The 224,613-nt window shown below is 39.8% G+C and overlaps 15 protein-coding genes and 1 long non-coding RNA gene across 29 annotated transcripts; 5 read left to right on the top strand and 11 right to left on the bottom strand.

Annotated features, from left to right (window-relative positions):
- Positions 1–18,267: 18,267 nt before the first annotated feature.
- LOC124387613 lies at positions 18,268–22,798 on the top strand. 2 transcript variants are annotated; one of them, XR_006926181.1, is made up of 6 exons: positions 18,268–18,333; positions 18,519–18,604; positions 18,801–18,863; positions 18,977–20,766; positions 21,898–21,983; positions 22,508–22,798. It is a non-coding gene; the product is annotated as an uncharacterized LOC124387613 (long non-coding RNA). The 2 variants fall into 2 exon arrangements; XR_006926180.1 differs by having other exon boundaries at positions 18,968–20,766.
- A 3,124-nt stretch (positions 22,799–25,922) lies between these two features.
- On the bottom strand, positions 25,923–32,892 carry LOC124387094 (Y+L amino acid transporter 2). Its single transcript, XM_046851199.1, has 10 exons — positions 32,363–32,892; positions 31,418–31,935; positions 29,069–29,194; positions 28,548–28,692; positions 28,264–28,387; positions 27,903–28,006; positions 27,658–27,754; positions 27,228–27,377; positions 26,964–27,147; positions 25,923–26,241 (listed from the first exon to the last, which is right to left on the bottom strand). Exons 2-10 carry the CDS (start codon positions 31,932–31,934, stop codon positions 26,147–26,149), a joined length of 1,542 nt encoding a protein of 513 aa, XP_046707155.1. The 5' UTR covers position 31,935; positions 32,363–32,892; the 3' UTR covers positions 25,923–26,146.
- A 1,060-nt stretch (positions 32,893–33,952) lies between these two features.
- On the bottom strand, positions 33,953–49,958 carry ripk2 (receptor-interacting serine-threonine kinase 2). 4 transcript variants are annotated; one of them, XM_046851195.1, is made up of 12 exons: positions 49,786–49,958; positions 49,379–49,710; positions 44,590–44,743; positions 44,003–44,158; positions 43,026–43,183; positions 42,252–42,301; positions 41,398–41,559; positions 39,698–39,783; positions 38,523–38,627; positions 38,203–38,296; positions 37,425–37,622; positions 33,953–37,228 (listed from the first exon to the last, which is right to left on the bottom strand). In XM_046851195.1, the coding sequence occupies exons 2-12, from the start codon at positions 49,567–49,569 to the stop codon at positions 36,846–36,848; spliced, it is 1,737 nt and encodes a 578-aa protein (XP_046707151.1). In that variant the 5' UTR covers positions 49,570–49,710; positions 49,786–49,958; the 3' UTR covers positions 33,953–36,845. The 4 variants fall into 4 exon arrangements, with proteins under 4 accessions (XP_046707151.1, XP_046707152.1, XP_046707153.1 ...); XM_046851196.1 differs by having other exon boundaries at positions 49,379–49,697; XM_046851197.1 differs by having other exon boundaries at positions 49,848–49,958.
- A 2,519-nt stretch (positions 49,959–52,477) lies between these two features.
- Positions 52,478–61,157, top strand: LOC124386795 (sorting nexin-16-like). The gene is made up of 8 exons (XM_046850765.1): positions 52,478–52,597; positions 52,750–52,942; positions 53,742–53,828; positions 53,925–54,073; positions 55,133–55,202; positions 55,282–55,418; positions 55,526–55,642; positions 58,161–61,157. The coding sequence occupies exons 1-8, from the start codon at positions 52,575–52,577 to the stop codon at positions 58,216–58,218; spliced, it is 834 nt and encodes a 277-aa protein (XP_046706721.1). The 5' UTR covers positions 52,478–52,574; the 3' UTR covers positions 58,219–61,157.
- A 9,456-nt stretch (positions 61,158–70,613) lies between these two features.
- On the top strand, positions 70,614–76,608 carry asip2b (agouti signaling protein, nonagouti homolog (mouse) 2b). 2 transcript variants are annotated; one of them, XM_046852250.1, is made up of 4 exons: positions 70,614–70,896; positions 72,013–72,089; positions 73,147–73,173; positions 73,352–76,608. In XM_046852250.1, exons 1-4 carry the CDS (start codon positions 70,770–70,772, stop codon positions 73,526–73,528), a joined length of 408 nt encoding a protein of 135 aa, XP_046708206.1. In that variant the 5' UTR covers positions 70,614–70,769; the 3' UTR covers positions 73,529–76,608. The 2 variants fall into 2 exon arrangements, with proteins under 2 accessions (XP_046708206.1, XP_046708207.1); XM_046852251.1 differs by lacking the exon at positions 73,147–73,173 and having other exon boundaries at positions 70,617–70,896.
- A 6,378-nt stretch (positions 76,609–82,986) lies between these two features.
- On the bottom strand, positions 82,987–108,001 carry LOC124387728. Its single transcript, XM_046852249.1, has 57 exons — positions 107,853–108,001; positions 106,864–106,914; positions 106,619–106,776; positions 106,091–106,161; positions 105,617–105,782; positions 105,286–105,423; positions 105,003–105,180; positions 104,780–104,919; positions 104,533–104,636; positions 104,243–104,408; positions 103,971–104,156; positions 103,742–103,888; positions 102,691–102,835; positions 102,323–102,481; positions 102,097–102,215; positions 101,798–102,007; positions 101,569–101,724; positions 101,309–101,493; positions 101,041–101,223; positions 100,872–100,960; positions 100,612–100,781; positions 100,380–100,530; positions 100,220–100,299; positions 99,912–100,092; positions 99,599–99,754; positions 99,387–99,520; positions 99,136–99,294; positions 98,677–98,860; positions 98,381–98,592; positions 98,117–98,305; positions 97,883–98,025; positions 97,568–97,733; positions 96,809–96,892; positions 96,375–96,512; positions 95,902–96,018; positions 95,542–95,762; positions 95,287–95,468; positions 94,534–94,749; positions 94,236–94,387; positions 93,884–93,961; positions 93,683–93,786; positions 93,524–93,605; positions 92,294–92,431; positions 92,010–92,154; positions 91,811–91,926; positions 91,543–91,695; positions 91,329–91,442; positions 89,910–90,041; positions 88,593–88,751; positions 87,408–87,569; positions 87,007–87,169; positions 86,743–86,924; positions 86,564–86,656; positions 85,390–85,594; positions 84,105–84,292; positions 83,875–83,972; positions 82,987–83,125 (listed from the first exon to the last, which is right to left on the bottom strand). The coding sequence occupies exons 1-57, from the start codon at positions 107,917–107,919 to the stop codon at positions 83,113–83,115; spliced, it is 8,178 nt and encodes a 2,725-aa protein (XP_046708205.1). The 5' UTR covers positions 107,920–108,001; the 3' UTR covers positions 82,987–83,112.
- A 4,514-nt stretch (positions 108,002–112,515) lies between these two features.
- Positions 112,516–116,230, top strand: zgc:153115 (uncharacterized protein LOC768186 homolog). Its single transcript, XM_046852314.1, has 2 exons — positions 112,516–113,628; positions 115,458–116,230. The coding sequence occupies exons 1-2, from the start codon at positions 113,100–113,102 to the stop codon at positions 115,712–115,714; spliced, it is 786 nt and encodes a 261-aa protein (XP_046708270.1). The 5' UTR covers positions 112,516–113,099; the 3' UTR covers positions 115,715–116,230.
- Positions 116,231–116,758: 528 nt separating this feature from the next.
- Positions 116,759–129,662, bottom strand: colgalt2a (collagen beta(1-O)galactosyltransferase 2a). Its single transcript, XM_046851090.1, has 13 exons — positions 129,659–129,662; positions 128,734–128,977; positions 126,658–126,771; positions 126,391–126,508; positions 126,115–126,249; positions 125,056–125,260; positions 124,557–124,676; positions 124,005–124,078; positions 122,636–122,742; positions 122,426–122,558; positions 121,815–121,942; positions 121,367–121,573; positions 116,759–120,596 (listed from the first exon to the last, which is right to left on the bottom strand). Exons 1-13 carry the CDS (start codon positions 129,660–129,662, stop codon positions 120,353–120,355), a joined length of 1,833 nt encoding a protein of 610 aa, XP_046707046.1. The 3' UTR covers positions 116,759–120,352.
- On the bottom strand, positions 129,447–136,429 carry si:ch211-13f8.1. Of its 3 annotated transcripts, XM_046852223.1 has the most exons (10): positions 136,303–136,429; positions 135,455–136,180; positions 134,645–134,714; positions 134,309–134,434; positions 132,386–133,479; positions 132,112–132,280; positions 131,419–131,641; positions 131,202–131,323; positions 130,271–130,443; positions 129,447–130,060 (listed from the first exon to the last, which is right to left on the bottom strand). In XM_046852223.1, exons 2-10 carry the CDS (start codon positions 136,152–136,154, stop codon positions 129,867–129,869), a joined length of 2,871 nt encoding a protein of 956 aa, XP_046708179.1. In that variant the 5' UTR covers positions 136,155–136,180; positions 136,303–136,429; the 3' UTR covers positions 129,447–129,866. The 3 variants fall into 3 exon arrangements, with proteins under 3 accessions (XP_046708179.1, XP_046708178.1, XP_046708180.1); XM_046852222.1 differs by having other exon boundaries at positions 135,455–136,398; XM_046852224.1 differs by lacking the exon at positions 129,447–130,060 and adding an exon at positions 130,734–130,885 and having other exon boundaries at positions 130,277–130,443; positions 135,455–136,398.
- A 1,220-nt stretch (positions 136,430–137,649) lies between these two features.
- On the top strand, positions 137,650–148,420 carry rc3h1b (ring finger and CCCH-type domains 1b). 3 transcript variants are annotated; one of them, XM_046851167.1, is made up of 19 exons: positions 137,650–137,771; positions 138,879–139,283; positions 140,058–140,178; positions 140,259–140,498; positions 140,584–140,759; positions 140,899–141,099; positions 141,180–141,312; positions 141,564–141,795; positions 141,932–142,174; positions 142,417–142,610; positions 142,712–143,133; positions 143,216–143,374; positions 143,447–143,593; positions 143,677–143,896; positions 143,971–144,064; positions 144,142–144,238; positions 144,319–144,483; positions 144,853–144,953; positions 145,261–148,420. In XM_046851167.1, exons 2-19 carry the CDS (start codon positions 139,053–139,055, stop codon positions 145,415–145,417), a joined length of 3,333 nt encoding a protein of 1,110 aa, XP_046707123.1. In that variant the 5' UTR covers positions 137,650–137,771; positions 138,879–139,052; the 3' UTR covers positions 145,418–148,420. The 3 variants fall into 3 exon arrangements, with proteins under 3 accessions (XP_046707123.1, XP_046707122.1, XP_046707125.1); XM_046851166.1 differs by having other exon boundaries at positions 137,656–137,767; XM_046851169.1 differs by lacking the exon at positions 137,650–137,771 and adding an exon at positions 137,993–138,121.
- zgc:110366 (uncharacterized protein LOC550476 homolog) lies at positions 148,412–151,788 on the bottom strand. Of its 2 annotated transcripts, XM_046851174.1 has the most exons (8): positions 151,548–151,788; positions 150,051–150,299; positions 149,886–149,987; positions 149,726–149,817; positions 149,476–149,658; positions 149,330–149,389; positions 148,911–149,014; positions 148,412–148,814 (listed from the first exon to the last, which is right to left on the bottom strand). In XM_046851174.1, exons 1-7 carry the CDS (start codon positions 151,771–151,773, stop codon positions 148,919–148,921), a joined length of 1,008 nt encoding a protein of 335 aa, XP_046707130.1. In that variant the 5' UTR covers positions 151,774–151,788; the 3' UTR covers positions 148,412–148,814; positions 148,911–148,918. The 2 variants fall into 2 exon arrangements, with proteins under 2 accessions (XP_046707130.1, XP_046707129.1); XM_046851173.1 differs by lacking the exon at positions 148,911–149,014.
- Positions 151,789–152,882: 1,094 nt separating this feature from the next.
- On the bottom strand, positions 152,883–161,548 carry cdc14aa (cell division cycle 14Aa). 3 transcript variants are annotated; one of them, XM_046851170.1, is made up of 15 exons: positions 161,396–161,548; positions 158,804–158,894; positions 157,970–158,045; positions 156,532–156,624; positions 156,354–156,433; positions 156,194–156,260; positions 155,480–155,542; positions 155,240–155,327; positions 154,919–155,149; positions 154,492–154,630; positions 154,152–154,305; positions 153,975–154,069; positions 153,770–153,892; positions 153,361–153,688; positions 152,883–153,042 (listed from the first exon to the last, which is right to left on the bottom strand). In XM_046851170.1, the coding sequence occupies exons 1-15, from the start codon at positions 161,487–161,489 to the stop codon at positions 153,016–153,018; spliced, it is 1,749 nt and encodes a 582-aa protein (XP_046707126.1). In that variant the 5' UTR covers positions 161,490–161,548; the 3' UTR covers positions 152,883–153,015. The 3 variants fall into 3 exon arrangements, with proteins under 3 accessions (XP_046707126.1, XP_046707127.1, XP_046707128.1); XM_046851171.1 differs by having other exon boundaries at positions 153,993–154,069; positions 161,396–161,547; XM_046851172.1 differs by lacking the exon at positions 161,396–161,548 and adding an exon at positions 159,072–159,307.
- A 4,171-nt stretch (positions 161,549–165,719) lies between these two features.
- Positions 165,720–185,311, bottom strand: xpr1b (xenotropic and polytropic retrovirus receptor 1b). The gene is made up of 15 exons (XM_046852190.1): positions 184,854–185,311; positions 179,182–179,233; positions 172,370–172,471; positions 171,145–171,368; positions 170,900–171,049; positions 170,696–170,779; positions 170,418–170,499; positions 170,119–170,324; positions 169,837–170,016; positions 169,296–169,464; positions 169,016–169,204; positions 168,498–168,664; positions 168,274–168,413; positions 167,974–168,195; positions 165,720–167,586 (listed from the first exon to the last, which is right to left on the bottom strand). The coding sequence occupies exons 1-15, from the start codon at positions 184,920–184,922 to the stop codon at positions 167,532–167,534; spliced, it is 2,091 nt and encodes a 696-aa protein (XP_046708146.1). The 5' UTR covers positions 184,923–185,311; the 3' UTR covers positions 165,720–167,531.
- Positions 185,312–188,487: 3,176 nt separating this feature from the next.
- Positions 188,488–202,658, bottom strand: ddr2b (discoidin domain receptor tyrosine kinase 2b). 2 transcript variants are annotated; one of them, XM_046850740.1, is made up of 17 exons: positions 202,566–202,658; positions 200,352–200,446; positions 198,572–198,674; positions 198,130–198,358; positions 196,977–197,124; positions 196,382–196,484; positions 196,099–196,282; positions 195,678–195,918; positions 195,454–195,519; positions 194,236–194,372; positions 193,935–194,133; positions 193,615–193,835; positions 192,202–192,323; positions 191,904–192,101; positions 191,415–191,649; positions 189,680–189,829; positions 188,488–188,874 (listed from the first exon to the last, which is right to left on the bottom strand). In XM_046850740.1, exons 1-17 carry the CDS (start codon positions 202,577–202,579, stop codon positions 188,740–188,742), a joined length of 2,580 nt encoding a protein of 859 aa, XP_046706696.1. In that variant the 5' UTR covers positions 202,580–202,658; the 3' UTR covers positions 188,488–188,739. The 2 variants fall into 2 exon arrangements, with proteins under 2 accessions (XP_046706696.1, XP_046706697.1); XM_046850741.1 differs by having other exon boundaries at positions 193,615–193,832.
- A 919-nt stretch (positions 202,659–203,577) lies between these two features.
- On the bottom strand, positions 203,578–211,823 carry nos1apb (nitric oxide synthase 1 (neuronal) adaptor protein b). Its single transcript, XM_046850693.1, has 11 exons — positions 211,716–211,823; positions 211,440–211,582; positions 211,227–211,298; positions 209,945–210,034; positions 209,793–209,851; positions 209,019–209,127; positions 208,628–208,706; positions 207,091–207,212; positions 206,367–206,510; positions 205,650–205,818; positions 203,578–205,540 (listed from the first exon to the last, which is right to left on the bottom strand). The coding sequence occupies exons 2-11, from the start codon at positions 211,515–211,517 to the stop codon at positions 205,230–205,232; spliced, it is 1,233 nt and encodes a 410-aa protein (XP_046706649.1). The 5' UTR covers positions 211,518–211,582; positions 211,716–211,823; the 3' UTR covers positions 203,578–205,229.
- A 4,822-nt stretch (positions 211,824–216,645) lies between these two features.
- rgs5b (regulator of G protein signaling 5b) lies at positions 216,646–218,026 on the bottom strand. The gene is made up of 4 exons (XM_046852454.1): positions 217,776–218,026; positions 217,556–217,689; positions 217,296–217,462; positions 216,646–217,195 (listed from the first exon to the last, which is right to left on the bottom strand). The coding sequence occupies exons 1-4, from the start codon at positions 218,009–218,011 to the stop codon at positions 217,034–217,036; spliced, it is 699 nt and encodes a 232-aa protein (XP_046708410.1). The 5' UTR covers positions 218,012–218,026; the 3' UTR covers positions 216,646–217,033.
- Positions 218,027–224,613: the final 6,587 nt, after the last annotated feature.

Raw genomic sequence — 224,613 nt, 5'->3', positions numbered from 1 at the left:
CACCAGAAGCGACAACTTCACCAAACGACAACTCTACCAGAAACGACAACTTCACCACAGGCGACAACTCCAGAAACGACAACTTCACAAGCGACAACTTCACCTGGCGACAACTTCAGAAATGACAACTTCCCTACAAACAACTCTACCTGAAGCGACAACTTCACCACAAACGACAACTCCAGAAATGACAACTTCACCACAAACGACAACTCTACCTGAAACGACAACTTCAGAAACGACAACTTCACAACAAGCGACAACTACAGAAGCGACAACTTCAGCACAAACAACAACTCTACCTGAAATGACAACTTCACCACAAACGACAACTCCAGAAACGACAACTTCACCTGGCGACAACTCCAGAAGCGACAACTACAGAAACGACAACTTCACCACAAACAACAACTCTACCTGAAACGACAACTTCACAAACGACAACTCCAGAAACGTCAACTTCACCACAAACGACAACTCCAGAAGCGTCAACTTCACCACAAACGACAACTCCAGAAACGACAACTCCAGAAACGACAACTCTACCTGAAACGACAACTTCACAACAAACGACAACTCCACCTGAAACGACAACTTCACCACAAACGACAACTTCAGAAGCGACAACTCCAGAAACGACAACTTCACCTGGCGACAACTCTACCTAAAACGACAACTTCAGAAACGACAACTCACCTGAAACGACAACTACAGAAACGACAACTTCACCACAAACAACAACTCTACCTGAAATGACAACTTCACCACAAACGACAACTCCAGAAACGACAACTTCACACAAACAACAACTTCACCACAACGACAACTCCACCTGAAGCGACAACTTCACCACAAACAACAACTCCAGAAACGACACCTTCACCACAAATGACAACTCTACCAGAAACGACAACTTCACCAAACGACAACTCTACCAGAAATGACAACTTCACCACAAACGACAACTCCAGAAACGACAACTCCAGAAACGACAACTTCACCACAAACGACAATTTCAGAAACGACAACTTCACCACAAACGACAACTTCACCAAACGACAACTTCACCACAAGCGACAACTCCAGAAACGACAACTTCACCACAAACGACAACTCAGAAACGACAACTCCAGAAGCGACAACTTCACCACAAACAACTCCAGAAACGACAACTTCAGAACGACAACTTCACAACAAACGACAACTCTACCAGAAACAACAACTTTACCACAAACGACAACTCCAGAAGCGACAACTTCACCAGAAACGACAACTCCACAAACAACAACTTCACCACAAACGACAACTTCACAAGCGACAACTTCACCACAAACAACAACTCTACCTGAAATGACAACTTCACCACAAACGACAACTCCAGAAACGACAACTTCACAAACGACAACTCACCTGGCGACAACTCCAGAAACGACAACTTCACCACAAACGACAATTCCAGAAACGACAACTTCACCAAACGACAACTCTACCTGAAACAACAACTTCAGAACGACAACTTCACCACGACAACTCCAGAACGACAACTCCAGAAACGACAACTTCACAAACGACAACTCCACAAACGACAACTCTACCTGAAACGACAACTTCAGAAACGACAACTTTACCACAAACAACAACTCTACCTGAAACGACAACTTCACCACAAACGAGAACTCCAGAAACGACAACTTCACCACAACGACAACTCCAGAAACGACAACTTCACCACAAACGACAACTCCAGAAACAACAACTTCACCACAAACGACAACTCCAGAAACGACAACTCCACCAGAAACAACAACTTCACCAGAAACGACAACTTCACCACAAATGACAACTCTACCTGAAACGACAACTTCACCACAAACGACAACTCTACCTGAAACGACAACTTCACCAGAACGACAACTTCACCACAACGACAACTCTACCAGTAACGACAACTTCACCACAGACGACAACTCCAGAAATGACAACTTCACCACAACGACAACTTCACCACAAACGACAACTCCAGAAATGACAACTTCACCACAAACAACTCTACCTGAAACGACAACTTCACCACAAACGACAACTCCAGAAACGACAACTTCACCACAAGCGACAACTCAGAAACGACAACTCACCTGAAACGACAACTTCAGAAGCGACAACTTCACCACAAACGACAACTACCAGAAACGACAACTTCACAACAAACGACAACTCCACCTGAAACGACAACTTCACCACAAACAACAACTCCAGAAACGACACCTTCACCACAAATGACACCTCTACCAGAAACGACAACTTCACCACAAACGACAACTCTACCAGAAATGACAACTTCACCAGAAACGATAACTCCAGAAACGACAACTCCAGAAGCGACAACTCCAGAAACGACAACTTCACCACAAGCGACAATTTCAGAAGCGACAACTTCACCACAAACGACAACTTCACCACAAACGACAACTTTACCACAAACGACAACTTCAGAAACGACAACTTCACCTGGCGACAACTCCAGAAACGACAACTCCAGAAGCGACAACTTCACCACAAACTACAACTCCAGAAACGACAACTTCACAACAAACGACAACACTACCTGAAACAACAACTTCACCACAACGACAACTCCAGAAACGACAACTCCAGAACGACAACTCCACAAACAACAACTTCACCACAAAGGACAACACCACAAACGACAACTTCACCACAAACAACAACTCTACCTGAAATGACAACTTCACCACAAACGACAACTCCAGAAACGATAACTTCACCACAAACGATAACTCCAGAAACGACAACTTCACCACAAACGACAATTCCAGAAACGACAACTTCACCACAAACGACAACTCTACCTGAAACAACAACTTCAGAAACGACAACTTCACCACAAACGACAACTCCAGAAACGACAACTCCAGAAACGACAAGTTCACCACAAACGACAACTCACCTGAAACGACAACTCAGAAACGACAACTTTACCACAAACAACAACTCTACCTGAAACGACAACTTCACCACAAACGAGAACTCTAGAAACGACAACTTCACCACAAACGACAACTCCAGAAGCGACAACTTCACCACAAACGACAACTCCAGAAACAACAACTTCACCACAAGCGACAACTCCAGAAACGACAACTCCACCAGAAACAACAACTTCACCAGAAACGACAACTTCACCACAAATGACAACTCTACCTGAAGCGACAACTTCACCACAAACGACAACTCTACCTGAAACGACAACTTTACCAGAAACGACAACTTCACCACAAATGACACCTCTACCAGAAGCGACAACTTCACCACAGGCGACAACTCCAGAAATGACAACTTCACCACAACGACAACTTCACCACAAACGACAACTCCAGAAATGACAACTTCCCTACAAACAACTCTACCTGAAACGACAACTTCACCACAACGACAACTCTACCTGAAACAACAACTTCAGAAACGACAACTTCACCACAAACGACAACTACAGAAACGACAACTTCAACACAAACAACAACTCTACCTGAAATGACAACTTCACCACGACAACTCCAGAAACGACAACTTCACCACAAACGACAACCCAGAAACGACAACTACAGAAACGACAACTTCACCACAAACAACAACTCTACCTGAAATGACAACTTCACCACAAACGACAACTCCAGAAACGCGACAACTTCACCACAAACGACAACTCAGAAACGACAACTCCAGAAACGACAACTCTACCTGAAGCGACAACTTCACAACAAACGACAACTCCACCTGAAACGACAACTTCACCACAAACGACAACTTCAGAAACGATAACCCAGAAACGACAACTTCACCACAAACGACAACTCTACCTGAAACGACAACTTCAGAAACGATAACTTCACCACAAACGACAACTACAGAAACGACAACTTCAACACAAACAACAACTCTACCTGAAACAACAACTTCACCACGACAACTCCAGAAACGACAACTTCACCACAAACGATAACTCCAGAAACGACAACCCAGAAACGATAACCCAGAAACGACAACTTCACAAACGACAACTCCAGAACGACAACTCCACCTGAAACGACAACTTCACCACAAACAACAACTCCAGAAACGACACCTTCACCACAAATGACACCTCTACCAGAAACGACAACTTCACCACAAGCGACAACTCTACCAGAAATGACAACTTCACCACAACGACAACTCCAGAAACGATAACTCCAGAAACGACAACTCCAGAAACGATAACTTCACCACAAACGATAACTCTACCTGAAACGACAACTTCACCACAAGCGACAACTCTACCTGAAGCGACAACTACAGAAACGACAACTTCACCACAAACAACAACTCTACCTGAAATGACAACTTCACCACAAACGACAACTCCAGAAACGTCAACTTCACCACAAGCGACAACTCCAGAAACGACAACTCCAGAAGCGACAACTCTACCTGAAACGACAACTTCACAACAAGCGACAACTCCACCTGAAACGACAACTTCACCACAAACGACAACTTCACCACAAACGACAACTTCACCTGGCGACAACTTCACCACAAACGACAACTCTACCTGAAACGACAACTTCAGAAACGACAACTTCACCACAAACGACAACTACAGAAACGACAACTTCAACACAAACAACAACTCTACCTGAAATGACAACTTCACCACAAACGACAACTCCAGAAACGACAACTTCACCACAAACGACAACTCCAGAAACGACAACTTCACCACAAACGACAACTCTACCTGAAATGACAACTTCACCACAACGACAACTCCAGAAACGACAACTTCACAACAAACGACAACTCCACCTGAAACGACAACTTCACCACAAACGACAACTCCAGAAACGACAACTCCAGAAACGACAACTTCACCACAAACAACAACTCTACCAGAAACGACAACCCAGAAACGACAACTTCACCACAAGCGACAACTCCAGAAACGACAACTCTACCTGAAACGACAACTTCACCACAAACGATAACTCCAGAAACGACAACTTCACCACAACGACAACTCCAGAAGCGACAACTCCAGAAACGACAACTTCACCACAAATGACAACTCTACCTGAAACGACAACTTCAGAAACGACAACTTCACCACAAACGACAACTACAGAAACGACAACTTCAGAAATGACAACTTCACCACAAACGACAACTCCAGAAACGACAACTTCACCACAAATGACAACTCCAGAAGCGACAACTCCAGAAGCGACAACTTCACCACAAGCGACAACTCCACCTGAAACGACAACTTCACCACAAACAACAACTCCAGAAACGACACCTTCACCACAAATGACACCTCTACCAGAAACGACAACTTCACCACAACAACTCTACCAGAAATGACAACTTCACCACAAACGATAACCCAGAAACGACAACTCCAGAAACGATAACTTCACCACAAACGACAATTTCAGAAGCGACAACTTCACCACAAACGACAACTTCACCACAAACGACAACTTTACCACAAACGACAACTCCAGAAACGACAACTTCACCACAAACGACAACTCCAGAAACGACAACTCCAGAAACGACAACTTCACCACAAACTACAACTCCAGAAACGACAACTTCACAACAAACGACAACACTACCTGAAACAACAACTTCACCACAAACGACAACTCCAGAAACGACAACTCCACAAACAACAACTTCACCACAAATGACAACTTCACCACAACGACAACTTCACCACAACGACAACTCCAGAACGACAACTTCACCAAACGACAACTCTACCTGAAACGACAACTCTAGAAACGACAACTTCACCACAAACAACAACTCTACCTGAAACGACAACTTCACCACAAGCGACAACTCCAGAAGCGACAACTTCACAAACGACAACTCCAGAAACGACAACTTCACCAAACGACAACTTCCAGAAACGACAACTTCAGAACGACAACTTCACCACAACGACAACTCCAGAAACGATAACTTCACCACAAGCGACAACTTTACCACAAACAACAACTCTACCTGAAACGACAACTTCACCACAAACGACAACTCCAGAAACGACAACTTCACCACAAACGACAACTCCAGAAACGACAACTTCACCACAAACGACAACTCCAGAAACAACAACTTCACCACAACGACAACTCCAGAAACGACAACTCCACCAGAAACAACAACTTCACCAGAAACGACAACTTCACCACAAACGACAACTCACCACAAACGACAACTCTACCAGAAACGACAACTTCACCACAAACGACAACTCTACCAGTAACGACAACTTCACCACAAACGACAACTCCAGAAATGACAACTCCACAAAACGACAACTTCACCTGAAACGACAACTTCACCACAAATGACAACTCTACCTGAAACAACAACTCTACCTGAAACGACAACTTCACCACAAACGACAACTCCAGAAATGACAACTTCACCTGGCGACAACTTCACCACAACGACAACTCTACCTGAAGCGACAACTTCAGAAACGATAACTTCACCACAAACGACAACTACAGAAACGACAACTTCAACACAAACAACAACTCTACCTGAAATGACAACTTCACCACAAACGACAACTCCAGAAACGACAACTTCACCTGAAACGACAACTTCACCACAAGCGACAACTACAGAAACGACAACTTCACCACAAACAACAACTCTACCAGAAACGATAACTTCACCACAAACGACAACTCTACCAGAAATGACAACTTCACCACAAACGATAACTCCAGAAACGATAACCCAGAAACGACAACTCACCTGAAACGACAACTTCACAACAAACGACAACTCCACCTGAAACGACAACTTCACCACAAACGACAACTCCACAAACGACAACCCAGAAACGACAACTTCACCACAAACGACAACTCTACCAGAAACGACAACTTCCAGAAACGACAACTTCACCACAAACGACAACTCAGAAACGACAACTTCAACACAAACAACAACTCTACCTGAAATGACAACTTCACCACAAACGACAACTCCAGAAACGACAACTTCACAACAAACGACAACTCCACCTGAAACGACAACTTCACCACAAACGACAACTCCACAAACGACAATTTCAGAAGCGACAACTTCACCTGGCGACAACTTCACCTGGCGACAACTCCAGAAACGACAACTTCACCACAAACGACAACTCAGAAACGACAACTCCAGAAGCGACAACTTCACCACAAACTACAACTCCAGAAACGACAACTCTTCCTGAAACAACAACTTCACCAGAAACGACAACTCCAGAAACGACTTCACCACAAGCGACAACTCCACCTGAAACGACAACTTCAGAAGCGACAACTCAGAAACGACAACTTTACCACAAACAACAACTCTACCTGAAACGACAACTTCACCACAAGCGACAACTCCAGAAGCGACAACTTCACCACAAACGACAACTCCAGAAGCGACAACTTCACCACAAGCGACAACTCCAGAAACGACAACTTCACCTGGCGACAACTCTACCTGAAACAACAACTCCAGAAACGACAACTTCACCACAAGCGACAACTCCAGAAACGACAACTTCACCACAAATGACAACTTCACCTGAAACGACAACTCACCACAAACGACAACTCTACCTGAAACGACAACTTTACCAGAAACGACAACTTCACCACAAACGACAACTCTACCAGTAACGACAACTTCACCACAGACGACAACTCCAGAAATGACAACTCCACAAACGACAACCCAGAAACAACAACTTCACCTGGCGACAGCTCCAGAAGCGACAACTCCACAAACAACAACTTCACCAGAAGCGACAACTTCACCACAAACGATAACTCCAGAAACGACAACTTCACCACAAACGACAACTCTACCTGAAACGACAACTTCAGAAGCGACAACTTCACCTGGCGACAACTTCACCACTGGCGACAACTCCAGAAACGATAACTCCAGAAACGACAACTTCACCACAAACGACAATTTCAGAACGACAACTCCACCTGAAACGACAACTTCAACACAAACAACAACTCCAGAAACGACAACTTCACCACAAGCGACAACTCTACCAGAAACGACAACTTCACCTGGCGACAACTTCACCACAAGCGACAACTCTACCAGAAATGACAACTTCACCACAAACGACAACTACAGAAACGACAACCCAGAAACGACAACTCCACCTGAAACGACAACTCCAGAACGACAACTCCAGAACGACAACTTCACCACAAACGACAACTTCACCAGAAGCGACAACTTCACCACAAACGACAACTTCACCACAAACGACAACTCAGAAACGACAACTTCACCACAGACGACAACTCCAGAAGCGACAACTTCACCACAAGCGACAACTCCAGAAGCGACAACTTCACCACAAGCGACAATTTCAGAAGCGACAACTTCACCTGGCGACAACTTCACCTGGCGACAACTCCAGAACGACAACTTCACCTGGCGACAACTCCAGAAGCGACAACTTCACCTGGCGACAACTCCAGAAGCGACAGCTCCAGAAGCGACAACTTCACCAGAAACGATAACTCCAGAAACGACAACTCCACAAACAACAACTCTACCTGAAACAACAACTTCACCACAAGCGACAACTTTACCACAAACGACAACTTCACCACAAACAACAACTTTACCTGAAATGACAACTCACCACAAACGACAACTTCACCACAAACAACAACTCTACCTGAAATGACAACTTCACCACAAACGACAACTCCAGAAACGACAACTTCACCACAAACGACAACTCCAGAAACGACAACTTCACCACAAACGACAATTCCAGAAACGACAACTTCACCACAAACGACAACTCTACCTGAAACAACAACTTCAGAAACGACAACTTCACCTGAAGCGACAACTTCAGAAGCGACAACTCCAGAAGCGACAACTTCACCACAAACGACAACTCTACCTGAAGCGACAACTTCAGAAGCGACAACTTTACCACAAACAACAACTCTACCTGAAACGACAACTTCACCACAAACGATAACTCCAGAAACGATAACTTCACCACAAACGATAACTCCAGAAACGACAACTTCACCACAAACGACAACTCCAGAAACAACAACTTCACCACAAACGACAACTCCAGAAGCGACAACTCCACCAGAAACAACAACTTCACCAGAAGCGACAACTTCACCACAAATGACAACTCTACCTGAAACGACAACTTCACCTGGCGACAACTCTACCTGAAACGACAACTTCACCAGAAACGATAACTTCACCACAAACGACAACTCTACCAGTAACGACAACTTCACCACAAACGACAACTCCAGAAATGACAACTCCACAAACGACAACTTCACCACAAGCGACAACTCCAGAAATGACAACTTCACCACAAACAACTCTACCTGAAACGACAACTTCACCACAAACGACAACTCTACCTGAAACAACAACTTCAGAAACGACAACTTCACCACAAACGACAATTCCAGAAGCGACAACTTCACAACAAACGACAACTCCACCTGAAACGACAACTTCACCACAAACAACAACTCCAGAAACGACAACTTCACCACAAATGACAACTCTACCAGAAACGACAACTTCACCTGGCGACAACTCTACCAGAAATGACAACTTCACCACAAGCGACAACTCCAGAAACGATAACTCCAGAAACGACAACTCCAGAAACGACAACTTCACCACAAACGACAACTTCAGAAGCGACAACTTCACCACAAACGACAACTTCACCACAAACGACAACTTCACCACAAAGCGACAACTCCAGAAACGACAACTTCACCTGGCGACAACTCCAGAAACGACAACTCCAGAAACGACAACTTCACCACAAACTACAACTCCAGAAGCGACAACTTCACAACAAGCGACAACTCTACCAGAAACAACAACTTCACCACAACGACAACTCCAGAAACGACAACTCCACAAACAACAACTTCACCACAAACGACAACTCCAGAAACGATAACTCCAGAAACGCAACTTCACCACAAAGGACAACACCACAAACGACAACTTCACCACAAACAACAACTCTACCTGAAATGACAACTTCACCACAAACGACAACTCCAGAAGCGACAACTTCACCACAAACGACAACTCCAGAAGCGACAACTTCACCACAAACGACAATTCCAGAAGCGACAACTTCACCACAAACGACAACTTCACCAGAAACGACAACCCAGAAACGACAACTTCACCACAAGCGACAACTCCAGAAACGACAACTCCAGAAGCGACAACTTCACCACAAACGACAACTCTACCTGAAACGACAACTTCAGAAACGACAACTTTACCACAAACAACAACTCTACCTGAAACGACAACTTCACCACAAACGACAACTCCAGAAGCGACAACTTCACCACAAACGACAACTCCAGAACGACAACTTCACCAGAAACGATAACCCAGAAACAACAACTTCACCACAAGCGACAACTCCAGAAACGACAACTCACCACAAACGACAACTACAGAAACAACAACTTCACCTGAAGCGACAACTTCACCACAAATGACAACTCTACCTGAAGCGACAACTTCACCTGGCGACAACTCTACCTGAAACGACAACTTCCAGAAGCGACAACTTCACCACAAAGCGACAACTCTACCAGAAGCGACAACTTCAGAACGACAACTTCACCACGACAACTCCAGAAACAACTCCAGAAATGACAACTTCACCACAAAGCGACAACTTCACCACAAACGACAACTCCAGAAATGACAACTTCACCACAAACAACTCTACCTGAAACGACAACTTCACCACAAACGACAACTCTACCTGAAACGACAACTCAGAAACGACAACTTCACCACAAACGACAACTACAGAAACGACAACTTCAACACAAACAACAACTCTACCTGAAATGACAACTTCACCACAAACGACAACTCCAGAAACGACAACTTCACCACAAAGCGACAACTCCAGAAACGACAATTCTACCTGAAACGACAACTTCACCACAAACAACAACTCTACCTGAAATGACAACTTCACCACAAACGACAACTCTACCTGAAACAACAACTTCACCACAAACGATAACTCCAGAAACGACAACTTCACCACAAACGACAACTCTACCAGAAACGACAACTTCAGAAACGACAACTTCACCACAAACGACAACTCCAGAACGACAACTTCACACAAACAACAACTCTACCTGAAACAACAACTTCACCACAAACGACAACCCAGAAACGATAACTTCACCACAAACGACAACTCAGAAACGACAACTCCAGAAACGACAACTTCACAACAAACGACAACTCCACCTGAAACGACAACTTCACCACAAACAACAACTCCAGAAACGACAACTTCACCACAAATGACAACTCTACCAGAAACGCATAACTTCACCACAAACGACAACTCTACCAGAAACGACAACTCACCACAAACGACAACTCCAGAAACGACAACTCCAGAAACGACAACTCCAGAAACGACAACTTCACCACAAACGACAATTTCAGAAACGACAACTCTACCAGAAATGACAACTTCACCACAAACGACAACTCCAGAAACGACAACTTCACCACGACAACTCCAGAAACGACAACTCCAGAAACGACAACTCTACCTGAAACGACAACTTCACAACAAGCGACAACTCCACCTGAAACGACAACTTCACCACAAACGACAACTTCAGAAGCGACAACTCCAGAAACGACAACTTCACCACAAACGACAACTCTACCTGAAACGACAACTTCAGAAACGACAACTTCACCACAAACGACAACTACAGAAACGACAACTTCAACACAAACAACAACTCTACCTGAAACAACAACTTCACCACAAACGACAACTCCAGAAACGACAACTTCACCACAAACGACAACTCCAGAAACGACAACTTCACCACAACGACAACTTCACCACAAGCGACAACTCCAGAAATGACAACTTCACCACAAATGACAACTTCACCACGACAACTCCAGAAACGACAACCCAGAAACGACAACCCAGAAACGACAACTTCACCACAAACGACAATTTCAGAAATGACAACTTCACCACGAACGACAACTTCACCACAAACAACTCCAGAAACAACAACTCTACCTGAAACGACAACTTCAGAAACGACAACTTCACCACGAACGACAACTCCAGAAACGACAACTCACCACAAACGACAACCCAGAAACGATAACCCAGAAACGACAACTTCACCACAAACGACAACTCCAGAAACGACAACTTCACAACAAACGACAACACTACCTGAAACAACAACTTTACCACAAACGACAACTCCAGAAACAACAACTTCACCACAAACGACAACTCTAGAAACGACAACTCCAGAAACGATAACTTCACCACAAAGGACAACTCCAGAAACGACAACTTCACGACAAACAACAACTCTACCTGAAATGACAACTTCACCACAAACGACAACTCCAGAAACGACAACTTCACCACAAACGATAACCCAGAAACGACAACTCCAGAAACGACAACTTCACCACAAATGACAATTCCAGAAACGACAACTTCACCACAAACGACAACTCTACCTGAAACAACAACTTCAGAAACGACAACTTCACCACAAATGACAACTTCACCACAAACGACAACTCTAGAAACGACAACTTCACCACAAATGACAACTCTACCTGAAACGACAACTTCAGAAACGATAACTTCACCACAAACAACAACTCCAGAAACGACAACTTTACCACAAACAACAACTCTACCTGAAACGACAACTTCACCACAAACGACAACCCAGAAACGACAACTTCACCACAAATGACAACTCCAGAAACGACAACTTCACCACAAATGACAACCCAGAAACGACAACTCTAGAAACGACAACTTCACCAGAAACGACAACTCTACCAGAAACGATAACCCAGAAACGACAACTTCACCACAAACGACAACTCACCACAAACGATAACTCTACCTGAAACGACAACTTCAGAAATGACAACTTCACCACAAACGACAACTCTACCTGAAACGACAACTTCAGAAACGATAACTTCACCACAAATGACAACTCTACCAGAAACGACAACTTCACCACAAACGATAACTCCAGAAACGACTTCACCACAAACGATAACTCTACCTGAAACAACAACTTCACCTGAAACGACAACCCAGAAACGATAACTTCACCACAAACAACAACTCTACCTGAAACGACAACTTCACCAGAAACGACAACTCCACAAACGACAACCAGAAACGACAACTCACCACAAACGACAACTCTACCTGAAACGACAACTCTAGAAACGACAACTTCACCACAAACGACAACCCAGAAATGACAACTTTACCACAAACAACAACTCTATCTGAAATCACAACTTCACCACAAACGACAAATCCAGAAACGACAACTTCACCACAACGACAACCCAGAAACGACAACTTCACCACAAACGACAACTTCACCACAAACGACAACTCTACCTGAAATGACAACTTCAGAAACGACAACTTCACCACAAAGGACAACTCCAGAAACGACAACTTCACCACAAACAACAACTCTACCTGAAATGACAACTTCACCACAAACGACAACTCTACCTGAAATGACAACTTCAGAAACGACAACTTCACCACAAACGACAACCCAGAAACAACAACTTCACCACAAACAACAACTCTACCTGAAACGACAACTTCACCACAAACGACAACCCAGAAACAACAACTTCACCACAAACAACAACTCTACCTGAAACGACAACTTCACCACAAACGATAACCCAGAAACGACAACTTCACCACAAACGACAACCCAGAAACGACTTCACCACAAATGACAACTTCACCACAAATGACAACTCTACCTGAAACGACAACTTCAGAAATGACAACTTCACCACAAACGACAACTCTACCTGAAACGACAACTCCAGAAACGCTAACTTCACCACAAACGACAACTTCACCACAAACGACAACTCTACCTGAAACGACAACTTCAGAAATGACAACTTCACCACAAACGACAACTCTACCAGAAACGATAACCCAGAAACGACAACTCCAGAAACGACAACTTCACCACAAACGACAATTTCAGAAATGACAACTTCACCACAAACGACAACTTCACCACAAACGACAACTCCAGAAACGACAACTTCACCACAAACAACAACTCTACCTGAAATGACAACTTCACCACAAACGACAACTCCAGAAACGACAACCCAGAAATGACAACTTCACCACAAACGACAACTCTACCTGAAACGACAACTTCAGAAACGACAACTTCACCACAAACGACAACCCAGAAACTACAACTTCACCACAAACAACAACTCTACCTGAAATGACAACTTCACCACAAACGACAACTCTACCAGTAACGACAACTTCACCACAAACAACAACTCCAGAAACAACAACTTCACCACAAACGACAACTCCAGAAACGATAACTCCACCAGAAACAACAACTTCACCAGAAACAACAACTTCACCACAAACGACAACTCTACCTGAAACGACAACTTCACCACAAACTACAACTTCACCACAAACGACAACTTTACCAGAAACGATAACTTCACCACAAACGATAACTCCAGAAACGACAACTCCACAAACGACAACTTCACCACAAACGACAACTCCAGAAACGACAACTTCACCACAAACGATAACTCCAGAAATGACAACTTCACAAACAACAACTCTACCTGAAACGACAACCCAGAAATGACAACTTCACCACAAACGACAACTCCAGAAACGACAACTTCACCACAAATGACAACTCCAGAAACGACAACTTCACCACAAACGATAACTCCAGAAACGACAACTTCACCACAAACGACAACTCTACCTGAAACGACAACTTCAGATATGACAACTTCACCACAAACGACAACTTCACCACAAACGACAATTTCAGAAACGACAACTTCACCACAAACGACAACTTCACCACAAACGATAACCCAGAAACGACAACTCCAGAAACAACTTCACCACAAGCGACAACTCTACCTGAAACGACAACTTCAGAAACGACAACTTCACCACAAACGACAACTCCAGAAACGACAACTTCACCACAAACGACAACTCTACCTGAAACAACAACTTTACCACAAACGACAACTCCAGAAACGATAACTCCAGAAACGACAACTCCAGAAACAACAACTTCACCAAACGACAACTCTAGAAACGACAACTCCAGAAACGTCAACTTCACCACAAAGGACAACTCCAGAGAAGACAAATTCATCACAAAGGACAACTCCAGAAACGTCAACTTCACCACAAACGACAACTCACCTGAAACGACAACTCAGAAACGACAACTTCACCACAAACGACAACTCACCTGAAACGACAACTTCAGAAACGACAACTTTACCACAAACGACAACTCTACCAGAAATGACAACTTCACCACGACAACTTCACCACAAACGATAACCCAGAAACGACAACTCCAGAAACGATAACTCTACCTGAAACGACAACCTACCTGAAACGACAACTTCAGAAACGACAACTTCACCACAAACGACAACTCCAGAAACGACAACTTCACCACAAACGACAACTCCAGAAATGACAACTTCACCACAAATGACAACTCTACCTGAAACGACAACTCCAGAAACGACAACTTCACCACAAACGACAACTCTACCTGAAACGACAACTTCAGAAACGACAACTTTACCACAAACGACAACTCTACCAGAAATGACAACTTCACCACAACGACAACTCCAGAAACGATAACTCCAGAAACGACAACTCTACCTGAAACGACAACTCTACCTGAAACGACAACTTCAGAAGCGACAACTTCACCACAAACGACAACTCCAGAAACGACAACTTCACCACAAACAACAACTCTACCTGAAATGACAACTTCAAGACAAACGACAACCCAGAAATGACAACTTCACCACAACAACAACTCTACCTGAAATGACAACTTCACCACAAACGACAACTCTACCTGAAACGACAACTTCAGAAACGACAACTTCACCACAAACGACAACTCCAGAAACGACAACTTTACCACAAACAACAACTCTACCTGAAATGACAACTTCAAGACAAACGACAACTCCAGAAACGATAACTTCACCACAAACAACAACTCTACCTGAAATGACAACTTCACCACAAACGACAACTCCAGAAACGATAACTTCACCACAAACAACAACTCTACCTGAAATGACAACTTCACCACAAACGACAACTCCAGAAACGACAACTTCACCACAAACAACAACTCTACCTGAAATGACAACTTCAAGACAAGCGACAACTCCAGAAATGACAACTTCATCACAAACAACAACTCTACCTGAAATGACAACTTCACCACAAACGACAACTCTACCTGAAACGACAACTTCAGAAACGACAACTTCACCACAAACGACAACTCCAGAAACGACAACTTCACCACAAACAACAACTCTACCTGAAATGACAACTTCAAGACAAACGACAACTCCAAAATGACAACTTCACCACAAACAACAACTCTACCTGAAATGACAACTTCACCACAAACGATAACTCCAGAAACGACAACTTCACCACAAACGACAACTCCAGAAACAACAACTCCAGAAGCGACAACTTCACCTGGCGACAACTCTACCTGAAACGACAACTTCAGAAACGACAACTTCACCACAAACGACAACTCTACCAGAAACGACAACCCAGAAACGACAACTGTACCAGAAACGATAACTTCACCACAAACGACAACTCCAGAAACAACAACTTCACCACAAACGACAACTCCAGAAACGACAACTTCACCACAAACAACAACTCTACCTGAAGCGACAACTTCACCACAAACGACAACTTTACCACAAACGACATCTCCAGAAACGACACCTTCACCACAAACGACAACTCTACCTGAAACGACAACTTCAGAAATGACAACTTCACCACAAACGACAACTCTACCTGAAGCGACAACTCACCTGAAACGACAACTTCACCACAAACGACAACTCTACCAGAAATGACAACTTCACCACAAACGACAACTCCAGAAACGATAACTCCAGAAACGACAACTCCAGAAACGACAACTCCAGAAACGACAACTTCACCACAAACGACAACTCTACCTGAAACGACAACTTCAGAAACGACAACTTCACCACAAACGACAACTCCAGAAACGACAACTTCACCACAAACAACAACTCTACCTGAAATGACAACTCCAGAAGCGACAACTCCAGAAATGACAACTTCACCACAAACAACAACTCTACCTGAAATGACAACTTCACCACAAACAACTCTACCTGAAACGACAACTTCAGAAACGACAACTTCACCACAAACGACAACTCCAGAAACGACAACTTCACCACAAACAACAACTCTACCTGAAATGACAACTTCAAGACAAACGACAACTCCAGAAATGACAACTTCACCACAAACAACAACTCTACCTGAAATGACAACTTCACCACAAACGACAACTCCAGAAACGACAACTCCAGAAACGACAACTTCACCACAAACGACAACTCCAGAAACAACAACTCCAGAAACGACAACTTCACCACAAACGACAACTCTACCTGAAACGACAACTTCACCACAAACGACAACTTCACCACAAACGACAACTCTACCAGAAACGACAACTTCACCACAAACGACAACTCCAGAAACAACAACTTCACCACAAACGACAACTCCAGAAACGACAACTTCACCACAAACGACAACTCTACCTGAAACAACAACTTTACCACAAACGACAACTCCAGAAACGACAACTTCACCAGAAACGACAACTTCACCACAAACGACAACTCTACCAGAAACGACAACTCCACCAGAAACAACAACTTCACCAGAAACGACAACTTCACCACAAACGACAACTTCACCACAAACAACTCTAACTGAAACGACAACTTCACCAGAAACGACAACTGTACCAGAAACGACAACTTCACCAGAAACGACAACTCCAGAAACGACAACTCCAGAAACGACAACTTCACCACAAATGACAACTTCACCAGAAACGACAACTCCAGAAACGACAACTTCACCAGAAACGACAACTCCAGAAACGACAACTCCACAAACGACAACTTCACCACAAACGACAACTCCAGAAAGCACATCTCCACCAACATCATCACCTTCAGGTGCTTAGGTTTGCGTGAACATTTTTGTAAATGACTAAACATAGATAATGGTTTGCAATTAAACAATGTTGAGACAATAATAAAATGACACCTTTGTTGAATCCAACGTGCAAAATATACGAGCAAACCTTTAGTAAATATACTGTACAATACTTTATAAATAGTAAAAAATCTTTTTCCTTCAGCGTACCCTGTAATTATCGGCATGCGAGCTTTGGTCAGATCTTCCGTGGGGCTGGATATAAACCAAGCCAACGCCATTATCCAGCAGGTAGGAAGTTTTTACATTGTCCCAGATGTTTTTGAAGTCACCAGGAAATGTTTATGACTTTGCCCGTCATTTCTGCTGTAATTTTTTTGCCATTTGTTTTATCTATTAATTACTCATTTACACACAGCCAAATGGCTAACTTCCCCTGAATGCAAACTTTTGTTTCAATTCCATTTCTCTCTTTTTTTACATATAGTATTTAGCTCAGCTGAACCTCCCAGCATCCTACATCATGGTCAATGTAAAGAACATCACGCAGGTATGAAGATCTGCATCACATCTTAAAAAAAAATTGGTGGGAGGGAATTAAAGATAACGGTTAGCGAGTGAATAATGAATGTGATTTTTTGACAATTAATGAAGCTTTTACAGGTGCAGTATTTGGCACAACCCTTACAACAAACTGTTGGAAGGACAGCATAAGCCGCACACCATGGCAGCTGGGATTTGAGCTGGTGACCTTCTGAGCCAGGCTCCAATGCCGAAACCGCTCAGCTGCCACCTCTGTTACAAGCAACAACTTTACTTAATAAATTATTAAGTGAATTAAAAATCCTGCTCAATGAGAAAACTGATTCTTCTCTTTATCTTGCTTTTCGTTTTCCAAAAATATTGGAGGTATTTAAGTTCCTTTTAATTTAAGAATTATTATATATTCTGTCTTAAAACTAGACAAAGCTTTTAAACTAAAAACAAGATCACGCTTAGAATCAAGATCACGGATACACACCTTTTGTCAACAATACTGAACAATGAAGGATTTCCAACATGAGAAACTGAAATCAAACTACAAAACTACTTACTAAAAAATAAATGACATGCAGGTAGTTTCTTTGAAAGAGGCAGAGTAGTATGGAGACGGATAATCCGCTGTGGCGACCCCTAATGGTAACAGCCTAAAAAACAAGAACAAGGTTGTAAGGGAACAGTTTGAATGGAAATTTAGATTTAGGGAAGGCAGAGGTCTTAACCAACATTTAGAAATAGGCTCTATTTGATTAAACCAAAACCGGCCTTGAAACAAAACCCTAACCCTGGTGGAAGCCCCCTCCCAACAAAACTGCTCATTGCACACAGAACTCCATTCCCATAGTAAAGCATGTTATATGTCTGGGATCATTCGTTCTTTATTCAAATGTCATTCTGTCCTCTTTGGGCTTCAACACCAACTGTTGCCTTTCAAAATCCTTCGAAAAAGAGCTTCACTGATCCAGTTGTAAAAGTATACTGGAACAGTGAAGCTGCTGTCCATCCAGTCACTCCCAAAGGGGTCCGTTCCACGCTTCACCTCTCAGTAAGATATAGGGTTAACATTTGACCCATGACTTGAACCCCTTTCAAATCCGAAGCATTGAAATAATCATTTCTATTCATAACCAGTCTTTAGAAACGCAACGAATTGCAACAAGATATGGTCGAGAAAACATAATGGAAAATGAAGATGGAGGGAAATTTGACATTTCTTTTTTATCTAACTGTTGGGTGTGTTCTTTTAATTTTACACTGTTCCAGCTGGGCAAGGTTCATTCTTTTTATTCATGGATGGATGAATGGATGGATAGACAGATTGGATTCTAATCATACTTTAGGCAGAATTATTTTTAGGCATATTCATAGCATGTCTATAAAATCTTACCGGCCTTGGACGACACAGCAATGTTTCTGATGATCAAAAGGATTGAATCATTTATAATAAAATATGTTTAAATTAAAAATGAGATCATTTCTATAGTAAAAAACTGGCGCCAAGATGATAATATTTAACTGATAAAAATGTTTTAATCATTATTATTGCTATATATTTTCCCATTGAAGAACACCACAAAGTGTTTTATTTCTTACTTCCCACTTATCCTACTGTTCAAGAAAATGGACAAATGTGGTAGTTGCCCTTGTTGTTCGTTTCTTATGCAACTGATTTACAGGAAATGATGCTATTGTATGTCAGTAAGACAAACAAATGAGAAGTTCCAGAAGAATGCTTCCTAACAAAATGTAAAAAAGAACAACAACAAAGAAATAAGACAGACACTTTTCTGACACACCCAGACACCAGTAGACAAACAAACACAGACGTTTGTCAGAAGTTACAGCATCAGTAGGAGAAATGCTGCTTTTAGTTCTTTTGTTCGGATCGATTATTTTCACTGATGGATCAACCGGTAAGTGTTGTATATTTTTTATCGATTCGTCTCTTGTTTATTGGCACAGCAAAGAAAACAGCAAGGGTTTTAACTGAAACCGGTGGGGGTTTTTTTTTAGTACACAGGAGGCCCAAAAATATTTGAACAGCGTCAAACTTTGTCGCAATTTTTACCTCCGTAAATCAACAAACTCGATTTGAAAGATCAACCAGTATATTATCGGAGACCTTCAGCTTTATTTCAAAAGGTTTAAGAAAAAAAAAAATCTACGACTTCAGCTACTTGTAATGTCTTCCTCAAATTTTTGCACCAAAATATTTGGAGAAGATTTTTTTGAATCCTTAAATAGAGTCCATGCAACGACCGAGTCATACGAGGAGTTTTCGCTCTTGAGATGCTTTGCCAATCCACGATCTATGCGCCAATGCTGTCCTAAATAAGATGCTTTACTACATTTCACAGCTTGTTATGACATGTTTGTTGTGTCTGATTTATTTGTTATGTCTCTTTTTTTTTATTGCCGGTTTTGAAATCCTTACCACAGACACATCAGTTGGAAAAAATACTTACAACAGAGTTGCCATGTATTTTACCAAACCTTTTATCTTACATTTTTTTTTTAGAGCTACTAATATATTATAATCCAATTTTTTTTATATTAATGTTAATATACTGTATATATTTATTTATCTGCAAAACTTTAACAAAAGTGATCTAAAGTAATGCAAAAATGTATCATTTATTATTATCAATAAATAATTATTAATGCCTACTAAAGAATATAAACACACACACACGCAATAGGTAAAAAGTATGTGGACACCTGCCCATAAAACTCATATGTGCCTTTTCCTGTGGGCCTTGTGTCACAATTCATCCCAAAGTTGTTCTGGGGGGTTGAGGGTCCGAGCTTTATAGCAGAAGATCTTCCACTCCAATCCATGTGAAGCATATCATCAAGGAGCTGGTTTTGTGCATCGTCATGCCTTCATGTGAATGGAAAAATTTCATCCGAAGACGTCCCAATATTTTTACCAAAATATGTGTATTATCTACATGAGCTCTAAATGAAAGAGCCAATAATAAGTCAATAATATTTTCTCTACTTAAAATCCATACTAACTAATAAGTGACCCATGTTTCCTGCAGAGCATCCTGAGCGTACAGGGCTACGAGCTTTGGTGAAATCTGCTACCAAGCTGGATTTGAATCAAGCCAACGTGATTCTGCAGCAGGTCTGAGCTTTTAAACTTCCAAAAGGTCTATGGTTTTGAGTTTGACATAAAAAAAATGGCCTGCTTGTACAAAAACGATCAGAGATCAAAACCTGGATTCAGAGATAAATAATCCAATATTTTCTAATTAGATTTAAAAAAAAATATCATTTAAAATGTATAAAATAAATTGGAAAATTATATTAGAAAATAATGTCTTCAATATCATTTTTTGTTTTTTTTTTATTTAAGGGGCCTTTTCTCTGAAATTCATTACTTGATTTTTGTTAAATTTTGACATTGAAACCATTTCTCTCTCTATCTTTTTTTTAATGAATGCATAATTTGTTTAAACTACACTTGTACACAATATGGACGCCGAATGCCAGATTCAAGAGGTGCAGTGAAAATCCTGGGGTTACTGATAGAGTTCAGAATTTATAACCTTAGACGTATATGTGATGGGAATCGTAAATCAAAATACTGTCATAAAATTAAAAGTGGTTTATCGAGATTAATTCCAACTCTCTCTTTTTGAAATGCAGTATTTCTCCAGTCTCTCAGCATACATGAACAGCAACATAACCGGCAGAGTAACGAAGATAAAGATGGTATGAGAAAACGCTTCAGGAGAATGTTCTGGATATTTTCAAAGCCTGCGATCCTCTATATGCAAAATATTTCCGGGGACATATATGGGATGTACACCATGTGATTGAATTCATTTTAGCGCCAATATTCAAAATCAGTAATGATTACGGGATTGATTTTTAACCACAAATGATCAAATTATGTTCATTTGATTGAAATACTGAATAAAATCAGAATTAAATATTCATGGGCACTCTTTGGTTTCTCATTAATTTAAAAGCAAATACCACTACATATACAAAAGGTATGTAATAAAAGGATAGGTCCTATTGTCAAGGATTGAAGGAAATGAACTACACCTACTCGCCTTACAATAAGGAAGTTGGAGCTCAATGGTTCTGGGTTATTGATCAGAAGGTCTTGGGTTCGAGCCAAGCTGCAACTGTTGGTTTTGTTGGTGTTAATATATATATATATATATATATATATATATATATATATATATATATATATATATATATATATATATAAATACATATTTAGATCTAAACTGATTAATGACATGCAAATGCCCTGAGGCATCAGCTGTTAAGGTGCTTCGAACATATTTATATATACTACAATTAACACAAGTGAAAAGAATTTCAATCTCCAAAAGGTGTTCCCACTGCTTTCCAGCTTGTATTGTATTTGATACCATATAAAATGACATACTATAATCGCACAAAAATGCAGATTATCAGGTGTGGATAACATTAGCCTGTACTACAAGATAATCCAGTACACCATCATTGTTGCAAATGTAGGATGTAGGTTTGTTTTTTCCTGTGTTTTGAAAGCAGTACGGTAACCATGTGACAAGAAAAAAAACAGGAAGATAGTTTGAGATGATATTTAAGGGCAGACTGCATCCTGGGATGAGCAGCAGTAGAGTGTTTATGATTACTGCAGCAGTTCTGAGGTACAAATCCACAGAATCCTGGAGAGACTCTCCAAACTTTAAGCTCATACATGTTGAAGTTTCCATGGCAGTGGAATATTAGTGAAATATGCAGAAGTGAAAGCAGCCACAGCAGCAGAAGTATCAGGATTGGCACCAGACATCAGGGATGTTACAATTTGTATGACTAAGACACCTTTATGCAAGAACCCCCCCCAAAAAAAAAAGTATAAATATAAATATAAAAAAATATATATATTTGCATTATATTTTCATTGGCTGATGACTATTATTGTTTCTTCTACTGAAGCAACTAGATTTGGCATAAACGTCTGCTAGAAATGCGGAAAAAAACAAGAAACAAGCAGGCATCTAGGAAACAGAGTCTGACACTACTGTTCATTCAAGTCCAAACCAGAGGGAGCCAGTGTCTGTTTATGTACAAAATGGCAAGCTCTTGTTGTAATATATTAAATCTGAGAGAATGTACACGGATATCATTTCAAATTTCAAGGAACTGAGATGTTTGTCATTTTTGTTCGGTTGCACTGAAGGCGTTTTACTAATGAATGCAATTTGAGGTTCTGAGAACTCATTTCCTTGTTGTTTTTTTGTGGGGCGTGTGCTTTCACTGTCATTATCTTCCAGCAGGGGGCGGTGCACTGTTATCATTTATAGATGGATAATGGATGAATGAATACGTGAGTGCATAGATGGATAGACTGGTAAATGGATGGTAGATGTGTACTCTAGGTTGGTAGACACATATGTATTGGTGTATGAATGGATTGGGAGATGGATGGATCAAAAAAGGTTGGAAGGATGGGAGAAGTAAAAGTATAAGAAAAGAAGACTGATGGGTGGACAGATGGATGATGGATGAATAGATGGTGATGTATTGATCAATGGAGTAGAGGATGGATGTATAAGTGGATGGATTAGAGGAGCGTGGATAGATGGATAAACAAGTGAATGGATATATAGTAGGGAGGATGGCTTGGCAGTGTACAGACTGGTAGTTGAATTGATTGTTGGATGGATGGATGGATGGATGGTTTATTGGATGAATAGATGTATAGATGACTTTTATACCTAGTCGGGTTTGTGTGAAATCTGAAGCCTCTTCCAGGAACAGGAATACACCCCGAATAAACTGATTTGCTGGAGGCATATTAATAGCTCATGTCTTTAAAATCTGATATGCCCTGGACCTTAAATGAATTGTAATTTTACCACAGGGGTGTTGATTTATTACTTATGAGCCCAGTTTGAAATAACACGTTTATGCAGTATAAATGTGGTTGTTCTAATACGATATCACATTTGTTTGGTGAATGCTCCATATAATCTTCAAAACATGTTTTTAAATGTCATTATTTGTCCAAGAAAAATGTTAAGTATTGATCTAGAGACATTTATTTAACAATTTATTTCATAAAAACGAGACTCCATTTCGATATCTTGGCTTCAAATGGAGTAAAAAGTAATCCAGTAATGTTTTGTTACACCAGGTGTGTTTCCCATTACCGCAATCAGATATATACACAGAAGATCAACTGTCCTTTTTTGCTTCCTCTTCCCAATAGAGCAAGTAAAGGACAACATGGATCCCCAATAGAACTCCATTAACACATGTACTGCAGTTGTATTATTAATTGCTCAACATCTATAAAGGCAAGAAAATCTACAGAATGTCTATGAAATAGCAATTTTTTCAAATCTAATCACTAAAAAGAGGTCAATTGTATTCCAATAGCATTAAACAAGTATGGTGTTGTGAATTAGGACTTTACTGAGAAAACTATGAAAACATGGTTGGGCTCTCCCACACCTTTCTCTATGGATGAGCTGAAAAGGGAAGACATTTTCTTGAAATATATCTCATGGCATATAATAGATTCATGAGAATCTAGACTCTGGGTCAACATTTTCACTGACCTTATTTGGAAGTATTTTTTTACAGTACATGTTTTTTTTTTTTTTTTTTTGCCTCAACCTGAGGTAAAACTGCTGTTTAATTGTGTCCTATTAGAGTTAGCCAAGAGCTTGTGTCACCGGGTGCCAAAACTTTTTGGCTCATTGGGTTATCTAGCTGCCGCATGTAGGCCTTAAGTTCCGGTTTTATGCGGAGCAGTACGAATTGGACTGCTTCCTTTCAAAACTGCTGACTCATCTTCTGGTGTTGACACTTGAACACTTACCAGCTGAGTTAGAGGTTAGTCATAATGAAAAGGTCGGATTAATCTAGATAAAACTCTACATAGTCAGAGTTTTAGGATTTGGGATTTTTTACGCAGTTACATAGTCAATGATTCAAGCCAAAAAAAAAATCTATTAGTAATAAGAGACACTAAGCACATATTCATGAGAAACGTATAAAAAGTGTACCGAAACATCAGAATCTTATAAAAAAATAACAATAAAACATGTTGAATTTTCTCTTCATGTTATACCAGGTACAGTACTTCAAACATACAGTACAAAACGCAAAAGACATGGTGTATGCAGAAAATAAATGACCGATACATACGAATATTACAGCTCCTCACTGGACACCATCGTTGTTCTATGCTCACCATGGTGTTCCTGTGCAATTCAAATGTTAATAAAATCTATGCTGTCTTTAGGTCTCTGTGTGCTGTTCTTGCGTAGATCACTGAGTCTTGTTCTCAGCCAACTTTTCTGGCTCCACATCGAGGTCAGTTAAACAGGAGTAGCACACGATCTGGGTGTATTTGGTGATGGTGGCTGGCATGGAAGAAGAAGCAGGAGGAAAGATGAGATCGGGTCAACAAACAAATCAGGAGCACATAAACAGCTGCGGGAGTAATCAGAACTGCAACTACTGAGAACTTCAACATGGTTGACATTGCTTGTGTTATGTTTTTCTACGCTCAGCACTTCCATCAAGATGGTCCGAGAAGACCATTCTGAATGGAGGAGGATCATTAACCTTCACCTGGCAGCAATATAATTAATTATAGTTAAACATAGTTTTTGGATTTTAAACATCAGTTATTACTATATAGAATTTTTTAAGACCATATCAAAACCATCAGAGATAACATCAATGCTTGCAATAAAAGTGAATTCGTTCCAAGTTTATTTCTATAGTGCTTTTTACAAAGGACATAGTTTTAAAGCAGCTTTACAGAGCTCAAGAATTAAAGTGAATTATGTGTGTTTATCCCTGATGAGCAGCCTAAGGCGACTGTGGCAAGGAAAAACACCTTAGATGTTATGAGGCAGTACCCTTTAGAGGAACCAGGCTCAAAAGGGGAACCCATCCTCATTCGGGTGATATCATAGGTGTGATTCTAAATCTTAGAACAATACAAAACACCAAAGAGTGACAACTACAATAAGCACCGAAATAGGAGATTATCAGAAATATCGTTTCTACAAAGAAAACAAATACGTTCCTCAAACTAATGCGGTATATCTACAATAAACAGAATCGGGATTCTTACCATTGAGATTACTGAACCATTTTGGTCTCTTCTCCTCAGGCAAGTAGATGCAGAAGTAGTACACTGGTACACCAGACAGTGCAATTGCTACTCCTATAAGTGAATTGACTGTGTCGCTGTAAAGTGGAACGATGACCAAGAAAAGACTGCACAAGCAGTAGATGAAGGGAATGAGCAGTGAAAGCTAGAAGAGAGAGGACAGAGAAAATTAAGCTTTCCTACAAAGACAAATCCAACAATTAATTCAGACAAATGATTCGTTACCTTCACAGGTCGGTGTCTGTCCGGCTGTGTGAAGCGAAGGTAGATGAGTCCTGCTACAGATAATCCCACATACAGCCAGTAGCTGAAGCTGAAGTAATTGATTAGCAGAAATACATCTTCCACACACAAGAAGATGAGTCCCATTACACCCTGTAAACATCAACACATACAAGTTGGACTTGGAACTTAAAATGTTAAACCCTAAACATGGTCAACTAAGAAAGTTGAGGGTTGTACTGGAGCAAATAGAAGGTTAATGGCATTATAAAGATCCATTTTCTCTTTTGCGGGAGCAGCGGTGGTCAAACTGAGGCCACCCCTAATGACACAAGCTAGGGCTTTTAAGAGTTCTTCTGCAATACATTACAATCCACAATCATTCTCCAAGCCATTTAGCAGTAATGGCGCTTGGTGAACATGTAAGTCTTACATTAAAGAGGAGTGCAGGGACTGGAGTGTAGCGGTCAGCATGGATCAGAGCCAGACTGTCTGGTAGCTGACCCTCTCTGGCCCCCACAAAGAACAACCTGCCACAAGAAGTACACACAAAATCTTGTAAGCAGATTTTTGGAATACACAAACCCGGACTGATTTAATCATCTTTTCCAGCACAACAAGTATCTATAAATAAGATGAAAATGTCCTGGTGAATGTAACACAAGTGGAGACAATCACCTGGATGCAGCAATGATGGAGGCGTTCAGTCCACCGTAACAGGACATAGCCACAGCGATGGGAATGACCCAGCTAAAGGGTCCCAGAACCTGATTCCCAAAAGTCTGTAGGAGAATTTTAGATGATCACCTAAAAATCTAGATTCAGATCGGATATACCTCAAAAAGTTTTTTGGTACATGTGCAAAATTGTTTTATTTGATTGGCCTTTGTACTACAATTAATGAAAGAGCAATCAATTATGGAATTAGACATTGTATTATTGTAGCCCCCCTCCCCCCTTTATTCTTCAGATCGTTCCTCATCCCCAGATATTAATTTGAAGAGTGTGCAATACAAGCAAAAATATACGACACACATACCACTGCGACTGCATCGCTAGCCATGAAGGAAGGTATGTCCAGTACCAAGTAGTAGGCCACATTTGTCAGGATATAGATAATGGTTACAATTGGCATGGAGATGGCAATGGCTAGTGGTAAATTCCTGCATAAAGAAACAAAAACAAATTAAAACACTGAATTCTTTATTGCATTGCATTGATCAGCTTCATGATTATATATAATCTGGTTGATTACTGGATGTGGTTGATGAATTATTAATCATCGGTTTATGTTTTTCAAAAGCTGCACAACCAAATCAAGACCTTTCCGGATTCACAATCTCCTCCGTGACGAAGTTGAGCGTGTCCCAGCCAGAGTAGGAGAACAGAGCTGAGTAAAGGGCGAGTGCAATACTCCCAGCCTCTATGGATGAGCCCTCGAATGGGTTCTCAAAGTTCTGAGTCTCTCCTGGGAAAGAAAACAAACCTACTTTAAAGTTTGAGATCTTTTTTCTTTTTTTTAATAAGAGCTTTTCCATATTGCTTACGATTTCAAGACCTAAAAAAAGTCTGATCCAATAGATATGAGAAGTGTTTGCTGCTGGATGGGTATTTGATTAGATGAACTTTTATAACCTTTTCAACTTAAAATGACAATTTTTTTTACAAAAAATTACAGGGTTCTTAATTGTTAATCAAAACAAAGTATGTTATGAGGTCATTTTTTTCTTACTTGTTATTTACAGTATATTAGAACTAAGGAAGTAAATATCAGTCAACAATTAAATACATTTCAAATTGTTTTGAATGTAAAAGTAAAATCACATTTCACCCAAATTACATACCTTTAATTATTTTCAAAATGCCGATTGTTATGATGAGGATGAGGGACAAGATCTTGGTGTAGGTAAAGACATCCTGGACCATGGTTCCCCACTTTACATAGGCACAGTTTATAAAGATTAGCACACCTGAGACAGAAAGGAAGAGTGTGTTAAGATGAAGATGAAGAGGGTGAAGCAAGAACCTTGAGGAACAAGGAGAAGAAGTAATGATTATAGTTCTAAGGGTTTACTTTAATATTACTATTATTATTTTTATATTCAGGATGCTGGACTGTAGCTTTGTGCCATTGATAGTCAAATATTTGATAAAAAAAAATCAATGGACACATAAATCAGTAGCAGATACGGAAGCGGAAGAGAAGGCCGAAATTTACGAACAAGTCCTGTTATTCATTTTCAAGGTAAGAATTTTGCGCACATTCCAAAAAATTGTTTTTGATTCAAATGTTTACATGGAATGATGTTTTTCGAATCTTCTCCAACTGTTTCTGCAGGTTCCTTTGTAGAAATCAAAATGACAGCCGAGTTGTGAAACAGCAAGGTATCAGGAGTGTGTCTGGATTGTTTGATTTCATAAAGAACCTGGCAATTATTGTGTACCAAATGACGTGTGGTGTTTGGCTTCTAATAACTCGAGCCCTCCTGCATGTTTCTTTCGGGGTGGTCTGGCCAAAGTTGACTACCAGCATGGTGATCTATTTTTACTGATGAATGGAATATACACTGGTCAGGCATAACATTATGACATTATGTTAAAAAACACTGATTATCTCTTCATCATGGCACCTGTTATTGGGTGGGATTTATTAGGCAGCAAGTGAACATTTTGTCCTCAAATGCAAGAAAAATGGCTGAGCGTAAGTATTTGATCGAGTTTGACATATTGTGATGGTTAGACGATTTGGGCAGAGCGTCTCCAAAACTGCAGATCTTGTGGGATGTTCCTGGTCTGCAGTGGTCAGTATCTATCAAAAGTGCTTCAAGGAAGGAACAGTGGTAACCCAGCAACAGGGTCGTGGGCGGCCGAGGCTCACTGATACACATGGGGAGTGAAGGTTGGTCCGTGTGGTCTGATTCAACAGACGAGCCCCTGTAGGTCAAATTACTGTAGCTCACAATGCTATCAATGGGTCAGGAGTGTTTTATCAGCAAAAGGGGAACCAACACAATATTTGGCAGGTGGTCATAATGTTATGCCTGATTGGTGGCCATAAATGTATGCCTTGTTGGTGTAATACAACCAACATGTAGAGCAATGTGATTTACGCAGTTGCCAGTTTTTTAAACCACATCATACTAAATGCAATTCTAAAACCACTGGTTCACCAGTCGACAACATAAAGTAAACCATTCACAATATGTAATGTCAGTTTTAATATTTAATCCACCCCAAGTATTTTGCAGTTTTTATGTTGGGTGTGATCTTTTTCTAGCCAGATTTAGCCAGGATTATAGGCCAAATGGCAATTCTTCTTCTCTTTTCTCTTTTTGTGTGTGTGCAATTTTATATGTGTGCCTCAAAGATCACTGCAGTGAAAGAAAGAAAAACGGATCTTGGCTCACAGTCGTAACATACGTCATTTGTTTGCATGTACGTGAGCTTTCAACTCTGTTCACGCACCAGAACAGAAACCACTAGTGAAAATGTGGTTGAAAGACATTAAAAAGGAAATGTCCACATGTTGGAAAGATAGTAACCATAAGAGCAGTGATTACTGCTTAAACCTGGGACGAATGCCTCACATGTTGATCTTTCACCTAAATTCCTATCTTGTTGTGTCAAGGACATTAAGATAGGGATGATGTCCAAAAAAAGATTCGGACCACCATAATAGTTTGACCTGCTTTCCAGAGGCACAGTGAAATGGACGAATGACTAGGCCAAGGGAATAAACTCTAGAATTAGTATCTTTTATTATTAGTGATGTACACAATAACGGTCAGTGTAAGGAAGTGAGCAGAGGGATGAGCAGGGGATCTCCAAAAGCATGAAATATTCTGCCACATGATTAACCACAAGATTTTAATGGTGTGTAACCACATGTAGTAGATTGCTAGACTTTTTTTTTTTTACCACTGCCCAATTTTCATTCCTCATTATTGACTCGTATGCCATTCTAACGACATCTTGCATCCAACGATGACGTATCAGATCAGATCTTTTTGCTTGAGCAAAATCACATTCAAACTGTAATTTTCTGCCTTACATTCTGAATAATTTGAAATTTGACAGCAAAGAAGGGCAAACTTTTGTTTAAATGGGGCTGTGAAATGAACCTTTCATATAGATTTTTCATCACAATGCTCAATACAACAACAACAAAAAAAAAACAAGCACTTTTGACTCACAGATGCAGGCGGCAGCGATGACCCTCACAGCATCATATGGAGGTTGGCATGTCGGATACAGGGCCTCCACCAGATAGTTGGCAAACGTCAGAGAGATGACAGCCTGGCTGGCCGGTTCCACCAGCAGGATTGAAGTCCAGAGGCGAATAAATGCCAAAAATCCACCGAAGGCCTCCAAGATGTACGCGTAACTAGCGCCTGACTTGCCAATGGTGGTACCAAGCTCAGCATAACAAAGAGCACCGAAAACAGAGAACAAGCCCCCTAGTGCCCAGATGAGCAGCGAAAGGCCGTAAGACGTGCTGTGCAGGAGAACGCCTTTGGGAGACACAAAGATTCCTGAGCCGATCATGTTTCCAACGATGAGGCAGATGCCATTGGTCAGAGAGATCTCCCTCTTCATCACCATTCTCTCCGTTTGGCCATCAGGACTTTGTGGTGCTTTTAGGTCCGGGTCCGATTCTGCCCTGAATGACGGACAAAGTGCTCGCCGCATGTCCACTAGTTTCTGTTTCATTCTAACCAACAAGGTATAACATAAAATCAGGACCAGACAATATATACAAAAGTACAGACCACCAACTTTTGGGGTAAATGTACACAGTTCCTCTGCAGAAACCCAGGGACCTTTTCATAAAAGGTTCTAAGTGAAATTTTTTTTTCAACAAAAAAACATAATAGAATAGAATAATATAATATAATAGTTAGATGGAACGATTGTGTGTAAAATATATGGTCTAAAACTGAACCGGTCAGTTCACCTGTGCAACGCTTTAGACTTTTGCTGCTCTTAATATTGTAATACAAACAAAGCAGCCACAATAAGCTTTTAATAGAAAGTAACAGTGAAGTGAGCCAAGTGATTGCTCAACATGCGGCAAGCCATCGTTCCGGTGTAAAGGTTGGGATAAAACATGCAAAAAAATGGCACCATGGCTTCCATACCTCCAGTGTTCTGACGATGACTGACGGTAGAAAAAGGGTTTTGTTGAGTAGAACCAGTAGTGCGATGAATAATAATGCAGATTTTATCATCCAGAGACTCAGATGAGCACTGGAGCATGTATGTGTGTGTGTGTGTGTGTGTGGTGTTGCAATCCCAGACAGCAAAGTGTTTTTCTACACAGAGGACACACAGTTCCTTAAGTTTATTTTTGGACGTATGTGCTTTGAGAGGGAGAGAGTCAGACACAGACAGAGTTGGATAGACAGAGGGAGAGAGAAAGAGATAAAAAGACCCTCCTCTTTTAATCGTGTTGGGGGGCTCACACTTAACTATAAATCGTCTCACTGTCATAGAAAGAGTTTAAAACTATAATTATGTGATTAAAAATGTTTTAATTTGAAGCTTCTGGTGTTTTTTTTTTCGTTGTAATATTTTTATAGTCATTCAGGACACATTGAACTATATATCAAAAGTATTGGGACACCAGACTTATCCATAAGGCTGTCTTTGGATGCAGTAGCATGACGCACAAAGCAAGCGCCATGAAGAACTTTACATGGGTTGGAGTGGAAGATCTTGAGTGGCCCGCTGAAGAGCTCTCAATGAGCGTTTTGAGACGTCGTAATTCATTTTTTTAAGCATTGTGATGGAAAGTTCGGTGAATTTCTTGCCAAATCATCTTGTAATGCCAGAACCTCCACTTGAGTTTTTAGTTTTTCTCTAGACCAGTTCTTTGTCCTGTTGATGCGTCCATCTTCTCCTCAGATACGGGATTCGTGCTAAACTTATCTGTAATATGTCCCATTTACAGAGAAGCAGCTCTGGATGATGATGGTGATGATGATGCCCACACCACCATGACTCACTGTGCTCATGGTGTTCTTGGGATTATACATTATATGGACAAAGATATTTGGCTCGCCTGACTTTTTTACCCATATGTGTTTCTTTCCCAAACTGTTAGCTCAAAGTTAGAGGCACTTAGATGTTGTAGGCTTCATGAAGTTTATGATTTACATGGGTTGTGGAAGATCTCCTGCTATAGAGCACTGGACCCCAACTTTTATTGAACACCTTTGGGATGAATTGGAATGCTGACTGCAACCCAGGCATTCTAACTAGTGGACCATTTTCCCAGAAAAGTGGAGGTCATTAGAACAAAAAAAAAGGGCCATCCGTCTAACTGATGTGAGGTCATGATCTAGAACGGCTTCACAAATTATGCTACGCTTCGAATACGCTCTTGTTCCCATAGCAACAACGTAGCATGGACATGGATTCATCATGCAATTGTTTAAAATGGTGACATTTTCAGTGGGGAGACGATTTCAGAGTCTCTGGTGTCGCTTAGTTTTTCTCCACAGGAAAGTCTTCGGGAGTTTTTATGCTTTGTTTTTATTTAGGAACATGACAAACTGCATTTTTGTCTTATCAACTTCGAGAGAAAGAAATGAAAGAGGCTAGTAATTGAAGGCCTGTTTATAGATGCAGCCATTTGTTTTGCAGACTTTCCAAACCATTCAATGTAACTATAAATAGATAAAACATGACTTTTTGATAAAAAAAAATCAAGAAATAAAAAATGACCATCCATTTAATTAACCATGTATTTGATTGACAGATTAGGTTGACCTTGTTATACATGAACATGTTATACTGTAAAGCAAATCTCACTACACTTCTAACCACATGTATCAGTCCCTCACAAAGAATCAAAAGCTTTAAACTGTATACTGTTGCCTTCACCTTGATTTATTCTGAGGAGCGCAACAACACAGCAAAGGGAAAATCCAAAACCTTTCAGGTATTTCAGGCTGAACAACACGAAAAGAGAGCGGACAAAAACGCTAATGGTTATCCACATACTTTAATATCACAAAGAACTTGTCTGGAAGTGTCTCATGACGCTCATACTACAGCACATACATAGATCGCATTCCTGACACCTGTACATTGCTACATTGGCTATGCATTGTGGGTAATGTGAACACGTTCTCATGACAGCATCTAGTTTTACAGAAAGAAAGGCAGGAGGCAGCCTCTAATACAATAAAATAAAGGAGTAATGTTGTGTATAACAAAAATAATCCTCATCATTAAGGCAATGTTCAGTTTGGCACAGAGATTTTTTATATATATATATTTATATTTTATTTAATTACATTTTTTTAAATCCCCCTATGGACTGGATACGATATTGCGTTATGACATTCTGATCTACGCTCATGATGGTCTACGGAGTGGCACGACATGATGCGCAAGCACACCTAAGATCATAACATGCAAATACTTACACTGCTTTAAATACACATTGTAAATCATAGCCTACAAGTTGTAGCAGATAGGATTCCAAAGCTAGTGTTGCTTGTTTAAACAGCTAACTTAACCAACAACAACAAAACGGCTAAGCGACCTAGCAAGTCCATCATCTGCAGTGCAAAAACAAAAATGACCCTTTGGGAGCAACCTGGTAGGAGGAAACTTTTATAAAAACCTGAAAATAGATGAACCTAGGGAAATAACAATCTACACTGTCGCAACAAACAGACCAGATGCGTACCAAAAGTACTGAGAAGAAAAGCTCACCGTTTAGTAGTCTAATGGAATAAGTTCTGATAACAGGGTTCAGTTTCATGATAAGGAATTGGGATAAGTGGAATTCAGAGAAATCAGATAGCAATCATGTTGGCTTACAAGGTGGACAAACATTTTTCAGTTTTTCGTTCTCTGTATGGCTGGGTGACGATTATATACTGAAAATTATAGTAATAGTTATAGCAAACTCAAAAGTACCTCATTTGATGTTCAATTACTTTATCGTTTCGAAGGAACAAATAATAAAAAAAAAATCTGTTTGCAAACCTACACATCATGGAACACATCATATATAATATGATATTTTTTCCCTCAAAAACCAGAGCAGAAAACCAGAAGACATAACAGCCTTTGTAAACAGAACAGCGCGTTAAAAGGATACAACAGAAGACATGGCTTATTGTTGATGAGAAGAAAAAGGAAATGTTTTTGGTAAGAAGACTTGCTATGGACGTATTTAAGCTACCGATCGACTTATTCATGGTTCTTCTTATAAGAAAATACTATAGTACCCTCACATGGCATTAAATGTTTGTGGAAAACCACCTGAAAACCACTGAAAAACCACCTAGCCAACCTAAGGCATGCAGTTTTATTCCAAAAAAAACCCTCCATAAAATATTCACATAATAATCTTTTTTTTTGCCAGACCACCAGGACAGTAGAGTGAAAAAGTGGAATTCTGAGATGTTCAATTAAATCTAACCCTTTCAACATTGTCTTAATAATAATTCCTGATTTGGTGTTCTTGTTTTGGGAACATGTTCTGAACCTACAGGTCGCTTTGATAGATACATTTGTATGAACATAACACTCAAATTTGATTACATATTTCTCAGGGCTTCAAAGCACCTTGATCCAGTGGGTACTGCTTTTCTCTGCTGACACCATGGACTGGCTGTTGCTAGGAGATATACTTTTTCTAAGGAATCCAAGTACCTGCTTGGATGGGTAACTCATCTTGTCAAATCATTCAATTCAATTAGTTGCAGAACCGAATGTCCAGGGTTTAAGATTGACCCGATCCAACAACTTCTATAAGTCTAACCCTAAACACATGAGATATTTTACAGCATGGAACAAGCACATTTATATACTTGATGTTCTCATTCATGTACCTAGGAGGAGCTGGATCATCTAGTATACCCCCTGGACTCTGAAAAGAAAGACCTCACACAAAAGTTAAAACTATGCCTGATTTCTTTTTATGCAACCTACTCCGACACAGAATAAGGTGTAAAGTCTAAAATGGGGCTTCAGTTATTGTCTCCCATGTTAAGAAGATCAGCTGAAGAAGTAATCAGTTGTCAGTTGTATCCAGTGCTGTATGATCCAGTACCAAAAATCTACAAGCTCACGACAAGCCGTTTTTTGCACACAGGTCTGTACATACATTTAACTTCAAAATCGTTTACCAGCAAACACACCTTTGACCAGCCTGTAATACCAAGCAAGGACCAGCTATCACAAAGCCAACTGGTCCATAAACGTCATACCGATACACGTCTCAAAAATAAATCAAGCTCAAAGGAAGACGACTTTGTTTTTAGATGTTTCCATCAAGCCTTGGTAAGACAATGCTGGGAACCAAACTGCGCTGTCCTCCTGTCCTATTAACACAAATGATCTGGTCAGCCACAACATAGGAAGATATTGTGGTGTGCTTTGGATTGCTCAATGATCTCCACCCAAGGGAAAAAGACAAGGCAAACTTGAGAACAATCTGGTTAAAAAGAACAAGTGGTCCAGTACTATAAACGAAGCAGTGGAGAGTGCGATTCCTTTAGTACAAAGCCCATGAATGTTCTTCCCAATGAAAAAAAAAGCAACAAAGCAGGAAAATCCTTTAGCTGTAAATTCCAAAAGTGGCAGTTTTGTGGGAAGAGCTTAGAAGATGTTGCGGATGTTATTGCTGGAGGCAGAGAGTGGCGGAGCACTGGCGGCACTGTAGGGCGGAGGAGGTGTCGGGGAAGTGAGGTCTGGATACGGCTGCAGACCCATCTGCTTGTTTTCCTGCAGCTTGCGCACCACCACTCGGCAAAACTCCTCGTTGTGGCGCTCGCAGGTGTCCAGAAGCTTGCGAACTTTGGCGGTGCGTGTCTGTTGGTTGGCCACCAGCTCGTAGTCCTCACGCATGAGTAATTCACGGGCCAGCAGCGCATCCAGGCTTTGGTTTAGACAGGCTTCGGTCATCTGGCGCACAACCTCTTCCCGCCGAGAACTGATCCAACGTGCAGCCGGGCCTTGGATGTCGGGCGACATGAGGAAATCTACAAAAAGTTTCAAATCATGCACCAATTACACATTGGGACTGTTCACATTTTTTAAATAGCTATTTATTTGTTCTGTTCTGTTGTTAGACATATTTGAATTTAGGTTACTTTTCCTTGCCAGAAGTTGACCATCAAATAAAGCAAAGGTTTATTTTAATAGAAATAATCTTTAGTGCATTTTGACATACTGTACCTTGTGGATGAGCCTGTAGGGTGAGCGGTTGGATGTTTATGGGTAGGTTGCTTTCACACTGTGGTCTGAGGGGGATGCTGTAGCCGGAGACGAGCTGGGTCACCTGACAATTAGGATTCAGGTTGTTCTGCGACCCCTGGTCAATTAAGGGTTTTGGCGTATCCAAAGGTATGGAAATGACTGACGACAATGGTCCAACTAAGCAAAAAAGGTAGGCATTGTTGTGCTTAAATTGTTACGGTAGTTTATTTTATTCACGACTACATAATTCACAGAGAGATGTGAAAAAAATCTAGAGGTCTTTGTTGCTACAAATGTAATGCAGGACAATTCACACAATGGTATTTTATTGCCAATGCGATCCAATATTAACATTCAACTGCCTTGCTTTTGGGTATGGCTGGAGGATGTCAGAAAAGCTCCTAAAATTCCAAGCTGGAAATTCCCTTTTGAGGGTTGTAATTGGTTTTCCCCTCATATGACATTCAAAGTTAGGTGTGGCTTTATTATGGAGGTGGTAGCTCAGTGGTTAAGGCTATGGATTACTGATCGGAAGGTCGGGGGTTCAAGCCCCAGTGTCATCAGGTTGCCACTCTTGGGGCTCTTAACTCTTAGTGCTCCAGGGGTGCTGACCCTGAGCTCTGACCTGAGCTTCCTAACATCACTAGGCTTTCCAAATTAAAAATTTCACATGAGGTTTGTACAAGAAGCAATGCAGGTTTTATGCTTTATAGCTACGGCAACAATTTCAACCAAAAAATTCAAGCGTAAGGATTACCATGAGAAGGATTAGAGATGGTAAGGTAGCCCGGTTGGGAGATATCCGTGTCCTGGGAAGAGCAAGACCCTGATCCGGATGTAGAGCTGGTATCCTGTCATAGTTCCATCAACAAAAAAAAAAATCATGTTAATTAGATTCCATGTGGGAGGAGAACACAATGCCTGTTTTGCAGTTCAGCTACCAGGAATCTGAACCATAATTGAAATCAAAGGCATAGTTGGAATTGAAATCACCAAACAAAGTTTGGCCTGTTACGAAACAATTACACATTTTTCCCAAAAAACAGCTTGTAAAATGTAAACAAAGAAGACACTGACTGGCCAGGGAGTGTTCTGTTCTTTTAGACTTTTCTCTGTTCCTTTCGTGTTCGTCGTCGTCGTCGTCATTGTTGTTGTTGGAGTACTGCTTAATGGTCGCATAAACTACAAACAGAAAACAGACAGATTTAAGGGATGTGGTTTTGTATTTAAAATACAATAGAAACAAATTTAATTAGAACTTTTTAATGGTTTAGCCTTGTGGGCCTTTCCTGGGGGCATGTTACATCTAGTGGACACCATTAAAAACAAAATAGAACACCTTTGGCAACTTGTGTATCTAATGGATGACAATTAAACAACAAGATTTCAGTTTCAACGTTGGTTTCTTTTTGGTTTCATTTGTAATGATGTGGACACACTGGTAACAGTTTTAATGGTTACAACAGCTGATGGTTTGGAATTGTAATGTTTTTTTTCTTGTACTTCATCTCTTTTATTTGTTCACAAACTAGCCTACATTCACATCATTTTTGGGATAGTTCATAAGTGTGCATCCTTACGTAAAATATTATTGAACCTCATAGTAACTTATGCTTACTGTTTAGATGGCATAAACGTGAGTATAAATGATCTCAGAAAGCTAGCAGGCTAATGACATATTGCAATATAGACACACTGGTTGGTAAAATTTTGTGGACACTTGATCATAAGATTGGTATGTGCTTTTGGGAAATCCCATTCTAGATTAGGTCCCTATTTGCTGTTGTTAAAAACACCCTCTGTATATTCCAATGCATTAGCCGAGTTGATTAGTGAGAACACTGCATTAGCATTGTACATGTGCATGCGCCAAAATCTTATAATAGAAAATAACTTCTGTTTAATAAAAAGGTGGAGGATGAACTGTGGCATTAATGCGCTTCTCATAAGAGTTGCATTTACCTCATCAGGTTATGTGTATTTGCACTTCTGCTACCTAGAGAATACCACCACAGCACAGAGGAAGACTGAATAAATACTCAGGGATTTGAAAGTTTACTCTGATAAAGTCACTCTCATTTAGTGTGATCACTGTTTTATTAGAAAAATCAGCAAAGCTCCATTTTGATTTCCCATGTTTCCATTGACAAATGGTGGCAAAACCAAAAAACAGTGGCCCCTCTGCAAAACATGAGCATCCGATTTCTCCAAACACATAATACGAACTGAACCGTTTCCTCATTTACACTCACTTTTGACCTTTTGACCTCCAGCACCGCCTCCAAAACGTCGATTTCATCAAACCTCCGTAGCATGGGCTCCAGTTCAATTAGACAGTCTGGCAAAGAAAAAAAAAAAGAAAAAAGAATAGTATACCATGCTACCATGGTAACATATTATGCACAATATAACAATGATAAATGAGGTAAAAGGTTACTGATATCAAAGATATTGCATGGACTTTTTTGGAGAACAATTACAAAATCAGATTGAAAGCAGCTGAAAATCAATGCAAATTCTTTCTTTTTTGAAAACTTTTTGGTGCAATTTTGTTAACACCGATACACAAAGATGCATACGATACATATCAAGTATCACAAACATTTTTTGGTCATATGACCCAGTAGCATATCATACATGGATAAGCAGCAACCAAAAAACACAAATTAATGGCACTAACAACCATTCAGGAAGTGCTAGACAAAATGAGCATCCAAAGCAAGAGTGACACACACACATGCACAAAAAAGAGGAACCGAAGAAAAAAGCAGCGTAAAGATCAGCAATAAACCAGGCTGCTGCTTAGAGGCAGATCTTTGGATTAGGAGGGTCTTGAAAAGGGAGGACGAAAATAGAAACGCTGCTGTGTGGCTGTTACAAAACAGAGCGAGTTGCAATTCTAAGAAACGGCACTGCGAAAGATCAGGCACCGGTCAAATGTGGGTCAGGTTAGTTAGATAACGCTGGAATTTAAGATGCGTTACAATTTCCAAAAGTAATCGTTTACCACCATAAGTAGTTCAAATGTTGAACATGTGCCTATTTACACTGACCAGACATAACATTTTGACCTCCTGCCTTATTGTGTTGGTCCCCTTTTTGGTGCCAAAACAGTCTTGACCCATCGAGCAAAAGCATGAACTTCTTCAGCAGTTTGAGCTACAGGAGCTCGTCTGTTGGATCGGACCACACGGACATGCCTTCGCTCCCCACGTGCATCAATGAGCCTTGGACGCCCACGACCCTGTCGCCGGTTCACTGTGCCCCCCTTGGAGTACTTTTGATAGACACTGACCACTGCAGAATGGGAACATCCCACAAGAGCTGCAGTGGTGGAGACGCTCTGACCCAGTCGTCTAGACGTCACAATTTGTCAAACTCGCTCAAATCCTTACGCGCGCCCTATTTTTCCTGCTTCTAACAACAACTTTGAGGACAAAATGTTCACCTACTGCCTAATAAATAAATCCTGCCACTAACAGGTGCCACGATGGTAATTTGGTGATTGGTATTACCCTGTAGTTTAAGTCATGCTACCTTAAAAATAAACTTGTTACTTTGTTTTGTTTAAAGCGTATGAAATCGTTGATGTGGAGACTTTTAACATGTCTGGAAGGAGTCTCCAGTTTCAGTGAATCGGCAGAAGTAAAGCTTTCGGTTTTCAGGCGGAGGAATTGATGAATTGTGCTTACTTGGTAATATTAACATAAACAAAGAAGGGGGAAAGAAATAGAGGCTGGCAAGGAAATAAGGGTTTTGTAAGATGAACCAACTCGTGGATATTCCATAAACTAAAGACTGACCACAAGTACGACAAGTAGGATGTTTTATAAACAAAGTTTTGATGAACTGCTATAGAAGTCTAGGGTTCAAGATGAGTCAATGAGCCTAGCAAACTTAGCATGGTTAGTTCTACAAGTGAAAGGTTAATGGGAAAAGTTGTGCCACTCACTGAGGAATGTAGGGCGCTCGTCGGGATTGGCGGTCCAGCCGCACGTCATAAGGTTGACCAGCGTCTCTCTGCCGGGGATATCAGCTGGCAGGCTGTCAAGTCCAGTGTCCGGCCGAGAACCACGCAAGACACTGAACATTATCTGCATGGGGTTGGTCGCATCTGACCAACAAAAAAGAGAAACACAAGACTCAGCAGAGGGAGAAGGAAGTAAAACTATTGATTACAGTGCTGAGTCAAGCTCGAACCAGTCACACAGATGAGGTGACTGATGAGATACTCAACTTCTGTAGTGTAGGAAGCAAAATTTTATCTGCATTGTGTTTAATTAGACCAATATACAGAATTCAAATAATAAACTTGCACCACTGCTCTTTTATTCGTGGAAGGGTTTTTTAAACCCCCTGGTTCAAATTTCTTTAAGTTTCTTCCTGATCGTGTACCAATTGTAGCCTCAGATTTTGAGTTAGAGTCTGAACTCTGAACTTTTTCTGCTCACCACAGTTGTGAAGAATGGTTACCATATCCTTCTTATTAATTAACAGAATTGCTGCTTAAGGGATGTTTTTTTTCACATTATGATATAAACTCTAAAAAAAATCCCTGGTGATCAGAAGTTTCTGTAAATAGCCAGGAAAGGTAGGACTGGAAAACTCCAGGAATGAGCAGGTATACACATGTTCCAGAATGCCATTGAAATTATGTTTATATTTCAATACCCAAATCTCAATGAACTGTAAAAATAAATGAATGGTGTTTAAAAAAAAACGTGTCTGTTGGCTTGCCGGTTTCAACAAGTTATGCCATTGTGGATTACAACATTTTCACGCACAGACGACTTCAACTTCCACTACCTTCGTAAGGTATCCGCCGAGACAGTACTTCCCACATGATGATGGCGTAACTGAAAGAGGAAGCAGAGAACAGAAGGGTGAACAGGCTGAAACGCTGTCACTCAGGGAATCCCCTTAGAGGAATTAAAAGTCTCACTTCAGTTCGGTCCAACGATTTCAACAAGCCCCTTTACTAATCTGGGACAAAAACAGGGAAGAACATAATACCCAATCTGTTCACAGGCTAAATTTCTGTACTACAATTATGGCTTCCCGGAGGCCACAGCCTCTCGAAATGAGGAAGTCCGTGCAGGTGCGATGGTTAGTAGGGAGAGCGTTAACTGTTCTTTGTTCTCGGAATAACACATTCAACAAATAGGTAGTTTGATTTATTTAAAACTATGACATATTGTAGGTTTACAGAGTTTCAAGTTACTTTTACTGTTAAAGAACAAGTTAAACGAGTTACCAGACTCCATTTCTAGTGTTGTTTACAGAAAAACTATCAAGGGTAAACTTTTCCTGTGCTGAAGACTTTCCTGTCATGGAACACAGTCTGATTGTCACAAAGTACTGACACTAGAAAATAAAAAGGTTATAAAACCAATAACATATTAAGACAAGAGTGCTTCTCGTTTTACTACCTCAAACGCAAAACGTGTTACAACCTCACAAAAAAAATCTTGTGACCAATCAGAATCAAGAGTTCAACATTATGGTGGTTTAAAAAAAAGACTACATACATTTTATTGCAAAATTAATTAGACATTGAAAATAAAATCATTTTAGGCAGACCTGTACATGTCCTGTTTGACATCCGCTCTCCGAGTCTTGTTGGGTTCGTACTCTTCTGGGGGCATATAGATGACGGTGCCACCCATCTCAGCTGGCTTCGATCCGGAACCTTTGCTAATTGAAAGCTGGCGCCATTTCGACAACCCAAAGTCGGCTATCTGAGAAAACGGAAAGATGAACAACTTGAAAAGTTGCATTACCACCTGCTTAATATTGTGTTTGTCCTCCTTTTGCTGCCAAAACAGTTCTGACTTGTCGAGCATCAACAGCATGAACTCCTTCAGCAGTCTGAGCTACAGGCCCGGCCTTCGCTCTTCATGTGCATCAATGAGCCTCGGCCGCCCACGACCCTGTCGCAGGTTCACCACTTTACCTTCTTTGGCCCACTTTTGATAGACACTGACCACTGCAGACCGGGAACAGCCCACAAGAGCTGCAGTTTTGGAGACGCTCTGACCCAGTCATCTAGACGTCACAATTTGGCCCTCGCTTAAATCCTTACGCCCATTTTTCCTGCTTCTAACATCAACTTTGAGGACAAAATGTTCACTATGGTATAATGTAATAATGTTATACCTGGTCGGTGTGTATAAATTTATTCTTTCCTAGGGATAAGAACATGTTTTTCTTCAGTTTCTTGGCGTAGGTGTCATAGAAAGGTCTGTGTGTGAGTTCTTAAAAAAAATAAAAAACACTAGTATTCATAAAAAAATGAGTTCAATCATGCCAAGAACTTTCTGGAACAGAGATGCCTTGAAAAGGAATGCTGAGGTTTTGGGAAATGCTTACTCATGGCTCATGAGTCAAGAGAGTGATCCACTATCGAGTCGCATTCCAGCTAAATATGGTAACAGGTCAATAACCGATGGAGGAAGTGGTTCACTAAAACACCAATTGTTCAACCAGGTCCCTTGTTTTGGCGAATTGCGAAACAGAGGAAGCGGCAGGTTTTTCTGGTAAAAACTAATCTCACAAACCTTTACGTGGTACTCGCCATCCAGAAGAATGTTCTGCGTTTTCAGGTCATGGTGGAGCAGTGGTGGAGTCATGTTATGGAGAAAGTTGACGCCCAGAGCGATTTCATACAGAACGCGTAGTCTGAGAGGCCAGGCCACTACTGGATACATGTTTTTCTGAAAGAAAGAAAGAAAGAAAGAAAGAAAGAAAGAAAGAAAGAAAGAAAGAAAGAAGTATGAACAGGAGTTAAAGCTGAGGTAAACAATGTTGCAACAAGCTCGAGACTAGACTACACTCAACTCCGAAAAATACTAAGCATTATGCTTTGTGGCACAAATTTGACCAAAAATCTGAGGAAAATATGTTATAGACTGTTGTTTAAATCCACATAAAGTGATCAAGTGGCCTGTTAATCGGTTCACATAATCATTTAATAACAGAGGTGGCAATATTTATACAAACTAATCCATCTAACCTGAAATAACAGAATAAACCGGTATATACGAGGACTAAAATCTTAAGAACTCTCCCATTGTGGACCAGCTGAACTGGAGTCCAGAACTTCCTATTCCCGAACTAAAACCAGACACAAGGCAGAGGTTCGTACCTCGTGCAGAAGTTCATCCAGAGAGCCATTGGTCATGAATTCGGTGACGATGCAGAAGAACTCAGGCTCGTTGCACACGCCGAAGATCTGGATGATGTGGTTGAACCTGGCCTTGTGAAGCACCTCCGCCTCTTTAAGTAAGCAATTCCTTTCCCTGCAAAGGAAGTGTAATGTGTTGAAAGGAATACAGGATTCCACCATGTGCCTGTGTTAGGCCAAACTATTAGGTCAGATTGTGCAACAGTGACAGAGCTCATCTATATTTCAGTTTCATTTCTGGTCATAGCCTCTCACTCTTTCTCTTTCTTTCAGAAGCTCAGATTTTTCAACACTGAAGAGCTTTGTGTTTTGTAATTCCACGTAATTCCACTACTTCTGACACTGAAGACTCCTTTCAAAGCATAATAAACATCAACATACAACCACACCAACAATGTGCTACAATATGCTACATTATTGTTCCTTTGGAAACAATAATGTATTTTTTTTTTTTACTATTAATTAATTGATGTTAGAAGACATTGATAGCAGCACTCGAATGGTCACATGCTGACATTTCAGTAAACTGGCAGAACTTCAGTGTTCGGTTACAGTTTAAAAAACATGTGAGACCTCCAAACTCAAATCACAGCCAAAGATTTACTTTCATCAAGATTAAAATAGTACAGTTGTACAGCGTGAAGTCAGACATTGACATCATACAGTCCTACAGTGTACAGTAAAGATTATATTCATAAAGTCCAACTGTAAAGTTATACAGATTACAGATTATAATCATAATGTCCAACAGTGTAAAATCCTAAAGATTCAACATTTAAACTGTAAAGTCCTACATTGTAAAATCGTACCGATTGTAATCAGAAATTTTACGAGTAGAAAATCATGCAGATTATAATCGTAAAGTCCTACAGTGTAAAATCGTATACAGTGTATTGCAAATCAAAAATCATAAAGACCTACCATGTAAAATTGTATAGTAACAGATTATAATAAAGTACTAAAGTCATTCAAATTATGACTGTAGACATACAATATAAAATCCTACATTTTATATGCATATAAACATATAAACATACAAATTATAATAGTGTAATGTCATACAGAATACAAATTCTAATCCAAAAATTCTACAGTGCAAAATCTTACAGATTACAATCATAAACTCCTATAGTATGAAGTCATAAAGATTACAGATTATATTATATAGTCCTACAGTGTAAAGTCATACAGATTAGACATTCAATTCATAAAGTCTTGAGGTGTAAAATTATACAATATTTAATCAGAAAGTCCTACAGTGTTAAATCATACAGACTACAGATTCTAACAAAAAGTCCTACAATGTAAAGTACTATAGATTACATATTAAATTTGTAAAGTACTATAGATTACATATAAAATGTGTAAAGTACTACAGTATAAAGTACTATAGATTACATATTAAATTTGTAAAGTCCTACAGTATAAAGTACTATAGATTACATAATAAATTTGTAAAGTACTACAGTATAAAGTACTATAGATTACATATTAAATTTGTAAAGTCCTACCGTATAAAGTACTATAGATTACATATAAACATTTTAAAGTCCTACAGTGTAAAGTACTATAGATTACATATTAAATTTGTAAAGTCCTACCGTATAAAGTACTATAGATTACATATTACATTTGTAAAGTCATACAGTGTAAAGTACTATAGATTACATTTGTAAAGTTCTACAGTGTAAAGTACTATAGATTATGGATTACATTTGTAAAGTTCTACAGTGTAAAGTACTATAGATTACATATTAAATTAGTAAAGTCCCACAGTGTAAAGAACTATAGATTGCATATTAAATTTGTAAAGTCCTACAGTGTAAAGAACTATAGATTACATATTAAATTTGTAAAGTCCTACAGTGTAAAGAACTATAGATTACATATTAAATTAGTAAAGTCCCACAGTGTAAAGAACTATAGATTACATATTACATTTGTAAAGTCCTACAGTGTAAAGTCGCATAGATTCCAATCAAATTTTCTACAATGTAGTCTTACAGATTACAATCATAAAACCCTACAGTTTTAAATCATACAGATTACAAATCATAATTTTAAAGTAGTATAGTCTACAGTATATAATCATAAAATCCCACAGAGCAAAATCATACAGATTGCAGATTATAAGAACAAAGTCATACAAATTACAGAATATAATCACCAAAGTTCTACATTGTAATGCTGAACAGATTACAGATTATAATTCTAAAATCCTACAGCATAAAGACCTACAGAATATAATCATAAAGTCCAATAGTGCAAAGTCATAAAGACTACAGATTATTATCATGAAGTCCAATAGTGCAAAGTCATGAAGAATACAGATTATAATCATAAAATCTGACAGTGTAAAGTAGTGTTGATTACAGATTAAAATCAAAACCTTTCAGAATAAAATCATTAAGTTCTCTTCAGGGTAAAATCATTCGGATTATAATCGTCCTACAGTGTAAAAATCATACAGATTATAAAATCCCACACTGTAAAATTGTACAGATTACAGACCATAATCATAAAGTCCTACATTGTAGTCACGCAGATCCATACAATGAACTCCTACGAATATAATCATAAAGTTCTCCAGTAAAAGGCTCACATATTTTAATTTATCAGTGTTAAATCGTCCAGATTACAGTCATACAGTGTAAAATCGATTTTATAATCGTCAAGTCCTACAGTGTAAAAAGTACAGATTAGAAAGTCCTACAGTGTAAATCAGTACAGATTATATATCATACAGTGTAAAATCCTACAGATTACAGATTATAATAAAGTCTTAAAGTATGAAATCGTACACACTACAGATCATAAAGTCCTACATTGCAAAGTTTTACAGAATAATATAATAAATTCCTACAGAATATAATCCTTGAAGTCATACAGTGTAAAATCTTACAGACTATAATCGTCAAGTCCTACGGTGTAAATCACAGATTATAAATCATACAGTGTCGAATTTTACAGATTACAGATTATAATAATAAAGTCATAAAGTATGAAATCGTACACACTACAGATCATAAATTCCTACATTGCAAAGTCTTACAGATTAATATAATAAACTTCTACAGACTATAATCCTTCAAGTCCTACAGTGTAAAATCGTATAGATTACAGATTATGATCGTCAAGTACTACAGTGTAAAATCTTACAGATTATAATCGTCAAATCCTACAGTGTAAAACAGTACAGATTACAAATCATACAGTGTAAAATCTTACAGATTATGATCGTCAAGTCCTACAGTGTAAAATCGTATAGATTACAGATTATGATCGTCAAGTCCTAGTGTAAAATTTTACAGATTAGAATCAAGTCCTACAGTGTAAAACAGTACAGATTATAAATCATACAGTGTAAAATCTTACAGATTATGATCGTCAAATCCTACAGTGTAAAATCTTACAGATCATGATCGTCAAGCCCTACAGTGTAAAATAGTATAGATTACAGATTATGATTGTCAAGTCCTACAGTGTAAAATCGTATAGATTACAGATTATAATCGTCAAGTCCAACAGTGTAAAATTTAAAAAATTACAGATTATGATCGTCAAGTCCTAGTTTAAAATCTTTACAGTACAGATTATAAATCATACAGTGTAAAATCTTACAGATTATGATCGTCAAATCCTACAGTGTAAAATCTTACAGATTATGATCAAGCCCTACAGTGTAAAATAGTATAGATTACAGATTATGATTGTCAAGTCCTACAGTGTAAAATCGTATAGATTACAGATTATAATCGTCAAGTCCAACAGTGTAAAATTTTAAAAATTACAGATTATGATCGTCAAGTCCTAGTTTAAAATCTTTACAGTACAGATTATAAATCATACAGTGTAAAATTTTACAGATTATGATCGTCAAATCCTACAGTGTAAAATCTTACAGATTATGATCGTTAAGCCCTACAGTGTAAAATAGTATAGATTACAGATTATGATTGTCAAGTCCTACAGTGTAAAATCGTATAGATTACAGATTATAATCGTCAAGTCCAACAGTGTAAAATTTTCAAAATTACAGATTATGATCGTCAAGTCCTAGTGTAAAATCTTACAGATTATAATCGTCAAGTCCTACAGTGTAAAATTGTATAAATTACAGATTATGATCGTCAAGTCCTAGTGTAAAATTTTACAGATTATAATCGTCAAGTCCTACAGTGTAAAAAGTACATATACATTGCATAAAATAAACTCCTACAGACTATAATCCTTGAAGTCCTACAGTGTAAAATCGTATAGATTACAGATCATGATCGTCAAGTCCTATGGTGTAAAAAGTACAGATTATAAACCATACAGTACTATTATAAACTGTAAGATTTTTACAGTCTAAAACGATGAAATCGTACAGACTACAGATCATAAATTCCTACAGATTAATATAATAAACTCCTACAGACTATAATCCTTGAAGTCCTACAGTGTAAAAACAGTACAGATTATTAAACATACAGTGTAAAATCGTGTAGATTCCAGATTATGAGCTCCTGCAGTGGAAACTCGTACACATGCTCAGATGAAAATCGGAAAGTCGGCAATTTTGTTTTGTTGATGTGTTTTTGACAGATGAATAGTTGCAGCTTGTGACCCAAACAAGTTACTTTTTTATACATTGAAACAAACAAACAAACAAAACGAAACAAACAATCGGTGTAGCAGAACCAACACACACACACACACACACACACACACACACACACACACAGAGTGAAGAAGTGGAAGTTCCTACCTTTCCCCGACCGGGGAGTCCAGTTTTAAGCACTTAATGGCGACGGTGGTGCGCCAGTCGCTGTGCTGCGCTCGGAACACGGTACCGAACCCGCCCTTGCTGATGTAGTGCAGGTCGGTGAGTTTGCGGTACGGGATCACCGGCAGTGTGCTGGTCAGACTGCACAGGTTCACACAACCAGCCTGGTCCATGCTGAAGCCTCACTCAGATAACGGCATTCCGGCACGCACACAAACACTGAGTCACCCAGACACCCAGATCAGGACTTCACCAACACTTCTTCTTCTTCTTCTCCCCCCTCCTCTTCTTCCTCCTCCTTCTCCTCCTCCTCTCTAATAATAATGATAATGATCCAATAAAATAAAAATCCGGCACTCAATCAGATACAAAATACCCCTTTTACTCACACACACTGCCTCCTGATCACAATCCTGTTCACACACACACACACACCGATCTCAATCAAAACCTGTTTAGGCGCGTGACTGTCTCAAGTCGGATCTTTAAGGGTCTGTCGTAGGTGCGCAAAAAGATCACACCGATCCGACCGCATTGGCGCGTTATTAATTCGCGTTCTTCCCCCTACCCGTATTCCGTCAGACTCCGCCCACCTGGCGTGTGATTGGATAGGAGTTGTTACATAAAAACACCCCATCCACTTTTATTTAAAAAAATACAAATAAATGTAAAAAAAAATAAAAATAATAATAATAATAATATATATATATATATATATATATATATATATATATATATATATATATATATATATGCAAGCATGATTTTTTTAAATATTTTTTTTTTACATTAAATTATTGGATTATAAATTAATTAATAAAATGATATATAAATAATAACAATATGATTGCTAATAAAAACTTTCAGCTTCATGTCTTTATAGCAAAAATACAATTATTTAAATATAGATTAAAATATCATTTGATGTTATTGAGACTGAAACAAAGTACAGGTTTATAGTGAAAACTCAGCAGATGCAGCAATAATAATAATAATAATAATAATAATAATAATAATAATAATAATAATAATAATAATTATTATTATTATTATTAATTATTAAAGTATTATTATTATTATTGGACATGTAGCATTGCTATTGCAAGCCTTATGCGTTGGTATGTGTGAATTCTAATAAATAAATGCTAATAAATATATTAAAAAATAAGCAAACAAATAAACATATAAACAAATAATAATAAAGTGAAACGAAAATGATCATCTACGTTTTTTTTTTTGGCCACAATCATGTACAGTGATTGACATCTCAGCTGTCCAATCAGCGCACAGGAAGCGGGGTTAGCACGAGCCGTTTCGCTGGAAGCCTTGAAGTTACTTCCGGGTTTAAAAAAAAACTAAATTGTGTCTATTTAATGACTCTTTTTTGAAAAGCTTTCATTTAGAAACGTGTTTTTTTTATGTATAAATAAACACAAATAAGCTCATTAAATAAAAAAAAGGGGGGTTATGGATTAACTGGTGCATTTCATGAACCAGCACATGGTTTCCAGTCACATGGCGTCCATGATACAGAACTGTTTATTATTGTGCATTAATTCAGAAATGAATAAAGCTCCGGCTGTGTTCAGATTTCTGACAAGTGAACCTGATGATCTCCCATAATGCACGGTTGAATCCAGGCCTAGAGCCAAGTAGTCTGGGAATTCCCATGATGTAATCAGCTTATAATAGGTTTCTTGGAAACCCTGAAGCATCTAATAATTCCTTTAGACAAACATCCTTTAGACAAACAACGTCTTCGACGACGAAACGATTCACCAAACCTGCTTCAAATGGACAAAAAATGACATCTTGATTTTGATATTACGCAGTGGACAGGATTAAATTAGAAACTTGATGGCCTTGGATTAATGACCAGCCCTTTACAGCTCATACCCTAGTGCTAGCTTAGTGCTAAAGGCATTTTTAGAACATTTGATCAGAATGTCTGGAACACTGAAGGTTAGGGGCCTTGCTCTGGGGCCCTAAGAGTGGTAGCTTGGTAATACTGGGGCATGAACTCCTAATCGAAAGCATGAACCAGGTTCACCTTCCCAAAACACAGAATAATCTCAAAATCCTTGAAATAGTTGAAATGTTATAAGTGCACATGAGTATTAATGATCTTGTTTTGAAATGATTTCAAATGATTTTGTTCGATTTCCGAAATAGATGCATTTGTTAGTTGATTTCGAATAATTCGATTTTACCGTTCTGCTTTTAACAATGGACTTTTTCCCAAAGTCACACAAGATGCATGATTCATAATGAGTAAACCAGTAGTGACTGTGGCAAGTAAAAAAAAACCTCCCTTAAAGGGTATGAGGAAGAAACCTTGAGAGGAACCAGACTCAAAAAATCCTCATCACTAAATGCCCATTCGTTATAGTTCCATCATTGTTGAGGTGGGTTTCATGCGTCCTCAAATGTAAAAACTGTTCATGAATATTGCAGTCTCAAGCTATTGTAGTTTACATAAAATGACAATCCAAATAGAAACTCATAGATCTTGAGTTGCTCAGTTACTCACAGTTGTGTTTTCAGTATGTAGTGTACGGTTTAAGTCTTTTTCTGAGCATTCATAATGAAACTGAAATGAATTTTTGCCTTTTTACGTTGCTTTAGACTCGTTTTTGGCCCCTGTGTTTCCAAAGTAGAACAGCAGGGGGCGGTATTGCAGTATTTTTTCCACTCTTCCCCAGAAAATAGCGTGAAAGAAATAAAAAAAAAAAATTTAAATGGCAAATAATCAATGTTTTACCCATAAAATAACAAGTATTCAGTCAATGTAATTTGATAGTAATTAATATTTGAGTAATATAATTTGAATATTGATTATAACAACCTGGGGCAATATATATATTTAAAATAATTCCATATATTTTATATTCATATGTCCTAGAATTACTATAAAAAAATTGGTATCGATATGTAGACTTAAAAAACTGATCAAGCTGATTTTCTGTTTTTTTTTTAGCATTAGTAGTGATCACGTGGGTACACGCCTTTACTTTGGTTGCAGCGACACGTGATTGGTTGCAAGGGCTGTCTATCATACTGAGACCCCGCCCCTCGCTGAAACTAGTCCAGTGTATTAGAGGATGCTGGTCCAGTCATGAGCTAATTTCAGACCCAACCTCAATCTGAAAAAAAAGAAAAGAAAAAGGAAATCATTTTCATGCTGATCATCCTGCACTGCTGGTAGGCTGGTTTTAATTCTTATATTTTGGGATATATTTTTAAACTCTGCATTACATATTAGTTACCTGAAATAATAAACAAGAAGATGGATCTCCATCCATGTTTCACAGAAGTGTTTTTTTATTTGTTTAATGTTCTTTCAATCCTCTAAGCCTTCATCCTATGGAGCTCTCCCTGACTGGACGCACTACACACTTGTACAGGAGAAGCTCATCGCTGGGTAGTCTTCCAGATAATGCCAGGAAAGAAAACAAGGTGAGAACCAGTACGGACAAGTGGAGCGATCGACCGCCTGTACCAACCTTACTCGGTTATGAAGTCATGGAGGAGAGAGCAAAGTTTACGGTAAGCCTTTGACACTGGAGATATATATATATAAAACTAAATCCGTTATGGACTAAGCAGAAGGTGATGATGAACAGTGGGGAAGTCGTAGATCAGTGGTTTAGACTCAGAGGGTGGAGGTTTAATCCCCGTCACCATTGGGACTTAGAGCAAGGCCCTTAACCAAATCTGCTCCAGGGGTCCTGTATCATGGCTGACCCTGTGCTCTGACCCCAGCTTTCTAACAAACTCGGATATGGAAAGGTGGTCGCTTAGTAGATAAGATGTTAGACTTGTAATCGGAAGGTCATGCGTTCAAACTCCAGCACCACCAAGCTGCCATTGCTGGGCCCTTAAACAAGGTGCTTAACCCTCAATTGCTCAGCCGTATACCTGAGGTAACTGTAAGTCACTATAAGGCCAAATGCCGTAAAAAATAAATGGATATGTGAAGGAGGAAGGAGTCTTAATTATCAGACAGAGCAATGTATGCTGAACAATGTTTGCAGAACTGTTTGTTCTGGGAGGAAAATAAGGCCTTTGTAGTAAAACAATCAGCATTGGGATAAAACCGGGGGCCGTGTCCTTGTAATGCTTCTTTAACAGAATAAAGTGTGTTCTTTCCAGCATTTATTAATGCTGTTCATCGCTTTCAGCAGCTCAAGTATACGTGACTTGAAGGGTGTGAGTAATTAATGCCATGCAGAAAAAAAAAAATTGAAGTGTCTAGTAGTCATCAGCGCATGCTGTTTAATAGGAAACACTTACAAAATATCTGACTGTTCCAATATACTAGAAGTGATGTCTTCACACGTTGCAGGTCTACAAGGTCTTGGTAAGAAGAGCCCCAGACGAGAGCTGGGTGGTTTTTCGGCGCTACACAGATTTTGTCAGGCTCAACGACAAGGTAGGGTGGAAGTCACTTGTGTCAGGTGACAGCAAAGCCATCAAGGTATTGTTACGGTCTCACGTAGTTCCTCTTTTTCCGTTGTGTGTGTGAAAGCTCCAAGAGATGTTTCCCAAATTCAGACTCTCGTTGCCACCCAAACGTCGCTTCAAAGACAACTATGACATGAACTTTTTGGAAGAGAGACAACAGGGCTTGCAGGCATTCCTCCAGAATCTGGTCGCTCAGAAAGACATAACTAACAGGTACCTGGGTAACACATGCAGCTTGTAAAGCTAAGAAGGTTTGTGTAATTACATTCAAATAGATTTGTCTGAGCATCAAAAATGTTTGGACAATTTGTGATCTGATTTTGGATGTGATGTGGAGGTTTAGAGTAATACCACTATTATTTAGAAAATATGTCAGCTGGTTCCACCAGGGGGTGCTGTTAGAAGAAAATTAAACAAAGTTATGGGTCTGAGCCACTGATGAGTCAGATTGTTTGGAACAACGGCGTAGTCTTAGGGTTTTCAAATCCTTATGAAGATTCAAGGAAAAACATTTAGTACAATTTCCCAACTATTTGATTGTTTAATGCCCAGCTGGCATTAACTACAAACATCCAGAATTTACCCTTCCACAGGGCAGTTAAGCCTGTAAGTGATTTTCTGTAACAGAAACTCTTTTCAGCATGTTATTAAAAATTCCAACGATTATGACGTTCATACAATATCTTTACTGTTTTTGGTTTGTTATTGTCATACCTCATTACAGTCCATACAATTTGTATTTGCCTTTTGCACATCTAAATACATTTGCACAATTTTTCACAAGTCAAGTTTATTTCTATACAACACAACAGACATTGTCTCAATGCAGCATTACAGAATTAAACAGCTAAGGTGAACGATGTGTATTTATCCCTGATGAGCAGCCATGGCGACTGTGACCAGGAAAAACTACCTTAGCTGTTATGAGGAAGAAACCTTGAGAAGAACCAGACTTAAAAGGGGAACCCATTCTCATTTGGGTGATTTGAGAGAGAACTACAGTTGTGACAAATAAAAAAATGTAGAATATCGCTTCTATAGTAACAAATAATTTGCTCAGACCGAAATGGCGGCCACGTGAATGAATTCAGACAATTCACATAAATACTAAATGCTGATTCTGTGAAATTTTCTGCTACAAGATGTCTATTAGGCATTAGCCGAATTGAGGATTGCATACTAGTATTGCAGTTTCACGTTTTTGGTATAATCCTTTGTCTTCCTTTGTTTGCCAAATCAATAAATATACACACACTTGTATTTTTTTTTTAGTGAGGTAGTGAGAGGGTTCCTGTGCTTGGACGACCCGCCCGGTCCCTTCGATAGTCTGGAAGAAAGCAAGGTTTGAGCCATTTATGCCGCTATGCGAGATTATAAAAAAAGAAATACCCCAGTGTTTTAAAGCTCTTATTGTATCGCAGGTCTACTGCGAGACCCTGGAAGACACCAACCATCGACTGCAGAGGGAGCTGCAGGACAAAGAGCGGGAAATCCATTCGCTTCGACGAATCTTGGAGGATCGAGAGCTTCAGATCAGAAGGCTGGAGAAAACCAAGAAGTAATGGCAGCCAAGACTGTGATTTCTGTTGTTAATCCTACTTGTATTCGACTCTCGGTTCGATCCGGACACGTGTTTGTTCTTTAACGTGGACTATGATTTTACAGAAGCATCTGTAAGGAGATAAGTGGCGTCCATGCTGTGCGTAGTGAGACCTTGAAGGTCAACGTCTGCACAGAGCAGGAAGTAAGAGGGATGGACGACGCAAGCAACCAAGACCTCAGGTGCAGGTTCTTTTGAATTTCTGATACGACAGTATTGTCGAATTGGTGATTTTACTTGGTTAAAAGATGAGAACGAGAGACTAGTATAGGAATTTATATATGTTTCTAGAAGCTACAAAGTATGACTTGTTCAAGGACATTCTGCACCTTACCATTAAATTGCTATGTGCTTTTTGAACATCCCACTACCTACATTCTTCTGGGGAAGATGTTTCACTAGATTTTTGTCCAGATTAGTGAGACTCTTTTAGCCACAAGGGTGTTGAGGTCTGGGGTACAGTCAGTATTTACTTTCATCATGTTCAATAGGGTTGAAATCTGAGGTCTGGAGGGGGCGCTGTTCTACTCCAAACCGTGTAAAGCATGTATTAATGGAGTTTGCTTTGTGCACTTTGTGTCATGCTGGAACAGGTTTGGGTCTCCTAGTTCAAGTAAAGGGAAAATTTCATGCTACAGTACAAAGACATTATATTCAATCGTGTATATATATTTGCGGAACTTGCCAACTTGCGGAAAAACCACATATGGCTGGAAAATTCAGGGGTCCCAATACATAACTTTGTTTTTATACATACATTATATTGGCCCCAAGTGTCTAATTTCCTGTTTTATGAATGAGTATCTTTAAAATCTTAGCAAGGGAAAATAAACTGACTATAGTTACATTTGTACAATAATCCACATCTAGGATTAATAAAGCAATTTTTGGATATTATTACTCATTTCAGGTTTGCAGATTTTTATCCCCCACATTGTTTCGGCAAATCGTTTTGCTCATGTTGAGGAAAAAAGTGATCTGCAAAACGATCCGTCAGTAGAGCATATTTCAAGCGTAAAATGTCTCCAAATGGCCTGAAATAGGTATATATATATATATATATATATATATATATATATATATATATATATATATATATATATATATATATATAAATTTGATTTATTGTCATACTATAATATTAAATATTTAATAAAATATTATAAATGTAGCAAAAATATTTCCACTTGCTAAGATGTTTTTTTTTCCAGCAGTGAATGAATAAAAGTCAGTTTTTTTTTTTTGCGAAGACAAAAAAATTTCTTTTAACAGCCGGATAATTTTGTTTTATGAGAAAAACCTTAATAGTTTGCTCGGGGAAATTCGAACGTACTGCATTCCAAGTGTTTTTGACGAACCACTCCAAGTATTCCTCGGCTCGGGGAAGGCCTGTGGTAGCAGGGTTCGCACGGGGGAGTGGAAAGACACCGCTGTTTTTATACAACCGAGCCATAAATATTACTCTTTCATGAAACAAGCTGTCTAGACGCAGACCCTCAATATCTCAGAACGCTCGCGGCTCGCGTACGGCCTGAACCGACAGGAGAACTCGTTTACACTTGTTTACAATTTACTCGTTTAGAGTAGATATTTGATTTGTCAGAGATCGGCTGAAATGCTTTTTCTTTCAGTATATTAGCAGATTTTAATTCACCACTGAAGCTACGGCTGAGACGACACAAGACAAAACGAGACAATACGAACGTAAACATGGTGCAGAAAAGCACTTCTATAACAGTTGTTGTGTCTGAAACTGGGCAAAAAATGAAAATAAACATTTGGATTGTTTTGGCTGTTTATTTCAGTGCAGTTACTCAGTGCACTTGCACAATATGGACAAAAGTACTGTGACACCTGATTCTTCCAGCCGTATCTGTTTCCACAAAGCACAAAGTTGTAAGCACACAATTGTATAGAATGTTTTCGAATTTATTTTCCCCTTAACTTCAACTAAGAGACCCAAACCTGCCCCAGCATGACAATGCTCCAGCTCCATGAAGATCTGCTTTTCATGAGTCGGATATGTGTGGAACATTTCGATTGACCTGCTAAAGATCTCCAACACTATTGAACAACTTTGGGATGAATGTGAATGCTGACTGCACCCCAGGCCTCCTCACCTTCTTACCTACATCAGTACCTGACTTTACTAACACTGTGGCTAAACGAAATCTCAGCAATGTCCACGAAATCTAGTGGAACATCTTCCTAGGAGAGTGGAGGTTATTATAACAGCAAACTCTGACTAAATTTGGGATGTTCATTAAGCACATACCTGTTTAATGGTATACATAAATGGACAGTATTAATAATACATGTACTTTAAATATGTATTTGAAATATAAAATAGGAAATACTTTGTAATAGTTTGTAAGAAGTTCGACATGATGACATCATAAAAATGCAGCCTCTGATTAGTACCTACTCAGTATTTTGCTCAGACTTCTTTGAGATCAGAACAGAAAATTGATCCATATGATCACAGAACAGATCAAATCGACCAATTGGTGGAAGGTTTGCGAAGAAGTTTTCATGCTCCCTTGTAAAAGTATTTTTTAGCATTTTTAAATACAAAAATACAGTAGTGAAAATAGACCAACTCCTCAATGAAGGATGTTTTAATAAGAAAACTCAAAATGTATGATTGTTAACATTTTACGCTATTTTCTTTTTTCAAACTTTTTTTGCTTGCCTCTGCAGTTCCGAGCTCCAGTCAGCAAAAAGGAGCCACGCTGCTTGCTGGAACAGTTCGTCCTAAGAAGACAGCGTGTGTGTGTGTGTGTGTATGAGTGTCTGAGAGTGTGTGTGAGATTCACCAGATCAACATGTCTTAAGGACCAGGCTTAGACCATCCATTGTCTGGCTTCTAGAAAGATATATTTGAAGACATGGAAATGAGTTTTGTAAGGTCAACGGATCTTAAACACCTGGAGAGAAAACGATCTCTGGTTACGAAGCCACGGCTGTTTTCTTTTTGTTTCTTGATTTTTTTTTTTTTTCTTGGCTAAAATATATCAGAGACGGCCGAACAGCTGGGATGAGAAACAAACCGAACTATTTACAAGGCGAGAAGTGATGGTGTCTTAGCTGTTACAGAACGCCAGGGTTGAGCAGTGCCTTCTCCGAATTTGTCGAACAGCACCATTTTTTAGAATCGTATATCTGAACTCTGCTTTACTGTGTCTCTCGAGAGCTCGACTGCACGTTTGTTTGCGTCTGTATGGAGGCGTGTGTGTTAGTTCACTTTGCTGTGTGTAATACGTTGTTGTTTCCGTAGTAACGACGTCTTTAGGGAATGAAAGCATTTTTTAACATCACCAACAGAAACAAATCTTTTATGTCCGATAACATTAAATAGAACTATACACTAGGACCAATTTTAAAAAACGTATAGTATGAAAGGAATAAAATCTTTAGGTATGTGCTGTATAGGAAACATCTGGGTTGGACAGCAAGTCCTAGAGTATAATAGCATACACGTGCCTTATTTAATACCCTCAATTCAAATGGACTACTTGCTGAAAGCAGTAAAATTCACCCATTCTTTGTGATATATATATATTTTATATCATATATTATATTATTTTCAATCCAATGCCACGATCATAATGGTTTCTAAGTTCTAACATCCACCGTAATCTTGGACTGTTTATTTGGAGCCATTCTCAGCAACGGCAAATATTTTTTTCAATTGATGAGAACTCCCGTCGAGAAGCAAGACTACCAAGAAAGATGGATCAGCCTGGTCTAGAGAGTGAAAGGGGTACCCAGGAATCACTGGTACCCTGAAGAGCAAGTGTAGCTCAAAATGATAATGGGGTACAATTCTCGTGCCAATAGCAACCACCAATGTCATCGCACGTGTCAACTTGTAGCTCTCTAATCCAGCTGCACTGCACTTAGGGAACATAAACATGCCAAGAAAGCTAACGAACGCAGCCCTACTTTAAAAAATTGACATAACTAAATTTTATGACTTGGCTTTTAAAATCCATCTGTCATAAAACATGTACCATTCCTAAGATTGGTCCCAGAGTAATGCGTAACTGTCGTGGGACCAGCTTTATTTTAATGGTCAGTTATTATTTGGCCTTTTTCTTTTTGTTTTTAAGGTACAATGTGTTGGAAAAAAAAGGTGCATTTCACAATCCAAATCTCCTGCAAGCACGTTCAAGCTTGGCATAATATAACTAACCAATGTGCATGACTTATGACTTAAAATTTTTTTAAATGATGGAGTGTGAGTTCAACTCCTGACTACACCACAGACATCAGTGGCTTGTAAACAGACAGCGAACCCGGGGGTACGGTATCGTAATAAATCCATGCTCCCGTTTTTTCTCGTCTTTTCCATTGCCAAGGAACTCTTATTACTACATAATTACATTTTTTCCATTCATTTTTATGCCTTTATTTTTTCATTGACGTTCCAAAAAGTCTAAAACACACTAACTTAAGTAAAACCTATATTTTATTTACATAGTTTCAAATAATGTGAAAGACAATCACTGACAAACATCAACTTGACACCTGCGGTTCAATGGGAGATTGAAACGGTAAAACATTAGACAATCTGGCTAAATTAAGCTAAGTCACGTAGCACGCTATTATAGATAGATAGATGGATGGATGGATGGATGGATGGATGGGTGGGCGGAAGAACGGACAGATATATATATTTATATTTATTGCTGTACCTCTACTCTTTGCTACTGGCTGGATGTCAAGCTGTTGAATTGTTATTATTACATTGCTATGGTCTTTAGCTTACACATCCTGAAGTTGAAGCTAGCTAATAGGTTAAGCCCAGGGATGTTTATCTGGCTCCTTTGTCTCAGAGACTAAACATTTGGCATTTGAAGTGGCAGGAATTAATCGGGTTGCCTTAAATGTAATGAATGTAATTCACTCGAGTAAAAAGTGCTTCCTTCTTGGCCACCTCAGTGACTCTGTGCTTTGCGAGGTCTGTATCCAGTCTCAATCCTTTGCCAAAATGTCGTTGAGGTTCAGTTAAAGACTCGAAATTCTACCAAGACCTGCATGAAGACCGTTTATTATGGGGAGGTGTTAGCTTAGTGAGCCAATTAGTGAGTCAATTAGTGAGTTCAAATCTCAGCCACTGCTGGGGCCCTGAGCAAGGCCCTTAACCCTGCTCTAGGGACTTTCAATTACATTTCTTTTTGCCCCCAATATTTTACTTTTATATTACATTGCATTTGGCAGATCCCCTTATAGAGAGTGGCTTACAATTACAACTGAGCAGTTGATGGTTAAGGGCCCAGCCGTGGCAGCTTCTGATCCAAAGTCCAGTGCCTTAACCACTTCTCCAAGGCTGCAATATTTTGTCATAGCATTCCTAACTGTGTCAAATCACTTCCTGCCTGTAGCCTGTTTTGTCTTGGTCAGTTCATGTTCTTATCATGGTTCTCCCATAGCCTTATTGTTTCCTTCCTCCCTTTAACGTGTTCAGCTCCTCATCTTGCTATTATTAATTGCAGGTCTTCTTCGTGATCTTCTATTGTCGGTTATTTTATTTCCCCTGTTTGTCTGAAGACATGTGTAGTTTGGACGCTTTCTGTTTATTGCAGAGGTTTGTTTTGTACTCGGATCACAGACATTCCTGTTTCTGACCTGCAGCACCTGGTTCATGTATCCTGTCTTGTTTCTGTCAAATAAACTTGAAGTGCATTTATACCAGATCTTCTTCATGGTTCCGTCTCTTGAACCTGTGCCCAGCTGTACCACAAGGAGTTTAGAGCTGGATAATCCCTAATGAACAAGCCAGGGGCAATGACGGCAAGGAAAACTCCTTGAGATGACACCTCAAAATGGAACCAAACTCTTCTGTCTGTTCAAAAAAAGAGAAAGAGTACTTGACTTATCAGATGCAGTGAAATTCATTCTTCACATAACTTCTTGGGGTCAGACATAATATAGCACCTCTTGAGAATAAAAGTTCTGTTCTTCTAGAAGAAGAAACCTTGATTTATTAAGTACAGAATTCGTTCTTGATGGCCATGGCACAGCAGCTTTTGAGAAAATTGTGTTAAAAGGCTTGCGCAAAAGAAGCAGCTTCAAGATTGAGCCCCCAACCGTTCAAATCAGAACCGGAGAGCCTGTAAACATTGTGCCAGTTTCCTCAGTGCATACCTGACAAAACACAGCATTGTACACTGCGTTTGTCTGTTTTCCTGAGCCAAAACAGCTGCAGGTCAAATGGGAGCAGTGGGAGCAGCTCTTCGTTCCAGGACACCAACAATAATGATTTCCAGTCTGTTGGTTTCAGATCTCACAGTTAATTCCTCAATTTTTTTGATAACACTAAAGCCAAGAAGCAACGCTAACCCAGGCCTCTTGAATGAAATAGCACTTCACATAAACAAATGAAGAGAAAATAGTCTTCTTTACCTTTCCAGCTGTCTTCTTTTATGATATAACAGATATCAACTAGGAAGAGCCGAATGTGTCTTTTCAAATTGTAGATGGGTTACAGAACTCACTCAGAGAGGTCCTATCTACCCTCTTCTGCATGCTCGGGGACCCCCACGATCGTAAATGGTAAATGTTGCACATATTTACAAGAGTAATAAATCCTCCTAAGCATAGAGCACACACACAAAAAAGCAACTTTGCTATATGCTTGTGGTTGGTGCAATTTGGCCAAAAGAGAAAATACAGATTTTGTAAATGAGGGACACCAAAATAGACACCAGGCCGCCATGATCTAGTTCTAATTTTCAAATACTCGCGACCTCGATAGTTCCCGACTTTTCTTGAAGGTTCGGAGTAACATTTTAAAACAGAGTTTGTACTAGTAAATTACATAATGTTTGAAAAACTATTTTATTATTGTATTATTCATTTAAAGTAGTAAATAAAACATTTATGAAAAGTCATTCACAATTGATGTTGAGTATACACTACAGTACATGTACAATTCCCCTTGAAAAAGGAAGCATCAAAAGAACCTCGCGTCTTGTTTTGTTACTTGCGAGGGGTCATAGAACGTAACCCCTGCGAGTATCAAGATTGCACTGTACACCCACCACTTTCAAGCCTTAGGCAGATTCGGGGTCCTAAACATTACTCCCCTAACCATTAAGGCCCATCAAAGTCATAGTCATAACAAAAGACGCATTACTGCCAAAATTATTTTCTGTGACTATATTGGATGAGTGGGTCCTGAGAGCAACAACACAGGGTTACAAGTTCCAGTTTTGCCATCATCTCCCAATGTAATAGACACGGGATGTTTGTCGACCCCGCAAACATCCCAAACTATCTAGAGATGTACCAGTGCCATTTGGATCCCACTTTATGTGGAGTTTGGACATTGGACAGTGGAGCTCTTTGAGTGTTTAAAGGCTCTGGCATAAGTTGGTGTTGGATCTGTGATGATCGCAAATGTTGAGCTATTTTATGAGTTGCTTAGTACCTCCTGATTCCATAACCTCAAATGACTGTAAAAGACTGTAGAAAGGACATCACTCATAATCACACACTCTGGTGCTCATGTTAGTTCTCACTCTTCAGTGTTCTGTATTGTTTTAAAGACTATAATCACATTCTTGATATCACCCACATGAGGATGGGTTCCCCTTTTAAATCTGGTTCCTCTCAAGGTTTCTTCCTCACAACATCTAAGGGAGTTCTTTCTGGTCATAGTCACCATGGCTGCTCATCAGGGATAAACACACATCAGTAACTTTAACTGTTAAATCCTGTAAAGCTGCTTTGAGACAATGTTTGTTGTGAAAAGCGCTATAGAAATAAACCTGACTTGACTAGACATATTTGGAGAGGAAGGACTGAGCACCATATGTCATTGAATTGCCTGTATAGTCACACAGCCCTGAATCCTATTGAACGGCTCTGGGAAATGTCAGAACAAATAGCTCAAAAAGCTCTCCAAGTATCCCACAAAAACATGCCTTTTTTTTCATGGTGTTGTTTGTACAGCTTCAAGAGAATTCTGAATATCAAGGGAGTGAATTATTGAAAGAAGGATGGAAGGAATTAATTAATTTATGAATAAACCTAAAGCAACCTGAGGTTCTGAAGGACAGCAATATTAGACAACATCGAAAACAAGTCATACTTTAACATATGTTACCAGTAAATAATTTTATAATATGCAGGTGCAAAGTTCATGGACAAGTGCACCATCCAAGATTACACAACGATAAAGATTAAGAAGGTAAAAAAAAAGAGACAGCGGTCATTAAAGAAGAGTTGCAGAACAACTGGAAAGCAGAACAACACTGATCACAAACATCTACGTTTCTACATTGCATGCAAAACTTGTATGCTAAAAAAGAAGCACAAAGGTGGCATTTTAAATGTACACACAGAGCATCCTATTCACATCTACTCCCCATTTGCTCCACTCTTCTGGGAAGATGTTCCACTAAATTTTGTGGACATTTGTGTGAGATCACTCAGCCACCAGGGTGTTAGTAAAGTCAGGTACTGATGTAGGTGAGGAGGCCTGGGGTGCAGTCAGTGTTCACATTCATCCCAAAGGTGTTCGATAGGGTTTAAGTTCTAGACCAGGAGATCTTTTACACACTTTCGACCCATGTAAAGCATATCTTCTTGGAGCTGGCATCATCAAAGTGCCTTCAACTTTGGGCTAACAGTGTAGAGAGAGAAACACATACATGCAATGTAATGGAAAAGCCAGGGAAATACCTGTCCTTATAATGTAAGATCCCAAGAACAACATGAACACAGCAAAGCATGGTGGTGGGAGCTGCTCTTTGTAACTGAGGCCTACTGTATTACAGGAAATCTTTGCAAGAAAACGAATTTGGGGAAGAGATGGACGGTTCACGAGCAGGACATTAAACCTAATCAATCGTTGATTCTAAAAATTGAAGTGAAATAAATGAAATAAATGAAATATTTCTGGACGGTTTTGGGGTTTACAAGGATTGAAAATGACTTGCCAAAAGGAATGCACCAAAAATTGAGATCACAATGCTTTAAAAAAAGCGAATTAACTCTTCCCATAGGCGTTTCGAAACTCAAGGATGCAGCAAAGCAAAATGTTGTTTATTTGTGGCACCTTTTAATTAGTTTTGTGAATAGAAGTGCAAAGTTTTCTGTTCATATTCCTAAATACAAAATCAAAGCACACCATGTGTGTAAATTTGAGTCTTTGGCAATACTGGATGTATTCGCTCCAACTGCTCCTCATGTCTGGAACTTTTCTTTTAACAAAACATCACTGACAGATAATCTGTATTTGTTTTTTTGGATGGTTCATGTGATTTCTTCTTTTTTCTTTTTCGACAAACCTTTTTTGCGGTAATTACTTTAATTTCCCTGAAATCGATATCTCGGCTCGATACTACACACGGCTCAAAACGTCTAATCCGGCCGACGCAGGACAAGTGGAAGATTCGGCCAGGATGGAACACAGAACACTTTGAAATTACGCTCATGAATCATAATGACATCCGATGATCAACCTCTAGGAACTTTTTCTCGGTCTTTTTCCGGTCAAGAAGCGTGACTTTCGGATCAAAACAATCGACGGTTGAGCTTGGCTGGCACCGGTTATCGGTTCCCGAGGCAGGACGGTGAACGTCTCGAATGTTCGATTGGATGGGAGAAAATTTACTGTTTGAAATCAGGGATTTGAAAAAAGCCCACATTATATTCTTATATTTGCCAATTGTTGATAGACTCAAGGGTTCGGCCTTGGGTACATAAATAAGGAGATGAGACAGCTGGCCAGATGAAAGCACTAAAGTGCTGGTGTATCACTATATTAAGTAGTGATGAAGGGCGACATCTCAATCTCACTGCACCACTAACAGACCACATTATAGTGAGGCTGGAACAAAAATATAATTTAAGAATGCCATTCAGTTTGTATGGGGTGAATTTTTTCCTCTCTTAAGCCGTTTATCTGTGATTAACTAACCAAAAACCACAGATTACTACACATTTCATTTTCACTGGCAGCCACAAAATAGTTTTTTTCTCCACTATAACGTGGCAGAACACACAAGAGAACATTCCCCTAGTGGGATAATTATTGAAATAATGAAGATGGATGAAGACAGTATGGGTGTTTCAATGTGCAGAGTTTCAGTTACAAAGTGTGTGTACATCTGAGTCAATGAAAAAATGGTTTATTTCAATTGTTTTTTGTCCATCATGCATTTCTTTAATTCCCCCGAGGATTAGATTAAGAAATAGCTGCCCGTGATTTAATCATGACTGAGAAAAGTTGAGTTGAGGATTGTGAAATGGGACGTTGAGCTCCTTTTCGCGGATTATGGCACTAAGCTGTGAACTATTTGGGATTTTTTGCACATTTTTTTCCTCACATGGGCTGTAAATACACTGCTTTGGTTTAAGAAAATAATACGATTTATTTCATTTTTTTTTACAGGGATGGGGGATATTAGCAAAACTTTACAGCCGAGTAATAAACGTGTTTGGTAATCATGTGGTTATACTCAGTGAAGCCACAATGGCTATTAAGGACAACCTTAATAACAACATGGAAATAAAAAAATAAGTTGAGAGAAATTCCTTTTGATTAATTCTGTAAATTCTGTGGTGCACATGTGTTTTCGATGGACTGAGGTATATTGTCTACATATTATCTTTCAGCTAATTTTATGATAAAAGTTTGTGTACATTGTCTAAATTGAATTTGTGGATTAGTTTTAGACCAGTTTGGTGTAAATGCATAGAAAACCCCTGCAATTAACTGTCCTGTCTGCTCTTCCTTTTCCAGGTGTAGGGGCAGCATGATTCCTCTCCCAAAGGATGTCTATTAGTGCTGGCTGCAGTTCCAATTTTAACCACTGGGTGCAATAATAAATCTATGGAGCTAATTCTAATAATTGAAAATTCTGGGAAACCAATGATAATTAGCTTTTAAACATAATTTATATTTCCGTGGAGCTGCACTTAACAAAAGAACAGAAACACCTTGATCATTATACTATTAATAATAGCAGAGCAGCACAACCCTCAGGGCAGTGTACTCATGAGGAAAATGTGTGTTGTTAGTCGTAAACCTTGGTTTGGTTGTTTTTTTGCACTGTTTATTGACACAAGATGGCCTGGTCCACCTGATGTTTTAACAAGCCCACCTACTGTTTATTCATTTCCTTCCAGAGATGGAAACCCTGCTACAGGCTCCAAGATGAAATTCTGAACCTGCAGGACCCGTACTGCACTTATCTATCTATCAACAACAACAACAGCAACACAAAGGAGAGCTGACTGGATCTGTCTATCCATGAACTCAATGGATAGAATGACCATGCCATATCCTTATGTTTTACACTTTAAAATAATAAATAGATAGATAAAATAAACAAAGTTAATTCTTAAACAAGAAATGACTGTGTATGATGTCAGCTGTCTGTTTATATTTATTTAAAAATTGTCCTAGTAATAAAGTCATAAAACTCGGAAAAGTTGTTGCTCCTCCTGGATTTGCTCATGTACCACGAGTGTGTCTCGTATTCCGAGCACCCCTGAGAGCTCCGTTACACCGAAGGTTAAACCGGGGACATGAATCCTGGCCTCGGCCTACACCCGGTAAAAGTCATTTTTATATTGGAAAATTGATGGACGATGTTGCGGAGCTGTGATAGCATTTATTCCCGAATGAACATTCTCCGTCAACTTGCACAACAACTGGGACGTAGAGCGAAGTCCGGAATGACGTACGGCATGGCCGACGATTCCAAGAGGACTGTGTAAGCGGTGTCACCTCGAAATTTATTTTGATATAAGACGATCCAAATTTTTCTGGGGAGATGTTCCACCAGACTTTGGAGTGTGCTTGAGAAGATTTCTGCTTGTTCAGCCAAAAGAATATTAGTGGTCAGGTCCGGATCTAAGTGATGTAGGGAGACTTGGGGTGGAGTCAGTGTTCACATTGATCCCAAAAGTATTCTATAAGGGTTGAGGTCCAATGCTCCATAGCTGGAGATCTTCCATACACTTCCAATCTCCATGAAGCTGGCAGCATTAAAGTGCCGCCAAGTTTGGGAAAAAAACACATATGGCTGGTTGAGCCATATACCTTATCCATATAATGTGTGATCCCAAGAACAGCTTAAGCAAAGTGAAGCATGGTGGTGGGAGCATTATCATCACTCAGAGTCGCTTCTATGTAATTGACACATATTACAGTAAAGTTTAATCAAGTGTGCAATGAACTCCAAACGTGATCAATTACTGGTTCCAAAAAAATAATGTAAAGGATGCTAGCATGACCTAGGCTTGACTTGCCAAGTGGAATTCACCAAACTAATCTTCACCATACCTTCATGGAGCTGGTTCTGTGCACAGGGGTATCATGCTGGAATGGGTTGTGGGTCTCCTAGTTCAAGTGAAGGAAAATTTCATTACACTACACCCAAGGACATCCAATACAACTGTGTGCCTCCAACTTTGTGGTAGAAGTTTGGAGAAGAACCATATATGGATAAAAGTCCCTATAGTCCACATAGTGTACTGTATGTTGCATTCAAATGATACCACAAATCCTTCCCAGTGTCTGTTATTCTATTCTGTTTTGAGGATATAATTTCAGGAGTAAAAAAAAAAACACATCCAAAACAAGGATAAACTGTTACTGTTATGTCTTTCACACACTCGGTCTGTTTTGTGAACAAAACTGACAGAAGCATTACATTGGTTTTTTTGTTGTTTGGTTTTTTATTGGTGTCAGTGAATTTTTTTTTTTGTTCTAGCCACGTTTAAATATGTCACTTTATCATTTCTCAATTTTCACGTAAATAACACGTCTGACTTGTGAAATATCGCGTTGGCCCAAACGATGACATCTGAATTTCAGACCGAATGAATTTCGACGTGATTTCAAGCGTTAATCTAAAACACACTGGGTTGCTCTCAGTGGCTTTTCTAACTTGATAACAAATTTCAAAATAATGATTATGGTGTACATTTTATGGGACATACTAAAAACTTAACATCAAAAAACGCTTAAGTCAAGTCAAGTCAAGTCAAGTGGCTTTTATTGTCATTTCTACTATACACAGTGGTACACAGTACACAGTAAAAACGTTTTGTGGTGTAATTACGCTTATGGCGTAATTAAACGCATTAAGCTTTATTCTGGGCTCGTGCCTGTCTGTACGTAGTTTGCTTTATTATTAATGTGTTTACTGAGTTTAGTTTTTTAAGCCATGTTATACGTTTTTGAACGTTAAGCGTTTTAGAATGTCCCCATTTTTTTTATCCGTTTAGAGTTACATTTTGATTTGTCCATTACTATTTATCATTAGGGGAAGTGGTAGCTCAGTGGTTAAAGCTCTGATTGGAAGGTCAGGGGTTCCAGCTCTGGTTTTGCCAAGCTGCCACACTTAGGGCCCTTGAGGACCCCCAAACTTTTTAGTAAACCAGAGCCTTAACCACTGAGCTACCAACAACTGTGCTCAGTTTAGAAACCATTCTAAAAAAAATACAAAATTCAATCGACATGCCATCAATTGTACGTTTTTTTGGGTAATTATAGAAAAATGTTCTTATTGACACAATTTATCAAAATACATATAAACCCGAGTGGGCAGCTGAACAATGAATCCCCTTCAGAACAATCATAATCTAGGATTTCTTCTTGATTAGACTTTTATATACAGACAATCATTTTCTTTTTTTCAATTGAATGCTAGATTTTTTCAGTTACTTGCCCAATTGTTGCATAAGAACATAAAGGACGTGGCACTGAAACACATTCATTTCTAATAGAATCATGACGATACATCCTGAAAAAATGAATTCATTCGGAGAAGGTAAAGCCGCGGGTTCCTTTGCCTCGAAGTACAAAAGGTTCAAACGGATTTAGTGCCAGTGGTAGGAACAAGAGCATGCAAGGTTCTTTTTTAAAATAAAAATAACGAAAAAAAAACCAGATGACATTTGTTTGTTTGTTTGTTTGTTTATTTGAGCAGTTAGAAAGTAAATGCATTCCATTCGCATAGTTTACTTCATTTAAAAATAACCTTCTGACTGATTAAATTCTCACAAATTTCTACAAGCACACTCCAAAATCCAGTGGAACATCATCCCAGAAGTTAGGAAAACAGCAAATGGGAATAAAATGTAGCATGAGAAGCACGTGCCAATAGCATGAGGCATCCACAAATCTTTGCCCATACTGTGTAGAATAATGAGCACTCGAATCACTAAAGGTGCACTGTCACTGTTATAATGAGAAGGAGTCAAAATTCATCTGACTTTCTAATAATAAACACATTTCATCTTTCTACATGTATCACTGCGTTTTACCTGCTATGAATAACACTCTGTCTGTCCGTCCATTCATCCATCCATCCATCCGTCCATTCATCTATCCATCCCTCCATCTATCCTATGACAGACAGAGGGTCTGTTTGTCCGTCTGTCTGTCAATCCGTCTGTCTGTCTGTCCATCCTTCTATCCTTCTATCTATCTATCTATCTATCTATCTATCTATCTATCTATCTATCTATCTATCTATCTATCTATCTATCTATCTATCTATCCTTCTGTCTGTCTGTCTGTCTGTCCGTCTGTCTGTCTGTCTGTCCGTCCGTCCGTCTGTCCGTCCGTCTGTCCGTCCGTCTGTCTATCTATCTATCTATCTATCTATCTATCTATCTATCTATCTATCTATCTATCTATCCTTCTGTCTGTCTGTCTGTCTGTCTGTTCGTCCGTCCTTCTATCTATCTATCTATCTATCTATCTATCTATCTATCTATCTATCTATCTATCTATCCACCCATCCTGCTATCTATCTATCTATCTATCTATCTATCTATCTATCTATCTATCTATCTATCTATCTATCTATCTATCTATCTATCCACCCATCCTGCTATCTATCTATCTATCTATCTATCTATCTATCTATCTATCTATCTATCTATCTATCTATCTATCTATCCACCCATCCTGCTATCTATCTATCTATCTATCTATCTATCTATCTATCTATCTATCTATCTATCTATCTATCTATCTATCTATCCATCCATCCATCCATCCATCCATCCATCTATCTATCTATCTATCATGTCCCGGATGGTCTGGTGGGGGGGTGTAAAAGTGGGCGTCTCTGCTTCGCCCATAAGCTATAAAGTGGTTGCGCTTTTCAATGCGCTTCTGTTGGCTTGAACACCGGACAGGGCAAAATCCGATTCGAATCATTTCACACCCGAGTCTTTTTTTATTATTATTATATTTTTCCGCCTTTATTATTATTATTATTATTATTATTATTATTATTATTATTATTATTATTATCCTTTATTTTCTTCAGAATGGCTGGCAGGTTTATTTTCTGCATCTCTTTTTTGATTGCACTCATTCAGTCTGCGGCTTCTGAAGATTTGCGCAAGAAGCATTTGAACACCGTTGCGCACCAGGATTCCGACTCAGACAGTGAAGGTAAGAGAAAAAGAGAGAGATTTTACTTTCAGGATTAACATATATCATTTTTGTTATGTTTATAAGTGGAAATAATAAAACAGGGGTTGAAATAAACCGTGCTGCGCAATAGAGGCTCTAAAGCGTTGGATTTGGAAAAGGCATGTGTGCCAATGTATTATTTTCATGTCCTCTATTAAACCCATTCATTACAAGGCCTACATATCCTCCTAAATACACTATTTGAAGAATTCTTGATGCAGAACCACATAAATCTTGAAGAAGCCAAATAAAATTCTCATATTTTCTAATGTAACTTGTCACCTAGACCTACTGTAGAACTCACTTCTAATAATATAGTTTGCTCCTAAATTGTTTTCCAGCCTTACAGACTGGCAATTTTTTAATTTCCTTCATAAAAAAAGAAGAAGAAAGAAAAAACAATTTCCGTTGGAAATATCTCCTCCAGGTGCCTCGGGCATCTAGACCAATCAGTAGAAAAAGGATTAAAGTCAATGAAATAAATTCCCCAAGCCGAATATTTGTCATGAACTCGACTTATTTTTGTAAACCAGGTACAGGATTCCGCTTCGTTTACACATGGATGTGATGTTCTAGATAGAAGGGTTTCTATTTTCCAACCACGAAAAGATGTCTGGTTTGATTCATTTGTAAGAGGCTTTTAATTGGGGTAGTTTAAAGTAAGGGATTTTCATATAGCATTTTTTATGATCATATAAAAAAAAAAAAAATTAAGGACTTTTTTTTTGTGCTGGTTTGTTCTTTAAAATCTATAGTTTTGGCTTTTACATTTTTTCAATTAGGTTTCTTTTTTAATATCAGCATACATTCAGTTGAAATGTACTGTATAGATACTTAAACCGCATCCAAATCTAAAACAATTTGACAGATTTGGATTTGTATACAAGAATACAATTTTGTTTTATTAAGGATCCGAGCAGCAGAAGGAGATCTTTCTCTTTTTCGTCTCCATATGCCGTAAAATAAACAATATGAGACCCACAAACTTTTCACTTCTTAGGAATGCAGTCGTTCTGTATGTCTCGAACAAGCGTCCTTTCTTGATATGCGAAATATTATTCGATGGTTTCCGAGCATCTCTGTATTCTCCGTCAGGAACTGCAAAGGAGGATAAGCCGATAGGGATCTTTAGCAGGAGACGTTCTCAGTCCCCACCGAGGCAGCAGGTGACGGTAAGTCGTTTTTATGCCTTTTTTTACGAATTTATGCAGTAGTGAAGTGCCGCCGAATTATAAGACGACCCTTTAAATAAAACCTAAACCAGCTCCAGTATGAAGGTTCGAGATGGAATGGAATGCCTTTGCTTGGCTTGTGGCTCAGCATGTGTGTAATGGTAAAATTTTTAAGTGTACCGAATGCAATCCTTTTTATGAGCGGAGTTCCCTCAAGTTTGTTTAGTCTCTGAGCTCCTACTCAGACAGTGTCACTGTTATTTTTGTTTGTTTTTTTTTGTTGTTTTTTTTTATAGAACTTTGTAACATAAACAACAATGCCAGGGGTAGAAAAAAGAAACTAGAGTTAGCGCAGTGTCACTGTGGCAACTCGCGTCGTACCGGAAAAACTATTTGTAGTGCGTTGTGTTGCACGTGTGTGACATCACTGACACTTTTGGCCACCGCAAAGCTAGCGATATGGATTCTTTATGTTCAGCTTCAAGAATTTCCTTTAAAAGGAGAAAATCATGACAATTCCGCTATAACAAGGGAGTGAATGAATAAAGGATGGAATGAATGAAAACATTTGTTAAAGTCTGCTGAAATAAGTAGAATATTACACACACACACACACACACACACACACACACACACACACACACACACACACACACACACACACACACACATATACATCTATATTACCTAAATAGGGTCTAACAAATGTAAACTATATAATCAAAAATGTTCCTTTTTTATTTTATTTTATTTAATCAAATTAATTTTAATCGATTATTCAATTTAATCAATATAAGAAAAAAATGTATTGCATTAATTAGATTTTTTCTATTTTAGTTGTATATATTTTATTATTTCTAAAATATTATTACATTTTATTGAATATATAATTTAACCAAACAGGCATTTTATTTAAAATTGTAATAAAATAAAAAATGTTTTTTCAGAAAAACTGTTGATGCTCAAAAATGTTAATAATAATATCAAATTGTTAATAAAAAAAAAATAAAAAAACAAGCAATTTTAGGTTTTGCATTTCTTCCCTCTCACTTTACAGAAATTGAATCGAACTGTGAAAACCGAGGTACGTACCGAACCGTGAATTTTGTGTAGCGTTACACCACTAGTGCTGCTCAATATATCTATTGAAACGGAATCACATTGGTCCAGACACCGGCAAATCCAGTATTGTTTTATTTGCTGTTTTCTATACTAGAAGATCTGGTTTAAAGCTCTAAACAATACGGCCATGTGTGTTGCAGAGGCCCAGACCTGAGACGGGCAACACAAGTCCTGGTTCGAGGCGACAATGCGCCCGGGTGATGGAGTCCTGCTCGATACATGTTTCTTGCTGCAATCCCTGTGCCCTTTGCCATTGTCGGCTCTTCAACACGATCTGCCAGTGCTGGAGGATTGGCGTGTGCTCAAAAAAGAACTAAGTACTGAGTACTAGGTATAGATTTTTGAGCCGTAAATAAATCATCTCTAACACGTCATAAACGCATTCCGCATCGGCTCTTTGGTCCAGACTGTTTCCGAGTAGACTTGCGCAAAAGTTGCGGGAATGTAGTAGACTCGACAACAAAAGCCGAATGTTCTTGTTCCCTGATTTAACCATTCACGACAAGTTGGCAGTCACTCACACACTCATTATAGTAAATATCTATAGTATCTATAGTATCTTTACTATCTATATCAAATAGTAAAGCAACCAAGTTCCCCCAGAATGCAAATGGTGCACGCAATCATATAAATTATATGTATGCATTTTATCTTCTGATTCATCTGCAATGCTTTGAGATATGAGACATAAAATATTCACAATAACGCACCTGTCTACTGTATACTGCTTTTGTATTGCATACAATTTGTACTAGGCAGCATTTTAACCAGAGATGTACCTTGACAAGTTTCCTCGTAATCGCGTTTTACTCGCTTCTGTTTGTAGTATCAGTGGTGTAACCAAGGGGGTTAGAAGTAAGTCACTTTAAAAAAGATGGCCCTATATGGCCTATAAATCTTAAAAAGAAGATGTTCTGACTGCATCTTAGGTTAATGACCAAGGCTGTAGTACACTTGTGTTAAATCACAAAAACCAGCGATAGCCAATGGATTTACATGGAAATGCTCAAATTGATCAATTTAGTCGTGTTAGTTTACCATTTGTAAATGGACAGAGTTGTGCAAGGTCCAAGATTTCATGTTGGCTGATAGTTGGTGGACTTTAAGGAACTATTCTAGCGTTCTCAAACCAAGAATCAGACAAGAAACATCAACCTTCATCTTCTTCATCCCACAAATTGCACAAGTTGGCTACGTGTCATTGTAGCCTTCTCCAGACAATGGACAGTATTTATGTTGGACATTGCAGCCTGTCACAGCACAGAAGATTCTCTTCCATTCAGACCACCCATTATGAGTCCATGTAGGATGCTAAAATGTTTCTCCAGTGGGTGGAGGAATCCTGAGTGTCCTTGTGGTTGAACCTTGAGGTTCTGCCCAAAGTCGTACCCACTTTTATTTGCCATTTGTATTGCACATGACATATTTTATTACAGGTAACTCTGCCCAGTAGGTGCCATATGGTACATTTGTTCATTGATGGTTTTGCTCATGTTAATCATTCTGAGTTAATTGTTCTAATGTTGGCACCACAAATTAATGTACAGTCTTTGATGATATGCCTGTAAAAGACTGACAGTTACTGGGGCAATATTCCACAATCAGTGCACAATTCTTTCAAATTTACCAATACTACGCTGCAATACGCTCCCACAGTCTTTCCAGTCTTCAATATCAGTCTTTAGACAGTCTAAACTAAAAATAGTCTTGGTTTATCTATCTTGTCTGCAGAACATGAATAGCATTTAGCATGATCTTTGTTTTTCTTCACACGAAAAAACGAATCTTGTTTCCGAAGTGGTTCTGAAACATATTTGACAACTGGCAGTGCTGCCTTGAAAATTGGTGTTTATTTATTTAATCCTGGGTGTAAAAGTGTTAAAAGATTATTTGAATTACAATGTCTTAACCCATCCAATAAAATTCTCACCAGAACCAAATTTGTGTCCAGAGTGTTTAATTTTTACGAAGCGTCACATAAAAAATAAAGAGAGAAAAAGCATTCCATTGTGAACAGTTCTTTAATAAATCCTTTTTGATTTTTCTCAACACATGGCATAACCCTGAAGAAAGGAGTCTAGAGGTTTTCGACGGAAAATGATTGAACATCGCCTTCGGGACGATTCGGAACATGGAATATTAACTCAATATTCAATTTGGAGACTTCGGACTGCGGAAATCCCTTTTGATCTTGTTTTCTTTTGTTTCAATACAGCAGTATTTTCTATGATCAGTTACTTGTTGTTTTCATGAAGTCTGTTCCCCAATGTTTTATTTTTTTTTCCATCTATGAGATTCTCTCAGATTTTCAATATAGTGTTGTTCACAATGTAAAGTCATCTCTGAAAAGTACTTTTCATTTTTAAAAGTACATTTCTTTTTTTTTTTAGGTGCCAGAATTTACACATTCTAAAACTAGACATTACAAAAACACATTTTATTGCTCTTAATAATATGTAAAAACCTCTGTAGCCAAAGGTTTGCTGTACAGAGGTGTCAGGTTTGGATTGACCATGAACAATATATTAGAATACTGCATGGTTTGATCTGTTTATGATTATACAGGTTGGATTTTGTATCCCATAATGCCCTGTAACCTAGACGATTAACACTGATATTATTAACAAACGGTATGGCATACTTTTTGTCCAGTTACAGTTATGTTTAATGATGCAAAACAAATAAAAAAAACATATTCAAACAAGATTATGAACATACTATGGTTTTGAGAAAAGCTAGAATAATGGTGACTCATCGAAAAAATCTAAATTGAAGACTGGTGCTGCAACTGGAGTTCCTTGAGGTGCATATTAGTAAGGGTTAACTGTACTAAATCGTTTTACATACTGAAAGAAAAAGCAAGATTGTTTCCTTGCTGGAGTCTTTGAGTTAGCATCCATGCCCCTAGTTCGTAAACTAAAACAACAACAACAAAAGAAAAGAAAATAAGAGATAATAATATATATTCTTAAAAGATTTATTACCGAGATATTTTCACCTTGATGTTGCCTTTGCTTTCAATGAATAATTTCTCCTTGATACAAACAATTACTGGGCACCGTATATCTTCTTCACTACCCTTCATATTTTACAACTTGTTTTTCCTGGCTGCGTTTTCAGAGTCCGAAGAAAAGGAAAAGGCATGTCGATTTGGACACGTGGACTACACGCCTCGCGTTTTTTTATTGAGCATATAAAATTTTTATGTGTTTTGGTTTCGGTTAAAGCGCAATGCTCACGTACAATTGTACATAGCCTGGGTCACTGGGAGAAATGTTCATCCTGAAGAAGGTCTTCGCCGGTTGATTCTTTGTCATGAAGTATATAAATTTCCCAAAAATTACGCAAAAAATCGGTTAGACGTTAAATCAATCTTCTGCTTCTTCGCCCTTCTTTTTTATGCTGAAAGCATTGAAAAAAAAAAACATTGATGCGATTTACAATAAATACATTTATGTCTGTAGCACCTCATGACTTTGGTGTACTTCAACACTAAAATATTTGCTTTAACACATCAAATAAGTCTATTAATCATTCAGTGTGCCCTGGACTGAGGCCCAAGATACACAAACACCACACCTGCTATCTTTTTTTTCTAGTTTTGTCTAATGGAAAGAACATTAAAAAGAAACCACCCTTAAGAACACCCTTGAATCCATTTTTTAAAAAATGCATATGGACAAAAAAATTATAACATACAAGCTGGCATTAGTTTGCAGATACACATATTTAGTATATATTACTTTTTTAGCCATTTGTGGTTTTTCCCAAAACTGTTTCCGCAAAGTTCGAGGCAGACAATTGTATTTGGATGCAGTAATATGGAATTGTCCCTTCACTTAAACTAGGAGACCAAAATCTGTTCCGTTATGATTGTCACAAAGCCAGCTCCGTGAATATATTCTTTACATGGGTTGGAATGATAGATCTCCTGCTATAGAGCTCTAATCCTATTGGACGGCACCCCAGGCCTCCTCACCTACATCAGTACCTGCTTTTACTAACACCCTTGTGGCTGAAATTTTAGAAATCTCCACAAATTCTAGTGGAACATCCTCCCAGAAGATCAAAATTCGCTCCTCCAGAGCTGGCAGGTGCTTAATAACTGCTATAGATTAATATCATGTTTATTAGGATCGTATCTGAGATACTCACCACACTGTAAAGGTATCTCCACAGGAATATAGTTTCTGTGACACAACTGAGCATACGCTAATGCCAGCATGCACACAGAACTTCTGGAAGCGTCCACAGCATCACAATGGGTCCTTTCACACATGACAAGGAACTGCTCCGGGTCGACCTGAAATTGCGGAAACAATACAACTTTAATGTTGAGAGAAACTTGACAGAAATGATACATCGTTAAGCCATAAACATTAAACCATTATCAAGGCACCTGTTGATTTGTGGGCAGGAAATGAACAAAGTTGATGTGTTGGATGCAGAAAAAATGGGAAAGAATCTGATTTCCACCAAAGCCAAACTGTCTATCATGTCTAGATGAGTGGGGCAGGGCTTATCTCAAACATCAGGTCTAGTGGTTAGTACCTAGCAAAAGTGGGCCAGGGAATGACAAGCGGTGAACTAGCAACAATGTTCTTTGAGGTGCAAGGGGATTTTAGATTAGCCCTTGTAGTGTGATAAAATACAAAAGCTACTGCAGCACTGACTGCTGGAAAAAAGTGAATCCTGACTCCTATAAAAAGAAAAAGAAAAAAAACATAGTAACACCAAACACTGCTTTGTATGGGCCTGAGTCAAAAAATGTCCATGCGGCACCACTGAGCTCCCCCTGCCCCGGCACCACCCTCACCAATTTCAATTATTTACCATTTTTATGTTATGTTTACATATTTTGCAATGATTAATAAATGTGTTTAACCTTTTTTTATGAAACTTTGTGAATGATTTGTACAGTGTGGGGGGTGGAGCATTGTGGTGGGAGGGTGGAGCCATGGGTGACAATAGGAATCTCACCTAGGATACTAAAAAAGGCTAGAATTGGCCCTGCATTTGAGAACTGGGCCATGATGGGGAAGTGTTAGCTCATTGGTTAGCTCACTGGCCTTTTGATCAAAAGGTTGTGAGTTCAAATCCCAGCACCACTTTGCTGCCAATGCTTGAGTGGGACCCTTAAACCTCAACTGCTTAATTATACATTCCTAAACATTGTTGCAGACCAAGTTCATGGCAATGTTTTTCCCTAATGGTAGTGGCCTCTTTGAACAGGATAATCCAGCAGCACATCAATATGGCAAACATTTGTTCAGGAATGGTTTGATTCAAGGTGTCCTCTGGGCTCCAAATTCCCCAAACCTCCATCCGATCAAGTGTCTGTGAGAGAGAAGTCCAGCAAAGGGATCTGCTGCTACCGGACACCCCAACACAACCTTAAAAAAGCCTCATGAAGCCCATGACAGGTTAAAGCTGTTTTCAGTGAAATACCAAAAGCTATATAACATCAGGCAGATGGTTTTAATGTTATGGCTGATCAGAGTATCTACCAGGACTAATTTTTCACTTTCTACTTGCCACTTTGAAGCAGGAGCTGAGAGGGGACATTGCGGAGGAGAAGAATCGCGAGCAGGACAGGTCCACTGCCGTTCGGTTCATACAGGATTTCAATTCCACACTCAAACAGTTTGATCCCACCTGTGGTTTACATGACATAAATATGAGGCTTTAGGTAAGTATTACACAAACGTTTGCGGTAGATCTGTGTCCAAAAATAAAAAACCCATTTGGAATAAATTGGTACATATTGTTCCATTTTGGGGGAGAAAAGAAAGGTAAGAGGCCATTTGTTTTTATTTAAACTGAAAGATATAGAGCTCACATTCCATCCTTGTGTAAACTCTGCAACACTGTGGGCCTGCGAACCATTTGGCAGCAAATAGTCATTTCCCACCTCTTTATCATTTGTGCCTAAAAGTCCACTGGATACACCTAATGGGAACAAATTAGAATTAGAAACAGACCGAGAGAATGAAGTAGTTGTCTGGAAGACAAATAGCCACCAAAAAGACATCGACAGACAAAAACCAAACTACGGAAATCAGGGACAGAAAGTGGCACAGCGAAGAAAGGCAAAGTCAAACTCAGAGAGAAAATCAAAAGAAGAAACAGACCAGAGTCAGACAAGAGAGCGAGAGAGAAAAGAGAGAGAGAGAGAGAGAGAGAGAGAGAGAGAGAGAGAGAGAGAGAGAGAGAGAAAAGGTCTGGACAAAGACAGAGAGAGACAGTTAAAGTCAGACAAAACCTACAGATAAACATATAGAATCAGACAGATACCTAGTGACAAACAACCAGAGACAATCACACAGGGACAAACACATTCAAATTGATGCTCAAAGACAGATAGTAAGGGATGGATAGAGACAGACATCTACTGACTCAGCGACAGACAGAACGAGAGGACCAAAGAGACATGGACTGCCAGAGTTAGACACACAGATAGAACTTTTAGACAGACAGACTGAGATAAAGAGACATAGATAAACACCTAAAGACAGATAGTAAGGGCTGGATAGAGACAGACACCTGGTAACAGATATGTACTTATAGACAGACAGACAGACAGACCGTCTCCAAATAAAAGGGTGAGATAGACAGATAATGAGGCAGTGCTAGACACGCAGACCAAGAGAGATGGACAGAGGAACCATAATCCAAAAGGTAGACAGACAGACAATTACAAACAATATTTTAAGTATTAAATTGACAATAATGAGGCATGGCTTACTTGCCTTCCATTTCTACTCATACTACTGGCTCAAAGATTCATAAGCAAGACTCGGCTTTATAGTCGAGTCTCATTAGTCTGCCGAGTCTCAGTGTTTAGTCTGCCGGGTCTCAGTGTTTAGTCTGCCGAGTATCTATTTAGTCTGACGAGTCTTAGTGTTAGTCTGCAGAGTCTCTGTTTAGTTTGCCAAGTCTCTGTTTAGTCTGCCGAGTCTCTGTTTAGTCTGCCGAGTCTTAGTGTTTAGTCTGCCGAGTCTCAGTGTTTAGTCTGCCGAGTCTTAGTGTTTAGTCTGCCGAGTCTCTGTTTAGTCTGCCAAGTCTTAGTGTTTAGTCTGCCGAGTCTCAGTGTTTAGTCTGCCGAGTCTCAGTGTTTAGTCTGCTGAGTCTCAGTGTTTAGTCTGCCGAGTCTCAGTGTTTAGTCTTCCTAATCTCTGTTTAGACTGCCAAGTCTCTGTTTAGTCTGCCGAGTCTCTGTTTAGTCTGCCGAGTCTTAGTGTTTAGTCTGCCGAGTCTCAGTGTTTAGTCTGCCGAGTCTCTGTTTAGTCTGCCGAGTCTTAGTGTTTAGTCTGCCGAGTCTCTGTTAAGTCTGCCGAGTCTTAGTGTTTAGTCTGCCGAGTCTCAGTGTTTAGTCTTCCTAATCTCTGTTTAGACTGCCAAGTCTCTGTTTAGTCTGCCGAGTCTCTGTTTAGTCTGCTGAGTCTTAGTGATAAGTCTGCCAGCTACAGAAAGACAGAGGTTGCACCATATTAATGGAGCACCAATAAACAAATAATATTTGAATCCCGTACACATGTTGGTAGAAGTATTGAATTTAATATTCCACAGGCGCAGAACATGGATGCCTTACCATGCAACCATCCATCTAGCGTTACACTGCACAGGCTTAGAGAGGGGTCACATGACACGGATAATCCTCTTCTATTAGACACTGTGAGTAGATTCAGCTCTTTGGTAACAGACACATCAGGGTTAACAAAGGGGGTCTGTACATTTTTGCAGTCCACTTCCATCTGGTAAAAGAACAACAGACGACAGAATTTGACCTTGGTGACCCCACAACCATTCAAAGGGAAATATAAATATTATGTAAATCAGGTGTTATAATCTCATAATCACCATGATCTTAACCAAATTATACACTTATGAGAGATTTCGGCTTGACGATGGGCCCAAAACACCAGGTAAAAGAATATATTTTGGAAGATCAAGCTATACCATGGCCCAATAAAGCTGTTGTAGTGGATTGGAGTGGCCCAAACACCCCCAGAAAGTTCATGGCTAAGAAAAGATTCTCTGTAATGCCAGTTTGAAATGAGGTCATCCTGCAAGGTCAACAATTTTTTCAACATTTTGCACAAATCATGCACATACCTGTTCTTTTGGACGAACCGTAACAGTGGTGTTTCGCAGTTGGACCATGAGGAAATGCTGTTTTTCTGTTTGGTCTGATTTTAAAGCGATGGCGAAAGTCTCCTTGGTGACATCGGCAGCTAAGACAAGGTCACAGGAATGTGGTATCTTTACCAGTTGTCCATCAAATGACACGACAAATCCGTCTGCCAGAAGAAATGCTTGGTCTGGATAGAGGGAATGAAGAATGAGAAATGAATTGAGGTGAATAAAAAAAAAAATTGACAACAATAAAATTGCCCTATGAAATAAAGTATTTGATTGGTAGTATTTTTAAAGATTATTTTGGCCTGGGTTCTGCCACTGAAAGAGGAATGCGTTGTAAAAGCTACTCGATGTAGAATTGATCTCTTGGTACGGATTCAGGATTCAGGATGAAAACCAGAAGGTATGTTGACTGATATACATGCTGAAAGTTAGGGATGTTGCCAGGTTACATTTCTTGCTCTGAAGCTTTACAGTGTTTGGAAAGGGCACCTGGTACATTCCTATTAAAGACAGGGTTTAAGCCATTCAGCTCGGTTTGGGTTCAGCGGCTTTTTGGATGTCTTCCAGCAAGATCTCTGCTATTCCATGGTCTTTTCAACTTGTCAGCAGTTCATTTTAACTGATATCTTCTTTGCGAAGTAAAATGATGATGGATAGAAGGGGCTTGATGGATAGAAGAAGCCAGGGCTTGACACTGACTCAGCACCTCTCCAAACTCTAGACATGTATTCACTTTTACATTGTAGGATGCATTGGAATAGGATGGGCCGTATACATTATTCCCAAACCGAAACTGCTTGAGGAATGTCTTTAATGCCTCAGCGGTGTGTTGCCTGTGTGATTTATTTGGCAGGGCAGTGAAAGGTGCTGCTTAACTATTCAATTTACAGATAGGTTTTTCTGGGAAAGTTGGCAAAACTATACAATAGTCACTTAATGGAGATAGATAGGTGGTAGTTCGGAATAATAGGACTTCCAAGGCTACACCTGGACGCTGTCTTTTTGAGATGATAAACTACAAGAAGTAAACCTCATGTTGGTCTGGTTCGACTTAAAGATGGTTCTTAAAGAAGGGGATGGTGTTCTTCTCAGACATGGTAGATATGTTCACAGGATGACTCACTGGGATTTTGCACGACTGTAAATAAACAATGGAATATTTGTAACACGGTTCCCTGTATAGACAGCTGTCCCATCCAGGGTATATTCCGGCATCACTCCTAGGGTTCCCCAGATTGGATTGTCGTCTTCCACACATTTCCTTCTTAGACCATGTGGTAGAACTTCAAGAGGTGCTGCTTTGAGAACATTCACCATGTACTTTAGATCAACTAGGTAATGGGGCAAATGGAAATTCTAGGTTTAATAAAAAAGTATGGATTATTTAGTGGTGGTGGACAGTAAGGAAGTAAATTCGTTACTGTTGCTACAACACCCTTGACTTGATTTTTTCCAAGTAGTTAAAAATACGTTTTTGGGCTTATAATAATTTAGCATTGTATATTATGATTGATATGAAAAATTCGGGCTATTCTGTTATTCAAGGTTTAAGGTTTAAAAAATGACAAAATGCAATCCCAGGACTCACGATTGAACGGACTGTCCATCATTTTCCTCTTCAGCCTGTAGAGCTCAGCTGGGATATTCGCTGAGCTCAAAGAGAGAAGAGGCTTCATGAGAAAGTCCTCCACCAAGCTTTCTGCTAAGCCAACCACTGACCGCTTTGTTCCTGGATTATGCGGTAGAGGAAGATTCACTGTCACTTCCCGTCCCTGCAATGACACACGAAACACGTGAAAGAGTTCCTTCTTAGTTAAATAAAAATGGATGGCACACTGGAAAATGGTGAAATATTAAAGGCATGTCAGAGAACTGGGATGTCAATTCAAATGTCTTGCTGCTGTTATTGAAATGACTGATTATGTACAGCATTTGTGAAGTTCTAAAATCTCGTCTTCTTGTTTGTTAGTGTGAACCTACAATGTGCTTACCATATCTTTGAATAAACTAGTTTTTGTTCTTTTATCATTTTCTACAATTCCTGCCTTCACACACTGCCACCTGGTGGCTTGGGGGACCTAAACAAGTGCCACTACCGCTGATACAGTATCTAGAAGATACATTGCAACATACAGGTAGGTGACTTACGATGGAGATGCATTCTGATATCCCCATCGTAACTTGAAAATATTGTAGGCCTAGCCTACCCATAAGTCTTAAAGCATGGAGATCAGTATGGGGTAGTATACTGTAAATAATTCAACAAATTAGAGTAAATAATTTAACAAAACAGAGCAATCTACACTACAATAATGTATACACTTTACAGTATATATGTTTGTAGCAGTGGGTGCATGGACGAGTGCCAGTTTGTGTGTGGAGGATGGAGCAGGATGCGGTTGTTTTGAACCTCAATAAATAATATATAAATTCCAGTTCCTGCAATCACGTTTTAATCTGTAGGTCGTGCATAAGATACAAAACAGGTTTCACAAAAACCAAGCTCGTTTGACAATCTCACCTTTCAGAGAACTTGTACATAAAAGCGAGCTGTCTTTTTAATCCGACTAACATCATGGCCAGTCTGGACTCAGTCCACTGAACTGTGTGCTGCACAACCTGAAAAATGGGCCAACAGAATGTCTTATAAAATGACCGAAAAAAAAAAAATACAGCATGGAACTAAGGTGAACTTGAACCCCAGGGTCAAACTAGATCCCACTCGGGAATCCCAGATTTACATGCACTCACCAGGTCTAAAGCGGTGATGGAAGTGTGGAGAACAGTTATTGATGGCGCCCTCAGGTGGTAGTTATGTAGAACTGTGGGCAGCTTCTGCTCCAGCTCTCGGCTCCACAGCTGCAATAAGCCGTGCCACATCAGGTCCAGGCGCTCTCCTGTAACGTCATGGTATGCTCCGGCCAACGTGACCAGCGGCTCTGGGCAAAAACATATTATGTTACTAAATATGTACACATTTATTTGATGTTATTTTATTATTCAAATGATGAATCTTCAAGGAATGATTAGTTTTTTTTTTCTTTTAAACCTGTTTAACCCACTTTTTGGATTCACAGCTGTAAATGATCTACCAAACTTAGTAAGGCTCCTGACTGAATACTGTTCCTGAATGGTAACAGTTCCTGATATCGGTGTGGTACATACACAATTTATGTATTTTAGGAATGGAGACACTCTGAGCTTTGGACTAACTATCATTCAGAGTTATAATTATAAGCTCTAAATGCTGAAGAGCCTCAAAAAATAATTGTACTGCACTTAATTAGAAAGAACCATTGGTAGAAAGAACCATTCATATAAATACACTTATTCTTGTGAGTCATTTGAAACCTGAACTAAATGGTGAAGTAAAATGTATGGAAGCGAGGGATTCGTAAGTGCGAGGGTTTTGCAGTAGTCAGGGAAAGAGAGAAAAATAAAGGAAAGCTGGTTCACAGCTGTTTCAGTGTTAAGGGATGTTTCACAAGATTACACAGAACTTTGGAGGTGGTAGCTCAATGGTTAAGGCTTTGAACTCAAGTGCCACGAAGCTGCCACTGCTGAGCCCTTGAGTAAGGCCCTTAACTCTCAACTGTTTAGCTGTAAAACGCTACAAAAGGATAAAAAAATGCGATAATAAAATAATAATAATAATAAAAAAATGGAAACACTTTGGCTATGTGCTGTTATTAGTAAAGAATAAAGGGGGCATCAAAAAGTCTCGAGAGTAGTTTTTGTAACTCGCAGTAGATGGCAGCACAGAGCTGCATGCACAGTCACAGGGAGCGCCGACCTTTATAAGTCAGAGCTGTGCAACTGGTGCTATACTGAACACGTGCGTTAACACGTCTGCTTTTCTAACAACGGGTCGAATGAACTCGCCTGGTAGGTAGAATATAGAATTTATCGCCTTGACGTGTTTATAGCAAATCGCTTGGATTGTAGCTTGGATAGCTTGACCAGAAATGAGAGAAATGCAAGGTTTGAATGTTTTACTGAGCATCCGAAAGCCGTAGTCTAGCTGGTCTCCACTCACTTTTTAGCTCTTGCTGGATGAGTTGAGACATGTGCTGGAAGATCTGGAGCGTCCGAGGAAGGCCATTCGTGAGCGTTTGACGGACGTTCCCAGACACCCAGAGGTCCCACGGCACCGGCGCTTTCTGCAACAGCAGGTTTTCAGCTCGGCGGGTCACATGAAGGATTGCGTGGCTCAGTTCCTGCATGGCCTCATTTCCTAGAGTCTGAATTTTGGACAGGGATAAATCAAGATATATCTGAATTTGGATTTAGATCCCTGATGTGCAAGGTGCAGGTACCTCTAGAGGAAGAGATTTAAAAGGGATGGTTAGATTATAAAGCATGATTATATGGTATTATAGTGTACACATGTCAAAGACAGACGGTCGTATGAAGACATACGTCACGAATTTCTTCTCTAAGGGATATACAGACTACAGACTAGATTACAGACTTTTGTTTTATGTTGTGTCTATATTTAGGGAAGGTAAGATTCGCATCGGTGCATTGGCATTACATATTCGTGTCAGTAAAAAAACGATTAATTTGACAAAAATTTGTGACCAACGGTATATTTCGATTGATAGTTTCTCTCAGCGCTGCTGCCGCTACGTGAATATGACGTATCACGACACTACGGAGACCGAGGCGTGTCCTGAGAGTCACATAGAATACAGATTAACATGGCAGAGGTAGAGCTGTAACTTGGATTTATTTAATCTTTTTTAGTTTCTTTTGTTTGTAAAAGGGCCATGCGTTAGAAGTCAGAAAGTACTTGAGTAAATGTATGATTATCTGTCTGTCTGAACAAAAGAAATAAAAGCGAAATAGGGGTAAATCGCATCGGTAGCTGCTTCATATGTGTGTCGAATGTATCGTATCATTGGCTAGGTGTCGAGATGCGAATCGCATCAGTCTCAATTATGGAAAAGCACATCCCTAATCTATACGCCTTCGTTTTGCTCTTGTTTATATCTTTCCATATATCCTTGTTTGGACCCAGAAATGAATATGGACTATTCCTGTTTACCATCTGCAACCTGTTCGTTGACCCATACTATGGACATTACAATGATTTGTGAATCCGTAATAAATACCACTGCGAACATACCCCTGCCGTCAAGGCAAATTCCCAAGGATCCTATTTCTCTAAGTGTGGAATCTGTAATCATACTCCATTGTCCTCCCCTAACCTGTCTCCTGAACTCCAGAAGAAAATGGTGCAGCCGCTGGACCCTCAGCAGCAGCTTCCTCTTCATGTGTGCACCTATCTGCTGCAGCCGCGCCTGTCAAGGAAAGGAAATCGTCAGCACCAAAAATTCTCGGAATGCAACCATCTTTGATATGCCGACTACCTTTCTTTCGCCCTCACCTCCGTCGCCGCAAAGCACGCCTCGCATCCTTTGGCGCGGAAGACGAACCCGTGATCGAGCGCTCCCATGGAAACGAGCGCTAATGTCTCGTTCTCAATTCCGCTGCCTCCTCTTTGGGTCTTGAAGTTCAGCCAGTGGTTTCCATCGACGCAGAGAGTCATCCGGAGGTCATCAGATGAATCTAGGTGAAGACAGAGATTTACGCTCTATGCGAAGCGAGCGTGCAAATAACAACGGAAGGAAAAGAAGCTTCGATTTCTGACCGCCGTCGTATCCGGCGGCAGCTTGTAAACAGCGCTTTCCCAGCGTGGTCTGCAGCCAGACGAGTTCACTGCGGTCGAGTTTCGCTTGAATCTGCAGCGCCGTGTTCCTGCTTGCCGAATGTATGCTTCCTCCCAGCTCAACGCTCCGGTTTCCTATTTTCCACTGCAACACACAATTTACATTTACAGTTGAGGGTTAAGGGCCTTGCTTAAAGGCCCAGCACTGGTACCTTAATTTGGTGGTGCTGGGATTTGACCTCATGACCTTCCATTCCAAGTCCAATGCTTTAACCACTAAGCTACCACCTCCAATTCATCCAAAATATATGCATGAAAGAGATACTCGTAGCTCAATTCTGCTTTTCCCAGTTGATTTTTGGTAATAATTTGAAATGGTGGACCTCAGTAAGCAGGGAGTAGTGGTTGCGTTGGGCGCTGCTGGTGTTTCTGAGCGCCAGGACTAACGCATTGTCCTGCGTCTGACCAGAGAGCGACATACTGGTCCGGCTGTACAGCAAGTCCTTCCCCGAGTTCACTCGGTGAGAACCTGACCAAGATAAAGCCTGTGGAGAGGAAAAACAAACAAACAGCAAACAAACAGAAAAATGTGGAAGGTCCTGGATTTGTGAAAGTGACTTCTGAATGCTGATTGGTCTGAAGGTTTTAATTTATGATGTATAACTGCAGCTTGGGCTTTGATATATTGATATATATTGATATATTTAATATATATCTCCTAGCAATTACACATATTGAGAGGGGAGAGTGATTGAATAAAGGATGTAAGCAATGAATTCATAAATAAATTAAATGAATAGAAAAAATAACTATTTAGTCTTTCTTTTTTGTTAGTTTTTGCTGAAATATGTAGAACACTTTTATTTTACACACACTTCTATGCACCTCTGTTGTCTAAAAATTTTAAACTATTTTATTTATTTATTTAAAAAAAAAATGTTTTACATTTTATTTAATCAATTTAATTTGTGCCAATGTAATCAATAACCTAATGTAATCAATATGATAAAAAATTGTTTGCACATTTTTTGAGGGGGGTTTATTTATTTATTTATTTATTTTTGAGACATAGTTTTTTTTTTATTCTGCGACTTGAAATTCCCCGGCATGAAACTGTCGTCTGGACAATGTTAAACACGACTGGCTGTGGCTTTGGGTGTTTTTGGGGAGGGGTTTGTCTCATTAATGTCAAAAACCAGAGACTGGAGAGGCCTTAAGCTAACATCTGTTAATAGCAATGAATTAATGGAAAAAGTGTTCGTTAATGGAAATTGCGAAAGTGGAAGAAAAAAAATCTACACTTACGCATAAAGCATCTGAGAATTTCCTTCTTTTGTGCGAATGACCAACGAATCAAAAGTGTTTATTTATTATGCTAATGAGGGTTGCGTTTTCTAAACACAGCCATGTTGGGAATAACATCATGTTCTGAGAGAAATGCAGATGAGCTGCAAGTTATTATGGGCCCCCGTAAATGCCAGGCATTTATGGACATTCATTTACACACACACACACACACACACACACACACACCAGAATAAGTGCAACAAAGACATGCGTGTACTCACTGGTTGTGAAGGACAGAGCCCCAGAAGGCTATGGTGTTCCAGGACGTCTTTGAGGTTAGAATGTATCTGAGCCAGGAGTGTATGAGAAGAACATGGGCCAGGCGAGATGTTCTGGGCCGAAGTTTCCATCTGGACAGTGTGCATTCCGCTGTCAGCTTTCTGTTTAATAGAGCAAGAAAATACACGCAACACACAACACACATTACCAGAGCTTTTCCATTGTCCAAGCCATCGGCTTGTCTAGAAACACTGAGCCGGACGCCAAAAAAATATATAAAAACATTATCATCATTTACTACGATGGAAAAAAAAATGAAGGTCAAAAGTATTGGCACCCGTCATGAAAATGTTCCCTGCAATGGGCGAGATTTTGAAAAGGGACACATTGGGGACATTATATAGTTTGTTGTTTTTGTGATTGATTATGTTGTTGGAGTTTGTATAATTGTTGAAGGGTTTTCTCTGAACCTGGCAGAGGCAAACTGTTATATTATATTATATTATATTATATTATATTATATTATATTACATATTATATTATATATTATATTATATTATATTATATTATACTATATTATATTATATTTGTACATAGTTGAACTATTTAGCTTTTAACATAAAACAAATTAACAAGGAATTAACTGTGATTGGGAAAAAAATATATTCTTATTATCATTAGTCCAATATATTATTTTAGTGGTGGACATTAATAAAGTTATTTGTTGATTGATTTTTTCAAATACCTGTACTTTACTAACGTATTTCCATTTGGAAAGACTTTCACTTTAACTTCACTACATTTCATAGTCAAATCTTGTACTTTTCACTCAACCACATCGCCATCAGTTGTTCATCATTTTATTTACGAGGATACAAACGTAACTGGTGAAACACGCAGCGAGCAACCAATCAGGGTTCGAGCGCACGCTCTGTTATGAACTTGTTTTAATCGGCGCTCCGTGTATCTACTGATCACCAACATGCAGTTCAGCGTCAGTTCAACATCAAGCAGAACATTTAGAGAGGAATAAATAATGAAGGAACTCCAGACTCGAACTCGACGCGACTAGAAATCAATCGTTGTTTGAGTCATGAATATCATTCTATTAATAGATCAGTGTGCTGAGAGTCTGAGAGTCTTTTCACATAAACTGAGTTGATTAAGTAAAAAGTCTTGTGACGATAAATGATAATAGAAACATTTTAGCCGTAATAAATCATAGTACTTTGGATGAACAAATGAAAATCCAAATGAAAAGTACTTTCACTCAAGTTTTCACCGAGTGAAGTGGATTTCATCCACCAGTGGGTAATTACCTGATATTTCACACTCTGCGTAATCCTCTTGTCGCCCCACTCGAGCTCTGCGCTCTGGGAGTAGGAAACTTTTCCTTCTTGCGCCATCGAGACACAGCCGTGGGCCTCCACGAGAGGGAGAACTGACCGCATCTGAAATTCATTGTTATTGAATCTGCAGTCACTAAAAAAATATTTCGGTCAAATCCCTGGTTATTTTCCATAGAAATCATCCTAGACGTGTTTCAAGGTCGAAAGAGTCAGCAGGCTTAAAATAATCCTGTAGAATAATTCTTGTTAGTCAGAAAGATTTAAAAATGACAATAAAAAGGTTCCATTATTATTTTCTTGGGCAGAAATTCCATCCAAGGGTATTGATGAAATTCCTGGAGCATCTAATCTATGATAAATGGCATCAGTGTGGCTTTTTTTGTTATTTGACTGAAACATTTGATAGTAAAGTATGAGGTTTAAAAAACAATATAAATACAGTGAGAAGGAATCATCTCTAGCAGAAGCGTTGATATTCACCTCATCAAATGACCCTGGTTTTCCTAGGAATTTGAGATCAATCCAAATTGTGTGTTTTTGTGCGAAAAAACACAGGCAAGAAAACACAAAAGTATAAACCGGTACATGTAAAAGCATAACAGCTGTTTTTGAACTGTTTGGGAAGATCTTTCCTCACGATGTCCAGGTTTTTCATAAAGCCGTCTTGCAATTACAATGTCCTTGTAAGTGAACCTGCGACCAAATCCATTTCTTTTCCTCTGTCAGTCATTGTGGAATAAAAAAAACATCTATTAAATCCACACAGATGTGTTTACATATTCACACAGTTCGGACTTGTGGACTCTCTATGAACATCCATTTAGAGGACGTGAATATGCGACGTTATGGAACGCCTGCTAGATGGCCCTGGAGTCAGCAAGTCGAAATCTGATTGGTTAAAACCGTCAAGCAATATGTACTGTAAGATGCAGGGCATTATTCACAGTGTTTCCAGAGAAGGCCTTATGACAAGGTCTTCCCTTTGACCCTGGAAACATGTGATGTGAGGGCTGAAATCTGATTGGAAAGAAACTTTAACCAGAATTCACAATCCTAGAAGCAGTGCACCCGAGAGAAACAATATGAAAAAAAAAAGAAGTTTTCCGAATTTTTCAATACACACATATTGTCAAAATAGTCACAGAGAAATAACGGATTCTACAACACATATGGAATAAAGGTTTGGAATTAAAGGCCACGTTGGTCACTTTTTGCAAGATGTGGGATTTAATTTTATATGTCAAATACAATAGATTTATTTATCCAGAAGCACCATTTTGTGTGGTCATGAAGGAAGAACATATTAAATCTCCCCCTAGTGGACAGTTTTATTTTGCAACCTGATCATTGTTGTGTTGATATTGTATTGCAGAAAGAAGCATGATTTACCTGTCCAGGCGACACATAAACACAAGCCTGTGTCATGCTGAAGTTCTCATGGCTTTGGTTACTGACTGAGACAGAGACATTCATGGGGGTCCCACGATCCCAGGAGAGATGAACCTGTTGACAGAGTGATAACTTTCTGTGAATTTCTGTTCTGTGAAACCCGAGAACGATATGTTTGTGCCTGTGTGTGCCTTAGTGTGTGTGGAACGTGTACCTGATGGTTTCTGCCTTGTTGACGTCCTTGTGCATGGCTTTGTGCTAGCACTTGCACGTGCAAGTGGGAGAGAGTGGACGTAAAAGGTTGCTTAAGTTCGAGCACGGCCTTGGTTTGTCTTCCTCCTGAGTTCCAAGAACCTGTAGCTTGTATCTGCACACACGCAGTAAATTTGATGCAAGTCACACAACAAAAAGAATTCCAGACATGAGGCGCAGACTGAAAATATTTCCATAACACCCATAAGGCATCTCCGTCCACTTTCTACCTGCTCCCGAGCTCCTTGCAGATCCCAGTCGATCACAACATTGGCATGTTTGCTCTGAGTTTCGTTCTCAAGACTTATTTCCAGGTCCCAGCCCCGAGACTGAGGCCCGAACTCATCTACAAAAAACACACACTGATTTATTAGAGACCAAAAAGCCATTTATTGTGGATGTGCAGTTACTGGAAACTCTGCTTTGCACCTATTTGTCTTGATTTCCTTTGCAGTAACCCTGTGGGTTGAGATGCGTTTTCATCCATCCACTGTGTGTGGTGTGTGAGGACGTGTGATCCGTTGCACCCGGCATACCCAGTCTTTAATAAAACACTCTTTGGAAGTGACGTCAGCTAAACAGAAATCGAAATAAAGCATCGTCTGAATTCTTTCCATTTGTTACATAATAGTTATATACATAATATTAAGTATATTAAATATTATATATGTATATATAGCAATGGATGGTTATTTCATGAATTTCATTTGTACCTGAGGTAAAGAGTGGTAAAGCTCAAACAGCTGCTTGAATCCAAGCTTTGTCTGCGAAGCCTGTCCTTTAAAACGCAACACATGGTCGTCTATGGCTAGCTCGGCTGCTGCTTGCCATGACAAAGATGATCGATTTAGCTATGAAGACAAATGCATGATGTCATTGGCCTCGATAAATAGATGTCAGAACAGTAATGTACTGGGACACTTGACTTTTCCAGCCTCAAACTGTTACCACAACGTTGAAGGCACACATTTGTATCGTATGGATACAGAAGCAGGAAATTGAACTAGGAGACCAAAAACTGTTTCAGTATGACAATGCCTCAGTGCACTAAGCTAGCTCAATGTAGATATGCCTTACACGGTATAGAGTGGAAGATCTCCGGCTTTAGAGCTTCAACATTATTGAACACCTTTGGGATGACTTGTTCATGCCGACTGCACCTCAGATCTCCTCATCTCACCTACATAAGTACCTGACTTTACTTTAAATCTCCACAAGCAGAATCCAAAATCTAGTGCTAAACATATGAACATCTTCCCAGAAGAGTGGAGGTTATTATAACAGTAAATGGGGACCAAATGTGGAATGGGATTTTCAAAAAAAGAAGCACATACCAATCTTATCGTCAAGTGTGCATGAAATTTTGTTTATAGAGCGTATGTCAGAAATTTAGGTGATCAAAAACCCCAAAGAATCATCAAATTAAACACTCTAATACCATCCAACACCACTTTAAAAAGTCAATTTTTTTTATATAAAAGAGCTCTTTTCTCTACAAACATAAAACCATTTCACAGAAAAATAGTCTACTGGTCAAGTACAGAACCCCAGGGTTCTATAAAGAACCTAAAAAAACTCTTTTTGTTTAAGTGTAAGGTAAGGAGAGACATGTAAAAAAATCAAGGAACATAGTATAGGTGAACACAGTCAGGTAGCAAACTAACTAAAGGACAGGGATGGAGATAGAAACAAAGGCACTTGGAAAACAAACAAAAACATTTATGCCATTTGGCAGACACTCTTATGCCAGAGAGGCCTACATTTTTTATCTAATTCATACAACTGAGCAGCTATGGGGTTAAGGGCCTTGCTCAGGGGCCCAGAAGTGGCAGCTTGGTGTAGCTAAGATTTTAACTCTTGACCTTCAAATCCAAAGTCCAATTCCTTAAACGATAAGTTACCACCTCTACCAGACTAAACAATTTTGGTGAGTTTTGCCATACCTGTGACTTGGTGTCAAACCCAAATGGGATATAGATTTGTAGAGATGAAATGTTGTGGTGAACGTTAACCATCAGGCCAGTGCTAAAAACAAAAGGAGCAACAATAGTAAAAATATTCAACAATGAAAAATTTGCATATCATGAACAATTGTGCTGAACCTGGACATTTGATGGTGTCCCAGGATCTTGAGTAGTAATGACAAACTTCCTTGGTTTTTTGGCAAAATGAAGATGGAATCTTGGAGATTAGCCTGTATCTCTATCTATTTGGATACAGAATGAGTTAATGTAACAGAGAAGTACATTTACCAAACACTGTTCAATGCTATGACTAATGTGGTTTAAAGGAACCGATTTTACCCGTAGTGACTGATCCAATGCCTCGGAGTAGCAGTAACCCAGCAGGTGGTCTTGGCCGAATCTCCCCATGCAGTTCACCTGTGAAAACAAGCCATATGTCTGTTCAGTTGGTCTTCTTTGTAGGAGATGAACATGGAATCAAAGGCATTTCCTTCAAATAACAATGAAACCAACCGACCCAGAGGAGAAAGGTCTGTCAACCAGCCACTACATGTTACGCTTGTTAGTCTCTTATCAAACATTAAATGTCTATGTCAAAAATAGATGGCTGACATCCCAATGGATGAACCACCGGAAAGGAATTAACACTATAATTTAAAAATACAACCAAGGTCATGAAAGGCACACTGACCAGTAAGCTTCTGCCAATTTCTGTTGAGTTGTGCAGTGTTCTCTGTAGTGTGAGCTTCAGATCTTGGGCTCCGGCATGAAGTGCAAATTCGGCCGACATACCACTTTCACTCCGCTTCACACCCAACAGAGCACTAGTGGTCAGCGGGAGTCCTGCACCATATCATATTTAAGTATACATGTAAGATTGGTCTTTGGGTACAAAAAGGCTAAAAAAAAAACAACCCCTCAACCATAAGCAACCCCCATCTACACCAGTGAACATGCTCAAAAGAAAACAAAGATGGATGGGAGTATACCTGCTGAAAGCAGCCATGGAAATGAGTGATCCAGTTGAACATGGAGACCATTCTGTTCACGCTGTCGAGAGATCCTGCTAACGTTCATGCAAAGTGACTGCTCCTCAGCCCGGACACAAATCCAGACACTTTCAGACCCGTTCACGTTTTCTTTCAACCAGGAGTGTCTGGTCTCAACATGATATACAACCTGGTCTGCACTTAATGTCAGATGTCCTAGAGAAGCCAAAAGTAGCAGAGATCTGGAAGTCTGAATGTACTTTTTAGGAATACTTTTCACGATGCTTTTTTCCACTTACACATACACCAAACAGGCATAACATTATGACATATAGCATTATGAGTGTTAAGTGAATAAAGCTAATTATCTCTTTATCATGGCACCTGCAAGTGAACATTCTGTACTCAAAGTTGATGTGTGAGCGAGTTTTTCAAGCACCAATATGGGATGTCTAAAAGACTTGGCCAGAGCACCTCCAAAACCGCAGATCTTGTGGGGTGCCCCTGTGTACAGTGGTCAGTATCTATTAAAAGTGGTCCAAGGAAGAAACAGTGGTGAACCGGCGACAGGGTCATGGGCGGCTGAGGCTCATTGATGCATGTGGGAAGTGAAGGCTGGTCCGTGCCAACAAGCATGCTTCTGTAGCTCAAATTGCTGAAGAAGTTAATGTATTAATGCTCGACAGGTTTAGGCAGGTGATCATAATGTTATGCCTTATCAGTGTATGTACATATGAATATATGGTACTGTACCGTTTGTCTGATCCAGTAGCCCTGTTAAACTGGTGAAATTTGGCAGGACCGAGATGCCAGACTCTGAGACATTCAAGTCTCCCCATAGAGAAAACCGGAGTCCAGACTTTTGCTCTCGAACTGCATTCAGCCGAGCCTTAAGCATCTCTTTACTCTTCCTCAGGGTGCCAGATATAAAGAAACTGATAAAACATAGCAAACCATAGTGTGATGTTCCTGCCTGGAAAGGTAGCAAGGCAAACTACAATATATTACCTTTTGGAAGAAGAGTTTGCACTGAGAAGAAGTTGGAGGTCTGAGACGACCGGTGGAAATAATGTTTGCAGAATGTTGAGGTTGAAGTGGACCACACGGACTCCCTTTTTTATAGAATTAGCCAGAGAAACATCTATCATATTGTTGGTCTTTTCATCAGAGCGCAGGTTTACAGAACTGCTGAAATTTCCATAAGGAGTCTTCTCTAGTGTAAAATATGCCTGAAAAATAAATCACCATTTCACTTTTTTATTGCGTAATAATCACAAAGTAGGAATCTCTATCCATTGATATCGTTAAAAATGACATAAAATGGCACTGTGAACATTTCTACGCTAGTAACATGCAATTTTTCTTTACATCATAGTCCTTGTCATCGACGCTCGCGATTCCTTTTGCGGCGTATTTAAATTCTTTACTTGTCCTGTAACTTCTCATGACGTCACCCTCAAAAGTTAGTGAGGTGGGAATTTTCAACTGTAACGCAAATAGAAGACAATTGGGCAGCCATTTTTGTTTCATTTAAAAACATATATTGGTAAAGGTAATGTAGTTCACAACTTTGCGTTCTTTTATATGAGGTTATAGAAAAATGATATTTTATTGTCCTAAGCATTCAGTCAGAAGATGGGTCATGAAAATTTTCTGAGAAGAAGACTCCATCCATATTTTGAAAGTATAAACCCATCATTAAAATGCCTTAAAATGTAGTTAGTAACGTTGTTAGCCATTATGTCTTCAATCTTAAATTTTTGAATATGATAAAATATTAACTAGTCGTAAAAAATATCAGCTTAACGGCATAATGGAGAACACACGGCATACTGTTTTACCTGGAGCAACTGAGTAAGGTTGACTTTGATTGCAACACCTTGCTGAGAAGATCCTTCACCATGAAGCTGGACCTGCCCGAAAACTAGCGCCTTCTCCTTTTTAGCGATTAGCATCCTTCCTTGTAGCTTTTGCACTGTCTAAAAAAAAAAAAGTTAAATATTTTTCAGACAATTTTGAAACCAACAAGTTCAACATTGCAAAAGAATATTTGGAGTTTAGAATTTGATGTGGTACTTGTCTAGGAAATCTTGATTCTCTATATAGGAACTAGTGTTTTATCTCTTTATTTATTTAAAGGTTCATTTGTAGATGTTTTTTCCTGCTTGGGCATCATTATTTTATGGGACATTAGAGTTTTTTAGTAGCAGAGTTGGCTGTAAACTTTTGGTGCTTTCTTGATTTGGAATGGTGTTTGGTTTTATAGTTGACCTACCTGGTTTTTGTAGATATTAATGCAAATCACCAAGTCTTGTGGGACATTTTTCAAGTTAAATGAATTCATCAGGGAAGAACACACCTAAAATCAAGAATGAAAGATTTTTGTTATTATTACAAAATAATCATATAATACTCTGATCAGTGGTTATTAACATTATTACAGGTATTGTACAAGGTGGTATCAATAAGTTTCAAGACACATGGTGCCAACTGAGGCTATTCTGACCATGTGCATGACCACTTCTGCGATTTTGCCATGTTTGACATACAGCGGTGCTGCAACGAGTCGTTCGAGGTGTCAAAAGGAGTTCTGCATTTCAAGAACAGAAGAACATCACTGGAAGACGAGAAAACATTAGGAAGACAATAAGCTCAACCCCTAAAAAAAAATGTTGAAACCATTCAGCAACTTGTGCATGATGATCATCGGAGAACAATCTACATGATCTCACTTATGCACTCCAGACTTTGCCATCTTCCTGAAGATGAAGATCCAGCTCATAGGTCGCCGTTTTGCGGAGATCCGCCACGAATCACAGAAGATGCTTGACATGCTTCAAAAAGAAGACTTGAAAGAAACATTCCAGAAGTGGCAGGAATGCTGAGAGTGCTGTATTGCTGTGTAAGGGGACTATTTTGAAGGTGATGGTGTGTAAATGTAGATAAAAAAAAGTACATTCTTGTACACAGAACTAGTCTCGAAACTTTTTAATACCACCTCATATTAAGAGAAAATCTGGCAGCGAGAGCATACATATGGTTGAAATTGCTGCGGTTGAAACCCAAGTGTCAGCACGTGAATCGCTTTTCTGTTGTTACTGAGCAGCAGCTTTGACTCGAGAATGTAATTTTCCTTATGCATATCAACGGTGAATGTGTTCTGGAGATGCAGACTTTGCGGGAGGAACGTAAATGGCTGCCTGTAGAAAGGAATACAGACAATTGTTGAAAAGTTTGAATCTAAATATAAGCATAAACATGACTCTTGCTGTTTCTGTTACTACTTTAACTGTACCATCGCATTGCCAACAATGGAAAATCAAGACATGAACCATAAAAGAGAGAATACCTGAAATGCAGAACCCATCGTTTTTGATACAGGTTCAAGTCCTTCCTTATTTCTTCCACTTTACCGCCAATATCCATATCAAACTTAGAACCGTTAGAATCTGACAAGGTCATGGTCATCATCAACATCTTCTTCTTTAGCTTCTGAAACATGGATGAACAAATGAAGGTGGCATCACTCAGAAAACGGTGTAGTGCCGGTTGCATTTTTTTGTGGTTCGAATGAATCATGTACCTTTTCCACAATGTTGAGGCTTGCTGAGATGTTAAGGTTCTGCTTGCCACAGCTGGTGCTCACATCCAAAGTCTTCAACTCTTTTCCATTACCGAGTGAAATCTCACCTCTCAACGTCGGCATCCAAGCTGTGCCGATGGTACACGAGGCGTTAACTCGACGTTTCCCAGCTAGGACATACCCGCCAACCTTGAGCAAAGCAAACAGACATAAACGAGTCTGACCTGGAATTATGTGTATTACAAACATGATGACTATGATTACCTTCATATAGGTGACTGTCGGTGTGAACAAGTATAAATGCCCCTCTCTGTCTCTACCCCTTTCCCTGTAGAAGCCATCCATCCTCAAGTTGTGAATGGAAACCAACTTGCGGGTTGTAATGTCTGAAGTGAATTGGGTTGTGCCGTGCTGGAGCTGGGATAATTTTTGAGCCATGTAGAAATAAAGCCAAGGCGTGTCCATGCTTATGGACCCTGCAGAAGTGAAGAAGCAAAGCTTGACATGCAGGATGTATGTAATAAATGCAGAAGTCTTTAAAGACTATAATTTGACAGTACCTTCCCATTTCTGTAATGAAGATTTTGCAGACATATCTTTCCAATGAAGCCCTGCTACAAGGGGAATCTGGTTATTATAATTGACCTTCAGATGGGTGCTCATCTCAGACTGTCTTCTCTTCTGGAGGGAGTACAGGAACTGAGTTCTGCAATTCAGTCCTTTGTCTGGGACTCTAAGACTAAACTGAAATATAGAGACGTCAGCTTAGCCATGTCATAAAACTGGAGATAAGTACAGGGCATGCTAATGGTCTGGTCAGGTTGCAATGGATCCAAAAACGTATGTACACTGGAAAAGGCTTATACAATCATTTTAACTACTGCATGGTTTTTGGAAGATAATCCAAAGTTGACACTAAGTAAACAAGTACAGAATCTTCACATGAACATACTGGATTCAAGATTAAATCCCGGAGTTGTCCAGAACTAAAAATCATGATAGATATGAGAAGGGTTTACCTCCAGAGCGTAACTAGTAAGACCTGGTCCAGACTGATTCCTGACGGACTGACTTAAGAGGAGTCGCTGTTTGTTGCTACCCTGGTTCCAGTGATTGCCATAGCTAAGGTCAAGTGAAGACTGGATATGAATGGGGCTCCTTTCATGGTGGATTTGAATCTGTAATTCGGAACACAATGTGACAATGTGTCAATATGATCAACTACATTCAATTTGGGACAAAACCTTGAGATGTAATAGAAAACTGTTACCCTGTGGTTGATGAATGTAATGTGGGAACACTGGAGCTCATGCTCTACTGTCGTCCCATAGTGCTTCTCAACTGGCTTGACCTCATGTCTCAGATTCTGAGACATGTGGCACTCTTGCATATTTTCTGAGTCCTCTAGAAAAACATAAGATCAGCTGATAAGCTTCTCTTGACTTGTTTATATAAACAATATTGAAAGATTCGATGTTTAACCTTGCGCCCCATATCTGATCCTCAAGCCAGAGGTCCAATCCAACCCCTTTTGTTCAAGTAGACCAGAGACCCTTGTGCTAAGTAAGTAAGGCACCAGGAGGCCAGCATCCACCGAATACTGCCTCTTGCTGTCATCCAGTCTCCGCTCCACCTGCACTGTGGATGAAGGCAGGTAGAATGTTTCATCCACTATATGCTTTGCTTAAAGATGTATTCAAGTCCCAGCTCACAAAACAAGTATCTAAGGTTTTTGATACACCACATGTGTATTTGAAACTATATTGCCTATGTTGGCCCAAAATAAAGTTCTTGCCTAAAAAGGAAGCGTCCTTAATGAAAACATTTCTCAGCTTAGCAGAGACACTGAACTTCCTGTTGAGTCCATAAGTGACATTAACAGAGAGTATGGCTGGATGCCCATCTGCAGCAAACTTGGCCTCCAGCTGGTATTGTGTTCTCTTTTCTGTTGGGAGACTCAGAGTGTCTATCAGTCCCTGTCCAAGGAAGTCCAGGAAGAATCGATGATACGTATTACATATACATACATTTGTATATTACTTATAAATTTTTAACTAATGAAATTCAGAGCATTGTTTATATTTGAACCTCTAGTTTAATTACCTTTAGATAATAACGGTACTTGTCATCAATTAGTATTTCAGCTCTTGCTGACCTCTGACCATTCAGTTCATCAAAATGTCCTGCAGAGAAGAATATAAAATGAGAAATGCTAGCATCCCGCTAGAACCCGAACATCTATGTCTTTAGCTGTACAAGTTACCTTGAATTAGAACAGTTTTCAGGGGGTGAACAATTTTCAGAATTAGCCTTTGAGGATTGAGACTGAAGTCCAAAGATACATCTCGAGGAATAGTAGATTGTGGGGTTCCAAGGAAAATGAGGAGGTTGACACGTGGGACCCAGGAATTTTTCTGGTAAATAAAAAAAGGCGATTACAAGTGGAGAAACTATTACTTGGACCTTCGGCAATTTTGATACTCTGAAGTGCCCACCTGAGGAACAAAGGAATAAGCTGCTTCCAAAAGGTACTTTTGAAGAACTCTGTCCAGCTTTTGGAGCCTCAGACTAAAGATCATTGGGCCAGGAGGGGGAAAACCTTTTCCCATCAGCAGCACAGGATAGGTGACGTCAGTGCATAATTGCCATCCAAGCATCTTTGACCCTTGACCAGTAAGAAACAACTGATTTAATTTATTTTATTTTAGAAAAAGGGAATCTAAAGTAACAGATTTTGTATAATTGTGATGAGTACATGTTTTGGGAGAGCAGGTAGTCTTCTCTTTGAGGTTCCTTGGCACAAGCTCTTCTCTACTTTCACCACTTACACGATATATTCTGAAACTGTTTCAAAAGAGAGGTAAGTGGTCTACTATAGATCAGCCAACAATAACTAAATTTTTCTGATTAAAACAATCACAGACCTAAAGGATAAAATATCCATAGCATCATCAGGGGTGTTGAGGACCATTTTTAGGTTTTGTCCATTGTGCACGTATATGCTTCCATCCAAGCTGGTGGACGTTCTAAATTGGGTAACCCATTCCAGTCCAACTTGACCAAATGCTCCATCAAATCCCATTCTTGCTGACATGGCAACAAATGCCCTGAATAAACCACAAAGGAGGAAGTTTACTCGTCATCCCATCTCAAACGACTTTGGAAATATATTTAGAAACTAGAAAGACGTACTTTGGTTTAAGATACCCAGCCAAGGAGAAGTGAGACCATTTCCTAAAGTTAGCATTACCCTTCACCCAGAGCGAGTAGAAAGAGGACATGTTGATGTTCAACTTGATAGGCAAACCTGAAAGTGACGGTAAAACCAGTTCTTCTGCCAACACAATTGTGCGCTGGTTTACCTTAACCTCCTGACCCTAAGATGCAAAAGATACTCATCAAAAATGTATTGTTGAAATGGAATTATCTATGTTAAATAAGTCTTTTCTTACCTTCAGAAGCTTTACAGTGAATCCAGCTACACTAAGCGATAGCTCTCTCAACTTGCCAAGCAGTTCATCGCAGGTCATAAATGTGAGGTCATTACCAAACATCTTCACATTTATCCAACATTGAAACTCAGTGTGGCTTTTCTTCTTTCCTGTAAACTTAAACCAAAAACCTACTCATTACTGATGTGTAACTAAGAACAATCGATACTTCCTCACACTGATCCCTCACCTTATCTTTGAGAGGACTCAAGATGTTGGACTTGCAGTCCTCATTTTGATTTGCATGTTGACGAGACCACCTGCCCTTGTGTCTCTTCTGCCTTTTCAACCCATATGATGTACGTAGTGTTTGATCTGCAGGACTTTTATTAGTCGAGGCACGCTGACCTTCAAACATGTTCAAGAGAAAAGGTTCTGCACCTTCCATCCTGAAAGAAACCTGACCACAACATAGGCATTCATGAGTTTTACAATGCTATTAATTAAAACAGCAGTAAATTCTTTATAGATTGTATATTATTAAGCTACCTCTAAAATATTAAATGATCTGCCCAAGATGTAACCTGTCAGATTGGCCATTGCAGAACGTGGCAGGAAGGACATTGGAGAAAAAATTAAAGCTCCCTCAATATTGACAATGGCAGCCCCTTTTCAATGACAAGCACAAGGATAGTACAAGATTAAATATCACAATCTATGGGAATGTACCTGCAAAAAATTATACCCACAGCATACAAAGCAGACAACAATATACCAGTATTCATTGTAAAGTCCATGTGTGATGAATACTTCCATGGTTCAGCCTCAAAGTCTTTACTAATAATGTCATGTGGCAATGACTCCATTAGTTCTCTCTTTAAAGGGTCTTCAGTTTTCATGATGTTCAAGAGGTGGCTCCAGACAAAAGACCCAACTAAAGCAGAAATCCAAACATATGCACCTGAATTTATTGAATGTTAAACAATACTTAAATATCTTGTATAACTTAATATCTTGATCATAACTTTATAATCACATCAAGGCCAAATTTCAGTCAGGTTTGTTTCTGAACGCTGGTTTATGTAGTTCAGTTGGAGATTTTTCTGAAATCCCCCTGTACAAGATCATGCTGATCACTCATACCTTGAGTAGATGTCTCATTGCTTAAGGTGTCTTTTACAATCTTAAACACCTCTTGGTCAGGACAGTACATGAGCTGATGATAGGCAGCAATCCTAATTTCCACATCCTCTTGCAACTGCTGGTATGCCCAAGCAAGAACTCCTCTCTAACATGAGACAAGAAAAAACATTGTTGCCTCTGTCATCATCTAGAAAGGTGTTAAACTATGCTGAAGAGCTATGCCAAATCACATGCTGGGCTGGTCAAGCTGGTACGCCATATTGGCTAGCTGGGAGGGTATTATGACCAGATTAATGTCAGACAATATTTTCATGGACCGTTTTAATGTCGGACAATATTTTTTACAAACAAAAAATGGTATTTTCTAAATATGATAATAAACATGAATCCACTGTGTTGTTTTTTGTTTATTTTGCTAGCTTGCGGGTTTCAATTTAGCGGTAATGTATTATGAGTTAGCGGCCGGAGCAGCCCCTTTAAGAAGGTAGCGGATGTAGGTAAGTGACCGAGGCATCTTGACATGCATCAAGTGAGTCATAGACAGATGTGTCGGAGAGAATCCGTTAATTTTCCAAAATAAAACATTGTTTAGAATTGAGACAATAAATAAAATTTAAATCATGTAAGTTATTTATTCTTTCTGTGCGGCCCGGTACTAATTGACCGGTACCAGTCCGTGGCCCGGGGGTTGGGGACCACTGTTCTACATGTTAAAATCTAATGATTTTCATTTTCAATGACTATCAGATGTGGCCCTTGATTGGTTGGAATTAAAACCAACACCCACACTGGCCCTTTGTGGGAAAGATTGGACAATATTGTTCTGGAAGTTTGTGAGATTGAATCCAGAAAAAGGCACAGCCCTTTATGGGTTTTTAAGAGGGTAGAATTGGTCATGACCTCTTGGTACATGGAAGAAAGTCCTAACTTTTACCCTCCCTGGTTGGTAAGTTAGGCCTGGGAATTAGTACAATGGACAAACTGGGGAAAAATGCTGGACGAAAAAGCTTTTCACAGCAAACAGAAACAGAAGGTCTATAGAGACACGTACCTTTCTATGGCAGGGGATGTGTCTGAAGGCTTGTATAGAAGCTAATCGAAGCTCTACAGGTGCTGAGTAGTTGTGAAGACAAATTTTTAATTGAGGGACAAATTCAGGCAGACCTATGTTCTCCACTGCTTTCAAAACATGTAGCAGCTGCAGAAAAAGGTTAAACACTTGCGTCAGTTAATTCAAAATGTCATCCTTCTTATAGAATACAGCATTCTTCTGTGTGTACCTCTGTAACTGGTAAGGGTTCTTGACCGCCACAGCTTTGTCCTAGATCCTCCTTTAGAACTTGCACAAGCTGTTGGACCTCGGGGATCTGACTACATGGAGCCCGTTCCCTCTGGCAAAGGCGGTGGACAAGTGAGGACACAGCAAGTATAATCTTCTTACGAATCAAAGGCAGGGTCAACAGTGACTGAGGAAGGAAATTGAAATGGATGATAAATGAAGTAATATTGAATAGCAGATGCACATTTTTTCAACAGCGGCATGCAAACTTACACTGATATCACTGATCATTGATGGTGTGGGATGGGATGCAAATGTAATGGTACTAAGGAAGGAGATAATATGATCATGACCAATCTCCTTGTTGAGAATGAGGTTTGTTGTGAACTTAATGCATGCTTCAGAACCACATGAAGGTAGAGCCTCCAGCAGAGGCTGCCTGTAAAGACAAGTGATACAAATTGGCAAATACTTGCAGAAGTTGTCAAATTCATATATTGTATTTGCTGAATTAGTTGACGGATTCCTAGGTACTTCCTGGTAGGAACTTAGGAAAGACTGACCAGTCATCGAGGCATTTAAATGACACCTCTTGCCAGACATCATTCAGCTGCTGGATTGTCAAAGTTCTCAACTGGAGGGCCAGGCTCAGAAACAGATCTGATTGCTAAGGCAAAAAAAAGAAAATAAATAGATAGATTGTATATAAAGGTGCTTTTTCTCAATGCATTCAAATACTTGACAACAGACACTAATACAAGCAAACAAAAATAAGTAAGTTAAATGCATAGTAATAAATAAGGACCTGACCTGTTGCTGATCTGCTGATTGAGCGCAAAGCCTTCTCACTGTACTCGAAATCTCCTGAACTGCCTGCGATCCTCTTTGGCTTGGGTTCACAGCTTCCATGTCAAATTCCATATCAGCCAAATGTCCTTCATCGTGGAAGCCTGAAAGAAAATTTCAATTGGTCGTCAGGTGAATGATTATGACTCTTGCCATATCAACCCAATTTTTGGATACCCCACTCTACCTGAATCTACTTGTATCCCATCCAGCGTTCTCAAAAGGGTCAGGGTTGAGACTGTGCTGGTCTGGACCATATCTAGTGACCCTGACAATGGCACAAGTACTACCGTCTCGGTGCAGTTTATCTTGTCCATCATGGTTGTACCATACAGCTGGGTACATTTAAGGCTGGCATTCACAGTCTAATAAGAGAATAATGCAATCAGAAGCCATTTCAATTCCAAGAAACTGGTTGTTGCTTAGAAATCATTATTAATATATTTAATATATTACTGTAAATTCTCTACCCTGTCTTCTTTCAGAGGGACAGAATTCCGCCAGAAATCGTTCACTCTGTCTTGGAGGCATTGCTGCAGATGCCTTATCTTCACTAGCGAAGTGCCTTTTAGCTCATAGGAACTGATGCACGTCCCATATATATCAGTCTAGGAAGAGGAGATAGTTTTAAATACAATCCAATGTAACAAGAAGTCTTCCTGTCCAGACTAAGCTAAAGCTCACATGTGGTGCAACTGGCTGCAGATGATCTACAGGCAATTTCACCATATATTTTAATGGTATTAAAAAAGTTTGAAATATGCAGCTTTAAATATCAGCACTTGTTGAGAAGGTCTTCACCTCTTTCACAATCTCTCTGGCCCGTCCGGAGTGGGAGGTCTGGAGCATGCTCAGTATGGCTCTCTTGAAGTTGAGAGCCCACACCTGCTCTGTTCCCTGTGGGCACAAGGCTGTGACCTTTCCCCCCTGAAGCATGAACCGCAGGGGCTTCTTCTCCAGTGCCTCTCTTGCAAAAAAAACAAAACACCAGATGGACCGTTATCGTCTAGTTCTGGGCCAAACGGCTGCGGCTGAAACTGAGAGGTTTTTTGGAGGAAACACAAACTGAACCAGAGTTGTATATTGACAATGAGGACTTCATATGGTAGTGCGGCCGCAATTCAAACCACTGGGTCAAGAACAAGAATAACAAGTTACAGCTGTGGTAAGAAGTGTTGTAGTGTCAGGCAAGAAAGAAAATAATTTTAGAGAGTTACAAAAATATATCGCATATACCAAGGAATACCACAGAACCGCAAAGAAATCGTATGTTACCTTATGTTTTTCAAGCGTAGCACAGAGTTGTCCTTTTTCGGCAAGCTTTGCTTGATTTGTGGATTCCTCAGCTACAGATAATTGAAGAACATAAGACCAAAAATAGTTGGTACATTTTAAACAAATCTCTTGAATCAAACAAGTGAAATATCTTGAATTTGATTGGTCAGGATTCATTTTGTTGATAAAGTTTGATCAGCTAGCTGGGACATGGTATGGTGGACTCTTAATGTAAAACTTAAAAAACTTTATTTTAATTTCAAATTATTGATTTTGTGTAGGAAGGAGTCTCCAGTCACAGCGCTCTGTAACAGGAAAGGCATTTCAGAATTTCCAGGGATGCCAGATTGTACAATATGAATCATACACAAGCTTTAAGGATATATATTCTATTTGATGAAACGTGTTTCATTGTTGTATTGATCTTAAGGGGGAAACACACAGAAGTTCCAATCAGCTGTTTTACCCCAGGATTATTCAGTTTATCCTGACACTCATATTCATAATGGACACTGAATAGATACATACACGTAAAAGCATGTCCGGACATCCTGGAAGCGTATCAATGTCGACCGCACAGTCAAAAGACAGTTGACTCCCTCCTGGTGTGGGTCCTTTCATGGCGCTGGTGATGGTGATGCTGTACCTGTAAGTATGTCTCTGGCCTTTCTGCATATTCCATGACCCTGAAATTAGGAAAAAAGATGAATACACGTGAATAGTGTGTTGTGAATATATATTTTTTCTTATATATAGAAAATATTCTGTCTCACCTGAGCAAGCGGACTTGCAAAGTTTTCCCGGAGGCATTTTATGGCTGTCGCCTAGTTCAAAAAAGTGGATAAATATGAATAACTATGTTATTATGAAAGAAAAAAAATATGTTGACATCATTTAGATCAGCCACATATATATATATATATATATATATATATATATATATATATATATATATATATATATATATATATTTTAAAAAACAATTAAAAAAAACCCATGATGTTATGCAATTAGATATTGGGTATTTGTTTGTGTCATACAGACAGCAAATCATAAATTTGTGACTTCTAACGTATGGCCCCCTTTCACAAACACGACTTTATAGTGCAAAAAAGAAATTTTAAATGATCAAATAAAACGAGATGTTCTTTTCCTGTTTGGTCTGCAGGAAGTTACAGCTCTACCTCTGCCATGTTAATCTGTATACTATGTAACTCTCAGGACACGCCTCGGCCTCCATAGTGTTGCGATTCGTCGTATTCACGGTGCAGCAGCGGTGCTGAGAAAACGCGGTCGAGAAACGGTTTCGCGAGGAGAAATCGATCTAAAATATTAAATATTGCTCACAAATTATTGGTCACTTTCATGATTAAAGAAGAATAGAGCACCAGTAAAAAAAAATGCACACTTTTATATATATATTTATGAAGAATTCCCCACATAATCCAAGCCATTACTGAACCAAGAAAATACATGCAGTCATGATGTTTTCTTGACAAAAATTTGACTTTTTTGTCTATTTAAAAAAAAAGTCAAAGGGAGACTGGGAGGGGAATTAATAATTTAAGCAATAATTGGAAAAAAAACTTGTCTAATAGATGTTAAATGCCACAATAAACGAGTAAAAGGCACAATATTCTGTTCGCTATAAAATTATAAAATGAAAAATGTTTCCAAAAAAAAACAAACTGCATAGCACACAAGCAGGATTTCATGTATGTACCAGTTTATTCGAAAATCTTCTACCAGAAAGCACACTTACCGCTACAAATGCCAATCCGGAGCAATATGAAGAGTCCCAGAAGCACCAAAAAATGTAAAAAAGACATGACCTTGAAGTCCAAGTGGAGCTGGAATTGAAGAAAAGTCTAGCATCAATGTTTCTGAGGAACAGAAGAGTCCTCGTGAGCAGTGAGAATGTCAGTGAGTGGACTAATAAGAAGGACGGTTCCACAGCAGGAGGCCTGACCGAACGGGTTCCACCGAATAAACCACACAATGTCCAAGGGCGGGTTTTTGAAACCATTTTAATTTATTGCATAGTGAAAAAAGGCTGGAAGGTGTTTTTTCGTAGTATACAAGAAACCCTTCGTTATTTAGTCCATATTTAGACACATTGGTAACATTTTCATACTGGTCTAAGGTTTGGGCATTGAGCACATAATGTGTATCGTCTTGAATTACTTGTGAACCAGTTCTGTGGTTCTAAGAAAGTTTTGTGGAGTCCAAATCTGACATTTTTGCCTTTACCAGAAGAACCTGTGTAAGACGGAAAACAGTTAAGAAGATGTTAGCAGGCTGCCTCCCCCCAAAGTCAACGGAGGTGGACGCTTAATAGCTTGGGGTTGTTTTGGAGCGGGAAAGGTTAAAGACTTATTTCAGGTAAAAGGAACCAACATGGCAACCGTTCCATACTTCAACACCATGCAGTTCCACCATGGATGCGGTTTATTGGAACCGACTACAGAACAAGACGATAAACCAACGCATACGTCTGAGTTATTTAGAGAGCAAACAGTCGTCTAGGGTTTTATCTATCATGGAATGACCTGCCTAGTCGTCGCACAGAAAAATCCTGCTCTGGGATGAACTGGATCACAAGTAAGGAATCTCCAACTCCAACTGAAAAACAACTTTGGTGAGTTTTAGAAGAGGCACAGCGAAGTATTTCAGCTGAATGTTTGGAGACACGAACTGTTCGGATGCCAAAGAGTGTGAAAAGCTGTTCTTCATGCTAAGGGTGGATTTTTTTCAGTGAAATTAAAGTGAAACATCTGGACATTTATAGATTGGTTTGGTTAAAGGAAATCTTTATACCGGTAAATTCCCCAGTTTGTTGCTTAGAAATGGAACATGGATGTGTTTCTTACATAAGAGACTGTTTCCAAATCGTTTGGCATCCACTGTAATATATTTTTAATAAATACATTTCATTAGTCTAAGCAACAATGTGATGCTAATTTGTCAAACCCTGAAGCAGAACGTACCTGGATAATCCAAGGTTATAATGCAATTACTAAACCCACACTGCCACATACTGGCCATTGATTGAATTGCACTGCAGATTCAAATGCCCTCAGTGAGCGTAGAACCAGGACATTCACCAGCAATCCTCAACAAGGAAGGAGTTTCTCCTCCACCTCCTCCACTCAAGAGGGAATAATTCCCTGTCATCCAGAGGACACACAGAGAATCGAATGTGAATGACATCCCAGGATCCTCTGCTTTTGTGGTTTGTGCTTCAAGATTGTGGAATCTGGACAAGCAAGGATCTGGAATCCCGTAAAGCCTGAGGAAAGCTTTTGCCACATTCGAATGGCTAATTTTTTTGCCTTTTGGCATTCAGAGAGCCATCATTTGTACGACATTTACCTTAACATTCATGACATTTTAGCAGACGCCCTCATCCAAAGATTTTTCGAATTACAAATGAGTAGTTGAAGTTTCAAGGCTTTGCTCAGAGGCCCAGCAGTGGAAGCTTGAATTAAAAAAAAGAATAAATCCCAGAAATGTCTAGAATTTCTTCAGCGTTCTCACTTTACTGAATACAGAGAACAATTGACTATGCTAATCATGCTAATATCGTAAATTGAAGATATTAGCATGATAGATTTAGCTAAAACAGGCCTTGGTGCTATACAGTACAGTCATTTGTTTGTTGTATAGGTTTTGTTTTGTTTTTTTGGTCCTAAAATGATCCAAATTCTTTTTGTGACAAACTATTTCATCAAAAGTATCGGGACACTCGATTGTGTTTTTTGTACATTGCTGTTACCACAAAAATGGGAGGAACACAATTGTTTAGATGTCCATGAATGCGATGGCATTAAATTGCCCAAACTTGTTCCAGCATGACAATGCCCCTGTGCATAAAGACTCTATGAAGCTCTATGAAGATCTGCTTTACATGGGTTGGAAATGTGTGGAAGATCTTGAGTGTCCTGCTCTAGAGCGCCGACCTCAACCCTTTGGATGAATGTGAACACTGGACCTCCTCACCTCACCTACACCTCACCTGGTATCCACAAGTACACTTCAAAATCTACTAGAACATCTTTCCAGAATACCACAACAGAAAATGGGGAAATGAGGACTAAAAGTGGAACGGAAAGTTTGAAAAGCACGTGTATTTCAAGTTTCTTACATGTTGTTTTTCCATATCTACTCGCTATTCCTTCCCCTCAGCCTTACACCAATATAATTGCAAATATGGTCTATTTGGACAGTAATAACACCCTAAAATGTGCAGAATTACATCATGGGCTCTTAAAAAGCGAATCTGTGTATAAAATAACGCTCCTGAGTTCCATTATAGCAGACTAATTATACGCTCTTAAGCTTTCCCACATAATATGTACTTCCCAATCTTCCCAATTATATTCCAAAACAAGTTCTTTTTCGAGAAGGTTCTATGCAAAAAAAAGCTCTTAGAGTAGGCACAGAGCGTTATAAGAGGATGTCGGTTATGACATAATGCAGTGTACGTTTTCTAAAATTGCAGGCATGAGCGTGACACGACACTGGAATCGCTCAGGAATAATGGATTCACGTCGAGTTACATCCGTCCGGGTTTACGATCATTCCTGTGTTATAAAACCGAATTACGGTACAGACGTATCAGAGACGGCGGCATTACTTTATTAAAAAAAAACACTTCGTTGTCCTTACTTCATTTATATATGGCTAGAGCTAGAATTCGGCTGAAGTAGATGAAGTAGTGCCATAATATTACAATTAGGATGAATTTTAATATCGAGTTTCTAGAGAATGTGTGAGAAAAAAAGAGAAATGACATTTATAAAGAACATCTTGTTCATTTTTATCACCACATGATCTGCGTAAAGCTGCTTTGAGACCATGTTTATTGTTAAAAGCGCAATACAAATAAATTGAAATTGAATTGAAATTGTGCGTAACGCATCCCTCGTTTTTTTCCCCCCAATGCATCAAACTCGTCTTCTGCCTCGGCGCATTCATCATCATCACCATGTAGGTTAAACCACACACACAAAAAATCCTTTATTCAGCTCAGGAAGGTCATTAGATGAACAGCTACCTCGCTTTGAAGAAACCCGGAACTGTATGTTACTATAGTATGTTAAACGTCTTCCTTTCAGCCAATCAGAAACGAGTATTCAGACAGACAATGGTGCAGACCGTGTTAATAACTGATACCTAGCTTTACTTTTGAGAATTCAATACTGCTGACTTATAAATAACTACACAAAATCCTATGATAAGAAAAGAAAAGTGAAGGAAGGACTGCGGACATGTAGCCCATTACATAATACGTGTCCATGGATATTACTGTTGTTTTTTTTAAACAAAGAAAATCGGTGACTTTTGCGCAACCTAAACGTGAGTTTTAAAGTAAAACAGGAACTGGTATTTCTTCTTAGACTTGGGTGAGTCTGGAATGAAAACAAATACTTCATGAGCAATTAGGTAGAGCAGCATGTCTGGAAGTTAGCGTCTGTTGTAGGCAAAACAAAACAAAAAAAAACACTTGCGACATGTCTGGAATCCTGGATTTATTTTTATTTGTTTCAATTCTGATTAGTCACAAAGTGTTGATTCAATCATAAAAGTGTGGAGTTACACTGTGTATCACATTCTGAGGCTTGTGGCCAGAAAAGTGTTTAAAAACTATTACACAATCTTCTTCTTTCGGCTTCTGCCATTAGGGGGCGCCACAGCGGATCATCCTCCTCCATACCACTCTGTCCTCTACATCTGCCTCTTTCACCCCAACCACCTGCATTTCTTCCCTCACCACATCCATAAACCTCCTCCTTGGTCTTCCTCTTTTCCTCCTTCCTGGTGTCTCCATCCTCAGCATTCTCCTACTGATATACCCCATGTCCCTCCTCTGCACATGTCCAAACCATCTCAATCTCACCTCCCTCACCTTGTCTCCAAAACGTCCTACATGCGCTGTCCCTCTAATAAACTCGTTTCTAATCCTGTCCATCGTCGTCACTCCCAACGAAAACCTCAACATCTTCAGCTCTGCTATCTCCAGCTCCACCTCCTGTCTTTTACTCAATGCCACTGTCATTAAACCTACAACATCTCAGGTCTCACCACCATCTGATCTCAACTATTTGGTTATGGATTTCTATGATTTTCTATGTCTTCACATGTACATTAACGGCATTTAGCGGACCCCCAGTATCCAGAGCGACTTACAACTGAGCACGTAATGATTAAGGGCCTTGCTCAAGGGCCCAGCAGTAGCAGCTTGGTGGTGCTGAGATTGGGACCTATGACCTTCCGATCCAGATTCCAATCCCTTCACCACTGAGCTTTAGGGGCTTTCTTCTCTACAAGGTGGTACAGGAGACCTCAAGGAGACAGGAAACCCCTTGAAAAACATCTCCGAGCTGAGGACCCCCTGTACCGAAGACCACGCGAGAACCCCATGTCGAGGCGCTGACTCATGAGGCAGCATGGCATCTCGTTTCCGTTTCAGACACACCCACCCCTGTTGTCTCGTTTCGCTCCACGCCCTCGGCCTGCGTCACGCCGAACGTCACGTTCGTCGAGTTGCCTTCTGCGCGTGCATGCGCGCGCGCGTGTGTGTGGGAGAGAGTAGGGGGTGTGGCTTTGCACTTCCACCGGCTGTACCGCACTCACGCACAATGAAACAACGAGAGGGGAATGTAGGACACCACGTTGGGCTTTGAGGGACACGCGCTAGCGGGATCAAGTTTCCTCGTTTTACTTGTTTGTTCGTTTTTTTTAAAAGAAGTTAGACGTAATAAATAAACAAACAAACAAAGTAATAGGGAAAAAAAAACAAAATCGGATTCGCGTGGACCGCGTGGGAGAAGAAGCGAGACCGGTGAAAAGGATCATCACTTGTTTCGTTTCATCGCAGGAACCGGGTAGGAACCGGGCGCCAGCGCGTGTGTTTGCGTGTGTTTGAGTGTACTCCCCCCTCCGCCTCCCATCACACACCACCCCTTTGTTGTGTCGGCGTGGAAACTACACGACCGACGCCGGGACCATGTCTGCGTTCGCCGACTCCGATTATCTCGCGGCCGAGTGCCTGGTGTCGATCTCGAGCGGCCCCGTGCTGCACCGGGTCAGGGCCGAGGCGGACACCTCGAGCGAGGACAGGGAAGTCCGCGAGACCCTGAGGCTCCGGGGCGCCGGCTCGGGGGGTGACGTCGCTCTGGCGGATACGGAGGCCGCTTTCCGGCCCATGTCCGCGCACTCGGAGAGCAGTAGCAGTAGCAGCAGCAGCTCGTCATTGAGTTCGTGCGGCGAGAGCGGATATGCCACGCAGTGTGACTCGGGCACCGCGACCCCGAACATGACCCCCACCGGTACCCCGGTTCCGGGACAGACAAACCGCAACGCCCCCCAGCAGATGTGGGTAGAGACGGTGGGAGTTGGCGGAGGAGGTGTGGGAGGAGGAGGAGGAGGGGCGGCGCCGCGCTCTCCCTCTAAACGCCACTCCTGCACTTACGACGGATGCGACCGCGTTTACGGCAAATCGTCGCACCTGAAGGCGCACATCAGGACGCACACAGGTGAGAGCACTGGGTGGGAGACCACCATCACTGCTCCCCGGTTCAACTCCAACCCAAAGTTTCACCAACACTACACTACATTTTTTTCCCTTTCTTAACTCCCCCCCCCCCCCCCCCGGTACCATAATGCAATATGAAAGTAAAAAATATTATATAAAATATCTTTAGTATAAATGTTTTATTTTATTTACTCAAACACCGAGTTAGCAAAGAGCTCTTTAGCATTCTCCTCAGACCTGAATGGATATATAAATAAATTCATATACATTTTGAAGTGATGAAGTACTAATACTTTGTTACTGCACTTTAATAGATTTTTCTGGTATCATTCCTTTACTTATCTTTCTACATTCACTCATTAACACAAATACGCAAATATCTGTACTTTCTACTTCTTACATTTCCAAACCAGACTTTAGTTTGAATCTATTTAGTGACCTGATCAATATTTTTACTTTCCATTGTGCCGTTTTTTTGCACCTGATTCTCGTTATTGCACAACTTTTTCAATGGTGCATCATTTCCCGTCTCTCACACACCACAGACGTAGACTAGATTATGGCAGAAAGCAGTAAGAAGTCTGGGGTTAACGTGGATGAGACAGAGGGAGTCGACGATCTAAACATGAGCGAGAAAAGAGACATTCCTGATCACATGATCGTCATCTTTTCTCTACTTGTGTTGGTGGATGTTCAGCCTCGATACATTCATTAGAGAACAACATTCGAAATTCCTTTGTATTAATATGACGTGAGGTTCAGTTCACAGCGTGACACTAAAACGTAGTAAAGGCTATTTTTTTACTTAGTCAAAGCCCAAACTTCTTTACCTTCACTTGAGGGGAAAAAGTGTAGTCAGTACTTCATCTTTTAAAACACGAGTATCTGTACTTCTACTTGAGCGAAGGAGGTGTTTACTTTTGCCATCTCTGGTGATCACAATATACAAGTCCCCTTCTTAAAATATCGGAACGGAGAGATACCCTCGAAAGAAATTCGGGTTTGAGATGCAAAAATGAACGAGATGACTTTTGAGAACTTCAAGTGCTTTTTAACCCGCCTATGTATTTATTTTTTGAACAATGAATGTTTCTCATTGGCCAGTTGTGTCCTGCTTAGATCGGTTGTTTAAACAAATAATAGCTCAAAAGTAAAGAAAGAAAGACCAGAATATTACAGAACACTGAGGAAAGAGTTGGAAAGTAATCAAGGCCATTGTGCAAGCATTAAACATAGCCAATACAACATTTTGGAATGTGTTGAAAAATGAAAGAACTATGAAAACAGCAATTTATAATGGAATCTTTGTGAGAGCTGAATGGTGCACCACCAACAAACAATTGCAGGAGTGAAGGTATCCTTCGTTTAATGCAGAAACATTGAGGCCAAACTGCAAGATTCAAACCACTGGATCAGTATTGTAACCAAGATTGAGTTTTACAGGTTTAAAGTGCAGAGAAAGAAAGGATCTGCTCATGATCCAAAGCATTCAAGTTAGGTAGTGTAATGGCCAGGGCTTTATTGGTTGCTGCGGAAACCGGTTCAGCGCTCTTTATAGATGGCACACATGCTGAATTGAAAATTGTACAGAAACAGAAAGAAAGGGTTTCATCAGGAGAATTAAAGTAAACTGGCCAAGTCAATTACCGAACCTAAACCCAAGTGATCATACGTTTTAAAAGTATCTGTTCCTATACTTTTGCTCACCCAGTGATCAATTGGTCTGGTGCCAATGAAGGTGCCATGTTTCGTTCGTTCAACACATTTCTAGGTAATGGCAATTGCATGCTGATTAAACGGTGGGTATGTTTGCGATTTTGTGTGTTGCAGGGGAGAGGCCGTTCCCATGCACCTGGGCGAACTGCGAGAAGAAATTCGCCCGCTCCGACGAGCTGGCACGTCACCTGCGCACTCACACTGGCGAGAAGCGCTTCCAGTGCCCGCTCTGCGCCAAACGCTTCATGCGCAGCGACCACCTGATCAAGCACGCCCGCCGCCACCCCGACTTCAATCCATCCATGATCGGACGCAGGGGAAATGGCTCGCCCCAGGGTCCGGGCTCATCCATCAGCACGCAGTCTCAATAAACCAGCAGCAGTTTACCACTTTGCAATCGGAAGCCAGTTGGACTCATTAACATAGCAATGAAATTCGTTTTTTTTTTTTTTTTTCGTCTTACAGAGGGTTCGAAGTTCTCATTTCCTTCGAATCCTCACCCTCGTCTGACCTCCAATCCATTTGCGAGGACGCAATAACCCTGGTGCAATCGGATCATCCGGCATGATCGGCGAGTCCGTGGGATTTTCGCGTCGTAGAGCCGTTTAGCTGTCCGAGCCTCACCCGCCACAAGCACAACATGCTAATCCTTCCAGGCGGTGAAGCCGTTTCGGGTTAACAAGATGGCCGCCCCGGGACACAGCACAACCCTCACTCTCGGACAGTCTTGTTTAAGTTGTCTTTTTTTATCTCTTTTCTGGTTGACGGGCGTGGATGTTAAACACCCTCCCCGGAAATCATTCCGGTTTCCTTCTGCGTTCCAATACTGTCTTTTAATACATCATTCTGTATCACAGTAATAAACCTGGACTTGGTTTTCGAGTAAATCGGATTAGTTCCCCATGACATTATAAACACACTTGGCTCTAATTTTAACAATCCAAACTTTTCAATCCTAGGATACATTTTCGAGCGTGCTCCGAACAGTACGCAGTCTTCTTCGGTGGACCACGCCCTCTCTTCACATGGTGCTGGGTTTACAGTTGTTCCGTAGCCTACTGCGAAACTGGCAGAAAGAAAAAAAAACAACCGACCCCGTCACACGGAACTCGTAAGAACGTCCTTTTTTTTTACCTCGTTGGTGGGTTTACATTAAACCACGCCCGCAACACTTTCACCCGTCGATAACGATGCTGGTTAAATAACCCAAATATCAAGAAAAACGATAAAACATATAAATAAATATTTCGATAAGGCACTCGTGCATTCCCAGGTTTCCACGCTTCGAGGTATTTAATTGTTTATTTGTATCACGCAATTTATATACAATAATACCGTTTAAGTTTGATATACGGACGGATGTTCCACGCGCACTAAAACTCGTTGACGTGTTTTTCGTCCTTTTTTTAATTTTATCTAATGGTTCTCATAATCAAATCGGGGTTTTCTTTTTTACGATTTTCTAAATATTTTGCGTGTAACCTCGTGCTACAGGTTTGCAGATGGCTTGTTGTGTGTGTGTGTGTGTGTGTGTGTGTGTGTGTGTGTGTGTGTGTGGGCATAGCCTCGCTCGAAGCTTCTCCGGTCGAGATGTTCTATAAATTCGAATGGTCGCGGGATCGTGCGCTTTCTAATTTATCGGGTTAGTGCTGCTTTGCTTGCGTGTGAACGTATATCGCGTGTATGTATAAGAGAGACCGAGTGCGAGTCCCTCTCTCCGAACACGTCTATCTCAGCGAAACAATGCAAAACACATCAGGAATTTAAAAAAAGCCTTAATTCCTCTCCGAGTTCTTCTTTTGCACCGTTGTTTGCCGTTACACTTTCTGCCGCAGGGTGTTTGTATCGTTTTTTTTTTTCTCCTTAACAAACTAGAATACAAATATGCAATATTGCACTTTTCTACTAGGTGGTGATGGTGAGGAGGAGGAGGATGATGATGCAGATGATGCATCTGTCTGCTTGGGTGATGGGGAACACTGTATAAATATATCAAATGCCTGCAAAAAACTATATACTAATAATAACAGAATAAGGAACACTGTGGAATTAGATGGGGGCCCGTCATAGAAAAAGAAAAAAGGTCTCGGGATACACCCTTTTCCAAGTGCTTATTTAAGTGCGACAAAGGAAAAAAAAAAGAACTTGACAATTTCTTTTTTGATTTTTTTTTTCCCCCTCGTATGTGGCTATGTATTTTTTGGAATCCCTTCCTCGTCCTTTTTTTCTGTCCATGCAAAAGATTTATTCTCGTCCTATTGCTACTACCGTCTACCAGATGACGGGAACTGCATCCATGCACATAATCGCAATACTAAGGACCGCGAAAGGTCGCCGCTGGAACGGCTGCCCTGAACTGCAACACATAGAGAAAGAAAAAAAAAAAAAAAGTCAGTCAACGGGTGTCAAGAAAAACAAGCCAATATCATACCTCCAGGGTCTCGTGTCAAAACTGGTCGGGATCCTTTCAAAGCGGATGTTTTAAGTCGTCTTTTTAACCACACACACCAACTTTAGATCTTCAGTTCACCTCATTTCAAGTCAAGTGATGAATTCTGCTCATTTGTATACGTCGACAGAACATGGTTCTTGTTATCTGACCAGCCTTTAGTACTAGCGCTGCTAATTCCTGGCAAGTCAACACTCAGCACAAAATCCACAGTCTTATTTACATTTTTTTATTCCAGTTTTTCTTTTAATTTTGGCTTCTATTTTTATGCTTTTGTATGTTAAATATGTCGCTACTATGAATGAAAGAAAAGAAGCTAACGTCGCGAACGCAATGTGGCTGGTTAGCTTTATGCAAGCCAGATCATGCTAACCATGTTTAGCGTTATCAGCCATCTTTTGTGGTTTTCTTTGGTACCCCGTAGTGACCTTCGAGGTAGTGAAGTCTATGCTAGTTTGATAGGGTAGTAGCTAGCTTTTTTTTCTTTTCCCCCCAGCGGGTGTCGCAGTTCAAACCCTATGTCTTTTTCTGTCAGTTTTTTCTTAGTATTGTTACATTCTTTCCTGTGGCGCTTTTTTTTTGTTGTATTGTAAATGTTTTACAATATTTCTGTATGTCAGAGATGCAAAAAAGTACTACTAATAACGGACCGAAGTAGTATCCTTAAAGCTTTGTGTCTCGTGTCACACAAGTGAGGAGAAAAAAAAAACACAAGTCTTGCTAATAACCGAATACAATCCTGTCAGTTTTATGCAAATTCTTTTCGTAGCCATGTTAGCATCTGGCCTTGTGTAGTCTATAAAGTATGTACAGCGATACCCTCTGAGGTAGTTAAGGATGAATCCTGTGTAACTGGAATAGTGTAGCTGTTAAATGTAGTTATAACAGCTAGTAAAATATGTTCAGAGCCCTTCTGATTTTATACGTCTGTCCAAAGCGACGAGAGTTGTGTTTTTATTTTCATTTTCAGTTGTAGTGAGAGAAAAAGCTAATCTTGGGCTACAAAGCTGCCTTCTTGCTTCGTGTCAATCCAAACTCGACCTCATTTACTCTTTATTTTGGTACACACTAAACCCAAATACCCTCCGTATATATAAATATATATCTATTTTTTTCTGTTCAAGTCAGCACACTAAAGTCTGTCAAGACTGCAGTGAAGTCTATTTCCTGACAGGATTTAGGCTTTAATGCATCTCCTCAGGTGTTAAAACTGAATGCCGAGAATCTCCATTTTGCATCTTCACCAATGTATAAACCTGTTTTTTTGTTGTTGTTTTTTTACTGGTTGGTTTTCATTTGGTATTCCTCTGCTGATTTAATTTATTACATGCTATTTGTGTGTTGTGGGTTTTTTTTTTTTAAATAATTCATTGTGAGGTATGAAACTTTGCTAATATCTGCGTTGCCTCAAAACCACAAGGAACTGCCAGTGCTTTTTAAATAATAAAAAAAAATCAAATTATTATGATTGTGATATTTTTTATTTATTTATATTGTTCTAGAAAAAAGCTTTGGAATTTTTGTCTGTTAAATGTAAAGCTGGAGAAACACTGATATTAAACAAAGTGATGATGAACATCAACGAGGGTTGATTAACGTAATGGAAATGCCATTTGTGCTTATCGTTTCAAATCAATCTGAGGGAAAATATTTCATATATTTTATTGGAGATATTTAAAATGAGGAGTGTGGTAAAGGCAATGGCGCAATGGTACAGGCAATGGACTGCCACTGCTGGGGCCCTTGAGCAAGGCCCTTAACCCTCAACTGATCGGTTGTAAGTCGATCTCGACGACAGTGTCTTCCAAAAACCAAAAATATACAATTCTTTGATTGTCCTTCTGGAGAAACTCTTCAAGAATCAAAACATTTCTTGTCATAAAGGGTTCAGTTACTATGCAGGAACCCTTGAAGGGTCAGTTTGGTAAACAATTAAAAGAATAAATCAAGCTTTTTTGGAACTCTCCAAAGAACCATTTAAGAAACCATTGTGGGAAGGTTTTAAAAACAAAAGAGTGTAAACAAGTACAACCTTTTTCTAAAGAATTCTTTATCCATTAAACTCTTAAAGGAACCCTGAGGGGGCTACTGTTGGTGAGCGCTAAGACTTTAGGTAGAATTATTTATTTTTTGTGGAAGCTAAAAAGTCCACAGAACCATTGAAAAACCATTTTTCCATGAGAGTGTATGTATTAAATGGAAAATGTATGGTCCAATATTCAGACTATTTGTACTTCATTCAGTCATTCAATAATTAAGGGGCCTTAGTCTCCAGAAATGATACTCAGACTTTGAAACCCATAGTGTTCTATGCAAACCATTCAATGGGCAGCCAAAGAAACCATGGGCTATGAATTTCCCAGTCAATAGACATACTGTAATGGGTACTAATGCATATGTGTGCTGTAATCTGCTCTACAAATTTATTGTTGATCGTTGAACGACCATATAACTGTTTTCCTCAGTATGTTTAAAACCCATTTTGTATAAATGTTCAGATTCTGATGCCTATAAAATCCAATAAACCCCACACTCTCCACTACTTTATTGTGCTTAGACCTTAGAGTTCATCCCTGCTGCCCCTGTTTAAAGTAGGTACAGGACCCGCATCACCACGGTTCTGCTTTTTATGGGTTCCCTGGCGGTCCCAGTCTGTGTTAATGCTCTCGTTGTCCCAGATGGTGGATGTCTCGGTGTCACTGCTATAGCCTGCTTCTCCTGTGTAGTGGGTTGGGAAGAGGAGGAGAGGTTCCACCGAGAAAGCTAGAAGGTCCCTTTGTTTAAAGTAAACCAAATACTCTTCCCTGTGAATAAAACAATAATTTGTATGGGTTAAAGGAGTCTGTAAAGTGTGTGGAATTCATTTTATGGGCTTTAATATACTATTTATAACTACCTTACTATTCGAAGAAAAAAAAAACTGTCCTCTATAGTACAAGAATTATTTTGATGCAGCTCATTTTCCATTGATAAACAAGCCTTTTATTGCCTCTATTTTATTAATAGATTCAGCAACATTTCACAGAGAACTTAATCCAGATTAATTCAAAGTGATTCCTAAATCCTTGTCATTACCCTAATCTCTATCCCAGAGCCCAACAGTTCTCAGATCCCCATGACAGATATCTATCAATTCCCAGACCCCCATGCCAGATATCCATCAATAGTCCGATCCTCAACCCAAATATCAATAAATGCTCTGATCCCCATCCCAGATTCATATCAATACTCAATTCCATATCCTATATTTTCCCTTCAGCACTCGTAATCCCAATCTCATCCCCTTTTAGATATTCTTCAACACTCTGTCTCCTATTCCTTGTCCCCTTCAATGCACCTCGGATCGCAGACAATGCCCTAATCCCCAGTCAGACATATATCAATACTTGTTCCCCATCCCAGATATCTACTAGGGTAGTTCTAGCTCTCCAACAGAGATGGTTCCATATAGAACTCTTGATTTAAGCCTCTAAACACTCCTCTATCTAATGCACCACAGAGGAATCCTAATTCCTTAGAATTTAGCAATCAGTGGTAGCAGAGAGATTATGGTTCTAACTAAGCTATAACATACTTTGGGTGCTTGTTGAACATAACAGGCAGGAACTCGTCGACTGGCAGCATATTGCCCAAAGGTTCAGCCGCCAGAAGTTTCTTCGCACCCTGAAGAGAGAGTGTATATCCCAGCGTCCAATAAGAATAATCAGGGTGAACCAGGTTCTTTATCCCTTGCACCCAGCGTTCTGGATTCGCCACCTGCAACCGCTTACGGCCAATGTATCTTGGAGAAAGAGAAAGAGGGGGAAAATTGAGGGTTATTAGGATAATGTAAACAGCAACTGTAGAACCACTTTTCATAATCTCAGCCTGTCACAAATTGCAGGCCTGCTCCAGCAACCCTTTCTTCTAATCAGCTCCTGGTCGCTTTGTTGTTTCTCGGCTGGTTTGCCATGTGCTTATTCTAAAGCCAGACAGGAACCTGTGTTATTTCCACAAACGTTGGCACATCAGAATCTACGTACATCAAGTCCCACATAAGCCGCAACCGCCGAACATCGTCCATGATTGTGTTGAGGCGCCTCTTGAAGTTCGCTTCAAAGCGAACATCGTCCTCTAGCACGAGTACCTGCTTCTGCCTCCGTTCCACCACCTGGGGGAGACAAAATATCTGTCAGTGTCAGTCTGGGGAAGGGTGGAGCTTTTGGAAATCTTTATCAAATGATTCCATACTTGATGAATATCCTGTAGTAGATTTTTGCAATAATAAATCAATGTACCATGCTATTATAGGAAAATCAACAAAGACAAAACATTAGCATTTATGGCATTTGGCAGGTGACTAACAGCTTTTTCAGTTATACATCTGAGCAATTGAGGGTTATGGTCCTTGCTCAAGGGCTCAGCAGTGGTAACTTGGTGGTGCTGGCTTTGGCACAAAATGGTGTGAAGAAATATGAAGCAAAGTTACCTTCATCAACACAACCTTACACTGACTTTTTATCCATTTCTAGTTGTATGGCAGCCATGATATCCTGCGTTTGAGTGCCTTCAAGGCCAGGCTGTGATTTTTATCTCTTCGCCTCCGATTCATGCGTAAACATTCATTAGTACAAAACACATGCTGTTCTCCTACCTGCTTCCAGATGTTGTAATGGCTGAGAAAGCAGCCGATCTCCCCTTTAGTGAGCACTCGCCCAGAATAAGGGTCTTCATAGCTGGGCAGCATCTCTATTCCTAAAACCTGGAGTTGCGATGAGTTCAAATATCTAAACAAAAATAAAATAATAACGATTTTTTTCTTTTCTTGTTTAAAGGCAAATGATATTACCTAATTATCTCGTACTTGCCGTCCACCGCATCAGTCACCGTGACTTCAATTCCCAAAACGTCCAAAGTGCGCAACATACGCTCCCTACGGTCCATTCGGCGCCTGAGATTAATGATGTAGATCTGACCATAAAAGGAAGGAAGGGTAAATATTTCCAGGCAAAGTACAGAAGGTGTAATAAAAACCTGCAAAAGTAATTCTTCAATCTTTATTACAAGCTATACCACAGATATATTTAAATCAATGGGAATGGAAGGCAACGGTGGTGGGAAAAAACTCTCGGTTTCAGATGAGTTGAGTTGAGATGACATGAAGAAGAAACCTTAAGAGAAACCACATTTAAAGGGAAGCCAGCCTCCTACTCATCTGGATAATATCTGTTGTTTTCCTGACTCTGATTGGTCGGAATAGTTTCAATTCATATTCTACAGGGTGGTGCAGAGAAAATTGACATTTTGGAACTAGGAGTTGGTGACCCTGGGATGTCAGCAATTGTTTGGAACCAGTGCGACCCTTATTTAGAACCTTTTGCCTTTAGTTATAATAAAGCTGTGGAGTGGTGCCCAACGAGCATTCACTGTAAAAGCCCTTTATTAGAATAGTGTGAGTGCTGTACAAAGGCAATTCCGGTGTACCGGTTAGGACTTTGCGATCATGTCCTTTGAAGAAACAGATTAAGGCTTAAAAAGAAATTCCCAGGTGGGGTTAAACGTCCGCACACCAGAGAATATCGAGGCTGTTCTAGCTGCCTTTGTGAGGAGCTCTTGCTGCTCTGTTCCACAACATCACTGTAATTAGCTGTTTCTTCCCCATGTTGTTATCGCATGAGCAGACAGGACAAGATCATAACTGGCAATGATGCCAAAATTCCCTGTTACAAAAGGCTTTTACAGCGAACACTCCACTGCTCCATTATAACTAATGAGGAAAGGTTCTAAATGAGCTCGCACTGGCCCCCAAAGGGTCGTCAACTCCTAGTTCCAAAATTTCATGTTTCCCTACACCACCTTGTAAAACCTCATTTCCGAAAAAGAAAATGTGTAACCAATGGGATGGTGATTCAACGTCTTTTGAAGGAGTCCACAGTTTCAGAGATTTTGTAAACCATAGTAAGTTTTCCACCATTTTTTTTCCCCAATGGAGGGTTTGGAAAAAGTAATTCTGGGGAATTGCTATAAAGATTGTGTAATGTAAGTGATCTCTAAGGCTGATGTTTCATTAAATAGTAAGTAATTCTAATGTAAATGTGACTTTTGCAGATTTCTGTGGTATAAATTAAACAGTTCATGGAGCTGTTATAGGACGATACCGTTCATGTCCTAAGCAACGTACAATCCATAAACTACCCGCAACCTTATCGACCGTAATGAGAAACCAGATGTACCTCATCGAATCCCATCCTGTCTTTGTTTCTGGATGCTGTTTGCAAATACCGTGAAGGCTCCAAGGTGAAATCGACTAAAAGCAGAGAAGAATTTGATATAATCATGAATGATATTTCATTCGAAATAGTGCACATACAGTAGAGAGTTGATACTTCTCGAGTTTCATAAAAGCAAGCCCGGGTTCATGTGAGGGACGGAGAAGAAAAGGAAAAAGGGGCGATTTCACATCGGGCTGCGAAAACCGAGTGGACAGAAAGAGGTCTGTCTGAAGCAGTGAGGTGATCTCTGTATCTTAATGGGAATCTTTTTCTCTGGAATCATGCCAATATATGTTTTTCTCTGATATTTGGTTTTATTGTTGGTTGTTTTCCTTATCCCAAACATTGTTTTCTAGATAAACGATTTGGAAGATAATTTGAATTAAAAAAAAACATGCACAGTGGGGGGTTTATGAGGGAATGAGCGATGCAAATGTTGCCCTTTGACTGTATATGTAAAGTGTACACTTTCAGAAGTCGGCATGCATCGGCATCGGATATCACCTGACTCACTCATCGCCTCTGTGAGGGTGTGTGTGAAGCTCTCCTCCTCGTCTTCCAGGGTCTGCTTGGATTCCAGTGGCACAGGCAAATACCCATAATGCTCACTGTTAGACACAAACATCTGCACTCCTGGAAAGCAAAGGTGAACAAGGGTAAACTCTAATATCAGTGTGCAGATGTGGGAAATGTCTCATTAGACGATGATTAGTCAGAAGGTGCTGTATGCTTGGCTCTCCGTGTAATCAATTTATTCGGTTTGATTTACGTTTCTTTGTTGACCATTGGTAACACTTGTCAGGTCCCCATGACACAGAGTCCTCCTTACATGAGCAAATTTGGAAATCAAGGGGAGTTGGTAGCTTAGTAGTTAAGGTATAGGACTTTGGATTTAAAGGCTGTGAGGTCAATCTCAGTGACACCACACTCCTGGGCCCCTGAGCAAGGCAACCCCATAGCTGCTCAGTTGTATGAATAGGATAAAAATGTAATTCGCTCTGAATAAGCTCACCTGCCTGTCTCGCTGAAAAGGCAAAGGCCAGGATGTCGTCTAGCATCCACGGGTAGAGTTGGTGTAGCGGGTAGAAGGCCAGGGCACGGCTGGCATGGCGGCGCAAATCCAGCAGCATGGTGGAGTGAATCATGGGCACGGCATGGCACCCAACTCGTTTCCAGTTTCGAATCGGAATGTACGAATCGGTTCTCTTATAATATCCCTGTGGGATAAAACAAATTACATCTAAGAGTAGCTATAAAACACCTTTGAATAAAGGTGTCTACAGCATATAAAGCACTATTTGAAGTAATATATATTGGGATTGCCGCTGTGGTGGTATCTTGTCCCCAATAAGATACCTTATGGAGGGAAATTCATGAGCCTATACTAATAAAAGGCAACTAAAACGAAAAACTAGAGATAGTGAAATTCACTGAGTCGCATGTGTACAACGATTTTAAAAAGTGGGCATCGGATAAAAATTGGTACTGTAAAAACTATTTATTTATATATAATTATTAGTAGATGCGCTATACTTTTATTTAAAAATAATTTGCCAATATTTTGTTACTTGATTTCTGTTTCTTAAGCGTGAATATGACGTATCATAACCTTAAGGAGACTGATTCGTGTCCTGAGAGTTACATAGATTAACATGGCAGGTAGAGGTGCATCTTCCTGGAAACAGAACAGGAAAATAACGTATGGTTTTATTTGATCACTTTTTTTCGCACTACAAACGCCAGTTTGTGAAAGAGCCGTGTTAGAAGCCAGAAGACACTTAAGTAAATCTGTGATTTGCTGTCTGACTAAAATAAAAGCAAATTATCTGTACCATATTGAATTGAAGAGCATCATATTTTTTTTCATTGAATCGCATTGTGTCGAATCGAATGGAAATCGGATCGCGCTGCCTCGTGATAGGGGTGTATCGCATCGCATCGCATCAGGAGCTGCTTCATATGTATTTTTAATGTATCGTATCGGTGGCTATGCATTGAGATGCGAATCGCTTGGGCCTCAGTTATGCAGATGCACATCCCTAACCTGGATGCTGCTGAAGATATACTGTACCTGTGCAGTCATACCGCACCAGAAGTTAGAGTAGAGCGTTCTGGATTTCAGCATGGGCGCCACCAGGGTACGGTTCTCAGCTATCAAGTGGCTCAGGACCTTCGGGTTTGTCAACAAGTTATCGCTGTCTGCAAACTAGAAGCAGACAATGTGAGTCGTATGAGTAAGTGCACAGACCGTTGCAACACTGACAGGTTGTGTGATGGCCTGATTTGAAGCAGAGGTACTGATACTACCTTGTACTTCCAATAAACACCAGAGAAAATAACAACTCACCAAGATGTAGTCAGCCCATTGAGCCCGGGCTGATTGGAGAGCCGCCTGTCTCAGCTGCATCACGTGGCTGAACCTGGAGTCTGGCCAGTGTTTGGGACCGAGTTCATCAGCATAGGAACTTAAATAAACGATTTCGATATTAATTACAAACTCGAATTTTGCTTCTGAGAGATACCATTGAACCTTTGTTCAGGTCCTTGGGTTGATGTTAATTACAATATATTAGTGCACAAGTTATAAGTAAACCATTTTGACTCGAACCTCTACCTCTTTTCATGCTCTGTGGTCCGGAATCGTACAGAATGGTAGAGTCCCTCCACTCTGGACACCCACTCCTGCAGCATGGCCGTAGTGTTATCAATGCTGTGGTCTGCTGCAGCCCTAAAGATCATTTACAGCTTGGGTGTAAAATATCAATCCATGACTGCTGATGTCAGTAAGATTTCTCCAATCGTATTATTATTGCGAATAAATATATATTTAAAAATATATCTGCAATAATATTCATACTACACAAGATCAGAGTGGTCGAGCAACGAAGAATAAAATTAGCAGAATTCCTCAAAAGCATAGATAAAAAATAGAAAAGGATGAACCGAATTTTACATAAACTACACAAACTACACAATATACAAAAAAGTATTGGGACACCTGACATTTCTAGCCATATGTGGTTCTTCCCCAAACTGTTACCACAAAAATTAAAGGCACACAATTGTATAAGATGTCATTGAATGCAGTAGCATGAAATGTTCCCTTCATTGAACAAGGAGGTCCAAATCTGTTCCAGCATGGCTTGTGGAAGATCTCCTGCCATAGAGCTCTGACTGCACCCAAGTGCCGCCTCACGAAATGAAATCTCGCAAATTTCCCCAAAATCTGGTGAAAATCTGGTTCAATTAACAGCGAATGGGGACTAAATGTGATATTGGAGGTTCATAGAAAACAATAATCTTATAATCGGCTGTGCACAAACATTGATTTAATTCTAGTGTATTGAACACACAGAATTTCCCATGTAGAATGATAGTGTTGAAGTGGTAGCTTAGTGTTTAAGGCTCTGCGGTAGTGATTGGAATTGTTGAGGATCGAGCCCTGGTATCGCCAAGCTGCCATCGCCCAGCTGCCACTCTTGGGGCCCCTAAACAAGGCTCTAAACCCTCTGTGTTCCAGAGGCGATGTATCATGACTGACCCTGCGCTCTGACCCTGGCTTCCTAACATCGCTGGGATGTGTGAAGAAAGGATTTCACTGTGCTGTAAAAAGTATACGTAACAAGTATTTCTTTCTTATAGAAGTATAGAATTAACAGAATACCTGAATTGAGAGCGAATGAACAAAATCATAGCAATTGAGAAGAAGAAAAGAAAGATAGAGGAAATCAAATTGCAGGAATTCTTGATTTACCAAACATTCTATGTCCACTTGGGCTGGATTGCGATATCCTGTAAAATTCAACTTTGTAAAAATTTATTTCCTCAATTCATTTTCACATAAAAAAAAACAACAACTTGATTCTAGTGTTATTGCGTGATTCTCCATTTTCTACATTTAAAGATATCAGGACCTACAGAAAAGCAGGATATTAGCTTGCAGAATTATCACACAGCGAATAAGATCAAGTTTCTGTCTGCATTTTATCACTGCGCTGCGAGTCTCCTTGTTGGTCCTCAGCACTGTTTACTATTCGAGGGAAGAGTATTTCAAACCAGGGTGCCAATCAGGGCCGCTCACATACACTGGATCGACAAAAGTATTGGGACACTTGACTTTTACAACCATATCTACTTCTTGCTTAAACTATTACCTCAAGAACTGGAGGCACACAGTTGTATAAGATGTCTTTGGTTGAAGTAGGATGATTTTCCCTAATTTTTTCTTTACGTGAACTAGGAGACCAGAACCTGTTCCTGTGCACAAAGCCAGCTTCATTAAGATATGCATTACATGAACTGGAACAGTGGGTGCACACCAAGCCTCCTCTTTCATCAGTACCTGACTTTACAAACACCCTTGTGGCTGAATGAAATTTCACAAATTTTCACAAGGTCTATAGAAACATCCTCCCAAAAGAATGGAGGTTACTGTAAGAGCAAATAGGAACTAAATGTGGAATGCTGTGTAAGATTGTTCCTGAAATGGAGCACAGGTATGAAGTAAAAGAGAAGAAAAATGACCCTTTTAGACATCGGAGTGTTTGTTGCATTGACGTAAATGCTCAGTACATTTCTAGGCTTATATAATATTTTTAGATTTTATGGTACACTTGCAGAATATACTAGAATAAAATCTTTCTACTGAACAAATAATGTGGACACTGGAAAGGGTAATAAATGAAGTTACCAGATAGCAATCCTGTCCTTTGGATAGTCCATCCGCTCGAGGCATCCAAGATAAAAAGGAAGGCTGTGTTGGGAATTCCGAGCCAGAATAGTGATCATCACCTTCGGTTTGAGCAGGGTGGACTCGGTCCAGATTGGTTCCAGATCTGAGAGCGCTTCAGAGAAATCGGACCTAAAGGCTCCAAACCAAAGCAGAATAGAAAGCTGGAGGAGCAGCATGGCCTGCACAGTGTTCTCAATGGTCTCTTACAGAAAGCAGAAAGAATGTGGCAGTCAATATAAGGCTGGGGAATCTGTCTGGGTTCCAGGAGGTTGAATGGAGATGGGCACAACCTGAAGCCACTGAGTTATTTGCATAATTAAAAAACTACAAAATAATCAAAAAGAAATGAGACAATACGCAAAAGCACACTTTCGTATTTCTTTTCTAATTAAATACACAAATTTTTTTGGGTCGATGTTTAAATGTGAAATATAATTATTTAAATAATGAACCTTGTATGATAAGAAAAGGGCAATGTATTATATTGGTATTATCACATATGAAGGTTAAGGGCCTTGATCAAGAGCCTGCTTGGTGGTGCTGGGAATTAAACGTATGACCTTTTGATCAGACACCCAACATCTTATCAAAGAACCCCATCACATACCACCACATCTCCATTGTGTCTTTTTCCATGTACAACAGGACACTACTATATACCTAGATTTTATTTGTTCCCAGTCAAGAGTACAGACATAAACACAAGCAGCAGTACAGACATTCACCAATGAATCAATTATATCAATTGAGAGATCAACTACAATATCAGCTATTAAAACAAACAACCACATAGAACCCTAACTCTAATATAAATACCTTATAGAAGTACGATAAATTAATCTCTATACGCTTTAGCTTGGTGGCTGAGGTATACGTGTGTTACCCATAATGCATTTTACGCCTACGCTAATAAATTTAGGTGAACAGCACTAATGATTTCTCTAATCTTATTGGTCAGATCATAAGGTGTTGAATTGAGCACGGCATGGACACTAATTTTCCTCTTTATAGTAACAGAGACTTGGTGCACTTTCCCTCCATTCACATTTCCGAAATTCAACAATTGGATCCATTATGTATCCTTGAGCAGTTCAGTGCTGAATCCAACGATGTGGGACGATTCGGACGGTAGCCGAACTCTCACGAGTCATCAGACAGGTCACCTGGTCAAGGCTCAACCCAGTCACCTTTTCTCCGTTGACCTCCAGGATTTCATCTCCTACTGCCAAAAGGCTGGTGTAGATGTTCTCTGTGGTACCGCCTCCCACTTGCTCTACATATATTCCTATTAGGAACGGGAGCAAGAGAAAGAGCAACAGGTCCATTTTACACTTTAACTAGTAAGGCAATGTTAATTATGTTTTTGCTATATTACGCATCTATTGATTTGGACAGAGATGAAGAAAAAAAAGATATCGTTAAAATACAGGCTATGCAAAAACTGAGAGTCCGGTTTCAATGTTTATTCCTCATGCTTGGAACTTTGAACCAATACCTGAGTCGGGTCGACCTTTTCCTTTACAGATAACAAAGCCGAAAGGTGCGTTGACTGGTCTAGTGAGCTCCAGCAGCAAAGATCCATCAGGTAACGTCTGGAGAATTCGGCCCATTGGACCTGAAGGTTGAGATGCATCTAGGATTTCCATTCCCTTTTTATTATAATGATCCCTAAAAGTATACATGAAAAGCGTTTAATTTTACAGGTATAAAAATGTATGCTAGCATGGTGGTACTACACGCTTTGGTGGCACACATGTCGCAGGCCAATCCAGAGAAAATAAAGATGGCGGACAACAGTGTTATTGAGTGCATGGTACAGCGTGTGGCGATGAAGTTTCATGTGAATGAAAAAAGGAAAATGTGGATATCTACAGAAGAATTCATGCACAGTTTGGAAATGAGACGCTAAGCCGCAGTCAGACATTTGTATGGCGTAAACATTTCAAAGATCTCCGTACGTTTGTCAGTGACGATCCCAGTCGTGGTGGTTCCCAGACAACAGCAGTCATTCCTGGATAATGACTGATCCTGGGTAATCGACGAGTTCCTCGGAGGTCGGCATTTCAGCAAGGTGACAAATAAAGTGATGTCCAAGGATGGTTCATGGTTTCTATGGCGAATCTTTCCAGGCGTTAGTTAAATGCTGGGATAAGTGTATGAATGTATCAGGGGAGTGTACTGGAAAATAAATGCAGTTTCTACTCTGAAATTTGTTCTTTTATTTTATAAGCTCAAAAGTCCCAGTTTGACTTGACCCCTTGTATTATTAGCCTTATGCTAGCTGGCATGTCCACCATACAAATTAATATACACCTGTGAAATTACCACTAAAGCATACAGCCATGTTGTTAGATTTAAGAATTTAGCAGTACAATGGTAGTGGTATATTACAATGCATACGTAACACATTAGCTCTCCCAACAAACCTGGTACCAAAGGGAAGAGGCAAATGAAGCTCTCCAGGAACAGCTGAGCGCTCATATTTCTTCTTTGGTGACTGCAGGCTTTGGAAAGAAGAAGCTTTACGCAGCTGAGCAAGAGGAGACTCCTGGTGGAAATAAATGAGGAACAATGATAGACCAGTTTAATTGCTTGTCTGAAATTTCAGGAAGCTTTCCAGTATAGATAAGTAGCCATACTAACCTGATAAGTAGCCATATTTAAGGCCTGAAGAGATGGTGTTCTCTGCAATAGAGTCTGGCCTTTGTGAGTGGAGCTTGGAGAAGCTCTGGCTGTGAAATGCGACAGATGCTCCATGCTACTGGACCGACTGCCCTTCACCATCTTTCCCATGCTGTTCAGGCCCATGGCCGAGAAAAAACGGCGTAGAGAGAGCTTGGGCCGTCCGTCCCGCTCCAGTGTTTTCCTGATGCAAAAATGAAGAAAAGAAAAAATAAAGGTGCTTTATGGTTTTTGCATGTACTTTACAGCACTGTGAGATTCTTTTTTCGCATATCCCAGTTATTTTAGGAAGCTCGGTGCTGAGTGCAGGGTCAGCCATGATACAGCACCCCCTGAGGCACAAAGGGTTAAGGGCCTTCTCAAGGACCCTAAGAGTGGCAGCTCGGCGATACTAGGGCTCGAACCACCAACCTTTTGATCCGTAACTTATTTTCATGCAGGAGAAACAAGCCACCTGCTAAGATCAAGCAGGATCTAACATACTTCGTTCTGCACTAAATAAAACCTCTGGCCAGCTATATAAACCAAGGGATGGTTGGCCATATTCCAGCAAGGGATGACCTGCCAATACAATGTTTTCACCATAATTCTAATAATATCCTCAACAAAAGACTGATCTAGCAATACAGTACATTTGACTTTTGTTAGACGTACCGTGATGCAGCTAAATTTTCATCCCACTGTAATTCAGCTTTTCTGTGTACTGATCTAAGAAGTTCTGCTCTTAAATCCTCTGTCTTGGACATGGCCGCACCTCGGACAATCGGCCAATTTTCTGTTGGGCGAGAGGCAGCACAGGTAGAATCCTCGCTTGGCAAAAGGACTAGTAAAAATAAAGAGTAAAAGTTCACAAGGTAATTAGTGTACATTTTTAAGCAAGAACATTAAACTAGAAGGACAACAATGAAACACTAGCGGTTATGCTTACCATCTAAAGACTCTACAGGTGCTACCACAGGTAACAAGTACTTAAAAGAGGATGATTTAAAACAAGGAATTAGTCCTGAGGAGACTTGTGAAACCTGTGAAGGAGCACCAAGGTCCTGGGGGGTTGCAACCGCATGGTGAGGACTTTTCTCCACTTCCTGCACTGAAGACAGGGTCTTTACACCGAGTTGCTCTATTGGTCTGCTCTTGGACCCAGACTTTAAAGCGGATTTTATAGGCAGGTGGATTCCAGCAGAATCCCTACAGTTTCTGGAAGTTGTAGTTCTTGGTGTAAAGGAATCAGTAGCAAATCTAACACCTCGTGCAGGTTTGGAACGAGGTCCAGAGACCTCCTCCAGACCGGATCTGGTCCTAGAATTCCTTCTTTGCGCCAACAGATCTTGACCACGAGCATAAGGGCCATAACTCACCTCAACTCTGTTCTCCCCTTTGCGACTCCTCCTTCGGAGCTTCCCAAAAGCTGATGCTCTTTCTCCAAGATCACCTTCTTCTGCAGCCATGACATTGTCATCCAGGCTGGAACTTCCAGTCAACATAGTACCTTCTAATAGATTTGGTTTAACAATTTGTTGACCAGAAGTAACCCACTGATTACCAGAGTTTCTCAGTCCATCTGCATTTTGCCTAGATTCTTTGGGATGATTTAGTGTCAGGATGTTCCCACAGGCCTTACATTTCTGGGGCTCACTCTTGCGCAATACAGTCTTTATAAAGGGATCCCCTTGATTACCATGAATGGCCAGTGGGATTCCTGCACTATCCTGGCTTGATCCTAAACCCTTACTATCTTGTGGGACTGCAAGAGGCGGTGGTGCCTTTGGTTGCTGGCTAGATAGTAAAATGTCCATCAACACCGGTTTATGCTTGAAAACTCTACTTTGGCAGTGACGCTCTGTCGCATTCTGTGACTCCTCCTCAAAGTGGACATGACCGAATTGACCTTGTCTCCGCAAGTGACCACCATGCTCACTGTTCCTGCCTGGAACGTGCAGCAGCTTGCCAGATGAGGGACCTTTCTGCTCGTGAGTGGTTGTAATGATCTTCGGTGGTGGGGTATGCATTGGTAACATCTCCCTAAATTTGAAGAAGAAAAATCTTTTGTGGGCTTTGGATGGCTTTGTATCATGTATATCTCAAAGAAGCTCAATTAATTCCTGAGTGGGACAAGAAATATATAAATTGAGTCACTGGGTGGTGGCTCAGTGGTTCATCAATAAGTCACTAATTAGACAGGGGCGGGTTTGAGTCTGGCACTAGCTTGATATGGAAAAATTACTGTTAATTTCAATATGGGTAGCTAGAGAAAATATAACTACCCAAAAAAGCTGTTTTAGAAAACTTTAAATTATTCAACAAAATGAACATGGTCCACCATTTCTAATGCTTATTTCACTTCAGCAAGCTTTGATTGTGTGAAATACTACACTATGAAATTACTGCTTTCCCACTGTCCTTTTCAATTTGACTATTTGAATAAATATGTGGGAAATGTTGAATTAAAAACCACATTAGCACATTACACTATGCTAAATGGATTTACCGATTTAGCTAAAATCTAAAAGGATCAGGATTCATTTTTACCATGTGTATATGTGCCTGGTTTTGAGTTCATTGCAAGCGACGACATCCTGGGTAAAAAAAATTGCTTGCTGAGATTATCATCACGGCTCGAAATGTTTCCAACAGTCTGTATTATGTGTTCTTTATCATTATGCCAAGATGTACCCAAAGCTATCAAATCATAACTTCATCATTATTTTTATGAAATCTTTTGTTTGTTGTGAATCATTCTTGTTCTTGTGTTCTAGTGTAATAATTTACTTTTCAGCTTGAACTTGGGTGTAGAATTTGAATCTTTTGCTAACAGGAAGGAAGGGAAAGGTCAAAAGATGGGGTCACTTACAAGACTTCTCTCTGTATGGATGAAGTCCCCTGGTCATTATGTTGGTTCTGAGAGTGAGCCTTCGATCTGGCTCTCTCCAGCAAACGTTTTGCCTGCTCATGGCGTGGGCTAAGAGTCAAGTCGGATCTGTACAAACAAGGCAAGAATGTTATAAACATAACCAAATATATTATATATTGTCCATGTAAATTATGCTACTAAGCGGCATGAATTAGCTAGTTTTTGTTTGACCTCTATAGTTCTAGCATTACTGAGCACAGCAATGGGACAGATTATCGCTTAGTAAGTTGGAGAACAAAGCAAAAATATCTAATGTTTACCACGAAATTTCTTTACCTAATGTTAAACCCGGATCTGCAGCTGATTGTTGTATCCCAGTCAGTCCCTTTATAAGATGGAGGTAAATCTATAGAATTTGAAGGAAAGACACAAAGATGTCAAATTTTTTCAATATAAAGCAATACATGAAATATGGATTAGTTATCTAGAATAAGAAGTTTGTGGTGATTCCCAATGATCTTTTGATCCTCTTGTGTTTGATTAAAAAAAGTTTTGCTGATATTATTGCTACAATTAAGTGGCAACTGTACATCTTTCCAGTGTTCCCAATCACTACCTACCTGGAGACTCTGGAGTTCCAATTTGAAAGGGAAATGTGCAGGGTGAAATTTGAGGGATGCCTTCAAGCAGGTAAGAAAAAAAACTGGATGAATCAATCTTTTCAGTACCAATTAGAAAAGAGACAATTTTAGCTTTAGAGTGGATGCCCTGAATCACCACTAGGTCTGGGTCTGGGACCTATGTTTTTTTTTTACAATACATATATGCTTTAGAACAAGGTTGCGTTAAACCTTGCAAACTCTGGCATTGTCTTTCTGCCGTTACACAACAATTCTGAGAACCAGGTCGGCAGATTTCATCCTTCGGTCTCATCATGCGGCATTAAAACATTATTATCTGTAGTCCTCTTCATCCCAGCCCCCAACATCTGTAATCTCATAAAGGAATGGAGCCATCTGCTCACAGATCAGAAACATTATCCTGCAGCACAGTGTGCTGGATTTGAGACTCTATGAACTACTGAGATACAGTTTTGATGCATAGAAAAAACAATACAACTGACAGTGAAATTAATTCTGATCTCACCTTTGTTTGGAGGTGGATACTGTCCTTCGGCAAACATGGCTGAGGTGGGTTTGGTGATCTCTGCCTCTGAAATATCTTCCTTCCTGGGTTCATCTAATGGACCTTGTTCGTTTTGGAAGCATCTTTGGGTGGAAGTGCTCTTTAAGCTGTCCAATCCTTGCAAATCTTTGTGAAGAGCAGTACCTCTGAATTTAAAATTTTGCTCCTCTCTTCGAGCCACTCTCCAAAACCCTTTTGGCGGCATCCAATACCTTGGAGAAGAAGTGGGCTTTGACAGAAGGGTGCCTCCATCTCCAATTTTTATGAAATCCTCTATTCTGGATCCTTCTCCAAACTCATTATCAAAACTGGGAATCGAGTCTTTTTGCCATTTCTTTTCCGTTAGCTGGCTTGGAGTTACAAAGCCTTGTACCTCAGAAACCTCATCACTGCTGCACATGTTAACTATTTTGACTTCTGCGATGCTCAAAGGTGATTGTTTCTTGTCCGGTTTCTTTAAAGTTTCTGGCGGATCCTTGAGCAAAACATGCATCTCTTTTCCTTTAGACCGCCTTTGTGATCGTTCTTTGAATTTGGACTGTAAGGCAGATACAGCCGAGCCTGAGGGTAAATCGCTGGAACTCTCAAAGTCAGGAGCCGATTGACCCGTGTAATGAAACAACTGTGTGCCAGCCTTTTTTATTGGCGCATTTGCCTCCATGTCACTACTTTGTAGTGTTCGATCGGCTACGTTCATCAGCACAGGCAGGCCATACAAAGCAAAACAGCAAAGTAATCGAGTAATCTTTCATAATTAAAAAAACATACACATAACACATCTATCAAATCCTCATGACAGAATGATTTACCTTGAAAAAATGCATTTGCAGCTCCTCCACCATAGTCTCCTGATCTTAAAATGCCTCTCTGTATTTACATCCTGCATACACGTATGATCCAGTACATGGCTGAATCCTGGACACGTCCACCTGTACTGCTATAATAAAACCCCCTCTTTATCTTTGAACACGTCGACTCGCGCTCAATAGTCGTGATTGGTCTGCTAATCCGCACAGAAATCGGACGGATTAGAGCAAAACAGAACATAAAAGCCTGCTTTAATGCCTTGGACACCAATTGCGGAATTTACTGTGTACATCGATGCATCCCATTCATGATTTTAGTTTCAATCTAACAGTAGAACTTTGTTTAGTGGCCTTATGAAGGATAGTGTTTCTGAGGCGTGACCTGGGACTCAAGCTCCTATAAAATGTTCTGAAGATGAATTAGTAGTGGATTTTCAAGCAAAAATTATAAAAGACAGTGTGACACAAGGGCTAATGGCTTGATCCTGAGCTTATATTACTGTGTGTCTCCTTGCAGGGGCGTCCTTACCAGGGGTGCATTCCTGCTTCAAACACAGCATCCAAAAACATCTTGGTGGTCCAATGCCTTAACCACTGAGCTTCTACCTCCGATAATGGAATGATATAATGTATGATCTAACGTTGATAAGACAAAAATTAAAGGAATTCTGGAACTTTAATAAACAGACATTAGTTGTTTAGATGAGAATAGGTTCCCTCATGAGTTGGGTTCCTCTCAAGGTTTCTTCTTCGTACTATCCTAGGGAGTTTTTCCCCCTTGCAACTTTTAAGGGATAAACTTATAAGTACTAACATACAAATTCATATTTTAGAACCTATTTCTCTAAAGCTGCTTATGGAAACTGTCCATTGTTAAATATGGCATATAAATACATTTTAATCAAATTAATTTAAATATTAATTTGAATTTGAATATTAAATTGGATTTGAATTTTAATATTGATACCATTAATCAACACATTTTCTGATAATAACTGTAAAAGAAAACAATGTAACAAAAACAATGCAACAAAACAAAAAGACAAAGAGAAACAAAAACATCAATAAAACACTACAATAAAAAATGAATAATAAAAACATTTTTTACTTTATCACAGACACATGGTAATACTCACAGTATTAAAGTATAATAATACTCTATCTATCTATCTATCTATCTATCTATCTATCTATCTATCTATCTATCTATCTATCTATCTATCTATCTATCTAATCTAATCTAATCTAATCTAATCTATCTATAGTGCAGTGCCAGAATAGACCAGCAGATGCCGTTTATCAATGGTGTGCGCATGCGCAAAAGGAACTCTTGACTAACTTCGGCGACCTGTTCGGCTCCACACACGCACGCGCACTCATGCACGCGCACTCGGTCGACATGGCGACCCACGGAGTAAAGCACCGTTTTGTAATAAAGACAAGATGAATGCGTCCGGACTCATGAGTCGTGAGTAAGTCGCGTTTTTATTTATTTATTTTTTAAATCTTTAAACTTTTTTTTCTTCATGTTTATATATATATTTTTTCCTCCGTGTATCTATATGTTGGGTGTGGACCGGCGGATTTCGCTCAACTTGCGATAGCATCGGGGTCCTGAGGCGCGATCCTAAATACACGCATGCTCCCTAGATAGAGGAACTCCCTAGATAGTGAACACTATCTCGCTCGTGCATTCTTTCGAGTGAACTCACTTTCCGAACGGGGCGCTGTTTGGGACGCGGCCCCGAGCGCACTGGGGTTTCCTCCGCTTTTGCACGTTTTTTTCTCCCTTCTTTTATTTTTTCTTTCGATTTTGACGCAGGTTCGTTTTAATGATTTAATACTCAATGTTTTATATAATATTATCCTGAAGTTTGCTTTGTTTTTGCAGGCTGTCTGTAGCTAAGCTAACACCCCCCCCTTCAAAAAAAAAACTCTTTCACATAATAAAAAAAAAAATGGACCAAGAAATATTTCACACCTTTTTCACTAAAACCCTTGAATCCCAATGTATTTTATTCATTTGTATATATTTATATTTTACAGGTTTTCATTTTTGCTATTCCTTCCCAAAACCCCTCTTATTACATAAGTGCCTATCATGCTAAATTTCTCCAGCTAGTCAGCTAGCTAGCTCGAGGCTGCTCACTCAGTTCTTCTGCTTCTTCACTGAGTTTTGGTTGGTCTACAATTCATAATAATGCATTCTAATAAAATACGATTATTTATTGGCCATGTCACGCTTTTGGTCGAATTCAAATTGCAATAAAAACCGAATGCTAATCATAAGCTAGCGTCCAAAACTACAAGGAAACAATGCTACAGTTAGCAAAAGCTGCTTAGCCTGTCTGAGTTGCTAAGCAGCTGTGAAGAAGCTCAATAATTTTAATATTTTGGGGGAATATTTCGGTTATAACGCGTCCTTTTGCGACTTTATGAGGTAAAAAATAAGGCTACAAATCCATATTGTATTTCTTAGCTGAAAATTTGATTGACAGGTGATTTAGCAAGAGACACATTTCATATATGTGCAAATATATGCTTTTGAAGTGAAATATTGTTTATCTATATCTTTGCAGGTTTCAGGTCCAGCTCGGTGTGATGAGGCGGCAGGACGCGCAGACGGCGATCTCGGCGACCCCCTTGTGATTTCCGGTGGACTCCCCGTTAAACCCCCCCCACTGTTTGTCGTAGTTTTCATGACACGGACGCGGCCTGGGCTCGGCTCGTACATGTAGAGCGTGGCGGCGACGATGCCCGTCCAAGCGCCGCAATGGACCGAGTTCCTGCTGTGTCCCATCTGCACGCAGACGTTCGAGGAGACGGCGCGGAGGCCCATCAGCCTCGGCTGCGGCCACACCGTCTGCAAGATGTGCCTGAACAAGCTGCACCGCAAAGCCTGCCCCTTCGACCAGACGGCCATCAACACCGACATCGAGCAGCTGCCTGTCAACTCGGCGCTCCTGCAGCTAGTCGGGGCGCAGGTCAGACCCCCGGACCTCACAAAGCCGACCCTGTTTCTCACGTTCGAGACCGAAGCGTGGTCATGTGACCTCGTACAAGAATTTATTAGTCCTCCTACGGTTAATTTCTTGAGTTTTCTTACCGACGGTTTTACAGGCAAACGTCAGGAATCCATTCCAATAGTCTAAGATTTTTACATTGTCAGAAGTTTCTTCATGTCGATCAATTTGGGAGATTTTTTTTTTAATGAAGTCGTCGTTCCGGTTCAAAAATAACCAATTTTGCGGATTATTTAGTTTTTCTTTTACGCCATATTTGAACAGTTTAAAAAAAAAAAAAAAAGGCTCGGAATTACGTTCCATGACGTTTCCCATTTGGATCAGTCATGAAGACGTGGAAACTCGTCGGAGCAAGAGACAGACTTTAGAGCTGTCGTATTGCGACGGTCCATTCGTGAACGAGTCTTCAATGTGGCGAGTCTTAAAGAGCGATTTGCAAAATCGCAGTAGGTTATATACAACATGGAGTTCATCTCGCGAGTCCTCCGGTCCGAGCCGTTCGTTCTTTAGTCACGTGTCTCCCATAGACGCTACACAATGCAATTGATCAGAGGCTAAAATCTCGAAATCATCCAAATCACGATTACAATTTTAATGGGAGTCATGTGAAGCTACTCATCTGGTCATATATATAAATTATTGGAAGTCAACGTTTGTGTATGTATTGTTTGTGTTGTCATTTTATATTATATACTATTATTACGGGTAGTATATGGTTAACGCCATATTTTTTAGGTGCCCAAGCCGCAGCCTGTGGCGCTGATCACCAGCCCGGAAGACACCAAGCATTATGATGAGGCGCGGCAGTGTGTGGAGGAGCTCGCCCTCTACCTCAAACCTCTCAGCAATGCAAGAGGTAAAAAAAAAAAGAGTGCTTTTAAGTTTACTTTTTTTTTTTTTTTTATTTCAATGCGGATTTTCTTTCTCTGTTTTTAGGCATGGGGTTGAGTAATGCGGCACAGAGCATGCTCAGCAGACCCATGCAGAGGAAGCTGGTGACCCTGGTGCACTGCCAGCTGGTGGAGGAAGAGGGGCGTGTACGTGCCATGCGTGCCGCCCGGTCGCTGGGCGAGCGCACCGTCACAGAGCTCATCCTGCAGCACCAAAACCCCCAGCAGCTCTCCTCGAACCTGTGGGCTGCCGTCCGTGCCAGGGGCTGCCAGTTTCTAGGGCCAGGTAAATCTACAACTGTACTAAAGAACTTTTGTGTCTTGACTTTTTTTCTTTTTTTTTTTGCTGACATGTTGGTGTTAATCCCTAGCCATGCAGGAGGAGGCCTTAAAGCTGGTCCTGCTGGCTCTGGAGGACGGATCCGCTCTGTCCAGGAAGGTGCTGGTTCTGTTTGTAGTGCAGCGCCTGGAGCCCAGATTCCCACAGGCTTCCAAAACCAGTATCGGACATGTGGTCCAGCTGCTTTACCGTGCCTCCTGCTTCAAAGTGAGTACACGTCGACGTGGAGACACGTCCTCCTCATGTTAGTTCATTTGAATAATGCAAATACTGTATAACACTGTAATTATAGGGTTATACTGTACCCTATAAATCCTCATCGTTTCTCTGGTTTACCGTTAAAAAGGTGACCAAGAGAGACGAGGACTCGTCCCTGATGCAGCTGAAAGAGGAGTTCAGAACGTACGAGGCTCTGCGGCGGGAGCACGACTCTCAGATCGTCCAGATAGCCATGGAGGGAGGTCTGCGCATCGCCCCTGACCAGTGGTCCTCTCTGCTCTACGGGGACCAGTCGCACAAGTCCCACATGCAGTCCATTATTGATAAGGTTTTATATCAATTTGAATTACTTATATTGTGTCATCATGCGCAGTCACACCCCTTACTGATTTCCTGCTCTGTTCACAGTTGCAGACGCCTGCGTCATTTGCACAGAGCGTGCAGGAGCTGACGATAGCCCTACAGAGGACCGGTGATCCTGCCAACCTGAACAGGCTCAGACCTCACCTAGAGCTGCTGGCCAACATCGACCCTAGTCCAGGTATATGCTGAAAGGTATACTGTAGCATGTACTATGTGGATGACAGGGAAGTGGTTGCTCAGTGGATAAGATGTTGAACTTTTTAAATTAGTTCAAATTCCAGATTCTCCAAACTGCCACAACTGGGCCCCTAAACAAGGCCCTTAACCCTTAGTTGCTCTGCTGTATAACTGAGATTACTGTAAATTGCTCTAAAATTTGCATTAAATGTAAATGTAATACGGGGCTCTTTTGCTGTTTTCTGTTCTCAGATGCTCCCCCTCCAACATGGGAGCAGCTGGAGAAGGGCCTGGTAGCGGTGAAGACGGTGGTGCATGGCCTGGTGGACTTCATCCAGAACCACAGCAAAAAAGGCACGGAGCAGCAGCAGCCGCCGCAGCACAGCAAGTACAAAACCTACATGTGCCGTGACATGAAGCAGAAAGGGGGCTGCCCCCGGGGTGCCAGCTGCACCTTCGCCCACTCGCAGGAAGAGTTGGAGAAGTCAGTATCTTCCACAGTTAACTGTGATTCTTTGCCTTTGGTTTTGGTGGTTCTTCTTTATTTCTCCACCAGATGCTGTTTATTGGGGGGAAAAAACAAACGAACAGGATTAATGTATCTTTTTTCGCATTTTCAGGTACCGTAAGATGAACAAGCGTCTGGTTTCGAGACTTCCGTGCGGTCCCTCTCTGCTGCCCGATGAAGACGTTCCTCTCGAGGGCTTGACCCGGAAACCTTCGCCTCTTACAAACGGTATCGTGCCGCAGTGTCCAACCCCGGCGCCTCAGCTTCTAGCCCGCGGGCACGACCAGTCGCCGTACGAGCTCATGCGCAAGGCCAAAATGGACAGCCTGAGCGCTCCTGGATCTCCACCTGACTCGTACGACTATCATAAACTCTCACTAATTAACACACATGAACGCAATCTGTATTACTAAGTTTCATTTCCTGATTGTTTGTGCTCTGTTGAGATTATGTGGAATAATTTTTAACCCTAAAACCAGGATTTTATTGAATATTGCTGATAATTGAATAAATGTTGGGTATTTTTAATAATAAATAAATTGGATATAAACTTACATTTGACCACATTTGTTCATCTTTAATACACTCTTTTTGCAGCTTGGATAAAACCGGCCTGCCCCTGCCTCCTCATGCAGTTGCCCACCAGAGAGCCGAGCACCTGCCCATGCCCAAGCAGATTCCTGGCATGCCCCGTGGTGCTCCTCAACTCTACACACAACAGCAACCTGAGCTCTTCTACCCCGAGGCCCGAGCGCCATCGGGAGCGCAGTATGACGCCCATTACTCTACTGGTGAGTAAAAAAAAAGTTGCTGAAATCTACGAAATCCCAACATGATTATTCTTCACTGTATTCTGATGCATGATGTAAATTCTTATATTTCTTTCTCGCAGGTGCCCCATACCCCTACCAGCAGTATGTGCCACCCCGCTACATCCGTAACCCTCTACCCTCGGCCGATGCCCCATACCAAGACCCTTACTCTGCTTATGGTCCCGATCGTCAGTACCCGCCTCCTCACCACTCGGGCCCGCCCTTCTCAGGCGTCAATGCCCACCCGTACCCGCCCCCCTCTCACTACGATGCTCGCCGGCAAGGCCCGTACGCGACCCCGCCTCCGCCACCACCCCCTCAATCCTTTGGTCCACCCCGAGACGAGCTGGTGCGCATGAGCCCCGTGCCCTTGGATGTGCCACCCACTCCAGGAGCACCCGCCTCTCTCTACCACCCTGCTCCGGCATCCCGAGAGAGGTATCCTCCAGAGGGCTACTACCCCCCTGCACCACATCCTGGGCAAATCAGGGCCCATATCAGGGTGAGTAAACTTTTATATTAACATTAATAAACTCTTATGCTCTGTCTCGAATATAAAAGTGCACCCTCTTTGTCCCCTGTAGGATCCGTACAGTCGCTCCCAGCCGAGCTTGGACTATCTGCATCGCAGGCGTAAGGAGCTTCTTAACCAGCTCGAGGAAAGGAAAGTCATTTCTCCTCCACCGTTCGCTGCCTCTCCGACTTTGCCCGCTCACACCTTCCCTAACGAATACCCTCAAGAGGTACATTTTGTGGATTTGATTGTTTTCAGCATCATCCCATGCTTTGTTTAAATATTTTTTTTCATCTTGCAGTACATTGAGGACAGCTCCAAAGCGTTTGCATCCCGCGAACCCGACTACGCGGGTCAGTACTCGCCGTGGTCATGTGACACTATCGGCTCATACATCGGCTCCAAAGATCCCAAACCGAAAGATGGCGTAAGCACGGTGGAAATTATGGTACGTCGTCTCCTGCATTAAAGATTTAGCCTTGGCTCAAGAACCTCCTTCATCCTATTTTAATCTTTCGTTCTTTCCCACAGAGCATGGAGGGGAAAGGTCTGAGAGAGCCACCTCTGGACGGACAGCGGCGGTCGGCGGACGCCAAAGACGACGATCCTATCATCCCGTTTGGCCCTCTGCCCACTGTGTCGCCGTTCGGTGCCATTTCCCGCACGTCAAAGACGGGCTTCCAGACCACGGGTCCTGTGCAGGCCATTGCGTCCTCACAAGCTTCTGGATCCAAACACATCACCCTGGCAGGTAGGTTCAGCTAACACCAAACACTGGGATACTCGGTTGTAACTTGTATATAACCAGTGATCACACCTTCATAGCCGACTACTCCTATGGAAACCACGGTGGCGGATGGGGCAGTGTGTCGTACCCTCAGCACCAGAGCATCCCCTCTTCAACCCACTTCAGTGAACGGTATGTATGTGACTCCAGCCTGTAATCACGTAACCTACGTTGTACTAATGTTCAGCATTGTATCTGATCTCCTCCAGGCTGCCCGTGTCCACCTCTGATCGAGAACAGCTGAAGATTGAGCTCCAGCAAGTCAACCAGCAGATCAGTCAGCAGACCCAGATCCGCAGCATGGAGGTAACTGCCTCAGCAACCTCAGCACACCTGGTTCACGTAGACGTCTTTACTCAGACCGGCTGTCTCTTTTGTGTATGCAGGCTGCGAGTAACTCCATGCTGCTGCAGCGCGAAGCCAGCGCTCTGAACTCTCAACCTCCAGCCGCTAAATGGCCTGTAGGGGGCGTGGTATCCAGCGAGCAGCTAAGCCTCGAGCTTCACCACGTCGAGAGGGAAATCGGAAAGAGGACGCGTGAAATCGCTCTGGTGAGTCTGTTTATTTGTACAGGAACATTCAAAGTCATTTCCTGCCTTTTGTCTTTGGGGGGAAAATGGGGGTGATATCATAAGAATATGTAAAATGTACATCAAATGTTTTGCTTTCTGCTTCAAATTAATATTTACATTCCAAAAATAAATTACACTTAAGTAATTATCAATTACAGTAACAATGAATTATGAAATACATTAAAGATTTTACAGGAAACAGCCAGGCTATAAGTTTTCTCTATTTTAACAGGGGTCTGCATATCTTTTTATATTTGTTATACATAGTACACAGTGTGTGTGTGTGTGTGTGTGTGTGTGTGTTTGACTAAGATGTAAAGAAAATACCCTTTTCGCTTTACGCTGCAGGAGAACCAGGTGACACAGGAAGTCCAGTACAAACTAAAAGCCACTGAAAACGGCCAGAGTGATCATAAAGCACAGCTGGAGGAGCTCTCCTTAGCACTGGGGTGAGTAACACACAGGTGGGAAGTGGTAATCCAGTGGCTGGACTTCGGGTCAAAAGGTCATGAGTTCAAACTCCTAAGTCAGAAGACTATTAGTTAACTAATAGTTGCAATGAGTTCAAGTTCCAGCACCAGCAAACCAAGCTGGGCCCTTGAGCAAGGCCCTTAACCCTCAACTGCTCAGTTGTATAAATGATCTCCTAAACACCCGAAATATATAGACAATGTTAAGACCCCCAGCATACGTTCACAATTCTAACACGAGACCTACAAAACATCCTGTAACACGCCATGTCTTTGTTTCTTGTAGCGACGTGTCGAACGGCGTAAGCAGCATGGCGCCGGCCAACAGCGTCCCGGGAGCCATGCTGTCTCTGTCCAGTAAGACGTCTTCGCTCACACTCTGCTCCGGAGACCAAGCGGGAAGCGGATTAGAGCTCCAAAAGAACGGTGTCGTTCATTCTTAAGAGCGGCCGTAACCGTGCACACACACACACACACACACACACACACACACACACACACAGCCCTAGTCAAGGTTTGGTCATTGAAGAGAAATGCACCAATATAATATAAGGGTCAGACACACACACACACACCTGCATGCTGTTACATGCATGCACAAGAACACTTGTTTTATTTTAGAAAAAGAAATGAGCAGTATCTGCCGTGATTACGAATCTCGTTTTCCTTTTTGTTCTGTGAATAAGGTTTTTTTTTTCTTTTCTTTTCTCTCTTCTTCTTCTGAATGACTTCTCATCACCTGGAAACCAGGGCATCTGATTATTATCCTGTAGTCCTTTTATTATTCCCTACTCAGCATTTCCGATTTTAAATCAAGGTGATAAAAATGCAGCGTAGGAAAAGAAAAGCGTTCCGACTTCGCCTGATGATGATGATAATAATAAACCTGTGCAGGCCTGAATATGGGGAGACGGACCGGGCGTCTAGGAAAAACATAGCACGGAAAAGCTTATTATCAGTCCATTTTGTATGGCGTTTCACTGCAGCTTTCCCGGCACCGTGTGTCACAAACACTGAGGTGAATCGATTGGACAAAGAAAAAATGAAAAAAACGAAAGAAACGGACCGGTGCCGCGTCGTCCGGCGAACACGAGGGTTCGAGATAAACGGAATCAATCGTACGATTTCATTTAATTTATGGTTTTGGCTATAGAACTGTTCACAATTTCTACGTCCGGAACGTTCTGTTTTATAGAACGTGTGCAAATGTCTATAAAAAAACCTAAACAAACAAAAAAAAAGCACTTTCTTCCACCTTTTTCTATACGCGCATGTACTTTTTCTTTTTTTTTTATTATTATTCTTATTTAAGGAAGAACATCATTTTTTGATCCTCGTGTTCACCAGATGGGGGCAGCACCACCGTTTCTTGGCGAAGCAAGGGTCACACGTGGAAAGGGGTGGGTTTTGTGGGGTAAGTCACGTGGATCACGGCCTTCGTTCACGTCAACGTTTTGTTCCCCGTCAGTTCTCCCTGACTTCTGTGAAGTTGCTTACATGGGTTTTCCGGTCACGTTCGCGTATTCAGGTCGGCCGCTGCACAGGCACGAGGAAACCGTAAAGCCAAAACGTTTCTGAAATGGCGACGTTTGAAAAAAGCGATCACGTGTGTAACCGAACTCTTCGCTCGAGCGCATCACCTCGCTGTATGCTTTTCTTTTTTTTTTTTTTGCACATAACGACATTCAGCCGAACAGGACTTTGCCCCAGAAACTTGCTCACGACATGGACAAGCTCCGAAGTCTTCCTATAGTGATGACATTCTTCACATTTCGTTCTAGTCTCTTGAGACCGACTATGATATTAAAGCTCCAATTTTGGGTGCAACCTCTTAACGTGTAACCTTTTCGTCTCGGTTTATATCGTCGTGCTCTAGGCGTCGTGATTTACTGTTGAATGATTTCTAGTCATGGTTGTGTGTGTTTATTTTTTTTATTTATTATTCTTTATTGCTCGAGAAGAGTAGCTTTTTTTTTCCCCTTATAATCGAGTAGCGTGTATTTCTCGCACTAGACGAGTCGACTTGCGATTATTCGTAGCTTTTTGACAAGTTAAAATCTTGCTGAGCAAAAATCCCCGGCTTGCTTCCAGACGTCAGTCGCTCGATGCATTATATGACCTTCGGGGTTTTTTTTTTAATTTTTTGGTATTTTCCAAATTACACTATTTTCAATACACTTTAACTTCTCAAAGGTGCCAACGTTGATCACGAGAAAATCTTAGCGCGCCGATCAGAGCGAAGCGATGATTCGAGAAGTTTTTTTTCTGTAATTCGCGTTTTTTCACCAGAGTTTTGTAGTTTGAGTGAACAAGCTCCAAAAGGGATAAACAGGCCTGTTCTCCGGTCGATCCTGGTCCCTCTGCGGCTATTTGCAAACCCGTTAAAGCTCACGTACAAGCAAGAGAGTTTTCCTAGCGGCTGCATGGGAACGTATCAAAATTTGTGGAACGTCGGGTTAAACCTTTTCACCGAAAAAAGATTTTGAATTGTTTTCCCACACGTGTGCGACGGAAAACCCCGGAGGCCGTTTTTTTATTCTGATGGTGGGCGAATTTTGTGCCGCACGTATTTAGGATAAATCAGTAAATTGGTTTGAGGATTTTTCTCTCTTTTTTTTTTTTTTTTTTTGTAGGTTGAGTTGATCGTGGTGGGTTTCTTTTTTTATTTTTACGTTTTTACAGACGACATCATGTCCGTGTCCGTCCACTCAAACGCAGTGGCACGAGACTCCCTTTATATAAAAGTTTTGTGCATGATTTATTTTTCCCTGCTTTTCCCCCCGGAGAGCACGGCTCTCTTCACGAGCCTGTTCCTAACGGGTGATGTTCATTTCTCGATCGTGTCCGTTTTCAGCGGACTTGTAGCACTCGTTTAAGCCACAAAAAGTGAATTAACACTTTTTTCTTCTTCTTCTCTTTCGCCGTCTCAAACCTTAACACTGTTACCGATGTGTCTACGGAGTTTCCTTCTTTTTTTTTTATTCCTTAAAAAAGTCGTAGCGCCTTTTTTTTTTTTTATGATTGCTTCTGATCGTCTTGTTTAAAAACAAAGGAAAAATTAAATTAATTTGAAAAAAAGAAAAAAAAAAAAAGGTACAGGCTTGATTTCAAACAAGGACAGGTTTTTATATATATCGATATATAAACTTTAGATTATACTCCATTAAGGAATGTTTAGAACCATCTTACTCCGATGTGGATGTAGCCATTATTACGCCATTTTATGACTTTGTAAAACGAATTCACTGTGTGAAAATTGGTTTGCATTTTTTTGTATAATACAATCTGCTCTTTTTTTTATGCTTTGAGACGTGAAACTGGACGTTTGGAGGGAGGAGGACGTGGGGAGAAAAAAACCATGTGATTATTTAAAAAAAAAAAAAAAAACTTGTGTATGACAGCGAGCGATTATAAACGAGAGGACGGATTAAACCATATTGACACGAGTCTGCGATTTATTTCATCATTAGAAAATTTTGCTTCCATAATCAAATGTTGAAGGAAATACATTGGTTACATTTACACAGAAGTAATCACACGGGTGGTTCCTCAAAGTGTTGCTGGGTGGAAATCCCAGCATGGGCTTTTCCCAAATGGATGACCCAAACAACTCGTTCTCTAGATCTTCTCAACCTGCCAGTTACCAAGCTATGATTTGTCTCAATCAGATCGATGAACATGTGGAGATTTTATAAAGTGAAGTAGTGTTCAAAAACCGTTGACACGATTCCGAGCCCGTTATCCGTTCCAGAGCGGGTAGCCGAGACGAATGAGCTTTTTATCCGTGTGTAACCGCCCGACGCGCTCCATGTCCCCGTCAGCCAGCGTGAACCCGAACACCTGCAAAACACACGAGAGAAAACAGCGCTTCATTTCTCGTCGACTCGCTCCCTCAACTCTCAAAACGACAGATGAATGCAGATTGAATACACACACCAGCATGCTCACACCACGTGGGTTGGGTCCCAGCTCATGTGCCTCCCGTCATGCAGAGTGCACATGGCAGCCATGTCAGAGTCTTCCAGCTGGAACCCAAGCACCTGTGCATGCAGAAGCAGTGTGAGACAATCTGCAGTTCCAATACCAATTATATAGAAATATAGTTGGCTAGCTAAACAAACATTAAATTGTTACAAAATGCTTTTAATCCTGAGTAAATCCTTTGGGGAAAAGTGGCTTATGGGAAGTCAATGAAGGAATACACAGACGATGACTTCTGGCCAGGTGCAACCAATTTCTATTGCATGGAACAGGGCGAGAACCAAACGGTTCCTTCCCTAATATATAGAACATGGAGTCTTGATGAGGTTTCCACAAACAGACCATCATTAAATACTTCATAATTGCAGACCTACTTGACAGTTTTCACGAATCCTCTCCGGCTTGGTAGACTTTGGGATGGTGATGATGCGATTCTGCCAAAACAAAGAAACGTATTTGCTGACAGATCTACGGATGTGGGTGTGTGATTGAAAATGTGTATATAAACCAGCGTTTGTACCTGAATGCTCCAGCGAATGCAGATCTGTGAAGCACTGCGTCCGTACTTGTGTGCCAGCGCCACAATAAGCGGATGATCGAGAGCTTGGCCTTTAGCCAGAGGGCAGTAACCTTCAAACGCTACGCCCTCGCGGCGGCAAAACTCCACCAACGGCCACGGCTGCTGGAACGGATGGAACTCCACCTGTAAGACCAAACATTCGTTGATCCGATCGTTCTGTTGAGCATTACAGAATCCTTTCAGCCCATACCTGGTTAACGTGAGGTACCACACCCCCATCCTCTTTGAGTTCCTCAAGATGTGGGATCAGGAAGTTGCTCACCCCGATGGCACGACACAACCCTGTAACCGAAAGGAAAAAAATCAAGCCCTGATACTTACCCCGACTAGACCTATAGCAAGAGTTTCACCTTCATCGTACATCTCCTCCAGTGCTCTCCACGTCTCAGCTCGGACGTCCCGGTTGGAGCGGCCCGGAACTCCACAATCGGGCCAGTGCATCAGATACAGATCTATAAATCAAATCGGTTACACCACCACCATCTCAAACAAGCAGAGCAATAATACATTCTTACCTAAATATTCCACTCCGAGTCTTTGGCACGACGCCCGGCAGGCCTCCTTGGCACTCCGATACCCATAATCCCCAGGCCACAGCTTGGTGGTGATCCACAGCTGGTCACGTGGGACTCCGCTCTCGGAGATAGACTTGGACAAGGCTTCTTCGCAGCCGTATCGTTTCGCTGTGTCTATGTGGCGGACGCCGCACTGCTGGAGCGCGTAGACTACGGCGTCGTGCGAGTAGCCGCCGTAATGCGATGTTCCTGTTCACAATATGCGATATCAGGCTTGATAACAGGAGATCCCAGGGTTCCTGCACATATTCCCACTTCAAAATTCCATACATTTCCAGACTCCAGACTTAAATATGCAACCTTTTTTTTCCAACCATATAACATCTGAAATAATTATTTTAAATTCCAACTATAACATGCGTTAGGGTACAATCTTCAACGATTTCCATGTGTTCAACCGTCGCACTATCAAACAACCAATCACATAATTCATAACTCCGCAAAAAAACACCTTTTGGCCATGCTCTCGTTAAGGCTACACACTAATCTGGATACATTTTCAAATCAATCCCCACTAGAGGGCGTTTTCCACAAAAAAAGCTACGCTGAATAAGTCGTCTCAGTGTGAACGGAAAACCAAAACGGAGAAAAGAAATGATTCGTTTTCAAAAACGTCTTCGTGTGGACATGACCTAATTCTGTTTGTTTGTTTGAAAACGTATATTTCAAACTCTGTTTTGGGGCTTTTGACGTATTCAGTCAGAGAAAGCGTAGCTTTTTTAAAAAGTGGATCAATTTGAAAATACTGTTTTCACAATGCAGTGTGAATGCCTTTTTTTTATGTATCCTGATTCGGATTTTTTTGTTTCGTTTTTTTATACAATTGAATAGGGCAAAATTATAAAAACTTTAAATATAAAAAATATTTTTCAATACTCAGTGCCCCCCCCCCCCCCCAAACACACACTAATTCAAATGCAGACCTGGAAATAACTCAAATCATATTCCATATTTCTTCATACTTTTTTCAAAATGCATAAGAACCCAGAGCTCCATGTAGGTGGGTGTCTATAATGTGGGATCTTCATCAGGAGTTTCCAGTGTCACAACTTTGATCTCAACTTTTTTTATTTGATCTTTGTATTTATGTATTTATTTATTTTTTCAAATGAAAGAAAATTACACAAATGGCCATTGAACAGGTGATTGTTTGGTCTCTTAAAACGTTTTTCTTCCCTCTAAAATTGAAACTGAAAACGCACTATAAACTATATTGTTATGTAAAACCTTTTTTTAGACCCTAATCAGGAGCTGAAAGAACGGAAAACACTCGTCTCTCTAATGAAATTGTTTATTTTTCCTTCATTTTTTTTCTCCCTTCTGCAGCTGCCTTTACCGTAAAACACTGTATGCACGCGCAACCCGCTTTCGGTTCCTGCGCACACAAAACACTCCACAATTCTTATCTCCCAGTAAACAATAAGTATAAATACTCACCTAAACCCAGGATTGGGATTTTTAATCTGTTGGAAAGCTCAACGTCTGGAAACTGCTGCATTGGATGAAAACAGAAAGCGGCTTCCTGCAGATAGAAGACTTCAGCGCGAGGAGATAAGACACATGCGCGTGTGCAGCCTGGGGTGTCGTAAGTTGCGGTTATTTGCGACAGTGCAAACAGAAGGACGGCAGCCCTATTCACAATCCCTATTTTGGCTGCTGCCATTATAGAAAAATAAACAAATAAATGACTAAAAAATAATAACCACCGATATTCGATATTTATTTCGGCATTGAATTCAAATTCCTTACAAAATACCATATTTTATATACTACATTTGAAATAGATTTTTATTTCGTTGTGAATCTTTTCGATCGACACTTTCTAAACATGAACCATGGGCAGTTTTTGTGCTGGGATTAAGACCTCAAGAGATCCCAAAGATCCATTATGAAAAAGACATATCCCTGTAAACCTAACCCAGATTTCTGGTCGCCTTCTGAAATATTGGCTACTTGAATTCAGAACACCTCAATCCAGGGGCGCCAATACTTCTGGATAAGTTCCCCAATAAGTGTAGTTCATGTGATTGCGTGTGAACTGTTCTAAGAATCGTGGGTTTTTTGTGCAAATTTGTTGTGTGTTGAAATAAAAGAATTGCACGGCCTGGTTTGACTGTTACAGTAGTACTGCTGTTCTGACACACCGATTGGTCCGTCATGTTTCGTTTAATTTCAAGGGTTGACCAACTTTCTGACCAAAAATTGTTATACAAATCGAACCATCTGTGGTATTGTAACAAAATGTGAGTCGTTTTTTTCATGTGGGCGTACGACATACACACACACACACCCACATACACAAACACACACAAAATCCTGACGGCTTATTGGAGTTGTATTCAGCCTTAACCTTATTTTCAAGCAGAAAGCTGAAGTTCTTTCTGAAACCTGCCTACATTTCCATTACTTACTCCATTATATAATAATCTCTTGAAGTGAACAGGAAATAAAACCCCTTGAAACCTGTCCTAAAGACTTTCTCATGGTGGAAAACCCAAAGGTGGCAAGATGCCAAAACACTAAACAAATCTGCGACCTCAAGAGCGTCACATGATTGACCCATGGCAGCACCTCAGTGTGGACGGAACGCGTTCAAATGAAAACGTATAAGTGTGAACATGGCCTACGCCGCACACATTTTATTCTGCCCTGAGAAACAAAGGTTTGTATGAATAAAACTCCAGAGCCTTCCGTCAGGAAAAACAGGACCCCTTGAGAAATCGTCCAGTGTTATACATTAAAAAAAAAAAAAAAAGAACTTGGAGAACGTCATGAGCTTTCTGAAGTGAACCCGTGATTTATTCTATTTATTTTTGCCGTTTTTGCTTCCCCTGTCTGACATGTTCAGTAGCTGGGTGAAGGGATTTTTCTTCTCCGGGCGACGAGTCATTGCAGCTGTGTGTCGTTAGTACTTAAACTCGGACTGAAGGGACTGTGAGGGGGAAAGAAAAGACAGAGATCAAACACAGATGGTGGCAGGAAGAAAGCTTGATTTGCAGGTTAAAAAAAAAAAAAAAAACGGCTCAAAAGATGTATCCGATATGGACAGGGTGAGAAAGAGGAGTGTTTTGAAGTGAACAGAAGCAACGTCTGTGAGAAGACTGAGACAGGATAGAAGAGGGAGCATCAGCGAGGAAGTTTTTAGGTTGAACCAGGAGACGGAAGTAGGAAAACTGGTGAAAGGGAGGAGGAAAAGTAAGTAGGAGAGAGCCGGAAAAGGTTTCGAGAAGGAGACGGAGAATCCACTCACGGGAATTGAGCGACTAAGATGGCGGCCCATGAGCACGCCTGGAACGGGACCTCTGGGGTTTGACCTGAATGCTCCTCTCATCCCGGGTCTGTGCGTTGAAGCAGGAGGGTTGTTCAGGTTGTTGTTAACTTCCTGTTGGAAACTTGGGACAGGGTATGCAAACCCGAATCGGGGTGGAGGTGGGCCGGTGGGGAGGAGTGAAGATGGAGGGAATGGTGCAGGAGGAGGCGAAGGGTAGGAGGGTGCACACCGGTCGTCATCTTCCTCGTCTACGTAGTCGTCCATGCTGTACAGGTTGCCGAGAGACCGGGCCAAGCCGGGTTTCAAGCTGCAAGAAGGATGCTTAGCTTAGCAAGTGTGCATTTGTCCAGGACGTTTGAAATGGTTTTTCTGCAAATGGGATAATCACCTTTTCATTTTGCGGGCAGACGGCGGACTCTGAGCAAGTCTCCTCGTTACATGGCCGCCGGGAAAACTGGGAGGAGCTTTGGAAGACTTTGAGGGTGAAATGGCACCAGGTAATGGACGAAACCTGTTGAAATCACAAAAACAGCAAAGTCAATGAGTAGCACAATACAAAACAAGTACACAAGGAGTGGATTCATTGCTTATACCTGCGAGCGGACAGAGACCTGAGAGGACGTCGACACTTCAGGGCTCGCAGTCTGTCCCCCTGAGTTAAGCCAATATTATTCTCCATGTGGTCATTCTGTAAGGGTAAAAGAAAAAGGGTTAAAAATTACTGCAGCGTCTCAAAAACGACAATCGTTTGTCAAACATCCTGTAGGAACCTCGTTGACGCTTTGGGTGTTCAAGCTGGTGCTGCTAAGCGAAAGGTCATCTATGCTGGAAATGAGGTGAACAAGGTCTCTCTCAGGGTACTGCCTCGGCCTCGGCAGCTTGGAGCGGTACAAATCGCCGTCCATCCACATGCTGTGCTGTTTTCTGTATATAGAAGCAAACGTGTTTTTATCCTTTGTGTCAAGAATTTCAATCCGAAAAAGTTTGCTGGACCGTGAGCGTCGACGTCTACAAGTAAAACCCAGATTTCATACATAACCACATTCTCACGCTATATTCTACTTTTGTGCTGAAATAAATCCTGATTTGCTTAATAACAGGTCCACTCACTCTTCCAAAAAGTTTTGCTGGGGGCCGATGACCGAGCCGGGCCTGCAGATGCGGATCCAGGCGATGGCCTCTGCAGCCGTGAAGCGGTAATGCTTCATGAGGTAGCAGCCGATCAGGGTACCTGTCCTGCCCAAACCGGCTGCACATATACAATGAGAAAAACGTTGGGTTCAAATATAAGAATACCAAAAACACCCAGAATCAAAGATGACTTGCATTGAACACTTTGAGCTATACTGTCAATGTGCGTTACCACGGACAGCCAATTAGAACAAAAAGCAAACGTGAAATTCTCAGTGAACCCGGGCAAATCTTCCACAGAGACGTTCGACATCACATACGTTTGACATATGGAAATGCTGCAACAAGTTGGCTTTCACCAAACCCCTATAAAAGGTAACTTGTTCTCCCATCACTCCCCTCTGACCTTTGCAATGGACTGCAACGGCACCCTCGGACGTCTCGCAGATGTGCAGGAAGCGTCGGACAATGATGTCACTCGGCGTGCCACCATCCACGAAGAACAGGTCGTGATGCGCGAAGCCGGCGTCTGTAAAGCGTGACTCCTCGTACATCTTCCTGTTAAGCCGGACCACGTCACTGACATTGTGCTGGTGGAAGTAGGGGAAGAACACCTCCGGGGCATGGAGAGAGACTCCTGGGAATGATCAAGCACACAGAGATGATAAACCTACAATTTGCCTCGATTCAGACCTAATTCCATACACGCCCTGATGTTCTCACTTACCGTTCTCGAATTTGTTCTTAGGATGAGGCCCACTGAAGGCTAGCAGCTTTCCAGGCACAACCCAGTTCAAGTAACCATTTTCTACACGCTTCAAGGAGAACAATCTTTGATCACTAAACACTCCTTCAAGCAACAATCATTTACAACAATCATAGCACAGCTCTGTTCAAAAGGTAGTGGTCTACCCAAAGCATGTTTAGCCCTGTATATCTATATATTATCAATATATAAAGACCTCACCTCATAGTGCTCGTACTCCCCGACGTCAAATGTCTCAAAATCGAAAAACCCGTGCTGCAGGGCCTTAGGAGGAGATGTCAATAATTAATAAAGTTCTTAAGGAAACGGTGGACTGTTATAAACAAAAATCTCCATCAACAAACCCAGTATTTCTGTTTCATTTTGTCCCTTCTACGTCTCACATACTATTGGCGCTCAAGGCTGGAGCCCTAAAAAGTGTTTGGCCTCAATAACAGGAAGAAACATCTTATATTTCTTGTAACAAAACCCAGAAGGCACCCAAGAAAACCATTTCCATAAATGCTAAATAAATCAGTTTCCCATCTTTGGAACCAACCCCCAAAAATTTGGATGGCTTAACATGCTTAAAAAACTTACAGGGCACATTCCAGAAGTGTCAGGAACGCTGGGAGGTTTGTATCGCTGTGCAAAGGGGACTAGTTTGAAGGCGATGGTGTGTAAACGTAGATCAATAACGTCTAGTCTCGAAACTTTAACCACCCTGTATGATTATGGAACGCTAACTTCTAATTACCGTCCTTAAAAGTGCTTTGTAGCAAATGGGTTATGTGAACCATCTGTCCTGGATCATCTCCAGCTCACTTCCTACCAACATCTTCAAAGGCCAGGTAATTGGACTAAAGGATTAATCCTCAGCATGTGAAGCGTCACGAAGTACACAAATAGTTGAAATGCCTTCCCTTGCACACTTACCTTACGGATTCCTTGTAAACAGTCTAAGATGGTCAGGTTATAGGTGCAGTTCCCGAAGCCAGCGTCTCTGAAAGAAACACAGAGACGTGTATATATTATATATAAGTGACGTGAGGCTGGTGTGCTTAAACTTGTCGAAACTGCAAACCTGAGGTCTTACCTAAAGGGCAGGTAGGACACGTTAGTCCCAGATATCAGGGCGTGGAAGACTTCCTCTGGCGTTCTCTTTAGGTATATGACCTGAAGTGAACAATAAAGATAAAGATTTGTCCTGAAATGTACATTTGTGTGTAAAATTGTTTGATTAAAAACAGGAGACTCTGTTGAGCTGCACCCACAGTATAGGCGCCGATCAGGAAGGCGGCGTTGGCTCTCTTCTGCTGGTCGTAGCTGGTGTAATGAATGATGCGCTTCCGGGAAAGGGTGAACGACTGGAGAGACACGGAGAACACAAAGTTATACACAAAGAACGGAGAACACAATGTTATATAGTTATACACTATATGGACAAACGTACTGGGACACTTGACCTCTTCACCCGGATGTTTTTCCCCCCAAATGGTTACCACAATGTTGGAGGCAACAATTATATCGGCTGTCTTTAGATGCTTTAGCTTTAAATATTCACTTCACTTGAACCATAAAGGTCAGACCTCAACTCTCCTGAACAGCTTTGGGATGAACTTAAATGCTGACTGCACTCCAGGCCGCTTCACCTACAACTTATAACGGCGTTGTTGCTGAATAAAATGTTACAAATCTCCACAAAATCTAGTGGAACATCTTCCCAGAAGAGTGAAGGTCATTAGAACAGCAAAATGTGGAACTAAATGTGGAATGGAATGTCCAAAAAAAACCCCACACCAATGTTATGCTCAAGTGTCCATACAGTGCAGAAACATCTGTTCGCTACTATAGAAGATCAAGCGACACCCTCTGACCAAGTGAGAGTTTTTCAGGTCTGAATAAAGGAAATGAAAAGAGTTTTATATTTTAACAAATGAGAAAGTACTCCTATGAATAAGAAGCTTTTTAATTGGAAATTTTGGACAATCTTTACACAATTTACAGTACACTGTACAAAATGTATACAAAGTATGAAACAGTTGTTAGCTAATGATTACTGGCTCGACAAAACCACATTCTTAATTAAAATGTACCAATTGCAATCCAAGCACAGTTTTCAAGAGTATTTGGACCTCCAAATCTCAAACGCCAAAATCTCTTTATGTCAAATCTCAATCATTTTTTCAAGATCTGGCAATTTAATAAATTAGCTCGATCGATTCATTGGCTAGCTACACTTTGGAAATTCTTTTTTGCAATATTTGCTAGTTATGTTTAAAAAATTGGCCCATAACAATTCCGCCCATAATGTCTACACAGATACACTCCATAGGCGGAGCCAAATTCGGGGAGGAAACACCAGGATGGTAAATAATAAATTAGTGTACTGTCTTTAAATTATACTGTCTAAAAAGCCAAAACCTATAAATATAGAAAAATGGACACAAATAGATCAGACTTGATCTGCATCAGCACTGACATGATGTCTAAAATGAAAGGTCCGGTGAAGCCGGGCCAAGTAATCATGACTGATGAGATTAATGAGGACTCGCATCCATTTAAATGCAGACCAAAGTGCCTTGCAATTGAGGATACAAGCAATCAAGTAAGTTTTCAAATGGTTCAGTTCATATCTGAGGTTCTGCGGTTCTGGACACGTTTCCATTCACCAGAACTGGACTGACGTTATGCTGTAGCATCTCATTTTACCTTGAGCTTTTTGTTCAGTTTGCAGCAGTAGCGATACAGCATGGCCAAGTTGACAGGACCGAAGTCTGCGTAGAAGCTGAAACAGAAAAAAAAAGGTCGATTAGCATTCATGAAATGAGCCTCCAGTGTCAATACCCATCCGAGGTCAAACTGCAACAAGAAAAGTTTTAAGATGGACAGCTTTGTTTCCTTGGCGACAAGCTGGGCATTTTCGCAACACTTCATATGCGTAACTCTAAACGGATAAAAGCTACAGCCATTTGTCATTGTCCATGTACCAATGATGGGCAGTCAGGGCTTAAATCTTTATTTGTCTATGAATATTCATTTAATGATTTCCAATAGTCTATTTTCTTCATTTCATAGCGTTTCAAACCCAATTTGCCTTCATTCCAAATACCCAGGAAAACTGCAATGCACCAAAAATGCTAGCGATGATGTATGTGGGAGGTGCAGTTGTGGCTCCAGTGAAAGGAGATGTGTTGAATTGTGTTCATTGCTTTATTAATGACATTCATTCTCGCTGTAGGAGATTCCTGGCTGTGATGCATCTACTGCGTTTCTCTATAATGCTGACGGTTTCTACAGCCAAGGCATCTCCATGATGGTGTTATGTGATGGACTGATTCAGGCAGGACACCACCGAAGGCCTGGGGGGGGTTGAATGAAGGGGCCAACACTGAGATGTACAATACGCTTAATAGATTTCAGAGGACCATAAAGGAAGGACGGAGGCATGGCATCCTTGAGTGACATCTTACGGTACAGATGGCTTTCAGTACCAGCTTGTGACGGTGTTAGTGGGACACGATCGAGTGTGAGCCAGAAACTCACTTTTCGTAGACAAACTCGTCGTCCGTGCAGAAGTAATGTGCGTTCGCCGTACTTTTTGGTTTCCCTCTGAGAGTCGCAAAGTACAAGCGGTCTGTAAAAAACACAACAAACAAACAAACAGCCTTAAGTGCTTGGACCCCTTCACTCATGACGCAGATAGGCACGTTACGTCACGCGCGTTACCGTATTATTTTTTAAAATAATGAACACAAAGCATTATTTCGTACATTTTTTGAAAATAAAAAATATACATGAAAAGAAAAACTACCTTTAATCATCTCCGCGATTCCGAAAACGCCTCTATCGCCATCAGCCATTGGAAATTAAAGTATTATTGTAATAATGTAAAAAATATATATATTTTTTTTAAAAACTGGTATTTCCTGAAAATAAATATGCGTTTACATAAAAAATAAAAAAAACTATATCAAATAAAGTTTTTTTGTTTTCCTAAAGAACGTCGCGGAATCTTGCTGCACTCGGCACCCAACGCATATACTTAACACGCATGCACACGCGACAACGCCGTCGTCATGGCAACTGCGTGTTCCCGTGTTTTACTTCCGGGTCACGCGCAGCAGCGTGGGAGGATCGCGCTCTGACCGACCAATCAGCGTTCGAGACTCAGCGCGGGAAATTAAAAACAGCAACATAAACAAAAAATAGAAAGAGGATTCACCTGAGGGGAAAAAGCTAAAGACTGAAGCTAAAGATACTTTAACATGGCCAATATACCGAAATATACAAAAATAGATATGAAATATACAGAAATATACTCGAATAAAGCGAAATATAGGCAAAATATACTCAAATAAACAGAAAGATTCCAAAATATACCAGTACATACTGAAATATATGAAAATATACCAAAAAATATTTAAATATACTTCAATATACAAAATGATAAACCCAAAGATTTAAGCTAAAGCTCATTTAACCTGGTCAGTACATTAAAATATACAGAAATATATAAAATATATCAAAATCTAATGAAATATAAAAAAAATAAATAAGAAAAAGCAAAATATACTGCTAAATACTAAAATATACAGAAATATACCTGTTTTCAAATAAATAGAAGTCATTTCGTTCGGTCATTTATTATTTATCTGCACCCACATATAATTATGTGCTGTTTTTGTCATTTATATCGCAATAAGTGCACTAATATTATTATTATTTGTTTATTATTATTTATTTATTTTTCTCTTCAGGTTATACACTTTTTAAGAAAACAAAGTTTAGGTTACCTGAAGTAATTGACCCTCAAACGAGGAAAAAAAAAAAATACGAGTGCATGGGTTAAGAAACCTTTTTTTCCCCCCCACCATTTACCTCAGAAATACCATTTTGCCATCATTTCACCCATTTCTTGAACACCACATGAAAACAGTAGGCATGTGCAGTCTGGCCGAGTTGATTGGAGATTTCCCACAGCCCTGATACTTGGCATTCAATTAATCATTTCACAATCAGGTTTTGAGGAAACATCAAGCAGTACTGAGTATGAAACAAACAGAACCCTCTTATGAGGTTGGAACATACAGGACCCATATTTCAGAGGATATAATACAAAGATACCATGAGAAGCTTGAAGCAAACACTAACCTGAACTTTGTGCTTATAGCACTTTTATCCTGGAGCACACGCTGATTTCAAAGATTACAGTATCCTAAAGCTTATTACACCATGAGATTGGAATATACAGTACCCTGAGATTGGACCTTAAGTCAAGTCAAGTTTATTTCAACAGCACTTTTCACAACAAACATTGTCTCAAAGCAGTTTTACAGAATTTAACAGTTAAGGTGAACGATGTGTATTTATCCCTGATGAACAGCCATGGCGACTGTGACCAGGAAAAACTGCCTTAGATGTTATGAGGAAAAAATCTTGAGAGGAACCAGACTCAAAAGTGGAACCCATCCTCATTTGGGTGACATCAAGAGTGTGATTATAGTCTTTAAACAATACAAAACTCTAAAGAGTAAGAGTACCTTAGGGTACCCTTAACTTGGAGTGAAGGTACACCAGTCTTGGAACACACAATATTCTTAGATTGGAACTTACAGAACCCCAAGCAAACTCATACAGTACCTAGCTTGAAGAACCCTAAGCTTTAAACCTATGGTACCTCGAGTGTGAAACATACAGTACCCTAAACATAAACACAACATAGTCCAATAATCTATTGATTTGTGTTCATGGACATGCCTCCATTGCTATGGAGACTTTAATCAATAGAATAAAGTTTGTGACTATATAACAAAACGGGTCAGTATGATCCGTTTTGTTATATAGTGACATTTAAGCAGGAGTAATGGTGCTTGAAGATTGAAAAAATCGATAACGAAAACAATACAGCGTCTGCGGTATCCGGTAGCAGAAGAAAACATTGGCAAAAGCACCAAAAATACTTCTCAAATGCATTACAGAGAAAGTCCTCCTCAGCGACACGAAAAGAAAAAGAGGGAACATGAATCGATAGATGAAAGTTTGTGACTGTAATAATTAAATAAATAAATGCCGTGAGAGGGCAACGACAACGACAAGCTCCTCGAATGTGATCGAGATTATTCCCTCTAGACTTACCTGCGATGTGTGTGATCCAGGCAGTTGGGGGCACCATGGCAGGAGGCCTCCGTTTGACCCGCCAGTGTCCCCCCCAGACTGGCAAACGGGCCATGCCTTCATTTAGGAAAATAATAAAAACGCTGGTGAGTCCAAACTCCTAAAACGTCCTCAGATACTCCTCACCAACGTGGGATCCTTTTTAAGAACAAAGGAATCTGTAAGGAAACCCGTCATCATCTCGAGTTATCCAAGTGAAACGCAGGACAAGATTTGACCACAGACAAAAAAAAAAAACTATAAGAACACGCTCACCTGAGAACATTGCATGGAACAAGAGCAAGCTCTAACTCGTGTTACAGACTCGGGTTACTCTTCGACTGTTGAAAAAAAAAACCCAGCTCTTGTCCCGATGCGGCGTTCCGTTACACTTGCTTCTTATGAGCGAGGACGTCAAGGGGCTTGTTTTTAGACTTATCAGGTCCGTAACCTATTCTCGGTTCCTTTGTGGTATCTTTGAAGAGAGTGCATGAATGGAAACGTTCTCCTTCGTCATGCTGCTGAACGATCAGGTGCCGTGAGACAGCAAGAAGAAGAAAAAAAAAAGAACATTTGAGATGGTGTAAGGATCAGGGTCCAAACGGAGAACGGTGTCTAATAGCAGGGCAAGGGCTCTAATAAGGTTAGACGAGAAGTTATTAGGATGGTGTGGGAGATACATGAGAAACCCCGGAGGGTGCGTTTATTTATGTCTTGGGAGTGAAATGAAATCGGAAAGGAAAAATCAAGAGTCTTCTAATGTCTAATCTCGCAATGTCACTGTTACTCCGTTAACACACTCAACCGAATATCCACTGGGTTTCCCAATAACACTGGTCATCTGTGTTCCGTCTCACACTCGTTCATTCACCGACACTCGTTCATCCACTGATCTTTCATACGCACACAATAGAGAAAATACGTGTGATGCTGCAGGATGCCTGGTTTAATATGTCTGGTCATTTGTTTGTCAGTTTTAGAAAGAACGATTATCGAATGTAGTCATGTGATCTGAATTGGGATTTAATTTTATTGTTGGTGTCCCTCATATTGTAGGTCCTTTTTCTTGTCCAAAAAAATGGGATTTTGGTAAAAAATTTAGAAAAAATACTAAAGTGAGACAAGTCATGACTTTCCTTCCTTCCTTCTTCTCTATTCTTTATTTTATTTAGCCTTTCTATTCTTTATTTCATTTAGCTTTTCTTTATTTCATTCTTTCCTTCCGTTCATTTAATCTTTTCCTTCCTTCCTTCCTTCCTTCCTTCCTTCCATTTAGTATTTCTATCTTTCTTTCTTTTATTTAGCCTTCCTTCCCTTCTTCCTTCCTTCCTTCCTCCCTTCCTTTCTTTCTTTCTTTCTTTCAAATTCATCCCACTTTCAAATGCCCTTTTTGTACTTTATTTATTTTATTGGAGCGTTTTTTTGCTACATTATGTTACATAAATAAAACAATATATTTTTGTTATTTATCATCACCATGTGTTTGTCCTATGATAAATTCGTGCAGTGTTATATGTCGGCCACGAGGTGGCGCCAACACGCGACGACAATTTTCAAACTATTAACACGAACACTACTAAAAAATGAATATAAAAATATATTTCAATAGTGTAATTTTATTTTTATTAGTATAAATAGCAGTATCTGATTAGCTGGGTTTAGGAGGCGTGGTGGTGGTGGTGGGCGTGTCTCAGAGCCTACAGAACGCTCAATAAAAGTAAATAAAAGTAAACAAATAAACAATCTGGGGATTTGGGGAACTAATGTAATTTTAATATTTAAAAGAAATTAACGTATTAATAAAGACTATTTTAAAGGGGCGTTTCCTTTATGACGTAGGAGGTCTTGCTATGCAAAACCGGTTAGTGGAAATCCAAGATGGCGGCGATGGAGACAACGTGAAGGAGCTTCAGGGTTCTTTAATTATAAAAATTTCCATATCATTTTTTTCTAAGAATAATTTTCCTATAATATTTCTCAAATATTCCTTCTATAATTAAGATAATTCGATAATATTTTCTCTATAATATTTCCAATATAACATTTCCCTATAAATATTATTTATATATTTCCTCTATAACAATTTCCCTGTAATATATTTCTTATACTAGTTTCCTGTAACAATTTCTCTATTATAACATTTCCTTATAATATGTCCACTTTAACAATAATTTCTCCTATAAAAATGTATATAATATTTCCATATAATCATTTCCCAATAATTTTTCCCCCTCTGCAATATATTCCCCATAGTAATTTTTTTATATTATTATTATTATTTTAATGACATTAGTTTTCTGGAAACCTCTGGCCATAAAACAACAGTATTCCTGATTCTTCTTAAACATTTCTCACATCATTAGTTTAGGAGAAAACTGATAGTAGGAAAAATGAGTCAATTCCGAAAAGATATGGATTGATACGAGTGCAAGAACTATTTGACTAATAAGTGGGTGGATAGATGGATATACAGGTCCAGAGAGGGCTTGGGAGATAAATAAGTAGTTGATGGATGGAAGGATAAATGGATAGACTGGTGAATGGATGGTAGATGTGTACTGTAGGTAGGTAGACTGATAGACTGACAAAAAAGATGGAAGGATGGGAAATTAGAGATGGACATAATAAGAATGAGTAAGCTGATGTATTGATAAATGGAGTAGAAGATGGATGTTGGTGGATAGATGGATAAATGAGTGAACGGTGGCTGGGCAGAGTACAGACTCATAGGTGAATGGATGGATGGATGGTTGGCCAGTTTGATATGTAAAAGTATAGATGGGAAATTGGACAGATATATGGATCAGCAGATACGATGTACTTCTGATTGGATGGATTGGTAGATGAGTGTGTGAACTCCATTATTCCATCCACAAAAAAAAAAAAACATTTTTTGAATAAACTCCATTACATTATTCCTGTTTGCAGGCATCCTATAACATCGGTCTGGCCATGGATATAGGTTCTTCTGGTACCAAACCTGAACGTGACCTGCAGGCGCTGGGCTCGGGGGAGGGCAGCTGGGTACGGACGACCTGTCTGGCGGCACCTTCACCCACTCAAACATCGGTGATCTTATGGAGGAGTGGCAGTGGCTCTGGGGATCGGGGATAATTCGATTAGACAAGCAAATTATTTTTTTATTACTTTTTTTTTAAATGGAGTATGTTTTAAGAGACCTTCTGACGCCGTTTTGCACCGTTGGAGAAACGTTTGAAATATTCATAACGAATTAATGTAAAGAAAGGAATATAAATGCAAACAAAAAACCACTCGTCTAGATCATCAATCTATGGAAGTCCTAAGAGGCCATGCATTCTAATCTTTTTTATGTTGTAAAATTATGTTGCAATCACAAGAAACAATTAAGCCGAGAGGACAAAAAAAAAAAACTGTTAGAAAAGAAAAAACAAATATTATAATACGTGGCCTCTCAGGACTTCCTGGTCTTTGGTCATCGTCCACCAAATTGCCCCGCAGGTAAATCAGTTCCCGGCCAAAAGATGGCGCTGCTTCCTGAGAACAAGTCGTGGTACTGGAATAAACCTCATAAAAGTGATCGAGCCGGCCAGGGAGCTTTTGTGAGAAGCAGCACGCTTGGGTTCTGATGACCTTGTAGAGTGCTGAGTCAGCGCTGCCTCGTTCAGCCGTGATGAAAGGATCAGTTGTGATTAAGATTTCAATCTCACGGTGCATCGGATCATCTCGGGCTTGGTTGAGGAGAAAAAAAAAACAGAAACTTAATTCTGTGATACCAATTCATACCGTTTCCATGGCAACACTTCCCAAAAACGAATATAGCTAGCAAATGTCTGTCGAGTGCTCTGCTCGGTTCTGCTCTTCATCCTCACAATGACCTTCATTCAGAGACACAGACTGTTACTTCATCTGAAATCACTCACAGAATCAGACTTGTCTATTGTAATGCTCATGTCCTGCAGGGGGACACAATGCAGCCTTTAAAGGCAGAACAGTCGATTTTCCAACCCTAGTTATGTCCTTAACAACCTGGAGGGAATGCAGAACACAATAACAAACTACACGTTATATTTTTCTTTGGAAATCCGAACTCCGGCCCGGATTGTTTGTGCGATTGTGCAGTGCTTTGTGGACCAGGGAACAGGGTGTCGTCGTACATCATATACACCTGTGTGCCTACAAGTTTGTGCAAACATTTTGGAGAACATAAAGAAAAACAAACAAAAAAAAAAAAAACAGGTGTCCCAATACTTTTGGTAATATCGGTCTACAAAAAAAAAAAAGGATATCTTTGATCGAACAAACGAAAGGGAATTGTTTATCATCATTAACATTATTTTATTTTTTTATTTAACTAGCACCACTCGTAAATGGAATGGTGATCAAATCCACTACGCATATTGCAAATATTTCTCTTTAAATAAAAAAAAGAAGGAAAAAAAATAAAAGACCAATATACACAAAAGAACAGAAGTAAAAGGCAGTCCGTGTCCAAATATGAGCAGTGACGAACAAATCCAAAAAGAAACAAAAAAATATATCAACCTTTTTTAGTTCAAACATTATCTGGGGACAGAAGGAACAGAGAGGACGATCCCTTACAGAGGAGCCTTTTTCCTGTTATTGCAGACGCACTGAAGTGAGTCGGATTCGATGAGGGCCTGAGGGAAGGGCCCGGCTCCTTGCGCATGACGACGGGAAGACGATCTGGAAACTGGATCCTTACGCCCTTTCGGTCGCTCCTGCAATGTAACAGTTTTTGACCTGACCCAGGATCGAGCCTTGAGGCACGCCACCTTTAAAATCCTCCGTTAATACGTTTACAGTCTCCCCCACCAAAAAAAATTAAAAATGGAGTCATGTCAAGTCCGTAATTTCTTCAAAAGACAACTCTTCGGTGGCATTTAAAGACTAACTCTGGCGCAAGTGTTAAGCGCATACATAAATGGAATGTGATGGATGGCTGTACAAAATAAATATGCTCAACATTCAGTGTAGGTTCAAGCTCAAGACAAAGAAACACACACACACACAAAAAAAAAAAAAAAAACGTGGTTTGTAGAGCAATTTAAAAGAAAAAAAAAAGACAAACGCGTTACAGCTTATCGGTTTTGCTAACGCAGACCTGCTTCGGGTTAAAGCCCAGGCCTTAATTCCCTGCTCGGATTTCACGACAAAGCTTTCGTGGAATGTTCTGTTTGTTTGGCGTGCTCTTGAACGAGCCGTGTAGCTAAAACCACCGCGGGCGCAAAAACAAAAAAAATCCCGCGGGTTCTAACCGAGCAGCACTCGTTCGGGTTGCATTGGCATCATGCTTTAAAAAAACCAAAAAGAAAAATACAAATTAGATCAAAATGTAGGCGAACAAACAAAACCTTACTAGCTAGCTAGCTAACTAACTTCAATATTGGAATTTATTCGTTTTTTTTTTTTTTGGTCGCACCTGCATTAGTGGCATGAATCCGATCAAAGCCACCTGAGGGTTTAGAAACCATCACTCAGGGTCAGTTTTTTGGGGTCAGGAAGTGGGATGTGAATGGGACGGGGTTCATGGAATCCAACCGAATCCATCTTTTTTACTTTGGACCAAGGCAGCTTCACATAAATAACAAAATGTAACGCACATTCTTTAAAAAACAAACAAAAAAACGAATCCACAGATGATGACGAACATCTACGGGGACGTGAACTGCTACATAAACACCACTACATACACACAGACGTGGTGTTTACACACACTCCTAGTATCGGTCCCGAATATATATATATTTTTTTGATTATCACGCTTTGATCCCTGTTATACGTGAACATACGTAAATGTTTTTTTCTTTTTTTCAGAACAGAAAAGGATGAAAATCGAGGAAAAAAAAAAAAAAAAAAAAAAAATGCAGTGAATCGAGTGGCTGAGATCCTGTGCTAGTGTGCGGGTTCAAGTGTCAGGTTTGGGTTCGTCTCAGAGACCGTATGCGTATGTATGTATGTGTGTGTGTGTGTGTGTGTGTGTGTGTGTGTGTGTGTGTGCAGTCAGGCAGCTTTGTGATGGGGCTGATTAAAAGAGCCTTTAAAAAAGGCTTAAGGCCCCTGAAGGGACCGGGGGTCCGTTTCAAGGGTATGAAGGAGCCCATGGAGATGGCAGAGGTCAGGTGTCATCGTCCGTGTCCTCAATCAGGACTTTGGTGTCTCGCATTTTTGATCTGGGAAGTAAAAAGAAAGAGATTTGCCATTACATTTGATTGCAAAAAAAAAAAAAAAAAAAAAAACCTACATACAAAAGAAAATTGGGTGTGGCTTGTAAAAGCCATAAAAAGTGGGTGTGGCTCAGAGAAAACTTCAAGACAAGTGGGTGTGGCTCAGGAAAAAATACAAAAGTGGGTGTGGCTTGTAAAAACAAAAGTATATGTGGCTAATAAAAAACATCAAATTATTTTTTTTAAATAAAAGTGGGCGTGGCTTGAATCAGAAAACGTCCAAAACTAGCACTTTGTGGTTCGTCATATTCAGCTTGTACGTGTTAAAATTAGATGGCGAACATGGCATTCTATGTTACCATGGTTACAGCCTATGGTTTACTCAGATCGTACTGGGAGGCGAGACGAGGTCGTCTCAGCGACATGCTGTAGCTCCTCTTCCAGCTCTTCTTGCCCTGCCGGTTCCTGACGCCGTCCTCCTGGTCCATCATCTGCTCCAGGAGCGTCTGGTCGTCGGCGTTCAGCGGAGCCACCGAGATGTCCCGCACGGCCCGGAACTCGCCGCAGTTGTTCAGGTGCTCGTTCTCCAGACGGAAAAAGTTCCACACGAAGCGTCTGGAGAAGACAGAACAACTTTTCAGCGTTCTCCGCAACAATGTTCGGAGATCGAGCGCATGCAGATTCGCTTCTTACCTGAAAACCTCCAGCGGCGCGAGAACCGTGGACAGCACGTCAACAATTGAGGGGTTGAATGGCAGGACCCCGAGGGAGAGGGGAACAGTCCAGGCAAAGCGCAGGATCACGTCTTCTAATATGGCACAATAATAGTAGGCCTGTTGCAAACACAAAAGCATTCAAGGGTGAAAAAAAAGTGCTGCACTGAAAAATCGTTTAGCCAGTATGCCAAAAACTCTCACTTTCTGCGGGTAGACGATCTCCTCACGGAGGAGCGTGTTCTCCCCGGCGTTTCGGTCAAACAGACCCCAGTCCATCTTCAGGTCCCAGATGAGCGTGTAGCACGAGTTAATTATATAGCTGGCGATCAGCAGGTAGAAGAAAATGTTTGTGTCGGAATGGTTTTTAGCTGAAAATTAAAAAGATGGAAAACGTTTTATATATATATATATATATATATATATATATATATATATATATATATATATATATATATATATATATTTTAGAGGTCGACCAATTATTGCTTCCCACTGTCGTTACTAGAGCGGCCTCTAGTGGTAAATCACTGAATCACTGTTTTTATACACACGAGACCGCGTGCTGCATGGAGAGTGCTATATTTATTATTTATAGTTTTAATTATAACTATATTTATTTATGAATATATTCATATATAATCGCTCGAGCTCTAGTGTACATCCGGGCCCTAACTCGCTCTGTAGAAAGCCCGCACGTGACCCTTAGTTGACGCGCTCACCTTTGTGGGTCTTGTAGAGAGCGGCGAAAGTAACAACAAAGAAGGTGGTGGAGTATTTGCCGGCGTTGACTAGGTGAGGAAAGGCGCGCTTCGTGTCCCGGTAACGCCTGAGGCACTGCACAAAGCGGAACCAGGCGGGCAGGCACTGGATGACCGCCCGCACGCCGTACGAGTAAGTGTTGCATGGACCTAATAGGTATCAAATAAAATGGAAATAAATGGCAAAATACATCTTCTCAACACTCATCTTGATACAAGCGGTGAAAGATTCTTTACTTACCACCTGTCACAATGGGGCCAATGTTGGTTGAAACCCAGTCCATCTCCACACTGTAGAAGCAGATCAGGTACTCCAGATCCATGAGGACCACGGACAGAGAGTTGAGCTGATCGGCCAGCCAGAAATCGGCAAAGCCCACTCTGTGGAACGGCGCCGTGACCACTCGGAACTGAGCGAGACAATAATAGTTTTTTTTTCCACCAAATAATAATAAAACTTTTGGTGCTTGGCCCCCTAATCTTTTTACAATGTAATAAATAATAATTAGAAAGAAAACATTTATAATAAGTAGAATAACAAGACGTCTATGAAACTTTAATGCTTCGCCCCCTCATTTTTTTAATACACCCTAATAAATACAAATAAAACCAACAACAACAACAAAAAAACGAACATTTTGTGATTGGCTGCCTAATGTTTATACGTAGGAACATAAAAAAAAATCCTTTAAATATAACCTTTGGCAGTAAAATCGTCATTTTCTTGAATTCAAACTTTAGATTGAGTAAACAAAACGTTCCCTCGATGCCACACCCCCTACCAGCAGCTTGAGGAGCCAGAAGCGGGATTTGTAGTAGCACGTCTTGAAGGGGTTGATCAGGAAAAGCAGGAAGAAGCCGTAGAGGGCCAGAGGACAAGCGTGAACCGGGATCCTTAAAGAATCCGAGAAGAGGCAGGACAAAATGCTGACGCACCACAGCATACCCAGGAAACCTGCGATCTGCCAGGAAAAAAAAAAAAAAAAAATGATGATGTCACTGCGATGTTTAAACGGAAAAAAGCTGCCGTGTGGAAGCAGAGGTGAGGTTGAGGTGCTCCTCACCTCAAACAGGTGCTGGTGCGAGAGGTTGTTGCGCGGGTTGAGCTCGAAGATGAGCACGTGGTTGACGCCCGCCTGCCTCCAGCCGTACGTGTTGATGCCCAACAGGAAGAGGAACTCGATGAGCAGGAAGCCGCCGCGGTAGATCCGCACCAGCGGCCACACAGTCTCCGAGGGGTCGTGGGAAGAGTTCAGCGTTTTCGCTATGCCTGTCGACGGCGGGTAAAAAAAGCATGGACGTGAGTTCATTAGATATGCAGAAACGGGAACGATTTGAAAATGTTTTTGCTTCGTGGCCGTACCGGTGATGCTGATGGTGACCATTAATACGATAAAGACTCCACAGTAAAGTCCGACTCTGAAAGTGGTCCATGCCGGCGCAGGCTGAAACGGGAGACACGTGGGAAAAAAAAAAATGGCGTTAACTCCTTTAACAGGGTTTAATTTACGACCTTTTTAAAAAAATTTCCGTAAAAAAAAAAACTAATTTGAAAACTAGAACGGAAATTTTAGGATTTGTTAAGATCCAATTTTTTTTTTGTTTTGGACAAAAAACAAACAAACAAAAAAACACACTCACCTGGGCTGCACCTAAAGGAGGCACCCGAAGCCTCTTCATTGCTTTCTGTCTATCGCCACCTTCCAGTTCGGTGGTAACCAGGGTCTGGATGGAAAATAAATAAATGAATAAGTAGATAGATAGATAGATAGATAGATAGATAGATGGATAGATGGATAGATGGATAGAGGGATAGAGGGATAGAGGGATAGTCTTCTCTCGTACCTCGGTCTCAGAAATGAGCTGAGTGATCTTTTTGCAGGTGTAGAAAGGCGCCACTTCGACGTGGAACACCCGCCAGTCGGCCCCTCGCGCCGTCTCGAAGATCTTATCATGCTTCTTCAGGATCTTCCTGAAACCGGTGAAGTTCAGGTTCTGAAGGAAGAGGAATGAGAAATGAGTTCATTTCGGTTGGGGGACACGTGCAACCTGAGGCTTCACTGGGTCAAATTCGGGACGGGGGGTGCGACCTGGTAGTTCTGCAGCAGGATGAGGCTGAGGTAGAACTCGCTGAAGGCCAGCTGCAGGTCCTTGATGTTGCGGTGTTTGCAGCGCTCCTGCTGGGACAGGTGGAAGACGGCGCGCCGGCGAGGACGCAGCCCCGGGGCTCGGCTGCTTTCGCGCTGGGCGTCCAGCGAGGACTGGAGCTCGTTCTGCAGCGTGGCGAAGCGCCGCTGGGCCTCGGCCAGTTTCTCTGCGTGGGGGCAGGAAGAATAAAAAAAGTTTTGCTCTGGAATGAGATGTGGTATATATACAGCAGGGATGTGCGTCTCTGTGATGCGGAGCCGACGATACGATACATTAACGATACACATTAAGCAGCTATCGTTGCGATACGATACGACTCATTAATAATTAAAAAAAATACACAATGCGATGCAATTCAACAAGGTACAGAGGTCACTTTTATTTCTTTGGTTCAGACAGACAACAAATCAGCACTTTCTGAAAAGAGGAAATAAAAGCAGACGTCCTTTTCCTGTTGTGTCTCCATGAAGATGCAGCTCTGCCTCTGCCATGTTAATCTGTATTCTACGTGACTCTCGGGATGCGCCTCGGTGTCCCGTGTCGGATACGTCAGATTCACGTGGGCGCTCCAAAAACAGTTTAGCGAAGAGAAATCGATCTACATAGTTCTAATTTTTTTAATAAATTGCTTGGAGTTGTTTTTTATTAACGCAATTTTTTACTATTAACGTTTGTTAGCGAAAACAAAAAAAAAAAATTCGTTTACTAATCGATTCAATTGGCGCAAACAAATAAGTGGAAAAATGTGATTAAATAGTTTACAGGTAAAATGTAATTGTATTAACTAGTTTTACACCTGCGGCAGGTTTTCAAGTTTAATTATAATAATCAAAAAAATGAAATAAATTAATTAAAAAAACACTGCGCTTAAATTGCGAGGAAACTCAAATTGTAACTCTGTCCTGCGCGTAAAAATTGACTTCGGCACACGTGTGCACTGAACTGAAAGCCCCGTACTTGAAATGCCAACTTGTATTCGATGCGTATTTTTGTTTTAAACTTGCGTTGTTAACTTTTATGCGAATCTGTTCATCTTAACATCCATGATATACATATCAATATACATAGTGTATATACACGTATGGCCACTAGGTAGAATCTTAGATATAATGGTCACAGTGTCCTTGAGAAAGAATGTTCTGGATCTTCATGGCGTGTTTCGTGTACCTGAATAAAACGTGTTGATTTTGGCCAGCTCCTTCTCGCATGTTTGGAAGAACTTCTCCTCAAACTTGGCGTAGTACCTCTTAACCGTGTCTTCGTCCGTGACTGGAGACAGAGACGAGAGACAGAACACAAGTGTCAGAACCAGAAGGATCGGTTTGGTTCCCGGTGGTAGTGGGGGTGAATTGCGGGGGGGGGTGAGGGGTTGAGGGGGTGGGTGTTTAAATCTTTTTCCGTTTCAACGTCTTGGTTTGTGAGCATGCCCGTTAAGAGGCTGTGTGTGTGTGTGTGTTTGAGAGATGGTGCTTCCATAGTTACGCAGGCAAACACAATGTGCTGGGAACCTCGCCGGGGGAATTCTCAAGCTGTACCAGTCATTATCTCGGTGCTACAGAAATGATTATTAAATAGATAAAGAAATTAATATCCATTGGTTCGTAATATCAATAAGGGGCCGCACTATTAGTATGTCATTATTTCATCAAACAAAACAATTTAAAATTACAGGCAGGAATCGTTGGATGGGAAAACTATCAACCAGCCCCATCGCTGTTGACTGTAAACACCGGGTTGCCTGAGAGCTGTAGGTGAGTGAATTTCGCCTCCAGACGGCCAGACGTCTGGGCGCTGAATCACCGTCTGCGCTGGTGACTAAGAGTCCAATTTGAACACAAAATAACTGGCTGGGCTGAAAAAGCAGCCGCATCGCATCACATTACCAAAGGTCTATACGGTCCGAGGATTTTCGGCGTATCGCTCGTGCTAGCGGCTGCCGAACGAATCTCCGGCCCAATCGGAATCGAGAACGCAAGACTTCGTGACAATAGTAATAAGTCATCGATTTAGTTGCTACATTTTTCGATCTTACAATAGAACTTGAGTCAAATAAAGTAAATAAATACTTCACTCAATTGCTACGAAAGCGATACAACATAATGGATCGGTTAGCGTTTAAACCAAAGCTCCTCCATTAAGCTACTGATCGTGACGGTTTTTTTCGCAGATAAGACTGAAGAACGCTGAACCGCGGAGCGAAGCGTGCGAGCGATCGATGCCGGCTTTGCGCCCTTATCTTACCGGCTGATAGCAGTATCGCTGATAAAGTATGTACATAAACAGCGTGGAGGAGAAATAATGGACCTCAGGCCTGGTGATGGCGACGGTGGATGTGCTAAGAGGGTAAAAGCGAGAGCTGATGCAATGAGCTGGAAGCAAACAACCGATAAAACAATAAAAAATTCGACACCCAATCATTTATTTAAAGAAATAAAACACAGATTTTCTACTTTTACTTGACTTTTCCTTTTCTTTCCTCATCAATCCCTTACCTCAATAGAGAGCCTGAATAATTATAAAAATGAATAAAAAAATAAAAGAAATGTAAAAAAAAAAAAAATTATATATATATATATATATATATATAAAATAAAGGTTTTTCTTTATATAATTTTTTATTTTATTACATTTTTTTTTTTAAGTTTAATGCAAAAAAAAACAAAAAACAAAACCATTTAATTACATTATTAAAATTTTATTATTATTATTAATACATTTGGACCCAAAAACCTACGAAAAAATTACTATTTATTAAACGGTAATCATTTAAAAATTTTACTTTTATATTATTAACTTTTTTTTTAGTACATTTGAAACATTTTCGAGGGGGATTATTATTGTTGTGCAGCAAAATGTCATTCAAATGTTGCCAAATTTGTTAAAATCCCCAGAATCAACAGCCAAAAAGCGAACGAATGTAGATATGTAAACTATTAATATAATAACTAATATGAAACGAATAAGCAGGCAATCACTCATACACGGCATGTCCAAAAGTATGCGGACACCTGGCCATCGTGCTCAAATGCACCTTTCAAAATTCCTGTGCCAAAACCAAATCCTCTTATGATATGGTTGCAAAGTCTTAAATTTGGGTGCTGATGTAGATTTCGAGGGACGGTTAAATTCCATTCTGATCATGTTCTGATCAATGGTCTCAATCATGAGAAGCTATAATACCCAGGAGATACATCAAAATCATGAAAAACATCAAAAATACACCAGGACTACTGAAAGATTCAGGCTGGAGAAGTTTTTTTTTTTGTCAGAGCTTAAAAATGTGGCCTGGGTCCAAATCAAACACAGCTTGTGATGTTTCACTCAGAGTTAGAAGCAGTGCACCATGGGAACTGAGCCACAGGTTTGGCTAACCCTCTGCGGGAGGCCTGCAACTGGGTCAGCTGTCGAAGCCCCTGTGGAAAAACATGCCGAAACACACACAGGCAGGGTTCGATTACGCGATCGTTACGCGCCTGGGGCGAGTGAACAGCGAGGGCTGCAAAGGGCTCTGGGAAATATTTGCAGCAAAACCTTTGAGGGCTTCTGAACGAGAAGCAGCTCTGGTAGTGCAGACCTTTCAGGCGTTCATGAGGTAACGCTCGGAATACCAGACAATCTGAGAAAAGCGCAAAATTTCGAGCGCGTGATCTCAGCCTCAGTCTGGCCGACCCCGGCATAATGAGGCGACTCTGCGTCCGAAAGTGTTAAAATGAGGGGTTGAGCCCTGCACTCGGCGCCACGATCAGCCCTCCTGCGCTAACGTCACCGCGGTGGCCGGCGGTACGGCGTTCGCAGGTGCTGGCGTGCCCGCAATCCACGATAATCAGCGTTAAGTGCCTTTGACCAACACCCCTGAAAAGAGCGTAAACAGACAGAGAAAGCAGATTACTGTTATTTGCAGATAATTACAACTCGACTCGAGCCCACGACTTCGAGGAGGCCCGAGGAAGCTCTGTGTGAGGGGGAGTGCGGCTTTCCAGCACCTCGTACGAGAAGCAACGAGAAACCGACCAAAAATGGCGACAGCATCGCGTCAAGAATCTGGGCACGGAGCCTAAGACTGAGAGCCTAAGTGTGTGTGTGTGTGTTTAAGGGGAGTGTGTGAATATTTTAAATATTCAAATCTCAATAACGGCTATAAGAATATAGCCAAACAAACACCATCAAGCCCATGGATCTACAATTACAAAACTCTGGAGGCCATTACTCAGATGCACCCATCACCATGCTTCATTTTGAAGAAATATTTAGTTTAGTGCTGGAAAAACTAAGCTTGGTTCTATAAATATAGATATATTTTTTTTATAAATTAAGATTTTAAATATCTGCACAGAGCAACAACAAATCAAATTAATAAAAAAATAAAATAAAAAGTGAGAAAATAAGTGTATATAATCAAACTTCTGAGAAAGAACAAATCAAGAAGGGTTTAGTTAAAAAGAAAAAATCATAATAATAAAAAAATTAATCATTTAAACACCTAAACAAAGTATTAATAAATATTAGTTACCTATTGTTTTAAAAATAAATAAATTGGTCAGTGTTTGGTCATTAAAAACCTGTTTTGAACATCCAAACAATGAAATAAAAATATTATTAAAAAATGGGTAAAAAACAACTGATTAAAAAAAAAGGCATGACCCATAGTAACGCTAACGAATGCTCACACCTCTGTGCTTCACTGAGAGGAAATGTATATAAAAAGTTTAGGAAAAATATTAGTCAGGGTTTGGTCATATACCAATTGCAAAAAAAAAGGAATAAAAATATAAATATATATAGGGAAATATGTTGTAGTAACTCTAATGGGTGCTTCAGTCACCGTGCTTCTCGTTGAGGAAATGTATATTAAAAGATCTGGAAAAATATTAGTCAGGGTTTAGTCATAAAAAAAGTTCCCATAAACCCACTCATAAATCCACAAAAAAACAACCAAAATAAAATAGGCATTAACTTAGTAACTCTTACGGAAGCTCCCACCACCGTGCTTCACGCTGAGGAAATATATAAAAAGATATGGGAAAATATCAGTCAGGTTTTGGTCATTAAAAAAAAAAAAAAAATCCCATAGAAATTAAAACCCATTCCAAAAAATTAATTAATTAATTAAAAAAAAGAAATCCTCTAATGGACACTTCCACCACTTTGCTTCACTCTGAGGAAATCTGTTCAGTGTTGTGTTTCTGCCAAATGGGGCCTATGGCATGAAGTTTGTTAGTTATATTTTGGTCTCGTCGGTTCAGAAACGATTTTGTTCTACAGCATGTTGGAGAAACTCTATTCGAAAACCTTATGGCTCGCCCCTGACACATTTCACCAAGCTTTGTGGAGCATACGGGTTTCTTCTGAACAGCTCTCATAGAACCAGTACTAATGGTACATGCCGTGGAAAAAATAAAAATGAGCACATTCATACATCAACATGTAGCAGATGTTAAACATCTGGCCAATTAGAAAGCAAGAACTCAATGGTATAACTATATTTTTGCCTTGAAAGGGCTGTCCCTGCTGCTAAAACCGAGCCGTTTGCAATGAGTAAAACTCATCTTTTTTTTTCTTTCACTTAGTCAGCATGACTAATCACAACATGTTTTGCTCTTCAGCCAAAAGAGAACACAAGTCTTCGGTGTGGCTAAATTTAGACCTATACTTTGAACGTAACTGGTGAAGTAAATATGCAGGATAATCCTGCATTTGGAAGTCGAATCAGGCTTCTCGGACGTGAATGGTGACTAATACGACGTTAATGCTGTATGCAAACAATCGGCTTATCGTGTGCTTTTTATGAGCTGGTGTGTAATATAATAGAGAACAAGGCCAGGGACTGACGATCAAAGCTGGCATGTGAACCATAATCAAAGTACATGCTGATAATCTCTAACGCCATACGCCATATTGACACTTTGGATTATTGTCGTTTGAATTACTTCAAAATAATCTCCTCTGGAGTGGTAACTGTACCTCGCATCACACAACATCATCTCACCACCCTGTGGTGATTATTTCTCAGGGGTTAGGGTTTGGAGGTTCAGGGGGGTTAAGGTTAGAAAGGTGAACGTTGGGGGGTTAGGGTTTCGAGGGTTCATGTTAGAAAGGTGGGGTTGGGGGTTAGGGTTTGGAGGGTTAAGGTTAGAAAGGTGGGGTTGGGGGTTAGGGGTTAAGGTTAGAAAGGTGAGGGTTGGGGGTTAGGGTTTGAAGGGTTAAGGTTAGAAAGGTGAGCGTTGGGGGTTAGGGTTTGGAGGGTTAGGGGTTAAGGTTAGAAAGGTGAGTGTTGGGGTTAGGGTTTGGAGGTTCAGGGGTTAAGGTTAGAAAGGTGGGGTTGGGGGTTAGGGTTTGGAGGGTTAGGTTTAGGGGTTGAGGTTGAGAAGATGAGGGTTCGGGGGAGCTAGGTTTAGGGTTTGGAGGGTTACGTTAAGGAAGGCGAGGGTTAGGGTTAGAAATTCTAGGGTTCAGAGTTAATTGTTTAATTGTTAGCATGGTTAGGATTTGGAGGGTTCAAGTAGGGGTTTTAGGTTATTATCCCAGACTACAGTTGCAGTCCCGAATTAGTATGTGGTGAATGAACACAAATTGAATCAGTTCACCAGTAAACTTATGCCAAAATACACCTTACATTTAACTCACATTTCACTTTTTATTCTGTATATTTCTTGGATGAACAGAAAACACCCCTATGTGTTTCTTCTCAAAAGCAAATATGATTATAGAAAAAAAAGAAACAGAATAAACAGGAGATCTGTCAGTGCAGGATAAAAAAATAATAATAACCCTCTTATGGTGACATAAGCTGTAATTTGAGACCGAGGCGGTGCACACTGAGAGCAGCTGGAAGTGCACGTGCGAATTAAGAATTTGTGCCGTTTTAATTAATGCGTTACTTCCTCTTCCTCGAATTTTTTAATTTATTTATTTTGCCGTTGACTTCAAAAAGAGAGCAAACTCATTTAGTCAGATTTTTTTAAAAGTAAATAAAAAATAAAAACTATGCATTTACATTTTTGATCCTAATTTTCAAATAAAAAAAATTAATATATATACAAAAACAATTCATTGTAAATGTTAAAACATTTCAACATTCGTATATTAAACACATTTATTTTATTTTTTTAAATTAAGAATAATATGAGGAAATATTTTCCAGTGCCGCCAAAGAAACAGGACTCAAATGCACCTAATTTGTTATTTCAGCAAATTGATTAACACGTTTGAGGGTGTGGCCATATGACAAATGAGATTTGATCTGCGTTCGCCCAAATAATAAAAGAAATAAATAATAAAAACTTGGCTTTAGGTAGACGGCTCGATAAAAGCCCTGCTTCCCTGCTCAGCAGCATTTCGTACAACTTGTATTTGGTTCGAGAGAGAACCGGCATGTCTGTTGTCCTGCAGGTGTGCTGAAGGTCTCGACTGAGCAACGAAGCAGAAACGTGCTGTATGCGCTCTGTTTTCCTGATGGGAGAAGGAACTGGGGCTGCCTAGCAACCGGGGAGAAATCTCGCTAGGTTTTCAACGGAGCTTGTTGTTTCTCGAGCAGTCCTTTAACCGACACTTGAACTCGATTACGGTTTAGAGACAAACCAGACCCATGTGTCAAGTCCTGGTTTGCGTTTCTCAATTCGACTCTACATTCAAGTACCTTTTTTGACCCAATTCCGGGATTTAAACTCACACCATTAGTGGTCACCGGTGCACAAATGATGCCTTTATGAGGCTTAAAACACAGCAAATTTCGACATCACTTTTTACGACCATGTTGAGCAGAAAAGCAGGTCAGGATTAAACCTTGATGCGGGTGGAGGAACTACAGTAGCACAAGTGTATCCTGTTGCCGATGTTTAACGTTAACCTTTTATGCGCCGTGATTGGCTGAACACTGCAAAGACTGGCACTTCATTCGTCGTTCAACAAAACATCGAGGTGTAAAGTGGTTTGAATAAAAAAAACTCGTTCTGATGCTTAATACCAATGTTGATATTTACCCTCGATCGACGGAGCCTGGTCCTGGGCGGAGTACAGCATCTCCTTAAAAGCCTGTGGAAGCAAGAAGGAAAAAAAAGTGAGACGTTACACACAAGCAGGTGGGCCGACAAAAACGGGAACCTTGCCACAAGAGTGGAAACGATCCGCTGTGAGGGGAAGAGCGAGCGTCTGAAGCTAGAAACGAGGAGCGCGAATGGAAGATAATATTGTCTGCTTCGTCACCTTCCCCTTCGCCTGATTAGATGCGACGGTCATCCAGAACTCTGTAGTGAAGTAGACGTGTTAAGATAACACAAGAGACGTAATGTTGCTGGCCGGAGAGCCTGGTGTGTCCATTTTCCTCCTCGTAAAGTTCCCATTATGTGTCCCTTTCAGGACACTGGCAAAAAATATACACGTCTTACAATATATACTGATATATAATATTGTTCAAAAGTAATAAAATAAATATGGAAAATACAAGAACAAGTTAGTTCACAACAGAAATATAAAAGGATGTACTTTATTTTAATTCTAATTATCTCAAATTATTATTTTCATAGATAAATTTACCTGCAAAAAAAAAACGTGTATTTGACTTTTATATGCACACACCAAAGCAGAAACCTGGTCAACAATGAAAATTCACCAACCCAAATATTTCATCTGGGGAATTTCTGAAATTAAGTTACGTAGTTAATTTGTAAAAATCTGAAGCTTGACTGCACTTGTTCCCAGTAGAGAAAAGGAAGTTGTGTTGTGCAGTTTTTGTTGGAAATGGGTCTCTCGACAGAGGACAAAAGTATTCATATTTGAGCACTATTTCTGCTCATTCGGAAGTTTTCGTGATCGTGCCTTCACGTAAATAGATGGGCACATTAACTGTTAAAAATAACCACTCTTCTGGGAAGATGTTCCACTAGGTTTTAGAGTGTGCTTATGGAGATTCTTGCTCATCCTGGAACAGGTTTAAAACCCCTGGTTCAAGTGAAGGGAAGTTTTTAATGCTACTCCCTCTCTAAAGATATCCTACACCTCCAACTTTGTGCTAAAAGTTTGCTGAGGAAGCATACAACTGGAAAAATCAGGCTTCCCAATACTTTTATCCATATAGTGTAGATTTGGTAAAGTAGAAGGTTTATTGTGTTAACTTACTTTGTTAATATATAATTTGTTATTTTATTGGTGGTCAGTCTTCAGGACTGTTAACAAATTCCCGTAGCTTAGCATTTTCAATCCTGAGAATGCTTACGAGGCCTGATCTTTGGCCTGGCCCTTCAGTAGCGGTGAATGACTTCACTCCTAGAACTTGTCAAGTTACATCCTGTTACAGGTTGCACAATTGTGGTCTGCAGACAAAGTGTTGCTCAAAAAGCTTTGCCTAGCTTCTGCTTATAACGACAACAAATATCCCATTTGAAAAAAGAAAGACTGCATAATAAACTCGGAATGCTGACTCAACTACAACAGTCTCTGACTTCACTAACACCCTGGTGGCAAATCTTCCCAGAAGAATGGAGGTCATTATACCAGCAAATGGAGACCGAGTGTGGAAAAGGATGTTGAAAACTGCCCTGTTACTATATATATAAAAAAACTGTAATAGGTTAAAAGCAAAGGCATTAACATAAGCGTGATTTGCTCTTGACCAATCGGAAATGAAAACCTGAAAGTGCCATGATGGTGACATGAGTGAATATTTACTGTAGAAACCGGATCTTTTTTGTTGGAGGTCAAATTATCGCTATTTTTTTTGTAGTGCACATACGCTAATCTTAAATACCCGGTTCATTAAAAGGCCACGAATACTACACTTTATAGTCAGTGGTCAATACTGTAATGGCCGGTGGATAGCGGCCTTCACACTCTACATTTTATCTGATTATAGACCAGAAAACCGCAAACGAACCCTCTGTACCTACTCGTCCATCTCCACCTCCCCTGGAAACAACATGCTGATGCACTGGATTTCCTTATCAGCTCTTTTCGCCCTGCTTGCTTTCTTATCCGGGAGTCTTCTGCCGGCCGGAACTTGGTCGGAGGTCGACAGTTGCTAGGAGGAGGATGCGAGTGGATATGCGATATTTTGACCTGATTATCCGTAAATCTATAACGGAATCCTGATAAACGGGTGTCGCTCGGACAAGCACTGGCGTGATGAGGAGAAAAAAAAAAAAGATTCTTCTGATTCGTCTGAGTTTCTCCAAAGACGTGTAGAACATATAGAAGGAGTCTCCAGTTTCATCGTTTTTTTTCTCGCAGGAAAGTCAATCGGTTTCTTGTTCCAATTAACGGAAATCACACAATTTTGTGCTCGGAAAACTTCGAAAACTATCCCTCCGACGCTGGAGACTCCTTCCTCGGAGGTTAAACCGAAGTTTCCTTACTCTATCATACGCTAGCTGGATAACACAAATTCATAAAGAAATAAACTTCCATTTGCTCGTATGATAACCTCCACTCTTCCAGGAGGTTCCACTAGATTTTGTGAAGATCTGTGGAGTTTACTTCAAGCCTGGAAACTTTCTATGGGATTTAACAAGAATTTATGGGAATAAACTGCGAAATAAATTACAATAACAATTCAGTCAAAAGTCAAATTTCTTTTTTTTCTCCCTTTTTATTAATCTGTAATTGTTTGCACGAGTGTCAGCTTACGGCCGAACAAAATGTTGGAAGTTTCCGGAAATTTACCTGGAAAGTTTCCACCCCTTTGCAACTCTAAGTGTAGCACATTGAGAACCTTCGAGATTCATTAGATGATGATTCAAACCTCAGATTTGGCCTGTTGACAGAAACCAGGCTTCTTGCTGATGCCAAGTTCAGGGTGTCCGTTTTATTTATTTTGTGTGTGTGTGTGTGTGTTTTCTGATTTTTCCTGCCTGGCTGGCCAGGGGAATCTCTTACAAGTGCAGCAAAGGTCAGTGGGAACATGGGAATGCAGGTTTCTTGTTGCCGTTTGTGATGTTCGCCCAAGTCCAGTTTTCAGTGTGAAGGTAAGAGGTGGTGCTCGGCTTGTACACAAGACGTTTTGTAGCCACTTTGTTTGGTCATAGTTTGTTCTTTCCAGATAATAATAATAATTTGAAAACAAAGTCCCGACTGCTTTCCCTCAAAATGTACAAACGCTTTACGAGCAGGAAGGAGATTGTTGGAAAACCGCAGTGGTGAATCATCTGGTGTTTAGTGTCTAACTGCTCCTTAGATGGTTGCATGTTCCTGAAGTTAAAAACCAACTGTATACCTTGACGTATGATAGTTAAATGGATAATTGTGGATAAACCAGGTGAGAATAGGTTTCTGAGACTGGTTCCTCTCAACGGGGCAGAAAATGCCCGGTACATTTCCAGAAACTTTCTATGGGAACTATTTTGTTGATTTTTGGAAATACTCCAAGTTGGAATTGATGGGAATTCGTTCGAAATTTAGAGAAACGTATTTAAACTGTAACCACATACAAAACATAAATATCGTATTTTATAAGCGGACATGCAGAGAAAGCAATACAGAGTGGTTTTTGTTATGACGGGACGTTTTGAACATAAATTTATATAACGTTTATGTATTGGACGTCAATAATCGGACATTTCTGGGCACTGTTTAGATTATAGAAATAACACGTGCTTTGTGCAAGTTCCTTGTCGTAGGCTCGCCTGCGATTTTGGAAATACCGAGTCCATGCCCATTCATTCCCATAGAAATGACCCGGTCTTGATACATTTGGTTGTATTTTACCCTTCATGGTGGAACTTCTCTCTTAATGAAACCTCTACACCGCATCCCCCTGTGACAGAGATGATGATGATGATGGCTCAGCAGGTTTGTAGACAGCAATAATCTCATTAACCCTAGGCCATTAAACCCGGAGGTGTCCGAGCGCGCTAAGGCCGCCGTGACCGAGCTGGAACGTTCTCATAAGGAACAGTTCACCTTGTGCAAACTGTGATTTGTTAAAAGCCTGCATGTGTTAAGATTCACACAAAAAACGTCGGTCTGAACTGCTGTTTGAACTCTACAGCACTGATATGGGTTCGGATTTCAGAAAGAACAAGCGCACACTGATTTGATGTGGTGGACGGGAAACGTGTCCTAGGATGAGTAGATTAGGTTCATCTAAACATTGCATTCGTCTTTTACTCGTGACCGATTTGCTTCTCAAAGGAGAGGGACATTTTTTAAACAATTAAATAAATAAACAGGTAAAAAGTCTATTTCTCATGTACACATGTATTGGTATTGTTGCAGGAGATATCCAGACCTCGAGATTTGATTTTTTATATTAATGGTAATTAAAGCTTTATGATTACGATATTATTATTATATTATTTGAGTTATATAACGGTGTATATGACTGTATGCATATATATTTGAGTTGTATAGAGGTGTATACGACTGTATAGAGATATATATGAGTTATATAATGGTGTATATGACTGTATAAAGATATACTTGAGTTGTATTAATGGTGTATATATATATATAAAAGAATGTATAGAGATATATTTGAGTTGTATAGTGGTGTATATGACTGCTAATGAAACAAACTGGTGTATACGACTGTATAAAGATATATTTGAGTTGTATAGAGGTGTATACAACTGCAAAGAGATATATTTGAGTTGCATTAATGGTGTATATATATAAAAGACTGTATAAAGATATATTTGAGTTATATAGTGGTGTATATGACTGTATAGAGATACATTTGAGTTGTATTAATAATGTATAGATATAAAATACTGCATAGAGATATATTTGAGTTGCATAGTGGTCTATACAACTATATATAGATATATTTGAGTTGTATTAATGGTGCATATATATAAAAGACTGTATAGAGATATATTTGAGTTATATAGTGGTGTATATTACTGTATAAAGATATATTTGAGTTGTTTAGTGGTCTATACGACTGTATAGAGATGTATTTGAGTTGTATTAATAGTGTATATATGTATAAAAGACTGTATAGGGATATATTTGAGTTGTATAGTGGTGTATATTACTGTATAAAGATATATTTGAGTTGTATAGTGGTGTATATGACTGAATAGAGATATATTTGAGTTGTATTAATAGTGTATATATGTATAAAAGACTGTATAGGGATATATTTGAGTTATATAGTGGTGTATATTACTGTGTAAAGATATATTTGAGTTGTATAGTGGTGTATATGACTGTATAGAGATATATTTGAGTTGTATTAATAGTGTATATATGTATAAAAGACTGTATAGGGATATATTTGAGTTATATAGTGGTGTATATTACTGTGTAAAGATATATTTGAGTTGTATAGTGGTGTATATGACTGTATAGAGATATATTTGAGTTGTATTAATAATGTATATATGTATAAAATACTGTATAGAGATATATTTGAGTTGTATAGTGGTGTATATGACTAGTTTATGTATAGTGATATATTTAAGTTGTATTATGGTACATATAGATATTTGTATAAAAGGCTGTATAGAGATATATATTTATGTAGAGTGACACGGTGCTAAGTCGTACAATGTGACACTGATATGCGCTAGCTAATGCTGTATGCTAGCCGCAAAGGTAAAGCTTAGCTATACCGCTTCTGTTTGTTTTCTGTCTATTTGTTGTTTTGTTTATTTGTTTGTCTCTATCTCTCGCTCTCTCTCTCTCTCCTCCGGTTAGCGTTAGCACGCGTCCTCCTCACCTCATACTGGATGTACTGCTTCCTCCACTCCGGGGTGATGTGAGCCGCCAAATGCTCGGTGAATTTCATCCTTGCGATTGATCGACGCGCTCCTTCTCCAACTCGCTGTGTGAAACCATCGGCGGTGGTTTTTAGGGTGAAGAAAAACAAATGAAAGAAATGCGAATATTAATAATCATTAAAAAAAAAAAGCAGCTACGGCTGTTGGTCGCGCTCCAGTCCCCCGTTCCGCACGACGCGACACTTTCGATTTTTAAAAAACGATATTACTACTAAGAAAAATAAAATCAAAAAGGAAATAACGAATAACTTCCTAAATGTCGCCCTTTTGAAGTGTAATGTAAGAACACGTTGAGCTCAGTCTCCTCTCCCAGGAGCTGCTCTCCGTCACAGAGCCGCTGCACTCTGACAAGCCCTGGATGTTTTCCGTCCGGAAAAAAAAGCCCCGGTAGCAGGCACAAGGGCCGCGTCCCGAATAGCACCGAAAGCTTGAGTTAGGGAGGAAATTATGTAGGGTGACGCGCCTGGAAGTAGGAGCCAATTGTAGCGTTCGAAGCGCGATTTGAAACGCAGCTGTAAAGACGTCGGATTAACGACGTCACCGCGCGTCAGATACAAAGGGGCGGGGGATAAGGAAGGGGAGGAGGAAGGGGAGGAGCGTGGGATGGGGGTGGTTTAATATAAAAAATGCTAATGAACAAACTATGAATTTTTTTATTGTAATTTGATCTATCTATCTATCTATCTATCTATCTATCTATCTATCTATCTATCTATCTATCTATCTATCTATCTATCTATCATCATATATAAATAGTATACATATAGTCATTCATTTTATTATCTTTGTTTTTATTATTTATTTATTTATTTATTACTTTTTATATTATTACATTGTGCATATGTATGTAAAATAGAAAGAATTGAATATAATAAAAAATAATAATAACGGTACAAAAAATGAAAGAATACAATAAAATTTTGAAATGGTATAGAATGTACATTCAACTTTTTTAATTTTAGTTGATTACATTTATAACATTTTTCAATGTACAATATAATAAGATTTATGTCCTTTCTTAAGCATATATATATATATATATATATATATATATATATATATATATATATATATATATATATATATATATATATATATATATAAATAAATAAACCACCAAAAATGTATTTATAATCACTAAACATTAGTTTTACTCATGCACCAAGTCTCAAATCGGCACCAAAATCCGCCATGATGTGCAAGTCCGGCAATTAAAACCGTCTGTGCGGAAACAAAGTGAAAGTTACGTTTGGTGTCCTGATGATTAACGTGATTTTTAAACACCATAAATACTTTAAAACATTTACAACAATATTTTTTGTTCATGCTCTGTGTTTCTGAGTTTCAATTCACTATGTATTAAACATACCTTTGCATAAAGCATCAATATTTGTACATACGCATGTTGATTAGAGTATTAAAAACTTAAAAAGAATTAATTTACGATACATTTGCAACAGAAAAAAAAGGGATTAAATATTTAAATTATATATTTATATACATACTTTTTTCCTCACTACATAATTCCATATGTGTTCTTTCGTAGTTTGGGTGTTTTGAGTATTAAAGTTCAATGTTGTAAATAAAAAAAAAGAGAAAGTATAACCACTAATGGAGACGGTGCGTCCAAACTTTTAATTGGTACTGTGTGTGAGAGTGTGTGTGTGTGAGAGTGTGTGTGTATACATAATTATGTTGTAAGCAAAAAATGTGGCTACATTTAGCTTTCATGACAGCTTGGCAAGCTCATAGCATTTTCTCATCAGATTGATGAGGTCATCACCTGGAATGGTTTGCAGGTCGCAAGTGTGTCAAGAGTTCACTCGTGACATTTGTTAGCTTCTTAACACGCTTTAGACCATCATTTGTGTTGTGCAGAGGAAAGGGTGAGTACAGAGTCAAAAGCATAATCAAAGCTACTCCAACTACTGTACAAATCCATACTATGGGAAGAAACACGACTGAGAAAATCATGATGGAGCTACTAAATAAAGGTACTACAGAAAATCAAAAATATAAAACATATTCTGGGTTGTTAACACGTTTTTTTTTGTCTACATAATGTAGAACTTCTTACAAAGTTTTTCACGGTTTTGTTAAACAACAAAAATAAAAAACACAAGCCATTTTCATCAACCCTCACAAATACAAATTACCAAAAAAAAATCGTATTTTATATTTAAAATACATGTATCATAAATACTGGCCTCAAAGCCTCCAATACAAATTTGTACAAAAGTACAATTACGAAATTTTATAATAAAAAAAAATCACGAACCAAAAGTTCGAAGTTTCTCAAAGTTGTTAGCCCGGTCAGTGCCGAAGCTCCAGCGGGATTTGGATTTATTAGACGCCAAAAATGCTTCGGTTTATCTTGATTGACTGCTTTTGGGTGAAAAGAAAAGATGTGTAAAGTTTAAAGACCATTCATGTCAAACCAGACCTTTGTTTTTTGTTTTTTTTAACCTAAATGTTGCTTTCCATGGACATTCAAGTCACGTGAAGGAGCAGTCGAAGTTGTTGTTTTCCAGTCTGGAATGCTGACTCGACACTAAGCGTTACCCTTACATAAGGGTTTGAACTTTCACTTCTACACTTCACCTTTCTGCCACTTCCTCCTTATGCTTTTATATTGCACTTAATAGAGTTTCCTGTTTGTTTTGAGCTCGGAGGTAAATAAAACCAATCGGACACAGGGGAGTTTCTCTACCCCAAATCTGAGAGTTGTTTGGAGGCTGGATCAGCTTAAAAATTTAACAGGGGTCATCATTATAGGGTCAAATGATTAAAGTGTTGGAGGTATAATCATGCTGTTTAGATTTTTTTTTTTTTGCCTGTTTGTTTACAGCTTATTATAGAATCATGTTTTGGCTTGTTATTTATTTGTTTGAGAAAACCACTTCTGTTTGTTATTTGTTTGGTTGATTTGTTTGTTTGTTTGTTTTGGTGGTTGATTATTTTCCCTTCTTTGTTGTTTTTTTGTTTGAATGGTTGTTTGTTTGTTTGTTTGTTTTAGATTGGTTGGTCAATTTGGTTTGTTGTTAGTTTTCTTTCATTGGTTTATTTTTCCATTGGTTTTGTTTTGTTTGTTTGTTTGTTTTAGGATGGTTGGCTGTCATTTTGTTTGGATGTTTTAGTTTTAGTTGGTTGGTTGTTTTTGTTTGAGTGCTTGGTTTATTTTGCCTGCTTGCTTTTGTTTGGTTGTTTATTTTAGGTTGGTTACTTGGCTGATTTTAATTCATTTATTTGTTTTTTGATTGGTTGGTCATTTTTGCTTGGATGTTTTAATTTTGTTGGTTGGTTATTTTTTGTTTGATTGGTTGCTTTTGTTTGGCTGTTTTTGTTTTGTTTTTGTTTATTTGGTTGGTTGATTTTTGTTTGGTCATCTGCTTTTTTTAGATAGTGGTTGATTTCAAAGCGGAAAGCTAAGAAGGAATCGTCCTTGCCTATGTTATATCCTAAGACTAAGACTCCTCCCATACATTTTACACCATCATTTGTAACTAAAACACTGTCAAAGCTGCTGTCATAGAAACTGTATCAGTGCAGTGCTAGACATGACAAAACACTGTGCAGATTCAGAAGTCAAGACTGTTTAATTGTCTATTTAAGGTTGAAAGGAAATGTACAGAATAATGTCAGAGTTCTAATAAGTGTATATGTGATGGAGATTCATGAAGGAAGGAAGGAAGAACATACATACAAAAATCATATACATTATTTATACATGCAGCACTTCTTGACCATTCCTACCATACATTGTGACTAGGATGCAAAGCTGGAGGGGAAAAGTTCAGAATTGCATATTCGTTTCGGAATCGTCACTCAATCAGCCTGGCATTCGGTTAGAGCAGCGTGGATCTGCTCAAACGTCGGCCGTTCTTTCGCGTTTCTCCTCCAACAGCTGTGCATGAGACTGAAGATGGCATCGGGACAACACAAAGGCTTCGGCAAGTACACCTGATGAAGTCATAGTCATTAAACGCAGGAATGTATTAGCTCTATTACCTCTATAATGCCTGTCTATCCTGTCATTGCTTTTCCAGACAAATGTGGTTCTTCCCCCAAACGGTTACCACAAAGTTGAAGCACACAATTTTATAGAAGGTATTTGGATGACACAAAGCCAGCTCTATAAACATGTGCTTTACATGGGTTGGAGTGGAAAACCTCTTGCTATAGAGCTCTGAGTTCAACCTTATTGGGATGAATGTGAACACTGACTGCACCCCAGGTCTTCTCACCTCACCTACATCAGTAACTAACACCCTTGTGGCTGAATGAATCTCCACAAATCTCCAAAATCTTGTGGAACATCTTTCTAAGAGAGTGGAGTTTATTATAACAATAAATGGGGACTAAATGTAGGATTAGATGTTTACATAGGAATCTCATGGTCAGATGTTTTGGCCATAGAGTGTAGCATTAACATTATTTAACATTAATATCTTCTTTGATCGAAACCATGAAAATAAATATGAAACCCTTGCAGAACTGAGAACTGATAGAAACATGGCTCAGTACTGCCACTCACAGTTGGAAAAATTCTCACATCACAGGGCACAAGGTTGCTGAATGCCAGAGTTCTGTATTTCCCTTTTAGTTTCATTACTGTAGATTATTTTGGGGGATAAAATCATTCACATACAGCAAATGAGCTGATATGGTCATTTTTTTTCTTTCTACAAATGGATAAAAACTCCACACCTCTCCACTGATTATTGCTTTAGTTATTTTTGTTCTCCCGTTTCTTTTCGAGGCTCACCTGCTTATTCTGGTCACGAAAGAACTCGCCCATGTTCTCGATCACTTGATCGTCCGAGAGATGTGAGAATGGCTGCTCTTTGCACAGAGTAAGCATTTCCCAGAGGGTCACGCCAAAGGCCCACACATCACTGGCCATGGTAAATTTGCCCTGGATAAAAACAATTGTACGGTCAGACTTATGGAATGCTTCGCTACATTAATGGCACTTGGCAGGCACACTAATCCAAAGCAACTTACATACAGTTAAGCATCTATAGGGTTAAAAGCATTTTTTAGGGGGCCATCAGTGCCAGCTTGGTATGGCTGGGATTTGGACTCACGACCTACGGATCCAAAGTCCAATGCCTTAACCACTAAGCTACCACCTCCCCTTTCGCTAGTCATGCGTTGGCAGCAAAATCACAAAGATACAGGTCAAAATATTTAGTTAATGTTTATGTCAAACATCTGTGTAGGGAAAACAATAGCCAGCATGGTTGCTAGTGCTATTTTTGCTAGCTTGAGTATTTCAGAAATTGTTTTCAAGCATGACTGCTTCATGGATCTATCTAAATTGGTGCAAGAAATTGGAGCTTGTTGATGATACAGGATAGAGGAGAATGACCAGATTGGTTTGTCCTGATAGAGCTTCTATGGTAGCTCTTTACAACTGGTACAACTGGTGCTTAGCAAAAAGGTAAATGAAAGGAACATGTCAAATCTGGACGTGGCTGTGCAACAACAATTGAATTCCACACTGGGTTCTACTTCTGTCAGGAATCTGAGGTTACAGTGGAAAAAGAATGTAGACATTAATTCAAGCTCTTGCCCTCTAAGTGATGTCACATGACATGCATAGATTTTTGCTTCTTTCTGTTATTTCTTTAGGTCTGCTGGTTGTCTAGTAAAGTTAGGGACACACCAAACCGATGCCAAAGAACTAGCTGTTATAAAAGTTGACTCTGGCGTGTCTCCTCGCATCGTCTGCATCGGGACAAAAAAAGTTGCAAAAGAATACACTGGACAGACTACATCCGACAGCCAATCAGCATGTACGTTCTGAGCTTGCGTGAGAGAACAGAACTCTCCCATACCAGCAGGTGGCAGTAGTCTGTACTTGGCATCCAATCAGGGAAACAGGAAGAGCTACAACTGTGAATATGTAAAGCAAGCAGCGTTTAAACCTGGCACGATTATTAATAATGGATATGTGCAGCTTTTTTCAATCTTGTCTGCTGAGTTGAAAACGGAACTGGCGTTACCAGACCTTGGTCTTCTTGACGCTGATGAAGAAAGAAATACACGTATAAGGAGAAACCGCAGTAAAGAGTGAAATGGTTAATTCCGCAGGATACTGCTTTTGTCAATTCTGTTATTTTTTTCCTCGTGTGCTCATTCGCTAAGATGATTAGGTAATTTGAGTTTTCTTTCTCGCCAATTCGACATGCAGAATCAGGCGAAAAAAAGCTGACGATGTCCGACTAGAGACAATGGTGCGGAACACACTGGAAAAACTAAAGCAGACTGATGCTTGAAGACCACCCGACATTGCCCGATGGCTGGCTGTCGACTTGGTGTGTCCTGGGCTTTAGTCAGACCAACAGCATTTGATACCTAACGGCAAAAAAATATGTATTGTCTTGGTTAACTCTTCTTGACTTGTAGGTATAGATTTCAATACTCCCCTTATGGCTTGAATTACTACCTACAGCACTTTGCACTCTATTCCCACAATTTTGTCCTGGAAATCGTACCAGGAGGACACTTTCCCAGGACATCCAGCGAATAGGGAGCACGGCTCGGCCCTGGATGAGATAGTAATCGCCACGGTACAGGTTCCTGCTCATGCCAAAGTCTGCAATCTTGATGGTGTAATTTGTCCCCACCAAGCAGTTACGTGTGGCCAAGTCACGATGCACAAAATTAAGAGAAGACAGATACTTCATACCCGAAGCGATTTGGGCAGCCATGCTGATCAGGACACTGTAACTGCACGGAGAAAAAGATTATAATGCATTTATTGCATGTCATACCAAGGTAAAGTGTAACAGTCAGTTTTCTGGTAGTGTGGAAAGAAGATGTAAAATATTATGCTAATACAAACATGCAATGAATAGCTTTTTTCAAAGCAGGAACTTTTAAGCCATTGAGACAATCAAATAAGAATGTAAGTAAATAAAATAAATATATTTCCTCCATTATTCCACCCAAGCAAGTGTATAAACTGCAAACATTTAAACAACCTGATGGTGGCTGTCTGCTCTTGCTCTTGTACCAAATCTTCAAGCTCTAGGTGAGAGAGGAACTGGTTGAGGTCTCCATTCTCCATGTACTCTGTGATCATACACAGGGGATCGTTTTCCACACACACAGCCAGCAGGCGAATAATGTTGGGGTCTCTTAACCTTGACATAATCCTGATCTCCTTTAAAAAGTCATTCCTGTGGAAAATTGCTAAATTCCATATGAATTGAATAAAAAACAATTAGACTTCTATGCAGTTATTAGAAATACAGTAAGTTATTGGTGGTTTACAAGTACCTTGCGTTTTTGGTTGCATCCTCTCGGAGGATTTTTACAGCTACCAGGATAGGCTCGTCACTGATATCACTGCCATATTCCTTCATGAAATCCTTCATACATTTGGCCTCACATAGGTGAACCTGCAGATACCATCACTAAGTGGAATGCATGTTTAGATCAGGCAAAGCATTTTGTCATTACCCCTGATCATTATTATTATCTGCTACCACCTTTTGTAGTATCACTGTTTCTTGTTTTACTAGTCTCTTAATTTGCCAGTCATAGACCTCTCAGGTATACCCATGAGAGTTGGCAAACACCTGTAAGCCCTAGTTATAACACTGACACACCCTGTGGACAGTCAGTGTCTTTCTTCCATAAAAGACTTGGTCCAAATGGTTGGTTTAAGAATCAATTGGCCACAATCATAGGGGGTTGTACAAGTCACATCAAGGAATGTTTTACAGATCCCTTGATCTGACACACTGCAAGAACAATTGGCTAGTTCAAGAAAACAAAGCAAAATGCATGTCGTTCTCCCACTCGTTTTGTCTATGTAATAAAAACGATTTCTACAACTCTTAAGGACTCATAGTGGATGAAGGTTATGAGTCCCAAGAGTGATGCCTCCACATTGCTGTGGTGTGCTGTAGAATGGCCTCCACCAAACAGATAAAGAGGAATGTAAGTAAGTCCTCGATTTATGATTTAGACCAAGGGGTCAGACAATTACACCGATCAGGCGTAACATTATGACATTTTAGCACTATGACTGAATTAGGCCAAATTGTGATGACTGAGTCAGAGCATCTCCAAAGCTGCAGCTCTTGTTGGGTGTTCAGTCATGGGTGGCCAAGGATCATTGACGCATGTGATGCAAATTGATGAAAGGCTTATTGATGGACTGTATTAGCAGCAAAAGGTGACCAACACAATATTAGGCAGGTGGTCATAATGTTATGTCTGATTGGTGTATATCTATTCAATATGGAAGCCACCAGGCTGTAAGCCACTTGCATGTATCTTGTAAATAACCATGGCTCTAGGTAAATACTGATTGGTAGGAATTTGATTTGACAGAAAATCCTTACAAACCATTTACTGTCTGGGCAATCCAATGCTAAGTTATCTTATCTGATGTTCATAGGAGTGTATAAGAACATTGTCTGACAGGAAAATAAATTCTCACATTGTTCTTTTGTCAGAATATTTCCTCTCAACAACCATTGGAAAAAAGGATCTGAGCAGAAGAGTTTTTGACTCCCTAGAAAACAAATCATCTGAAGGTTCCTGATCTGCTGGATTCCTTGTCTTGGTTAGTAGTTTCTTATATTTCCTGGTCTAGCTTGAATTTAAAAACAAGCTTGGTTTTGGAAAAGTGATTGTATCTTGCCTGCTCTGTAAACTTGAACGCTCCAACTCTGCACTGACCTCTCCAAACTGGCCTTCTCCAAGCTTGTCTTTAAATGTCAGCTTCTCTCTGGGAAATTCCTCTAGTGCTTCGTCTCGTCCAGGAGGCATGCTGATTGCTGCAACAGAATAACAATGACTGCTGGTTGAGTTCTGCTGCCTCGCTACATCTGCCTCTGCATAGGGAGGGATGTCATCTTTAGTGCTGGGGGTATGTCGGTCAGACGAGTCAGACATGACTGCTGTTAAACGAGCATTCAAATAGTTAACATACATTCTTGGAACTTGTGAATTTTAGATTGTATAGGTTGTAGGGTAGAATTAGAACTGTTGCCCCTCACCAAGATTTTCCATTGCCCGAAATTCTGGTGATTTCCGTAACCGAGATGGCTCCTGATACTCGGATCCCAGTGGGAAAACTCTCTCGTATGTACAGGTCGATTCAGAATCACTAGATTCGGACGATTGATGGTGAGAAAAAGTTTCCCTGTGGCCCGAGAGACGAGACCTCAACTCGTCATCCAACATCCGTCGTGAGGCCTGACACCATGATACGGTTATTTGATAACAGCTTACTTACAGTACTTAGCATATTACTTATTGTTCATCATGGACGCAACTTTTGGATACGAAAAGTCTCACTTTTTCTAGCATCTTCTGCCAGACCTGTCTCCAGAGGATAATGATAATGATGGCCAGCAGGATGACGATGATGGCCACCAAGCAGGCTATAAGGATACGTGTGTTGCTGTCATCAATCTTATGGGTGGGATTGAGTCCTAGTGTGAATAATAAATAAACAAAGAGTAAAAACATATAAAACGTTTTGCTTACATTTTCATGCTTCTGGTTTACGATTAGCCGCATTTCCTTTTTAGTTACTTTTGTTTTGATGTCATGGAAAAATCAAAGAAACATGCAATTTATGAGGTGGTATGAAAAAGTTTCGAGACTAGATCTGTTTACAAGCAAGTACTTTATTTATCTACGTTCACACACTATCACCTTCAAAATAGTCCCCTTGCACAGTAATACAGTGCTCCCAGCGTTCCTGCCACTTCTGGAATGTATCCTGGAAGTCTTCTTTTTTAATTGTGTCAAGCACCTTCTGCGATTCACGCTGCGTCTCCCCGACATTGTCAGAACTGCAACCTTTGAGCTGGATCTTTGAGCTGGAGAGGGTGAAGTCTGCAGCAGCCAAATATGGCGAGTAGGATAGTGCGGAAGTGAGATCATGTGGATTGTTCTCTGATGATCATCATGCACAAGTTGCCAAATAGTTTTGACATTTTTGGGGGTTGAGCTTGTTAAAGGTCTTCCTGTTTTCTGGTTGTCCTTCAGTGATGTTCTTCTGCTCTTGAATAGCGCATGGCACTCAAAACACTTTAAAGTATGCCACGTCAAACGCCTCTGTGGAAGATTTGCCCAGTTTCACACAGAATTTCAAACACAGAAAGTTTGCTCTTTATTCTAACTTGCTGTCCATGATAAAATCTCTGACGTGGTAACACTTGGTCAGAAAGGCACCAGTTAGCACCATAAGTCTCTAAACTTTTTGATACTATCTCGTATTTTATGTTTTCTTATAAGTGGAAAAGCATTTGATAGCCCATCTGTTTCCTGTGTGAAAGATTACAGTTGGTTCAGTTGCACCAGTCACAGCAAGGTCTGCTATAGAAAGCCCCTGATTGGACACACTGCAAGGCAATAGGCTAGTTCATGACCTTAGGTATAAAAACCAGATTCAGCCAAAAGCAACCTGGCTTCATTATTGCCCCAGCATGTAGTCTCCCATTTTTCTTGTCTGTTTAATAGTGCAAGTAGAAGATATAATACACTTAGGGGCACTAAATCCATTACCTGGCTGTGTGCTCGTAGGATGACCATGTTTCGTTGGAACAAGAGAACTATTATACATCGCAGTATCTGGATTTAGAAAAACAAAATCAACTTTAATCTTAAATCATTTACCAGCTTCTTTTGCTTTGTTAGCATTAGCATTATGAACATTTGTAGCATCTATTTTTCCTGGCTTGGTACGAATATGTTACAAAGAGTCCAGTAAGCCCATGTTTGTGCCTTACCTGTTTGGAAAGCAACCTCACTGAACATCATCCAAGTGTCGCTAAAGGCAAATTCACACCTAATGGCATCGGCCATGCGATGCCCCAGAGCCACTGTGACAAACCGAGCACTGGGACTTGAACCGTCCATTTTGGGCTCGAACGTAATAGGCTTGGCTTCCCAGTCCGATTCTGAGTGGAAGTAACACACGACTTTCTGGAAGATTCTAACCCCCAATGTGTACATGTTGTTGCAGTGAACCTTTAAGGATAAGCAAAGAAGAATGGTATCAAATGAAATGGATTGGTTTTAAGATATCAAATGTTAAGATGTTAATCCGAGTTAAGATATCATGTTTTTGGAAGTTGGACATACATTTTGAAACTCAAATACATTTTTGGAATAAAGTATATAGTAACTGAGGGAGAGATGCACACCAACCTTCATCGATGTAAAGTTCCGGATGCGGTCAAATTCAAATGTCATTTCCACAGAACCGCTGGAAAAGGTAGCGTTGCTCCAGCCCACATAGTCATACCCGGGCCAAACGCCATAAACATGGCTTTGAGTAAAATCGTCCAGACCCCAGCTTCCATCGGTCAACTGCCCGAGACCCTCTGCCATGCTGAATTATATGATTCGTTTGCATTGTTTGTGATATAGTACACATATTAAACTTCTGATGTGCAGAAGATAGAGGACAAATGTGTCTTTGGATTATCACCTGTAACCAACGGCTCCATCGTACACACTGTCATTGAGATAGACTTGCTTTCCACCAAAGGTCATCTCCTCACCAGCAGGGCTGCTGTAGGACACAAGGCCATCTGTAAAAAAAACCCAACCTCGAATATAACCATTCAGACAAATCTACTTTTTTGATGCATAATGAAAACATCAGTTCAATCCAAGAAATGTTTTTTGAATAGCTTGGAGGTATATTTTGTCAGTTTACCTAATTGATTTGAATTGGAATGGACAAAAGTCATGGCTAGTTAACTGGATATGGCTTAGTTTGTAATAGGTTTGTATTTTTATACCAACTTTGCTAATTATGGGGAAGTGGTAGCCCAGTGGTTAAGGCTCTGATCGGAAGGTCTGGGGTTTAAGCTCAGGTATCACCAAGCTGCCACTCTTGGAGCCCTTGAGCAAGGCCCTTAACCCTCTGTGCTCCAGGGTCTCTGTAACATGGCTGTAAAATGTGTAATGCATAATCGACTGTCTAGTTTGTCTCAAGATTCCAAACCTTCAGTCTAAACATGTGGAGGATTATTCCTTTAGGAACACAGTTATCACTGGGGATTCGAATGAAATCTGACCTAGCCACTCGCATCCATACAGCTCCACCCTCATACACACAGATGCAGTGGGATCGGTGACGGGCATGAATCGCACAAAGCGGGCGATGATCGGAGGCTCCAGGTCCTTCAGCACTATGTCGTATGCATTCTTGTTGCCTTCGATAATCTGAAAAGAAAACGACGTAATGGTGGTAAACTGAATGAACATTAACACACTAGCCAAAAAGGAGGTCTAGTTGCGTCAAACCAAAACCTCAAAACATTGTAAAGTTCAAATGCTGGAGGGAACATTATACAATTATGTGTTAAGGATGTTTGGACTAAGAAGGTTTAAATCCCGGCTGCTACTGTTGTCTACTTAACCCCTGAACCACTCAGTTCCAACCTGGCCTGAGTGCAAGTGATGATCTTTAGGTTCAGTCATAGTAATTTTTAAATTATAATTGAATCTTAACGCTGTCACACAGCGGTGGATGAAGTACACAAACCATGTAGTTGAGTTAAAGTAGAGATCCACTCGGTAAAATATGACTCAAGTGAAAGGTAAAGTGTCCCTTTAAAAAATTTCACTTTAGTAAAAGTACAAACGTTTTTGCCTTCAAATGTACTTAAGTATCTAAAGTACTATGAATTATTATGGCTATAATGTTCCTATTATTGTTTTTGTCACAAGACTCTCAATCAACTCAGTTTATGTTAAAAGACTCTAATGTTACACTTAGCGTACCAATCTATTAATAGAATGATATTAATGAGTCAAAACACTGACTGATATCTATTACAATTATCATGAGCCCAAATACTAGCTAGCTGTGTTTTTTTTTTCTTTAACAATTAAAAAAAATTTGTAAATAAGGCCTACGGGGGCTGTGGCAAGTTCGAGTCAGGAGTTTCTTCCATAATTTATTCCTCTCAAAATGTTCTGCTTTCTGTTGAACTGATGCTGAACTGTATGTTCGTAATAAGTAGATATACCAAGCAGCAATCAAAACAAGTTCTAAACAGAGCGAACGCTCGACCCTGATTGGTGGCTTGCTGAATGATTGAGCAGTTAAGTTTTTATCCACTCCATTTAACCTCCATGTTTTATGATCAGATCTGCGATCAGGAAACCTGGAACAATAAGATAAGTATGGTTTTCATACCTTTGTCCTTATAGCCACCATCTTACCTGACTGCCCTTACGGTTGTGCCAGGAGATCCAGCGTGAGCCATCACGGCTGTATTTAATCTGGTAACGTTGTGCAAACTCGTTGCCCGCGCCGTCTGCGTGACGCCCCTGTGTGCCCACCAGGGTGACAAAGTGCAGAATGCGTAGATCGATCTGCAGGAACTCCATTCGTCTCCGGGGACTATTTGCCTCTGGACACCATGCGCCATCTCCATCATCAAAATCCAGTCTTTGATTAGAGATCATGATAAAAGAAACATAGATGCAAATACAATGAGAATGGAAAATTGGACTAAGACACTAGGATTTGTTTGGACGATGCTCAAACTTGTTGTGTACTTATTGATATCATGAATGTTTCTGCAGAATGTTTATTCAGACATAATTTTTCGAAAGAGTCTCCAGAGTCAGTGAAGCTCTTTGTGTGTGCGTATGCATTTACCTGCCATATCTAGCTGCAGTCGACTCCGACCATTGGCTGGATGCTGAAATGTCCTCATCTTGAATCTTGCCTCCAGTCATCCCCAGTGGATACCTGCATGTAGCTAACAAACACAAACACCCACCGCCCCCAACACACACACAAGGATGTATTATATCATTCTGTTAAGTCCATTACCTTTTTTAAATGAATCCTACAATTTAAACAACAATTCCAACGTTTATTTCAGAGCAACTTGCTCTGAACCTCAATTCATACTAATAAATGCCACTATTTTCCCTCTTCCTTTGTGTATACGCTAATACACATGGCTGAAAAGGAACTGTTTTATATGTCAGACGGAGTAAAACGGGTGGTTTTGTTTAAGACTTTCGAGGAGTTTTGTGGGTGAAAACAGGCGCACCGCTCACACAGCCCACACCCCAAAGGTAAACACCCAAATACCGAATACCTTCCAGGAGGCCTCACCGTGGACACAAGAGAGTCTATTTATTATTGGCCAGCAAAAAAAAACAAGGAACCAGCTAAAGTTGTGCACGAGACATCAACTGAACTGAAACTAATGTTTTAATGTTGTATTTTTGAATGTACAAAACTTGGGGTTAATTTCAATTGTTTCTACTGTCTGTTTTACTTTATACTGGAAAATTCTAATTGTCTTCCCTTGAACTGTTCAGTTTTAATTATCCTGCGCTTAAAGTAGTCTCAGATTCATGTTCTTTTTTGACAAAAGTGGAACCTGATGTCATATTTAACTGCTGTGGCCTATCCACCTCAGGTTGCATTTCTTCTGAGATGCTTTTCTGCTCACCACAGTAAAAGTGGTTATCCGAGTTCATTAAAAATGCAATTCAATCCAATTCAATTCATTTTTATTGTAGAGCGCTTTTAACAATGGACATTGTGTCAACGTAGATTTACACAAATAAAGTGGTAATAAAAGAATGTATACGTTTGTTTCTTTTAAGTTTTTCCCTAATAAACAAGCCAATGATGGCTGTGGCAACTTCCTGAGATGGCATAACGAACATACATTGAGAGGAACCAGACTCGAAAAGGGGACCGTACTCATCTCAAAATGTGGTCCTGAGACATTGTAGTCAGGTCTCATCAAATAGTCTGAAACACACTCATAAATTCTACATTTTACATCCAGACCCACCACTAAAAATTGTTAACATGCATAGCTAAATGATGCTAACCACATTGCTAGGTACACAAACCCTTTAACCTGTTATGCTTTTTTTCATGCCGGACTATGAAAGGTTGCTGAAAAAGTCGAAAAAAAAAAAAAAATCATAAACTCAGTGACTCCACTCAATGTGTTAACCTTGGCAGGCTAAACAGTCACTGGACCCCCCAACATGGCCTCCTTTATGCGCCAGGTCCAGGTGAATGACCTCCTTGTTCCAGGTTAAAAAAGACGCAAAAGACTTTGCCAGCGACCTGTTTCAGAGGCGCTACCTACAGTAAATAAAGACACTTTATTTATTATTGCTTAGCCTGAAAATAAATTCCTTTAGCGCATACACGTGTCTTAATATATGTGCTAGATGGTACCACGAGTCTATAGTTTCACGAGGAAATGTATAAAAAAATCTAGCCCAAAAATAAATGAATATATTCAAGATTATGTTCCTTTTATTGACTAAACTGACATAGCCAGTGTCACTTCTTTAGTATGAATAGAGGGCTGGGACAGTGTGATGCATGAGAGTGGTGGTGTCAAAAGCTGGTTTGCTCACAAGATGAAAATATCTTTATATATATAGAACATTACCCGGATTGACCTGTGACCTCGCTGCACCGAAGAAGATGAGCAAAGCGAAGAAGCATCGCATGATAGATGCTATACTCTGAGGACAATCGCTCCACCTGGAGTAGAAAAATAATACGACAAAAATGTGTGACTGTGTAAAGAAAATTAAACCTATAAATCCGTCTGTCTTTTAGTCTATAACAATATATGGGAATGTGTGTATGCCCTTATATACGGATGTCTTCAAGCAGGAGAGGCACCAGCAAGCTAATGGGAGATAACCTGACAGGATTCTTTTTTTTTAATGATACATATTTATACATCCTAATATTCAATTTTCTTTTGTTAGAAATGTCTCAGACTATTAATAATAGCTAATCTGACAGGATTCCTGACAGAATTCCGGGACATCCTTATAGACTATAGCGTTCCTTAATGACAAGTCAGCTAGCTTTTGGTTCCAGGAAACCTGACAAGATTTACAAGAGAGAATTATAATAAATATTTACATTTATGAATCCTTTCATTTTTTGGTCATATTTAAAGATAAATTGATTTCATTGATGATGTAAGTTAGCTAGTAGTAGCTAATCAATCAGACTTTTGACAAAGCTTTTTGGAGACATAATTAATCATCATAATACTCTTATTTGTTTCATTGTTTGGGCTAAAATGATTTAGATCATTTATAGATGAGAAAATCTGACAGGATATCTAAAGATTTTTGGTTATATTCACATATTATGATGTTTTTATTAGTCAGGGAGATAGCATTATACTGTATATCAGGAGCTCCTGCTAGCAGTAGGCAGCTAGTTCACCTGACAGGATATTGGAAAAGATTATTGATCATTTTTATACATTTTATATTTTTGTTTATGCACAAAACAGAACTGATCTGATGTCTAAGCTGGCAAGAATTTATGTCGTATTCATAGATTTTAATATTTTGCACCGATAACAGTCAGGTCGCTAACCTGACAGGATTTTAGGTCATATTTATCAATCTTAATACTTTTTATTTATTGAATTATTGTTTTGTTTTGCCTAGAATATACTCAGACCGTTTACCTTAGCAAATCTGGCCCAACTTCAATGTTCTATATTGATAAAAGTCAGTTAATTAGCATGATTTGACCTAGAATTTACAGTTTACATTAGCAAACTGGATGAACTGGCCGGATTTCTGACAAGATTTCCGACAAGTCATCTTCTTAAATGTTCATAATATTTTTCTTGATAATAGTTTTCATTAGGAATGTTAGTCAGTTGGCTAGCATTAGCAAAAATAAATAAAACCAGGATGTAGTGATAATATTAGCCGTCACTTTCTTTCTTTTTTCTTTTAATTCTTGATTTTAAAACCTTGTAATAATAATAGTCTAGTAATCTTTTTTTCAGACCAGAATCATGAGCGAATTTGACAGACTGTCATATTTATAATTTTCAGTAAAATAATGTTCATTAATAATTGTAGTTTGGTAGCAGGTATTAGTGTACATGACAGGATGTTTTGCTCATATGATCTAGATCGCTAATCTGACAGGATTTTTTTAAATTCTGTTTATATTCATTGCTGTGATCATGTGAAATAGCTGGACAGAATATTATACAAAACGAATCAGTCAGTTTTTCCTATTTAGCATATACATAGTGTAAACCTACATAAAATGTACTTTAAATTTGCAGACATTTTGCTGTCTTGAGATTGTTTAGCAGAATGTCCAAATGTCCCCACAATTTTCCAGTCAAGGACACGGTTTTGAGGGCACAATGAGCTCATTTTGCATCATTTTTAGAAGAAATGACTCAGTTCACCGCTGTTTCCTCCCTAACAAGTCACCATTATCTAATCACCGTCCTCTGACCACAAACCAACAAACCAACAAACAAAAAATTTGCGGATTTATATATGACTAATGAAAAAATTATCATGTTGTACCTCAAGCATGGCTCAACCTTTTGTACAGTCCGTATCGTGATAAGAATATTATCAATCTTAATATCAAACACATCAGTATATTGTTTTCTCATTTTCCAACTAGCATTTCAAAGACATATGCACACATACACACCAGCTACTTAATCTACCACATATGCATTTTGCATCCTGGTTTTACTCTACCAATCTGTACAAATTTCTTTGTACATATCTTTTTGCATTAACAATATCATTAACAAACACAAGAAGTCAACAATGTTCACAAAATATTAAATTCTGACATCGAAACGTACCACTTGTGTGCCATATGCTCCGACTCCGAAAAGGAATTTCAGAACTGAATGTTAGTCCATTGAGACTCAGTGTAGCCCTGTTCTGTACAAATCAGCACTGAGAGAGAGAGAGAGAGAGAGAGAGAGAGAGAGAGAGAGAGAGAGCAGAAAAAAAAGAGATCCTCACATAAGGCTTCAATTATAAGGCATAGTATAGACATAACACTTACTAAGCCACTTATGCAGTAAAGTGTAAAACGTTGAAAAATCCCATGGTGCTTCTAATTCCGAAATTGTTTCCTGGAGAATTAATAAAAAATAATCGCAACTTTGTTTTCCTAAAATTCTGATGTATTTATGGTTCGAAGGATAAGCTGACCAGGTACTCACCTGCTCATGTTTACAGTTTTTCCCAAAATGTATCTTTGAAAATCAAAGATTTGTCCCACAAATCAATCAAGGTCTTAGATCCTTTAAAAACACCATGTGATCAATTAATATTGTAAATAATTACATCCTTGGGTTATAAGGCCTTCCATAAATTTAGATGTTTTTACAGCCCAATATGACATGTTCCTTCGCTTGTTTGATCCGATATTACACAACTCACACTCACAACACGAATATATTGGAACACCCGACTTTACCAGCCAAATGTGGTTCTTCCCCTTCATGTGATTTAGAAGACCCAAACATGATGATGCCCCTGTGCACAAAGCCAGCTCCGTGAAGCTATGCTTTCCATAGGTTGAGTGGCCTGCTGTAGCACTATTGAACCCTGAACACCTTTTGGTTTGAATTGGAATGGTGACTAGTGGAACATCTAGTGGAACATCTTTCCAGAAGAGTAGAGGTTATAAAAAGAGGAAACGGGGGTTAAATGTGGAATGGGATGTCCACAAACTTGTCAAGACAAAACGTCTCTGAAAATGTTTCTTGCTGATGTCCTGAAACAGTATAACCCATCCAATAGGTGGAACATGTATATTACAAAATCGTACAGTATATTTGGTAGAACAGACTAAATAAGGCAGAGGCTTAAAGAGTAGCTTTATTAAACAGAAAAATGGATTTGTTAAGAGCAAACAAACTGCAGTCAAACCAATAATAAAACATTGAAAACGTCATTAGTCTTCTTTCAGAAATTTCACAATTATTTTTTCTCACTTTGCTACTTCACTAGCGCTTGTCGTTAGCAAATCAGGACGAAACTCCTACGACTAAAAAGTGGAAAGACGGCAAAATTCAAATTCGAATAACTTGCCCTCGTTTAATCATTACATATTTTCACCAAGAATTAATTTCTTTGTACACTCAAAACTCTATGTTAAAGCCATATAGGAACGTATACAGAGAAAGGGCGACAAATAAACAACCTCAGACATAGTGTAGCACGAGAGTTAGTACGGGTGCTAATAACTCAGGATTCACCACTAATGGAGAAACACTTCTTGAGAACACTGGCACTCGTGCAGCATTTCAATAACACAACAGATTTCCCAGAAGTGCTTTTTTTTTTTTTTTTTTTTTACAGTACCCTTGCTGGCAGTAAGGAAAACTTCATAAAGATACAATAAAAACACATAGCCAAGCAGAATGCTATTTCCCATTTCTGACACACCTTCTGGTTAATCCCCATATGCCTTTTATTGTAGAGTTGCCAAAGTAGTGGGCAGAACACATTTCCAGGCAAAAAAGAAAAAATGTAAACACGGACATTAAAAAAAAGAAACTAGCCAGATCAGCAATATTGCAAAGAAATCATGTTTTTTTTTGTTTTTTTTCAAAGGCATCAATAAAGTTATCAGATTTTGAAATGCTTGAAAAACATTTCGTATGTTTGCGCTCCTGTTACGAAAAAAACCCAAAATAAAAATACACTGTTTGCATACATTATTGTACATTATTATACAGATAAATCCATCAATGCAGCACAAACATAATATTGATTCCCAGGCGTTATAGTGGTCGACTGAAGGTACACTGATATGAATTTTTGTACATCATGGGCTCAAACAAGAAACAGAACAAATCTTAAAACTTTTAGAAGGCCCACAATTCCTTATATTGGCCATGGAGCCTTTGGGCATACACAATATAATCGTGGTAAATGGGTTCAAATGGCATTTCATTGAGTACCATATAAATGCAAGCAGCAACAAATGTAAGCCAGTGCAAATAGTGTAGGTACAGGTCCACAGTAGACATCATGGAAGCTCGGCATATTAGCGTCACAGTAACAGCAGAGTCAGACCAAAGGCTTGAAATGATCACAGGACTATTATCCATTGTATTCTTCTTTTGTTTATACTCTCACACAGTGGTGACGGACGAGCACAGTGCATCAAGGGTCTATGATAACGGCTGAGCAAGCGGGTCTTGATTGAAGAACTTTATTTACTTTCTAATGTATTTACTTCCTGCCTCCAATCCACTCCTGATTGCCCTCCTATGTCTTGATTAAAGTCACGTACCTTGCCCCATCAACGCCCTGTGAAAATCATTTCATCTCATCCTCTCAGCCAAAAACAGGAGTGTCCCTTGGCACATTTCACAGACCTAATCTTCTTAGTAAATGGCTGCGTTGCTCCTAATTTGAATCGAATCGAATCCATACTGTCAACTTCAGAAGCTCAAACATTTAGAGCTCCAACAGTGCTTTACAAAGCCTCAATCCTCAATCGCTCATTGTCCCCAGCTTTCCCGGTCATCGCTCTCATCTGTATTAGACTCGTATCCAGATGCAATCCCTGATTCCCTGAACCCAGGAAGCTCCAACGTACAAAAGAAGCTCGCCTCGGTAGGAGAGCTTTCGCTTCTCTCTTCGTCTGGACCTTGGCCCGAATCTCTGTCCTGCTCCGGCTTCTTTTCTCCGCTTGAAGAATTTGGAAAGAAGTCGAACGGATCCAGGTGCACCACGTTAGGCTTTTTCGAGGGTGAGAAACGAGGCACGTTGTCTCTCAGAGCGATCTCCAACAGGCTGTCCTGAGATCCCACTGCAATACATTTAAAAAGAAAATCGCATTTATCTATCTTTAGCAAGTTTTGTGTTGTACAAAGAGGGATAAGATAAGATAAGAAACAATACTAGTTGTAAAAGCTCACTGGCGGAGGACGACGAGTGTGTGCGGAGCTCCAGCTCCTGGATGTGTTTGATGAGCATAGAGAGATGCTGCAAGAGCTCGCCGTTTTGCTGCAGGAGTTGCTGAGCTCGGACCTGAGCCTCCGTCCTCGCCCGGGCCTCCAAACACAGTTGCTGCTGGAGGAGGGCAGCCTAAAAGACAAACACCAAAAGTCAACTATAGTGCCTCAAAACTAGTGGATGCAATGCATAAAAGTTGCTACAAGGATTTGTACCATGTTGATAAGCCCAAAACGAGGAGAACCCTTACACTGCCAGGTGTTTCTTCTTAGAACCAACACTGGAATCCCTTAGAACTAGTGGGTGCAATGCATGAAATTCACCACAAGGGTATCTACCATGTTGTTGATCAGCTCAAAATGAAGAGAACCCTCACACTGCCAGGTGCTTGCTCTCAGAGCCAACGTTGGGATCTCTGAGAACTAGTGGAGGCAAAGTATGTAAGATGCCACAAGGGTTTTTTTTACCAAAATGAGGAAAACCCTTCTTTTGTGCTCTTAGAATCAACCATGGCACTTTCAGCATAAAATTATAAAATCAGTAAACCCTTTATTCACAATTTCTTTTCAGTTATTGCTTTGTTAAACTTTGGGGTTAAATTTTAGAATAGCCATAGATGTGACTAGCCACAGTAATACAAATGTATTGAAGGTCATATGTGTCTATGAGTGTATGTTTGCCTGTGCTGAGGCGGCCTGACTCTTCTGTTCCTGCTGTTTGAGTTGTTTCCTCAGGAGCTGGACCCGGTGACTCAGTGACAAGCGCTCTGGGACTGGAGACACCAATCCTGATGGCTCTATTTCCACCACAGCGTCTTCAGAGACCTGAGGACAGAGTATTCATTGATTTGAGTCTCAGGGAAATGGATTGAAGCCAAGACTGTGTTTTTTAGTGGTTTGGCGTTCGAGTTCTGAGAACACAGTGAACAGTGTAGTTATGAATCTATAACTCTACTGTCTTTGGATTTCATATAAAGTCTTACCATTTGCTACCGTTGCAAATATTTCTCCTTCAACTCTTCCTACTGGTTCGAATTCTCAAACTCAAAATATGCAGCATGATACCGTGAAAGCACAGGTACATGTGCACTGTTGATATGCGGTCTGTGTATATTTTATTTATTATAGACATGGCAGAAATTCTGAAACACCATGCAACATTTATGTTGGCTGCATTCTTATTACAGCACAAAAAAAACATCAAAGTTTCACATGTTACAACTGCGGTACGCAGAAAAGCATCACAGAATGCTGAAGAGAGCAGGGGACCCTTGACTGCCAACCACCCAGGTTTGGAGATCCAGTTGTGTTGGATTTTTGCAATGAAGATGAATTCTTTTCATCCCAGTGTATAAAAACACTACAGAAAATTGCATTCCTAATGCATGTTCTTTAAAAGAAGTACCTTTGTATCCGTCTTCTGCATCGTCTCGTCTGGGTTTGTCTCTGCATCGGGAGTGTCCTCCTCCTCCTCCTCCTCCTCCTCCTCCCCCTCTCCTCTCTCCTCCTTACACTTCACCAACCATTCTGCCAACACAAATTAACAAACTCATTCATTGTACTAGTACAGTCAAACATGCTAAAAAATATTAGCTACAATTTTGCCTTCCTATGCCTTGAAGCAAAAGAGCTTTCTATGAGGAGAGAAAGAATTATTATATTCTATTTTAACTTGACAGCTTCCTCTGCTAATGGAATCCACCAGAGCTTCCTCAGGTTAACACCATGACAGGTGCTGACAGATGGCCGCAGCTTTTTGCTGCTACGTTTGCAATGAAAAACGTAAAAACGTCCATTCTGAAGGATCTCCTGGGTTCTTACAATCCTACTACCCAACGTGGATCATTTGACATCTCTGCCCCTCTCTTTAGCTTGTGCACCAGTACAATCTGATGACACAGTCATAAAATTAGTAGTACCCTTATAAGCATACCACAATTTATTTGACAGTCTACATCTTTAACAGACATCTAGGAACAATTCATCACTTAATTTAAAATCTAGGAGGCTGTTCCTGCAAATCAGAGGCCATTGAAGTAGGCTAATACCAATACAGAGTCAGGGACGTCCAATCCTATTTGCAGTTATCGATGTGGGAGCAGGCGTTCATTCTCCTACCAGGAGGACATACATTCTCAGGCACCTCTATTAATTGCATTCAGCAAATGTACTTATACAGAGACTTACGGTTATTTCGTTGATTAATTAAGGGCCTTGAAAAAGCGACAGCTTGTTGGTGCTCGGATTTAAACTCACAACCTTTTGAAATTCCAATATCTTACTCCAAGTCCAGACTCCAAGAAGCCTGACCACTCTGAACTGCCATATGATCCTAAGAACATTGCATAGAGGCATCAATCTTGTCCTGTGGTAAACCTTTACCCTCAAGGCCCATGTGAGGTTTATCCCTTGTGGGACTTTGCAGGAGAAACCCTAAATGAAAAGTTTGCGATTGGGAAATCCTCGAATTCTCGAATCCTCCCCTACCTAGAAAAAGCTCCTTCATTCATCCCCAAGGAGATCTTCGCATTTACCCTTCCACTTTCACATTCACTGATTGTTACCCCTCTATAGTCCCTTATTCTCCATCACTGGGGTAGTTACATCCTAATGACTCCCTTCACTCTTGACTCCTCCCTTTCCTTCTATCACATCCCCCTTGTTCCTTAATGATGCTATCCAGGGAGAGGAGAATCCTCAAACCTAGAGCATACTAATTTTTGCAAACTTTAATTAGACTGAAAAAGCTCTCGGATGAAAGTAAAATGTGTCGATGCGACCACATCGAAGTCCAGTTGACATGACTCAACTTACAGATTTCTATTTGAAACCTTTTAGTTTTGGCAAAATTAACTCTGTAACAAGAGACAAGAGATGATTGTGACATGAATATACTTTGATGAATCAGAAAAAAGGATCTAGACTATTAAATACAGACTTACCATCCACAGTGTCCAGGCTCTGTTTATGACAAACCTCAAATGCCTGGCCGACTGTCTGCACAATTCTCATTGCCTGGCTCTAACAATGGGGAAGTAAAAGAAAAGCAATTAACCACATGCAGCTGCATTCATTTTGGAGAAATTGGACTACACTGCAAATTTCTTTCCCCTTCTAGTTCTTTTTCCACTCCACTGTAACCACTGAACCAGTTTGGTGCAATCAATGAAAGATAGTAGACCAACCTTTACCAAACTCATTAGCATTCAACCCCCATCACAAGCCTGTTCCACCGCCATACCAAATCAATTCCTCTGCTCTACTCTAAGGTATATACAAATAATTCCAATTTGTTAACGGGTTTGATTAGACAACGTCGATTATCTGACTGACCTTTCTTTTGGATTTGAAAACGTTGCAGCGGAACACGTTGCTCTTCTTATCTTTCGCAATGTAACTGAAGATTTTGAGGTCTTGAGAGTCGTGCGAGACGTAAAAAATTCTGGGAATGGAAAGAAAACAGATAGTAACCGGCCCAGTCCATGCTAGCATTCCAAGAAAAATCATTTTGGATTCATGTTGGGTACAATGTTAGCGATTCTATGCTAATGTATGGATGTATAACTTGTTTGCAAAAGCAGCTAATAGGTTTTCGGATGTAGTGATAGAAAGGCACTTACATACTTGGTATTTAAAATGGGAGAATTGTGGAATGTTGCAGTAACAAATCTTCAGAGCAGCAAGTATACGCCGTTAAGAAAGCTAGCCTAACTCTTCACCTGGCTGGAGGCTTAATCGTATCATTCCTTTCAACATTTATCCGATCGGATAATAATCCAGAGCGACTTACATTTATCTCGTTCATACAACTTAGCAGCTATGGGGTTTAGGGCCTTGCTCAGGGGCCCATGAGTGTGCAGCTTGCTGTGGCTTTAATGGATTCAACAATGTGAACCCTGACTGCACCTCCTTACCTCACCTACATCACAACCTGAATATACTAACACACTTATGGCGGAATGAAATCGAAAAAAATCTCCTTAAAATCTAGTGGAACATCTTCCCAGAAGAGTGGAGGTTATTGTAGCAAATTGGGACTGAATGTGAAATTGGATGTCGAAAAAGATCCAAAATTGTCCAACTGATTTATCCCTGATTATTTCTTACCTGTAAATGGGATCCTGTGCCAATGTCACATGGCTTTCATCCCAGCTGCATGCATTTTTCTGGAGTAAATACATAAAAACCAAAAAGTTACTCAAATATAACTTGAATACAGAGTCACACTACTTAGAAGCCACAACATGAGACAACGAGACCTTCTTCTTCTGCAGCACCACTTTGACCCCATCCACCGCCACCACAAGGCTGACTTTCATCTTCTTGATGTTCTTGACTTTAAACTCGTACTGTCAAGAAACAATAACCACAATCACACACACCAACTCAAACTCATCACGCTGCCAGGAAGCTGCAAATCCCTCACAAATCACACTAAAAGGAGAGTAGGAGAGTTTTTATCTTCTCAAGAAATATCAGTATGAGCGTCTGGATTTTTTTAATTTAGCTTCTTGTCTTTAAACCAGAGACTCAGCCATAAACACAGGCTGTCTTTAGAAAAGAAAAAGAAAAGAAAAGATGAAGGGGTTTCACTCAGAGAGGAAACTGGTGCAATGCTGCTGCCATAAATCTATAAGCCGGCACTGGAGCCAGGCCAAAATAAAAATGTATGCCCTTGGCTAGAGGTTCTGCTCTCTTTTACATGCACTCGAAATCGACAGCCACATTCTCTTTTCCTTTCGAAAAAAAGGGTGATCTGGATACAGGAAGGATTAATGAGACAGAGGAAAGACTAGGAGGTATATTGTTGACGTCCTTGTGACCGTGAGAGAACGGTGAATAAAACAGGAAGAAGTGGATATTTTGCATACTCAGCTGTTGCCGAATATATATATATATATATATATATATATATATATATATATATATATATATATATATATATATATATAAAACAAAAATAAGGTCCTTTGGATCTACTTAAATTTTTCTAATAAATATTAATGTTAAACATGAATATCAAATGCAATTACAAAATCAAAATATGAATATGTATAACATCTACATAAAATATACAAAGTTATACATTCAAATATATCAATATATAATTGATATAATATATAATATATGTAATTAAATCATATATTTAATAATATATAAAAAAATTTCAATAATAAAAAAAATCTGAATAATTTGTATTATAATATTATAATATTAATATTATTCTACTAATTATTTGTAATACGAGTAAATTAAATACATATTTTTTTTAAATAACCTGCAAATAATCCTATATTTTATTGAGTTATTTATTGAAAAAGAAAGAAAGAAAAAATAATAATTAAAAAATATTGAATAAATAATCTATATATATATATATATATATATATATATATATATATATATATATATATATATATATATATATATTGTATGTGTTGTCGATTAAATGGGTACTAATGATATCATTTGTATGACAAACAAAATTGTTTATATCCTTTAAAATTAATAATAATTTATTTGAAAATAAAACCCACATACCCGAACCCTTCTCATGGCTGCCAGGATGTCCAGCCTGCTCTGGGGACGCACAATGTCCAACGTGCCAATGAACTAGAGGGTATGTGGACAGAGGGGAAGGTGGGCATAATTCATACTCAGGATATGATCACAGATACACAACACACACACACACAAACACAAACACGTATATACAAATGCAGCAGATCAGACAGCCTCATCAGTGACACGCACCTTCACCTGGAATGTGATGCCGCACTGGAAGCCGTCATCGCTGTCGTCCACAAGGTTGTATTTGGTTTTCTCTGGCATGGTGCGTGCGAGGGTCGTGAGCGATATGGAGTCCAATCTGAGTCTTTGCAGAAAGCCTCTGGTGGCTGACCAGAATTACAAGGATTGTAGGACATAACATCACATCACATCAATTAGCATTGCAGTCAAAACACTGGTCTTGTAAATAATAATAAAAATGGCAACAGTATTGACGACGACATCACCAGCCTGCCTCACCTGCTGAACCAAAGAGCTCAAGGAATCGTCTGCGGCTGCCAGACACGCATCCAGCTGTTTTATGGCTGCAGCCTTTTCCTCGCCTCGTGATGTTTAGGAAGCTCAGAGGGGTTCGATGGGACATGTAATCCAAAGCTGACATCTAGTGGTGGATCCAGTGACTGGACAAATGTATGAAGTTCTTTCACAAACTGTTTTGTATTTCCCTTTCAGACCCAAACCTGACAATGCCCCTGTGCACAAAGCCAGCTCCATTAACATCTACTTTACATGGGTTTGAAGTGTGTGGATGATCTACAGTTATAGAGCTCCAAACCTGGTAAACACCTTTGAGGCGAATGTGAACGCTGACTTCAACCCAGGCCTCCTCACCTCACCTACATCAGTACCTGACTTTACTAACGCACTTGTGGCTGAATGAAATCTTATCAATCTCCACACAAAATCTGGTGGAACATCTTCTTCCCAGAGGATTGAAGCTTATAATGACAGGAAATGGAGTTTAAATGTGGAATGAGATGTTTAAAAAGAAGCACATAGCGATTTTATGGTCCGGTGTCCCCAAACCTTCAAATCTTATCCCTCTATTTCATGAATTTCTTACTGTCTGAACATTGAGGTGTATAAACTACAACAGGACCAAATCAAACAAATGTAACACACAAGAGAAAGGAAAGACAAAGACTGACACGTCCCACTTTTATTCCTTTCCTTTTCTGCTGGAATTCAATCGTCTTGTTTAGACCCTTGTCAGACATCCTCGGCGACGTCGCTGCTCTCCAGACGTCTGTCACAACAACTGTAGTTTAACAAGATAGCTGTCGTGCTGTTTCTGATCCCGCCGTAATCGCTTCATCCGACAGGAGATCGATTCGAGACCGAGGCAAAGGTCAATAGGGCAGATGATTACCGTGGCGGCGCGGGAATGCGACTCTGGGTCGTGTCCTATAACATCACGGTGTTGCATTTTTTGGGAATAACGCTGAGGGACACAGTTACTGTCATAACCTATTAATAATTCAGTAATTACCCAGGAACTAACGACCACTACGTCAACAAACTCTGGCTCGTCTACAAGTCCTGCTGGTGTCAATTAGTGACGGGTCGTTCATGAACAATTCCTTCAGAAGAGTCGTCTCAAAGAGTGATTCTTTTATTTTCGACTGGTAACGCATAAGCAAAGCATTGTAAAATCTCTGTAGGTTATGTAAAGGAAACAGAATTGAGTTGTTCACCTCTCGAATTTTCTAGTCCAAGTCGTTCTTCCTTTAATCACATGACTCCCATATACGGTATGCAGTGGATTACACAGGAAACAGGATTGAGTAGTTCATCTCATGAGTCCTCTGGTACGAGGATTGAACTCAAAAAAAGATTTGTTTATTCCTCTAATCATTAGTGTCAACTAATCTATTGGCCCTCTCTATTTATGTGTCCATGCTCTCTCTCTCTCTCTCTCTCTCTCTCTCTCTCTCTCTCTCTCTCTCTCTCTCTCTCTATCTCGCTCTCTCTCTCTCTCTCTGTATCTGTCTCTCAGTCGTTCTGTCTTTCTTCCTTAATGTCTCTTTTTATCTTTTTATGCCTTTTCTTTTTGTCAAACATTCTCTCACAGTCTCTCTCTGAGACTGTGGGGAAGAATCACATATGAAGGAATGAGTAAAGCTAACTACGCTAACTAGTACAGATTTGTCTGCTTGAGACCGTGTTGGTGTTTTGAAAAAGACTGCGATTAAGAACAGAACGGCTCACTGATGTACAATCAAAAATGGCCAGATGACAAGCAAAAAAAAATTGCTTACTATACTAAAACTGGTCAAACAAATTTCAGCACAATGGCTAAGTTAGCAAACACTATTTTTTATTTGAATTATCTCTGTGCTAACACATCTTTCTCTGAACGTATTTAAGATGCATTTCATTTCATTTTCAACATTAACCTTATAAATTTTTTTGGTATTTGGTGCTAGCAAAGTGATTTATGTGCTCGCTTTGTTTTTACTAGCAGCGTAGTTCATGTGCTAGCGTTGTTTTTTTTTTACATGCTAACTGCATCTAGCCTATTTATCTATACCGCTGATAAGAATAAAGGTATGTAGATTGTTCTAGAACAGAACGATGAGTGGGTCCAGAACAGTTTTTAACAATTACTGTTATTTTATTCTGCAGTAAATCCCTATTAAAAAATATAAAATTGGTGTTTAACAACCCTCGTGGTGTCAACTGGATGAGACATAATGTCCCGTTTTTTGTGCTCGGTGCCACTTTGGGTGTTCTGTAACACAGCGAGACTTAAATGGAAAATTAGAGCTCTTTCTTCGAGGGCAGATTGACATCACGCTGGCACTGAGATATATATATACATACTATAGACGGTCATTTTAACCACTTTATATCTCTTTGTGCTTTAACTCATTGAACATCTTTTCTCTTTTCATAAATCCTATTTCTCCATCTATCCTATATCCTAGAGTTTAGAATATATCTATCTATCTATCTATCTATCTATCTATCTATCTATCTATCTATCTATCTATCTATCTATCTATCTATCTATCTATCTATCATCCTTCAGTATTTTCTCTTGCAATTATCTCACTCTCGATAGATAGATAGATAGATAGATAGATAGATAGATAGATAGATAGATAGATAGATAGATAGATAGATAGATAGATAGATCTTTTATATATATATATTTTTTATTTGTATCCTAAATTACTATGAGAAACAATTTGGGTGTCAGAAGTAAAATGTCATGTAAATAAACAATAGTTAGCATTAGCAAGCTATGCACTTGCTGCTGAGCCTGTTTGCAGTAGCTACAACAGATGGTAGCATTACAAGTTAGCATTAGCAAAATAATAAACATTTAGGAAGACGAGACCTGCTAGATTTAACACAGATGTAATTTGGCCCCTAAATTAACATTTAAATATATCAAATTCGCTTAAACATGTTCCACACTTTGCTTTATTAGCATTTCCTTTTTTTTCTTTTATCATGAATGTTATATGAGCATGAGGTCAACAAGTCATTCATGTTTACTTCATAACAGTCTCAATCAAGAGCACGCTTCTGTGCTGAACTTTCCAGATCTGTCCTCCTGGAAAATCCACTAACGCAAACACTGCATGAACTTCAAACTAGTTGGCAGACGAGAAACAAGCTGAAAACCAGCGAAAAAAAAAGAAACAACAAAAATACTGAGAACGAGTGTAGTGCTCCCCCCTTCATTATCCATCTCTTTCCTCGTACAAAATGTTCTATGTCAGTTTATTTTTTGCCGTCCGGTCATAAAACTTTCTATTCTTGTTTCTTTTTTTTTTCCTTCCTCTGTTTCGATCTCTCACTCACTGTTCTCTCGTAATTACCTCACAGTGTTCTTTCCTTCTTATTATCCTATATTTTGCACCAGGCTCTTTTTTTATCCGTGCCCATCACTGCAAAAAATCTATCTATCTATCTATCTATCTATCTATCTATCTATCTATCTATCTATCTATCTATCTATCTATCTATCTATCTATCTATCTATCTATCTATCTATCTACTGTAGGTCAAAGGTGAATTTTGTGAACCTTCAATTGGTGACAATTTCTGAAAATGGATGAACAACCAGGAAACGAACGAACACTTGTACAGTACAGTAAAATTGGAAATCTTGTCTCGTCTTTTGGCAATCAATATACAGTTCATACAGTAATGTGTACATTTGTGTCATCGATGCCATGCAGAAGAAATTCAGCATTTTCGTTCATCGTGATCCAAACCATCATTTACATAAGGAGAAACTGAAACCGTGCGCCGTCATACCGACAACATGACCAAACATTTTGACGATCTTGTTTGCTAACAATGACAAAAAGATTTTGATGCCAATGAGATGTTCATTGACATGAAGACTATATTTTGAGAAATGTACTAAGGACTAATTACAGGCTTTTACTGGTTTGCAAATGAAGATTCGAGAAATACTCCAAAGAAACTGAGAACCACTGTAAGGGCTACCAGGAGGCGGTGTCAGAATGCGGGATTAACGCTTTGAAATATCAAGCGATCAACAACTCTTGTGAAAGTCTTTTTCACCCGAACTAACTCCCCGAGACCCTCAAAGCAGGTGGAAGGAGGTGGAAGTGGTGCAGGTGATGGAGGAGCGTGTGACTCACAGAAGCTTCGAGAAGCGCCTCGAAGGACAAAAGCTGTGCTGAGCGCCGTCGCCAGTCGCCATGGAGACCTACCTCCGCTGCATGGTGCTTGCAAAAAGAACCCCCCCTCAACCCACACATACATAGAGAGACTCACAAAGTGTTTCACAAATGCCTCTTTATCTCGGAGGTGGTGGCAGTTTACTCGTCTGCACCTGTGCTTTAGGAACAGTGTCCCTCATGACGTAAATGACGGACAGATAAAAGCCTTTCACATGAATTGGATGTACCAGATGGTGAGAAAAACAGGAATATATATTTCTGTTTTTCTCACCATCTGGTACATCTCATTCATTTGGCTTTTATCTGTCCGGCTTTCACATCATGAGGGACACTGTTTCTAAAGCACAGGTGCAGACATGATGCTGCAGTGAAGCATGGTGGTGGAAGCACCATGGTGAAATTTAAGGCTGAGTTCACTGAAAACGCTGTTGCACCGGTGTAAGGTTCTTGCCATAATTGTATTTGATTTTTTTTCCCAGACTTAGACATGGAAAAATCCAGAGTTCAGCTACTAGTCAATTTAGTCAACATGCATCACATATGGAAAAAATGCTGTCATGGGAATGCAGTCAATTCTGTACTATGTTGTCTTATACCCCAAGAACTTTACAGTCTACATTTTTTGTATTATTTCTTTATTAATTTTTGTTAAATAATGAAACATACATATTGGTCACTCGTTCCATCATTTTCTCTCTTTCTTCAGTGAAAGATCAAGAAGATACAAGAAAGCAGATGTTCAGCATTTATTCCAAGCCGAATTCCATACATCATCATACATTGTCTCCCAGTTTAATAAATAAAAAGCAATATATTATAATTTATACAAAATACACCATTGTTCAATAAATAGAATTTGTCCAGAGGTAAATAAAATAAAAATGACAGAATTTGTGCAAAAGTGTGCTCAGAGTTCAAAATTCCAGTGTTTCTCCTTTTCCTTTTCTTCAAGTTGCTGAGGGTTTTGTTCGATATCCTTCAAAGTTCCTCACCAGTTCCCTGACAGGTTTAAGGCAGATATCTTGGAATCCCCAAGCGATACCCCTCGTCATTAAGCTCGGGACGTGATCCAGCGCACGTGTCCTACAAACCGTGTGCAGATGTTTTGGTTCAGGGTTTGAGCTCGGAGTAGAATGCCGATTTGAGAAAGCGAGGGTAGCAGTCTTTCTCCATAAGAGTGTAAATCTTGCTCTGGGCCAGATCGAAGCACGAGCAGGTCGGCTCCTGCACGTTCTTCTTCGTGATGCTTTTCGTCTCGTGGTCGAGATTCACCTGAGGTGGAGATGGAGGAACCATTAGAAATTTTTTAAAAGAAATGTGGAGACACTTGCAATGCAAGGGTGATGGAATTCGGTGGCTGATGGATCATTACCTCTCTCGGTGCGTCAGCATCGATGAACTCCTCATAGATCTTCTTGGCCTTGGAGCACAGCTTGGAGGACATCTTTGTTTTCTTGTAGTCCTCGCAGGCCAGGTAGAATGCAATATTTTCCTCACTATGCTCGGACTGAAGGAACGTCCGGAAGGCGCACAACCCATCTGCACGGGGGACGGGAGAACGTTTTGGGTTAGACGTGCAAAAAAATTAATAAAACATCCCTGCTATAATTTTGTGTTTGATTGCATACTGACCTTTATGAGCCAGGAGGTTCTGGAAGGACGTTCTCCACTTGAGGGCATCTTCCGTCCTTGGCTCTCTCTTGCTGGAGAGATTGAGCTCCTGCTTGAGAAGGAAACTTCCCAAACGTGCCTTCAGCTCTTTCACTCTGGGAAGGAAGCAGAAAAGACATGTAAGAACATTCTGCACGGAACCTCATGCAATCCAATATGAGCATAAATAATTGCTCCTCACCTCTCCAGACAGGAAACCGGCAGCGATTCCAAACCTTGGCACATTTTTCTTTTCTTTCTTTTCTTTCTCTGAATGTACAATTCCCAGCTGTGTGCTTCTGTTTTCTGAGAGAGTTTCGGATTCTGACCGAGACACGGCAGCACTCTGCTATTTATACCACAGAGCTCTGAGGTGTCCTCGCCCCTTAGCCAGTAAATACTCAGTAGGAGGAGCTTCATATTCTGGAGCTCAGCCATGATTCATTTCCAGTAGAAAGGCACTTAGTGGCTTCAAGGTTCAAGGGAAGGGGGAGGAAAAAAAATACAGTGATTTGCCTCAGGAAATTACTGACGCGAGACAATTGTCTAAAAACAGACGTAGGAAAGGGACATAATTAATACAAGAATTTAAAATGGCAATTTAAAGAAGGGAGGACTGCTCTGAAATCGAATTACTTAAAATATATCTAAGGCCAGATAGAACCGTTTCCGGATGGGATTTGGGGAATTCCGGTTGTAAATGAGTATAAGATGCCATAGAAGAGATTCAGCAGGGATACGATACACAATGACAGTGTACCCCTGTGCACAAAACCAGCTCCATGAAGATATGCTTTACATGGGTTGGAAGTGTGAGGAAGATCTTGAGTGACCTGCTATAGCACTCGAGACGAATTGGAATGTAACCAATAATCTACATGAGCACAAATCTCCATTAATACCCTCCAAAATTTCTGGATTATTTTACAATTTTTCTAAGTTGCTTTGGAGCATTTCTCGAATCCTCCTTAATATTTGCAAATCAGTAAAGTACAATCTCAATTTTTACAGCACAACACATTGGATTTCTTGCAAAAGCCTGTACGTTTCTCAAAATCCTGTTTATCCTTCGAAAGTAAGCGTTTGTGTCAATGAACATCTCATCCCCATCAGAATGGAAAGACTTTTTCTCATTGTTCACAAACAAGATCGTCAGAACGTTTAGTCATGTTGTCAGGACGACGCTGCACATTTACAGGATTTCTTGATATAAACTACGGTTTGGATTACGAAAATTGAAAATGCACAAATTTCTTTCTGCTCGGCATCGATGAATTTCAGCAGCACAAATGTATTTGTTGAATTGCATATTTGATTTATATTGATTGCAACCGGACAGGATTCGCATTTTTACTGTATTCATCCATTTTCAGAAATTGTAATCCTGTTTTTTGCTCTGTTGCCAATTGGAGGTTCACAAGATTCACCTTTGACCTGTTTTAGAGAACTAGTTGATTACTGGTTGATCTGATGCCATTTACTCGCCTTCATTAGCGACATTCAAGATTCATCTGCACAATTCATCAATTCAACACGTTTACCAAAAAAGGTTTAATAGAACTTTTAGATTCTGACAACTGGTTTAACCATTTTGCATGGAATGAACGGATGCTGAGATGTTTTGGGGGTTAAAACTATTCAGGTGAAACCAGTAGAATATATTTTGGTCAACATGAAAATAAACAACTGATAATGTAGGAAAACCAGACATTCGAACACAAACGATTAAACGAATGTACTAAAGCATTCGCAATTTTATCAAAGCAACAAAGAAATGTTTTTATAATGAGCAAAAGTAATGTGAAGGATATTGCGAGTTCATCAGCTAAACCGCTTAATCCTGTAAATAAATTAGTCAGTGGCTTTGTTGTTTCGATTGTTTAGTCTGCTTCTTTGGTGTCGCACACTATGCACTATTCTGAAGAATCAGGAGGAGCTGGAGACATATTGTAACAGTGCAGACAGGAATCGAGCACTTTAAAAAAGGCAGGCAGTAAGTAATGACTCACTCGAGTCGGCGTCCAGATCAGGAAGCTTTTCCGCACTTGCACATATTGCAATCCACATGGTGTTACATTAATGCACATTGAAATATAAGAAATGTAGAGCACTTGATACTTCATGAGATTTCTGATAGATTTCTGATAGATAGATAGATAGATAGATAGATAGATAGATAGATAGATAGATAGATAGATAGATAGATAGATAGATAGATAGATAGATAGATAGATACTTTAGCTTATGTAAACCTCACTTTCATGAAACTGGCTTTGCATATGGATGAATCGTATTTTTTATTTTAATAATTTAATTAGTTGCCATCCTGTTTTAAATTATTTTCCTTTTTTATTAAATTATTAATATTTTATTTATTTTTTAATTTATTTCACATGCAACAGCGACCAGACAAAATATGCTGTAAAATATAAATTTGCCATATATATATATATATATATATATATATATATATATATATATATATATATATATATATATATATATATATAAGGATGAAACTTCAACACTTTCAATACATTTTGTTGTTGCTGGTTTTTTTTTATTTTATTTTTTAAGTAATATAACTCTATTCGAAGTTATGTGAAGTTTACGCAATTTACTCTGAATAAATAATGTCTATCATTCGGATGCTTTCTGTGACCCGACTATAACAATCAACAACAGGAACATTTCTTCTCCTCGCCTGCATTCATGCCCAGCTTGCGATGGAGCCATGCTTCCTGTAAAGTGCTACCTATAGTGGGCCGGCAGGAAGCACCCCGTCTTGAGTGGAGACTATGATTGCTGAAGGGACAAAAAAAAAGGAGTGAAAGGGTTCAGGAAGCAGGGCGGGAGACTGGGGTGGGTAATGTGGTGGGAGAGGGGGTCTTTCAAACAGTTAGGAGGAAATCCTCCTACGCTGCTCGCCTTGTCCGTCAAGGTTCTGCAGAAAAAGAAATGAAAGGAAAAAAAAAGCCTAAACGTGTCTAAGGCCTCCTGGATTCCTGAAATCGCATCAGCGATTTGTTCCATGTGGTTGGTTCCCACATTTCAATAAAACTGCATCCATTTATTTTTTTTATGTATTTATTGATTTATTTGACCATTTCTGTGTATTTGTGAGTGTGTAAAAAAAAGGAGGGGTGGGGGTTTAAATTTCTTACCAAAAGATCCTTTTTTAATTTTTCCATAATTATAGAAATAACTCAGAGTTAAGTAGACATGAACGAATGAAGGAAGTCCGTCACATTGTATTATACTGATAAAACCTCCACCGAAATCCTTTATTCATCTTCCTTGACATGGGGGTCTGCTCACAGTACCATTAAATGGTTTCTAACACCACAAAGAACCTTTTCTGGTACCACAAATCTACAAACCGAAATATAATGAACATTTTGCAAAAAATGGTAGAACTTGAACAACCTGAATGAGCATTTGTTGGCAAGGTATGCAAATGAAATATTTTGCATAGGAAAATATTAATAAGCATCAAATTATTAATCGATTGTTATACAATCCATACAATCCACTACAATCCATACAATCCGTCACACAAATCGGGCTTGCTGTTGTAGGAAAAAAACTGCATCCAGAGACATCCTACGCAATTGTCTCGCTCCAACTTTGTCGAAGAGCATATATAGTTGGAAAAGACAGGTGTGCCAATACTTTTGTCACATTTAGAGCCTATTAGTTGACCTAGTAGTTTAGATTCTCCCTCCTTTACCAGACAAAACATTCTGGAGAAAGACAACAAAAGAACCACAACAATCCAATGTTCTCGTCAACAATCTAAGCAGTTTAAAAAAATAAACAATTAAACCGTGGCCTGGATCTCGCTTCTGATTGGTCAAAAGGTGTCAATGAATTGTCTATGGTTCCATTATTGTTTCCATAGGAACAGCAAATACAGGAACTTGTAAGCCAAAGATGCTTCAGATCATTACATTTCGATTTCACAAATTTTTGGAAGGAGTATCCAATATCAGCGATTGTAGCATGTTATTAATTGCAAGAAAGAACCAAAATAATTAGACCAGGGAATTTTTAAGAATTCGAGAATTTTCGTTGAGAGTTTTTCATGTAGAAGACGATTAAAACGAGCGTAGATGCGGTACGATTGGAAAACAATCCAACAAATGTGAGCAGTACATTTTCTTGACCTACTTTCTTGAATATAATATGACGTTGTTCGTCTTTCCGGCGCAACTCAAGCTGTTTATTTGTATTTTTTTGACAAGTAAAACGCATCTTTTACGTCGACGATACAGAGATCAGTGACCCACTTCCTGAGCGGAAAATCGAGACGTTTACTCTGATTCAAAAAAAGTGTGATTATATCATTCTGACCCAAATCCAAGTAAATAAGTAAAAAGATAATTTGATTGTGTCTGACAATGTCTGACTTTTAAGCAGTAAGAAAACTACACATTTTTGACCCAAAGCTATTTTTTTTTATGGTATTTAGGTCATATTGATTATATAGGAAATTAATTATTATTATTTGGGAAATGATTTCTTTTTTTTTTTCAGAATAATTTTCAAAGTAATTAAGTTGCAATAAAGTTAAAAAAATATGTAATTTAAATTTTTTTAATTTCATTTTTTATTATATTTATTTCTATTTCTATTATATTTAATAATGTATTTGTAATTTTTGTGTAACGAATTAAAAAAAATGTAAACAGCAATTTTAATACTAAAATAAATGTAAATAATAAAATTAAATAAAATTAAATAAAGTTTATAAATTACAACTATTAATAAAACAACAGTTAGCATCACATTATTATTATTATTATTATTATTATTATTATTATTATTATTATTATTATTATTATTGCTAATAATTAACTGTGTCAAATTACACCAATAATCCCGTAGCTGAATATTATACTTTTCACTGATGAGGTCATGCAAGCATTTTGCACTTCGAGGACAAATTGCATCCATTGAAAGACGAACAGATCTGAGCTGTTTGTCCTACAGTGTCCTTTTTTTTTCTAGGTCAGAATTGTGTAACAGTTCGCACACCGGGAGAGCGACGGAGCCTAAACACAAGTATTACGTGAGCTGAAGACAACAATACACCTCACAATACACCTCGGGCTAACGAGTTCTCATTTAGCTGCCGTGCCATAATTTGATCATGATCTAAAAAATGCTTTAAAAAAAGTCTTATTCAGCAGAGGAGAATGTTCCCTAAGATAATTGTAATCAGATAAAGTAGGTCAGGAAAATGAATTTTCTGAACTTCACCATTACAAAAAATGACTTTTTTAATAGAGACTTTACAGGACGGCGTACAATTGTGCAAAATGCTATGATCTGTTTTATCGCATTCGAATTGGGACCTAGAAATAATGCAGAATCCTGGAATTAAAAGTCATGTCCTTCACCAATGGAGAAAATGTATTTAATGATGTTTACCATTGGAAAAAATGTACTTTATGATCTTCGCCATTTGTGAATATGATATGACATTCACCATTGGAAATTGTTTTCAACATTGGAGAAAATAGTTTTTCTGATTGGAAAAACATTTTTTTATGGCCTTCACTTTTGAAGAAAATGTTTTTATGACATTCACCATTGGGGAATATGAATGTTTATGACATTCCCCATTCCTCAAAAATCAAAATATATATGTTTAGTTTATAATTGGAGAAAATGCATTTTATGGCCTTTATTATTGGAGAAAATGTATTTCTGACCTTCACTTTTGGAGAAAATATATTTTATAACCTTCACCATTGGTGAATATGTATGTTATGAACTTTGGCATTGGAGAAAACAAATGGAATCGTGTGAAGAAATTCACCTACTGCTTACATTCCAACAGAAAGATTTGTATCTACTTAAAATTACTCTGAAATATATTTGTCACATTTCTGTTTGAGATTTATGCAGCAGATTTATCTCAAATCATCTCACATATCTCATTTTTTTGCACTAAATGCTGCACATGTGCACTTTTGTGTTGATAGTTTAAGAGTCATGTGCACTTCTGTGTTTTTTGTGTTTCTTTTGTTGATTTATTTTGTTTGCTGTAGCACCTTGCTTCTGGGTAAACCTTGTTTTGTTTCTGCACTGTATATGGTTGAAATGACAATAACTCCTACTTGACTTGACTTAACTAATGAAAACTGGAGACTCCTTCAAAAACAGGGTCCCGAATATACATTTGAGCACTTTCATATGTCTTTGCTTCCTTATCCGGGTTTCCCTCGGTCACTTAATCCGTCTAAGTAAATGACAAAATACGTGATAAATCAGTTTTTCCGCTGTTCTTGTGGCAAGTCATGAAATCCCCCATGAAATCTGCTGTGCAGTCAGGAGGTTCGATGCTCCGAAAAGTGGACAGCAGAGAAACTTTCGGGAAAAGGAGCAGGAAGGGCTTGCAGTTCATGGGAAAGTGGCTTCCTATGCTCACTACATACTTCAAGCCTGGCACGCTTCCAGACAGATGCTGGCAAGACTTCAATAGAGACTTTCCAGTGTTGCAGACTGCAACACATTAAAGCCTAAATGACTGAAGCTGTTGAAAAAAAAAATTAGACGACTAAAAATAGACCCAAACCCAAACAGACAAGTACTCAAATGACTAAGGAGATCATATCTGTTGTTTCCAGAGCTGGACAATATGAGAAATGATGAAATGATACATCAGTACTGCAAATAAGTAAAAGTTCTACTTTTGCATCATTGTAAGAAGCTTCACAGATGACACAATTGGATCCCACTTCATGTTGAGTTTTTGAAATTGGACCTCTTTGAGTGTTTATAGGCTCTGGCATGGAGAATCTAGTTTTATAACCACAATGACTGTAAAGGACTGTAGAAAGAACATTACATATAATCTTACTTAATCCCAGTGCTCATGTTAGTTCTCACTCTCCAGTGTTCTGTATTGTTAAAAGACTATAATCACATTCTTGATGTCACCCAAATGAGGATGAGGTTCTTCTTTTGAGTCTGGTTCCTCTCAAGGTTTCTTCCTCATAACATCTAAGGGAGTTTTTCCTTGCCACAGTCGC

This window comes from Silurus meridionalis, chromosome 6 (genome assembly GCF_014805685.1).
Source record: "Silurus meridionalis isolate SWU-2019-XX chromosome 6, ASM1480568v1, whole genome shotgun sequence".
NCBI lineage: Eukaryota > Metazoa > Chordata > Actinopteri > Siluriformes > Siluridae > Silurus > Silurus meridionalis.
This window is presented reverse-complemented; position numbering and strand designations above follow the sequence as displayed.

What these genes read in the sequence shown, in the direction of transcription:
- cdc14aa (XM_046851170.1), bottom strand. Translation starts at nt 161,489, where the DNA reads ATGGCCCGTTTGCCAGTCTGGGGGGGACACTGGCGGGTCAAACGGAGG. An exon ending in ACACCCAAAGCGTCAACGAG is followed by an intron (nt 154,070 to 154,151) that starts GTTCCTACAGGA and finishes TTACCCTTACAG; the next exon opens with AATGACCACATGGAGAATAA. An exon ending in AGGTCTCTGTCCGCTCGCAG is followed by an intron (nt 153,893 to 153,974) that starts GTATAAGCAATG and finishes TGATTTCAACAG; the next exon opens with GTTTCGTCCATTACCTGGTG.
- LOC124387094 (XM_046851199.1), bottom strand. Translation starts at nt 31,934, where the DNA reads ATGAAACAGAAACTAGTGGACATGCGGCGAGCACTTTGTCCGTCATTC. An exon ending in GAGATTGTGAATCCGGAAAG is followed by an intron (nt 28,388 to 28,547) that starts GTCTTGATTTGG and finishes TTCTTTATGCAG; the next exon opens with GAATTTACCACTAGCCATTG. An exon ending in TCCATCATTGCTGCATCCAG is followed by an intron (nt 27,755 to 27,902) that starts GTGATTGTCTCC and finishes TTCTTGTGGCAG; the next exon opens with GTTGTTCTTTGTGGGGGCCA.
- zgc:153115 (XM_046852314.1), top strand. Translation starts at nt 113,100, where the DNA reads ATGTCTGCGTTCGCCGACTCCGATTATCTCGCGGCCGAGTGCCTGGTG. An exon ending in GCACATCAGGACGCACACAG is followed by an intron (nt 113,629 to 115,457) that starts GTGAGAGCACTG and finishes TGTGTGTTGCAG; the next exon opens with GGGAGAGGCCGTTCCCATGC.
- rc3h1b (XM_046851167.1), top strand. Translation starts at nt 139,053, where the DNA reads ATGCCCGTCCAAGCGCCGCAATGGACCGAGTTCCTGCTGTGTCCCATC. An exon ending in ACCGTGCCTCCTGCTTCAAA is followed by an intron (nt 140,760 to 140,898) that starts GTGAGTACACGT and finishes ACCGTTAAAAAG; the next exon opens with GTGACCAAGAGAGACGAGGA. An exon ending in CCTGGATCTCCACCTGACTC is followed by an intron (nt 142,175 to 142,416) that starts GTACGACTATCA and finishes CTCTTTTTGCAG; the next exon opens with CTTGGATAAAACCGGCCTGC.
- si:ch211-13f8.1 (XM_046852222.1), bottom strand. Translation starts at nt 136,190, where the DNA reads ATGAACGTAGCCGATCGAACACTACAAAGTAGTGACATGGAGGCAAAT. An exon ending in ACCTGTAGAGTCTTTAGATG is followed by an intron (nt 132,281 to 132,385) that starts GTAAGCATAACC and finishes TATTTTTACTAG; the next exon opens with TCCTTTTGCCAAGCGAGGAT. An exon ending in CCTCTTCCCTTTGGTACCAG is followed by an intron (nt 130,444 to 131,201) that starts GTTTGTTGGGAG and finishes GTATACTTTTAG; the next exon opens with GGATCATTATAATAAAAAGG.
- LOC124387728 (XM_046852249.1), bottom strand. Translation starts at nt 107,919, where the DNA reads ATGTCTTTTTTACATTTTTTGGTGCTTCTGGGACTCTTCATATTGCTC. An exon ending in TACCTGCTCTCCCAAAACAT is followed by an intron (nt 100,782 to 100,871) that starts GTACTCATCACA and finishes TTACTGGTCAAG; the next exon opens with GGTCAAAGATGCTTGGATGG. An exon ending in TGCAAGGAGCTCGGGAGCAG is followed by an intron (nt 91,696 to 91,810) that starts GTAGAAAGTGGA and finishes GCGTGTGTGCAG; the next exon opens with ATACAAGCTACAGGTTCTTG.
- zgc:110366 (XM_046851173.1), bottom strand. Translation starts at nt 151,773, where the DNA reads ATGGCAGCAGCCAAAATAGGGATTGTGAATAGGGCTGCCGTCCTTCTG. An exon ending in AATCCCAATCCTGGGTTTAG is followed by an intron (nt 150,300 to 151,547) that starts GTGAGTATTTAT and finishes TATTGTGAACAG; the next exon opens with GAACATCGCATTACGGCGGC. An exon ending in GCATTCGCTGGAGCATTCAG is followed by an intron (nt 149,390 to 149,475) that starts GTACAAACGCTG and finishes TTGTTTTGGCAG; the next exon opens with AATCGCATCATCACCATCCC.
- rgs5b (XM_046852454.1), bottom strand. Translation starts at nt 218,011, where the DNA reads ATGGCTGAGCTCCAGAATATGAAGCTCCTCCTACTGAGTATTTACTGG. An exon ending in CCGGTTTCCTGTCTGGAGAG is followed by an intron (nt 217,690 to 217,775) that starts GTGAGGAGCAAT and finishes CTTCCTTCCCAG; the next exon opens with AGTGAAAGAGCTGAAGGCAC. An exon ending in ATGCTGACGCACCGAGAGAG is followed by an intron (nt 217,196 to 217,295) that starts GTAATGATCCAT and finishes TCTCCACCTCAG; the next exon opens with GTGAATCTCGACCACGAGAC.
- asip2b (XM_046852250.1), top strand. Translation starts at nt 70,770, where the DNA reads ATGGCTGGCAGGTTTATTTTCTGCATCTCTTTTTTGATTGCACTCATT. An exon ending in CACCGAGGCAGCAGGTGACG is followed by an intron (nt 72,090 to 73,146) that starts GTAAGTCGTTTT and finishes CTCACTTTACAG; the next exon opens with AAATTGAATCGAACTGTGAA. An exon ending in ATCGAACTGTGAAAACCGAG is followed by an intron (nt 73,174 to 73,351) that starts GTACGTACCGAA and finishes TGTGTGTTGCAG; the next exon opens with AGGCCCAGACCTGAGACGGG.
- LOC124386795 (XM_046850765.1), top strand. Translation starts at nt 52,575, where the DNA reads ATGCTGATCATCCTGCACTGCTG. An exon ending in CTGATCATCCTGCACTGCTG is followed by an intron (nt 52,598 to 52,749) that starts GTAGGCTGGTTT and finishes CAATCCTCTAAG; the next exon opens with CCTTCATCCTATGGAGCTCT. An exon ending in AGGCTGGAGAAAACCAAGAA is followed by an intron (nt 55,419 to 55,525) that starts GTAATGGCAGCC and finishes ATGATTTTACAG; the next exon opens with AAGCATCTGTAAGGAGATAA.
- ddr2b (XM_046850740.1), bottom strand. An exon ending in TCCTACGAGCACACAGCCAG is followed by an intron (nt 194,373 to 195,453) that starts GTAATGGATTTA and finishes TATTCACACTAG; the next exon opens with GACTCAATCCCACCCATAAG. An exon ending in CCTGGGAAAGTGTCCTCCTG is followed by an intron (nt 189,830 to 191,414) that starts GTACGATTTCCA and finishes GTTTTTATCCAG; the next exon opens with GGCAAATTTACCATGGCCAG.
- nos1apb (XM_046850693.1), bottom strand. Translation starts at nt 211,517, where the DNA reads ATGCCAGAGAAAACCAAATACAACCTTGTGGACGACAGCGATGACGGC. An exon ending in CAGCCATGAGAAGGGTTCGG is followed by an intron (nt 210,035 to 211,226) that starts GTATGTGGGTTT and finishes GTTTCTTGACAG; the next exon opens with TACGAGTTTAAAGTCAAGAA. An exon ending in TGCAGAAGACGGATACAAAG is followed by an intron (nt 206,511 to 207,090) that starts GTACTTCTTTTA and finishes CTCTGTCCTCAG; the next exon opens with GTCTCTGAAGACGCTGTGGT.
- ripk2 (XM_046851195.1), bottom strand. Translation starts at nt 49,569, where the DNA reads ATGGACCAGGCTGGTTGTGTGAACCTGTGCAGTCTGACCAGCACACTG. An exon ending in GTCAAACAGGACATGTACAG is followed by an intron (nt 42,302 to 43,025) that starts GTCTGCCTAAAA and finishes TTCCTCTTTCAG; the next exon opens with TTACGCCATCATCATGTGGG. An exon ending in CATCTCTAATCCTTCTCATG is followed by an intron (nt 37,623 to 38,202) that starts GTAATCCTTACG and finishes TTTTTTGCTTAG; the next exon opens with TTGGACCATTGTCGTCAGTC.
- colgalt2a (XM_046851090.1), bottom strand. An exon ending in AAGGACAGGATTGCTATCTG is followed by an intron (nt 126,772 to 128,733) that starts GTAACTTCATTT and finishes AATGATCTTTAG; the next exon opens with GGCTGCAGCAGACCACAGCA. An exon ending in CTTTTCAGCGAGACAGGCAG is followed by an intron (nt 124,677 to 125,055) that starts GTGAGCTTATTC and finishes TTTGCTTTCCAG; the next exon opens with GAGTGCAGATGTTTGTGTCT.
- xpr1b (XM_046852190.1), bottom strand. Translation starts at nt 184,922, where the DNA reads ATGAAATTCACCGAGCATTTGGCGGCTCACATCACCCCGGAGTGGAGG. An exon ending in AATCAACACGTTTTATTCAG is followed by an intron (nt 171,369 to 172,369) that starts GTACACGAAACA and finishes GCCCCCACGCAG; the next exon opens with AGAAACTGGCCGAGGCCCAG. An exon ending in AGCTCATTTCTGAGACCGAG is followed by an intron (nt 170,780 to 170,899) that starts GTACGAGAGAAG and finishes TTTTCCATCCAG; the next exon opens with ACCCTGGTTACCACCGAACT.